This window comes from Heterocephalus glaber, unplaced genomic scaffold (genome assembly GCF_053883595.1).
Source record: "Heterocephalus glaber isolate CG9 unplaced genomic scaffold, H.glaber_assembly_v1.0 deba00000347, whole genome shotgun sequence".
Taxonomy (NCBI): Eukaryota; Metazoa; Chordata; class Mammalia; order Rodentia; family Bathyergidae; genus Heterocephalus; species Heterocephalus glaber.
In genome coordinates, this window is record NW_028258143.1 from 36,385,452 (window position 1) to 36,673,809 (window position 288,358).

The 288,358-nt window shown below is 36.8% G+C and overlaps 1 protein-coding gene, 1 non-coding gene and 2 pseudogenes across 11 annotated transcripts; 2 read left to right on the forward strand and 2 right to left on the reverse strand.

Moving 5' to 3' along the window:
- The first annotated feature begins 14,650 nt into the window (after positions 1 to 14,650).
- Positions 14,651 to 164,033, forward strand: Gpd2 (glycerol-3-phosphate dehydrogenase 2). 10 transcript variants are annotated; one of them, XM_021266099.2, is made up of 18 exons: positions 15,224 to 15,330; positions 33,290 to 33,397; positions 53,285 to 53,394; positions 69,713 to 69,881; positions 84,930 to 85,054; positions 86,378 to 86,475; positions 87,454 to 87,617; positions 117,450 to 117,614; positions 118,449 to 118,593; positions 125,227 to 125,420; positions 140,988 to 141,122; positions 142,209 to 142,384; positions 142,974 to 143,105; positions 144,092 to 144,250; positions 157,362 to 157,474; positions 157,560 to 157,638; positions 157,836 to 157,934; positions 160,813 to 164,033. In XM_021266099.2, the coding sequence occupies exons 3-18, from the start codon at positions 53,293 to 53,295 to the stop codon at positions 160,936 to 160,938; spliced, it is 2,181 nt and encodes a 726-aa protein (XP_021121758.1). In that variant the 5' UTR covers positions 15,224 to 15,330; positions 33,290 to 33,397; positions 53,285 to 53,292; the 3' UTR covers positions 160,939 to 164,033. The 10 variants fall into 10 exon arrangements, 9 of the variants coding, with proteins under 9 accessions (XP_004835983.1, XP_004835984.1, XP_021121775.1 ...); XM_087198984.1 differs by lacking the exon at positions 33,290 to 33,397 and adding an exon at positions 50,632 to 50,794 and having other exon boundaries at positions 15,229 to 15,330; XM_087198989.1 differs by lacking the exon at positions 33,290 to 33,397 and adding an exon at positions 46,916 to 47,000 and having other exon boundaries at positions 15,268 to 15,330.
- Positions 99,743 to 99,849, reverse strand: LOC147829913 (U6 spliceosomal RNA). Its single transcript, XR_015447510.1, has one exon. It is a non-coding gene; the product is annotated as a U6 spliceosomal RNA (small nuclear RNA).
- Positions 164,034 to 222,668: 58,635 nt separating the features above from the next.
- LOC101715630 (suppressor of cytokine signaling 6-like) lies at positions 222,669 to 224,462 on the reverse strand (annotated as a pseudogene).
- A 12,425-nt stretch (positions 224,463 to 236,887) lies between these two features.
- Positions 236,888 to 238,040, forward strand: LOC101715272 (methionine aminopeptidase 1 pseudogene; annotated as a pseudogene).
- Positions 238,041 to 288,358: the final 50,318 nt, after the last annotated feature.

Consider the following 288,358-nt stretch of genomic DNA (forward strand, 5'->3'; position numbering starts at 1 on the left):
AGAGCCCAAGATTCAGTGGATTCACTGCTGAATTCTACAAGAACTTTAGGGAAGATCTAAAACCAATACTTCTCAAACTCTTTAATGAAACTGAAATGGAAAAAGTACTCTTGAAGTCATTCCTGGAAGATAACAATACCCTGTTTTCCAAATTGGACAAAGACCCAACTGAAAAAGAGAAGCACATGTGCGACCATGTTTATAGTGGCATAGTCTGTAATAGCTAAAACTTGGAAACAGTCCAATTACCCATCAACTGGAGATTGGATAAAGAAGACGTGGGGTTTTTTTGTTTTGTTTTGTTTTTTTAAAATAAAATGGAGTACTACTCAGCCATAAAGAATGAGAAACTAGAGACATTTATAGCTAAATGGATGCACATTGAGGCCATATGCTTAAGTGAAATAAATAGGACACAGATGTGTAAATACTGAATAGTTTCTTTGGTGTGAGAAACTGAAAGTGTAAATAAGGATCAAAATGTATAATAGATCATGTGAAATAGGAAGAAAATGGTTAAAAGGGAAGGGGAAGTGGGAGGGGTAGGGGAAAGGAAAAAAGGAATGGAATAAATATGAGAAAAGGAAAAAATGGAAACAAAGCCTTTGTAAATAGGGAAGAGTGGAGGGTTTGAAGGGAGAGCAGGGCAATGAGGAAAAAATAAGAACCAAGATATATTATGTAATGATACAAATTCCCAATTATGAATGCCATTGTATTGTATACCTAAAATGTACCAAAAAACTTAATGAATAAAAAGAAAGAGAGCCGGGGATTTAGCTCAGTGGGTCAGCCGCCTGCCTCCAAAGTGCAAGGACCCAAGTTCAATCCCTGGTACCAAAAAAAAGAGAGAGAGAAACACAGGTCACTCTCTTTAAGGAACATAGATGCAAAAATCCTCAAGATACTGGCAAACAGAATGCAACAAATCATCAAAAACAAAAACAAAAAACCCAAAAAACAAAAAAAACCACATCATGACCAAGTAGGATTCATCCAAGGGATACAGGCAGAGTTCAACAGGTACAAATCGATAAATGTAAAAAAATCACATAAACGGAAGAAAGGACAAGAATCAACATAATCATCTCAATAGATGCAGAAAAGGCCTTTGAAGAAACCTAACATCCATTTATGATAAAGCCCTAAAGAAAATAGATATATAAGGTCCTTGCTTAATCCAATAAAAGTCATGTATGACAAATCTACTGCCAACATCATTTTAAGTGGGAAAAGCTAAAAGCTTTCCCTCCAAAATCAGGAACAAGACAAGGTTATCTACTATCATCACTCCTGTTCAATTAGTTCTTGAAACACTAGCCAGAGCAATGAGGCAAGAAAAATAAATAAACAGGATATGTATAGGAAAGGAAGAAGTCAATTATTATTTGCAGATGACATGATCCTCTGCAGAGAAGACTGAAGAAGTTCTACCACAGGATTCCTGTAAGTGATAACCAAATTCAGCATGTAGGATATAAAATCAACATACAAAAATCAGTAGCATTCCCGTACACCAATATAAACTCACCAAGAAAGAAGTTAAGAATATAATACCACTCAAAATAGCATCAAGAAAATTAAATATTAGGAATTAACCTGACCAAGGAAGTGAAAAACTTCTGCAATGAAAACTACTGTACTCTGAAAAAGAAGATTGACAAGGATATCAGAAAATGGAAAGATAGTATATCCCTTATTCCCATATAGGCAGAACCAGTATTGTCAAAATGGCATACTCACAAAACTGACCTATAGATTTAATTCAGTCCCAATCAAAATGCCAACAGCATGCCTCATGGAAGTGGAGAAAAAAATCTTGAAATTCATATGGAACCAGAAGAGACTCAGAATAGCAAAACTGATCCTCGGAAACTAGAGCAAAGCAGGAGGCATCACAATCCTAGTTATATTACCAAGCTACAGTGATGAAAATAGCATGATACTGACGCAAAAACAGACATTGGAATAGAATAGCGGATGCAGAAACAACTCTAGACACATTCAGTTATCTGATCTTTGATGGAGGAACCAAAAACATACTGAAGGAAACAACCACTTTAGCAAATGATGCTGGGAAAACTGGCTATTCACATGGAGAAGATTGATTCTAGACCCATATCTCTCACCATGTAGTAAACTAAAATCAAAATGGATCAAAGATCAAAATGTTAAAACAGAAATTGTAAGGAATAGGGAAAGGGGATGTTACTAGAACTCCTGCAGTAAGTCCTAGTCTCCTGTGAGCCATGACAGCATAAGGTAAATTAATAATATATAGAAAGAAATGAGACTTAGAGAAGAAGCTGAGCTTTGGGCCTGACCAATGCTGCTCTAGGCAGCAAAAATGAAAGACCCCTAGTTTGCCACACCTTTATTTGGTACATTAGGAATAGCAGATGACTCAGAGGGCAGCTTCAATAATCCTAGAACATTGAGGAATTTATGCAGATGAAGATCTTGATCTCAAGGAATTTACGTTGATTAGGAATTTGTCCCTCCCAGGATGTCTTCAGTTGATGTAATCCTGCTCTGTAGCATCACAGCATCATGGGACCATTGAGGTCTTAGCTGTGACTGGAGGCAAAAACAGAGTTATGTCTCGACATGCCATAGCTGGCCTGTAGGCAGGAAAAACTAGGCCTAATCATAATTTTAATTGTGAAGTGAATTTTCCCCCAAATTATGTAGAATTGCTCCAGACAAGAACTCTGGGGATTTAGCTCAGTGGTGCCCCCACCTGCTTCGCAAGTGCAAGGTCCCGCGTTCAATCCTTGGTACAAAAAAAAAAAAAAAAGAAATACTTAATCTGTTGGCAGACAAAATAGGTAAAACTTGAAGACAGGCATAGAAAGGACTTTCTGAACAAAACACCAATTAGACCAGAAATAATACCAAGAATCAACTATTTGGATCACATCAAATTAGAAAGCTTCAGCACAGCAAAGGAAATGACCAACAGAGTGAAGACAATTTACATAACAGAAAATTTTTTTGCCAGCTAGCCATCAGAGGATTATCTAGAATATATGAGAAACCAAAAAAAAAATTAAGCCCACCCAATAAAAGACCCAGTCAAAAAATGGGAAACTGAAACGAAGAGATACTTTTCAGAAGAAGTACAAATGGCCAATATATACTTGAAAAAATACTCAATATCACTGGCCTTTAGAGAAATGTAAATTAAAACACTGAGATTCCATCTTACTCCACAAAGGATGACTGTCATCAAGAAATCAAAAAAAAAAAAAGAAATCAAATAATAAAAAATACAGGTGAGGCTGCTGAGGAGAATGAAACTTTCTACATTTTTGTTGGGAATGTAAACTAGTACAACCACTACGGAATTCAGTATGGAGATTCCTCACAAACCAAAATTAGAAATTTCATTCTACCCAACTATTCTGCTTCTAGATATCTTCCCAGAAGAGTTAAAGACATCATATTACAGTACCGCATGCATACCCATGTTTATAGCATTACAACTCATAATAGCTAAATCTTTTTTTTTTTTTTGGTACTGGGGATCGAAATCAGGACCTTGCTCTTCTGAGGCAGGCAGAGACACCACTGAGCTAAATCCCTGGCCCATCATAATAGCTAAATCTTGCAAGCGGCCTATTTGTCCATGAACAGATGAATGGATAAATAAAGGTGGTATTTATACACAATAGAGTACTACTCTGACAAACAGAAGGATAAACTGGAGTCATTTCCAGAAAATGCACCTCAAGATTGTAATGTTAAGTGAAATAAATCAGAAACAGAAGTTTAAATATCCAATAGTTTCTCTTATATGAGAAAACTAAAGTATAAATAAATTAAAGAGCAAAATAAAAAATAACAGGAAAGTAACAGATAGGTAACAGGAAGGTAAAAAATAGGTAACAGGTAACAGAAGGTAAAAGATAGGTAACAGGAAGATAGATTTTTTTTTGTAAAGGGAAAGGGGAACCAAAACATAAAGTAACATAACACAAAATAAAATAAAACAAGATAAAAGTTTGTTTGTATATCTAAGTAAGGTGATAGGTACAGTTACTAAAGTATTTTTTCCTCCAAAGGATTAGTTGACTAATTGTAAACATTCAAATTATACTACAATTTTTTCAAAACCTTGTTTTGGTGTTTATTATTAGGAGGCCCCAAAGATACAAAATAAAATGGTCCAGTGACTTTGGAGGTAGCTCAGTAGTAGAGCACTTGCCTAGTATATACAAAGCCCTTGGTTCAATCCTCAGCACAAGGGGGGTTGGGAGAGGTGGAAATGTGATATATCCAGCCACCCTTCAAGTTGTACAGACTTTGTTGTTGCTTGAATGTCCCAAAGGTGGCAAGTTGAGCCTATTTACACAGATGTAAATTGCTTTGGCATCATGAATTAAAAATACTCTGCAAATGTCAATGGTGTATTGAAGGTCACATTCTAGAATGGAAGATTGGTGTTATGCTGTGTTAGTTTTCTGTGGCTGCTATAATGAACTGTTGCAAACCTTATTTATTTATTTATTTATTTTTTGGTACTGGGGATTGAACTCAGGACCTTGTGCTTGAGAAGCCGGCGCAGTGCCACTGAGCTAAATCCCTAGACCTTACAAAACTTTAAAAAAAAAAATTAAATTCTTTTGTTTAAAATTTTTTTTCTTTTTTCTTTGTTTTTGAAACAGTGTTTTGCTACATAGTCCAGGCTGACCTTGAATTTATTATGTATCCCAAGCTGAGCCCAAACTTTTGATCTACCCGATTCAGCCTTCTGAGTTTTGAGATTATAGGCATGTGCCACCATGTCCCAACTGTTTAATTCTTTTAAAATTTTTGTTGTTCTGGTTGGCCTCAAACTAAAGATTCTCCTGCTTCAATCTCCTACATAGCTGGGATTATAGGTGTGCACCACTGGGCTCATTTCAAACTGGGTGGTTTAAACAGCAGAAATTTATTGACTCACAGTTTTGAAAGCCAGAAATCCAAAATCATTATCACTGGGCTGAAATTAAGGGGTTGGCAGGGCTGCAGTCCCCTTAGTGGCTCTAGGAGAAAATTTATTTTGTGTTTCCTTTTGATTCTGCTGGCGCTGTCATTTCTTGGCTTATATCTACATTATTATGATGTCTACATGCTTGGTCACACTGTCTTCTATTTTTTTATGCAATCTCTCTATTTCTTTTCTCTTTTAGGAATACATGTACTTGGGTATGTTGCACATTCCTGTAATCCCGGCACTGGAGAGGTTGAGACAGGAGGATCCCTGTGAGTTTGAGGCTAACCTAGGCTACACAGTGAGTTCAAGGCCAGCCTGGACTACATAGTGAGACCCTTTCTCAAAAGACCAAATCAAACCAAATCAAAACAAAACAACAGAAACAAAAAGAATACATGTCATTGCATTTAGAGCTCATACTGATAATTTAGGAAAATCTCTCCATCTCAAGATGCTTAACTTCAGGGGAAAGGAAAGAAGGAAAAGGAAAAATGATGAGAAACGGAAAAAAATGGAAATAAAATCTTTGTAAACAGGGAGGGGTGGAGGGGGTGAAGGGAGGGCTAGGAATGGGGAAAAAATAAGAACCAAGATGCATCATGTAAAGGTACAAGTTCCCAATGAGAAATGTAAATGTGTTGTATACCTAACATGTACCAATAAAAGAATTTAAGGGGGAAAAAAATGATGCTTAACTTAATCATATATGAAAAATTCATTTTTTTTTCTTCATGAGGTAACATTGAGAGGTTTTAGGAATTAGGATGTGATTATCTTTTAGGAGGCCCTTATTCAACCTACTCCAGTATCACTTTTGGGTCTTTGTTTTGACTTTCACTAGTCTGGAAACAATTATCACTTAATGCAAGAGCAGGACTGAAAACTGTGTCCACGGTGAGCATCATGGTGAGTGAAGTGTGATTTCCACCTGCAGCACTCTGAGACCCTCTTTAGGAAGACCACGTTTGTGAGTGCAGGGCTGTTCTCTACCTCAAGGCTACAAGAGGCTCAAGTTGATAATGAGGAGCATATGCTCAAGAAAAATGATCTTGCTCCACATTTGACTATTGAAAGGTAATTTTAGAACACACATTACTTGAGATTTAAAAAAAATGTTTTTGGTGCTTTGACACCAGTTTCTAGCTTTTTTATCACATGTCAGGTTGTTTTAGTTCTCAAAAACTTGAGCAGTGTAAAAAGCTAGGCAGGAAGAGAACAGACTAGTTTATTTACAATGTGGTCTAGAGAATTTAAAAATAGTAGACTTTCCATTAAATTGGACAATTTCTCCTTAATGGATATTACAGTGAACCATTCTTTTCTGTTTTATGCCTCCCTGTAGAGTTCTTTTTTTCCTACAGAGTTGTATCAGAAATGAACTTCAGTTTGTAATCCAATGATGATAACAGAACAAAGATTCCCTTCTTCCTCTTCTCTTTCTTCTTCTTCTTCTTCTTCTTCTTCTTCTTCTTCTTCTTCTTCTTCTTCTTCTTCTTCTTCTTCTTCTTCTTCTTCTTCTTCTTCTTCTTTTTCATTTTTAGGCTTTGTATGGTTTTGCTGATAGAGGAGGACTGAAGGAGATTTAGTTTTGAGGCCAAGGTATTTGCTGAGGGAACAGCACCTGTTACCCTCTGGCCTGTCCTCCTTGTGTGTAAGATGCCTTCCTCTTGGCCTGGCAGAAATTAGGTCAATGACTGCATGTTTCAAAGCTGCTGAATTAAGAAAATCCTCCTCTTTTAAAGCTAATCACGTACAGACATAAATCTTGTCCATCACTGTTCTGCTTTTGATTTTCAGACTTGTCAATTTCATCTTAAATCACCTTGTAACATTACATTCAGTGGTCAGCTTTATTTTAAGCATTTATTGCTAAGATTTAAACCATCTCAAGGTTATGTAATAGCTATTACAATTCAGAACTGAACAGATCTCCATTTTCTTGGGCTGTTTGCCCTGGGCTCTTTCACAAGGGTGATCACTGGCTTTCCTCTGAACCCAGTTCTCCACTTTCTTTTGGCTCCCACATCAGAAGGCAGTACAGCCAGTACATATTCATGCTCTCTGCATGAGTTCCTCGGACGCTCTGCTTACTCACAAACCTTTCTGCTGCTATTAAAATAGGAGGCTCCGTTCCAGTGACAACATTAGCCAGTTTTCCTCATCAGCAGTTGCAAAAGTTTGTTTTTAGTGCTGTCATGGGCTAGGAACAAAGGGAAAGTAGTACATATTTCCTTTACCCTCAAGACCATTCAGTCTAAGTAAGTTTCTGGTGCCACTTTATACTGATGCTTTAAACATTTATTTTAAGAATACTTTCATGGGTTTTTATAAAGCAAGAATAAAACTTAAAGTACCCATTTAAAATATATTTAGTGTTTGTATGTCATCTTTTCAAGGATGGTATATTTTCACCTCATTCTTGATTCTAACTCTTGGGAAATCACTGGTGTGGGAAGACTTTCTGTTGGGTATTTTTAGATGTCTGTAACTGCTGTGAAGAATTCATGTAACAAGCAGGTAGATACTAACTGAGCTGGTCTCAGTTTAAGGTCCCAATGTGACCCGTTCCATCCCGTTCATGGACTTAAGATTTTCCTGGATAGCTCTGTTCATATTTTAGAAACTCTGTTGTTAGATTTTTTTATTTACAAGTAGTAAACTTGTAGTCTTTCTTTAGTTTTTGGTTAATTTCTTAGTGTTTGCAATTATTAACAGTGGAAGCTGGGCCTGGTGGTGCATACCTGTAATCCCAGCCTCTGGGAAGCTGAGGCAGAAGGATTACAAGTTCAAACCCCACCAACCTTGTCTCAAAAAAAAAGAAAAACAGCAACAAAAGAAACAAATAAACAAAAAAAAATCCCTAATAAATAGCTGGGGCGTAGCTCAGAGCAAAGTCTCTGAGTTCAATTCCCAGAACCCCATCCCTCCCTACAAGTCACAGACAAAGGATAAGATTAGATGCAGTACTTCTTAATTCCTATAAACTATGTAAATTGCACCAAAGTTAAAGAATATAGTATCAGAAAGATATGAACAAGCATTGTTCAAAGGAAGTTTCTTGGCAGAAAATTGAACCAAGAATCAGAATGTCTGTGGTTTAAACCTTGGTTCTATTTGTAACTAACTCTGGGAGTTTAGGGAAGTCACTTGATACTTCTGAGCCTTGATTTAATCATTTATAAAATAAAAGCATGGAGGTTTAGTACAATTAGGAACAAAGGAATTGAGCTGGGCATGGTGATGCACACCTGTAATCCCAGCACTCAGGGGTTGAGGCAGGAGTATTGTCATGAGTTTGAGGCCAGCCTGGGCTACATAGTGAGTTCAAGCCCAGCCTGAATTACAGAGTGAGATTCTGTCTCAAAAAAAAAACAAAAACAAAAACAAGAAACTAAGGAGTTGAGTAAGTCATTCCCTTCCCTTCACTCAACTGTAAGGGGCACCACACAAGCCTAATGAGTATTCATGCTTCCATAATCTTAAACCCTTTATACTGGGAGCCTAAGGTATCAAGTCTCTTTTTTCCCATCACCCTTCTCCCTGTTCCTCCTATTATTCTGTAATCTTCAATAAATGTAGCTACTTACTACATACTATGATGTATAAGGTTGGCAATTCTTTCCCGGTCATACAACTCAACTGTAACACATTAGTGACATTCATGGTTCTTTCACTTCTAATATTCCATACATTTTATTATGACTTTTGGTGATCAATGAGCTTACTTGGCTATGGAGAAATTTTATTCTATCTAAAATAGTTAGCTGTAGGCATGTGGTGGATGGTTACTAAAAGTGCATACTAAACTGGGTATGGTGTCATATGTCTGTAATCCCAGCACTTGGGAAGCTGAGTCAGGAGAATTGCCATGAGTTTGAGGTCAGCCTGGGCTATGTAGTCAATTCAAGGCCAACCTGAACTACAAAGCAAGACTCTGGTCTCAAAAAAACCAAAAACCAAACCAAACCAAACGAACAAAAAAAAAATGCATAGTAGGCCAAGCCTGGTGGTGCACACTTGTAATCTCAGCAGGAGGATCACTGCAAATTTAGAGCCAGCCTGGGCTACATAGAGAGTTTGAGGCCAGACTGAATTACATAGTGAGACCCTGCCTCAAAAAACAAACAGTTGGGGATTTGGCTCAGTGGTTTCTCTGTCTGCTGCACAAGCGCAAGGACCCAGGTTCGATCCCCCATACCAAAAAAACAAAAACAAACAAAAAAAGTGCACAGTAGAAGCTGAATGTGTTGGCACGTGCCTGGAATTCCAGCACTGTGGAGACTAAGGCAGGGGGATTATGAGTTGGAGCCTGAATGGGTTACCCAGTGAGTTCAAGTCTAGTTTTAACTACATAGTGAGACCCTGTCTCAAAAACAAAACTAAAAAAAGTGCATAGTAGAATCATTAGTGAAAGCAAGGGAAAACATGAATAATCCCTTTAGCTTTACTTGTTTTTAGTTTCTTTTTAAAAAAAAAGTCAGTAATTGTGGGGGTCACACAACTTAGCAATGTATCAGTCTCCTGTGAGCTTTACTTAAATAACACCTCTGATGTATGAATTATGATAACAGTTGCCCAGGTTACTTTTCAGGGACTTGAAGGCTGCTTCTGTTGAAGCCACTGACTTTTCACTTGGACCTGTGCAGGTGTCTGAGCTGTGACCTTTTGTTGTCAGAGGGCTGAAAACTCTACCCTTAGATCACTCTGTGCCACCATTGCTAGAACATGCGTCCGTGAAAAGCCACCGAGTTTGACTACGCATGCGCTGACCACTCACCATGTCACCTCCACTCACCACGCCTCAGAGTGCCCTGCTCCTTTATCTCATTAATTTCCCTGGACCCTATCCTTGGGCAGACAGACTTGAACCTTGGGTCTCTTCCGAAACACTCAGCCAGCTTGCGAATAAACTGGCAAAACTCATTTCAGTGTGGTGGGAGTGGGTTTCCCCATTCTGGGAAAAGTTTATGCCCAGCAGTTGGGTTTAAGATGTTTTAGCAGCAATTAACCTAGTCTATAGGCTTAAGAAGGGAGAAACTATTTGCTCATTTTGTTACACTGGAATATAGGAAATAACTTACATTCACCTGATAATGCTACAAAAGCATTAATGGGCAGACTTAGGCTTTAAGACAGGAACAACAGAAAAGATGAAAACTTTTCAGATTTTTGCAGCTATGTGAGGGTGAAAACCCAAGACTGTCCTGAAGTTTTCTTAGGCTCACAGGAAAAGGTTTAGGTGGCACCAAAGTTATTTGAGACTGGTAATCTGAAATACAGTAAACACAACTGCTTTCCAAATGCTTAGTCATGCTTAGGCAGACAACGAGAAATACTTCCAGACTCTAAGTTCCTTAAGGTCTTGGTCTGCAAGATTGCTTTTGCCGAAATAATTAGTTCATATTTTTAAAGTTGACTATGGTTAGTGCTTCCTTTCCCACAATCCCACTCGATTTTTACCTTTTTTTTTTTTTTTATCCCTAAACCTATTTTTGTTTGGTTTTAATCCCATTAAAAGAAGAAGCAGCAAGAGTTTCTGGTAGAGGGAAGTGCTTTTGTTTTTAAATAGTGTATGTAGATCTAATGTAATACTTAATTCTGAAGAGCAATTCTTTTTTTTTCTTTCTTTTTTTTTTTGGTACCGTATATCGAACTAGGGTCCTTGCGCTTGCGCAGCAGGCAGCAAAACCACTGAGCTAAATCCCCAGCCCTGAACAGCAATTCTTTTATTTATTTATTTATTTTTGTATTAAATTCTTTTATTGGTACATTGTAGGTATACAACACAATTACATTTCTCATTGGGAATTGTACCTTATATAATGCATCTTGGTTCTTATTTTTTCCCCATTCCTAGCCCTCCCTTCACACCCTCCACCCTTCCCTATTTACAAAGACTTTATTTCCATTTTTTCCATTTCTCATCATGTTTTCCTTTCCCTTCTTTCCTTTCCCCTGTGCCTCCCACTACCCCTACCCCTTTGGACCTTTTATTCCTATTTTACATTATCGATTATTCATTCTAATCATTGGTACATTTTAGGTATACAATATAATGACATTCATCATTGGAAATTTGCACCTTTACATAGTCTCTCTTGGTTCTTGTTTTTCACCCTTGCCCAGCCCTCCCTTCAACCCCTCCAGCCCTCCCTATTTACAAAGATTTTGTTCTTATTTTTCCATTTTCTCATATTAATCCCATTCCCTTCTATCCTTTCCCTTAGCCCTCCCACTTCCTTCCCCTTTGCCCCTTTTCTTCCTATTTCACATGACCTATTATACATTTAGTCCTTATTTACACTTTCAGTTTCTCACACCAGAGAAACTATTCAGTATTTACACATGTGTGTCCTATTTATTTCACTTAAGAGTATTGCCTCAATGTGCATCCACTTAGCTATAAATGTCTCTAATTTCTCATTTTTGATGGCTGAGTAGTACTCCATTTTATAAAAAAACCACATTTTCTTTATCCAGTCTCCAGTTGATGGGCATTTGGGCTGTTTCCAAGTTTTAGATATTACAAACTGCGCTGCTATGAACATGGGTGCACATATATCACTGTGGTATGATTCTTTTAATTCTTTGGGGAAGATCCTCAGCAGTGGAATAGCGGGGTCAAATGGGATTTCCAGTCCTAGTTCTTTGAGGTATCTCCATACTGGTTTCCACAGTGCTTGCACCAGTCTACATTGCCACCAGCAGTGGAGCAGGGTTCCTCTTTCCCCACAGCCCGGCCAGCATTTGTTATTGGTTGATTTCATGATAGCAGCCATTCTTTCTGGAGTGAGGTGGAATCTCAGTGTTGTTTTCATTTGCATCTCTCGAATGACCAGTGATGTTGAACACTTTTTCATGTATTTATTTGCTATTTCTACTTCTTTGTCTGAAAAATGTCTGTTCATTTCAGATGCCCATTTTTGGATTGGGTCTTTAAATTTGGGAGATCTGATGTTTTTAAGTTCTTTATAGATTCGAGATAGTAGACCTTTGTCTGAGGAAGAGCAACAATTCTTAAATTAGTGATTATCCCCCTCCTCACTGTGAAGTTTTTTTTTTTTCCTTTGGTTTGTTTCGGTCCTGGGGATCGAACTCAGGACCTTGTGCTTGCCAGGCAGTGTGAAGTTTTTTAATAAGGAAAAGACATCGCTCAGGCATATGGGCATATGGGAAATTGTGCTTCTGTTAGATACTCGAATCAGCAACTAAACTCAGTGGAATTCTTTTTTTATTTTGAGCCAGGGTCTTGCTATGTAGCTCAGGCTGGCCTTAAACTCACTATGTAGCCCAGGCTGGCCTAACTCACAGCGATCCTCCTGCCTCAGACTCCTGAGTTGCTAGGATTACAAGTGTGTGCTACTAAGGCTGGCTTAACTCAGTGGAATTCTTGTTACAAGACACAAGGGCAGAGATAAAGTGGTTGCTTTCTGTTATTTATATTGCATTTTTGAAAAAGTTCTAAAGCTAAGCATGGTGATGCATGTTTATAGTCTCAGTTACTTAGGGAGTCTGAGGCAGGATGATTGCAAGTTGGAGGCCAGCCTAGGAAGCTCAGTAAGAAAATAAGTAAGAAATATGTAAAAGGCTGGGAATTGGACTCAATGATAGAGTACCTCTGGGTTCAATCCTTGGTAACACACACACACACACAGAGTTTTAAAATATTCCGTGTTATGCTAAAAGGAAAATAGGAAAATGTGTTTTTACATTTCATTATCACTAGGAAATATTGATGGAGTAAACAGGCAACAGTTTGATTTGTATAAGACTTGGTGGGATTGTAAAGCAGAAGTATCATAAAACTGTGCATTGTGAAGTTACTTGGTATTCATTTTTCAAAAATTAATGATTCAAAAATTGTCTATAAATAAATTATGCTTGGTATAATTACAAGACAGCAATATTTTTTATCCAGTAAATGAAAGTACTTCTATATAATCATTTCCTATTTATTTCATTTTACTCAAAGCAGTAGTTGAGATGAGGTGTGTATGGAGAGTGGGGAGATACAGAACAGAGACCTGTGGTTCTGAGAAAGAACTTGAGTCCATTGGAGGCTTCCTTGTCTCTCTCCTCCTCACCAGCTCCCATACCCATCTCTCTCCTTCAGTGCTGTTCCCAAACCTCACTGGCTGCCGACTGTGCTGCTCTCCTCTGTTGCCTTGGGCCCTAACTTTAGCAAAGAAAATCATGGCCAATGCTTTTGACTTTATCTTCTCCTATATCCAAGTCAGATTCAGAATCTGGTAGATGGCTCTGGGTTACTGATGAGAACTGAATCCCAGAGGGCTTCGTAAGTACCAAGGTGAGGAGAACTTCGGGGGAAAATAAACAGCAGATGTACCAGTGCCTGGAACAAGTTGTTCATCTAAGAATTTATTTCAAATCAATAAACACATAATCATCCACTATAGGCACTGTGGTAGGCACCAGTATACAAAGGTGAATAACAGATGGTTCCCATTTTCCAAGCACTGAAATGTTCTGAGAGAATTAGTGGGAAGGAAATCCAGGAGTGGCTGGCACCTGTTCAACCAGATTATTTCTTTGCTAACATACTAAACTTCTAGATAAAGTTTGGAATTTGGGGGAAAAAAGAGAAAAGCTTGGTTTATTATAAGTGTTCTCAACTCTGGCTACTTATTAAAATCACATAGAGTACCTTTAAAGAGTGGATTTCAAATTTTAGTGTGCATTAGGATCCTCCCAAGGGTTTGTTAAGTGGTAGCTCAGCCCCAGAGTCTAAGAATCAGGTATTCTGGGGAAAGTTGAGAATCTGCACTTCTATCAGGTTCTCAGGTGGTGAGGATGCTGAGGGTTCCCACGGCCATACTTTGAGAATCACAACCTAAATTCTAAGGATTTCCAGGTCTTTACTCCAGACTCATTCAATGGACATGGGGATTGAACCGGGCATTGATCGATCTTTTTTTTTTTTTGGTACCGGGGATCGAACTCGGGTCCTTACACTTGCACAGCAGGGGGCGAAAACACTGAGCTAAATCCCTGGCCCTGATCCATCATTTTTGGTGCCTTGATTTTAATGTGTTCACATGGCTGAGTATATATGTTCCACTGAACAGACTATGGTTGGTTCTCTTAAGTTACTGAGTGTTTCGGACTCAACGAATCTACACATTCCTTTCTATAATTCTAGAAATTCTACAGTGTTTGAGGATATTAAATAACTTAATAAAGGATTTAAAAAAACCACTACTTTAAAAAAGATTTTCATTCAAACTAATTTGGCCGCCTTGGTTTGGAAGGCCATTCCAACTAACTCCTGGGTAGTTTCCAGTACTAAGGTAGATGGGTCACTCTAGCACCCCAAGGTCCTCAAAGTTTTCAAAGAAGTGGGGTTCATTAGAGCCCCGTCTGCACCCTCCTTGGGTCTCCTTGGGCTTGCCTAGCCCTTGTAGTGTCAACAAGAGAGCTGGGCATGCTCAGTGGGCAGGGTCGGTTTTGGGGGTACAAGTGGGAAGCCTTCTGCTCTGCAGCCGGGCTCTGCTTCCCGGACCTGTACAAGGCTGGGCCCCGGGAGCCGGTGCTCAGCATCCCCCCCACCCCCACCCCGGTGACAGGGCTTGGTCTTCCCAGCGGGTCTCCGCGCTCAGCGGGGTCAGAGGGCCTGGCGAGCTTCCCGAGCACGCGGGGTGGGAGTGGAGCGGGCCTCATTCTCTGGCGGGGTCCCAGGGGTCCGCTGGCTGTTGGACGCGTTCCTAGGCCGGGCGAGGCTGCCGGCCTCGGCCTCGGCCTCGGAGCGCCAAGCACCGAGGAGCTGGCGTGTGGCGGAGACGGGGAATCAGGTAAGCCGTCCCGCCGGGCTCTCCCTCCCGGACGGTGGCGTGCGGCCCGCGGAGGGGTCCCATGAAGCCCGACACCTCCGCCGGCTCCCCGGCCTAGCTCGGCCCGGCCTCGCGTCTTCGGCCCCGCTGGCGAGGCAGGCCGAGGGCGGGAGGCCGGCACCGCCGCGGGCAGAGCACAACCACAGCCTGCGGCCCGGGCCTCCGCAGCTGGCCCGCGCCCCGTGTCCCCGCGCGCCCTCGCCGGTACGCACCCCCATCGCCCGGGTGGGGCCCGCACCCCCATTTCCGCGTTCCCTAGCTGGGCCGCGGGAGCCGGGCCCGAGGTCCCAGAGCGCGACACCGTGACCCGGGCGCCGGGCCGGCCCTGCCCTCTGGAGGGCGGAGGCGCAGGGGCGGAGGAGGCGCCTCGGGGTCGGGTTACCCTCGTCCGCCAGCCCGCTGACGCCCGCCCAGCCAGCCTGCGCCGGCCGAGTCTGCGGTCCGCTCTGGCCGAGGAACCAGGAGCTCCAGTCCGCGGCCCCTCACGCGTGGGGCTCATCTCAGGTGTGTTTCCCGAGCGACCCGGGCCTCAACCTGGGTATTGGAGCGGGGAGCGTTCCTTTCGGCCCAGGCGAGGCTTCTGGGGCTCTGGTAGCGCGGTAGGTGCTAGTGGTGGCGGGAAACTGGGGAAAGATTTGAGAATTTTTCTCCACCCCCCGAAGATGGACTCGTGCTTTTTCAGGTTTTCGCTGTTTACATTTTGGAGAGCACTGGAGGGTAGTGCGTCTTGCTGAGGAAAGTGTCAGGGCTTTGGGGAGAGGGTTTGTATCTCAGCGAAAGTTGATGCAAACTTTGAGTTTGTGAAAGTGTATGGTCTGAGAAGGAGGATTGTTGGTCCTTTCTGAAGCCGAGTTGGGAACCGTTCTGGAAGAGGACAGAGGCTTCTTTGAGAAACTCAAGCTGCCTGGGTGTGACCGGCCTCGGAAGAAGTGGAAGGTGTGCACTGATGAACTTCAGACAAGCCAACCTTCCGTAGTAACATCTACCAGCAAAAATAGACTTGTAGTGTCTTGGCCAGAAGGTGCAGCCAGGTGACAGAGGTGTGGGTCTTAGCTGGTCTCTAGACTGTCTTCCACCTTGTGCAGAGCAGTGTTCACCTCGGGAGCAGCCTTCCTCAAGAGTTCCAGAGAAACTCAGATTCTCACAAGTCTTGGTGACAGGGGCGACCTAATGACACAACACAGTATAAATATCATAGGAGACAGCTATAGAAATAGCTAACAGCTAGTTTAGTCAACTTGTATAAATAGGTGGGGGAAGGAAGTTAGTAAGCTACACTGAGCAATTATTGCTTAAAACAAAACTGTTAGTATTTCGCACTTGTTCCAAATTTATGAAATGTGGGCTTTCTTTTGCAGTGTAGAGGGTAATGGCAATAGTTGTGCTGGGAGTAGGAACTCCAGGCTCTAGTTTCCAAGTCCCATGTCCCTTGCTGGCCATCATATGAGAGCTGAGTGTCACTGCCCAAGAGGTCCTATGTGCAGCCTTCGATGTTGAAACTCCCCTTTTGTTTCTTAGGGGCATTATGTCAAGTTGCAGCACTCCCTTGATCTTAACATTAGTAACTGCAAAATTAAAAAAAAAAACTATTGAAAATAACATAGCTGACTGGAGATTTAGCTCAGTGGTTTTGCCACCTGCTGTGCAAGTGCAAGGACCCGAGTTCTATATACGGTACCAAAAAAAAAAAAAAAAAAGAAAAGAAAATAACATAGCAATGTAAAAAGATAAGATTTTGGAGCTGCATGCTGTCACATGCCTGTAAGGCTGAGGCAGGAGGATCACCTCAAGTTCAAGGCCAGCCTGGGATACGTAGTTGAAGGCCAACCCGAACTATATAGCGAGACCCCCATGTCAAAAACCCCAGTAATATAGTTTGCAGGAAAATGTGTGTAACTAGAAATTATCAGTATTGCAAACATGTACTAATTCAAAAAAGCCAATGCAGCCATGTGCTTTCAAAACTGATCTTTCTGTGGAAAATTTAGTAAAATTCTATGTGTCTAATAATACTTTTCCCTACCTCTGACGTTTTACACACTTTCCCAGGCAGAGTCTTAAAAATTTAACTTAATTCTTGTCACTTCACAGTCTGGCTGAAAAACATGTCAGAAGGCTTACCCTTTACTGTCTCCATTTGTGACAGTGGGGTATGTTTTCTCTGAAGTACTGGTAAAGTTACTAACAATTAGTGTAATTAGTGTTACCCCCCCCCCCCCCAGCTGTTTTTAGGATTGCTATTTGCAACAAGTAGGGAAGACTGAATGGAAGTAAACTAAAAAGGTACTAGCAAGGGAGTTTTAGTTGCTCCTCACAATACTTAGTTAATTCCATTAGGTTTTATTACCTTTGAGATAAGAAGAAAAATTGGGAGTGGTGTGTTAGGGGAAGAAATGAATAAAGGACATGTTTACCTTTCCTTGTTTTAGGATTGTTGACATAATAAAAGAAATGTGTAAGGGAGAGGATCAGATTCAGCTCCAAGTGAGAAAGACATGGGCCAAAGTGACTGCGAGCCAGGAAATCTTAACAGTTTTGATCTCAGAATCAGAGATGCTAATGGTTTGAAGACCTGGGGATGTTTCTATAATGACTGTAGTTAGAGTTTGTCCAGAATTCTAATTTGTGTCCTGAATATGTAACTCTTTTTTTTTTTGCCTATTTTCTATGATTTCCATTTTTTTGTTGGAGGTTCTTGTTTGGTGTGTATATCATATTTGTGCTGTTTCTTATTTTTTGGTTGAGAATTTTGTGTTGCTTCTTTCAAAATCTGATTTGTGGGCCAGGGATTTAGCTCAGTGGTTCTGCTGCATGCCTTTCAAGCACAAGAACCTGAGTTTGATCCCTAGTACAAAAAAAAAAAAAAAAAAAAAACAAAGAAAAAAAGAAAATTAAAACAAAATCTGATTTGTGTGGCAAAATATGGTTTCTGATTTTCATCAGGTCAAGTATTGCTTCTATTAATTCACCATTAATTTGAGGAATTAATTAATTGAAGATGTTTCTTTCCCAACTAAAAATTCACTATAATGTTGTTATACTTTTTTTATTTTATGGTGTTAGGCAGATGGTCTGCCATAAAGCTGTATCACCAGCCCCATTGTGATATAATTGAAAATATATCTTCATACCTTTTCCTGATAAGACTTCGAAGACCCTTGGAATCCTGGAGTGAAGAGTGTCTTTTGGATACTAATAAGATCACAGGACTTTTGGTGGGTCCCTAGATAGTGTCAGGATGGAGCTGGAAACTTTTGGACCTATCCTTCACTTCCAGGGAGGGTAGAGGGGCCAGAGATTGTAGCAGTCATACTTCAGTAGTGGAACTTCAAAAAAAACCCAAACCCTTAAAGCAGTGGTGGTGAGTGTGCCTCAGTGGGAACGAAGTCTTCTCTGTCAGCGCATGAGCCAAGTTGCCCCAGCATTGCCCCAGCAGCTGAGCATTCAAGTTTAATTGCATAATTGGCTTGGTGGCGTGCATCTGTAATCCCAGCACTCAGGGGGCTGAGGCAGGAGGATCCCTGTAAGGTTGAGGCCAGCCTGGGCTACATAGTGAGTTCAAGGCCAGCCCAAACTGCATAATGAGACCTTGTCTCAACCCCCCCCCCATTTGTTTTTAAAAGTTTAATTCAGTGTTGGCACTTTGCGATACATAAGCGGAGTTTGGGTTGCAGTTTGAGCACTCGGTCTCTAAAAGGTTCGCCATCACATCCCTAAAGTATGGGCTTTGGAAAGCTTGTGGGTTGTTGAACACACATAGAGATGCTGGAACAATGGAATATTCTGGGAGGGCAGGAAAGCACCACACCACTGCTACATCTTGTGCTGTGCCCTGTATTTGTATCCTGTTTACTCCGTACATAATAAAGCTAAAGGTTAATAAAATGACTGAAATGTTAGGGAGCAGTTTTGTGAGACAGCCTTACCCAGCAAGTTCTGTGCTAACTTGGGCGCGGGCAGCTATTATCAGAATTTAATTAAATTTTAGATACCAATTTTGTGTACTTGCAGAATTGGTTGGTGTAGAAACCTCACGTTTGAAATTAGAGATGTTGTGAGTGGAAAAGAACAGTTTTCCTTTATAGATGTATTAACGTAATTTTAAGATACTATTCATATCTTTTAGTAATTTCGGCAAATGAAATAATTAGTATTGCACTTTATTTTTCAAAAATAAGGTACTGTTATAGTGTGGGGTTTTTTTTTGTGTGGTTGTTGTTCTGTATTTTTGAGACAGGGCCTTGCTGTGTAGCCCAGGCTGGTCTTGAACTCCAGATCCTCTTGCCTAGGCCTCCTGAGGGCTGGGATTACAGGTATGAACCACCAAGTTGATGAGTGTGGGTACTTTTTGAACAGTGCTTAGTTTACATTTTTCCACCTTTCTATTCTTTAAATAGCATCTTTTGTGGAATCTCATATTTGATTGCCCACATATATCTTTCTATGAAAGATTTTTAGTCTGGAGGGGGAAAAAACCTCCATAAAATATAACTGAGAGACGATTGTTTTCAGATTTTATTATAGAAACAGGATCTCACTTTGTAGTCCAGGTTGGCCTCAAACTCTTGATCCTCCTGCCTCAGTCTCCAGAGTGCTAGGATTACAGATGTGTGCCACCGTGTCTGGCTGAAGGCTGTTTTCTGAAAATGAGATTACTAGAAACTGCTACTATCAAAGGAGATAGCCACTGAGTGTGGCCTGGTGGCTGCAGAGAGATGCATGCTTTACTACTTAACTCCTGTGTCATGGAAGGTTTAGATGTTTATGCACCTAGGAAGAAGACAAGTTTATGTTCAGTGTAAATATTTTTGGAAAACTGATTAAGATTTCATGCCATTAGTATTTCAATATAACACAGTAAGTTTCTAAATGTAAGCTTCTAAAATGTATTTCAGATGTATGAAAACAGTGCAGTTCTGTATACCAGGTTCTTAACAGTTGTTTTTCTTTTATTTAAACTGAATAAAGAAAGGATGTTTTGTTTCACTGTGGTAAGGTCAAGACTGCTTTGATCTTGTTCCTCTCAGCTCCACCCTTCCAGAAGTGATTCTGCCCTGTGGGACAAGGTCCAAGTGTGTTTTGGAATGCATGGATTTTGCAGTCTTGCCCCAGGGTTCTGCCCTTATCTTCTGGGTGCAGCTAAATTGGACTCCTTGGGATTCTGAAGGCCTTCTTATTCTCACAGCCACCCTGTGCGGATGCTCTTCCTTCTCTTACCTTTTTGAAAGCCACTACCTTCCAAGTCAGGAGGCTTTCCCTCCCAGGCCCAGTCAGGATCGTTTTGTGTATTTCCTAAACCCTTCAGCTACTCTTTTGATGTCACTCCTAAGACCCTTATAGATTCCTTTATTTTTTAATTATTTGAAAACATTATCATTTCTCTCCCTGGGAGACTGGATCCTACAGTATTTATTTATTTTTTCTTTTTGGTTTTTTGAGACAGGGTCTCACTCAATTCAGGCTGGCCCTGTACTCCCTATGTAGCCCAGGCTGGCCTTGAACTCCCAGCAGTCCTCCCGCCTCAGCCTCCCAAGTGCTGGGATCACACGTGTGCACCACCATGCCCGGTTCTACACAGTTTTATGGACATCACATGCCTAACTCAGATCCCTTGCATGTGAATGACATCTAGTAAATAGTTGTCCAGTGAGTCATTCCATTCTCCTGTACTCATCCCTTAGTTACTCAAGAAATAAGTATTGGCATGGGTTGGGTGTGATTGGACAGCAGGTAACACACAAGTACTATAGACGTAGTTCAGATTATGTGTTTACTGGGTATGCCAAATGTCTCCTTTTGGGGCTCACCTTTTTTTGGGGGGGGCTCACCTTTTTCCTTATATATTTGACAGTTTTAATGTTTATTTACTTATTTTGCAGTATTGGGGATTGAACCCAAAGCCTTTGCACAGCTCCAGCCCCTTTTTATTTTTGTTTTTTATTTTGAGACAGGGTCTTGCTAAGTCACTAAGTGGCCCAGGCTGGGCTCAAACTTTTAGTCCTCCTCCCTCACCCTCCCAGAGTGCTAGGATTACAAGCATGTACCACCACACCCAACTAGTTTTAATATTTATTTATTTATTTATTTAGGTACCGGGGATCGAACTCTGGTCCTTGCGCTTGTGCAGCAGGCGGTGAAACCACTGAGCTAAATCCCTGGCCCTAGTTTTAATATTTAAAGTATATTTGGGAAGAGAAAAGGAGGTTGCTGCAAATGAACTGGCATAAAAACGAACCCTGAAGAAAATCAGTGGAGGAATCTACAAATGAGGAAGTCACTGCATGTTTATCAGCCAGGCTTCCAAAGGCTCTTCTCTTCCCTACCCACCTACCTAATCCAATATTAAGAAAGAATCTGGAGAATTAATTTATACTAAGGTCACTGATAAATTATCTTGTCACTCTTATCAAGTGAAGGTCTTTGGATGCTAAGGACCCAAAACACTGGGGACCAATTCTATAGGTTGGATGGAGGGAGACTGGGTAGCAGCATTTACCTCTGGGCAGCTCTGAAGTCACATGATGGCCACTTACATGTGGCTTTAGCCAGTCTCTGCCTTCTAGTTTCCTCCTCTGTAAAACCAGGGGGCTGGAACACATGAATTCAAAGTCCATAAAAAGGAATGAAGTATTTTATTACCTTTTTTCTGAGGAAAAAGAAGAAGACAGTCTTCACCAGTGGGTTCTGTTCACCTCTGAACCCTGGCCTGGTTTTTCTTCCTATTCTGTGGAGTCCAGTGTTCCTTTCTCTCAGCTTCTCCAGCTGTTACATTCATATCCAGAGAATACTACATTCTTTATCTCTCCCTCCAGGCTTATGCTCTTAGGACCTATCATCACAAGTATAATTTCATTATTTTCTTTCATTACGTTTGCTAGTATTAGCCCATTTCCCCCATCCCAGTTCACATTGAATAGCCAGGATACTTCTCTAAAAAAAATAAAAGTGGAGCCTTGACTTAACTCAATTCATTCCAGAGGCCTAGTTGTAACTCAGGTTGGTCAGTTGAGGGCTCAGGCTCCTTACATACCCTTCAGAGTCTCTCTCCTGTATACAGGCAGATCTCAGGGTCCTTAGAGAGTCATTGGCTCAGGATTTCTCAGTTAACCCCGCACAGGAAAGGATGTTGTAATGTTCCTTCCAGAACTCTTTAACTGTTAAGTGTGTATCTGAGACCACCTGGAAGCACAAGCGGCCAGCAGTTGGGTTGTAACTCAAGACTTTGTTCTGTTCATAAGTTAAAACTAAAATTCCGGTCATAACCCAGGTTACTTGTATGTCAGGCCGGTCCATTGTAGGTCCATAGAATTTTTTTCCTCTTTTATGGTAGTGGGGATTGAACTCAGAACCTCCCACATATTCGGCAGTAGCTTTGCTGCTGAACTACATCCTCAGCCCTATGGAATCTTAAAATAGGGAGGCATTTAGAGCTTTAGCCAACCCTCTCTTTTTACTAATAACAGTTAATATTAATTATTTATTGAGCAGTTGCCATTCTCTAGGCACTGTGCTAGCACTTTGCAAACATTATTTTATATGCCAACTGTGAACCCTGTGTTATCAGTAAACAAAAGGGCTAGAGAAGCCCAGTGACTCACGAAAAGCTACATCAGTTATTTTTCTAATATTAAAAAACTTCTTAAACTGTGTAAAGAAACAGTAAAATCAAGAGCTAATCCTACTTCCATTTCTTTAATGTACTTTCTGGTTTTTGCTACTTTGGATTACACTGCTCAACTCATTGAACTTTGCCTTTTAATACTTATACTTCCTAATACTTTGCTTGGTAGCTCAGCAGTTTGCATCAGTGATGCTGAACTTGTTGCATACAGTTGAATGTTCAGCGCAGCATGCTTGCTAGATAGTGTGCCTCTTGATTTGAATTCTAGGAACCTGTGACATTGGCAAGAGCCTTAGTCTCAATGGATATGGAGACAACCTGTAACTTGATATCAGTATGGCTTTTCCACTCCAGTACTTGGGTTTTGAATGGTACTGGGAAAATGAACACAAATCCATGCAAATTGTAGGTACATACAAATCTATGTTCTTCAATATTTGCCGTGACACAGTTCATTTATTTATTGAGCAGGGTCCTTGTATGTACTTCAGGGTGGCCTTGAACTCACTATGTAGTCCAGGCTGGCCTTGAACTCAGTGATTCTCCTGCCTCAGGTCCTGAGTGCTAGGATTATAGGTGTTTGCCACCACACATGGCTCTTACATTATTTTTTTTGTACCGGGGATTGAACTCAGGACCTTGTGCTTGTGAGGCAGGCATCGGCACCACTGAGCTAAATCCCCGGCCGAGTTGAATCCCCAGCCAGCTCTTGCTTTTGCACAGCACCTTTTTCCATTTCTTAAAAAAACTTTCAGCATTTCTTTTCCAATATCTCCAAGATTTTCTGTGAGCCTTCTCTACCGGTATATTAATCAGAAGATGATTGTTAGTGATTAGGGCAGACTAAACTGTTGTAACAGAAAGACCTGAAAATAGTACAGGCTCAAACATAACCTGATTGCTTATGCTGTAGTTTTTGTTGGTGCATGGTTTTCTTCTTTGGATGATTTAGGCACTCTGGGTCCTTATATTTCATGATTTGGCCATTCGTTAGGGTTTTGTTTTCAACTACATCCAGCTAGTCAGAAGTGAAAAGGAAGAAGATATCCATTCTCTAATATTCATAGAACTTCGAAACTTGTAGATAGATTTGCATAGGCTTGGTAGAAATCCATTGTATAGACACATTTGTCTTCAAGGCAGATTGACAAGTGTAGTCAGGCTGGGAGCCCAGGAAGATGACAGTATGGGGTTTAAAAGAGAGGTCCCCTTCACGGTGTCCTTGCATCTTATTATACTGAGAAAACAAGAGATATACTGTCAATTCTGAATTTCCAACAATTATGGAGTGAATGGAAAGTGAAGTAGAAAAAAATACTGAAAATGTACTTCCAGGAAGCATAGCTTAAAGGAAACGAGAAAGTGAGCAGTAGCTGGAGGGGAATACAGAGCCAATGAACACTGAGGGCTGGGAGGGTACTCAGTGCTTAGTGTTCTTGCTTAGCATTTGCAAAGCCCTAGGTTTGATCTTCTGTACCCCCACTCCCCCAAAATACAAGTGAGCATGAAGAAATTTCATAAAATATCTGAAGGAATCCAGAGTATTTCGGAAAAGTATTTACATTGGATAGCTCACCCTCTAATAGATCCAAATACAAGGGATATATGGAGAGTGCAGAATATTCAGAAATGAAGTCAGTTTCACTGTGGCAAATCAAGGTGTTGAGCTCTCTCCTGAGGCTCTAGGGGAGAATATTTTCTTTGCCTCTTCTAGCTTCTGTGGCTTCTGGCATTCCTTAGATTGTGGCCTTATCACTCCATCTCTGCCTCTGTGTCACAGTGCCTTCTTTTTTCTGTCTTGATCAAAACGTCTCTACCTCCCTCTTCCCTCTTACCTGAATAATATTATTACATTGAGCGTTCACTTTCTTTTTGGTGGTAGTGGTGCTGGGGATTGAACTCAGAGCCTTTATACTGAGCTACACTCTTAGCCCTTTTAAATTAATTAATTAATCAATTAATTTGCAGTACTGGGGATTGAACTGAGGGCATTTGCACTGAGCCACATCTCCAGACTTTTTTATTTAGTTTGGTTTTTAAATTTTGAGACAAGGTCTTACTGTGTTGCTTAGATTTGGCTTAAACTTGCAATCCTCCTGCCTCAACTTCCCACTGTGCTAAGATTGCAAGTGTTCACTTCTGCCCTGCTTAGAGCTAAGTATGTAGTTATGGATAATCTTTCTATCTCAAGGCCCTTAGTGTAATCATGTTTGCAGGTTTTTTTTTTTTGTATTAAATTCTTTTATTCGTACATTGTAGGTATACAATACAATTACATTTCTCATTGGGAATTGTACCTTTATATAATGCATCTTGGTTCTTATTTTTTTTCCCCATTCCTAGCCCTCCCTTCAAACCCTCCACCCTTCCCTATTTACAAAGACTTTATTTCCATTTTTTCCATTTCTCATCATTTTTTCCTTTCCCTTCTTTCCTTTCCCCTGTGCCTCCCACTACCCCTACCCCCTTGGACCTTTTATTCCTATTTTACATTATCGATTATTCATTCTAATCATTGGTACATTTTAGGTATACAATATAATGACATTCATCATTGGAAATTTGCACCTTTACATAGTCTCTCTTGGTTCTTGTTTTTCACCTTTGCCCAGCCCTCCCTTCAACCCCTCCAGCCCTCCCTATTTACAAAGATTTTGTTCTTATTTTTCCATTTTCTCATATTAATCCCATTCCCTTCTATCCTTTCCCTTAGCCCTCCCACTTCCTTCCCCTTTGCCCCTTTTCTTCCTATTTCACATGACCTATTATACATTTAGTCCTTATTTACACTTTCAGTTTCTCACACCAGAGAAACTATTCAGTATTTACACATGTGTGTCCTATTTATTTCACTTAAGAGTATCGCCTCAATGTGCATCCACTTAGCTATAAATGTCTCTAATTTCTCATTTTTGATGGCTGAGTAGTACTCCATTTTATAAAAAAACCACATTTTCTTTATCCAGTCTCCAGTTGATGGGCATTTGGGCTGTTTCCAAGTTTTAGATATTACAAACTGCGCTGCTATGAACATGGGTGCACATATATCACTGTGGTATGATTCTTTTAATTCTTTGGGGAAGATCCTCAGCAGTGGAATAGCAGGGTCAAATGGGATTTCCAGTCCTAGTTCTTTGAGGTATCTCCATACTGGTCTCCACAGTGCTTGCACCAGTCTACACTCCCACCAGCAGTGGAGCAGGGTTCCTCTTTCCCCACAGCCCCGCCAGCATTTGTTATTGGTTGATTTCATGATAGCAGCCATTCTTTCTGGAGTGAGGTGGAATCTCAGTGTTGTTTTCATTTGCATCTCTCGAATGACCAGTGACGTTGAACATTTTTTCATGTATTTATTTGCTATTTCTACTTCTTTGTCTGAGAAATGTCTGTTCATTTCAGATGTCCATTTTTGGATTGAGTCTTTAAATTTGGGAGGTCTGATGTTTTTAAGTTCTTTATAGATTCGAGATAGTAGACCTTTGTCTGAGGAAGAGCAGGTGAAGATTTTTTCCCACATTGTGGATTGTCTCTTCACACTGCTGGTGGTTTCTCTTGCTGTGCAGCTTTTTAATAAGAAGAGATCTCACTTGTTGATTGTTTGTGCTAGTTCACGGGCAACTCAGGTTTTGTTCATAAAATCAAGGGTTCTACCTAACCTCTGTTCCAACTGGTTCAGAGTTTCTATTTTAATATTTAGATCTTTAATCCATTTTGATTTTAGTTCAGTGCATGGTGAGAGATATGGGTCTAGTTTTAATCTTTGGCAAGTTGAAGCCCAATTTTTCCAGCATCATTTATTAAAGAGGCTGTCTTTCCTCCAGTGAGGGTGTTGGGCTCCTTTGTCGAAGATGAGATGGCTGAGTGTGTCAGGCGTTGTTTCTGCATCTTCTAATCTGTTCCACTGTTTCTCAGGTCTGTTTCTTTGTCAGTACCATGCTGTTTTTATCACAGTAGCTTTGTAGTAGAGTTGCAGGTTGGGGATTGTGATACCCCCTGCCATGTCTCTGTTACCTAGAATTGCTTTTGATATTTTGGGTCTCTTCTTGTTCCAAATGAATTTTTGGATTGTTTTCTCAAGATCTATGAAGTATGCTGCTGGGATCTCAATTGGAATTGCATTAAATCTATATAGCAGTTTTGGAAGTATGGCCATTTTCACTATATTAATCCTTCCTACCCAGGAGCAGGGGATGTCTGTCCATTTTCTGATATCATCTTCAATCTCTCTTTTCAGCATGCCATACTTTTCAGAGAAGAGGTCTTTGATTCCTTTTGTTAGGATGATTCCTAGGTATTTCAGTTTTTTGGATGCTATTGTGAAAGGAATTATTTGCCCTATTTCTCTCTCAGTGATTCTGTCAGTCGTGTAGAGGAAAGCCATTGATTTTTGTGTGTTGACCTTGTAACCAGCTACTTGACTGAATTTGGTTATTAAGTCTAGAAGACTTTTGGAGGAGTTCTTGGGGTCTTCTATATAGAGTATCATGTCGTCTGCAAATAATGACAATTTGACTTCTTCATTACCTATCTTTATTCCTTTTATTTCTTTCTCTTGTCTAGTTGCCGTGGCTAATGTTTCCAGAAGTATATTGAAGAAGAGTGGTGATAGTGGACATCCTTGTCTTGTTCCTGATTTGAGTGTGAAGGAGTTCAGTTTTTGACCATTTAGTATGATATTGGCTGTTGTTTTCTCATAGATGGCTTCTATCAGTTTGAGGTAGAGACCATCTATTCCAATTTTTTGTAGGGTTTTTATCATACATGCATGTTGGATTTTGTCAAATGCTTTTTCTGCGTCTATGGAGATAATCATATGGTTTTTGTCCTTGGCTCTATTGATGTAGTGTATTATATTAATTGATTTTTGTATATTGAACCATCCCTGCATCCCTGGGATGAATCCCACTTGATCAGGGTGTATGATCTTCTTGATGATCTTCTGCATTCTGTTTGCCAGTATCTTATTAAGGATTTTTGCATCTATGTTCATTAGTGAGATTGGCCTATAGTTCTCCTTTTCGATTGGGTCTTTCTCTGCTTTGGGGATCAAGGTGATGCTTGCTTTCAGGAATGAATTTGGGAGTATTGCTTCCCTTTCAATTTCATTGAAGAGTTTAAACAGTAGTGGCAGCAGTTCCTCTCTAAATGTCATGTAGAATTCAGCAGTGAAGGCATCAGGGCCCGGGCTTTTCTTAGGTGATAAGTTTTTAATTACATTTTCACTTTCATTGGTTGATATTGGGTTGTTCAGAATTTTTAGGTCTTCTTCATTCAACTTTGGTAATTCATATGTATCTAGGAATCTGTCCATTTCTTCTGTGTTGTCCATCTTATTGGCGTATAGGTTCTGGAAGTAGGTATTGATGATCCTCTGGATTTCTGCTGGGTCTGTTGTAGTTTCACCCTTTTCATTCCTAATTGCATGGATTTGGGCCTTTTCTTTCCTTTTTCTGACAAGGTTGACTAAAGGTTTATCAATTTTGTTGATTCTTTCAAAGAACCAACTCTTGGCTTCATTGATTTTTTGTATCATTCTCTTAGTCTCCATTGCATTGATTTCTCCTCTGATCTTTATAATTTCTTCCCTTGTATGAGATTTGCGGTTGTCCTGCTCTTCTTTTTCTAGAAGCTTGAGGTTCAGCATCAGGTTGTTTAATTGGGCTCGTTCTGTTTTCCTAATATGCATATTCACTGCTATGTATTTCCCTCGTAAGACTGCTTTCATTGTGTTCTAGAGATTCCGATATGTTGTATTGTCATTGTCATTTAATTGAAGGAACTGTCTGATTTCTTCTTTAATTTCCTCTGTGACCCATTGGTTATTCAGAAGTGTGTTGTTCAGTTTCCACATGTTTATGAAAGTTTTTGAGTTTCTTTTGCTATGGATCTCCAATTTCATTGCACTATGGTCTGATAATATACAGGGGATAACTTCAGTTCCTTTGCACTTACTTAAACATGTTCTATGTGTGAGTATGTTGTCTATTTTGGAAAATGACCCATGTGCAGCTGAGAAGAATGTGTATTCTGATTTTGTGGGGTGGAAGACTCTGTAAACCTTGTTAAGTTCATTTGTTCAAGAGTTTGATTGAGTTCTAGTATTTCATTACTTATTTTTAGTCTAGTTGATCTATCTGTTTGTGACAGTGGGGTGTTGAGGTCCCCCACTACAATTGTATTAGTGGATATATGGCTTTCCATGTCCGTTAGTATTTGTTTTATATAGTTGGGTGCACTAGTGTTTGGTGCATAGATATTTATGATTGTCATCTCTTCCTCTTGGATTGTTCCCTTTACAAGGATGTAGTGTCCTTCTTCATCTCTCTTAATTAGTGTTGGTTTGAAATCTACTTGATCTGCCAAGAGAATAGCTACTCCTGCTTTTTTTCGGGTTCCTGTCGCATGCAGTATTGTTTTCCACCCTTTAACTTTCAGTCTATGAGTTTCCTTTTGAATTAGGTGTGTTTCTTGTATGCAGCATATTGTTGGATTTTGCTTCTTGACCCATTCTGCCAGTCTATTTCTTTTGATTGGTGAATTGAGACCATTAACATTGATGGTTATAACTGAAACATATTGACTTATCATTGCCATGACTTTTTCTTTTTGTTGGGTTCTCCCCCTTTACATTTAATTTCTTGTCATGCCAGATGGGTTCATTCTGCTTTGCTTCCTGGGGTTGTGATCCTCAATGTCTGTTCCTAGGATATTGTGTAAAATTCTTTGGAGTGCTGGATTGGTATTCACGAAGTTCCTAAGGTGCTCTTTGTCATGAAAGTATCTTATTTCTCCATCCATTTTGAAAGATAGTTTTGCCGGGTACATCAATCTGGGTTGGAGGCTGTTTTCTTTTAGGGCTTGGAATATGTCACTCCAAGCTCTTCTTGCCTTGATGGTTTGTGTTGAGAAGTCTGCTGTGATTCTGATGGGCTTTCCTTTGTATGTGATTTGTTTCTTTTCTCTGACTGCTTGGAGAACTTTGTCCTTCTGTTGTGTTTCTGGAATCTTAACAACTATATGCCTATGTGTATATTTTTTTTTGATCAAGGCTATTTGGAGTCCTATATGCCTCACTTATCTGTATGTCAAGCTCTTTTCCCCTGCTTGGGAAGTTTTCTGCCATTATTTCTGGGAAGAGATTTTTTATGTCATCTGCACTCTCTCCTGTTTCTTCATTGAGCCCAATCAGTCTTATGTTATTCTTTTTTGCATCATCTAGCAGCTGCTGGATTGTTTTCTCATGTTCCCTTAGAATTCAAGCAATTTTTCTTTTCCTGGTCACTAATTGCAATCTTACCTTCTATATCTGAAATTCTGTCCTCACACTGGCTCATTCTGCTGTGTAGACTTTCAATGGAGTTTTTCATGTCCTGGAAATCTATTTGCATCCATTTTATGGATTCCATTTGTTTCTTTTGTTGGGATTCCATCATGTTCCTGAGCTCCTCTCTAGATTTATTAATCATGTCTTGCACTAAGGGCACAATTTCTCCTGTTATCTGAGAAATTGTTTCTGATTTCATTTTTTCCAGATCCCCTTTTGTTGCCAGTTCAGTGGGTCCAGGTGGTTGAGTATCAGAGGGTTCCCTCTCATTTCCCTTTGGGGTTGCTGTAGGTGATCTGGAAGTCTGGTTTTGAGACTTATTTATGTGTTTTCTCATTTCGACTGGGGCAGGGGGCTGTTAGCGCTTGCACGGATTACCTCCTCTGAGCTGGGTGAGGTGGGACAGGGGCCGGGAGCAGCTGTAGGGATGGTGGCCCAAAAGCCCTTTCCTGTGGGCTGGGAGCAGCCGGAGGGATGGTGGCCGGGAAACCCCTTCCTCTGGACCAGGAGCAGTGGGATTGTGGCTCAGAAGCCCCTCCCTCTGGGCTGGGAGCGGTGGGAGGGACGGTGGCCCGGAAGCCCCTTCCTCTGGGCCAGGAGCAGGGGGACAGAAGGTGGCCCAAAAGCCCTTTCCTGTGGGCTGGGAGCAGCGGGAGGGATGGTTACTGGGAAGCCCCTTCCTCTGGACCAGGAGCAGTGGGACGACGGCTCAGAAGCCTCTACCTGTGGGCCGGGAACAGCGGGACTCAGTCCCTTGGTCTGGTGGTCTGGTGTGCTCTGTGCCTTGGTATTGTGGAACCAGGTGGCTGCCGTTTGCAGGTTTTTTTCCATAGAAGATAATGCTCACAGATTTTAGGATTTAGCATATGGATACTTTTTGGTGCCATTATTTAATTTATCATAGTGCTCAAGAGAAGCTTTAAAGAGTAAGCAAAGGCCACATCCCATTGGGCTTTATAATCCAAGGTAAAATTTTAGGTTTCATTCTAGAATGATAGAATCCATTGGGGGATTGTACACTGCTGAGTGAAATGATGTGGTTTTGCTATAAAAATGTTTCTCAATTTTTAAAAAATTATACTCCATGAAGAAAAATTAAAATTAATAAAATCTTAAAGTAATTTTTCCTCAATGTGAGAGTATTCCTTAAATATTAACAAATAAGTTTTTTATTGGATAGAACTTAGCCACGTCATTATACTTTATAATAATTTTTACCTGTCAAGAACTTATTTTGGGTGCTATTGCTCCCACTGAAAATAAATACTACCAAGGGCTGCTCTGGGTGCTAAAGGTGGCTGAGATAATGGGAGGTGAAGGAAAAAGCCTGGAAGTAGGATTTGTTGTGTTTTTCAGACAGTGTCTCACTGTGTAGTTCAAGCTGTCCTGGAACTCACTCTGTAGCCCAGGCTGGCCTTGTCTCAGCCTCCCAAGTGCTGGAATCACAGGCATGTGCACCACACCCTGCTTGGAAATAGGATTTAAGAGTCTGTTTTAGTTTTGCAACTGAAAAGTTGTTGTATGGACAAGTTTGGGTCAAAGATGTAACAAAGTGGATCGATTTAGGGTATGCTTTTGAGATAGTGTTAGGTTACTGAATTTGCTGGTAAAACAATCTTGAGGGAGGAAAGGAGAATCAAATGAAAGTTTACATTTTTTTACTTGAATGGCTGGGCCATTTACTGAGAAAAGGAGAGTTGGGAGAGAAGCAGGCTTGATGGAAGACAGAAACTGTTCTACTTTGGTGGTGTTAGGTTTGAGGTACTTAGACATTTTGGAGATGTCATACAATTGGGTGGTTGGAGTTTAGAGATTTTAGTAGGGATTTTTGCTGAGTATAAAGAGTTAGGGATTATTTGTATGTAGGTTGTACTTGACACTGGATGGAGTTTCTGATAGAGAATGTAAAGATGCATAGTAAAGGGGACCTTTGGAACAGTTTTTATATAGAGAAGGAGGAGGAGTTGTGGAGAGGAATCTAGGAGAGCATAATTTTTCTGAAGCAGAGTTCAGAATGTTTTAAAAAGGAGATGGCTCTAGTGTCATTTAAAGAGCTCACTTTTGGTGAAATGAGGTCATTTGTGATTTTGACAACCTGACATGTAGTTTAAGTGGAAAGGCTGGGCCAAAAGCTAATTGGATTGAGTTGTAGAAGTGGAGACAGTATTCACAGATAATTCTTTGAAGTTGTTTTGTTGGAAAGGAAAAGGGGAGTGGAATGGTTTTTGGGAGGAGAGATTGGTCAAGGGAGGGTTTGCTGGAACCAGAGAATAACAGAACAAGTCTTCAGGCTGACAGGGTGACTAAGTAGAGAAGAAAATCAGAAGAGAGTGATGGATAATGGTAGAAGTAAAATTCCTGAAGACCCAGGAAGAGAGGCGATCCTTACAGTAGGGGGATTGGTCTTTATTGAGAACAGAGACATTTAATTCTTAGTAAAAAAGAACTATAGTGAGAAAGGGTATAGGGATGAGAGGACATCATTTTGGTGGGAAAGTGGAGTTCTTACTTGATTGCTTCCACTTTCCCAGTGGAATAGGTTGGTGCTGGGATTGGAGGTGGGACATGGAGCAGGTTAGGGAAAGAAGCTCTCTTCTCTAACCTCTCTTTGAAATATCCAGGGAAAATGTCATAGGACTGCTGGTCAGCAGAGATTGCCCATTAGAGGTTTGCAGCTGTGAATTGAGATTGAGGCCAGTTTTGGTTTTGTGTTCTTCTCCAGGTAGTTTCTTCATTTATTTAGGTGAAAGTATGAAGGAGGCAGATAGTTGGGCATAACCAGATTGGGGATTTTTCTAGATAATAAAGAAACAGGAAGAGAGGAGAAGGGAGTTAAGAGTGCTTGCAAAGGAGAGATTATAATGATAGGCTTTTACCCTAGACTGGGCAGAAAAGGAAGTGACTGAGAGTGAAACCAGTAGTAGGTAAATGGTTTGGAGAGCCAGATAATGCCAAGATTTTGGAATGGAAACAGTAGAGTAGTTAAGCTGGCAAAAGAGAAAGTGATGTTCACAGCATGGGTTGCTTGAGGCTGAAGTCTCAGGAGCTGGTCTAAATGACCATGATGCCAAAATCAGAAGTTATGATAATGGGGGTGGATGACTGAAGTGTTATCAAGGAAAGGGTGTGGAGGTCAGGTGGTTGAGAAATTGGAGCCTCCAGATTGATGTAAAACATAGCAAGAGTGAAGACAGATGATTTTGGTAGCAAGAAAGGATAATTGGTTGTAAAGTCTAGTGGCATGGACTTCAAAATGGGTAAGGTTTTTGAAAGAGGATTGAGGGAAAATTGAGAGGTGCACTCAAGAGGAAATCCACATGCAAGTTGGGGGATTTGAACAGGGTTGTTACTAAAACTATTTTGCAACTCAGATGAAAGGGGAATGCACAGAAGCAGGGTCCTGGGAGTCTTTTGTGAAGCTAGGCACTAAAACTCTTTAATCAGTTAATCAACAGGAGGTGCTAGGAAAGGGGCTAGTTGTCACTTGGCTCAGATATGTTTTGATGTTTTATCAACAGGTGCAGCCATCCTGACTTGTCCTACATGAAATTAGACTTAAATGTGAGAATAATAATCCCTTGGTGGCATGCTGGGAAAACTTATTACAGTTCAGCTTTCAAAATCAGGTTTGAATCTTACCTTTCCCATATTTTCAGAGCTTTAATCTGGTGGAAGGAACATTGAGAGAAGAGAATGTAATCAAATTTGCTAGGGACAGATTTTGAGTTTCAAGGGCAGAATATGAGGGAAAGAGAGCTGGGAAAGTGAGATGGGACAGATTGGCTTCTGAGATCAAGAGGATTGTGGAGCATGTGGGGCTAATTAGTGTAGCTGGCCCACCCACCTGGGCTGGCCTTCGCTGGTCTCATGTCCCTCCTGGCCCAGGTGCTGCCCATGGGGAGCCAGCCCACTCCCCAGAGCTTTCTCCACCAGGCACCACTTGTGAGGGACATAGACCCCCTGCTCTCCCTGACCCAGGCCGATAGAGGATCGATGACAAAGACACATGGAGTCAGTTTAACATGTGGGCAGCCAGGGGGCTCTTGCCTCTTAATAGGCGGAGGAGCCCCCAGTGCCTGGCTCATCTTGTCTTTATTCACCTAAACATGGGTATAAGGAATCAAAGTAGCACAATATCCATTAGTACATACTCTGGTAAAGAACTTACTTCAGCTTTCTTAAGTTTTCCCCAGAACCTGCAATCACCCCCAAGTGCAGCCTTTCTCCTTTGTCCTCACACAGGAGGCCAAATAGTCCTCAATATTCCCCTGGTCTTTGACAAATTAGTCTTGGGAGGATATGTGTGAGGACCAGGTAGCAACTCCTATTGACATAGTGGCCAAATGTGAGAAAAAGCTTTCTCAAAGTATCTGTAGCCTCAGGTCATTTCTTGAAGAATGGTGCCAGTTAAGAGTGTCAAGGCCTCTTTGGAGGACTGCTGTGGCCATCAACACAAGGTGCTCTTAGGGCCTTTTCTCAGCCAGGAGGGTGGTGTAACACTTGGAGAGAGGTCTTCTGTGTGGAAGAAGTTAAGGACTGCTGCTTCTGGGACAGCCACCTCATCAGTCCTCCCCCCAAATTTATTTCAACTCTGGGCATTCTCCTCCATTGTCATTGTCTTAGGATCCTGGGAAGTTTGTGTCTAGATATTTATGTCTAATCTTCCTGGTTTTCCTGCTTCCAGATTCAATGTCCTTTTACTCCATCTCCTGACACTTTTTCAGAAAATGGAGCATAGAGAATGGGGGAATGGCCTATTACATCCAAGTGGGGTTTTATCCAGTCCTATTTGGAAAGTTGTGCGGATTAAGATAGCATTTAAATTGACTAACACAGTCCTCCCAACACAGTATGCTTAAAAGCATTTACTAGCAATTAGTTGCCTACTGGGCAAAGTCAAAATTTCTTTGAATTCTCCTGTGGATCATAAGAAACCTTCAGCAGTTTATCTTGCCTTGCTTATTCATTCTCGCCTACTACCTTATGACTGCTCTGACCACCTTGAGCTTTAGTCATACCAAATGCCATGTTCTTGAAAATGCTTTGTTCACTCATTCTTTGCTCATAGTCACTTTTAACCCACAGAACCTTCAACATTAAATATTGCTTTCTCTATAAGCTTGCCCTGAAACATGCCCTGATGATATTTTTATCTGATCTTCCCTTCCAGGGTAATTATTGTCTTAGCCCTTGTCTAAACCTTATTTGTATCACTTGTATTTGTTTTAGAATCTTCTTAGGCATAAATCATAAATTACTCATTTACAGATTTAACACAATGGGTGCTTCATAAATATTTGTTGAATAGATGGAAACGTGGTGCTCATATTGAGTTTATACATTGCCTTTTTTGTGAAATTTGAATTATATTTTCTATATTCTGTTTTGACTTCCTTTGTAACAGTGGAGGAAAATTTTCTCATGAAGTAGAAGATGATTGCAGAAAATAATTGGTGTACATGTGGCTAAATTAATTAGTATAGAAAGCTGATTTAATCAAACTGTGTTCCTTTTCTTTCACTGAGTGACTTGTTTGAGTGATTTTGCTCATTTCATTGCTTTGTCATTGCTTTGTCATTACTTTGTCATTGCTGAGTTGTAATCATTAATTTTTTTTTAGTGCTATACTCAGAGCCATACAAACATCAAACTAATGTGATTTTCTGGTGTGTGTAAGTGGGCATTTTCCAGTGCCCACTTACAATTGCAGTATCAGTGTGTAAAGCCATCTAAAATGTTGGTTAAAAGTCTACTCTTTTTAGGTCTCTTTAAATGTCAGTTTCCTTGATTCTGCATAAGTTAATAATTCCATATTACAAAGAATTGAGATAATATAAATCAGATATCAGCAATGTGAATTTAGTAAGAATGGGATGAACAAACTTGGAATGAGAGTGAGTCGCTCCCTAGTGCAGATACACTAGGGAGTGGTGGAAATCGGAGGACAATCCAGGATTGGGAGCTGGTTTAGAAACGTGTGGAATGAAGCGAACTGTGTGGCATGGATAATGGTTTATGGGCACAGTAAACTACTGGCCTCTGGTTGACAAGCTGTGAATGAGTGACCAAGAAAGACCCATTTTGATACTTTAAGATGGGATCACTGATCCTTGTTGCCAGGTTTTTGCTGTCAGGTTAACCAAAGTCATGGTATATGTTTTTATAACCTGAGATTGGGCATCATCCTCAAAAGGACATGTACTTGATAAATAGCATGATTTCTTTAAAATATTGTTATAAGTTACAGAGTTGACTATTTTAGTATTTATTTTAGGGGTTTGTTTTTTGAGACAGTGTTTTTGCTAAGTAGCTCAGGCTGGCCTCAACTTTCAGTGGTCCTCCTGCCTTAGCCTCCTGAGTGCTGGGAATCCATGCCACTATTCCTGGCTATTGATTTTATGTTAGTATCTTTTTTTTCTAAGCGAGATAGTGTCCACAATTTGTGGTAGAGCCAGAAAGCAACTCCCCAGCTTCTCTGAACTAAAAATAGATACCAAGAAGTACTATTCTGAATAGAGGAAGAAAAGCCACTCTTGTGGAGCACAGTTGTCCCAATGACTTGGGTTAACTCGGGCCACAAACCTTTGACCAGCCTTCTTACAGGGAATGTTTTATGACAGCAGAGATGAACTAACATGCCGTGGGAGAGGTATGAACACTGGACTCCATGTGATCGGGCCTGACCTGAAGTGAAAGTTGCTTCCCTTTGACCTCTGTGACAGATAACCTGTGGCCCAGCTCTGCATTTGATGCTCAGCTTGATAGGGATTTATTTTTGATAAAACAGTCCATAAATAAGAGTCTTACCCTGTTTGAAAGAATGTTTGTTTTGAAGAGAGATTTTAGAGAACTACCGGAAGAGACCTGACTACTGTTTTCTCAGAGAAGTGATGGGGTTTACCTCCTCCCCCTCAATCTGTGTTAAGCGTATGTGGTTAGTCAGAGCAAGTGCTAGTTAGGCAGAGCAGGGTTGTGGCCCTGTGAAGGTGGGCTGCTTTTGTTCCCTCCTGTACTACAGTCTTCCAAATGGGTCAGTTCTGCCTTGCAAATGTGAACAGTGTGAAAGGTTCAGAGCTCATTGTATTTGGTCAATGATCTCAGGTATTAGCAATGGGAGCTGTGGATAGGAGATTCATTTTACATTGTATTTACCTTATTTGAAATTCTATATCAGTTTTGATATACATGAGATTTTATAGATGAGGGCACTAAAGCTCATAGTTGTACAACTTGTAATTAGTGAATCTTTTTTTGTTTGTTTTTGTTTTTGTTTTGAGGCAGGGTCCCGCTTTGTAGTTCTAGCTGGCCTGAACTCACTATGTAGCCCAGGCTGGCCTCGAACTCATGGCGATCCTCCTGCCTCAGCCTCCCAAGTGCTGGGATCACAGGCATGTGCCACCACCCCCCAGCTGCACATAGACTTTAAATATAAATATATACACATATGCATATGTACTGTTTTAGCTATTTTTTTTTTTTGGTACCAGGGATTGATATTTTTTTCTTTGTAATTAATTTTCTACTTGTTCATTATTCCAATTCCATCCAGAATGTAATAACACAAAAAGAATTAATTCCTAAGCAATAGAGGAAATCTATAATGTCTAATTCACTTAAGTCTATCCACATGTTTCTAGAATGTTCTTCATTCACTTTATTTTAATACCTATCAGAATAAAAATATTGCTTTTTTAGTTAGACTGGGGTTATAGAATCCAGCAGTGCCAAGAAGAGGGAAATGTTCAGATGATCTTGATCTTTTATTTGAGGAAAGTGAAATCCAGAGAAGTCAGGTGGCTTTGTTCAGGCTGAGATTGTTATAGGGTGGGGTGACACCACCTCAAGTCGTAATCTCTGCAGAGCACTTGGCTGCCTCAGAACATTGTCTGAAAAACAAACCATGTGGCTGGCAGCTGCCAAACTGATGGCTGAGGGAGTAGGCAGAAGTGCACTGGGTAAGGTCAAGCCCGAAGGTCACCACATTGATATTGGAGCCTGGAGTTTTGACAGGAGTCTTATTAGAAATGTCATTCGTGAGTCACTTGCTTCCTGACTGCCTCATGGTAAGACTGGGGGCTCAAGTGATGGACTAAATTCTTTGGATTAACTTTGAGTTTACCTTAACATTATCTCAAATTTTCTGGTTGAGTAGAGGCTGTTGGGTGTAAATTGCTAATGTGCTCTGCTGATTTCCATCAGCTCACTGTGTGATTTGACTGACAACAGTGTGAGCCTAGCTCACTGGGGTCTGGTGAATTGCATCTGCTCATCTAGAGTGCCTTTTGAGCTGGAATGGAAATGTTCATCTCTTTAGTTTCCAGTGTGATGCCAACATTCAGGCAATTGACTTTTGCTTTTCAGTCTCCAGCAGGGGGAAAATTAGGAAGTAAAATGGGGATAGGCCAGGCATCCTTCTTAAGATTCAAACCCATAAATATAAATGACTGTAATTAATCATATGCTCCCTATTACCTGTTAAATCTATACTTAGTTGGGTCAGTAAGTTTTACACATCTCCTCAGCTTCCGAGTCTGGGATTGGTGGGGAATTTCCTGGGTGCCTCTGCTTGTTGAGATGTGACCCTGGATTATTTTCCAGTATGGACCCAACATCAATTCAAGTTATGATGAGTAGTGTATGCGTATTGAATATGTGTGTGTTGGGGGGAAGGAGTCACTTGCAAATGACCAAGGTGGGATAGAAATGTAAAAATGACGTCCCCATTGCCTTTTGAGAGGCACTCTCAGTTGACACTTTGTTAGTTGCGACTAGCTCAGACTGAATGAGATGGGATAGTTTTTCAAGTGTGTAAGTTCAATAGGTTATATTCAGAAGTACCCCTAAGTATTTGTTTTCCTGTTGTATAAGATCCTATTTTGGATTCTAGTTTGCATTTTTGACTATTTGCTCATGTAATTTGCTCACTCTTTGTCTCCCCATTTATAGTCTTTTTTTCATACTTTCATTTACTTTTGAACATGGCTAATGTTGTCCTTTACAAAAAAAAATCTGTTTTTACTCACATTAGCCTAACAGGAATCCTCTACATTGAAGCTGGAGTGTTTCCCCCTCTCTGCCTTCTTTCCTTTCTCTCTCTGAAGCATAAATTCTGCTGGATCTTTGTATGATTAAAACCCTCCATGGACTTCCTATCGCTGACCTGTCCAAGTACAGACATAGCTAGGAGAAGGTCATATGTGACTTGGCACCTGTCTGGCTTGCTGACCTTGTCTGGAACTTACCGCCTACACCATTTTTTGTGCTGTGGCCACAGTGGCCTTTCAGTTTCCTGAAGAGACCAAGCTGGCGTATGCTAAGTGTCTTTGCATACTGGTCTCTTCTTGGAAGGCCCCCCTCTTGGAACAATACTGTTTACTGGCCTCGTGTCATGTCCTTAATTACATTTTTCCCCAAATCACCTGTATGAATATTTCATCTAAAGTAGTTTATTTCTATATGCTGTTGCTCTCTGACCTCATCTTATCCTTTCAGAGGACTTGTCACTTTGAAAATAGTCAATTTTTAAATTTGCTTGCATGTTTATTTTTTGTCTTCCCCAATCTGTGAGATCACAGGAATCCTTCATGCCCAGAACTTTGCCCAGGATAGAGCAGGCAAAAGGTCTTCCCAGGTCAATGCATGTTTCCAAAACCACCACTCCTCCTGTCCTTATTGCTGGGCAGGTCTCTCAGTGATAGTTTGCTGTGTATTTGACAGCACACTTTCTTTGGTTATTTTCAAAGAAGGTGCAATTTTTTTATCTTTCCCTTGCTAATGAGAAGTATGTTTTTTATAAGACAGTTTCTAATAAGTCATTTTGAAGGTTTTTCAGGCGTGGCAGATATATATTTTTTCGTCTATTTATCTGTAAACTTTTATTTAAATCCAAGAGAGTGAACAAATGTTCCAATTGTTTCTAGAGTAGAAGCAGAGAGATTTGCCATACTTTTTCAAGATAATGTGGGTCTATTTAGATGAGACAGAATTGAAATATGAATTTGCTTTTTAAGGCCTGGATTATGTGCATGTATCTGGTTTTAAATTCTTTCCTTATTATTATTTTTTCTCTCTCCTTCCTTCCCTCTCCCCTCTCCTCTTCCTCCTCCTCCTCCTCTCTCTCTCTCTCTCTCTCCCTCCCTCTCTCCCTCTCTCCCTCTCTCCCTGCCTGCCTGTCTCATACTGGCATTGAACCCAGGGGCTTCACCCTGAGCAATATTCCCAGGCTGTATTTTTTGTTTTATCTTGTTAAGTTGCTAAATTGCCCAGGCTGGGATGGAAAATGAGATCCTCCTGCCTCAATTTCAAAGAGAGCTGGGATTATAGGCCTGTACCATCACACCTAGCCTGGTTTGAAATCCTTAATCTTATAAGGGACTTAAGTTTGTTTCATCCATAGTTTATACAGTAAAATCCATCAGTTATCTATTATCTAATATCTAATATCTAATCCCTCTCACTTCTCAACACAAGAAAGGGAAAGAATAGCCCCTGTATAGTTAGAGCCCAAACTTCGAAAATCCAGTGCTGAAGGGCTGGTAAGTAGCTCTTTTGCATTGCTAGGAGCAATTGTGTTTGAAACAGTTTTAGGTAATTTAGGTCTTATTTTCCAAACCACAGAGATAGTAAGTTAGAAGTGAGTTGGAGAGCTCAAAGATCAACACAGAAAATTATCATCAGCTTGATAGTTTGAAACAAATAGAAAAACTTTATAAAGCCAATAAAGAAGTCAGATGGGAACAGTCTGTCATTTGGGACCATATAAAGAAGGGGTTAATAGTTTTGTCCTTTCTATTGGTCTTACGTGTGTGTGTTTTATTTTAGTTTATTACTGCATGTGTGTAGTACATAAGGTTTACATTCATTGTGGGAAGTTGGTACATGTACAGAACACGGCTTAGTGCCTTTTTCTCATCCCTTTTCCTTCCCTCCCTCCCTCCTCCTATCTCTTGCTCCCCTTCCCCTTTGAGAACAATCTATCCCCCTACTTCCTAAATCACAAAATGTACATTCATGGTTAATATTCTTTATTTAGGAAGCCAAAGTAAGCCATAGATTTTTAGAACACTTTAATCCAAAATAGTTTAAGATTTTTGTTTTTAAATTGTGAACTCTTTTGAAACATAAGCTCTTACAGGCAGGATTTGCAGCCATGCACATGCCTGTAATCCCGGCACCTGAGAGGGATTGTAAATTTCAGGACAGTCCGGGATACAGAGATTTTTGTGTTTGTTTTCAGTTGTATGTTCAGTGACTGGTGCATGATAGGGGATCAGTAAATAATTATTGAGTGAAAGAATAAATGCAAGTCTTAATTGTTTAAGAGTGCTAAAAAATTGGAAATTAAGAGAATGCCACCTGTGTTAATCTTTTGGTCACTGAGGTAGAATACCTAAGTGAATCAGTTTAAAGAGGAAAGATTTATTTTGACTCACAGTTCCAGTCTGTGGTCATTTTTTCCTGTTGCTTTTGGGCCTGTGGTGAGGCTGTAAGTCATGGCAGAAGAGCACGATGGAGGGAACCTGTTCACCTGAACGGCGTTAGGAAAGCAAGAAGGAGACAAGCTGGGGCCTGGACTTGATATCCTCTTCAAGGGCACTTTCCCAGTGACCTAGCTTTTTACTAGGCCTCACCTCCTAAAGGTTCTACCACTTCTCAGTAGCACCACATGCTGGCGATCGAGGATGCAGTACATGGGCCTTTAGGGGACATTTAAGATCCCAACTATAACATCACCTTTCTCTCAGGAAAGTTGTTTTCTTCCCTACACTAGTTGAATGCAGAAAAACCATATAGTAATGAAAATGTACAGGTAAAATAGCTTTGGGCATTTTCAGGGACACTTCATCTATAGTTAGAGAATCAGTAAATTCTAATCATTTGATTGAAATTACAAAGCTACTTAGTAAAAGAGTTTTTCAAGACAGGTCTCCCTAATCTTTCCTTCCAGAATACCCCCTGGTGATTTTATTTTTTAATCTGCTGTTTTGGGAATTGAAAGAATACTAATTTTTAAAAATCAATGGCAGCTTTAGGGAGAATATGGAGTAGAGTTCTTTATCTTCTCTGTTTGTGGGATGTAAATTTAGATTGTTACTTGCTGTGTTATTGGCTGTGTTATGTTGGTACATAGTAGCTCATGCAAGGTGACTAGACTTGTTTCTAAGCTAGTATTTGAATGCTTTCCACTTAGGGTGTGTGCCAATCTTTTTAAAGAAAAAAGAAGAATCTGACATAGAGACGATTGAAGAGGATGCCTTGTGCAGGTGGAGAGAATAAGCTCTTGTGACCAAAACTGCTTTTGGAGGAGGGCAGATGAGGGGGATGGTGGATTTAGAGACTGTTATGTTATTTTCACATACTTTTGAATGGAATCATTGTTAGCAATATGAATTTCTTCAATTTCTCTCTCTGTCTTGTTTCCTAATACTTGTTTTCTTAAAGGTCAATTTTAGATAGTGTGATCACCTAGCAAAAAATGCAATACATGATTGTTTTGGCTTTACAACATCTCAGATTTTCTTTACATACATGTGTTATATGTGCATTTACACATTCACATTTGTACATGGGGGTTATTAGATGAGTAGAGTTATTAGATGAGTAGAGAAGTGAATTGAAATGTAAATTTCATCAGGCCACAGGGAAAAAAAAAAATGAGTATAAGATGTAAAATGTGGTTAGCTTTATTTCCTGGGGATTTTCTCAATCTCAAGGAAGCAGAGTAACTGGTTTCCCCAACCCAACATCTTGGTTTCTGTTATATCTCTCAGTCATCACTTGGACGTTATTTGTATAGTGTTTGTAATAGAGCTGTATTCAAACTCAGAAGTATTTTTTACTATGCTAATAAGTTAAATTAACTGAAGTGATTGTGCTGAAAAACTCCATAGTTATATAAAGAGCTCAGGATTTTATAATCCGTCTTTGACAAATATTTCCTACAATGTATTTCTAATATATATCCATATTTATATTGCATTTGCAACTGGCACTTTTGAAGGCATTTGTCTGTTTTCTTATTCAGTGATAACAGATAAAAACTAAGAAAATCTCCAGCTACCTGAGAGGCTAAGGCAGGAGGATCACAAGTTCAAGGCTAGCCTAGACAAACTAATAAGAGCCTAGTTCAAAAAAATAAATAAAAAAATAAAAAGCTGGGGTTATAGCTCAGTGCTTCTTGAGTTTAATCCCCAGTATCAAATAAATAGATAGAAAATCCATATTGGCATTTTTAGGGTAAAAGAAAAGTCACCATTGCAAAGTTTTTCTTTTCCACTTTTCATACTTATTACATATGTGGCCTAATTTTCATACCTTCTACATTTGTACTGTTTCAAAAAGATTTCAGAAGGCCAGGCGTTTAGCTCAGTGGTTTCGCCGCCTGCTGCGCAAGTGCAAGGACCCGAGTTTGATCCCCGGTACCAAAAAAAAAAGATTTCAGAATAATAATTTTGAAGCTTTTTTTGTCTTCGAAAGAAAATATTTACATTTAGCAGACATTCTTTCCTAATTAATTGTGCTAATTCCTAATTCACTCTTTCCTATTCATATTTTCATACAAATATAAGATACTTGAAAATAACAACACAGAGTCCTGATTAAAGTCTAGGTAAAATTTCATTGTTGCTGGGTGTGGTGGCACAACTCAGCAGGCTGAGGCAGGAGGTTTGAGGCCAGACTGGGCTACATACTGAGACCCAGTTTCAAAACAAACAAGCAAAGAAAGAAACCCCAGAACTTAAGTGTCTCAGGTACTCCTTTCTTTAGGCATGTTTTTAAATTAAAATTTTCTTATGCTGCTTTGTTTTGGCTATAAGGTTCATTATGTAAAAAATGTTTTCATTTGATTCACAATCCTTTATACTATTTTATATATCATCTAAGCCTTTAAAAAAACACATTACTTATATGGTTAAGTAAAATTGCTTCCATCCCTTCTTTCTTTTTCTTTTTTGTGGTGCTGAGGATTGAACTCAGGCATTATGTATGCTAGGAAAGTGCTGTACCACTGAACTACATCTACAGCGTGACATTGTTTTCTTAGGAAACATTTAGGAGTGGATATTCAGGAGCTATGATTGTCCTCACCTTATAAGGCTTTGATATAACTTTAATAAATCTGGATGGGCGGCTTTATATATTTCAGTAGGAATAGGGACATTTTCCACTATATTGTTTAGTGTGCAATACTTTCTATAACAGAGAGCTTTTTCTTAATTACCAAAGTTGATTCTGTAACTGCATATAAAATCTAAAAAACGGTTTGTGCGGCCAAAGAAATATCAGTAGTTTTCCTAACTCAGTGATGGGGTCAATAAGGGAGGAAAAAACACTGAAAGAAGCATAGGAGTAATGTGGTCTGTTTGGCTAATGAACTTTTTTGGGTGCATGATTCTTTGGTAATATTCCCTTTTCCTCGAGGTAGAATTAAAGTTTTTTCTGTACCTACGATGTTCTTTTTAGTGCTAAGTGAGGCATTTCCTATTAGTAGATATATAATTGCAAGTTTGTTTAATTTCATATTAGGTGTTTGCCACTCATTTTCCTAACCTGTCTCATGTTTTATGAGGGGTAAGCATTTTGGGAAAGAAATGTTCCAGATTTTCACTTGTGAGGGTCATATTGTTTTAGGCTTGCTAGAGTTACCCTAAATTATACATATGGTAAACAATGAAGGCAAAAATAGATTTCAATTAAAGATAGGATTCTATGCCTTTAAATAAAAAATCCATCAATTTATCTACGATACAGAAAATGTATTAATCTTGGTTTTATTTAATTTATATTTTTATTAGTCTGTTTTGGAGTGCATAATGATTACATTTATCATGAGGAGTTGGTTCATGCACATAACACATCGTAATTCTTTTTCCTATCCCCTTCCCCTCCCCTCCCTTTCTGTCTCCCTCCATCTCTTGGTCCTTTTCACTTTTAATTTTGCTTTTAAAATAAATGTATAAATGACAAAAAATTCACTTCTGTGAACTAACTGTAGTTCTTTTTGATTTTTATACAATTTTGTGGGAAACAAGTACTACAGAAACCATTTTGTTATGGCTTAAAATATGATCATTTGCACTTAAAGAATATAAATCTAATATTAACTGAAAGGGGCTTCATTGATTTCTTGTAATCCTACAGGGAACTTCATGAAAATAAGGAAAAAAGGGCCAACTTTGTGACTCTGTAGTTCCCAGTGGCAGAAAACACAAGTACAATATGGAAACTATATATTTTGTAAAAAATTGGATCTTAAATAATCAATGACTATTAGAGTGTTAGCATATATCCAAGGTATCCACCCTTTTTTTTTTTTGGTCCCGGGGATCGAACTTGGGTCCTTGAGCTTGCGTAGCAGGCGGCGAAACCACTGAGCTAAATCCCCGGCCCTCCTCCCTTTTGATGTATTTTCGTTTCAGAGGACTTTGAAATAAGTGGTTAGTTAATGGTTATGATATTGCATAGTAAGTTAAAAAAACCAAAAAAAATGCATATCAGAAAGCCTCACATAATAATGTATAAGACATTTTTCATGAACAGGGACTTTCACTTGGCTCAGTTTCCTTATTGAGCTTACTTTTTATTTTTGTGCCTTTTGCTTACACTATTTGACTCTGATTTGAACCTGTAAAAGCAGCTCAACCCCTCCTCTGGTCAAGCCGCAGATCCTGCGCCGCTTGGAGGCTTAGGAGTTTCCTCAGCTGACCTTGTTCTCAGTCATCCATAGCTGTGGGTTTGCTGCTGAAATGCTGTAACTGACCTAAGATTCCCCACACAGAATAGTAGGAGGCTTTTTTAAAAGCACTTTCTGGCTCGAAACTGTGACTCAATATAAATGTAGTGTTTGTTTTCCTTTACTTCTGTTTTCCGATATTTTGTCCTCTTTTTTTGTTATTAAAATAGTTTACCTTTGTTAAGACTTTTTTCCCCATCTTTCGGGTTGGGCCCTTCCTGGGTTGGGATTTTCTAGGGAAGTGGATTGGAAATAGAAGACCATGCATTTTCCATGAAGTAGCCTCACTTTCTGGTAGGGTGTGGAAGTCAAGGACAAAGCCAAGGTTTGATGCCATAGCCCAATATTTTGTATGTCTAGAATCTGAGGATTCATTATATTTCTAACTTCTCTGGTGGTTTTTTTTTTGTTCTTTCATTAATTTTGTGTTATAAGGAGAATTTCTTCCCTTCCTTTACATTTCCTCCTCCCTCTTCCTTTCCTTCCTTCCTTCCTTCCTTCCTTTCTTCTTTCCTCCTCCTCATCTTCCTCTCTCCCCTGCTTCACTCCCTCCTTCCTGCCCCTTCTCTCTCCGCCCCCCCCCCCCCCAGGAATTTAACCCAGGGCATTTGCATTGAGCTAAGTCCTTATCCTTTTTAATTTTTATTTTATAGATTTTGAGACTGGATCTTGCTAAATTGCTCATGCTGGACTCAAAATTGGGATATTCCTACCTCAGCCTCTCAGAGTGCTGGGATTGTAGGAGTGTGCCACCTTGCCTGGCTAGGAGAATGTTTTTCTTAGTGACTTCTGAGAAGCTTTTTTGCTTGTAATTTGATATCCTGCTCAGTGTTTATAATTTTTACAACTACAGGTTATTCTTTGTATTTGTGGAAATATATATCTATGTATGCTATACTACAGTAAAAGATAATTGTGGGATAGGTGTCTGCTGTTTTCTCAGGACTTGATACAGTTACTTCTTTTCATTGGGGTCATATCTTGTGAATAACCCATATATCCACGTCCTCTCTAGTCTTGACTTAAATCTTTTAAAAAATATTTAAAGAAACAGACAAACAAGATGATTCATTTCAGTTTATGATCTAAGATGCCTCTGTTTCCAAAGAACCAGGCCGATGTGCTTCTGATGCTGTTTCACTCATTTATGTGTGACAGCGTTCAGAAATCATGCTGGACGCTCTCTGTGTTTTTGTAGGACTCATATGCTGCTGTGTAAGGTGTATGTGTATCTTTGTGGCTGGGGGATGTATTACAGACAGAGCTGATCCTTGTCTCTACTGTAGAGTGAACCTTTGGGGAAGAGAAGATAGCGCATGGTGTGCTTTGGTGGTACTTGTCTGTGCAAGCGGTTTTCAGCGTGTGTTTGATGTGTCCAAACTATGAGATTTTTTTTTTTTTTTCTGGACAGGGTCTCGAACTCACTATGTAGCCCAGGCTGGCCTTGAATTGACCTTGATCTTCCTACCTCAGCCTGGAGAGTTCTGGGATTATAGGTATGCGCCATCATGCCTGGCATTAGTTGCTTCTTTATGGGGAATTCTGCAAAGTCTCTGATATCACAATAATTGGAATAATAAATGTCTAGTTCTAAGTACTCAGAAATCTTGACCTTTATATTTAAAAATGGGCTGCTGGATGGGAAGATGTTTTGTGCTTACTTCATTGTCTTCCATTTTGTGTGGACTTGCTGTCAAGGTCCATGATTATAGGGTTATTGGGTAGGTCTTCTCTGATAGGTTCTGCACTTTTATTTTGTAAGATTCATCCACTTTTCTCTTACAAGTCATTGGATTTATGTGTGGGTGGACCATGTGGTATGGCTCCCTGAGTTGGGCCTCTCATGGTGTGACATTGTGATGTGATATGACTCAAAATAAATGAGGGGGCGGATTTCCATCCTCAGCTATGAGGAAGGGGTAGCTATGCAACTGAAGTGTTAAGAGTTTTTGGCTACCTTTGGGCCTGTTTATATGCTTATAAAGGGCTCAGGATACACTTGCAACACATGCTACCCCTAGGCTGCATCATGGTGATTTTACGTTTGAAATATTTTGTACATCTGTATTTTTCAGTGTGGGTAAGGAGAAGAGTATGGAATGCCTTGATATCCTGCTAGAGAACCCATGTCCCAAAGACTACAAGGTAGTGGTTGAATTATCCTTCTGAAAGTCACCTTTGAGCTTTCCTTCCACTGATCACACTTTTAAGGGATGGGAGAAATATGCTTACTCCTGTGGTGGCAAAAGAATCAAAATCCAGAGAACTTTCCTTTTTTTTTTTCTTCAGTGAATGTAGAGCATGGAGACCAGAAAGGTCATTGGAGTTTTTATATAAAGAGACCAGAAAGATGGGAGAATTTTGTAGACCTGAAAAGAATGGATGTTTCTTTGACAGATTAATGATAAATCCATTTGCACGGAACTTTGCTTCCACTAAACTTACATTGTAAAAAATAAGGCTACTAGGAGAGAGTATATGACAGGTAGATAGGGAGAAGAATTTGAGTACTCTTGAGAACTTGTGGTCAGGACATACGTGCTCTTATTCTGGAGTCAGTTTGCCTGGAAGTAGTTGCTGAGGGGACCTTCTCTATTTTCCAGTAGGTGGTTATCACTTGCTTTTAAAAGTCTGGGGTGTGCAGTTAAGTCATTCAAGTGTGTGATTTAGCTGGGAGGGTGGCCTTGGCTATGAACGGGAGTAGGCATTGGTGGGGAGCAGTGAGTGACTAAGTGTATGAAATAGATCTGAGCAGTTCTCACTGTTGACGTTAATCTGTACTGAGAGTCCTGAAAGGACAGCTAACAATTCTGTTGAGCCAAATAAGTTTCAGTCACCAGCCAGAAACATGGGTCAGAAGATCTTGAGAAGTGGCAAATCCAGTTTTTGATCGCTGGCACTCATACTTATTTTATTGTGCAGTAGTTGTATCTGTCAGTTCCAGGCAGAAGCCTCACCTTTAACTATGACAACTCTTCTGAATTTTAAACCTGCATAGCCAGTTCTTTGCTGTTTTCTCCAAGTAGGTGTTCTGTCAAGATCTCAAATTTCCTTGATTCCTTACTGATTTCCTTTTTTCCCTTAAGTCTGCTTCCTTTTCTGCGTTTTAGCGTTGTGATGTTGGGGCTAATCCCCAGCTCCTTGGCCTCACATTCCTTACCATGTTCAGCCTCTGCTTCCTCCTGTACTCACTTGTCAGGTCCTAGCATGGTCAGAAGTTGACTGCTGTTATTAGAGATTTCTGCAGACCATTTATTTCTGCATTTGCACTTTCCAGTTTTGCCTTAAACCAGACTCTGTCACACAGGGACTATTTCATAGTCCTCTAATTGGTCTTTCTCATAAGCATCAATGTAAAAATCAATGTGCAAAAAACAACTCTTTATAAATAATAATGGGATACAACATCTTGGTTCCTTGAAGTACAGCCTCAACTCCCCATTGCCCACAAAATATCAGTAAAATACTTTACATACAGAGTATTTCTCTTTTTTGGCCTGGTCTTCTTTTTAAAACCTAATTTTCCAACTGGACATCATCTTCAGCAAAACTAGATAATTACTTGTATGTCTCTGGAATATTATGATGATATTCCTCTCCTTTTAAAACATTTTATTTATTTATTTTTAATGTTTTTATTAGCACAAGTTTGTAATACTTAATGATCCCATTCATTGTGGAGTTGATACATGTACATAATGCATCTTAATTCTCTTTTTATGCCTTTCCCTCCACTCTCTCCCTCCATCTTTCAAATAGTTGATTTTTATGCGGATCTTCTCTACTCACTACCCTTTAAATATTTTTCTTTCTCCAAGATCTTTCTCAAAAATCCTATCTTCTTTAAAGCCTTTTAAAATTCTTTTAGTCAGAAAGAATTTCTTACTCCACTACAATGACATAGTACCTTGCTTTCTTTTCTACAAAAATGTTTATAACTCAGTGCAGCACTAATAGTTACAAGACACAATTGTGAGACAAACATTGGTATTTTATCCTTTACATAGAACTCCTTGAGGCAGTCAATAAATCATGGTTGTATTTAGGTGAGTTCTGTTTTGTTTAGGTTTTGCCAGTTGAGCAGGAGTTCTCATGAGAATTATCGTTGCATGGTGTGTGCTAACACTGGAGTCAGCCCTGAGACAAAGTATATGTGATCAAATTAATAGGCTACAAGACATGAACATTGAGCCATGATAACAGAGATAACTCTTTGGATCATTTTTTCTGCGTGGTTGTCTCACACTTTTAATTGCAAAAGGTGAAGATTTGTCAATATTTTCGGTCCCTTTCTTGGCTAACTTTCTAGTTGCAGCTTTTACATAAAGGGAAATAATCATTCCTGCTTTGTAATCACTGAACACTTTTCCTTACAAGGGAATGTAAAAGGTACATATGTGTCCACAGTGTGTGGCTTACATTTATCTGGTTTTCAATTTCTTTATTTTAAGAATAAATCAATATTCTTACAGTACTTCTAGAAGATAACTAGTGCAATTGTTTGCCAGATGCTCCCTCCTTGCCTTAAAAACTTGAATGCTGACAGGTACACTTTGTGTAGTTGAGAATCTTTTGTTTGTTTTTGAGTTACTGGGTATTGAACCTATGGCCTTTGCCCTGAGCTACATCCCCAGCCCATTTAAAAAATTTTTATTTTAAGACAGGGTCTTGCTAAATTGCCAAGTTGCCCAAGCAGAGCTCAAACTTGTAATCCTCCTGCTTCAGCCTCCCAGGAATGATGGGTTTATAGGTGTGTGCCACCATGCTGGGCTAGGGCCTTCTTTTGGGAGTGACAGAAAAATATGTTGTAGCTTTTGGGGAGAAGTTACCTTTTGAGACTAAAAGCAGGGCAGACCCACTCTGTAGTTAAGAATCTAAACTCAAATATAGTCATGGTTTCCTCTCTTTCTAGGGAGTGACTTCAGGAAAATCTCCAACTACCTCTGAGCGACAGCTGCCTCTGTTATAAAATTTGATGGTGTGTGTGTGTGTGTGTGTGTGTGTGTGTGTGTGTGTGTGTATGTGTTCTGTGGTGCTGGAGATTGAACATAGGTTCTGTGCATGCTAAGCCAGCATTCTACCACTAACCTTCAACCCCAGTCCTATGAATTTTTTTTTTGGTACCAGGGATCAAACTCAGGACCCTGTGCTGACTAGGCAGGCATGGTGCCAGCCACTGAGCTAAATCCCAGGCCCTCCAGTCCTGTGAAATTAGATATGAAGATGAAATGAACTGATGGGTGTGAAGAATTGAAAGCATGGTTCCTGTTACCTAGCAGACAATCAAATGGTAGCTATTGTCATTGTAACATTTATAATAATAATAATAATAATAATAATAATAATAATAAATAATGGGTGCTCTTAAAAGAGCCAGGAAAAAATGACTGATTCTCTATTTTTATTTTTGAATTACCTGTGAAAGTAGTTTATTCATTATAGTTAGCTACTTGGTAGAACAGGATTTGATCACAGTAGAAATAATAATCACTTATGCATAAATTATCTTATGAAATTATTGAAAAAGGAAACTATTGATTATAGTCAGTATTATTGCTAACTCTGGCAGTATGTGAATGCAATTTTTCATTAGTATTAGTGGCTCATTGGAAAAATATTGGAAAATACCTGCCTTTGGAAGTTTTGGTCTCAGACAAATCAAATGAAAACAATGCAATTAGGTAAGAAGGGAATATACACTTTTGGAAAAACTAGATCCAAACTTAACACTTTTAACACAGACATTTTCATTGACTTTTATTGTATGCGCCAGCTCTCAGTCGCCCATGCTGATATGTGGTATCCTTTGTGAGGTCATTGGTGACATTATCCACAAGACAGAAGCAGTGATACTAAGCTAGTCAGTCGGACCCAACATTCACATCCAGCAGATCACCGGGCTGCTGTCTAAGGATAGGCCCATGCATTGTTGGGTAACAGAACTAACACTCTATTGTCTGTCCCAGCTGACAGCAGCACCCAGTTGTCCTTGAGATAGTATGCTATCTCCAGGATGCTATGGTCTTCGTTATTGTGTGATAGGCACCCAGTGAATATTTATAGCAGTACCTTGAATGGTGATGGTGAGCTATGACCAGTGGTGCCTGCTAAACTGTGATTTTTACTATCAGAGTAGCCTAGGATATAAGGTTTTCCTTAGAGTTGACTGAATGATGAATGAAGTCCCTAGTCAGCCTTCACCAATGTCTTGTACAATTTGGGAAACAGAAGATGATTATGTAGAGAAGGAACAGAAAAGAAGAGGCCTTGAGCAGCAAAGTATGCATGTGAAAAATCTTCCGGGTAAGAATCTTAATTAAAAAAAAAAAGCCATCTTAGAATTTTGGAGTTTGTAAAGAAGAATGAGATCAAAGGAAAAAATAAAATTTTAAGAAATGCCAACTTTTTTTTAGTGTATAATTTATAGTATTCCAAAATGAATTTTCTGTAGAATCAGTCACCAACTGTACTGAAAAGTTTTAATTTAGGATAGTATGATAATAATATTTACACATCCAGTATGGAACCAGATATGTAACTGTATCACAATTTACATGGATATGCTATGTATTTTTTTAGTATCGTACATGAAAACTGCCTTCATAGAACTATAATGTATGTTCTTGAGTTATGATCTCCACCCATACAGGAAATAGAGTAGTTAGTGGCTTACCTATAAGAGGTGGGTGTGCCAGCCACTTTAATGAAGTGGAAGAAAACTTTTAGGTGAGTCAGATTACTCAATCCAGGTCAGAATTTTTTTATGGCATCACATTTTTTTTTTTTTTTGGTATCAGGGATCGAACTGGGGACCTTGAGCTTGCGAGGCAGGCGGTGGTGGCATCACAATTTTATCTTCTACGTTTAACAGAATAAAGGTAGACAAGAACATTTTTGGTGAAATTTTAATTTCTGTGGAATTTTTTTATTTCTAAAAAAGTTAAAGAGTAATTTTAAGTACTCAAAATAAGTTTAAAAAATTTAACCAGCCTAGTAGTGGAAAACAAGGGAGAAGAAAGGAGATAACACAACACAGAACTTTAGAAATACACAGTGAGCAATGGTAGAGAGTTCGATCAAGAGGGTGTCTTCTTGAAATCATGTCATGAAACTCTGGCTAGAAAAAAAGTTTTGAAGTTCCCCTTCAAAAGAATTCTAACAGGTTAAGTTCATCAGTTTGTGAAAGATCAAGGCATGGTATCTGCTGACTTCCTAGCTGACTGTCTGTAAAGTATGAGACTGAGTGATAGACATGTGTGTTGGCTTTAGCTCTATTGAGAACTTCATAAAGAAGGGAAAGCTCAAGAAGGGAGTTGAGCCACAATTTGAGTTAGACACATGACAGAGAATCTGAAGCCCTGCCTGAGGTTTATTGTTATGCTGAGTGACCCAACACTTCTGCTAACTCTTGTGGAAGGGATTAGCTGTTGAACAAATTGGCAAGTACAGCATGCAGTTCTTTAAAATACACAGTGACTTTTCTTTCCACAATTCTTTTGACGTTATATTGTTTGAATGTCTTCAGCTGTGTCTTAATTTGCTTTTCTTTCTTTAGTTCCTGTTGGATCTGAATGTGACTTTTACATAATCAATTTCCTTGTCTAGGTTTTTTTGTTATTGCTTTTGAACACTGGTATACAAGTTGGCATGCTAGTAACTTCCTTATTTTCTGTTTCCTATTCTAGTTTAACATAGTTTCATAATCCACATAGTGTCTTTTTATTATTTGGATTGTTATGCAATAAAAATCCCAATTAACTTCTTTTTGTTTCCTTTGTAGGTTAAGAAATGGCATTTCACAAGGTGGTGAAAGGGACTGTTCTTGTTGGAGGAGGTGCTCTTGCCACTGTTTTAGGACTCTCACAGTTTGCTCATTACAGAAGGAAGCAAGTAAGTAACTGTGTGTATTGATTATAATATGCAACTTAAAGCTGCTGAAGTGCTGTATATGAGGTGCATATACCCTATTGGGTTTTTCCTTTTGAATTGCAGTCAAAGTTTCTCAGTTTGATTTGAAAGATACTAATTTAGAATATTGCCTTATGACCCCTGAGAATTGTATCTCACTTTTTAAAATGTGAATTTCTTTTTTTGAGGGAGCATTATTTAGCCTCTGTTTTGGCTCTTTGGTTTTTAAACGACTGCTTCATTTACTACTGCCAGGGTTTGTTCATTTAGACCTTCCTTATTCACTGCAATGTTTGGCTACCTTCTATGTCTTTGCCAAGTTTGTCTTATTAGAAGGCAAGCAACTGAGAAAGGCAGTAGAAAAGAAAAGGCCTAACTCTGAATCTTGATTTTATTTCTTAAAAGTTTAATTACTGGCCGGGGATTTAGCTCAGTGGTTATGCCACCTGCTGCGCAAGCGCAAGGACCCGAGTTTGATCCCCAGTACCAAAAAAAAAAAAGTTTAATTACTTATATAGTATTATATTTTCAAAAATAAATTTTATTTTATTTTTATCTCATTCCCACCCTCAAAGTATTACATTTTATTAGGTAAACATTTTAATGGGGGAAGTTATGACAACGAGACAGGTATGAAATTTCCAAATAGTTTTAAAGTATTCAGGTTATTCCATTTAATTTTTTTCCCTTTCCACTAAACTGTGCTCTCCTGTAGCTTAAACTGATATCAGGAAATAATCTTGTTGAAAGAGTTTTTTCTTTTCAAGCTTGAAATGTTGGTAGCCACCCACCTCAGTTGTTAGTGTTAGTCTTCCTTTTCCATTTCTCCGTCGTGAAGGAATTTTGTGATGCCAGCTGAGTGGTGCATTCCTGTTTCAAAGGTGAAGGTGAAGGAATTTGGTAAGCTGTTTGTGATTGGGTGAGCTACAAGCTACTGATTTCCTACATTTTTAAAGGATATTTTAAAGCCATGGATTGTCTGTTGCTTGTTTTTCCTCTTTCTTTGTGCTACCACATGGTAGAACCAGGCACATTAGTTGGAAGTCCATATCCTAAATGGGAAAACACAGATGTGCTGGTTACAGTTAAAAAACAGCAGCTAGTTTTTATGTGGTTCCTCTTAAAGATAAATGATATTGAAGATACTGTGTTCATCTTTCTTTTTCATTCTGAACTATGAGCATATTACCCTTAAGGTTTCCCCTAGTGTTTGCTGCTGGTATAATTGAGTGACTTGCTGTTGAAACTTTTCCTCATCTGTTGATCATTTTGGTGCCCTATTTCTTTTAAACGATTGTTTTGGTTCCTTAAAAGTAATTGAAAATGGGCCGAGGATTTAGCTCAGTGGTTCCACCACCTGCCTCACAAGCGCAAAGTCCTGAGTTCAATCCCTGGTACCAAAAAAAAAAAGTAACTGAAAAGATGTTGCTTCTACTGAGGTTATTTCAGAAGTTTGGGACATGGGCATTAAGGGATTAGATTACTTCTGCCATCTTTACCAGTGTTATCTGAAACGATACTGGAAAATGCCAGTGCCAAAGGTCATGATATCTAATAGTCGTTGCTAAATTTGTTTGTGCCTTGTGTCTTTTAACCATGGTAAGCATGTTCTATTACAAAGTTTATGGCTTATCTTTAAAGTATGTAATACTGTTCCATCTGTTTTTGTATTGTTTTGTTTCTCTTAGATTATTGATCTCATAGAATACTTTTTTTTTGTTTGGAAGTTAGGGGTGGATTTAAAAAGGCAAAATAAGAGCTTATTGATTCCTAGAACATTTTGTCATTTTATCTTTTCTAGGTTAGACATCCTGACTACCCTAATAGCCAAATGAAATGGATACTAGTAGCTTTAAGTCATTTATAATTTTAAGCTGACAAGTTCTGTTGAAAAAAACCCAAGCTAGACATATTCAATTGAATTGCATCAGAAACCCAACTCTGTGTTTCTTTGGAGGGGACATAGGTTTGAGGGGATAGTGGGTGCAGTATAGCCATAGGGATTAGCACAAACAAACAAAAAAAGGAAAAAATAGGAAAAAAGAAAAAATATAGGAAAAAAGAAAAAAATAGTATGAGAGAAGAAACAGTTTATTTTAGCTGTTGACATAAAATGTCCACAAGCCTCCTTTAACTCAGCTGTCTTCTCTCAGAAAGTACCTGCCAATCAGATCCATTCTAGGAGGAAGAGTTTTCCTGACTTTGATGGTCAAGAAAATAAACTGGACTACATTTTTGTAGAAGCTGGGGGCTTAAATGTGACTTTTTCTGCAGAGTAATGTATTAAGTGTTGTATTATTGTACAGACGTAATTATCTCCTATGTTTTTATGTTTATTCTAATTTTCTAAGATGGTTCAACTGATAAGTTGTCTTCTTTTAAGAATACTTTGGAGGGCTGGGGATTTAGCTCAGTGGTTTCGCCACCTGCTGTGCAAGCGCAAGGACCCGAGTTCCATCCCTGGTACCAAAAAAAAAAAAAAAAAAAATGATAGTCCTAAGTGTGTTTGTTGGCGGAATTAGGAGCATTTAGCTGCCAGGCCAGATCACAAAAACCTTTTAAATCAATTTTTCAGTTAATAGTTTATGTCTGTAAGGAATAGAAGGAAAGGAAAAAATAGGAGGAAATGACTGTGTATACTTTTTTTGGGTATTGATGAGGATTGAGTCCAGGTCTTGGGCATGTTAGGCAAGCTATATACTAGCATATGCATACGTCTTTTTGGAAAAATAATTAAACAGAAAACACCTTGAAGTTGATGAGATGCATCTTTACCTACTTTTAACCCACCTGCTTGAATCAGAGCCACTGTAGGTAAGGAAATAGAGCCTTCTGTGGCATTTCTAGGAGTGGGGCAGGGGTTAGAGATGAGTCAATGATTCTTTTTTCTGACTTCACTTTACACGTTGGCCTTTCTTTATACAAACAATTGTTAATGTTTATCTTAGGTTTACCAGTGGCAAATAGTGTCCACTTTTGACTTAAGTCAAACCAGGAGTTTTTTTTTTTAAATTTTGGGGCAAAAGGGACAGTTTTTGAAGAAATGGGGCAATGCCAGGTTTGCCACAGACTAAGAAGAGGACCAAATATTATTACTATTATTATTATTCTTTTGGAGTTGGGACAGCCTAAATCTTCGGTTCCTTTGAGGAAGCTGATGAGGGAAAGAAGGAATGTTGGCTGATTACTTTTGACTGTGTCCACCTTCAGTGACAAGGGTTTGTAGCCACAAATGACCTCCACATTCCAGAACCTCTTCTTTTATGCATTTACGGTTTTTTTTAGAGTAGTCACAGAGTGTCCTTTCATTTTCCCCTCCTTTTATTTCCTTACCTATGAGTATGTGACTAAGTTCCACAAAGGATTTTGATTTTTCCTGTTCCCAAAGCAGCCATTTGCCAAGGGACAGGAGGCAGAGTAGTAGGATATCCTCTCATTATCATATATCCTACTGAGGACACAGCAGGCAGACACCTCTGTGGTGTTTGGAGATTTTTGAGAGCAAGTTGATTGTCCTTTACTGTTTAGGTTTTTTTTGTTTGTTTGTTTTTGTTTTCTTTTTTTGTACCAGGGATCGAACTTGGGACCTTGCACTTGGGAGGCAGATGCCGGAGCCACTGAGCTAAATCCCTGGCCCTGTCCTTTACTATTTAGTACCAGTTGGTTTAATAATGAACAGGACATTTTATCCATGTAACATCAGGTGAAAGAAAGTGTCATGTTGTGGGAGGAGGCTCATTTTTCTAATTCAAAATGGATGAAAGAAGGTAGCAGCTAAAGAGGGGAACTTACAGTAGGAGAGAGAGCCGTGGATTTCTTTCAGAGCAGGTGAACCTTCCCAGGGAACACAGTGGGCAGACAGCATTAGTGTTAGGGCTGCAGCTGGCATCCCCAGGGAGGAGTGGGTGGCAGGAGAGTAGAGCAGGAATAGGGAAGCGTTCATGGATTTGACCTGGGAATACACTTGTATTTCTACTTTTCACTGTAAGCCAAAGTCATTTTTTTAACTCAACATTTATTCATACCTTCTAGGTCCCGACTGGAAAAAGTGATGTGAGAGCATGGGCCTCTTTAACCTCAGTGATGTGGTTGATGTAACAAAATTTATTTAGGTGCAAGGGTGGGTTCTCTCATATAAAGCACACTAGGTATTTTCCTTCCATTACCCATGCTGGAGGTGTGGTGGCTTTGTGAGCTGACTCTGAGGTAAAGTCTGAACCATTGAGAGCTCTCTCACAGCCCGGATGTGAAAGATTTTCTCTCCTCCCCTCCTCTTCCCTCCTTTCCCCTCTTTCTTTTCTTTTCTTTTTTTTTTTTGGTTTTTTGAGACAGGGTCTTGCTGTGTATTTTAGGTTGGGCTTGAACTCCTGGTGATCGTCCTGCCTTGGCCTCCAAAGTGCTGGGATTACAGGTGTACTGCCATGCCCAGATTCTCTTTTTCTCTTCTTGTAACATACATAGGCAGTGAGTGGGATTCAGAGTATGGAAATCAAAATCTCTTCAGTGTGAGAAGGGATCTTATTAGAACCAGGGAACTAAAAGATTCCCATTGATTGATGTTTTATTCAGAAGCAACATAATAGAAAGGCCAGGAGCAGTCTTTGGAGTCTGTCTGGATCCAACAGCTTGCTCTTCTTAGTAGCTTAGTGACTATTGATAATTTTCTTAAATTCTCTTGGCTTCATTTTTCACCCTATGTAAAAATGGGTATAATAGTGGGATATCTGTGACAGAGTTGTTGAAGAGCAAAGGGATACATGGATACTTAAAATCCACAGCTTTTGAGAACAATATTTTAACTTCTAATCTCCCTTTCAATACATTATTTGTAAGAGATGCTAATGAAGCAGTTCTTTTCATTGATATTACCAAGGATGTAAAAGTTTTTAAGTCGGTAACGATAAGACTGGAGAAGAAGCAAAAAGTAGGGATCAGTTCTAGTCAACATAAGATCTATTTGAGGAGTTACTTGAATGGACCTCCAAATGAAAAGACAGTTTCCTGAATATATCTGCCATTGAATGTGGCTGGGTTTTGGTGAATCTGTTACTGTGCATAGTTATGAAAGTTTCCAGAATTCCTATTTCTCCATAAAGTAAAGATAATGTCACTTTACTGCCTGGACTTTATCCCTTCCATACGCTAAATCAGTCAGTCTAAACAAGTCAGTGGTTACAGCACCTGGCCCATGGCAGATCTTTCATATCAGTTATACTTCTTTTCCTTCTCATGATACATACTGTAGGATGTTAATGTTTGAAATTGCCCTCATCTTGTTGGGCATAGTGAGAAAGATACAACATCAGATTGCTTAAAAATAACTAGGTTTTGGTTGCTATAATTTGCTTATATTAGAGACTGGACAGAAACTGGTTGAAGTAGATGAACATAAAGTTCAAATGAGTATTGATTGAAAGGAAATCAAAATTATAAGCAGAACATTTAACCAGGTATAGTAGTAGCACACACTTGTGTTCTCAGGAGGCTGAAGTAGGAAGATGGAAAGTTTGAGCTCAGCTTGGGCAACTTACTGACTTATTAAGACCTTATCTCAAAATTAAAAAAAAAATTTTTAAAGGGGGTGGGCCTGGGGATTAGCTTGATGCAAAGGCTCTAGGTTCAACTCCTAGTACTGGGAAAAAAACCCAAACAACAAACTCTGACCCCTAAAACAAAAACAAGACCGGCATGTAGAACATGAGGTCAAGAAACAATTTAAATTATAAAAATTCCATTTCAGCAGTATCTTTGAGAATAACTTTGTTTTTTGAACATCAGTAACATCTTTAAGAATTTAATCTCCGTTAGAATAATCTTCTAGCTTCTAAGCTGAGGACTGTCCTTGGGTTTGAAGTCAGTATAAATCTTTCTGAGCATTGATGTGGCCACAGTTGTCATGTGACACATTTGTTTTGTCAATTTACCCAATTGCTTTTAACTTTGTGGGTTAATTCAGGGTACCAGACTTGTTTGTTCTACCTGAGTAAATAAACCTTCATTTCTAGAGGCATTTTTATTTTTTCGTAAGTTTACAAGCAGCTATTCTTTTTTGCAAAATCTTTTTTTTTTGGTACCAGGGATTGAAGTCGGGACCTTGCGCTTGGGAGGCAGGCATGGAACCAACCACTGAGCTAAAGCCCTGGGCCCGTTTTGCAAAATCTTATATAAAATTATTGTAAAAACAAATGTTTCTACAGCCCAAATGTCCATCAACTGGAGACTGGATAAAGAAAATGTGTTTTTTTAAATAAAATGGAGTACTACTCAGCCATAAAAAATGAGAAATTAGAGACATTTATTGCTAAATGGATGCACATTAAGGTGATACTCAAGTGAAATAAATAGGACACATATGTGTAAATATCAAATAGTTTCTCTAGTGTGAGAAACTGAAAGTGTAAATAAGGACTAAAAGGTATAATAGATAATGTGAAATAGGAAGAAAAGGGGCAAAGGGGAAGGGGAAGTGGGAGGGGTAGGGGAAAGGGAAGAAGGGAATGGAATTAATATGAGAAAATGAAAAAAAGAAAACAAAGTCTTTGTAAATAGGGAGGGATGGAGGGGGTGAAGGGAGGGCAGGGAAAGGGGGAAAAATAAGAACCAAGAGAGTATGTAAAGGTGCAAATTTCCAATGATGAATGTCATTATATTATGTACCTAAAATTTACCAATAAAAGGATATACAGGTAAAAAAAACATGTTTCTAAGCAGTTCTTTTTAAATTTTTTAATTCTTTCTTTGAGCTTAACTGAAATTTTGTACCTTTTGACTAATATCTCCCATCCCCACAACCTGACCATAGTCCCTAGAAACTATTCTCTCTGCTTCTTTGAGTTGGACTATTTGATTTTTTTTTTTTTTTTGGTACCGGGGATTGAACTCGGGTCCTTGCGCTTGCGCAGCAGGTGGTGAAACCACTGAGTTAAATCCCCGGCCTGAGTTGGACTATTTGAAATTCCACATAGAAGTGAGTTCACGAATAATTTGGCTTTCCTGTGTCTGGCTTATTTTACCTAGCGTAATATCGTTTTGTCTATCCAAATTATCACAAGTGGGAGGATTTCCTTCTTCTTGAGGGCAGAATAACATTGCACTATATGTATATACCACTTTTCTGTACCCATGCAGACATCGATGGACATTTAGGTTGCATTCATGTCGTGACTTGTGAATATGTAGTGAATACAGTGTTACAGCTACACTGTTAGGTACCATATGAAGAATGTATTTGAAGGAAAAGAATCTCATTCTACCTGCCTGTTTGAAGAACCATCAGTATCAGCATTATGTCAAATAGGAAGACAGTGTTTTTTCATCATGATTTTCTGGGTTTGCATTTAATGATCTGTCCTTTTGAAGTTTTATCTCTATGGGTTTATTTTTTTATAAATGCTGGGGCTTCAACCTTTAGGAGAAGATTCAGAACTATACATGGACTGTATACAAAGTAGGTGAGTTGTAAATCTTGGGTTTTAATGCCAAGCACATCTCACAGTTGTGTGTAACTGAAGAAAGCTAATTGGTGTGATAAGTAATCCCCAAAGCTCAATGACTTATCATATTGAAGATTTGTTTTCTTGCTCACTGTGTAATTCAATGTGGATGGGTGAGGGATCTATTTCTTGCGAGCTTTCAGCGACCCGTGTGCCTTAACTGTAGTGGCTCTGCTGTTCTGTAGGGCTTCACTGCCCCATAGGATCATCTCCAGTGCAATGCAGTCCAGCAGTATTCTCTGGGAGAAGAGAGACAGTTTTGTTAAGCATCCAGCCATTACATATGTGTCCTGAATTTAGTTTCTAATCTAGTTGACAAATGAGCTATATTTCTTTTGATAAGAGTTTTATTGTTAGGGCTTATGCCAAAGACTGTATCATTCATTTGCTTCTCTTATTTATAACTCTGTGCATGGATTCCTGGAAGGACTGTTTTTCTCCTAGAAATGCAACTAAATGTGTTGGGATTGTGCCTGATATCTAAAGCTTGATGAGGATTCTGAGTACTCTGTATTTTAGATAAGGCCAATTGAAACTATTCTTAACCACTCTATACGGTTAACTGTTTCTTCAGAGGCATGTTTCATCAAAGCACAAAAATTATGCAGACAGAACTGGAAATGTTCTCTGAAGAGCATCCTATCATCTTCCTTCTAATTTTGGTTTTTATTTAACACTTAGCCCTCAAAGTGGGGCCATGGCAATAGCTTTGAGTTACAACTCACATCAGGCCTTCGAGGAGTTTGTGATGCTATTTTGTTGCTGGCATACAAAATCAGTGAGGTTAACTGTACTTCTATAGGTCACACAGTGAGTCAACGAATGAGCTATGATTAGCGTTGACAGCTGGCGAGCTGCTAGGCTGTTGCTAACTGAGCAACATTGACATTCATTTTGATTTGACTTTGCATTTCATTTTCAACTATTTATTCATTTTAAGGCCTCTTTAAGAAACTTTTTAGGGATATTGTGGAACCAAGGAAACTTTCTATAAATGCTTTGGGGAGAGTCTTTTTGTTTCCCTCTCTCCTCTTCCCATCTTCCAGTTTAATAAATTGTATTCATATTAGAAAAGCTTTTTCTAGGGGTTTTTTAAATTAAGAAGAAAGCAGATGCCTTAGAAGTTAGGTGGGCACAAATTCATTTACTTATTTTGCAATTTGTAGTTTTTCAACAAAGAATTTCTGAGACCTAATTATATAATAGTGAGTACAAAGTAGATAAATTATATTTGATTAAGTAATTCATGAAGAAATGGAGAGTGTGCATCAAAAGTGATCACAAACTATTTTGAACATAAGGTTAAAGTGTAGCTGAGGACCAGTTTGGAAGTGGTCTTTTGACTCAGTGGGTCACTGTGTTACTCTCCTGAGAGGGATGAGGGGATGAGGGAGCCCTCTTTTGTTCTGAATCCACTTTGACATGTATGCTTAGGGAGATTTTTAAGATAAAGTGCTGTTTCATAGACCCCCAAGTGTTAACTGCTCAATGCAGCTGGCTGCAGCTGAGGCAGATAGGGCTTCCCAGTTCACTGACTACATAGACAGTTCTGCATTATGGGTATCAGGGTGGCTAGCTGGTCTGGCGATCCAAATAATCCATCTCTGTGGGCAGAGATGACCTATCAGAGCTGAGGACATGGGATTTGGAATCAAAACTGGGATCAAATTCTGTTTCTCTTAATTGCTTGCCTCAGGGATAAATAAGCTGGATTTCCTCACTGGTCAAAGTGTGCCTCCCTTTTATGTAATTGAAGCCTAAGGAGCTAACTTATTAGGGGTTTTTGGGCTAGCAGCTGCTAGGCAAGCAATAGTTTCATCTTTTCTCCCTTCTCTGTCTTCCCCAGCTACACGTTTACTGTCAAGATCCTCTGGTCCTCAGCAATCTGTTGGAATCGAAGAGCAATATCATTTAGATACCTCCAAACACCTATGTTTAAAAAAATTACTTGAAAACCAATAAAACTTATCCTCCAAGTCTCAGATCATATAATCAAGTATATTAATTTATTTGAGTATATCTAGACAGAGCCAAAGATTTTCTCTATTTTCCAGTTATCAAAAAGTTTGATAATTTGGATATATTCTGTTAGTAGAAGAGATTCTGTATGTTTTCTCAGAGAATCACAGCCACCTGTCAGCTGGACCAAGTTTTCAAGGTGTACTAGAGCTTCCTCTCAGCCACCCCAGAAAGATAGGCTTGCCTTGTTTTCTCTTTTGGTTCTCAGTGAAGATGAGAATCTACCCATTATTAACTATCTACAAAGTAATCATGATTCTCTCATTATGTATGTTGACACCAAAAAACATTGGTTACTGTCATGTAAGTACAAGAAAAACCATTGGTGTTTAGAATCACAAAGTGATTCAGGAAGTAAATGAAGACTATTAAAACATCTTAAGTTTCGCTGTATGAGGGTGCTTGTTGCATTTTCCCACCAGAAAAACATAAACAATCCTTTATTATTTAATCCTTTATGGGATATAAATAATCCTTTTCAATAACCACAAAACAGGAAGCATTTTCTCTTAAATCAATGGATTCCATTCATTGAATCATATTATATGGGAGAGACAGTGATAGTTGCAGTCTGAAGTGATTTGCATGAATCCCTGCTTTATACTCCAATTATTACTGTACATGATTACAGGACAACCTGGCTGTTAATTGCCTGTGGTCTTTAAATATGCACTTCTTTCAGAAATAGACACTAATTATTAGATCTTGTTTTCGGTCTCACCCGAAGTGGCAAATGTCTAGAATTTTTTTTTTTTAAAATTTGCAAGTCTAATGGTGCACAGACATAGTAAAACTGATTTCATTTGGAATCCTGTTTAGAGTGAATGTTTTCTGGGTTATAAATGTTCAAAGATTATGAACTTGGCTTTTAATTCTATGTAGATGTTCATGCATGTCTCTTGGTAAAAGCTGTAAGCTACAGAATGCTGGAGGAATTTTATCTTAAAATGCAGATGAAAATTGGTTTATAAATTAAAACAATAATCATCTACTTCCTCCCCTTCCATCATAATCAAATATAATCAGAAATAATATCAATTCAATATTAATTGTAAGATATTATCCCAATTCTACCCAGATAAGATTTCGTTGTTGTTTGGGAGCTGTGGTTGGAATTGTAAAGCCAGTTTGCTTTGTGGCTTGGGCTCTCCTTTCTTCTGGCTTCGATGTCTGAATAAGGTGATTGATTCTGAACCTGGTAGTGTTGGGCTTATTCTTTTATTTAGGCCAGGCTGTGCCTTGTGGGTCCAGAATGTGAGGTAAATGTGGAACCAGAGTGTGGGAAAGCTGGGCAACAGGAGCACGAAAGTGCTGCCTCAGGGCCACAGCTGCAACTCAGGTTCAGATCAATTTTAGATAGAAATCCTGAGTTTTATGTGAAATACAGAAATTTCACAACATTGAATGTGTAACTCAGTTTTTAAGAACGTAGTATGCCAAAGGAAGAAAGCGTGCAAGTATGACTTGTGCTTTTAGCACATGCTATTCCCACTTCCTTTCCTGTTTTTGTCATCTAGCCATTGCTTGCTCATCTTTCTTGACTTGATTTTGTTATCATTTCTGTATAAGAGATACCTTCTGTGGCTCTTTTAGCCTCTTCTGTTTCTGAAAACCACTTGTAAATAATAATATAATTGTCTTTATTTTTTGTTTTCCTCCCAGTTTATAGAATTCTAGAGGGCCTGAAAAAATATTAGAAGAATAAGTGATGGTGAGTTGGTATCTCTTCAGGTCACAGGAGGGTTTTGGTCTCTCAGGTGATACAGGGGATGTGGCCATTCCAAGGCTTCTCCCAAGACTTCTGGATCAATCCTTCAATGGAGCCTCTATCCCAGCTTCCTCTTTAATCAAACCACCTTAGAACAGGATGCTGAGTTTCTTTTCTTAAAGGGTACTCTTACTTACCACTACTGTTTTATTATTTCTGCTGCCTTTCTCTTCTTTATTTCTCAGAATTCAGCATATTCTAGAAGAAGGTAGAGTACAGATGTGTTTTTGTGACTCAAACCAAAATGAGTCTTTCTCCTGTCATAATTATAAGTAGGGCCCTAGGCTGTGTTTACTGCCTCTAAAATAAATGTGGTGCTTAGCTTCTCAGTTGCAACACTTTCCAGCTTTTATGAAAGAAATAAACAAAAATAAAATGTTATTTTAAAAGTAGTGTCAGAAATTAAATAAATTACCCTCAATAGTGCTGTATAGTTTTAAAAATTTGGAAGGATTGTTCAGTAAAATCTCCACAGCAAACACCCCACCCCCACCCCCCGAAAAAAGCGTTCTGCATTTGGCAATGATTATGTCTAATCCTGTTACAACTGTGTAGTCTGATTTTTTAATTTTTTCTCAAATTATATGTAGAATCAGTATGGTGTAGTGTTGAAAGACTTAGTCTCTGTTGCCAGGCTGTGTAGTTCCCAGCATTATCATGCATGGGCTATGGAGACTCATAAAGTTAGGATGGTGATTAAATTAGTAGAAAAAAGCAAAACCCTTATAAAAGTGTCTGCCACATAAATACTAAGTACATATTTGCTTATTATTATGATTTTTTTCCTTGTACTGGGGATTGAACTCAGGACCTTGTTTGTGCTTTCGAGGCAGGCGTGGTGCCACTGAGCTAAATACCTGGCCCTCACATTTACTTATTTTTAAGTCAAGTTTTTAAAGGTATAATTTGGGTTACAGTTTAAAATGCAGTGAATTTCACCCTTTTAAATGTGCCATTATATGATATCCACCACAATCAATCCATAGAACATTTCTGTTATCTTGTTAGAAAACAGTGTTTATGCAGAATTATTGTAGTCATCCAGTGTGTAGATTTCTTAGTCTGACTTCATTCATTAAGCATGGGGATTGGGAACCTTTTCTTTAAAGGACCAGATAGTAAGTGTTTTGCCTCGAGGGCTGTATGATCTGTGTTATGACGCTCACCTTTGCTGTAGCAGTATTCAGTGCATAAGTGTATTGATTCAGCATGACTATCTTCCAATAAAACTTTGTTTACAAAAATGGGTGGCAGCCATATTTGGCTGATGGTCATACTTTGCTGAGTCCCGGCTTAGCATGATACCTTTGAGGTTTATTCATGTTGTGATGTGCATCAGTAGTTTGTTTAGTCTTTTTAAAAATTGCTGATTTTCTGGGTGTGGTGGCATAGGCCTGTAATCCCAGCACTTAGGAGGCTGAGGCAGGAGGATTGCCATGAGTTCTAAGACATCCTGGGCTACATAGTGAGTTCAAGGCCAGCCTGAACTACATAGCAAGATTCTGTATCAAAAAACCCAAAACCAAAAAATAATTGCTGATTATTATCCTGTTGCATAGATAACATGCAGTTTAGTCTTTCACCAGGTGAAGGACATTTGGTTTTTTCCAGTTTTGAACAATCGCAAATAAAGCCATTATAAACTTTTGCTGTACGCATATTTTTGTATGCATATTTCTATGCATACATAGGTTTTCATTCTTTTTGGGTAATTACCTAGGAGTGCATTTGCTAGGTTGAATGGTAAGTATACGCTGACCTTCTTCAGACACTTTCAAACCATTTTCCAGAATGGGCTGCATCATTTCACATTACCAGCAGCAATATAAGAGAACTCCAATTGTGTTTTATCCTCACCAGCACCTGGTATTATTCTTTTTTTTAAAATCTTACTCATTGTAAAAGAGGATGAAGACTCTTAGATGCCAGAGTAAAGATATGTACTTTTAACAAATTATATTGGAAACTCTTGAGAGGTTTTACACATATCAGTTATGTTATTTGGGCTTAAAATGATTACTCCAGATGCAACAAGGAAAATGATTTGGCAAGAGGAAGGGTAAATGTGCAAAGACCTTTGGGAGCATGTCATATAGGTTGCAGTGAAGAGAGGAAGTGACCAGGTGTGAGAAATTTTCAGGAGCTGGAATTGGTAGAGCTCAGTGATTGATCAGTTACAGCACTGAAGAGAGTGGAAGCTGTCAAGGATGCCTCCAGAATTTCTGGCATATATACATAAGACACCCAGAATAGAGGTCCCTGGGCAGTTTGATATCTGGGTTTCAGAGTGGGGGAACAAAATTAGAAGTCATTGTGGTATAAGAGGTATTTGATGATATGAGGTAGAGAAGATTCTCTAGGGAGAGAGTTCTTATGCTCTGAGAAGAATGAATAGGATGCATTTAAGAGGAGTGTCAGTGATTTGTGTTGGGCAGTTGAGTGACATCCAGAGGAAGCTGAGAGTGATTTGGAGAGACTGACGAGAAAAAGAGAATTGTCTCAAAGATGCTGAGGTGAGTGAACAGACAGTTGCGAGCTACTGGAAGGAGTGGAATAGGGGGCATTAGTTTGTCCTGTTGGTGGTAGTGGCTGTGGTATGTATGTAAAAAGCCTAGTTAGAGGCAGTTGATGGGTAAGGAGTAAGGCCATAGACAAACAAGCGCTTACAGATTGTTTAAGAATTTGTAGGATGGTAATTAGAAACCTATGAAAGAAGTATTTTTTAATTGTTAAGAAGGGACTGTTAGAACATGCTGGTGAGAAGGGTGAGTGAAGCAGGGCACAAACACGGGAGAAACAGTACACCCAACAGCGTAGCTGATGCTGATCAGATCAAGTCTGCCTCCTAAAGGAGAACCTCAAGCAGTCGAGTTTAACCTTCATATGTAGAGCAGAACAGGGAGCTTTTAGTATTACCAGGTTCTAATGAACTATATCATAATATGGTCTTTAAATGTATTTCTCAAGTATTTCTAGAAAACCTACCAAGCAGAAAATGTCAGCAATTCTTTTGATGTGTGAAAATGCTCTGGTGTTTTAGTCACTTGTCAGTCTCATGTCCAAGTCCTGCCCATCTGTCATGGTGCAGCTGAAGCCCTCAGATGAAAGATTCTCCCTCCCTCCTTCCCTCATCTGAATGGTCATAGCCTGGTATGGTTATTCCCTCTATTTTGACATTTGTTCTTTTTACATACTTGTTATATATGTGCAGTGAGTGAGTATGTGTGTGTGTTTAACAGTGGCAGCAGTGGTAAATATATATTCATTCCTTTCATTAGATGACAGAAGGCAAAGACCATAACCGAGAGATATTCTTTCCTCTAAAATACCTGGCAGCAATACTTACTTAGTTTGTTACCTTAAATATATATAAAGGTAAACATGAGGAAGTAATTACTAGCAAATAATTAGGAAGAGTTATACTTTGCAGAATAGGATTGTTGTGGCTTGGCATCTGAGGTAATAGTGTGAAAAATCATGGCACCTGACTGATTATAACCTTTGTTTTTATGGTACTTAGTAAGATATGTTTTGAAATTTCTTTTTTATATGCTATTAAGGAATCAAATTATTTGATAATAATAGTAACAAGTACTGTAGGACAGTACTATGTAGTTTACTAATAACTGATGATATTACTGCATTTCGACAGAAGATAAGCCAGATATGGAGAGACAGAGACATCACAGGGGCTTTGTCTTCATTTTAGAGAAATGGAGAAACTAAGGTCCAAAGAGACACTGTGTTAGAAGTTACATTGCTGATAAACAGGAGTGCAGAGACTCAAGTTGGGATGTGTTGACCCTAATCCAGGGTTTTCCCAGGACACCCTCTGGTTGCTAGATTGATTTTCATAGAAATCCATTTAGCTTAATAATAATTAAATCCAGTCATAGAAGGTAATTTATTTTATTTACTGGATAAAAAATCCACTTATCCTGAATGATTAGAATAATCTCTAAGTGTAAGCATAAGTCTTTTTGAACAAACTTTGGCCTGAACATCCATATGTGGCCTCTTCAGCAAGCAGAATGGGAAAAATACCACCATTATGGATTATGATGATGCTGTTTTAAAGAGAAGGAAATAGATGTTGCATATCCATGGGTTACTAATAGAGCAATACTGGTTACTACTGTTTAGTGTAGTGAATAAGCCTAGTGTTAACAGTTTAGAAAAAAACAAATACCTATTTCTCTGGGCTTTGACTCTGATTTCAGGCTCTGGCAACTACTTATTTTTTTGAATACTAGTATCACTTTTTGAATACCAGTGTTTTTTTGAATATCAGATTTGAGATGATGGTAAATTATGTAAGAATTAGGACTAAAGAAGGTCATTATCCTTTAAGAGGAACAGACCTAGCTTTAATTATTAAGTTTTCAGAAAAGGAAACACTATACAATAAATACATGAAGTTCTTGCTTTTGTATTAAAGTATTTAATGGGGAAGACTCTGACTAAAATATTTGAAAAATATGATTCCAGTTAAACATAGCTGATTACTTAAGCTGCTAAGCAGATTCATTTTGATTGTACTAACTTAAACTTATAGAACCCAAACTCTAGAATATAGTTTTGCCAAGGAAATGGAGGAATGAGGAATATATATTTTTAAGAAATTGCAGAAAGCAAAGTGCTATTTTCTCTTCCTTTCTTGTGACATCAATACATTTAAATATTATCTGGATGAATTGTTGCTGCTGGGTGAAATATTTCCTTCTTTTGCCCTCTAAATCGTATTAGGTATTTGGGTAGAAATAATTGAACTTGTCTCTATATAAAGCCATAACAAGCAGTTGAGGTATTGAATCTGAACTGTCTTTTAGTTGAGACTTACGTGAAGAAATGCACTCAGCACTCCTTTCCCACGTAATGCTGGTCCTGTACGTCCGTGGGTAATCTGGCCTTGCTCTGCTATCCCTTATCTCCACTACAAATTCCTTCTTTTAGTGTACTGTAAAATGTATTAAATCAGCATTCCAGATGAATGCCTGAAAGTGGTCTGCTTTTCCATCAGGTGAACCTGGCCTATGTGGAAGCAGCAGAGTGCTTTGAACCTGTTAACAGGGAGCCTCCTTCCAGAGAAGCTCAACTCCTGACTTTGCGAAACACTTTGGAATTTGATATCCTTGTGATTGGAGGAGGAGCAACGGGAAGTGGCTGTGCGCTTGATGCTGTCACCAGAGGTGAGTCCTGATGTGTGTGAAGGTGATGCAGGTCAAGGCTCCCCCTCGCCCCATACAGAGACAGTGTGTGTGCTGTGTTAGTGAAGTCTCGTTTCTTTAGCATTCCCTAATTTTTCTTCCTTTGTGAAACACTGTCACAATTTTTAAAACATCACACTTGACAATTTAAAAATTAAATATAACTTGTCTTCACTACAGTGGATTTGTTTAAAAAGAAAATTGTACATTTCTGCAAACTCATTGATTTGATACTGTTTAAATTTTTCTAATGCATAGTAAATATGTTTACATTATATGAAATAAAAATATGTATCACCTGAAATCATATTTATGTCATTCTGGGGGCAGAAAAAGATTTATTAAATGAAATAGTCTAGTAAGATAATTCTTTTGGTTCATGCATCTCTTAAAACTGTCTTCTGGTGAAGTATGAACTGCAGTTCAGAAAGTCTAATTGGCACTTCAGTTCATGAACTTGATTCTTTTCACAATTCTGGTCTCAAAGCGAGTTGGATGAGAACTAAATCAAATTCAATGGTTAGATTTAATGTTTACCTTATGGAGAAATCTGAGTTGGTTCTCATCCAGTTCAGTTGTGACTAGAATCATGGAGAGAATTGAGTTCATGAACCAAGGCATCACTGTAATGGAAAACACTCTGTCCCCGTCACCCTGTCTACTATTGATAAGCATTAGGGAAGACATGATGAAAAGTTCCCTGAAGATGGAAAGATGACATGTACAGAATGAAAGTGTAGTACGGAAGAGCAGTGCTCTTGCATATGGTGTAGTGTCTTAGTTACTTTTCTATTGTTGCTGAGACAGAATACCTGACATTCAAATTTAAAGGGGAAAGGGTTTATTTAGCCCGCAGTTCATAGAGGTTTCAGTCTATAATCGGCTGGCTTCAAGGCAGGATAGCAGAGGCAATAGTTCATGGTGGAGGAAGACTGCAAAAGCAACAAGAGACCGTAACAGCATCTTTCTGCCTCTTTTATCTTATAGACTACTTAGGGCAGGTAGCACTCACACCCTTGATCCTAGTGCCCTTGGGCCTAGCCCCACCATGAATCAGTCACACACTCTAGATTCAGCTACCTCTGAAAAAGCATAAGGCTTTTGGGGGAGCCATCTATATAAGCTATAACATATAGTTAATAAAATAATCTTTTTCTTTACCTGTGAGATTAGTGTAGAATATGGAGTCAAGGAAATACAGGTACATATTTTGAGTCAGCTTTGTTATTAGGTGTGTGTGTGTGTCTCTCTGTGTATTTGGGCATATTTTACTTGATGTCTCTGAGGTTCATGTTTCAAATAGGTTAAAAAAATACCTTCTTTGAATGATTTTTGTGTTCTTGTGTAATCAAGAAGAGACTTGGAATGGTACTTTGTCACACAAAGTAGATGCTTAATAAAACAGAATTATAGCTACTATTATTAATATGAAGGTAAAAGATTTTTAGAATTAGTTGCCTTGAAGAAATAATACTACAGGATATCCTCAGTGTATTAAATTGGGCCTGGCATGGTGATGCACAGAGAGGTTGAGACAGGAGAACTGGCACAAGTTTGAGCCAGTATGGGCTACATAATGGGTTCAAAGCCAGCCTGGACTTCATTAGCGAGATCCTGTCTCAAAACAAAACAAAAATCCCCAAAAATGTATTAAATTGGGCTAGGTACTGCTGCAAGGAGTTTTACCTCTGTATTATTTTAGTTTTTAAATCATGTTCAATAATTATGACAGTTTCATACTTTATGATAATAATTTATTATGGAATAATTTTTCTCACACTAATGAAGTTCCTACCAATGCTACCCGAGGTTTATTTATCTTATATACCTGGTAGAATTTACTCTCATAGAAATGAAGATTTAATGAGATTTAAGCACACATAAACAAAAAATGCCCTAGATTACTATGATTTCACGGCACCCACATTTAGGTTTTGATCTCTGTGAACCTCATTGCTGAGTCCTTTTTTGTTAACTTTAATAATGGTAAGTTCAAAGTATAGGCACTGGAATCTAGTTGACCTAAATTTCCTTTCTCCAGCCATAGAATGTAATTTACACCAGACTATCTCTGGACATGCAAAAGCAGATGGTAAGAGCAGCTGTAGGTATCACAAATTGAACTCAACTTTGTACCTCAGGGGACCTCGCAGGAGAAAAGAGAGAAGGAACCATTCCCAACGTAATGGACAGTCTTGTTTGGGACCACTTCTCTCAGAATTAAAATTTAGTAGGTGACAATTTTGTGTATCAAAAAGAATCGTGTCCCCAGTAGGATTCAGAAAATTATATTTCTTGATATTTCCAGTTATTTTCATGCTATTGTACTAAAATACATAACCATTCTTTTTATTTCAGTTCTGAAAATACTCATTGAGAGCCTGTTGTATGTATGGCAAATATGTAGGGTACTACAAGAGACTACAAAGATGATTGATAGAGTTGGTACCTCAGAGTTCTCTAGTGTTTGTTTGCATACAGCAGATTGTGTTATAGGAAATGTGTGCCTTTCAAAAAGCTCAGAGACATGATAAAAGTATGAATAGGGGAAGGAGTTGTATCTTCAGAGAATGGTCAGAGACAGGAAAGCTGCTGTTTGGCATAGGTAATTTTAATAGGCAAATATTTCTTGTTGAAAGTGCTCCAGTCTCAAGGAACATGCAGGAGGGACAGCATGGACTCAGTGTATGTGACAGACAGAGCATACTTTAATTCGTTTTGTTTGCTTTTTGAGATAGGGTCTTGTTATGTAGCTTAGGGTGGGCTTGAACTCACCTGTCAGCCTAGGCTGACCTCAAACTCATGGTGATCCTTCTGCCTCTGCCTCCCAAGTTCTGGGATTACAGCTGTGTGCCACCTTGCCTGGCTTGTCCTTTAATTTGGAGCAGAATATTAATCAGCTTTCCTGTCACAGACACAAAATACCTGACACTCACAATTTATAAGAGGAGAGGTTTATTTTGGCTCACAATTTTCAGAGGATTTAGACCATGGTCGATTTGCTCCAGGGAAGAAACTGTATGATGGCAGTGAATGGCATAGGAAAACTGTTCATTCCAGGACAGCCAGGAATCAGAGAAAGAAGGGAGGCACTGGGGACAAGAGTATACCCTTCTGGGTCATACCCCAGTGTCCCGCCACTTCTGGTTGGGCCTCACCTCATAATAGCCATTCAACCAGGAATTTGTCAATGGATTAATCCACTGATGAGTACAGTGCCCTCGCAGTAACAGGAGGGGAGAGGCATGTCTGACCATGGTATTATTAGAATTTCTTCTATTCTTTTTTCTTGTCCCTTCCTTCCTTTCCCCCTTCTCCCTCCCTTGTTCTGTTTCTCATTTGAACATTTTCTCCCCATTTGTCAATATCTATTATAATGTGTGTGTGTGTATATATATATATATATATATATATATACACATACTATTTTACTATATATTATATATTATAGAAATTTATTCTACTTATTGGTAAGAGGAATGTAGTTACATAGTATAGTGTATATAGTATAGTATAGTGTATATAATATTCTTTTTAATCGCAAAATCTCTTACTTATTTTTACTCAGTGACTGTAGATTTTGACTTTTTTTTTTTAAGTGCTGGTATTGAACCTAGAGCTTCACACATTCTTAAGCACATAGTCCATCTTCACCGAGCTATGCCCCAGCCCAGTTTTTTTTTCTATTTAAAACAATATTATTTATTTATGAGTCAAGAATTGAATTGAAGCAACTCTGAGAACACAAAGACTAATTAGATGTGGCCTTGCTCTCCAGGAGCTTACAGTTTATTAGTGCTTATTGAACAAATAGATTTTTTCTTTGAGTGGGGAAGGGCATTCAGAAGCAAGCAGAATGAATCAGGGCATTCGTGGGTGACTTGGGTGGTGGTGACTGTGGTAGTGGTAGTGGTGGTGATGATGATACTTTTCAGGGCTTGAATGTTGATCAGCATCGTAAATTTTATAGTTAGTAATGGCTAAAAAATGATGTACTTTTAATATCCTTTGACATATTGATTGCTGTCCTAAAGTAATTGGCTGAATATTTTGAATTTATATAGAATTATGATTTATAGAAGGAATCAACAAACTTTAGCATATATGTCCTTTATTATACTGTTAGCTCTTTGGGGATAATGTTTATAATTAAAATGTATAAAAAGATACTGAAAGTAATCTATATTTATCCTTTTACTGCAATTTTTGATCATATCAGTAGCTCTCTGAAGTGTGAAATAATCATGGGCATTTGGTTAATGAATTGTGCATTGTTGGTGTTCATTCATGGAATTTGCTCTTTTATTATATTTGATGCTTCACTTAACAACAAATTTTGCTTTCTCTGTGTTTGATATGTTTTTACCAAATTATTCCTGATTGTATCCATTAATCTTTAGTCACATTTGACAAAAATAAATTACTGTGATCTTTTAAAGTTACCAGTAATAATTAGATTTTTCAGGACATCAAAGTTTTGGGGGAAGCTATTAGATGTTAAAGGGCTTGTGTAAAAATGTTTGCACAAGCCTTTTGATGAAATACTGTACACAAATGCAATTTTGGTAATAGATAAACAAAGACTGTAGAAGGAAGAGAAGTCATGGAGTCTTCATAACGAACATTTATTTACATTCCCATCATCCCCCTTTGCTTGAGAATCAATTTTCATTTGGGAATACAGTATTACTTCATAAACAAAAATATGCACAATTCTCCTCACGTTCTCCTGCAGGTCTCTAGGATCAATAGAAACTGCTTCACTGTTTAACACCTTTGTGTCTGGTTCCCAGGCAGAAGCAGTCCTGAAGCCCAGTTGTGGGTTCTTCACTCCTAAAGGAAGCAGGAACATGGAGAATCTGATGAATATATTCACTACCACAGGGTTCTCCAATGTGTTTTCTTTAGTTCTTTATATTCTTTTGTGTGACTCTACCTGTGTCGACAATTTCCCAGAACATTTTTGGTTTAAGATTTGATTGATAAAATTGAACTTTTATGGCTTCAGTTTAAGTTCTAGAGAAGACTTTCTCTTGCTGGAAGAAGACATTAAATGTAGTTTTGTTGTTTAAAGATGTATATGTTCTTTTAGGTTAGAAATGGTGTCTTGCTAGCTGTTCTTGAATATCATTCTGATTCTTTCAAGTCTAAGGTGGTATAGCATAGCGATTAAGGATACAGGCTATAGAAGTATAATGAAGTGGGGTCAAATCATGACCTCATTCTTAGCTTCATGAACTTCAGCAAGTGTCTTAACCTTATAGAGAATCTCAAATTTTCAGGAATAAATGAAGAATAATAACATTCTCCCTAAGTAAAGGTTTGGAAAAGTGAGAGGTGTGTACATTACAGAAAAAATGCAGAAAAGGGGAGAGCCCTGGACACAGTGGATTCTGAGAATTATAAGTTTCTATCATTCAGCACGCTCCTATCCCTTTGCCCTGCAGGTATGGGAAAATCCCATGTAAGGAAGTAGAATGGCAGAAAGGTTGTTTGTTAGTCACTGCTAATTACACCAGATTACAGATTTCTCTAAAAATTATTCTGGAAATTTAACGTAACTTTAATTAATATAGTGACTTCCTTTGAAAGGTACTGGGAAGGGGGAGAACTTGAGAAATCATGGTAAACTTTACCTGAGAAATAAGACCATGAGACTCAGTAAAGTATTAAGGAGGAGAGAGGCCTGTCAGATATTAAAGTGTATTCTAACACTACTGCAGTTAAAATAGTTTGCACAGGGAATAGAAAGATGGGTGGAATAAAACTAAGGGTCTAGAAATAGATGTAAATGCGTGACGTTTAGAATATAGTCAAGGCAGCATTTTAAACTGGTCATTATTGGTTACTTAATGCTGGAGTCTTTTGTCTCCCCAGTTTATGTACACATGTGTGCTTATGTGTATGTGTATATATTCTGTTTATCATCCTCTGTGCAAATCAAGGATTTAAGAATAAAACAAAAGATTATTAGAAAAAATGTATATGAACTTTAAAAACTGGAGCAGAAAACATGTTTCTAAACATGACACTAAGTAACTATATAGAAAAAAGCCTTTTAAATTAATTTCATATAAATTATTTATGGCAAAAATATAATAAAGTAAAAATATGTGAAATTTGCAAAGTATGTTTAACATAGCCTATAAGATAGAGTTTGTTTCAAGTGTTTTTAACTTTTCCATGTTCTTTAATTTTGATATGTCTATGATGAACAGTATGTATGTGGATTCCATTTACTTAATTTTATTTTTTAATACTTAATATATAGACTATCTCTTTTAGTAGACATATTGAATTGGCTTATGTTTATGTGATTTTACATGCATTTATTTTGTCTTTTTTAACTTCCCATCTTTTTCCTTTTTCCTCTTTTTTATCTGTTATATTAGATCAGTCTTATATCCTGCTCCATTTCCATACCCTCGTCCTGAAAGATTTGTTTATCTCTACCCTCAAGTCCCAGGGACTTTTTCTGCTACCAAATCTAGGCTTCTGACCTGTTTATCTCATGAACCCTGCAGACCATCTGCTGAGACAACTGGCTCCATGGCTCTATTGCTGGTGTCCAGGCTGAATCTGTCTTCCTGCATCCTGACCTTGTTCCAGCAGATAGTCCTTGGCTCCAGACAGTGGTCAGGAGTAGCTTTCCAGCCTCCTTGTGCAAGAGACAGAGCCCTCCTTCAGTCCTAGCATCCAAGTGCTCATCTGATTTCTTTATCTTTCTTCACAATGGGTAGTTGTATTCTTCTTGTCCTTTATGAGCTGAACTCCTGGTTCACTTTGCCTGTTTGTGGTTGCTAAGCCTAGCAAGACAGAAGCATTTGACCTAAATTTCTGGTTCAATTTCTGGTTCATGGAGTGTTTCTTATTTTTGAGTCAACTGTGTCTTTAATTTTGTCTGAATTTGGAGAAGAGAAGGAAGAGCTCAAAGTTGGATGTACAAGTCATATTAATTATAATTTTATTTATAGTAATATTTGTAACAATTTGAAAAATTTGGGACTGGCTTAAAAAAACTGAGGTATACTAAATTACTGAAAAGAGGTAAATATTTTCAGGGAAAATGGCTAAAATATGCTGTAAGTTGAAAAAGCAAGTTATGAAGAATGATGGCTAATTTTGTTTTTCAAGCAAAAACAAAATGGTATATAGATTGTATCCTTTCATAGGTATAAGTTAGTGATAATGTATGAAACATTTAAAATAAAGCCTTGGTTCCCTCTGGATTTTATGACTAGAAAGCTAATAATGCATTCTTTTGTCTTCTCTTTTCCTCTGACTTCTATATTGTTTGGATATGCTTCCTATCTTCAAACATTGGCTATTTTTATGATAACAAAGTAAAAAGAGATAGCAACAGCAGCAAATCTCTTATTCCCTGAAATAGTGTTATTGCAATTGTTATAACTTAATGCAATTTTGTGACTCTGTAATCACATGTGTTTTTAAGGAACACAAAATATATTAATGACATAGTCTAATAACATAATATCTCTATTAATAGTTTGTACATTTTCTAATACAAACATAAAAACTGATGCTCAAATAACCAATCCAATATTTCACACTTCTATGAAATGCTAACATTTGCTGTCAGAAAATGCCAGGCGAAGCACACGATCCTGATCACAGGGATTAACAAGCTAGGATTACTTTTCAGCTTTACAGGGTGTTATTTTTTAGAGAAATTGATCCTTCATATAAAATGTTTAGCCTTTGGGTTAGTCCTTTTTTCTTATTAATGGCAATGGCTGTCTGAAATCCAAAGTTAAGTGCCTAAAGCTTTTCTAAATAAAGATTATCTCACCTTTCTTTAAACTGTATCCATTTTTCTTTACGGAGCATGTGGATTTAATACGTATGCTTATGGTACAAATATAAAGTATCTTATGTTTTCTGATTTGTGTATTATTATCTTGACGACTCTGATAGTTATTTTCTAGTACTTACCCTTGTTTTATATTAAAAATACCTTAATAATGACATTTCTAAAATTTTATTGTAACGAAACAATTAAAGATATAGGAGTTGAAATGAAAATATAATCTTCAGTGCTATCTGTAATAGTGAAAAAATAACCCAAAATTTCAACAGAAATCAAATAAGCACATCGTTGTAAACGTTAATGTAATACTGTCCCTGCTTTAGAAATGAAATCATAGAAAAAAATATTGATGTGGAGAAATGTTTACAGTAAAGTGTTGAATTAAACCCCTTAAATATACCATATGATCCTATTTTTATAAAAATGTACATACGTGATTATATAAATGCATAGAAAATGTGAATGTTTAAACGCCCAAATGTCAACTGTGGTTATCTCTGAGTGGTGTAATTACAGGAGAGTTTTATTTTGTTCTCTTTGCTTCTCTGCATTTATTATATTGAGCATGTTTTCATGCATAATAAGATAATCAGTAAAAGGTATTAAAATATACTTCTGTTCTATTTCATGTTGTGAAAGTTAAATGTCGTACCATTTCTCCCCTTAGATTGTAATTACTCCTCTATATTCATCCAACTGTCTTGATCCACAAATTGGTTTAGTTAGAAGTAGCTAGACAACCTCACTGAGGTCGGAAAAGACAAAGCTGTGTTCAGTGCAGACGCCTCACCCTACCTGGAATATACAACTTCAACTTGTTAAAAGATGGAATGAAGATGAGTGAAAGGTAGATTTCAAGTTTGACTTTATTCTTCTACTGTAACTAATTTTGTTACTCTGCCTAGGATTGAGAGTAATTTCACTCTAGATGTTAATATTTTATCACTGAGAAATTCCTGAGACAACTAACTGAAAATACTCAATCAAAAATAAAATAATATTGCCACTTTAAAATATTTTGGGACAAGCTGGGTATGGTACCTGTAACCCCAGCTACTTGGCAGTTGAGGCAAGAGGATCTAAGTTCAAGGCCAACCTAAAAGAAACTTAGTGAGACCCTGTCTCAAAATAAAAAGGGGTAGGGGTGTAGCTCAGTACTAGAGCACTTACTTGCCTAGCACATGTGAGCCCTGGGCTCAATCTCTAGAACTGCAAACAAAATAAAACCAAACAGAAATATTTTAGTAATGCTTTTAGCTTACATGGTGCTTAATATGTTACTTTGCTATAATTTTGGAAAATGAATTTCCATTTTTGCTCTGGAACGAGTAGTCTCATTTTTCTCCAGAAAGCCTGGTTGGGAAGCTTGATGACTTGACACTGGAAATAATGGTACAAATCAACAACAACAACAACAACAACACACAGCAAACCTGGGTTGACTGAGGAGGAGTGTATTTTAATTTTTTGTTAGTATTTTCTAGAGTTTCTCACAGAAATACATGTGAGTAACTTTTAAAAGACATGTTCAGGATTGGAAAAATCAGCTTGAGAACTTGAAAGTGTCCTCTGTCACTTAAATATCCTGAAATATCCCCCTGAGATGGTTGTCTAATTCTTAGAGTCATTCTGTGCCTCACAGACTTAGTTTGGTAAAAAAGAAAAAAACCCAGCCTCACAGCACAGCCCATGTAGTTCTGTCATCATCTCACTCTTACAGTACCGTCTTCAGCCTTGGAAGGCTAGAGTCTTCCTTGCTGTGCTCATCTGTGTGGGCCTTCTCCATCACCACCCTGACCCCCTCAGTTAGAGAAATCTTTCTGGAACATTAACCAGATTTCTCTGTGTAAAGCATTTTAATAGTCTCCCTGGAAAGTGATATAATAGCATTTCTCAAGACAGTATCTTAGAATTTCTGAAAAAATTTAGATTATTTTATTTATTTATTTATTTTTTCTGGTACCCGGGATTGAACTGAGGACCTTGTGCTTGCCAGGCAGGCATGGTGCCACTGAGCTAAATTCCCGGCCCCCTAGATTATTATTATTATTTTTTTGGTACTGGGGATTGAACTCGGGTCCTTAGCTTGGAAGGCAGGGGGTGGAACCACTGAGCTAAATCCCCGGCCCAGCCCTAGATTATTTTTTATAGTAAAAAAAAAACCAAGCACACCCTAGTTCCTTGACATGGATACCCTGTAACTGAGTACAGTGTTCATTTTCATGCTTTCATGGCACTGATGCCAGTTCTTGTTCTTTCTAATGAGTTGTTTCTAAAACTGATCCAGGACCTTTAGCCATATTCTCAGAGATATTTGTCTTTTGAAGTGACCTAGAGATTACTTGTGAGAAACAGGACTTCCAGGACAGTATACTAAGCCCTGTCATGGTTGGAAAGCACCTTGTGATCTGATTTGTCAGTTCTTCCCCTGGGATCTCTTTCATGTTGTGCTGACCTACACTATTCTCAGGGCCCAAGTAATAAGCAGCCCCTGAGTGAGCTGGGGCACTTCAAGTATTTCCTCCTCCTCCTGCTGCTGCTGCTCCTCCTCCTCCTCCTCCTCCTCCCTCCTCCCTCCTCCCTCCTCCATCCTCCTCCTCCTCCTCCTTCTTCTTTCTTCTTCTTTTTTTGCTTAAATTCTTTTATTGGTACATTTTAGGTATACAATATGTTTACATTTATCATTGGGTGCTTGTACCTGTACATGATGTATCTTGGTTCTTATTTTTTCCCCATTCCCTATCCTCCCTTCACCCCCTCCATCCTTGCCTGTTTACATAGGCTTTGTTTCCATTTTTACTTTTCTCATAATTTTTCCTTTCCCTTCTTACCTTTCCCCTTCCCCTCCCACTTCCCCTACCCCTTTGGACCTTTTCTTCCTATTTCAAATTATCATTTATTCATTTTAATCATTTTAATCGTTATTTACACTCTCAGTTTCTCACACTAGAGAAACTATGTGGTATTTACACATGTGTGTCCCATTTATTTCACTTAACAGTATGGCCTCAATATGCATCCACTTAGCTATAAAAGTCTCTGGTTTCTCATTCTTTATGGCTGAATAGAACTCCATTTTATTAAAAACATCCACATCTTTTTAAATTCTTAAAAATTTAAAAATTTTTTTCCCCCATTCCTAGCCCTCCCTTCAGCCCCTCCACCCTTCCCTATTTACAAAGACTTTATTTCCATTTTTTTCCATTTCTCATCATTTTTCCTTTCCCTTCTTTCCTTTCCCCTGCCCCTCCTACTACCCCTACCCCTTTGGACCTTTTCTTCCTGTTTTGCATTATCGATTATTCATTCTAATCATTGGTACATTTTAGGTATACAATATAATGACATTCATCACTGGAAATTTGCACCTTCACATAGTCTCTCTTGGTTCTTATTTTTCACCCTTGCCCAGCCCTCCCTTCAACCCCTCCATTCCTCCCTATTTACAAAGATTTTGTTCCTATTTTTCCATTTTCTCCTATTAATCCCATTCCCTTCTATCCTTTCCCCTAGCCCTCCCACTTCCTTCCTCTTTGCCCCTTTTCTTCCTATTTCACATGACCTATTATACATTTAGTCCTTATTTACACTTTCAGTTTTTCACACCAGAGAAATTATTCGGTATTTATTCATGTGTGTCCTATTTATTTCACTTAAGAGTATGGCCTCAATGTGCATCCACTTAGCTATAAATGTCTCTTAATTTCTCATTTTTTATGGCAGAGTAGTACTCCATTTTATAAAAAAATCACATTTTCTTTATCCAGTCTCCAGTTGATGGGCATTTGGGCTGTTTCCAAGTTTTAGCTATCACAAACTGTGCTGCTGTGAACATGGGCACACATATATCACTGTGGTATGATTCTTTTAATTCTTTGGGGAAGATCCCCAGCAATGGAATAGCGGGATCAAATGGGATTTTCAGTCCTACTTCTTTGAGGTATATCCATACTGATTTCCACAGTGGTTGCGCCAGTCTACACTCCCACCAGCAGTGGAGCAGGGTTCCTCTTTCCCCACAGCCCTGCCAGCATTTGTTATTGGTTGATTTCATGATAGCAGCCATTCTTTCTGGAGTGAGGTGGAATCTCAGTGTTGTTTTCATTTGCATCTCTCGAATGACCAGTGATGTTGAACATTTTTTCATGTATTTATTGGCTATTTCTACTTCTTTGTCTGAAAAATGTCTGTTCATTTCAGATGCCCATTTTTGGATTGGGTCTTTAAATTTGGGAGGTCTGATGTTTTTAAGTTCTTTATAGATTCGAGATAGTAGACCTTTGAGGAAGAGCAGGTGAAGATTTTTTCCCACATTGTGGGTTGTCTCTTCACACTGCTGGTGGTTTCTCTTGCTGTGCAGAAGCCTTTTAATAAGAAGAGATCCCACTTGTTGATTGTGCTAGTTCATGGGCAACTGAGGTTTTGTTCATAAAATCTTTTCCTACACCGATGTCTTCAAGGGTTCTACCTAACCTCTGTTCCAACTGGTTCAGAGTTTCTATTTTAATATTTAGATCTTTAATCCATTTTGATTTTAGTTCAGTGCATGGTGAGAGATATGGGTCTAGTTTTAATCTTTGGCAAGTTGAAGCCCAATTTTTCCAGCACCATTTATTAAAGGCTATCTTTCCTCCAGTGAGGGTGTTTGGCTCCTTTGTCGAAGATGAGATGGCTGAGTGTGTCAGGCGTTGTTTCTGCATCTTCTAATCTCTTCCACTGGTCCTCAGGTCTGTTTCTTTGCCAGTACCATGCTGTTTTTATCACAGTGGCTTTGTAGTAGAGTTGCAGGTTGGGGATTGTGATACCCCCTGCCATGTCTCTGATACCTGGAATTGCTTTTGCTATTCTGGGTCTCTTCTTGTTCCAAATGAATTTTGGGATTGTTTTCTCAAGGTCCATGAAGTATGCTGCTGGGATTTCAATTGGAATTACATTAAATCTATATAGCAATTTTGGTAGTATGGCCATTTTCACTATATTAATCCTTCCTACCCAGGAGCAGGGGATGTCTGTCCATTTTCTGATATCATCTTCAATCTCTCTTTTCAGAGTGCCATAGTTTTCAGAGAAGAGGTCTTTGATTTCTTTTGTTAGGTTGATTCCTAGGTATTTCAGTTTTTTGGATGCTATTGTGAAAGGAATTATTTGCCCTATTTCTCTCTCAGTGAGTCTGTCACTGGTGTAGAGGAAAGCTATTGATTTTTGTGTGTTGACCTTGTAACCAACTACTTGACTGAATTTGGTTATTAAGTCTAGAAGACTTTTGGTGGAGTTCTTGGGGTCTTCTATATAGAGTATCATGTCATCTGCAAATAATGACAAATAGTATGTTCTTAAGAGATTTGCAGATGTCGTTTGTCTATGTGCAACTTGGGATTTATGTCTTGAATTCAACTTGTAGAGGAAGATGAAAGTCCTCGATATTCTCAAATGTGGCCCCTGCTGCACTTTATTTGCCTCTTTTGAGTTGGTAGTTACACGTCAGCCTGGTCTATGTCTAATTCATCACAACCATCAGCACTTTCACTCTCAGTATTCATTTTTTGTACTTATTTGCTATCTTTTTCTGTGTCTTTAATGCATCTAATACTAAGTTTACTAAGGGTTTCTCATGTTTAGAGAATGTTAGAGAACTTTCTCTGGCATACTTGCTTAAAAAGAGTCAGCTGGGTCTCTGATACCTATAATTTCTGTACTATATTACTAGTTAGATAGGGCATTAGCAGTTTTTGACCTTGAATCAAAATTTTCTACTTTTCTTTCCATAGCTTCCAAATATTTTCTCCCTTTAAGTCAAGAGAATGGCCCTGATTTTATGATGACATTTGGGTATGGTATTTAAACTTTTCTTGATAGAAAGGACCCTTTGATATTAAATGTAATAAATGGCTGAGAATTGAATGCATGCATAAGTTCTTCTTTTTGAGCTTTATGAGCCTAAACTGTGCTAGTATCATATTCTCTTTGTAATTGACTTCCATGATAGCCTTTTTTTTTTTTTTTTTTTGATATTGGGGATTGAACTCGGGACCTTGCGCTTGCGAGGCAGGTGGCGGTACCACTGAGCTAAATCCCTGGCCCATTTTTTTTGTTGTTGTTTTTGTTTTTTGAGACAAGGGGATCTCACTACATAGCTCAGGCTGGCCCTCGAACTCATGGTGATCCTCCTCCCTTAGCCTCCAGAGTGCTGGGATTACAGGTATGTATCACTATGCCTGGCTCCATGGTATTCTCTCATCCCCCCAAAATATGTCAGCTGTGGAAATTCCTCTTGACTTAGTGTTGATGTGTACTGTGGACATAGTGAGGTTTTGACTTCCGTTTCTCAGCCAGCGTGTAACATTTGTAGTACTGCTGGTCTTGTCCAGTACTGATGAAGCAGGGTATATCTGCAGGAAAACAACAAAACAGAACTAATTTTCCCCTGAAGAGATTTATAGCAGCCTGCAAGTACAGGAGTCAGGGTGACTCATAGAATTGACCTATCTTGGCACAGCCTGAGTTATTCCAGGATATTTTGTTTCCTTTCCCATGGATATTCTGCATTGTATTCATTTGTCTTGGCATTTATATTTCCTTATAAATTCTAAAGTATTGTCATATGTTCAAATGTTTTAAATTATCCTGTAAACTCCTCAATATTAGAGTCATTTTTTTTCATTTGATATCTTGGATATCTTCCCCATTCTGTACCCGCTGTAATCACCGCCCCAGACACATTTCCAAATATGAATTAGTGCACAACGGAGGTCTAATCTAGACTTACCAGAAGTGCATGAGAGCAGGTCAGAGATGAGGGACTGGAACAGGACTGGACTGTTGTAGGGAGAGATGAATGTGTATTTCAGAAGGCTTCGTGATGATACTCAGTGAACTCTACTTGGGAAAGATGGGTGCCAGCCTCTCTTTTGACCCCCTAAACACACCAAAGTATGTTATTACCACTAAATTGTACTGTAATATTTTCTAGCCGTGATTCATTCGCAGTTTAATATGCTTCTAGTTCTGGCTTGACTTTTCCCCCAGGAAGAGTCTAAAATCTCTTCATTATAATATAGACAGTGTGCTGCACTTTGAATACAAATTTATCCATGTTCAGACTAATTTTTCTTGTGATTGTCTCTACCCTGGAGAAGTGCCTTTAATGAATTACATACAAATTGTGTAATTTAAGAAGTTAATTTGGTTTTCTGGTTACACAGGACTAAAAACAGCCCTTGTAGAAAGAGATGATTTCTCATCAGGGACCAGCAGCCGAAGCACTAAATTGATCCATGGTGGTGTGAGATATCTTCAGAAGGCCATCATGAAGTTGGATATTGAGCAGGTAATTGTGTATGCTGGTTGTTAAACAAAAATTGCAACTATGCTTTTTCTACCCAATTAAATCAGGGTGTTTAAAAATGACTTTTAACATTTCTTCCTCTTGGAAATACTTATTTTGTGTATGCTGCTGGAATATCTTTCAGGAGAGGTGTGTCAGTTCTTTCCTGTAGTATTATGTTTATGGGTAATCAGGGCTTTCTCTACACAGGCATTCCAGAGTAGCAGATTTACAAAATCACTTTTGGATGTGCTACCCTTTGACAATTATGATTGGCTTTTTGCCAGTGGCCACCAAATTGCTACTTTACAGCAGTTTCAGGGGAGCTGTGTTGCAGTGAAGAGGGAGTGCCAAATTGATCCTCTTAACTATGACTGCAATCACACCCTCATATTGTCACTGACATATTGTTGGGGAAAAGAGGATCTGAGTCATGCTTTTCCTGTGTCACACTTTATTGTGTCCAGTCTGCCACCATTTGAAAACTTCCAAGGCAGTGTGGAAGATGACATTTCCCAGAGGGGTAAAGAGATCAGCTGCATTCCCTATCTGCTTTTCAAATACATGAAAAGCACAGCAGCACTGACTTGACATTGTCAAGTTTTGAATCTGTCTCCCCTTTTTTTCTTGACAAGTCAGTTTTGAATCTGTTCCCTTTTCTTATGTTTCTCTTTGGCATCATGATGGATACAAAGAAAATATCATAGATACAATTTAGAATCAGCTAACTTATGATGTGCTCTGGATTATTTATTCAATATCTATGAACCTTAGTGGTCTCATTTATAAAATTAGTATAATAATAATAACAACAACAATAATAACAATACTAGTTCTTTAGAGAGTCATAAAGAGGATCACATGGGTTAAGACTAATGCTTTTTAAAAATAATCTAAAACACTGTGCAACTGCTACACATCATCTTTTCTAAGTCTAGTGAAGGCAAGAAGGAAACTTTTAGCATGAATTTGAACAATCTGTATTTCTTACCTGGAGAAAATATTATGAGGAATTGAGAAAGGGGAGCATTACAGAGAATGCAAGATAAATGGTTACAATAATCTTGGAACTCAAGTCAGGAAAATATCTTACACCTGGGAACTCTGACAGCATGTTTTTCTCCTATGCAAATACAGTTACGGTTTCTAAAAAATCTTTGAGGTTGACAGCATGATGTATTATTAGAAATTTGATTAGGAGGGAGCTATCCTTACTAAGAGGTAGAAGGTTTCTGTGTATCAATCAGTTGGCAGGGTGTCTATTTGCCATTTGAAAATATTATGATATGTTACTGCCAAACTAATTTTCTCTGTTTTGATTTTCAGTATAGGATGGTAAAAGAAGCCCTTCATGAGCGTGCCAACCTATTAGAAATTGCTCCCCATTTATCAGCCCCACTGCCTATAATGCTTCCAGTTTACAAGTAAGCCTTTGATATCACTTTTCTCCTATTTGATCACCTGAGGTCAATGGAACAACACAGTTTTAATAGAAATAATTCCTCAATGTGTATTTCTTAATGTGGTTTTAATTAGCCCTAATCTTTAATCCTTTCCAAACATTTCCATTGGTGCATTTAAAAGTGTGGATTTTCTTAAATACTCTCTATGGAACTATCTCTAAGGACCAGATCTTGAAGGCAAAGGAGATTATGTTCTGTATTTATAATTAGTAATGCCTCATTCTAGTTTCTTAGTGTATATATGATGAACAGCTGCATTTGTACCGAGGAACAGGAGGGCCAGCAATGTAGAAACCCAAAAAGAATCATGCTGTAAAATTTGAACCTGCAACACAGCAAATGAAAACTCAAACTATTTTGGGTCATTTTAAGTATCCAAGTTGACTAAAACTGAAATTTGTCTAGATGTTAAATTATGAAACCCAATTTCCTAATGTGGTTAAAGCTACTCATGAGGTTCCCTTAAGTTGGAATACAGGTACAATAATGTGAAGTGGATTTTATAACATTTAGCCACATGAGTATTGTGGTGTTTTGAAACAAATTTTATAATTTTGTCCCTGTTTTGCCACAGATTGCATAAGACCTCTTAAAGCGGTGATTCTCAGACCTGGGTGCACATTACAAAACCCCAGGCCCTCATCCTACTCTGGTTAAATCAGCCTCTGCTTATGTGAGGTCCAGGCATCAGTGTTTATTTTTAATGTTTCCCCAAGAATTCAAATATGCAGCCAGGGTGAGAGCCTTAGAGGAGATTCATTTTCTTATGTACCCCACTAGATCTGGTGTCAAAAACAGTTATACAGGGCTGTTTCTTTTTCAGTCCTCTTTTAGGTATGCTTTGCTTTCCATAGTGAAAAGTTTCTTGTAGTTTAAGGTATCATTCTATAATGTTATACTCTATTTCTAAAGAAACTGTTCCCCCTATTTATGCTGTAGGTGGTGGCAGCTACCTTACTACTGGGTAGGAATTAAGCTGTATGATCTGGTTGCTGGAAGTAATTGCCTGAAGAGCAGTTATGTCCTCAGCAAATCGAGAGCTCTGGAACATTTCCCCATGCTCCAAAAAGACAGACTGGTAGGAGCAATTGTCTACTATGATGGTATGTGATTTTTTTCACACATTATTTTCTCTCTATAACACCTTAGAATATACTATGACCTCTAATGAAATAGTTTTGCATTTTTAATTTCAATGCTAATCTTACAAAACATTCAAATACACACACAAACACACACACACGTACAGATTCACCATTTTCTTTAGTACTGGCTGAAAAACTACCCATAGCGTTTTGTTTCTAATATTGTTTTATATATTCTTTTCCTTCTTTAATTTCTACTTAGGTCTCATGGTTGATTTGGACTATGTTTCATTGTTATGAATTTGGGCCCCACCCATTTGCCATTTAATTTGTTTTATTTTGCCACTGAATACTTGCCTTATGAATATATTACAGTGGTGAAAGCAGCTGAGGATCTGTTAGGTTCTGTAGGCGAAACCTCTATTTTCAAGGGGTTATAAACCTAGGGAAAAATGCCCCTTGGGCTGTAATTGACATGTTTGTATTTTGCATAGGACACATTCTTGAATGTATAATTTATGTGATGAAAGGTAGATGAACAGCATTGTTAAACCAAACCCTCAGGTTTTATTGCTTATGTTATTGCTGTCAGATGTTTTCCAACAGTGACATTACCTAGTGTCCATTTACCTTGTGTTAAAGGTGAATTCTTTTTTGTATGTAATGTAATTTTGTTCACTTTCATTAGGAGGAACTAAACACTTAGTGTACCGGGCCGGGGATTTAGCTCAGTGGTTCCAGCGCCTGCCTTGCAAGTGCAAGGTCCAAGTTCGATCCCAGGTACCAAAAAAAAAAAAACACACTTAATGTGCCTCCAGGTAGGTTACAAGACCATACAAAGAAAAACAGGTAAAGCATTTGTGCAGTTTTACTAAGGATCCACAGATAGTCATTTGTAAGGAAATGGCTAGAGACAAGCAACTGTCTCAGAAGGTCTTAGAAATTTTACGACAAAGGACATCTTAGGCTGTATATCTCACCTCCACCTCCATTATGTGGTCTTTTATATTTGGTGTTAAAGTCTTAGCACAGTGATGGTAACTCTTTTAGAGCTTTCAATGATAATATATACCTGGCTGCGTCACATGTGCCAGAGGTTCACCACCACTGTCTTAGCATGAAGAAATTTTGTTACTGTTTGAGGAGCCTTTGATATTTATACTTCAGATTATGGGATGTCCTCAAGGCTACCCTTACCTTTTTTTCTTTCCAGTATTTCATTTCTGAGTCAATTCAGCTGTTTGTCAGCCAGGCTTTCATACATAAATGCAAAGCATATATGTGCAGAAGGGGCAATGGGGACCAAACTCTAGAAAATGTCTTAGGAGCAACAATGTTAGAAAAATGTTAGGGGTCTTAGACAAACAGTAAAAGCTAGAAAATTAACAGTTTGTAGTGCCTTGCAGCATCTAAACACCACAGGGTGGCCACTTAACTACTTTTTTTGGTGTCCTTGATTAAGCCTGCATGTTAAAGGACAACCTTCACGGTGAATTTGCTTTTCTACACCAGACCTGTAATGTTAATCCATTGTAGCTTATTGGGTGATTATAGTAAAGAGCTTTTTGGTCCAGGAGAAGTAAGAAGGCATTCTGTAAATAGCATCCTGCCCATCTCAACATGGAAATGTTTGTGGCATTTGCCTCTTTTTACTCATCCTTTCTGCACATACAGTACTCTTCAAATTTTTACTCATTTTTATATCATTTAATATGTCAGGCATCAATTTTATTCATTAACTTTTGCATATATGATTTGCCTAATGAAGAATATTAGTGGATATCATATCTCAATTTGTGATTGTCTTTTGATTCTACATAAAGAAACCAAGGGAAATTTATATTTTTCAATGCAGAAGGAATATTGTAGTAAAATTAAGAGGAAGAAGAATTTCTTTACAGAATTGATTTTTAAGGGCCGGGGATTTAGCTCAGTGGTTCCGGTGCCTGACTCGTAAGCACAAGGTTCAGAGTTCGATTCCTGGTACCAAAAAAAAAAAAAAAAAATTATGCCAGGGATTTAGCTCAGTGGTTCTGGCGCCTGCCTCGCAAGCGCAAGGTCCCAAGTTTGATCCCCAGTACCAAAAAAAATACAAAAATAAAAAAAATAAACTGGGCCGGGGATTTAGCTCAGTGGTTTCGCCACCTGCTGCGCAAGTGCAAGGACCCGAGTTCGATCCCTGGTACCAAACAAACAAACAAACAAAAAAACAAACAATTGTTTAGTGAAGATTATATAAAAATAATTTCAAATTGCTGTTTGGAAATTGGTTGTAAAATCTTAAATCTTAAACTGAAGGAGTAAAAATAATTCTGTTCTGGTCATTTGACATAAGTTATGTGCTTTTTCACATTGTTCTGAAATGGTATTGGCCTTGCTATGTCATGCTTGAGGTGAGTCAGAACAACAATGTGAAACAGTATAGTTCTCTGGTTTCACCATTGTATTCACAGATTGAGGCAACTTGTGTTTTATGTGGTATGGTGTGATGAGCAAATTAAAAACCAGCATAGAAATAAGGTGGAGAAGAACATAAGGGTAGAGGAATTAAATGCAATTAATACATGTTCGGAAAAAGGGAAATGCCTTCCTCCTTGACCAGAAATATATTTCAAAGTAGTTCAGAGAGAAAAATTACCTAAATGTCATTAACCATTTTAAGCCCATTGTGTAAACATTGTAATTTATGAAATAAACCTTGCTTAATAGGAAAAAATGTACTATTCATAAATAACCATTAGGAGAATGAGTAACAGTTATCCAAATGGTTTAACAATGCATTCAGGTACTTGAATTAACTTTCAAAAATACTTACGTTCATAAAACATTACCCATTATAAAATAAGCAGAAATAATTTTTATAATTCCCACCTAGGGAAAACTTGATTCTGATTAAAATGTCTGTATAAGTAATCAAATGAACTTTTAAATGTTACCGGAAGTTTTGCTAACTGAAGTTTTATTAACTCTTTTTGGTACTGGGGATCAAACTTGGGTTCTTGAGCTTGGGCAGGCAGTGGAACCACTGAGCTAAATCCCTGGCCTTTACTAACTCATATTAGTAATTATTATACAGTTATTTCAGCTCCCGTGTAAAGTGAAATATAATGGTGTAGAAATATAGTGAGACAGAGCAGTAGACATTGCCATGAACTTGCTCCGGGGGTTTAGACAACAATTTAATATCCTTTCAACATAGAGATGTTAGGGCTGTAAGATGTTCTCTTTGAAGTACAAAATGTACAATTATCAAAAGATTTTTTTAATTACTCCAAAGCACATGCTCATCCCAAATAAATTCTGATTGCTGTTGCATTTGATTAAGGCAAAATATTTCCCCACAAAAATTCATAAAGATAATGGAATAAACTCTCCATACTTTTTGGCATAGTAATTATTGTGACTATTCTTTGTATGGCAGAAATTTGTTCCATTGCCACACTTTATTATTAACTGGTTTAAAACAAGCTGACATATATGGAGGAATAACTACCATCTTTTAAAATGTAGAGTCAAGTTAATTTTCTCAGAATGCATATGAAATGTAAGTTATGAAGTGACATGCCATGTTTTTCCTCCAGTTGTATTTTCTTACGTTATATTAGAGAAGACAGAGTCAACTCACAGCCTTCTGACTGCATGTCCTGGTGTTTTCTGTCTGGTCCTTTGCCCCTTTGTTGTGCAGACCCACCTAACCATGGCCATTACCACTGATGATTCCAAGTAGAGAGGGCAGGCACGTTCTTCCAAGTTGGCAGGAAGTGTTTAAGACATAAGCTTGGGTGACTTGGTAGGCTGTGAGATCATGTGAATCAGCTTGCATGGGGTTGAGGTAGCTAGTTTCTTTAGGAGTTTATTTTGTGGTCGTCTACCAACTCTTCTTCAATCTGCCAGTTCTTACAGTGGATCTTTGGTGCCATTCTAGTTGGACTTCATTCATCTAATCCAGTGCACAGAAAATGATATATAATTAAAAATCATTAAATATTTAAAACCATTAAATATCCCTATTAAGCCTCTATAAAATGAAGGTGGAGAACAAAATTATAGCTTTAAATTCTTCTTTCTGCCAGTCAAGACATTGACAGAGAAATGTCTGTTACTTCATACCCGATGATGCCTGTATTTCTTATGCACATATGAAAATAGTGACCTATGAGAAATTACCTTGGCTTTCTAATGTAAATAAAAGTTGGTTCCATTCATGTTTCAAAGGGGGAATTAAAGCCCAGCATTCACTAGAATATTCATTTTTATTCCAATCTAAAACTCATAGCATACAAATAGATGAATTCAGCTCATGAGAGAGCAAAGCCAATTTAATCTCTGGCTCCCCTGAGGTAAATGTAGTTCACGGTACTGCCCCCACCCCAACCTCAGCTATAATCCCTGGCTCCGGAGGTAAAAATGCACTGAAGTGAGGAAAATTCTGCAGTAGGATATAATGATCCAAGATGACAGGGACAATAATGACAATGAATTTCATGTCTCCTAGTCATGAGCTAGAGATGCTTGACTAGGCTGACTTATACAATTAAATTGTTACAGGTACAGCAGGAGATGCAGTTAGCTGTATGCTTCAGGGAATGATGCTTCTGGCAAAGACATTGTGGAATCCAGGCTCTCTTTTATTAGGAACAAACTATTATCTTTCAGGCATGCACTCGAGATTGTACACTTTAATAAAAGAAATCCTGGGTTAAAGACAAGTCTTTAGAAGTGTTGATTTTATCTACTTTGAAAGCTAAGATAAATCAATTACTCAATAACACAAAAGTGAGTTTTTTAGGCTTGTGTTTTCATATTTGCTTTCTTCATTGGATTCCTGGGACATAGTCAAATCTAAAGATGATTATGTATGATCCTTATTTACACTGTTTGTATATATAGTTGTTGAGCTAATTGGGTGTCACCTACTTCGAATCAGACAGGCCCATTGATTTTTTTCAGAGTAATAGATACAGACTTAATAGTTAACTGAAAATTGTGGATTTACAAAGAAAATAGCCATGCCATTTGCAAGTTTTGGCTATTTGCTAACTTATGGAGTTAATTTTTCTTGTTAATTGGACTAGTATCTCCAAAGTGGAGTGTATGAGCTTCAGGAATGCACTAGGTTATAGGAAGAATGCATTAGAACTTCTACTTACATTATTTTTATCAAATTCTTTATAAATGTGTCTTGTATATGGTTCAAATGTATATAAGTAAAGTGGTATATGTATTAATATATAAATAAATATATCCATTGGGAATATATGCTGAGATTTATTTTACCTTTGAGATGCCCAATTTAATTACTATTTTTTGGGGTACTTGATTGGTAATTTGTCATTTTACTTCTTTAATAATTGGCTAATTATTGGGCAATTCAATGTTTTCAAAGTAGATGTATTCAGCAAGAAGAAAAATTCCTCTGGAAAGATATACATTACCAAATCTCTTCCTTTATTTCCCAAGGTCTAGTTTCTATAAACCTTGATTGAGGTGGCTTAAAAGAAATAAACAAAACTATTGAATAAGAGGGGATATTATCTTGGGGAACTCCAAGTTATCAAAATCTGACACTATGTGTTAAAAAACTTGTGTATTTTTGGGCCGGGGAGTTAGCTCAGTGGTTCTGCTGCCTGCCTCGCAAGCACAAGGTCCCAAGTTCGATCCCTGGTACCAAAAAAAAAAAAAACCTTGTATATTTTTATTTTAATCTCCATCTTAAAAGTTTACTAAATCCGTTAAGTTCTATTTGCTTGCAATTCCCAGAGCTCCTACCATTTTATGTACTTATTATTATGCAAACCAAGGTTTAAAATTATATAAATGTTCATAAAATATAAGAGAATACATATAACAATATGTAAGTTATAAAGCTTAATCGTACAGATCCTGGAATCCACAACCAGCCTTCAAACCTGGAATATTACCAGTATGTTGAAGCTCTTTGTGAGTATTCTGCATTTCATTCCTTCTTCCTTTTTTTTTAGATATTGCTATTTTGACTTTTATAATTAAGTTCTCTCTCTTTTTTTATTTTACACATTTTGAAGTAATTTGTTGTTTAGTTTTCAGGGTTTATTAAATAGTATATGATGTGTTATAAAAGTTGATATAAACATTTGGGAAAGCAGCTGGACACACAGAGTAAAGCCAAACATGCATATACCTTGGGATATAGTAATTCTGTTACTAGACATATGCTCTAGGAAAATTCTTACATGTACCAAGAGATATAGATATAAAATGTTCATTGAAGCACTGGATATAATTTCAAAAAGGCAAATAATGCAAATGTCTGTCAAAAGATCAATAAGTAACTATGTTCTATTCACACAGTGAGTGAACTACAACTAAACTGAATAACACAGATGAATCTTAGGAAAATGGTGTTGCACATGGGTTGATAAATTGTCTTATAATTGCACTATGATCAAACTAGGAAGCTGTTTTCCAAGTTACGGTGATATAGTTGAAACAATTGGACATATGTATGGAAATAGATGACTTAGGTTTATAAACTTAGCTGCGTTTTGAGCCACATGTTGGACATCTATAAATTTAGACTTATGGTACTGAACATAGAGGTTATTTTGAGATTTAAATGAGCTAATAAGAACAGATTACTTTCCAAATTCAAAACCTTATTCGAATGTCAGTTATTTCATTTGAGTCAGTATTCTACAGTCTACTAAATTTCTGCTTCTCATGAAGATGTTACAAAGGAAAGAATCAGCTCCACAAACATCTCTCCAATGCATTTCAAATTGGAGAATTCTAACAGAAGAATTTGCCAAACATTTTTAGGGAAAAAATATTGTGCATAGAAACATCTCTAGGTAACTGTATAATGTTTGAAGTTTGAGGATTAAAAAGTAAGTGTTTTCAAAGAATTTTCTCCAAACATATCTACATTTTAGAGATTGCTTTAAAACTTTTTCAGTATTTTCATAGTTCTCCTTGTCCATATTCAGTTTTACACTTTTAAATGAAATGAAATGGTTTTTAATCTTGATTTCCTGTCAGTTTTCTCATTGTATATCTCCTCTTGTTTTCTGTGAGTTACATAAATGAAGCTGACATTATTGCTCTTATAGCAGGCATTTTTTTTTTTGCCCTCAAATGCTGCCTTCTTGCTATTCAGTGTATCTGGATACCAACTAATGCTAAATGGAGTTTGACATGTACCCCTAAGAAACAAAACTTATAAATTGTGGCTTCAAAGAAACCTTGAATAAATAGGACACATTGTGTCCACCCAGGCTAACATCCAGCATATGCTTTAGCTTCCTGATGATGAGATAGAGCAAAACAGCCCTCAGGAAACTATGCAATTGTTTATTGCTCACTTGCACAGTGTATATTAAATACCAGGCTTCCATTGTTCTAAAATTAGTTTAAAAAATCAAAAGCACACAGCAGTTGATTTGATCAGGTATAGCATACTGAAATAGTACTTGCCCATAGTGTACTCTGGATATAAAACCTTAAAACCTATGCTGAGAATTCACTAGTACTGGGAAATGTATAAAGTTGTTTGAGCAAATAATTCTGGTAGGTTCACGATAAACTAATCTGTTGCTCAGTTATGTCTCTCTCTCTTTTTTTTTTTGGTACCAGGGATCGAACTCGGGTCCTTGCACTTGCGCAGCAAGTGGCGAAACCACTGAGCTAAATCCCTGGCCCCTCAGTTATGTCTCTTTTTTAAAAATGCAGGATCAAAGGCAAAAGTTACTGCATTAAAAATTTCTCCTGGGCTACGGATTTAGCTCAGTGGCGCCATGCCTGCCTCACAAGTGCAAGGTCCTGAGTTTGATCCCCAGTAATCTCTGTCTACTTTTTCTCACAATTTGCTCATTCATCTAAAATAGTTATGGAGCCAAATGCATTAAAGATAAAGTTCTGAGCTAGCAGATTTCGAGTTTACCAAATATATACCATGTATTTTGCTAACACATGATTTTTACTACCCAAAATGCTTTACATTTGTGTAGCAGAGTATGGTTTTCAAAACACTTTTTCCATAACTTAGCTCTATATGTAAGGTGGGATCAGATATTACAATCCCTTTTGTAGAAAGGAAGAGGAAATATAACTACATGTCTAGATCATTTTGGATATATGAAGATATAAAAGTAATTTAATTTGGCTAAAAATATTTGTAAAATAAAGATTGTTATATCATACCTCCTTTCAGTTACCACTGGTTTTTAAGTTTGTATATACTTTTAAAAAATGACCAAATAGGGCCAGGGATTTAGCTCAGTGGTTCCGCCACCTGCCTAGCAAGCGCAAGGTCCTGAGTTTGATCCCCAATACCAAAAAAAAAAAAAAAAAAATCAAATGGTTCAATAAAGAAGGCACATTTTTATTATGGAAAGTTCAAACATATGTAAAAGTAATGAAAATAATAAAATGAAGTTGCACTTTTGACACTTATAAACTCATGACCTATAGAGCTAATAAATTCAGCAAAGTGGCAAGATACAAAATCAGCACACAAAAATCAATAGCCAGTGATGATCCCAGTGAGAAAAATATCAGGAAAATGACCCCATTTATGATAGCTTAAAATAATTAAATACCAAGGAATAAAACTAACCAAGGAAAACTATGGTACTCTGAAGTGAAAACTATGGTACTTGAAGGAAGAGATTGAAGAGGACTTTTGAAAATGAAATGACAGCTCCTGTTCCCAAATAAGCATAATCAGAATTGTCAAAATAGCCATTTTACTAAAGGTGATATATAAATTTAATGCAATTCTTATCAAAATACCAGCATTCTTTACAAAAATAGAAAAAACAGTCATAAAATTACATGGGACCAGAAGAGACCCCCAATAGCCAAAGGAATCCTGATTAAAAAGAATAAAGTGGGAAGCACACAATCCCAGATTTCAAATTGTACTACAAAGCCATATATACTAACACTAAAATGTTTGTGTTGGTCAGTGGAATAGAATAGAAGACACAGAAACACCCCCATATACCTCTTTAGCCATCTAATCTTTGACAAAGAGGGCAAAAATATATGCTGGAGAAAAGATAACCTCTTTAACCATTGGTGCTGGGAGAACTGGTCTTCCATGTTCAGAAGAGCGAAATTAGACTCATGCACTAAAATCATACCAAAGTGGATCAAAGATCTAGATATAAAAACAACACTGAAATGGCTGGAAGATTAAATAGGAGAAACACTTGAAGCCATAGGCAAAGTTCTTGAACATTATCCCAATAGTACAAGAAATAATGCTAAGAATAAACAAATGTTAAATTAAAATGCTACATAGCAAAGGAAACAACAGAGTGGAGAGACAGCCTACAAAATGTTTTTTGTTGTGGTTGTTGGTTCTGGGGATCGAACTCAGGACTTTGTGCTTGCCAGGCAGCCGTGTTGCCACTTAGCTACATCCTTGGCCCCTACAATCTACAGAATGGGAAAAAATTTTGTGAGCTAGTCTTCATTTTTTTTGTTTTTTCTGGTACCGGGGATCGAACTTGGGACCTTGTACTTGTGTGGCAGGTGCCAGAACCACTGAGCTAAATCCCCGGTCCTGAACTAGTCTTCTGATAGAAGATTAACACCTACACTATATAAGGAACTCAACGTATTAGGCCCCTGAAAAACAAAAAACCAACTCAAAAATGGGCAAATTAAATGCATAGACACTTACCAAAAAAGTACAAATGGCCAGTAATTATGTGAAAAAAGTTCAGCATCTTTAACCATTAGGGAAATACAAAACAAAACAATTCTGAGATTTCATTTTACTCCAGTAGGAATGGCTACCATCAAGAACACACAGACACACACACACACACACACACACACACACACACACACACACTGCTGGCAAGGATGTGGGGAAAAAGGAACTCTTCTACATTGTTGGTGAGAATGTAACTAGTACAATCATAATCATTATGTGAATCAGTATGGAGAGTTGTCCAAAAACTAAAAGTAGAGATCCCATTTGACCTAACTATACCTCTCCTTGATATTTTCCCCAAAGAATTAAAAGACTGCAGTGATACAGTATGATTATAACCCATGGTTATAGCCACCTAATACACAATAGCCAAATAGAGAAAAAACCTAGATACCCATCAACAGATGAATGGATAAAGCAAATGTGGTATATGTACATGATGGAATTTTGCTTAGCCATAAAGAATGAATTTACTTGATTTATAGAAAAATGGAAGGATCTGGAGAACGTAATGTTGAGTGAAATAAGTCAGACATAGGTTAAATATTGCATAATATTATATGAGAAACCCAAAATGTAAATAAAGAGTGAAGAAAAGGAGATATGGTAGGAAACAAGGAAGCAGAGTTTTGGAGATGGCCAAGTTGCCAGGAAATGGAGCAAGGCAAGAAAGGGGTGGGTGAAGAGATTAAAACATTCAAGATAAAAAAATACATATATTTTCTCAAAACAAATGTAATTATTATGTATGGCAAGCACCAATTTAAAAAACTCATGGTCTTTTACAGAGAAAAAATCTGTACTCTCATCTGTAACCCTCATCTGTACTCTCATCTGTAACCCTCTTGCACCGAGTGACACATATTTTATCCACAAATATCAATGAATATTTAGTTTGTACCTTTAAAGTTAAGGATTCTATTTTAAACTATCATACCTAAATTGTTTAATGATAATTTAATATCAAATGTCTGGTCATATTCATTTATCCCTCATAGTCTCATAACTTTTACAGTATCTTTTTAAAGAAATTTCATGAAACAGACAAAACCTTAGTTCCTATAAATTGAAACAGACAAAACCCTAGGTTCCTATAAATTGATTTATTATTATTATTATTACTATTGTTATCATTATTTTTGGTACTGGGGATTGAACTCGGGACCTTGCACTTGCGAGGCAGGCCGCGGAACCACTGAGCTAAATCCCCGGCCTTATTATTATTATTATTAGAAGTAGTAGTAGGTTTCCCATTCCTTCCATTGTTTCCTAATGGTTTCATTTGACAGGCCCTCTGTATTTCCTGTACATTGGTAGTTAGACTTATTCGGTTAATCTGTTGCTACATAGAAACAACAAAGTCAGTGGTTTAAAGTTACAATTTATTCTTTCTCATAGTTCTGAGGATGGATGGGCTCAGCTGGCTGGCTCTCACTCCCTGTGTCCCTCATATGATTGGAGTGAGATGAAGCTTAGGTTGGGTCTTCTGAAGACTGTTTTACTCACCTGTCTGGTTTCCAGGCTGGGAAGGCTGGAGTGACTGAAAGTTTTGCTGGCATCTCTCCTTGCTTGTGACTTCTCTATATGGCTAGCTTGGACATTTTATATGATTTCTGACTTATCTCAGCATGCAAGAATCCAAGCCAGAAATCCAAAGCTTTTCTTGACCTAACCTTGGAAGTCACAGTGTCATTTTCACATTCCATTAATTGAAGTGAATTATAGAAACAACCAGATTTAAGAGAAAGGACTAGAATAAGAAAAACAGGAGATGTACTTTATTGGGAAGAGATGGAACAGCTTTAGTGACAAGCTTCAAGTAGGTGGAACAAACTTTTGTTAAAAACACTTTATAAGTGGTGGTGTGAATTTCCATTACAAGTCTTTTGCCCCCAATCATTTTTTTAAAAAAAAATTAGTCATTATAAGCACTACTTTATTATAATATTTCATTTGTGGCTACAGGGTTACAAAATGGTACTTTTCTAATTCTATTTTCCTTCTTTATTAGTTGGATTATTTTTAATTTTCTTGTTTCAGCTATTTACCCACATATTTAGGAAAGTCTGGATATGTTTGATCCTTTCTGTTTATGTACTACTTTTCAAAAGTAATGTGTTAGTTTTCTACCATCTTCCAAATGTACTGACATTTGGAGTGTATTGCCAATATAAAGTCATGAATTTAAGTGTATTTGATGTGTATCAGTCCATTAGAGTCCAATCTCTGGCCCATGGGCACCTCCTCGAGGTGGCTGTTAGGCCCTTTTAAGGTACTGTCAGTGATCCGTGGTGATTTTGGTGCTATGTGCTATGAGAAGACATTTTGGGCTGATCCTGAAACTTTTCTTCCCTACCATTAGACATATTTGTCCATTAAGCTGTGATGCCCTTAAGTGGAGATTATGGTCATTAGAGACCAAAGTCTTTTTTTTTTTTTTTTGAATATGGAATGCTTCATGAATTTGCATGCCATCTTTGCAGAGGGGCTATGTTAATCTTCTCTATATCATTTCAATTGTACTATATATACTGCTGAAGTGAGCACTAGAAACTGTAATCTATTTACTATGGATATTCACTGCTTTTCAAACAAGGCAAACTTCTTTCCCTGTTCTTTTTTCTTGTTTTTGCACTCCCCATTATTTCTTAGATAATAGTAGAGCTGTGTTTTTGCACCAAATAAGGTGGATGTTGCTTTCCCTAAATATGAAGCTATTTTTAAAAAGGTGAATTTAAGAAGCATCCAAAACCACATACTATGAAATAAAATTTTATAGCCATGCTGTTTAGATCACACAGTGGTACAGCCTCGTACACTGGTATATCCTTGTCTGTCAAACCACATATTCATCTTTCTTTTTATAAATGAAAATGAATCCTATTTCCTTTCTTTGGACACCACAGACATGGCACATCCATTAGTTTTATCTGTACAGAAAGTGTAAAATTAGTCTGTGAGTCTCAAGTGCTATTCTTATCATTATGTAAAATATGCTGATTTGTTTAAATTTGCTAAAACCTAGTTCATATCATCTGCTTGCACTGAATGCCAATCTGCTTAGTCATACTAAATGCTCATGTTAATTATAGTCCTTTAAATAGATTGGTCTGTTTTATACTAATACATGCAATTACATACCTCTTGGTAAAATTTTATTTTGATATGCTTCATATTAATGGAACATTAAAAAATTTTAAAGGTGAAGCTAACCAATTGTAATTTAAAGTTAACATTTTAAATTGTAAAGGGCTTTCTCTTATTGTTGTAGAGACCTTAGGAAAATACTTACCCAAGAAATCATTGGCCATGTTTAAAAATGCTTCATTTTGAAACCACCAGTGATTTACCTCAAAGGAATTCTTCAGGAAGAAAATCTTGTAGGTCACATTTGGAAAGAAAATGAGGGGAGGAAATAATTGACATTGAAATATGAGGAAACAAATAGGAACTAAAGGCTATAAAGATTGGCCATCAAGAACCCATAAAGACTGACATTCAGGAACTGACTTTTTTGGCTACTTTATCATACTACAAATAATACTTCATGTGTCTGTTGTCAGCATCTCTAGGTGTCCTCTGTTCTAACCACTCTTACCATGTTCTCTAGCATCCTTTGAAGGGCATTAAGAGTCTTTTTCCTGAAAAATGCTTGGTAAAAAGAAGAAAGAAAAAACCATAATCAAATCCTTTTCAGAGTTGTTCTGCAGATGACACACAGCCATTGACTTAGTGTAATAGAAAGCCAGCATGATGTAATGGACCTAGTCTCCCAAGAAAGAGCAGTAATAAAAATATCCCTTGAATTAAAAAACCACACACGAGTAATGGAAAAGTTGTGAAAAAACTCATTGGTACATAGGCCTTATAAATATAAATAACACTTTGATAGAGAATATTCTCTGAAGCCAAATAGATTACTATTTTAGAATGTGAATTATCCAACTAGTTTCTTTATTACTCTTAATACTTACTCATATCACACTTTGTATTATTAGTACACTCGTTAGATCATTATAGCTACTCTCAGAAAGCATGAACCACATAACACCTATTTTTTAAAAAAACTCAGCTGACACACAGACTCACATACACACATGCATATATACACAGTTTCCATACGATTTATATAACTATTGTTCCTTTTCTGTCCAAAACCAAATATGCATTCTTGCATTCACTGGAAAAGTAGTAGTATAGAATTTGCTGTCTATTCAGAAGAATAAGTCTTTAAGAAGAAAATGGAAAAAGTATTTGATAAAGCAATTACTAGATTCAGAACAAAATCAAGTACCTTGTATTATGTCATGATATCAAAGATGATTAATATATAACTCGGTTAACTGGAGAGAGGTCATAGTAAAGGCTGACAGTAAACTAGAAACTTCATATTTCCCAGGAGTTTAAAATTTTCTCAGTTTTTAACCTGAGGATAACTATAATGAATGAACTTGATGATTCATGTTTTTACTTTCTCTTAAGAAAGCTAAAATCTGCTTGAAAGGTAGCTGGGAAGGTGTTCTCAGAGAGCTAGGTTCTCTCTTGTTAATTTTCTATATGAAAAGCTCTGTACCTCAAAAATTGCTTCAACTCCATTTTGGTAACAGAGGAGTTATAAATACTATATGATTAAAAAAATAACCTTGAATACAATTAGGATTAGTACATTGGATAAATTCACTACTCTCACGCCCATAACAAAATAGACCTAAGGGCCAGGGATTTAGCTCAGTGGTTCTGCTGCCTGGTTTGCAAGCCCAAGGTCCTGAGTTTGATCCCCCGTACCAAAAAAAAAAATGTCAAACAAAATAGACCTAAATTTTATTTTCAATAGTTGCCCTTCCAGTGGCATTGTAAAAAACAAGACAATAGTACACAGAGGTTGTGAGAAAGTCTGTTGTGTAAAAGCAAGATCAATATATACTTCTTTCTTTCCACTTTGTCTTTTAGTTGTATATGTCTTTTTCTCATCACACTTTTGGGTAAAATTTGTGTTGAGATGATCTTTAACAATAAAAAGATAAAAATGTATTTCTTCCCTCAATTATGTTGAATTTTAAAGCAGCAAAATATCTCATTTTTTAAAAAAAATTAAGCATAAATATTAACACAAACATAATGAAATATACATACAATTTAGAGTACCATTAAAGTAATATAAATACCTAGATGCAATTAAACACCCTACTCACTGAAGTCTAATTATTTTAATTTGCTTCATTGATGTTTAATGTTGGGGCTTCTCTTCTCCACACCCCATGCAAATGTGAATAGGATTAATTCATCCCATAAATTTTATTTTATTTTTTTGGGTACCGGGGATTGAACTTGGGACTTTGTGCTTGCGCTTGTGAGGTAGGTGGCGGAACCACTGAACTAAATCCCCAGGGGCCCCATAAATTTTAATTTAGACTTACCTTCCCCAGCTTTTGTCATCATGTATCTTAGTCCAAGGAGCCTTTAATTGCCCCCAGGTATAGTTGAGTGCTGTATGTGTGCCAGGTGGCGTTCTATGATTGGATTTTTTTCTCCTTTTATCCCCAGCTCCTCCCTGCCCTTAGGGGTGTGGACTTTTTGAGCTGTAGATTTCAGAGTACTTAACCTTTTGTTAGTTCCCTTTGAATTATAGCATTTTAACCATTTTTCACCAAATCTGAACATGAAATATTTAAAACATCAGGAAGATCTGATTGTAGCAGCTCCTACTGAAATTATTCTGTTGGCTCCAATAAGAGCCCAGAGCAGTGATCTGCAGAGATCAGATGAAACTGTCAAAAATTCTGAGCAAAATCAACAAAGTGACAGGTACTTAGAAGGCCACTGAGTACTAGTAGAAGGGCTTGGGAAAAAAAATTCCCTAGTTTTCACCTACTACCTGTCTTTGACATAGAAATCATGTTTTCTCTAGTATTAGACAGAACTACCAATTAGAACAAGTTGTCATAAAGATTTTCCTAACTCACTCTAGGAATTGTAGCGCTTTGCATCAGGAAGGAATCTGTTTGCTTTACTAAAAGCCTCTGGGTGTTATTTTGTGCCCGATGTTCAAATTGATCCTCACCCTCCACTGGAAGGGACGTTCCCAAGGGCTGAAGGAAGCTGAGGCCTCTGAGCAGGGAGCGCATCTCTCCTTTTCAGCTGTCTTTGACTATGTACTTTTATAGCTTTCAGTTTTCCTTGTATCCAGAATGAAACCGGCACCCTCTAGAAGATTCTGTAGCACTGCAGCCCTGAGGAACAGAGATTTAGTGTGCTGGTCTCTATGTGCCTTTTACTAGTGTGTTAAAGGGAAGTACAAGTTGGACAGTCTTTTTCTCCCCCATCAACTCATGAGCTATGAGTTCTTGTAGAGCAATGTTCAATACCTACAAAGCAGTATTTGAATTTTCATCTCATGTTTCTGCCAGTGGAGCTACAGTTCCCCAGATTGCAAGGCTTCTTGACTGGTCTGTGTCAATCTATGTAGCGTTTTTGTCCATTCTATCAGGAGGCCCTTAAGTTTGGATGTTAAAAAAAAAAACTAATCAGTTTTGATAAATCTGCCCTCCAAAAGTTTGTGAAAAGTCCCAAGATGGGAAAAAATATGAATACTGCTAAACTTCCTGATGTGGGACTCTCGGAAAGAAGTTGACTAAATGTTGACACACAATACTTCTGAATGAAGTGTGCTCGCTGTAGGCCACAGCTTACATTACATCATCCACACATCTATGCAACTGTAAAAACAAATATCAATAGTTTCTAAGTTTTCTTTTATTTCTGTACTCTATCCATCAAGATTGGCTTTATTATATTAGTCTTGGAATGCCTAGAAAGACTCTGGAGGAGGCAACATTTTGCATTGAAAGTTGAAACATTGTGTAGATTGTGTTTTATAGACATGATATTTTCAGTTTATATATGATTATCAATACATTAACATCATCTGTAAATGAGGCAACATAGGCACTAGATTGAATAACACAAAATGTGTCCTTTCCTTAAAAAATTTACTATTATTTTTTATGGTATTGGGGATTGAAACTTGGGATACTCTGCCACTGGGCTACATCCCCAACCCTTTTTATTTTTTTGAGATAAAATCTTGCTCAATTGCCCAGGCAGAATGGGAACTTGTAATTCTGCCTCAGCCTTGATGAATGGAAGATGCACACAAGCAAACTAATGCTTTAGAGTAGCATCTGAGACTTGCTGTGCGAGGCATGTACCTAAGGTGGATGTGGCAATCTGGGTAAGTTTCCTTAAGTAAGTAATGCTTTACTGAATCTTAAAGAGTGGTATCACCAGGTAGATTCAGTGGAGAGGATATCAAAGGCAACATTGGGGTCAGAAGCATGCGGGTGAAATACAAGAGGCAGTTGTATGGAGCTTGAGTGCAGGGTGAGTTAGAGGCATGGAATGATGTAAAGGGTTTGGATCATGGAGGCCAAATATGCTATGCAGAGGAATTTAGTTTAAATTTTATAGGCCTTGGGAATCCAGTGAATGAAAAATAGCACATGACACAGGGAACTCAGGATCTAAGAAACACATTTGTGTGACTAATGGAAGAGTCTTAGATGAGATTCGATGCTGATGTGAAGCAACTATTGTCCAGAAAGGCAAGTGAAAATATGGAAAAGAGAAGACATAACACATAGAACATTATCCATCTCTTTCCTTACATCTTGTAGACATCTCACAGTATCCACTACTTTGGTTTTCTTATTTTATTAATAGATGTCTTTGTGCTTTGCCTCTTTCTTTGCATGTCTGCCCTTTCGGATCTTTTGTTAAATCTTTAAATTGGAAATGAGCTAATAAGTTAATATCAGGTGTTTCCAAATTGTTTTCAGAATAATCTAGATCTTTTAAAACTTCAGTAATGTGGGCTTTAAAAAAATCTGTGATTGCCCAACTGGTTTATGTTAGCATTTTGGAAAGAATATCAGTCTTTAAAGCAGTGTTAGAGATATAATCCCTCTGGAGGGTGAAGAATGCCTGGTGCATGCTAATTTTGTACTTACCCAGGTGGAAGAAGAGAGATATAGCCAAAGCTATAGATAGAACAAAGGCATGTCAGTTGCAACCTGGTCTCAGTTTGGGCTTAGTTCTCTTCACCAATCCTGTATTGGGATATTGGTGGTTTATTTATTTATTTTTAACCTGTACCATATTAAGATCTTACTTTGACAAATCACATTTTGATTTATAGTTTGTGCTTTTGGCATGTGCTTTAATGGCATTAGCCAACTCTAGACACATACTGAATTCATTATGTACCTTATGTATGTAAGTAGTAATACTTCCTTTTAATGAACATACGGTAACATCAAAGTGCTGTGAGGGTGTTTTACAAAAGTGTCTTTGTGCAGTGCTCCTCAGAAATTTGGAGACGTGTGTTAAAGACTAACATGCTGTATTTTAAGTTGTATTTTAATGGAGTAATATATTATAATTTTGCCCTCTTCTTAAGGTGAATAGTCTGCTTGAGTCTTTGATTCTTAGGCTTGGCTTTTAATTAGAATTCCACATTTTTTACATGTACATTTATTTGTGACCAGATGAATTAAGAACTCAAAAAGTAAAATTGAATTGTAACCTGAATTATGATATTGACAGAGAGTAGTTGAGGTACTCTTTTTTTAAATTTTCCATAGATGGTAAGAAATCTACAGTCTACTGATAGCTGTTTGGGCAGCATTAAACCTTGATATATAAATATGTTTATTTATTTATTTTTGACAGGTTCTTGCTAATTCACTAAATGGCCCAGGCTGGGCTTAAACTTGCAGTCCTTCTGCTTTCGTCTCTCAGAGTGCTAGAATTACAGGCATGCACCACTATGCCCAGTTCTGGCTCTAGGTAATTCTTTAAAAAGGAAAGAAACCATTCCTTGGGGGAAAAGCTAGGTGGGATGTCAGAGCTCTGGCTAAACAAGCTGAGATAGAAAAAGAGTTCTAGCCCCAAAGAACACAGATACTGGGCAAGGAGCCTTATGTTTGGTGTATGTGGGGGGAGGAACAATAGCCTGTTGAGCACCAGGGATTCCCTTGTCTAGGGTTCCCTGAAGGCAGATAACAGTTTGTGGGCAGATAGTAGTTCCTGCAGGGATAGGGCCTTTTATAGACTGCCAGGTGCAGTCAGGGTTGACTCAGGGGCTGTGTGGGGCAGACCCTCCAGTTTGAAGGCTGCCAGTAATTACAACAGAGCGAGGGCACCTTGACTGTCTCCGAAACTAATAAGATCTTTCTTTTATAACAAGCATTTCCAGGAAGGCCTTGAGAATCACTGGGAATGTGGACCAGGAGCCTACTCATGGAAACATAGAATTTGATTCTTTTTACTTTTCATTATAAAATAAAAATGAAATATTAATAATAGTTATAGTATGTACAAACTTCATATTTAAAAGTTGAAAGTAAAGCCAATAAATATATTTTTAAGTTGGTGTAGCATTGAATACTATCTAAATTTGTAATTCATTTTAAATTATAGGAACTGATTAGAAGTAGGAACCATGTGGTTAATATTATCTATATCTACATATACATATATTTTGAGTCTTGCTGCATGTTACCATGCTCTACCATTTCAAAGACAAAGGGAAAAATTTTAACATTCATTGGAATCTTTTGTTGAAAAACTGTCTATAGTATGATTTCATTTTATGTGTAACTTATATAATAGTTTGTCACAGTAAGTCCATAGCTCATTATTGAATTATTTTATTTGTAAGCTGTTATATATTTATTGACTGCAGATTTGAGTCAAACTGCCTAAATTATTGGAACATGTTTTATGTCAACAAATTTGTTGATAAAAATATGGCTATAACATGTGGGATAGATTTTGATGTGTGCACTTGTCATATTGACATAATTTTATTGTGAACTATATTGTGTATAAACTTCCTTTTTTGTTTTTTTATTCTGGAAGATAAATCAGATATTTACTATATTTTAGGAGGTAATAAAATTAGGCTGATTCTCCATATTTGCATCTCAGTTTTTTGCCTCAGCATGTGGTTTTGATTGTAAAGAATCACTGTTTTATCATTTCACTTGAGGTGATCTGGCTATGGTAAATTGACTGGCCTGAATACAACTCACAGCCATAATGAATTGATTTCTTTAGGAAAAAAAAAATTCAACACTTTCCTACATGCAGGGCATTGTTGTCTTTGATAGAGACAAATTCCTGGAGCAATGGTGGGGAGTAGAACCCAGTTGTTGCTCTTAATTTATTTATTCTTAAGAGAAGTGAAATATTTATGTAAATTAGATGACTCAGATAGCTGTTTAAAAAAACATCCAGTAGAGCAAACCTGTTTGTATAATCAGATTAATATCTGAATTTTGCTCAGTAATCATTGATTTCTAGCAGAGCAACTGGAATTTCTTACTATAGATTGAAATGTGTTAAAGCTATATTTGTCAAGATGTGAATCTGAATAGTTTGCTTTTGTAGTTATAAACACTCTCTCTCTCTCTCTGTCTCTCTCTCTCTCTTTCTTTCTTTCTACTGGGGAATGAACTCATGGCCTTGAACGTGGCAAGTACTCTGTAACTGAGCTACATGCTCATAATCCCATCCCCCATTTTTTAAAAGAGTTTGAGACAGGGTCTCAAGAAGTTTATCAGTCTGGCTTTGGACTTGTGTTGCTCATGCTTCAGCCTCTTGAGTAACTGGGGTCACAGTCATACACCATCGTAGCCAGCTCAGAATTAAATTCTAACTTTCCATTTCTTCTTTTGGAGACAAGCCCCAAGTAAAGTTTCCCAGTAAACACTGAATCTAGGCTGCTAAAAGATATTATTATGATAGCTGAAGAATGGTCATGAGTTGGACATTAGAAGGCAATCTTCAACAAAAAGAGAGGAAGGTCAATTTAATAGAAGGTAATCTTTTTAATAATAATTTCATTCTTATAGTGCTGTTACATATGCTTGAATCTGACCATTTCACTGGTTGTAGTGGAACAGCAGAGAAATAAATGTTAGCACTACTTTACAGATAAAGAAACAGCCTAAGGAAAATGATGTGCTTAGAACCTGAGTTTGTTGTCCGGGGCTCTGGAACTCAGGCATGCTGAGTCTCTAGGCCTGGTCGGAGCCAAGGAGATGTCATAGCCTGCTGTTCATGTTAGCGCTTTAGAGCTTTCTTTCAGATAATCAGGATTCTGGGCTCTGGTCAACCTGATTTGATAACAATTCAATTCGATAAGATGTGGAATCTTCCTGTGATAAGAGAGAGAAATCTGATAAGATATAAGAGTCACAGTTGAAACAGATAAAGGCTCTCAAAAGGCTGCCTCCAGTTAGTATTCCCTGGCTGGTCCTTAGCGCTTGCTTCCATGTATTTATTATGTGGCTCACACTCGGAATCACCCCTGGGGCAGGTTGAGCCATTCTGGCATTTTCTAAAAAGTTGTGTGCCTGTACTCACACACAAGTGGCGGGGGGGGGGGGGCTGCTGAAGAGACAGTCCTGTGTAAGTAAAAGGATTCATGTCCCTTTGGCAGTCCTTGGATGAAAGATTTAGTTACACCAAAGAACTTCTTTTGACTTATTATATAATTGGATTCTCAACTGAAAGTTGACTTATTTGAAATTTTGTGATTGCAATTTAGAGTTGGTAAAGCTGAGAGATACTAGAGAAATCATAATTTTCCACTCTCTAACTTAAGCAGTGAAAAAACTGAATCACAGATCTAAAGACTGGCCTAAGATTTTTGTCACAGGTGATTTAAAAATCTGGCTTTAGGAGAAATGGATTTTTTTTCAGAGGGCATTGAGCAGCAGTAGCAATGCTAGGAAAGCAGAGCTAGCTGAAAAATAAGGGGCCAGACAATGATTTGTAGCACCTAGAGCTTTGGACAAAATCCTATACCACAACCAGTGCAACACAAGAGTGGAAGTCCTTGGCTCACTTCCTCTGGATTGAAGGAAGCAAGTTTAGAGGGCTGCATCCCAGTGGACCTTTTTTACCCTCCTGTGGGAGGGCAGACTCATGAGGTGGGGAAGGGGGCTAGAGGGTAGAAAGGAAACTCAAACCAAACTCGAATGGAATACTGGGCAGTTATCTCTTGTGGAAACAACCCACTAGTGAGTGGTTAAAGGATTAGAACCCAGGTTTTCTGACATTTCCCAGGATGCCAAATTTATAACTAGTGTTGAGTACTTTTGTAAAAACTGGCAGAGGTTCTCTAGTTTTTAAGAAAAATAAAATCCCCCAGTTTAAGATTTGGTAATTCTGTTATTTTCACACAGTCTATTGTGTGAAACCCATTGACACCATTTTCCTCTGGATCGAAAGCCATTCTCTTGTTCTCCTATCCTTTGTGACATGCAGGGTGAAAAAAAGAAAAGAAAACGAAAAAGAAACTTCTTGTCAGTGGTAAAAAGTAAAGAGGGAAAAAGAGATTAGAGATTAGTTGTACATTTTAGGAAAGTTTTGCCAGAGTGATGAGCAATAAAACCATTTAGAAAGGCAGAAGGGAAAAAAGAAAGAAAGAAAGAAGACAACATTTAGAACTGGGAAAATATCCAGAGCTTTTTTTCCCCCTTATTAAAAAAAAAAAATCAAGCAGTGACTATGACTTGTAATTAAAGTATAAAGTTTTGGGTTTTCAGGTTTTTTTACCTTTTAGTAATAAAAGATAAGGCAGGGGATATAGCTCAGTGACACCATGCCTGCTTCACAAGCGCAAGGTCCTGACTTTTTTTTTTTTGGCACTGGGGATTGAACTCAGGACCTTGTGCTTGCAAGGCAGGCAGCAGAACCACTGAGCTAAATCCCTGGCCCAAGGTCCTGACTTTGATTCCCTAGTATCATCGGGAAAAAAAAAGGAAAGTAATAAAAGATAAATATAGTAATAAATTACATTTTTTGAGAACTATTGTGTTATAGCATGCATTACTGTCTGACTTGTTTTTCACAATCACCGTTAATCCCACTTGCATAGATGACAGACTAGAACTTCAGAGGAAGCAGCTGGCATGAGTTAGTTGGGGTATATGAGACCTGACCTTCCGCTGCACTCCTATGCAAGAAGCTTTGCAAATTTTCCTATAACTAAAGAAGGAAAAGAAGCAATGTCTTGAGCATTGGGATATGTGGCATTTTAAGAAAACTGGAAAGACCAAGAATACTAGGAACTGGTAAGATGTTGGGAGCATGTGAGCTTTCCAGGATGGCTGTAAACTTCCAATCTGACCTTTTCCACTTGCTAATGCCCACAGTGACACTTGCTCAGTGCCTGGTATATAGCAGGCATTCAACAGATATTTTCAAAAGAAACGAATCTCCAGCATCCTCAGGTCACTTTCCTTGGATAGAGACACCATAGTGTCTAGAGTATGCCACTGTCAAGAGTGCAGCTTGGTGAAGAAGGAGCTCTACCTGCCTGCTAAGCTGGGCACTCTAAGGAGGCTTTCAAGTGAGTTTGTTGTCTTTCACAAATTAGCAAGGAAGCTTCTCCAGGGTTTTAGGCTACATAACTGTGTGGTCCATAAAAGAGTCTCCATAGTATGCCTTGTTTTGTCCTCTCCACCTTCATTTCAGTTAGTTTTTGTCACATTGCTCTCTTTCCTTTTTTCTTCCTAAAAAGTATAAACAACTATTTTTGGCTTGTGCTAGAGAAAGAATTGATTGTCCTGGAGCAGGCATAGGGAGTCTTCATTGTAAACTAATGTATAGAACATTTTTGTACAGAAATAGCTAATGAATACCCAAAGCATTCTGTTGTTTGCAGTTTAAATGTGGTTTCATTTTTATTCAACTCTAGCTAGATTCCTAAGTGTCTGAGAAGTAGAAAACTTACTCCTCATTAGATTCATTTAAAACTTTTGCAAGAAAGAAAAGTCCTGAGGGTATAGAAACTTTACGTACTTGAGTATGTCATGTTAAGGCATTTGACAATATTTCGTTTACATGGGGCCAAAGACCACAGTTCCACCCTGATTGCTAATTATTCAGATTGTAAATAGCTTATTCCAGAACTTAGGGTGAGACAAAAGAAACATGAAGGAACAAAAGGCCCACGATAATGAAAAAGATATTGTGAAGAGAAAGGCTGGGTAGAATTATGCAGGTCACATCCTGTGCCCGCATTTAATTGTACCTTTGTATTTAATAATAAAAATGATTACATGCTCAGTGCTAACAGGTGTCCCTTCTTGAGAACTGTAGTATGGATAGGTGACAGTAAATTACTCCCAATTCATAAACTTGGAATATTATGTTTTTATTTAGTGTCTCACTAGTCTATATTACAGGGTGTTTTCTTAAAAAATGTACTACATTTAAAGATTTTTACACTTAAAAATACAAAATATTTTTAAACTTATATAAAATTTAAACTAGTGAATATATCTAAAACATAGGTGGACATTTTAAAGTACAAATGAAAGAAAAAAATCCCTCTGCAGACACTAAATACACTGGGATTATACTAATACTATAGTCACATCTCTGGTAATTTATGCTTTTATATAAGCTTTGGATGTAATTACAAATTAGCGGTGTTTAAAGTTTATAGGTGGTCATACTGTTGGAATGTCATTGCCTTAATTGCTTTGGTTTTATTGCTTGTGCATTGGAGTGGTCATCGCTCCTTTGATGTCTGGGCTCCACTGGGTGATTCTCTGGTGTCTGCTGAACTTGTATTTCTGTGTGGCGATACTGACCAACTGTCAGCTGATATGGCGCAGCCTTTCCCAGAATGACTGGGGTGCATTGCCACGTATTTCTTATCCTCCTGTTATCAGCTCACCTGGGAATGCTCCTTTCATGGGATTGGCAGGCAGGAGTATGAGCAGAGACACACAGGTGCTCTTTTGAAGCTCTGTTTTTGTCACATTTACTAATACTCCATTTACTAAGCAATCTAACTTAGGCTGAGTCCAGAATCAGCAAAAAAAGGGACACTGTGAAGAGTAAACAGAGGGCATGGCTACAGGGAGGGAGAAGAATTGGAGCAATATTTGCAAAATACTATATAGTCTATAAAAATTAATTAGTCAGAAATTCACTTTAAATCCAGTGAGGGAGGAATATGATTTCTGATTATTTTTTCTTCTGTTTTCTTTTATGAAATGTGTATTTTGCTCTTTATAAATGCTCGATCTCTTTTGACTTATTGGGGCAAAGTTAGAGAAATGAGACATGGGAAAAATGTAGAAGTGACATCTTGAAAGGCATAGACAACTATTAAAGATTGGCTGTTACATAGCCAGTTATATGCCCTGTGTGATTTCATAGATACCAAGCTCCTGTCTTTTGTAGGACACAGAGGCCCAGAGCCACTCTGCACCATTGCCTATGGGTACAAGTTCTCTCCACGTGGCTGCATTCACTTTCCTGACCCCTGCCAGTCCTTATACACAGTCAGTACTTTTAGATCAGATTTAGTTTTGGATATTGTATATTGCCATAAATTGCTATGAAGACTATGTTCTTATTTTAAGTTTTCTCTTTTAAACTTACTCATCACAGATATCCAAAGCAGAATTTAATAGTCCCCTTACACGCACATGTGTATGAACACACCTTTTTTGCCGTGGCTCTGCCTGCACACAACCCATCAGAAGAGAAATTTTAAATGTAATAGTTATTTTAAACGAGTCTGAGTTTGGCAGACTGCAAAGGGGGAGCTGTCAGAGAGGTCATTGTGACACTATCAGTCTGAGACAATGAAGCATGCTCTGTGGATTTTGTTAGAAATGGGATTAAAGCTTTGGGGAGATATTCTTGCTTGCAACCCTCCTTCCCCTTCTTCCTAGAAGTAGTCAAAGTGATCTCACAGTCCCCAGGTCAGGGCACAGGGAGACAGAAAGAAATATTCCAAACAGTGGCAGTTTGCATTGGTGATAAAATTATATGCAGGTGTTATTTTAATGAAAAATTATTTTTCTAACAAGTAGACATTCTAAACTGAAAGATAGATATCAGACACACAGGTCAGTGCACGTACAGACCTGCACACAATAAAGGGCCACTTAGAAGTGTGTTACATTCAAAGGAAGATTGTGTGTAGATTTTCACAACAGCACAATTTTAGACCCGCAGGAACAGGAAAATGCCAACTAATTTGCTCCCTGTTTCTTTTTTTTTTTTCACATTTACTCTTCATATCCTTCACATACTCAATAATTGTTTTTCTTTTTTCAGCTATTTTGCATGTTAACTTAGTTGCCAAACTTTGACTCTGAGGAGAGCAGTATTGCTATATCTCTAAAATATTTAAATGTAAGGTCTATCTCTTAGATGATGACACCCTAAAATGTGCGTGGTCACCCATATTTCACCTAACATACCTCCCGCTATTTGGTGTGCAAGACCACTGAGAGTTAAGATAAAATCTTCTCTCCCACCACCAACTTTATCCTTTTTGGTGGGTAGATTTTATATTTTGTTTTTCTAAACAAGAGAAAACAGTTATAGTTCCACCTCTTATGTGCTTCCTTCCCTATGCGCTGTGAGCTCAGTATGTGCACATATGTAAGATTTCAAGTGCAAACTAGAACAGAGCAGGAAACAGATTTTCACAGTCGCCGTCTGGGTCCTTGTGTAAGTGCCAATGTAAAGCTACTCGCTGAAGAGTGAAACACAGTATAATGTTGCCTGGCTCTAGGGAAACGGATTTGAAAATCTAAACTTCAAAGCAGATCAATTGAGTGGGGATTTGAGATTATTGTATCACATTCCAATGACATGCAGTGTTGTCAAAATCTTTTTTTCCTTCAGAAATAAAATTACAGGAGGCATTGAGATGCTTTAGAAAATGCCAGGAAAGATGGTTGGGAAAATTTAGTGAAGAATAATGAAAATATGTCACTTATAACTCAGGAAGTATACACTGCAAGCATCCAGGTGTCTCAGGGCGAAGGGCAAGTTTAATGTGGGGAGGGAGGAGTAGGTTTGTTCTGGATCCAGGGAAGTCAGTGGATTAAGGCAAAAAAGAAGAGGGTTGTTGGGTGGAGGTGTGAGCTCTTGGACTTAATGGAAAAAATTACTTGCTCCTTGGTTTTTAGAAGCTATCAGTAACTACTTTTGAATTCTGCAGAGCAAGGGGCAACATGTGGGAAAAGTCCTGAAGAAGCCATACATAACCGTTTCTCCTTGCCTTCTTATTTATTTAATTTAAATATAAAGACTAGTTTAGGGTTAAGTTCAGATTTTATGTTTTTCTAAAATTTTACGTTTCTAATTTTTCCTGTGCCCCTCAAATGTCTTGCAACCAACTTACTGATATCTGAATTTTTTTGTTTTAGTGAGAAATAAGACATTTCAATCCATAGAGATAAGATATTTGATAACTGTTTATTTAACATTTCAAATGAATTTGGCTAAATTTAACATTTTAACACTTAATGGAAACCTATTCTGGGATTGGTACTAATGAGAAAGGGAAGGAAGGGAGAGGGGGAAGGAGAGAAAGGGGTGGGGAGAGAAAGAAGGGGAAGGAGAGAGGGAGAAAGAGAGAGAGGAGAGAAGGAGAGAGGGAGGGAGGGGGGAGAGAGAAAAAGAGGGAGAGAGAGAAGAGACTGACTCTTGTTTCTGTGAGTAGATGGATGTGTGGATGCATGTAGTATTGGGAAGACTATTAAAAGGGTACCTGCAAGGTATAAAATTGATCCAGGAAGAGGAGTGAACAGTTTTGCCTTGGAGGGGACAGGATACAGATAAGGGGAGACTTCCTGGGCAGGTACTTGAACCAGATCATAAGGGATGAACAGTGGTTTTCCAGAGCTTCCAGGATGGTACCCAGCCAGAAGTGTGGATAAAGGCAAGAAGGTGTGAAATGGCTTGAATGTTTCGAGAGTTGCAAATAATTTGCCAGTCTTAGATAGTAGGAATAATGTGACAAGAATGTTGACAGATGAGTATATTGTCATAAAGGGCCTCTGTCAGTCAGTAACACTCCTGATTAGCTCAAGACAGGTAGTGCTGGGCACTGGGGGTGGAATGTGGAAAAACAAGGAGCACTGAAGTTGATCTTCTTTACCTTAGATTGTAGAGAAATTTAGAAGATAATTAGGGAAATGTTTCCTAGTATGGAAGCAACAGAGTCTGATAAACTATATTGATACTTTGATATAAGCTATACAAGTATGACAGACTGATATGCTGAGATTTTAGATTTTTAAAATGTATTAAATTTTTATATTTTCAAATTTAGCTTAGAGTTTATAATGGATATATCATTTTATAAAGAAATTTGTCATTTAACAAGTGGGATTTCTGCCTGGTTGCTTGGAATAGTGACCTCATTTAGGATTGAAAATAATTTATTTACACATAGCTTTTCAGAAACTTGTCCTGTCTATAAATCAACACACCTGAATGCGGGAAGTTCCCTGTACTGTGCTTTCCTTTGGTGAATAGGATGTTTTATTGTTATATATAAACATCTACCAGAAAGATTGGGTGGGATGAGGATTGTGGATCTCCTTAGGCTGAAAAGAAAATTTGGAGTGAAATTTTTATTTAGTTTCTTTGGGCTGTGTGCATCTGACTTTGTGGAGCATATTTCAGTTGTTTTTTAAAATGTGTGTGTGTGTGTGTGTGTGTGTGTGTGTATGTATGTGTGTATGTGCGTGCATGTGCACACATTCATTTGCTAGGGATTTAGGGTCTTACACAGGCTAGGCACATGCCTTATCACTGGACTAAACGTTAACTCCCATAAAATCACTTTTAGATAGGAGCTCTGTATTAATAAAAGTTGTTTTCTTAAATTTAACTTTGAATGCAACTACTATTTTAAGCAATCCTAGGACTAAGGTGAGAAACTGATAGAATTGCTATCCTTTCTTCCCATGTATTGCTCAACTACTTCCATTGTCATTGTTGTTTTCTTCTCCTGCTTTCAATCTATTAATTGTATAAGAAACTGCAGGAAAATATATTTTGGGCTAATACATGATAACTTTTTGGGTATGATATCCCCAAAATAGTAAAAATTTTGCATACTGAGATTTCAGGAATGTTACCCTTGATAGTGCTTATAATTTTGGGGAAAAGGTTCTTGGCTAAGATTGTATTAGTTCAGCAGTTTTAGAATAAGATGTTTGTGGGAGGGGCGACTGGATCTTTAGTCATTGATTCTATCTTTATAACTCTGCCCTTTTAGCTGGAACAGATTACTTGTGTAGTGCTTCTAGCCCTGTACAGACTGAATCACAAAGAAGAAACTTTACATAAACCATTTATACTCAATGTTTGGTATGCTGGCAACATAAATCAACAACAATATCCATTACAAATTCATCCCTTTATCAGTATTATCTTGATAGAACCAGTCCCAATGTGTGGGAATTTGAACTCTGCTTCAATACATCTAGCCCTGGATAATTAATTATTCAGGGCACAGAGAACCTGGCCCCAGCAATGTAGAGTAATTCTTCCTGGTCAGCGTTAACTCCACTGGCAATAATAAATAGAAAAAGTCTCCAGTGATGCCAGTATTTTAAAGTGATTAATCATCTTTCCCCCCTCACCTCCCCCTTGGTTTTCTTTAACTAGGATTTTTCAGCAATAAATCTTTAACAATACAGGTAGGAATTGTTCTGTAATTAAATTTTGCCCTGCTTAATTTCTTACCTTTTATGTGCGATTAAAAAATGTTACATTTTAAGGAGCTCTGATCAAAATTCAAACCAAGAAAAATCCTTTTATGGAATATAGAGACATTCTCCATGGAAGATTAAGCTCTTGATTTTGAATATTAGATAGAGCACATATTCATAAAAATTGTTCATCAACACCAGTTGGGGTGTCAAATATTCCGAAGTTTTGAATTGCTTTACTTTCATGCTTATGGTTTTTCTGTATTAGGAAAAGCCTGATATATACATATGTTCCCACATGGAGGGAATAATTACTTATTCCGTAACTTTCAGATAATTGATGTCAGCTTCTTAGAAAAGGGATATTTTCCTCTGTTTTTGTGGCACACAAAATGTACTTGGTGAAGTGGTAGGTAAATGCCTGACTGAGGATGACCATGTATTTTCAAATCACGCCTTGTAGAGCTGCCCAGCCATCATGTATATTCTGGGTGGCGGACAGATGTGACATATCTCTTGTGACACACTTCTGTGCCACCAGTCTGGGGCTCGAGGTGACTCCTGTCCGTCCCCTGGTGCTTTTCCCTGCTGCAGGACAACACAATGATGCACGGATGAACCTTGCCGTTGCCCTCACTGCTGCCAGGTATGGGGCTGCCACAGCCAATTACATGGAGGTGGTGAGCTTGCTCAAGAAGACAGACCCTGAGACGGGCAGAGAGCATGTGAGCGGGGCCCGGTGCAAAGATGTCCTCACAGGTAGGCCACGTCTTCGGGAGGGAGCTATTTCCTAGCATTTGGCCTTGCTTGTGTAATGACTAAATTATAATTTTTGTGTCACTTTTCTTTGATTTAGGCCAGACTTCAGAGTCACATTAATTATATTCTTTATTGTCAACAATGACTGGTTTAACGTGAAAATTTTCCTTTGTGGGACTTGGCAATTTTTCCCCTTTGTGTTAAATAATAATAATGGTAATGATAATAATAAATGCCCACAAAAATTCCCACAGCTATGAATGCATTCCAGTTTCTTTACAAAAACATATTATTAATAAAATTAAATAAATGTGCCAAGTTTCAAAGTATCACTTAGGTGACACAGGCAGTGCATTTATAGATCACTAAAGTCAATCACCTTTAACTCTGGTTAGATTTTCATTTTTGCCCAGGTTCTGGGGCCATGAAGGTAGTTGGAAAATTGCAGCATTTTTGAACAAAAGCAGCCCTGGGAAATACATTGTCTCACAGCGATGCTGTTTACACATGTGAGTTTTAAGGAGGAAGTGGCTTATTTACTCATTTCTCTTTCTCTGTGTTTGGCACCTTGATTCTGGGCACTTCATAAACACACTGAGAAACAGAGTGGGAAAGTAGTGTGCTTTTTTCCTTTAATTTGGACTTGTTTGGGTAAATTTACTCAGGAGTCAGCCTTTTTGTTTGGCTCTTCAGTAACTCTGGCTGCTTAGGTCCCTTAGTGTAGTATGCAATATACTTTGCCATAGGTTAAGTTAATAGATGAATTAATAATCCACAGCCTCAGTGAGCAGAGAAACAAATGGGGTGTATGATTGATGCTGCTTTCTTTCACAGGGCAGGAATTTGATGTGAGAGCAAAATGTGTTATCAATGCTACGGGACCTTTCACAGATGCAGTTCGCAAAATGGATGATAAGAGTGCTGCAGCTATCTGCCAGCCCAGTGCGGGAGTCCATATTGTGATGCCTGGTTATTACAGGTAACTGGATTCCATTTTACTGGCCAGCACCTGAAAAAGGGGACACAAGCAATTGTCTATGCATTTAATTTCTTCTTGCACACCCTTCTTAATAATATGGTCTAAATGCTGTTCACAATGAGGAGAAATAAGGAAAGAAGCTCTTCCACAGCAAAATATAAACCAGGCCTGAGAATTTCTTAGCTACTTGGCAGCTGAACTTGTTTCGAAGGGATGATTTGGGATCTATTTTCCACACTGTATTTTGTCCAGTGTAGTCAACTTTGAGACTTAAGTATTAATATTTTTGAATTATACTTTGAATAAAACAATGAAAATTAATCTTGCAGAATTTCCCATGAAGGCTATCTTGTAATTAAGACATTAAAATTAATTTTGCAAAATTCTTGAATTTGCTTATGAATAATATGAAAATGTGGGCTATTCCAGTATTCTTGGGGTTATATCTTTGGTTATATCTTTGGGTTATATATGTTTTTAAATATAGTAAGTTAAAAGCAGATGTAATTTCCAGTGTATCAGATTAACAAAGATAAGTGGGGATGGAGAAATGAATAGGGGTAGAGATAATAATGCTTATTAACTGAAAATCATTTAAGATGTGCAATGAGTAATTGGTACATGGAAGGTCTTACTACTTTGTATATGTTTGAAATTTTTCATAAATTAAAAAAGAAACATGTTTCTTGCCAAATTACTAATAATGATTCTGGCTAATGTATATTTCAAGGCATCTGTAGAAAAATTCTGTATGAATGTATATATACTGTTTGTTCTTCCACATATGACAATCTAGTAGGCAAACTAGCAATTCTACATAGAGTAGTAACATAAAAAAGCTATTCAATATGACATTATTTGCTGGCGAAGATTAGAAACTACTTCTCTTATTCACCTTGAGAGAATAAATAAATTACAATATATCCACATTAAAGAATATTATGTAGTCATTAAGAATTATAGTTTTTTTTTGAGATAAGGTCTTGTTAAGCAGTTTAGCCTGGCCTTGATCTCACTGTGTGGCAGTCTTCCTGCTTCAGGCCCTTGAGTGCTGGGATTATAGTCATATGCCACCACACCTGTTAAGAATTACAAATAAATGTAGTGTCCTAGGAAAACGCTAATGGTATCTTAGTTTAACATGCAGGACTAGAGATAATGTATACAATAGGACCAAAACGGTATATATTCCTCTGTATTTTCTGATATATAGAAAAAGACTTGGAAATATGTTAAATGTTAATGGTGATTATCAGTAGGTGATGTGATTATGGGTAAGAAGTATTTCCTTCATATTTTAATATTTTTTCATAAAGGACCTATAAGCCTTTTAATATTTGACAAAATAGATTTACAGAAGCTAACTTATTTTAACATCTGTATTCTTCTAGCATGTTATCCTGCTGTGTCACAGGTGAATGGTATTTGGATACTAAATTTTCCTGAACAGAGTCCAACATGCACTCAGTTTGTGCCATTTACACTGCTAGTATATTATAGAGAATTTCAAAGTTTCCTTTTCATTTTCTAAATGTCCACATGCAACAGGTAGTCCTTAATATTTTTCCTTTGGCCTGGAAACACCAGCGTACCTGTATACCTTTATAAAAATTTATAAATTTGTAAAAATGTTTGTATTGGTACCTCATTGAGTTTTAAAAAGTATTATCAGTTTCGTTCAAACATGGAGGAGGTAATACATATAAATGTTCCATATGTTTCTTGTATATGGTGAATTCTTCAACATTAATTCCAAACACAGTTGTGTACAGTTATTTTGTGTTGGTTTAAAAAAATATTCAAGGCTGGACCGGGGTCCCAAGTTTGATCCTGCATACCAAAAAAAAAAAAAAAATTCAAGGCTAGTTTATGAAGGTTTCTTTAATTTTTAACATCTTGAAAATCAGAGTACAGAGAATAATGACCATGATCCCCATATTTGATTGGATTTTACTGGATTCTACACGTTTTCATGTTTATTATGTGTCTTAGGTTTTCTTCACTACTGTCCCATGATATCAGAGGACACCTAATAATTACATCCTTTGGGATAAACCATTTTTATTTTTTGAACCTTAATTTGACCATCATTAAAATTGGAAAACATTCTGGGTTTTCAGAGTACGAAGACAGGGGACAGTATGGAGGGTGAGTTAGGTTGATACCTTGGTGTATAGATTGGTGGTGAACCTATGCTACATGTGCCGCAGCGGGCCTGCAGCGCTCTCTCTGTCAGCATGCGAGCCAAGTCATCCAGAAGCCAAGCAGATTGCAGTTGTTTTTTTCTAAACTAAAATCTTAGTATTTGCAGTGTAGGCACTTTGTGATAAATAAGCAGCTTTTGGGTTGTAATTTGGGCACTCGGTCTCTAAATGGTTTGCCATTACTGTGTATCCTTGGGCAAGTTACTTCTTTCAGGTTCTGATCCATTATCTCATAAAGCACCTAAGCTGTATAAAGTTTGATGGTGATATTTGGTTATTTTTTATTTGTTTTATTAATGCTTTATCCTCGGGTCTCAGTATAGTTTCTAGCATATAAGGCATAAAACCTAATAAATTCAGCCCTATAATAAATATTTTTTGAATAAATCTTACTAGCTTTATTGTATTAACCTGCCAAGTTGAGCAGTTGCTTTCTTTGTATACTAAAGTATTAATATAATACTTGTTCAGTTTGGATTTGGAATGTCCCCAAAGGCCCATGTGCTAAAGGCCTGGTCCCCAGTGTGGTGCTATTTGGAGGGGGCAGAAACTTAAGAGGTGGCCTAAGAGAAGGGCTTCTGGTTGGGGTGGGGGTGTCTTTGAAGGGGTTGTGGGACCTTGATCTTTTCCTCTCACTCTATTTCCAGTCCTGGCCATGAGGCGAGTTGTTTTGCTGGCTACTTGCTTGTGCTACCTCACCTTAAGCACCAGGGCCAACTGATCATGGCCTGGAAACATCAAAACTGTGAGCCAAAATAAACCTTTTCTCTTTACAAGTTGTTTTTTTTTTTTTTTTTTTTTGGTGGGACAGAGTCTCCCTATGTAGTTCAGGCTGGCCTCAAACTCACTCTGTAGCCCTGGCTGGCCTTGAACTCGTGGTGATCCTTCTGCCTCAGCCTCCCAAGTGCTGGGATTATAGACAAGTTGATTTTTTTTTTAAGTGATGGAAAGGTGGACAACACAACATTTGTAAAGAATTTTTAAAAAAAATATTGAGAATTTAAAATACAGAGAAAGCAAAATGCAATTTTCCATCCTATGCTCAGATAATGCTTGTAGGCAAAAATAAATAAGTAAAAATAATATAAGTGCAAGATCAGAGAATTCTAACACTATGGAAAAATAGAGAGAATGATAGTGAAAGTCTCCCTTTTCTCCACACACATTTCCCCAGTTGTTTTCTGGTGATCAGTAACCCCTTCTTTCCAATTTCTTACAAAAAAGTGTTTTTTTTTAAAATTTGTACAAATGTCTATTTTGTTAAGGCAAGAAGAATTATTTTAATGTTAGAAAACCCAACAAACAAATAATTTTTTAAAGCCATTTTTCAGTTTATATTAAGAACAAATCTGAAATTTCCATCAGAGTTGTGGCTAGATGCTCTTCCAAAAGCAGCAATAATACAGCAAGTGACTGAAATACATGAAAATAATCATCTGCTCCATCTAGTGTACTGATGCTTTTTACTACTGACAAGAGGTCAATTTTTTTCCTATAATGTGTGTTCATACTATTAGCTCTAATGCTGATTGCTAAGTAGTTAACAATAAATTGATTTCAGTTTAACTAAGGGTACTTCAGGAAAGCAATGGTCTGCATGAGAAAAAAGCTCATTACCTTTAATCCTAGACACACACATAAATTAGCAAGCATTTCTTCCCAATGTCACATGAATCATATGGATTGAAGAGACCTGTGCTGCACTGCATTGTACAAGCCATCACCGTAGTTGATATCCACAGTCAAACTTTGGTGTGACCTTGCAGAATTAATCCTTTATAAGAAAACAAACTCTTCCTTAAGGGAGAGTATGAATTAGGTAATTTAGAACTGATGAAAGATATTTCCAAGTGGATTCTTAAAATTTTATACCATTCATTAATAGCTTTGTTTTCCCTTTGTGCTTGTTAATTTTATGTTTGACACATATGTCTTCACTTAAGCAGTTGATTCTCTACAGGCTCCAGTTATGTGTACGTTGGTAACTATCACCTTCACCCTTTAAAACTGCTTTTATTGCATTGCAAGTTTTTAAAGCATTTACTAAGTGTGCATGTCTAACTATATTTCCTATCTAGGTTGCTGAATATTATAATTTGATGCTTAATTTATCAGGTTTATTATTTAAGGAGTGTGTATTTGGTCCATGAGAATAGTTGTATATGAAATGTGTCAGCATACAATTTCCCAAATGTTAGGATATGGAATTTTGTTTCAATAAAATACTGTATATCAGATTGAATGCTTGAACTCTGAATGCATTAATTTCCAATTCTAATGTGACTGATTTAATCTAAGGGCATATCATTTTGGAATAAAAATATTCTTACAGCCACATGTGTTGCTGCATACCCACAATCCCAGCATGGAGGCAGCCTGAGGCAGGAAGACTGCAAGTTTGAGCCCATCCAGGGCTACTTAGTCAAAATACAGACAGCTGGAGATGTAGCACAGTGGTAGAGTTCCTGTGTGTTCAATCTCTATCACTGCAAAAACAAAACAAAACAAAAACACTTATAAAACTTACAATTAACTGATTAACTATTTTAAGATTTTTAGAGTTTTGTGACAAATGCAGAGAAAAATGCTTACTGACATATTTAGAGACCAAAAATACTCAACCCTCCTAGTTTCCAGTGTATTAGAGTAGAAGTAGTTTTCTCTAAGTAACCCCCAGTGAAGGTTGGAATCTCTGCTGCAGGTCTGAGTGGTTGGCATGTTTCTATGGTGCTTTTTTAGGTTTGCAAAGTGCTGTGCCCTCTCCTGTGTCTCTGGTAGGGAACGGGCAGTGATTTCTTTCTGCAAAGGCGGAGAGACCATGACAGGCACTTCATGTGACTGAGGCTTCCTTGCAGAGAAAGACTACGTAGTATTCCTTACGGTTTAAATAAAGGAGATGCATTAGCTAAGCTGACTGTAGTTTTCTTTTTTATATAAAGATACTTTCTTTGGGTTTGGTTTTAAAAAGTTGTGAACCTCTCTTATCCTTACTTATTTGAATACATCTTTAAAAATTTTAAGGGAATAATAATCATAAAAAGTTGACTGTATGACCTTCTATTATGTATTTATTTACTTATTTTTGGGGGGGTTGTAGACTAGATCTTGGTAAGTAGTCTAGGTTGGGCTTGAACTTGCTCTATAGCCCAGGCTGGCCTTGAATTCACAGTTCTCCTGCCTCAGCCTCCCAAGTGCTGTGATTATAGGCATGCACTGCCATGCCTAACTCCTCTATGCTCTTTCAAATTTGTGTGTGTGAGAGGGATTTCTTGAAATTTGTTCAAACCAAATAGAATGTTTTCTGTTTAAGAAATTGTATTAATAGAAGCTAAAAATATTATGCAAAGTACTTTCAAGTTGGCATTTATATGTGAATTCAGTCAAATTGAAACAGCTATCTGATTTGTTGTGTTCTATTTGATTAAATATGACACTTTTGGATTCCTCCTATCCCTTTAATATCTCCACATTTCTTTCAATAGCTAATGACTGCATTAAAACAACAGTTTCTAGTGATAAATATGACAGCTTTTGTTAATGTTTACGTACAGTTGCCTATTCTTTCAAGTGTGTTTTATACTTTGGTTTTTAGATTATTCACTATGTGTCAGTGAAAATTCTTGGCTAATATTTTGGAAGATTTTATATAACTGTCAGGATAGGCAGCTTGCTCCTTCATTTAATAGCAGAATACACTACTGTTTTCTGTTTAAAAGATTTTCATTACTAAGATGTTCCTTTCTCTTTGAAATGTTCTAGGACATTGTTATTTAGGCAGTAGTAAAAAACTGAGCTTTTTTTTCTGTGTACACTTCTTGAGATTTCTGTAACCTTGAAATAAGATAAGAAATCCCGTATTTGGTGAAGTGGCACAAGTTCATTTTAGCACAAAGGAGTAAAGACTTTATGATTACATTTTAGCTTCTAGAAAGTTAAACTCTACTTTCTCATGTACTTTTGGGGCCTTCTACTGAAAGATGTGTCAAATGTCTAGGAAAATACTTTTCATAGACTTGAAAAGAGGTTGAAGGGCTATCTTTCAATGACCACAATAAAAGAAATTATAGGCATTAATTCCCCTGACATTATCTGATGAGAATGGTCCAAGGAGTATAAAAACCAAAACAATTGGAAGTTAATTAGCTTTCCATTGTTGAGGTGGGGAGGGTGGTTCTGCTGGATAATAATATTATTATCACATTTGCACAGTAGCTTTTTTTTGGTCAAAATTATTATTTCAGGAATTTCTGGATTAGAGCAGGGGCAGTAAAGTAGTAGTTTTTTCTTGTTTGCTTATTTGAACATTAGTGAAGAAAGTAGTTTTGTAGATCCCGAGTTCGATCCCCAGTACCAAAAAAAAAAAGTTTTGTTGAGTGCAGATTAATATTAAACTTTGTTAATTTCAGAACTAAATTTCTCTTTACCTTAGCCCCGAGAGCATGGGACTTCTTGACCCAGCCACCAGTGATGGACGAGTTATTTTTTTCTTACCCTGGCAAAAGATGACAATTGCTGGCACTACCGATTCACCAACTGATATTACACATCACCCTATTCCTTCAGAGGAAGACATCAACTTCATTTTGAATGAAGTGCGTAACTACCTGAGCTGTGATGTTGAAGGTAACAAACATTCCTTTAACCTTGTCCCCTGCATTGTTTGGTAAAAATTTATTTTTTCTATTTCCTAATCTTTATGTTCACTGATTATACAGTTTTTATTGGTTAAACATGGATTTAATTTTGGCAGATTTGTACACACATGTAATATACTTTGATTATTTTCATGTTTGTTCTCCTTTCTGGTATCTCCTAAGTCTTTCCAGCTCTCACTGGAATCACCTTATCTCTGGTCTGACTCATCTTCACACCTGGCCTGCTATCACTGTTTTGTGCTGCCCACTTCTTTTAGATTTATGCAAACCAAATTACTACACAATGTAAAGAAACTACGTTTTCTTTCCTACTTTCTGCATCCACAAGAAACTCACGCAGGCCATTTCTGATCTTTGCTAGTGGTAAGATTGAAGTGTCACACATAACTTCCTCTAACAGAGAAGTAGGAAATGTTTGCATCACTATTTGGTTTTGTAGTTTGAGGAGGTCTGATTCACAGATATAGGATATCCATAGGAAATAATTAAGCAAAGAAATGAGGACATAGAGGTTTATGGTCTAAGAAGTTTAACGCTCCGTAGCTTAGTGCAGTTTATATTGTTATAAGAAAATACCCAAGACTGGGTGCTTTTATAAAGAACCAGAGGTTTATTCAGTTCACAGTTTTAGAGGCAGATGATCTAAGATCAGGCTGCCCCATCTATTTGGATTCTGGTAAGGGACTCCTGGCTATACCCAACATGAGAAGTAGCATCACATGGTAGAAGTTTGTAAAAGAAATTGGGAGAGGAAGAAAGAAAGGAGGCAGCAAGAGACTGGGGATGGGCCAGGCTTGCTGCCTTATGACAGCTTGCTCTCTGGATTGGGAGACCTAAGTCACTCTATGAGACTAGCATTAATCATGAGGGAGGTCATGTATAATCATCTTCCACGAGGCCTACCTCTTAAAGGTCCCACGACCTACCTTTTGACACTGTTACAGTGTGGTGAACAAGTGAAGTGTGAGAACTAATCAAGTGAACCTGTGAGAACTAACTTTGTCCAAATCATAGCGGTGCATTACCATGTGGAAAATACCATAAAGCCAAAGTTTATTTCTACCCAAATCTTATCTGGATATTTTAACTTGGATGTCATAAACACGCTTTTCCAATGAACTTGTATAATGCAGTTTTTTGGGTTTTTTTTGGCACCGGGGATCGAATTTGGGTCCTTGTGCTTGCACAGCAGGTGGCGAAACCACTGAGCTAAATCCCCAGCCCTATAATGAAGTTTTTAACCAGGGTAGTCCCAGAAGTTTCCCAATATTATCCTTCTGTATTTCCTATCTTAGTTACCAGCCTCAGCAGCTACCAAGCCATCCAGTCTAGAAATGGAATGCTTTTCTTTGGTGGTCTCTTTTGTTTTCATATCAATCAAATACCTATCTGTACCCACTCTGAGAACCATAGAGATCACTTCCCCCTTCAGTGCCCTGGTTCACACTCATATCGTTTCTTACTTGGATGATTTCATTGGCCTCCTAATTGCCTCTCAGTGCCAGGTTTCTATCCATACCCCATCCAGCCTGCCATGAGAACTCACTTTCTGAAACTCAATACCCATTGTCACTCTTCTGCACAAAAATGTTCCTTGGGTGTCCCCTCACTGACTTTAGGAAAAATTATAAACTCTGTTGCATTGAACATAAGGCTTTTCATAACTGTCTTTTCAGGTTTATATTTACTCCCTCTCCATGCATTTTAAGGTCTATTTCTTCTATTATCATTTCCAAATCAAGCCATATACTTTTAAACATTCATGCCTTGTTTTTGCTGAAGCCTCCTGCTCTGGGATGCCCTTTGGGGCAGTACTCATCTTGGCAAGATATTTATTTACTTCAGAAATTTTTATACTTCATAAACCACCTGTCATTTGTATTCCTGAGGAGTCACACTGGTCACACTGCCATTATATCACAACATTATGTATTCTAGGTAATAGTCTTAATACGTACTCTCACTTGGAGCTCCTTGAGGGTAATGATTCTTTCTTCATCTACAAAGTTTATTATCTAACTGGTGTGCTATTCATGATTGTTTTGAGTTAAAATGTTAGTTATGGGTGCTTTTAGGGTTTTTGATACAAGTAGCAGTTAGAAAATCTAGAAGTGGACAAGTTTTAGATTTTTAAAAATAGTCTTTGTCCTTTTTGTCAGCAACCTTATAATATTGATTTTAATGAAGGACACACAAACACTATTTTAGTCTGGATGAAACTTACTAGCAGCTATGAATCCTTTTTCCCTAAAGGATTTTTTTCATTTTGTGATCATATATTTACAAACAAAACAAACTGCTTTGAGAAATTGTTCAAGTTACTTAGTTTAATTGATTAAGCCATACTGTTTACTCTTCTTGCTTCTACTCTAAGAAAGAAAATGGATATAATTTCATTCTGAATAGTCTCTTTGGAGATCTACAACAATAGTATAAATGTACTGAATAAATATAATTGAAATCTACATGGCTTTTTAATTTTATTTTTTATTAGTATGTGTTTGCAATACATAATGATTATATTCATTGAGCTTTCTCTTTTCTCTCTCTCTCTTTTTTTTTTAATTAATGAGGTTTCTCTGTGTTTCCCAGGCTTGCCTTGTACTCACCATCCTTCTTCCTCAGCCTCCCAAGTAGCTGGATATATACTGTCATATTAAATATGCTATATTAAAATACTCAAACTTCATTGAAATTTTAGTTTGATATCTTTTCTTTCTAAAATCTAGGAGGCATTTCAGTATCTTGGTATGATTCTATTTCAGTACATGTATTAATAATTAACCCTACTTCACAATTACCTGTGTATAATTTTTGTTAAAAGTGTCATTAAGAAGGTTAGATTTTTTGGAGCAAAACGTAAAATGAATATAAGAGCAGAGGGCTTTATGTTGACAGTTTCCAAAATCTTGAAGTTCAAATGCAGCAAGGACAGGAAATCTAACCACTTACACTACTGAGTGGCTAGACATTTCTGGAAGCAGGTGTGAGTTCCAGGAGGCTGGTGTGCCCATGTTGGGATCTGTACAAAAAAAAACGAGCCTTAGGCTGTAACAGACACTGGATCACTTTTATTCTGCCTCTAACTAGAAGGAAGACCTGGCAATACCTGATTGGCCCATGAAAGCTTTTTCAATTAACATGCCTTTTGCTTGTCAGGGAATTGATGAAACTGATGAAGTTGTTGTTAATTCTGATGTTTGGTAGAAGTGGTTGAAATTGTTACCCAAACATGACAGCTCAGGCCTTTCTCCTGATGGCCAGGGGACATCTTGAGAGTAAGAATCTTCCAAGGAGCAGATATCCAAGATAAAAGCAGAGATGATAGCTCTGTTTTAGACTTCGTTTATTTCCATCTGTGCACCATCTATCACACCTTTCTTACTTACAGACTTACACTTTTAAAAATTATTAATTAACAGTGATTCTTTATAGTTTGTTTTCATTCTCATTTGTAGTTGACCAGAGTCCTCATATTTGAGGACTTACCCTGGAGCTTGATAACATATCGGCTAAAGTATTCTGTATCTTAAAAGTGAAGATACTCATGTTTGTATTTTTTCCAAGGAATTTTGTTGAAATCCAATATTCTCTTCTGTACTAATGAAAGGTGTGAGAGAAACTAAGCTTCAGGCACCGTTCAGTCATTTGATTATATGCTGTTACCACACGTATTTTAATGTTTACATTTATATGCCTTATTTTTAAAACTTTCATTCAGCACTTTTTATGCTCGACACTCTGCTGTGAGCATATTGCCTATATTATCCATTTGATTCTTTGCAACAACCTTAAGAAGTTTGTTTTTCCCACAATTGTTGTAGAAACTGAGACCTATAGCTAGTTAGCATTTGAGTATAAGTCAGTCTGACTGTGACACATCCTTCTAAATACTGCGTAGTACTCTGCTTAGTAATTCTGGATTTCATGATGTGATCCACTAGGGAGTGAGTCTATCAATTCATTTCATGAAAGCTGCTAGACACCTCTAGAATGACAGTGACCTTTACTCTCCCCTGGCTTTATTTGGATTTGAATGTTAAACTATGGAAGGTTTCATATCTTACAGCTAATCTCCTGGGTCAACCAATTTTCTCCACAGACTAAAAAGTAAAAAGTTTGGTTCAGATCCTAGAGCAGTAGTTTTGAAGTGTTTTGCATTCAGCCTGGGTTGAAATAATCATTCTAAAAGGATTTATTAAATGGATAAGTATAATTCTGACAACAGCTTCTGAGCCTCCCCAAATGGCTATATCCTTAAGAGAAAAAAAGTGTCAAATCTTAACACTCCATGCTGTTCACAGCAGCTGCCACACTTCTGCAAAATGCGTTGGAACAATTCTGAAAAGCATTTTGCCTGTTGGGAATAAGACCATGTCTTCTTCTACAATTTAGAAAGCTTTCCATTCACAGGCTGAATTTTCTAGATTACTTGTTTGTTCTTTTCTGAAATGGGTAATTGATAGTTCGTGTTGAATTAGGAAGAAAAATGATCTTTTGAAAAATGTGTCATTAAGTCTGCTGTGTAGAGGTTAATCAGAAGGATGCAGTGGTGAAACTAAGCTATGACTTAACTCGATAGAGACAGAAGATTTGCCGAGTGCTTTATCCGTGTAGTTTTTCTGGAGTGCTTCTCTGTGCAGCATCTCTACTTGTACACAGGTTTTCACATACGCAATTAGTGGTGTTTATAGATTGCCTGTTATTCAGTTAACAACTGAGCTGGCCATATCAACTCACTGCAGACTTGCCTTTTCCCTGCCAGAGATTGTACCAGGGTTATCAACTTACACAGGCTTGGATGTCTTCCAGCTGTTTAATTATAGTGTCATGCGCTTTGCGTATTCTAGTTTCATTAGTTTATAAATGTAATACAGTATCTTATTTCTGTGATGAACGCTTCATTTCAGCAGGTTAAAAATGATGGTAGAGAAGTATTGATTTCTGACACTGTTTCCCCTGTGTTCATTTAGATATTTTTGTGTGGCTCTTATTGATTTTTTTGAAAGAGGTAAACATAAGAAAGAACACCCCAAAATGTATGCCTCTCTAACCAATGTGAAGCAAAACCACACATTCAGCTCTTAATAGTCATTCTCTGTGGGCTTCATTTTCTTTTAGTTTGTAAAACAAATACTTGTCTTGCCAAGTAGGAAAGAATAAAAATATTAATTCTAATTTGAAACAATTGCATCACGCTTTTTCAAACTGCCAAAAATATCTGTCCAACTTTACTATTTATAGTCAGTTTACGCCTGTCATCTTACATATAGTAAAACCTGAATGAATTATTTATCAAGGATGTAACAAAATTGTTTTTAAACATGATGATAAAAGGACTGTTTTACTTTCTCACTACCTCTTGAAAATATTGCCAAGTACTTTTGTACACGTTGGAGTACTCCCTGTTTTTTGTTATTGTTGTTGTTGTTTTCTCCCAACATCTTGGAAATTGGCATCTAAAAGCTCAACTTGCTACCATCTGGGTGAGCCACTCTAATAAATAGTCTTTAATGATGGATTTTTAAACTTTAATTAATAGTAATTTTGCTTCCTTTCCTGATTTTGTTTTATTTATAGTATTCACTAATTTTGAAAGAGAATATCCAGTTGTTTGAATATATCATAATTGGAAACTTTACATAAAGCTTTGCACATTGGCTTAGAGACCCAAGTGTTCTTCCTTTTGATTTTGCAGTATCATTTCATATAGTTTGACACAAAAAGTTCGGCGAATGCTTTAATATTCCACCTAATATTTATTGATAACTATGCACAACTCTGTTTCATGCAATGTTTGGAGTATCGAGAGATACCAGTATTAGAATTGACATTGCTGAAGACTTTCAGTGTGGGGAGAAAAATGAACCAGTAATGAAATCTTCTGTAGCTATCTTGGCAGTATGGGAACCAGAAAAAAATCAAGGTAAATCTTTGAGCTCTGAAGCATGAAAGCCCCAAATTAATATTATTCTCTTCATATGTTCCACCATGGAGAGTTAAAGTAGGTTATGTTAGCTACCTAATGTTGCCTACAACTTGTACAGTATAACCAGTTTATAGGTAAAAATTTGAGGGCAGGAATACTTAGTTAAGTAAAAGAACAGTGGTACCTCAGTTCATCAGTGCTTTTTGTGAACAATTTGGTTTTGCAAACAAAAGCATTTGGCAAAATACTGTTTTTGTTTGCAGACTTTACATCGGATGACAAACACAACCACAGCCATCTTTCCCACACAAACACAGATGTGACCATCTTTTCCAAAATCATGGAACAGATTAAGTACGTGAACCGAGTTATCACTGTATTTTTTATTTCTTTGAACTCATGAGATTAGCAAGGAGGATGCTTTGAACTGACACATATGGAACACAGAAAACAGAAAGTGTTTGTTATTACAGCAGATTTAATTCTCATGAGGAAAGCAAATAGTCAGATTTCAATGGCTGTATTTTCCACTAGAGGTGTGGGCCAGGTGGCCATGGTGTCTTTCAATATCCAAGTTGGTGACCTACCAGGACAGGGCTGACCTCTCTTGCTTGGAGACTTTTTACTCTCGAACTGCCCTCTGCTGTATGATAATAATTAGATATTGTTAAATTAGTTAAAGTTAAATGAAATTTGATATTCAGTTCTTTAGTCATGTGAATAACATTTTGAGGGCTTAATAACTACATGCCACTAATAGCTAACAAATTGGACAGTGTTAATATAGAACATTCCTATCACTGCAGAAATGTCTTTGGGACTGTCATGCCTTTCAGAATTGATGCTACTTAAATGTACTAGAGGAGGAAATGTTCAATTTTTAAAAAAGATTATTAGTACATATTTATAGTACCAAATGATAATATTTATTGTGGGGAATTGGTACGTACATGTACCTTACACATCTCAATTCTTTTTTCCCCCGTTTTTAATTTTTTTCTTTTTTTGACAGCATCAGATTTATTAATTTATTATAAGTCTTTATCAAGTTAATTATCATAAACACAGATTAATAGCCAGGTTGACAGGCTAGAAATCATATATGTAAAACACGTAAGACAGTTATACCAAATCAATGTACACTTTTAGATACATTGGCCGTGCTAAACTACAGTACATTTTTTCCTCTTTTTTTCCCTATTGTCTGTCTTTTATTTTGCACATGTAAGAGAAACCATGAGATAGTGAAGCTTCTGAGTCTGATTTACTTCACTTAGCATTATGTCTCAACTTACACCCTTTTTCTTACAAATGACTTACTTAAGTTTACCCTTCTTTATCAAAGCAGTACTCCATTGTGCATATATACCACATTTCCTTTATCCATTCATCTGTTGATGGACATATAGGCTGCTTCCAAGATTTATCTATTATGAATTGTCCTGCTATAAACATGGGCATGCATACATCACTGTAATATGATGTCTTTAATTCTTTTGGAAAGATACCTAGAAGGAGAATAGTTGGGTCAAATGGAATTTTTGTTTTTAGTTTTTTGAGGAATTTCCATACTGATTTCCATAGTGATTGTATTAGTTGTATCCTATCATCAATGAAGAAGGGTTCCCCTTCTCCCCACAGCCTCTCTAGCATTTGTTATTGGTTGATTTCTTGATGATAGCCATTCTATCTGAAATGAGATGAGATCTCAGTGTTGTTTAATTTACATTTCTTGAATGGCCAATGATGAAGCATGTTTCATTTATTTATTGGACATTTGTACTTCTTTATTTGAGAAGTGTCTACTTATTTTAGATGCCCATTTTTTGAGTGGGTCTTTAAATTTGGGGGCCTATAATATTTCTTAGTTCTTTATATATTCTAGATATTAGACCTTTGTCTGAGGAGTAGCTTGCAAGAATATTTTTCCCATTCTGTAGGTCACTCCTTCACTCTGTTGGTGGTTTCCTTTGCTGTACAGAAGCTTTTTAATTTGATATGATCCTATTTGTTGATTCTTGGTATTCTTGTGCAATTGGGGTTCTGTTCAGAAAGATTTTGCCTCTTCCTATGTCTTCAAGAGTTTTACTTATTTTGTCTCCCAGAAGATTGTTTCTCTTTTAATATTTAAATTTTTGATCCATTTTGATTTTAGTTTAGTGCATGATGAGAGATATAGCTCTAGGTTCAATCTTTGGAATATAGATGGCCAGTTTTCTCAGTACCATTTGTTAAAGAGGGTATTTTTACTCTAGCGAAAGTATTTGTCTCCTTTGTCAAAAATAAGGCAGTTCAGTATGACTGGAGTAGTTTCTCCATCCTCTCTTCTGTTCCATTGATCCACAAGTCTAGTTTTTTTTTTCTTCCAGTGCCATAGTGTTTTTATTACTATAGCATTGTAATATAACTTGAAGTCCAGGACTGTGATACTGCCTGCTTTGCTCTTGTTGCCCAGGATTTCTTTTGCTATTCTAGGTCTCTTCTTGTTCCATATGAATTTTAGGATTGCTTTGTCTAGTTCTGTGAGGTATTGGTACTTTGAATGGGATTGCAATAAATCTGTATCACAGTTTTGGAAAGATGACCATTTGACTGCATTGGTTCTGCTTATCCAGGAACTTGGGATATCTTTCCATTTTCTGATGTCCTCTTAGATCTCCTTTTTCAGAATAGAGTACTATAGTTTTCATTATAGTTGTCTTTTACTTCCTTGGTTAGCTTAATTTCTTAATGTATTTTGTTTTTCTTGATGCTATTGTGAAAGGTATTGTTTCTCTAACTTCCCTCTCGGTGTTTGTTATTAGTGTGCATGGACACTGTTGATGTTTGAGTGTTGACTTTGTATCTTGCTATGCTACTGAATTTGGTTATTCTAGGAGTCTTTTGGTGGAGTTTTGGGGCTCTTGCGTGTAGAGGATCATGTCATTTGCAAGTAATAATTTAACTTCTTCCTTTCCTATCCATATTCCTTTTATTTCTTTCTTTTGTCTAATTACTCTGGCTAATGTTTTCAGAACTGTTGAACATCTTTGTCTTCTCCTGATTTTAGAGGGAAAGCTTTCAGCTTCTCTTTATTTAATATGATATTGGCCATTGGTTTGAAAATAGATGACTCTTATCTGATTGAAGATTAAGACTTTTTTTTTCTTGTATTAAATTCTTTTATTGGTACATTGTAGGTATACAACACAATTACATTTCTCATTGGGAATTCTACCTTTATATAATGCATCTTGGTCCTTATTTTTTCCCCATTCCTAGCCCTACCTTCACGCCCTCCACCCTTCCCTCTTTACAAAGACTTTATTTCCATTTCTCATCATTTTTTCCTTTCCCTTCTTTCCTTTCCCCTGCCCCTCCCACTACCCCTACCCCTTTGGACCTTTTCTTCCTATTTTACATTATCAATTATTCATTCTAATCATTGGTACATTTTAGGTATACAATATAATGACATTCATCATTGGAAATTTGCACCTTTACATAGTCTCTCTTGGTTCTTATTTTTCACCCTTGCCCAGCCCTCCCTTCAACCCCTCCATTCCTCCCTATTTACAAAGATTTTGTTCCTATTTTTCCATTTTCTCCTATTAATCCCATTCCCTTCTATCCTTTCCCCTAGCCCTCCCACTTCCTTCCCCTTTGCCCCTTTTCTTCCTATTTCACATGACCTATTATACATTTAGTCCTTATTTACACTTTCAGTTTCTCACACCAGAGAAACTATTCGGTATTTACACATGTGTGTCCTATTTATTTCACTTAAGAATATCACCTCAATGTGCATCCACTTAGCTATAAATGTCTCTAATTTTTCATTTTTTATGGCTGAGTAGTACTCCATTTTATAAAAAAACCACATTTTCTTTATCCAGTCTCCAGTTGATGGGAATTTGGGCTGTTTCCAAGTTTTACCTATTACAAACTGTGCTGCTATGAACATGGGTGCACATATATCACTGTGGTATGATTCTTTTAATTCTTTGGGGAAGATCCCCAGCAGCGGAATAGTGGGGTCAAATGGGACTTCCAGTCCTAGTTCTTTGAGGTATCTCCATACTGATTTCCACAATGGTTGCACCAGTCTACACTCCCACCAGCAGTGGAGCAGGGTTCCTCTTTCCCCACAGCCCTGCCAGCATTTGTTATTGGTTGATTTCATGATAGCAGCCATTCTTTCTGGAGTGAAGTGGAATCTCAGCGTTGTTTTCATTTGCATCTCTCGAATGACCAGTGATGTTGAACATTTTTTCATGTATTTATTTGCTATTTCTACTTCTTTGTCTGAGAAATGTCTGTTCATTTCAGATGCCCATTTTCAGATTGGGTCTTTAAATTTGGGAGATCTGATGTTTTTAAGTTCTTTATAGATTCGAGATAGTAGACCTTTGTCTGAGGAAGAGCAGGTGAAGATTTTTTCCCACATTGTGGGTTGTCTCTTCACACTGCTGGTGGTTTCTCTTGCTGTGCAGAAGCTTTTTAATAAGAAGAGATCTCACTTGTTGATTGTTTGTGCTAGTTCACAGGCAACTGGGGTTTTGTTCATAAAATCTTTTCCTACACCGATGTCTTCAAGGGTTCTACCTAACCTCTGTTCCAACTGGTTCAGAGTTTCTATTTTAATATTTAGATCTTTAGATTAAGACTTTTTATATATGTTTTCTTCAGATTTTTTTATCATGAATAGATGTCGGATTTTGTCAAATGCTTTTCTGTACCTATTGAGGTGATCATGTGATTTTTGTTCTTGATTCTTTTTATGTGATATATTACATTTATTGATTTGGGTACGTTGAACTATCTCTGCATCTCTGAAATGAGTCCTGCTTGATCATGACGTATGATATTTTCGATGATTTGCTATATTTTATTGCCAGTATCTTATTGAGGATTTTTGTGTCTATGTTCATTAAAGAGATTGGCCTGTAGAATTCTTTTTTTGGCTGGGTCCTTTTCTGATTGTAGAATCAAGGTAATGCTTCCTGGAATGACTTTGGGAATACTGCTTCCCTTTGGGAAATGCTCAATTTAATGTAGTCATTGAATTTGGGGTTTTTAAATTGTTAAATGAGACTAAGAAACTGATTATCTTATAAAACAAAAATCCCAGATGTAAGAAGGTTTAAGAGGTGATGAATTCAATGATTCAGTAATAAAATTCCTTCACTCTGCTGAAGGTTTCATCCCACAGTTGTTTTGCCCATGGCTACATGACTGCAACAGCTGTGGCAGAATTAAAAGTTATGGTAATGATTCTTTATTCTGATTACCCATCCACTGCTTTTGAGTCTTTCTCCAGTAAATTATGATTAAAATTTGTATAACAGTGTACAGGGTTTCCACTGTGGGTAAATTTGTCATAAAGAGAGAAATCTCTTAGCCGAGTTAGTTGCTATTTTTGTATTTATGAGGTTATGAGGTTAGAATTAGTGTTTCACGTGTTTAGCTATGCTGTACTCCATGAGCATAGATTATAACTGTGGCCCTGACAAGTCATTACTAAATGTGAGTGGTGGGGAGGTACAAAGGTAGATACAAAATATAGTTCACCCACAAATAGCATTTTGAATAATCCAGGGTTTTGTGAACATTAAGCGAGTCATTAAATCTCAAGGTTTGGAGGGAATTAATAGATAACTTGATTAACCATCTTTTGGTTTAATAACATAAAATTCTGCATGTCAGAAACACTAGTTCATATTTTAATTAAAATTGTACTATCTTTAACAATATATCTTTTTGAATAAATTTAATCTCAACATTCATTTGATATAATTCACAGACTAAAGAGATGAATGCTAAAATCTCAAGAAAAAGTTCTGAACGTATTAGGAACCCTTTGTTTGTAGCAGTGGTTGGTTTTATATTTAGTATAAGTTCCAGGAGTAAGGATTAAAAGTGATATTGATGGGCTGGGGATTTAGCTCAGTGGTTCTGCTGCCTGCCTTGCAAGTGGAAGGTCCCGAGTGCGATCTCCGGTACCAAAAAAAAAAAAATGATATTGATATACATGATGTTTACTTTGTCTTCCTTGATGAGTGGAAAACTTATATATTATTTCAGTTTGGTCTCTTTGTTCCAGACAACACAGTTTCATAGATGTGTTTCTGCCTGTTGTAATGGAAAAGGAGAGCATTTGCCACAGATTATTTGTATGTGCTTCAAATTTATTCTGGAAAGTCTAATTTTTCATCAAATAATTTAAAAATTAGTCAAATGGATTTACTTGAAATCAAATTCCTGATTAGTGTGGACATCTAAGGAATTTCACAGACATTGAAAGGACAACGTGTGACCATACTGTCATTGTAAGTGGGTGTTGGTTAAGTTGTATTTTTTACTTAGTGATGTGATCACTGATGGAACGCAGTAGCAATTTTCTAGTTAGAATTATTTTGTAAAGATTAAAACACTTTGCACTATTTGTTCTGAGGGTTTTAAAAATTCTTTATTTTCCTTAGTACAAGTTTGTGGAACATAATGATTACATTTATCACGAAGAGTTGGTACATGTACATAATATATTGAAGTTCTTTTCAATCCCCTTCTCCTCTCGCTCCATCTCTTGGTCTCCTTCCCTTTCGCACTAAGATCTATCTCTTTGTTTCCTATTGTCTGTCTTTTATTTTGCTCTTTAATTTATTTATATTTTGGATTTCTTATGTCAGAGAAATCATGCAGTATTTCTGATTCTCTCTCTCTTTTTTTTTTTGGTACCAGGGATTGAACTTGGGACCTTGTGCTTGCAAAGCAGGAGTGGAACCACTGAGCTAAATCCCCGGCCCGAAATCATACAATATTTAAGCTTGATTGTCTGACTTATTTCACTTAACATTATAGTCTTAAGGTATTTTCCTACAAATGACTCAAGTTTATCCTTCTTTAAGGCTCAGTAGCCCTCCATTGTGTTGAGATTTTACAAGACTTGTAGAATTTTGTGATGCAGGAGTTAACCCCTTATGTACAGAAACCACCAATATTAAACGTATTTGAGAGAATGCATCAGAGAGACATATGTAGGGCTCCCTGCGTGGAGATCTCAAATGATTTCCAGTTAGTAAGACAGAGAAGCTTTAGGCTTGCTCACCAATTAATTATGTCCTTTCTCCTTTTGTTTCAGTTACAGTGTTTGAATATGGGCTGCATCAAACACTCCCGTTGGTATATGGGCACCTCTTCTCTCAGATGATAGATGATAGTCTGTTTAAGAGCATAGCCCTTAGCCCTTAAGGAATAACATTAAAATATAATGGATTTACTTTAGTTGAATTTATCTTTACCAGAAATATGTTTTTCACTTGATAGCAACACAGGGAGGGGCCAGTTATTTGTCATTCAGTGCAACTTGTTTTTAGGGTTTTCCCCCTGTACTTCATAAGGTGCACTTATATTTAGGACTATGTATTATAATCATTTCAGGGAGTCTTTATGACTCCTTACACAGAGTCTGCTAGATACATACTGAAATTTTTCAGGTGGTGCTGTGTATGAAGTATAGAATATTTACTATATAAGGGTGCTTGGCCAAGATGTAAGCAGAAACTGAATTCCAGTCTGACTTCTACTTGAAAAGCTATACTCCATGCAAGGCGTTTATTAATTTGAACTAAGGCATGGGGTAGTATAGGCTTATAGAGGTTCTGATACTTCTGTATTGTATGTAAAATATTTCCTTAACTGTCTCATACTTTGAAACTTGAACTATATCAACTTACCCTTTTGTCATGGCTTTTAAAAAATTTTGGTTAAATATACAGGACATAAAATTTACCATTTTAATCATTTTTAAATACTAGTTTTTATGACATTAAGTGCACTCACATTGTTGAGCAACTATCACCACTATCTCCAAAACTTTTTAACCTTCCTCATGAAATTTTCTTTTCTTTTTTTTTTGGTACCGGAGATCAAGCTTGGGACCTTGTGCTTGTGAGGCAGGCACTGGAACCACTGAGCTAAATCCCCTGGCCCTTTCTCATGAAATTCTGTATCCAGTAAACTTTAATTTCCCATCCACATCCTCCACACTTTGGTGGCAGTTTCTCTTTCTTTCTGCTTCTATGCATTTGAGGATAGAGAAGTATTTTATATAAGTGGAATTATACAATATTTGTCCTTTTGTGATTGGTTTATTCATTTAACATAATGTCTTTAAGGATCATCCATTTTGCTGCATGTGTCAGAATTTTCTTCCTTAAGGCTGAATAATATTCCGTTATATTTGGTTTATCCATTCATCTGTCATTGGACCCTTGGACATTTTTTGGCTATTGTGAGTAATGCTGTGAACATGGATGTCTTAGTCACTTTCCTCATCACTCAGGCAAAATATCTGATGCCTGCAACTTAAAGGAGAGGTATATTTTGTCATAGTTCGTATAGGTTTCAGTACATAATCCAGTGGCTACAAGGCAGGACAGCATGGTAGAGGGGAATAGTCATGGCATCTGGGAAGCAGAGAGAGAGAGATCAAGGAGCTGGGGAGGAAGATAAACCCTTCCAGGCCATGCCCCCAGTGACTCACCTCTTCCGACAAGGCCCTGCCTCCTACCAGAAAGTAAGCTATAAGCCCCCATAATTCAGTTACCTTATAAAAGCCCCATCTTTAAGCACATGACTCTTGGGATGGTATCTAGATATAAACCATAATAATGGGCATACACATCTTCTCTGATTTCAACACACTTTAGTATAAATTCAGGATTGTAACTGCCAAATCATATGGTAATTCTAAGTGTTTAATATATTGAGGAATTGCCCTACCTTTTTGATAGCAGCTGTACTAGTTTACTCTTTTTATTAGTACATGTTTGCAATACATAGTGTACATTCCTTGTGAGGAAGTGGTACATGTACATAACAAATCTTAATTCTTTTTTTCCCTCTCCCTCCCTACTCCCTTCTGATCTCCTTCCCATTTGAGACAGATCTGTCTCCATACTTCCTATTATCTCTTTTATTGTGCTCTATTTATAATTTGGATTTCTCATATGAGAGAAACCATGTGATATTTAGGCTTGAGTGTCTGATTATATTTCTTACCAGCAGTGCACAGGAGTTCCAGTCTCTCCCTGTCCTTACCAACACCTATTTTCTGGGTTGTTGTTACCTTGTATTGTTTTTGCTTGATAATGATCATCCTAGTGAGTGTGAAATGGTATCTTACTGTGGTTTTTATTTGCATTTCTCTAATAATTACTGATCTCAGGTATCCTTTAATATGCTTACTTATCATTTCTATATCTGATCTTCTTGTCTCAGCTGCTTTTAAGTCAATTATGAATGCTGTTCAACTGTTTTTAACCGCTCCAGGTTGTCCCAGATGGTAGGTTGCTAGCATTTGCTTTCTTTGCTTCCTCTTTGGTATCAGTGCCAGTGATTTCTAACTTCTTTTTCAGGTGGATTTAGATTATTTTTATAAGGAAACAGTTAATTCTTTATGAATTTTTCTTTCATTCATCCAGTCTCTCAGTTCTCATAAGAGGTTTCTCATTCTTTTAAAGTGTAGCCTCATGGACTTTCATTGAATGCTTTCCTGCATATTGTTTTTCATACTTTTGGTAAAATTTTTTCGAATAATCCTTGTAACCCATGACTTTTTACTAGTGAGAAGAGGAGATGTCCTGGCAGCTTGGAGTGGAATCCGTCCACTTGTTACAGATCCCAAGTCTGCAGACACTCAGTCCATCTCCCGAAATCATGTTGTTGACATCAGTGAAAGTGGCCTTATCACAATAGCCGGTATGGGATATCACCTTGTTATTTGAATGTTCATTAGATATGAACTTGAGTAAATTGTCCCATGAGATTCTCTTCTAACTCTAATGAAGAAGGGTTTTTTTTTGTATTAAATTCCTTTATTGGTACATTGTAGGTATACAACACAATTACATTTCTCATTTGGAATTGTACCTTTATATAATGCATCTTGGTTCTTATTTTTTCCCCATTCCTAGCCCTACCTTCACGCCCTCCACCCTTCCCTCTTTACAAAGACTTTATTTCCATTTCTCATCATTTTTTCCTTTCCCTTCTTTCCTTTCCCCTGCCCCTCCCACTACCCCTACCCCTTTGGACCTTTTCTTCCTATTTTACATTATCGATTATTCATTCTAATCATTGGTACATTTTAGGTATACAATATAATGACATTCATCATTGGAAATTTGCACCTTTACATAGTCTCTCTTGGTTCTTATTTTTCACCCTTGCCCAGCCCTCCCTTCAACCCCTCCATTCCTCCCTATTTACAAAGATTTTGTTCCTATTTTTCCATTTTCTCCTATTAATCCCATTCCCTTCTATCCTTTCCCCTAGCCCTCCCACTTCCTTCCCCTTTGCCCCTTTTCTTCCTATTTCACATTACCTATTATACAGTTAGTCCTTATTTACACTTTCAGTTATTCACACCAGAGAAACTATTCGGCATGTACACATGTGTGTCCTATTTATTTCACTTAAGAGTATCGCCTCAGTGTGCATCCACATAGCTATAAATGTCTCTAATTTCTCATTTTTTATGGCAGAGTAGTACTCCATTTTATAAAAAAAACACATTTTCTTTATCCAGTCTCTACTTGATGGGCATTTGGGCTGTTTCCAAGTTTTAGCTATTACAGACTGCACTGCTATGAACATGGGCACACATATATCACTGTGGTATGATTCTTTTAATTCTTTGGGGAAGATCCCCAAGAAGGTTTTTTTTTTTAAGAGTTTGAAGAGTCTTAACATTGCCATGTTTATTATAAATAATAGGCAATTTTTATAAGTCAGTTGATAAATGGTTAATTATAAGAAAACTAAAGGGTAGCAATTTCTCTGTAGGTGGGAAGTGGACAACTTACCGATCTATGGCAGAAGATACTGTGAATGCTGCAATCAAGGTTCACAATTTGAAAGCAGGACCTAGTAGAACAGTTGGACTTTTTCTTCAAGGAGGCAAAGATTGGAGCCCCACACTGTACATTAGGCTTGTCCAGGATTACGGTCTTGAAAGTGAGGTGGGTACACGGTACCACATCATCCTACTTGACTTATTTCATCTCTCACTATTACTGGCAACAAGATTTGCAACCATGATATGGCCTCCTTGATTTAGAGTACCCTTTTGCTGAGTACATTTCTCTCGTGTACTGTGAAAGTAAAGAAAAAAGGTGATCCTTCTTTGCCATAGTTGCCTAAGTTGCCTAAGAGGCAATATATATTTAAATTTTTTTTTTGCAATCTGGAGTCTATTTGGTTTTTTCTTATTGAAGAGAGCTTCACAAATTCTTTCCATCTTAAGCATAAGGAAGGCTATTCTTCAGAAGTGATATCATGAGCAAAATGAAGCTGAAGCTTCATTAGTCATTGATACAGTGATACATGAGTAGCTGAGTTAGTGCTGGCCTAAGCATTTGAAGGCCAAGTGGTTTCCTCCCACAAAATCAAAACCTAATACTCTCTGAGAACTATTAGTTACAGGCTGTACGAAAACTGACAAAGTAAGCATGCTCTTTTTTTTTCTTTTTCTTTTTTTTTTCTTTTTGCTTTGTACCTAAAATGTATTGGTAGTCAAAGTCCCTGCCTAATGCAATTTTGTTTATGTAGGTGGCACAGCATCTTGCTGCTACTTATGGTGACAAGGCTTTTGAAGTGGCCAAAATGGCAAGTGTGACTGGAAAAAGGTGGCCTATTGTTGGAGTACGACTTGTATCAGAATTTCCATATATTGAAGCAGAGGTATGTGAACGGTCACATGGGGATTTTTTGTCTGCTATGGAATCCCATTCATCTGTTTGTTCTTCATTTTCTTTAAAAATTGCAAGTAACTAAGTTTTAATGCATATGTGTTAGCTAAAACTTGAGAAAAGTGCCTGTCTGCTCAGTGCAGATTCTTTCATTCCCAAAATTTTAATTCTGAAATAATGTTGATAGTGATAATAATAAAATAGACTCTGTTCTTTTTCGTTTGTTTGTTTTTTTGGTACTGGGGATTGAACTCAGGTCTTTGCACTTGTGAGGCAGGCGGCGGAACCACTGAGCTAAATCCCCGGCCCTGACTTTGTCCTTCTTGATGGAGCTATTCCAAGTCTTGTGAATTCACAGCTCTTTGTTCCTTTTGTGAATTTTTGTCTCTGGAGTATGTGTCACTGATTTCTTGCATGATGGTATACCTTGCTCTGACAGTTTCTTAAAGATTTAAGTCTTGTTTCTTATGTTGTCAAATGTTTTGAAACCTGACATCATGCTTTATTTGTGATTCCTGGTGCTTTAAAACACTGGTGCCCAGATACCATTCACTTTTTCATTGAATTCAGGGTTTCTGCTATCTGGTTACCCCAAGACAAGAAGACTTTACAGCCTCAAGAGCAGGGACCATAACTTTTCTATACTCTTCCTTTGCCTATTCAGTTATGTAAATTAACTTCCCCATTATGTATAAGCAAGAAGAAGTAAGTGATTATTGTAAATGGTTAGTGGGGAGTGGTGCAGTTTGCATGTTTATGCTAGGCTGTATTCGGGAAGAAGGCCTTAACCCACATCCAGTTTATCCCATTTGCCAAGTCCTTGTTGGCACGAAGATGGAGGACTTGTGTTATATCACTGTTTGCCTCGTGTCCTGGAAAATCAAAAAACATAAACAGAAATGTCACCTTTTCAGAGAATATCAATTTTTTAAAGTGAAACTTTATTTTCTCTTTCTAAATAATCTTTCTTTAATTTAGGTGAAATATGGAATTAAGGAGTATGCCTGCACTGCCGTGGACATGATTTCACGCCGCACTCGCCTGGCTTTTCTCAATGTCCAGGCTGCAGAAGAAGCCCTACCCAGGATTGTTGAACTGATGGGCAGAGAACTGAATTGGGATGAGAAGAAGAAAGAGGTATTATATAGAAGTCTTTACAACCACATTTCCTTTTATCACCATGCCATGGCCCAGTCAGTTTGTGGAAGCTAGTATAATGTTTGATGGTAATCTTAAATTCGTTGTCAGTTTCTATGTATGTGTTTATATTTAGTATTGCCAGGCCTTAGGAAAATGGAAATATATTTTTGTACCAAAATTTTATTGTTCCTGGAAAAAGATCTTACAGAGAATGCTCTTAAATTCATAGTCATAATTCCTAGGAAAGAAAGGTATGAATGATTGTGCGTTAGAGCCTCTTCTGGATTTCACTGAAAATACTCTTAGAATGTATTCAGTGAAATTCATACCCCTACTAACATGTCTTTGGTATGAAATAGTGGTTTCACTGTCTGACCACCAAGTACTTGCTTATCATTTGTGTCATTTGAGATTTTAAGTTTCTATCCAAACTTTAATAATAAAGCCAGTGGTGTTCATATGCATATATTTGCATATATTTTTGTACACACACACACACACACACACACACACACACACCTGGGTTTATTGTAATAAACAAGATCTATATATTTTTTAATTAACCCAAACTTTTGTGATATGCAAAGGCCTATGACTTATTTCATATTTAAAAAAATACTTTGGGCACTTACTGGGTTTAGTTCCTTTCTCCCTGCTTTCCCTTGAATCCATTCATTTTGGCTATTTTTACCACCACCACTTTGCTTTATTAATTGTGGTCAAGCTCACTAGAAATATCCATGTTGCTCAATATGCAACTCTCCATCCTTATTTTACTCAACCAATTGGCAGTGTCTGACACAATTGGTTCTGCCTTCTTTCTTGAACTCCTTACTTACGTTCTGGAAGACCACTTCTTTTGAATCACCTCTAACCCCTCCAAACTTCTCCAGTCATAAATAGCTATTCTACCAGTTAGTTGCTTAGGTGTAAACCTTAGTATTATACTTTATGCATCATCTCACACCCTATCTAAATCTATCAGCAAATCTTAGCATATTTATCTTCAGATAGTATTTGAGTTAAACCTTTTCTCTACACATTCAACTCCTGTCACCTTGAATCAGGCTCTTAGTAGCTCTCATATGAATTATTATAGCTTGTCCCCTATACTGCTGTCTCTGCTTTAACAACTTATAAACAGACACAAACCATTGGATATTGTCTGTCAAAATTTCAGAAGGGAGTCCTAGGTTGGAAACATTAATTTAAGTTGGCTTCTAAGCTATCAAACTGAAAGAGATCACAGAGAGAGTTAGTGTAGCTAGATGATGAAAGTGGCCCCAAGGCTGATACCTGGAGCACTCTCAAGAAGTTGCAAAGATAAACAGGAATCAAGAGAAAAAGGAAGTAATAGCTAATGAGTAAGTATGAGAAGACTAAGAGCAAGTTGTGACCCAGAGGGTGACAGTCCATTAGAGCTGTTCACAAATACCATAGACTGCATGGCTTAAACAGCAAACATTTATCACAATCCTGGAAGTTGAGAAGTCCAAGATCAAGGCGCCAGCAAATTTGAGGTTGGGTGGGGTCCTGCTTCCTGATTCATAGACAGATGTCCTCTTGCTGTTTTCTCACATGGCGTAAATGAGCATTATTTAGCATCTGTGTCATATGCTGAATGAACAAGGAAGGACCGGACATCTGGCCTGTCCATAAAACATTCTCATTTTGGTGTAGAGTCCCAAAGAGGGTTACATATCAGATCACCTGGAAAATATGGTGGAAAAGGCAGATTTCAAGGCCTGACCTTAGCCTAACAGTGAAAGAGTCTTCAGAGATGAGAACATGTTCCTATATTTTCAAAATTATCATCTAGTGGGCCGGGGATTTAGCTCAGTGGTTCCGCCACCTGCCTTGCAAACGCAAGGTCCTGAGTTTGATCCCTGGTACCAAAAAAAATCATCTAGCAATTTTAATGCACTGTACTGTAATATACTGATGGTGGAGGTCACTGGTCAAACAGAGTGACATAGTGCCTTAATCTTGATCGTGCTTCTGTCGGGGATACCATTTACCCCATTTTATAGTTGAGAAAACAGGCTCATAGAGAAAATCCTTGTCAGAGTTCATATGAGCAGTAAATTGTGGCGCTAGCATTGAAATCCAGTATTCTGATCCCAGAGCATAAGCTTTCCCCACCCTGCCCTGGTGCTTCTGCATTAGCCATACTAGTTTGTAGCTGTTCCTGTTTTGAGTTGTAGTTTAATTATCAAAAGTTCCTTACAGGGGCAGTACAAGAATGAAACTTATTCCTGTGCTCCTGACAATCACTTGAACCATGCAGAAGGATTGGGGGTAATAAGTTCTTACAGAAATTACAGTTGAAATGAATTGAATATGCAGCAGCATCTTTTGTGCCAGACATTGAAGCAGTACAAGGTAGGAAGGAGGAAAAATTTCTGTAAACTGGTTGTGTTTGACTTTCCTAGGAAATTAGATTTATTTAACCTCATTTCAAATTTTATGAGCAGATTTATGTGACTAGAAATACTCTTCCATTCCCCTTAACAAAGTAACAAAAGTAAAAGACCTAAAGCTATTATTCAGTACCTGAGACACAGAAGTATTAATGAGAACCATGGACAATCCAGAGAGAACAAATGAGAGGGAGAAAAAAAAAGAATTAAAAGGTTAGAAAGTTGGACTTCTGAGATAAGGTTAAAAGCATTGGGATTATTTAACCTGCAAAAGTGAAAGAGGAACAAGATGATAAATAACTCTCTGTAGATGAACGGTAGTTGTTTAATGAGTGACTTGTATACTGAACATTGCACCAAATATTTTAGGGGAATAATAAATGGCTCATAGTTTCAAGGAGGGATCTTAAAGTCTAATCATGTAATTACAACATACATATACCTCAGAAATGTATATATGCTGTCAAAATTTAGACAGATATCTAGAATAACTGTCATACAAGGCTGAAATCCAACCAACCCGGAAAAACTGACTAGGAAGGAAGGCATTGTCTGACAGAGTTGGGGCTTGATAAAGGGGGTTAGCAATGACATTTGGAAAAAGACATTGCCAAATTGTAACCCTCAGGTCACACATGAAAAGATTATTGCTTGGTTAAAGGAGTAGGAGATTCTGAGTTAAATAAAGAACAATTGTTTTCTTTTGGTAATTTGGAAACTTTAAAATGTTTATGTGTATTGTCAAGTCCAAAAGAGAACTTATTTTGAGACAGACCAGATTCTCACTCTTTGGGCTGAGCAGGAAGAGGTTTTAGTATTGCTTAGGATATATTTTGGGAAATGCTGCCCTGTAGGATTTGATACAGTAGATTTTATAACTTTTAGACAAGGAATACAGTTCATTGACTTTAAAGAGAATAAATAACACTTATGTAGATTGAACCTCACAAAAATATATTCTCAGGGTCCATTTCAGTGAGGGAAGAAAGGAGAAAACAAGTGTAGAAATGAAGTGACTCTGGACAAAGCAAGCTGACAAACACCAAATTTAAAACAAGTAGACGACAACTGCTCAACAACAATAGACGATATCACAAATGGTATGGATGTGTATGAACAATGTCAGGAATTGGCTGAATGATGAGGAAAATATGCTAAGAGATCAAAATGACTTTTAAAAATTGAGAAGAATGCAAGTAAGGCCTAATCTAGATCACTGCTTAATGTGACAACTACTACAATCTTGAGTGCTGGAGAGAAGAGAGAACTGTTCAGCTTATAGTTTAATACCAATGTTACTTCCCTTCCCCATATACCATTGTCATGTGTGAAAACAGCAAAATAAATATTGGTATGGAGGAATAGATACTCTAGGAGGCTACCATTTGTCTCCATTAAAGACTAAATTAAAGGCTAGTAAGAGACTAAGGTGTTGGGATTAACAACTGTTTATCTTTAAAATATTGTTCCAAAAAGCAACTAGCATACAGAAGGTGGGCAAAGGTAGTATTACATTTCAAAAAGGAGCGAAAAGGGGCTGGGGATTTAGCACAGTGGTGCCACACCTGCCTTGCAAGTGCAAGTTCCTGACTTTGATCTCTGGTACCAAAAAAATAAAAAAGAAGGAAAAAGAAAAACATAGTTTGCAACATACATAGAAACAGTTGTCTTAGCATTGCTATTGGATGATCTTCTAAATTACTGCATTTGAAGTTTGGTAATTATATATTTAGCAAGCACTGATGATCACTGGAAGCTTATAAGGAATCAATGTAGGAAAAATCTAATTTTCTTTTTTTTTTATTAAATTCTTTTCTTGGTACATTGTAGGTATACAACAAAATTACATTTCTCATTGGGAATTGTACCTTTACATAATGCATCTTGGTTCTTATTTTTTCCCCATTCCTAGCCCTCCCTTCACGCCCTCCACCCTCCCCTATTTACAAAGACTTTATTTCCATTTTTTCCATTTCTCATCATTTTTCCTTTCCCTTCTTTCCTTTCCCCTGCCCCTCCCACTAGCCCTTCCCCTTTGGACCTTTTCTTCCTAATTTGCATTATCAATTATTCATTCTAATCATTGGTACATTTTAGGTATACAATATAATGACATTCATCATTGGAAATTTGCACCTTTACATAGTCTCTCTTGGTTCTTATTTTTCACCCTTGCCCAGCCCTCCCTTCAACCCCTCCATTCCTCCCTATTTACAAAGATTTTGTTCCTATTTTTCCATTTTCTCCTATTAATCCCATTCCCTTCTATCCTTTCCCCTAGCCCTCCCACTTCCTTCCCCCTAGCACTCCCACTTCCTTCCCCTTTGCCCCTTTTCTTCCTATTTCACATTACCTATTATACATTTAGTCCTTATTTATACTTTCAGTTTCTCACATCAGAGAAACTATTCGGTGTTTACACATGTGTGTCCTATTTATTTCACTTAAGAGTATTGCCTCAATGTGCATCCACTTAGCTATAAATGTCTCTAATTTCTCATTTTTTATGGCAGAGTAGTACTCCATTTTATAAAAAAACCACATTTTCTTTATCCAGTCTCCAGTTGATGGGCATTTGGGCTGTTTCCAAGTTTTAGCTATTATAAACTGCGCTGCTATGAACATGGGTGCACATATATCACTGTGGTATGATTCTTTTAATTCTTTGGGGAAGATCCCCAGCAGTGGAATAGCAGGGTCAAATGGGACTTCCAGTCTTAGTTCTTTGAGGTATCGCTATACTGATTTCCACAGTGCTTGCACCAGTCTACACTCCCACCAGCAGTGGAGCAGGGTTCCTCTTTCCCCACAGCCCTGCCAGCATTTGTTATTGGTTGATTTCATGATAGCAGCCATTCTTTCTGGAGTGAAGTGGAATCTCAATGTTGTTTTCATTTGCATCTCTCAAATGACCAGTGATGTTGAACATTTTTTCATGTATTTATTTGCTATTTCTACTTCTTTGTCTGAAAAATGTCTGTTCATTTCAGATGCCCATTTTTGGATTGGGTCTTTAAATTTGAGAGGTCTGATATATTTAAGTTCTTTGTAGATTCAAGATAGTAGACCTTTGTCTGAGGAAGAGCAGGTGAAGATTTTTTCCCACATTGTGGGTTGTCTCTTCACACTGCCGGTGGTTTCTCTTGCTGTGCAGAAGACTTTCAATAAGAAGAGATCCCACTTGTTGATTGTTTGTGCTAGTTCACAGGCAACTGAGGTTTTGTTCATAAAATCTTTTCCTACACTGATGTCTTCAAGGGTTCTACCTAACCTCTTTTCCAAGTGGTTCAGAGTTTCTATTTTAATATTTAGATCTTTAATCCATTTTTGATTTTAGTTTAGTGCATGGTGAGAGATACAGGTCTAGTTTTAATCTTTGGCAAGTTGAAACCCAATTTTTCCAGCACCATTTATTAAAGAGGCTATCTTTCCTCCAGTGAGGGTGTTTGGCTCCTTTGTCGAAGATGAGATGGCTAAGTGTGTCTGGCATTGTTTCTGCATCTTCTAATCTGTTGCACTGGTCCTCAAGTCTGTTTCTTTACCAGTACCATGCTGTTTTTATCACAATAGCTTTGTAGTAGAGTTGCAGGTTGGGGATTGTGATACTCCCTGCCATGTCTCTGATACCTAGAATTGCTTTTGCTATTCTGGTTCTCTTCTTGTTCCAAATGAATTTTGGGATTGTTTTCTCAAGGTCCATGAAGTATGCTGCTGGGATCTCAATTGGAATTGCATTAAATCTATATAGCAATTTTGGAAGTATGGCCATTTTCACTATATTAATCCTTCCTACCCAGGAGCAGGGGATGTCTGTCCATTTTCTGATATCATCTTCAATCTCTCTTTTCAGAGTGCCATAGTTTTCAGAGAAGAGGTCTTTGATTTCTTTTGTTAGGTTGATTCCTAGGTATTTCAGTTTTTTTGATGCTATTGTGAAAGGAATTATTTGCCCTATTTCTCTCTCAGTGAGTCTGTCACTGGTGTAGAGGAAAGCTATTGATTTTTGTGTGTTGACCTTGTATCCAGCTACTTGACTGAATTTGGTTATTAAGTCTAGAAGACTTTTGGTGGAGTTCTTGGGGTCTTCTATATAGAGTATCATGTCATCTGCAAATAATGACAATTTGACTTCTTCATTACCTATCTTTATTCCTTTTATTTCTTTCTCTTGTCTAATTTCTGTGGCTAATGTCTCCAGAACTATATTGAACAAGAGTGGTGATAGTGGACATCCTTGTCTTGTTCCTGATTTGAGTGTGAAGGATTTCAGTTTTTGACCATTTAGTATGATATTGGCTGTTGGTTTTTCATAGATGGCTTCTATCAGTTTGAGGTAGAGACCATCTATTCCAATGTTTTGTAGGGTTTTTATCATAAATGCATGTTGGATTTTGTCAAATGCTTTTTCTGCGTCTATGGAGATAATCATATAGTTTTTGTCCTTGGCTCTATTGATATAGTGTATTACATTGATTGATTTTCATATATTGAACCATCCCTGTATCCCTGGGATGAATCCCACTTGATCAGGGTATATGATCTTCTTGATGATCTTCTGCATTGTGTTTGCCATTCTCTTATTAAGGATTTTTGCATCTATGTTCATTAGTGAGATTGGCCTATAGTTCTCTTTTTCAGTTGGGTCTTTCTCTGCTTTGGGGATCAAGGTGATGCTTGCTTCCAGGAATGAATTTGGGAGTATTGCTTCCCTATCAATTTCACTGAAGAGTTTAAACAGTAGTGGCAGCAGTTCCTCTCTAAATGTCATGTAGAATTCAGCAGTGAAGCCATCAGGGCCTGGGCTTTTCTTAGTTGATAAGTTTTTAATTACATTTTCACTTTCATTGGTTGATATTGGGTTGTTCAGAATTTTTAGGTCTTCTTCATTCAACTTTGGTAATTCATATGTATCTAGGAATCTGTCCATTTCTTCTGTGTTGTCCATCTTACTGGTGTATAGGTTCTGGAAGTAGTTATTGATGATCCTCTGGATTTCTGCTGGGTCTGTTGTAGTTTCACCCTTTTAATTCCTAATTTCATGGATTTGGGCCGTTTCTTTCCTTTTTCTGACAAGGTTGGCTAAAGGTTTGTCAATTTTGTTGATTCTTTTGAAGAACCAACTCTTGGCTTCATTGATTTTTTGTATTGTTCTCTTAGTCTCCATTGCATTGATTTCTCCTCTGATCTTTATAATTTCCTCCCTTGTATGAGCTTTGGGGTTGTCCTGCTCTTCTTTTTCTAGAAGCTTGAGGTTCCGTATCAGGTTGTTTAATTGGACTTGTTCTGTTTTCCTAATATGCGTATTCACTGCTATGAATTTCTCTCCTAAGACTGCTTTCACCATGTCCCATAGATTCCGATATGGTGTATTGTCATTGTCATTTAATTGAAGGAACTGTCTGATTTCTTCTTTAATTTCCTCTGTGACCCATTGGTTATTCAGAAGTGTGTTGTTCAGTTTCCACATGTTTATGAAATTTTTTGAGTTTCTTTTGCTATGGATCTCCAATTTCATTGCACTATGGTCTGATAATATACAGGGGATATCTTGAATTCGTTTGCACTTACTTAAACATGTTCTATGTGTGAGTATGTGGTCTCTTTTGGAGAATGACCCACGTGCATCTGAGAAGAATGTGTATTATGATTTTGTGGGGTGGAAGATGCTGTAACCATCTGTTAAGTTCATTTGTTCAAGAGTTTGATTGAGTTCTAGAATTTCATTACTTATTTTTTGTCTAGTGGATCTATCTATTTGTGACAGTGGGGTGTTGAGGTCCCCCACTACAATTGTATTAGTGCATATATGACTTTTCATGTCCATTAGTATTTGTTTTATATAGTTGGGCACACTAGTGTTTGGTGCATAGATATTTATGATTGTCATCTCTTCCTCTTGGATTGTTCCCTTATAAGGATGTAGTGTCCTTCTTTGTCTCTCTTAATCAGTGTTGATTTGAAATCTACTTGATCTGCCAAGAGGATAGCTACTCCTGCTTTTTTCTGGGTTCCTGTCACATGGAGTATTGTTTTCCACCCTTTAACTTTCAGTCTGTGAGTTTCCTTTTGAATGAAGTGTGTTTCTTATATGCAGGATATTGTTGGATTTTGCTTCTTGACCCATTCTGCCAGTCTATTTCTTTTGATTGGTGAATTGAGACCATTAACATTGATGGTTATAACTGACATGTATTGACTTGTCATTGCCATGACTTTTTCTTTTTTTTGGGTTCTCCCCCTTTACATTTAATTTCTTGTCATGCCAGATGGGTTCATTCTGCTTTGCTTCCTGGGGTTGTGATCCTCAATGTCTGTTCCTAGGATATTGTGTAAAATTCTTTGGAGTGCTGGTTTGGTATTCATGGAAGTTCCTAAGGTGCTCTTTGTCATGAAAGTATCTTATTTCTCCATCCATTTTGAAAGATAGTTTTGCAGGGTACATCAATCTGGGTTGGAGACTGTTTTCTTTTAGGGCTTGGAATATGTCATTCCAAGTTCTTCATGCCTTGATGGTTTGTGTTGCGAAGTCTGCTGTGATTCTGATGGGCTTTCCTTTGTATGTGATTTGTTTCTTTTCTCTGACTTCTTGGAGAACTTTGTCCTTCTGTTGTGTTTCTGGAATCTTAACAATTATATGCCTATGTGTAGAATTTTTTTGATCAAGGCTATTTGGAGTCCTATATGGCTCACTTATCTGTATGTCAAGCTCTTTTCCCCTGCTTGGGAAGTTTTCTGCCATAATTTCTGTGAAGAGATTTTTTTATGTCATCTCCACTCTCTCCTGTTTCTTCATTGACTCCAATCAGTCTTATGTTATTCTTCTTTGCATCATCTAGCAGCTGCTGGATTGATTTCTCATGTTTGCTTATAATTTTGAAGCAGTTTTCCTTTTCCTGGTCACTAATTGCAATCTTATTTTCTATATCTGAAATTCTGTCCTCACCTTGGCTCATACTGCTGTGTAGACTTTCATTGGAGTTTTTCATGTCCTGGAAATCTATTTGCATCTGTTTTATGGATTCCATTTGTTTCTTTTGTTGGGATTCCATCATGTTCCTGAGCTCCTCTCTAGATTTATTAATCATGACTTGCACTAGGGGCACAATTTCTCCTGTTATCTGAGAAATTATTTCTGATTTCATTTTTTCCAGATCCCCTTTTGTTGCCAGTTCAGTGGGTCCAGGTGGTTGAGTATCAGAGTGTTTTAGCTCATTTCCCTTTGGGGTTACTGTAGGTGATTTGGAAGTCTGGTTTTGAGACTTATTTACGTGTTTTCTCTTTTCGACTGGGGTGGGGGGCTGTTAGTGCCTGGACGGATTACCTCCTCTGAGCTGGGAGAGGTGGGACAGGGGCCAGGAGCAGCGGCAGGGATGGTGACCCAAAAGCCCTTTCCTGTGGGCTGGGAGCAGCGGGAGGGATGCTGGCCGGGAAGCCCCTTCCTCTGGACCAGGAGCAGTGGGACTGCAGCTCAGAAGCCCCTACCTCTGGGCCGAGAGTGGTGGGAGGGATGGTGGCACGGAAGCCCCTTCATCTGGGCCAGGAGCAGGGGGACAGAAGGTGGCCCAAAAGCCCTTTCCTGTGGGCTGGGAGCAGCGGGAGGGATGGTGACCGGGAAGCCCCTTCCTCTGGACCAGGAGCAGTGGTAAGGCAGCTCAGACGCCCCTACCTCTGGGCCGGGAGCAGCAGGACTCAGTACCTTGGTCTGGTGGTCTGGTGTCCTCTGCATCTTTGTAGTGTGGAACCAGGTGACTGCCTGTCTGCAGCCAGGTGATTAGGCGTCTTCCGCACGACTCGGGACCTTGGTAGGGCATGCACAGACCTGCCTGTCTGCAGTGGGCTGCTTTGCCGTGTCTCTAATTTTCTTTTTAGATAGAGAAAGGTGATTGTAAGATCAGGGAAATGTAGACATGATATATATGGATTCTATAGAGTGTTTTATAAAATTCCGTGTGATCTTTGTAAAACGGTAGATTTATAACCAGTCAAAATACCATTATGGATCTCAGAGATCTCTGATAGCAGATCATAAGCACTTTGTCTTTGGTTTTGACCTAGTAAACCTTGATTCGAGTGCTCAGATCCCTAGGTTGATGGCATGCATCTTTGGTCTAACAATAACCAGAAGCTTAACAGGTAAGTGAATGGTGACATTGAAACAATGAGTGAAATTAAAGTAGGTATAATTTAATAGAAACAAATGGTAAACTTTGCATTAATGGTAGAAAAACAACTCCATCTACTCAAGGTACATTTGACAAGACTTAACAGTAGCACATGTAGAAAAAAATACAGTTTTAATTAATTGTGAATGCATAGTAGTTAACAGTGGACCATGGCCGTTCCCAAATCTAATTCTACTCTTAAGCTGCATTGATAGGAATCATGTATTTAGATTGATGAACGTGATAGTTACTCCCTTCTAGGTACTTGCTAGATTTCTGTTGGAGCATTATGTTTTATGCAGATAATTATATTATATGACAGTATTTGTGGTCTGAAAAAAATTACCCAGCATGGCAGACACATTTGACATCATGTCATATGCAGAACAGTAGTTCTAAACTAAACAACAACAAAAAAGCAAACACAAATTCTAAGGACAAAAGTACATGACACTATCATTGTGTGTGCTGAGATACAGAAAACAGACATTAGGTTTATTTTACTGTAGGAAAGTTTTGCTCATCTCAAATAAGTTGGAAGAATTGCAAGGAAGTTGATTAATTTCAGTATAAAACTTTGTAACAATTGGAGCTATCCTTTTCTGGGCTACTTCCGGAGAAATTAAATTACCTCGGAATTGCCAGAGTTCTTTAGATAGTCTTATTCCTCCATTTTTGGAATGTTATACATGAGGAGGAGTTAGGGAGGTACATTATGACCCTGAAGGAAAAATCTCTCCTAGCTTTGAAATGTCATGATTCCTTGTTTGATGGAATATGGATAAATTACATAGACAATGAAGGGACATGAATTTAGGAAGAGCTTATTGTTTTGAGGGAAGCATCAGAGATGGCATTTCCAAGGATATGAATTTTAAACTAGTTTGTAGGAAATGGCTGGTCAAAATTGGTGGAACAGCAAAATATTTTTTTTATTAAAACTGATAGATGTTCTTATGTGAAGAGAGAAATCTGATAGTGAAGAATGCCCTCGGAGATGGAGATTTCATTGGCAAGTTTTATTTAAATACTACCCCCCCCCACACACACACATACTTACTTTTCGCTTTTTAAACTCAAGCTGTTATTTGACATTGATAACTTTTTATTTGGTAACATTTCTGGAGTTTTATTTCCTAAGAGGAAATTTCTCAAGGAAAAAAAAGGAATAACAGAATTTTGTCTTCCCAAGAAAAAGAAGCCTAACATATCTTATTGCTAACATAGGAAAGCACATAGAGACAGATTTCATAGAAGTGTGTATGTGTGTCATTTATTTCTTTTGTTTCATTTACTGACACTTCACATTTCAGAGTTTAGGACTCCTTGAAGTAATAACATCCTTTGATGGTTGGTTGAGGCATACAAGATGTGTTTTCAGTTTTTGTAAGGTTATCCTGTATAGCAAGCAACCTCAAGATGCCAGTGGTTTTATCACAGCAAGCATTTATTTTCTCTCACACAAAAGCTGCATCTTAGCTGCTGTGACTCTTCTGCATAACTAGGTTGACTTCAGGTCTCATCCGCGGCGTACTGTTTTCATGGTAAGGGAGCAAGAGGCTAAGAAAAATTGTAAAGTTACTTTCAAAGGTTTCATTGAAAAGTGCCACATATTTTACCTATGTTTCATTGGCCAAAGTCAGCTACATGATCAAGCTCACAAATGTGGGATTGAAAAGAATATGTATGGGAAAGAAGTGTGTGCGCATGCACATTTATATATAAGAAAATGAGATTTGTAAACAGAATATGCTGTAAGAGAGTCACTTTGGAGTACTTAGATGGGAGAGTGACATGATGGAAACTAAGGACAGTGTTTGCAGCAGTAGTCAGTATCCATTAAGCCTTGGGAGTTGAAAGTGGAGGGTAACTTGTTTCTTCCTGACTCTGTAACTGTCAGAATCCTAGTGGCAAAATTTCAGTGTAGTTAATCGCATGGTGTCTGCCTTGGCACTGGATGTGGTATTACAGTAGTTGTTCAACTCCTAGATATCTTTCATTTTATTTGCTTTTTTGTAGCCAAACCAAACAGTTTAGTCCTGAAGGATTTGCTGATCAATACTGTGCAAGAATACTCTGCAGTAAAAAGAAACAAAATATTAAAACGAATAGCAACATGAATCATTTGATATGTGAGAGCAGTCAAACACAGAAGCCTACAGTCTATGTAAAACCTTTTATATGACATTCTAGAAAAGGTAAACTCCAGTGACCGGAAGCAAATCAAAAGATGCCTGGGGCCAGAGGTCAGGGGGAGTAATTCATGAAATGGAATGAGTAAGCTTTCTAGAGTGATGGGAATGGTGATATCTGACTGTATTAGCATACACATCAAACTGTATATGTAAAAGAAGTGTATTTTATTGAATGTAAATTTAACTTCAATAAAACTGGAAGAAATAAAAGTATGCTAGTCAAGTAAGTGAAGGTCAGCTTTCCTTTTTGAAGACTAAAAGGAAGAAGGGCAAAAAGATCAATATTATTTTCTACAAATCTTTGAACTTTGTATATGTGGCTCTGTTTTAGAAAGAACTTGAAACAGCCAGAAGGTTTCTTTATTATGAAATGGGCTATAAATCTCGATCAGAACAGTTAACAGATCGCTCTGAAATTAGCCTACTACCTTCAGACATTGACAGGTACAAATAAGTTTCTATCTCTATCCCTTTTTTCTTCTTGTTCCGTGTAAGTGTATTTTACCATTATTCAAATGCTGTATTTTAGGTACAAGAAGAGATTCCATAAGTTTGACGCAGACCAAAAAGGCTTTATTACCATTGTTGATGTTCAGCGTGTATTAGAGGTAATATTTGGTGAGAACCTTAATATAAATCTTGATAACAGAATAATATAAAGATGAAAAGATGGTATTATGTGACCTTTTGTCATCTAGTGTTTTCTAAAAATAATGTTTTTATTTTAATTTTTGAAAGCTTGGTAACAGAAACAAGATATGCATATTTTTTAATCAAACTTCATTTTTCTGTGTATTTTACTTAGAGTATCAATGTGCAAATGGATGAAAATACATTACATGAAATTCTGAATGAAGTAGATTTGAACAAAAACGGGCAGGTTGAGCTCAATGAGTTTTTGCAGGTGAGTTGTGGTGAAAGGAAACAGATGTATTTGCTTTTGTCTTTTGGTTGTCATTATCCTAAATGGATCTCCAACAGTGAATTCTGAAGTCCACCCACCCATTTGTCACTTCGTTCTGAAAAACAAGAAGCTTGAAGCCAGCAGTAGTTGATTTGTCTGCCATCAGGGATAAGGCTCTACTTTGTGCATATTCCTTTTCTTTCTTTTTAATAAGAAACATTGTGTTACATTTGGCAATTTAAATGAAATCCAAGTTAATTATGACTTAAAAGGTTGAATAAAAAACATGCTTTATAAAGATATATCATGGAATATCACTGCTAGACCATTCATTCTTCACTTACATCAAGAGAGGCAGCACAATATTTCTAGTGTGGAAAGTTAATTTTTTATGGAAGAAGTTTCAAAAATTGTACTTGTAATCATTTAAGAATCATATTTACTTGAAAATGTAACTTTTGGGTTTCTACATGCTAAAGACCCAGAAAAGCAAAAGGAAGGAAACTTGTACCCTTGGATCAAGACCATGTAATTTAAACATTTCCATTTCCAATTTTCAACTTATTGAAGTTTCAATTATTTAATCTTTGTAACCGTGGAGGGAATAAATTTTGTTACTTTATCTTCAAACTGGATGCTATATATCAGTTCCTTAAAAGCAAGAAATTCACTAAACCCGAACATTATTTGTAGCTGTCCATAGGACTCTGATCATATGAAGAGCGTACTGGTTTCCAGGCAGCCAGGTTATTTTCTGTAGTGCTTCTTGGGCAGTTATTTCAAGTGAATGCCAGGTCTTGCTTGCACCATGGCAATGATGAATGCTGAACATGAAATAAATTAATGCTGGGGATTTTGGTCAATGTCAGCCCTTTCTTCACTGTGTCAAGTTAAACAAACAAGATCAAGGCAAAGGAAATGGTAATTGTCTCTCTGGAGATGAGCTGCTGATAAGAGCATTGTTGAATCTAAATGCAGAAAATTTTCACAGGTTGTGTCCAGCATTGCAAAAAAGAATGTTTAGTTCTTTAGCTTACTGTTTAAATGCACATTTTAAATTGAATATAAAATTTCTGCTTGGGAATTGGAAACCATTTAATTCTTTTTTTGTATGATTTTCTGGAGAATATTTAATTGTCTCAATTTTAAAAAAAACTTGACTTCAAAGAAATGGCTTATGCCTCATTCCATGTGTACTGTAAATAAACAATAGCATTCAGGATTGAAAAACCTGGGTTTCAGAAACAAGAATCTAATTTTATAGATATGCTATATAGTTTAGTTTTTAAGTAATTACCTTGAATTTAATAGAGCACATAGACAATAATTTAAGCCACCTGCAGGTTTTCTTGTAGAGTTTTAAAATAATTGAGTATTTCTTGTCCAATTCTAAATGAAAGAGCCTATTCATGCTTCTAGTAAGTACAAATATAGTGTACTTTTCAATGTAAAAAATGCAGACTGTATTTCTCATGCAATATATTCACATCCAAATACACCATTTTTCTCTTATGATTTTTAGGTACACGTAATGTTTAAAGAAAACTTGTGAGTTTTTTATGGTTTATGCGTGTTATACTATTTATGGCTAAAAGAAAACTCTAGCTCCATCAGTTTTGTTGGCTCTAATAAACTTTGAAGGTCTTCCTGGAATGAGAAAAAAACAATAAAAAATAAATTTTTCTGTCTTTAGATGTCAGAATTCTTTATATTACACCATTTCTCAGATGTAAAGTATATTTCAGGTTCTAACAAAACATTTTTATTTTCTGAAGATTAACAGCCCATGTTTATTCTGCTAAACATCTATTTGTGAATATTGATTTTTAAAAATCATTTTCATGGAAGGATCACTACAAATATTGCCAGGTTACATGACTTTATTTCCAGATTTGGGCTTTAATGACACTTCTGCATGTAGGAGTCCATCTCTAATAAGCAATCACTTGTGAAACAGCTTTTAATAAGGTCACGAAATTCTGATCCAGCCCCTTGGCAGATGCCTCTGACTCCTTTTTAGAGCTGTTTTAAAGAAATGCATCCCTACAGGCTAAAAGCTGTAACCCTGAAAATACTTTAATAATTTTCATATGTATTTTTTTCTATTGAATAGCTCTGATCTTCTTAAATAAATGAAAAAGATTGGAGAAACGAAATCAAGAACAGCAAATAGTTAAACCACATCAACTTGAAATGGAAAAAAAAATCCTTATGTTCATAATTGCAAGGTGCTTTCCAGATTAAAGGCCTTTGCCTGCTGACTGCATGTAATTTCAAGACTAATTCTGATTTTATCCATTGGATAAAAATGAATTAGCTAAAATCTCAGCTGTAGAGTGCTTTTAATTCTTAGGGTAGATCTCTGGGTCCATATTCAAGAACTTAAATGTAAATTATTTTAAAAAGTCTTTAAGGAATTTGGATTTAGGGGACTCAAATTTGTCAAGTACTGTAACACTGAAAAAAGGATAGCTAAATATAGGTCATGGTTTGTCTTTGTTCAATCCTTGAGATTCCTTTTTAAGATTTTTAAATGGAATTAAAGATCCAGTATTTGAAGTTGCTTAAAAACATTGTGCCCTGTCTGAGCACATTAAGGAGCAAAAAGTGATACATTATATTTGCTTTCTTCAGAGGCAGACTGATTTGACAGGTAGACATTGTTTTTGCAGTAGTGGTGAAATACGTGCCTCTTCCCCTCTCCCTCTTTTTAAAATGTTCAAAACTGGTGCATTTTTTATTTGAGGTGCATTATTTTCTTTGGGTTTTAATGGAGCACTTAATTACATCTGCCTGCTTCAATGGTATCCATACAGTGCTGGGAGGAAGGGAATACGGTGGCCTGCCTTCTGAATCTGTTGCGTATTTTCTTTTCAAGCTGATGAGTGCTATTCAGAAAGGAAGGGTATCTGGAAGCCGGCTTGCTATTCTAATGAAAACTGCAGAAGAGAACCTCGACCGAAGAGTTCCGATTCCTGTGGACCGTAGTTGTGGAGGATTGTGAGTCTGACCATCTACTGCCAACAAAATTAGGAGCAACAAATCACCATGTAACAACCAGAGAGGACTTAAACCACTCTAAAATAGTGGCTATGGTAGCTGCCTTTTTTTTTTTTTTAAACACTGGAAAACATTCCAAAACATTAGGATGTTGGTATATTTACCAGCCTAACTGAATGAAACTTTATTTGTATGTACCATTCAATCTGGCTTTTAAAAAGCGTACTTTCTCATTTTCAGTGCACATTGATTTCATGTTTTACATCCATTTTGTGACCTGTTAGACTTGATGCTCTCCCCTTTTGATTTTTCATGTATTCTAAATCAGTTCTAGAAGCAGAATGTTTTGGCAGAAATTGAAGAAAATAGCTGGAAAAATTTTGTGACATACATAAAACTCTGAACATTGAGTTTGTGGATACCATTTATTCTTAAAAAGAGTGACCTATTGAAATGATACCCCCTTTCTTCTTCCAGCTTGTCTGTCTTCCTTTTCCACAGTTGCAGGATTTTATATCTTGAGTGTGACTGGCAAAACTGGAGAGGAAAGAAAAAGTTTAGATCTGGTTTAGATCTGGTTACAAGTCTCAAAGTGAAACTCTGAAAGCTTACAGAATCACAGGTAGACAATAAGGATAGCACTGGCATTTGCTAGGAGTTACAGTGATAGTTTCATCTCAGCAGTTCATTTTTTTCCCTAGTCACTGCTAGTTTTCTTTGGCTGTTATAGTTGCCAGGAAGATCCTAGATTTTCTTACTTTAAAACAAGCATTTTAAGTGGCAAGTTGGATGCAATAGGACAAGACTATATCTTCCCAGTTTTTACAGTGTGATACATTTAAGGGTTAAGAACATGCGTTTATTAAATTCACATATAATGCAATTTTCCACCCCCCAATCTTAAATTTTGGAGCAGGTGATATTGTCAAACTTGATCTTTTTAGAGAATTATTTATCAATATAAATGAGAATAGAATAGACACTGATTTTCATTATATGTAAAATAAGGTACCACCTTTCAATATCAGAGGGTAGTCATGCTGCTTAAAGTCTTTCTCCTTCTGTACTCTGTGGAAAAATTCTCAGTTGTACAAAAATAAACAAAATAAAACAAAAACCACCCCAACACACACAGACCAAAACCAAAAATCAGTGTGCATTGAATTTAACAAATAACGAGGTGAATTAAAAATTCCAGTTTGGAAAGCTTTTGCTGTATTTTGTTGGCATTTTAACTAGTCTTCTTAATATTTACTAATTGTGCTTCCTATTTTGAAGCTAACTATAACTGTCCTTTTTTTTTAAAGATTAGGTTCTATAGGTCATAGAAAATAAAAGGAAATAAAACCACTTTATCTTATGGTAGGTTTTCATTGCACATTGAGGTCTTATTTTTTAAACGGGGACATAAAACACTTTTGTGCTATAATTTCTATTTATGTCAACATTGTAGAATATCTGTATGCTTCACTCAGGTGGGAGATGAGCCTGCATGTTGTAATATGAGGTAGGAGGTTCACCAAACCAAGGCCCCACCCACGACCTCTGAAGTTTAGATACCACTTCCTAAAGGAAAACCTAAAAGAGTGAGTGATGCTCTCAGGTGTCACTGTGAATTTTTTTTTCTTTCAAAGTGTGAATTTTTTTACTTTAGCTTTTTTTTTTTTTAAATAAATGGAAGCATGTGACTTTGCAACCTAGTGTTTTTCTACCAAGACAATAGATTTCACTGTTTAGAGCCCAGTGATACTAAATAGAAGAGCTGTCCTTTAAAACATCTAGATCATGTACCACAATACTGTACTCTCTCTCTCTTTTTTTCTAGTTAGATCAAGATAACGATGACTTATGTCCCCTCTGATTCTGTTACAGTAGGGACTGGGGTCACAATGTGACTGGCTTGGGCAAATCTGTGTTTTAAAACAGGCCTTGATTGTGCACGTTTTGCTACGAATGAAGTTCCTTTAAGGACAAAGAAAAGTGCACTTGCCTTCATTTTAGAGTGTCTGATTTTGCTTAAAACCTGCAAATTGTAAAATATATGCTCCTTCACCAATCCCAGAGGCTCAGGAAATGAACTGGTTTCAAGCTCTTTCTGTGAATAAAGTACCAAGCATCATTGTGTAAGTTCTTACACCTGGAAAGCTTCATCTGATTTAAGCAAAAGGGAAAGAAATGAGAGAATAAGCTCCTTCAAAACCCATTCCAAGCACAAAACAATGTGTTTTTTTTTTTCCTTTTGTATAAACACGATATGAGTTGATTCTGATGGGGTGGGTGTGCAGGGGTTGCCTTTTATCACCAAGTGATTTATTTCAAGGGCCTTTGGGGGGATTCAGTTGAAGGAACCCTCATCTGTGCTAGAGAGTTGGCCACTCCTTTAAATAGCTCGCACCTCAATCATAACAGTAGTGGTAATGCTGTATTATTTATCAAGTGAAGATTGTTTTCCTTGTATCCATTGTGCTTAAATGTTCTTGCTTTCAATCAATTTATACTGAATCCAACTTTAGGATTTCTACTATTAAATGCACACTTTCTATTCTGCATTAGTTTCTGGCTTTGTTTTGTCTGTTCAAAATGTGTAGTTTCCTCTTTTGTACCACAAAAATTTCAGTCTGACTTCCACTAAATATACTGTAAGGATCATCCTTGATTTTATTTTCCTCTTTGTATGCAATTTGTAAAGAGTTTTTGCCATATGACTATAATACTGAAGTCAGTGATTCTAACTTGCACTGTTTTGCATTATGTTAACCTTTTTAAGGGAATTAAAAATGCCCTACTATGTTTTCCAAGAATATCAAACATAAGCAAGCCAAGTACTGGAGTGGATATATACACTGCATGTTTTTATGTGTGGCACTTTTATGTATTGTGTTGGGTTATTGTTCTAGATTGGACTGTTAAATGCTATGTTTGAGGCTGGGTTGTCATTTTTATAACTGTCTTGGTGTTTTATCACCATTATTTATTACTTTTGATATACAGAATGAGCTGCATGCATTTATAGAGCAATAAGAAGATATATTTAATGTGCCTTGTTTTTAACTGAATAAGAACTGAAAGCATGAATCAATAAAACTGATTGAAATGGTCCATTTGCTGGCATTTTGATGTTATGTGCAGTCAGACAAATAACTTTGATTACTGTTGAAGTTCTTTAAAAAGTTTGAAAATATCTCCAGAAACTGTATTTTTAATGACACATGTTCTATTAGCTTGGAATTTTGTGACTTTACCTCAAAAGTGAAATATCTACATAGATAGATGTAATTTCATGAGACTATGAGAATTATTTGCATTAATTTGTTACTGCAGCCTTTAGAGCATGACTTCTGTATTTGTGCAATCCTATTCTAAAATTACATTCATCCTATTACGACTCAGTTGAATTCTTTTTTACCTCGGCCCTCCCCCCTTTTTTTCAACCAGAGCCTTTCAGCTGACGCATTCCCAGGCACACTGATGAATTTTATCATAACTAAAATCAATAGAAATGAATGGGAAAGATTACATAATCCATTTTGATCATCTTACATGTCAAGTTAGTGCTGGGTTGCCAAGTGTTGATAAATGCTCTGACAGAAAAAAAATGCTGTATATTTTCATTGTCAGTAAATCAGTAAAGCTGTTATCAGTTTTAATATTGGGCAAATTTTATAATACTCATGTTATTTTACAGGTTTTAATTTACACTTGTGCATGGAGTATTTTCTATATTTGTGGGGTAGCGGTGCTGCCTCCTGGTTCTGTGTTCTCAAAGGAGTTTCATGAGCTGCTGAAGATTCTTTGAAATTATATAGAATACCCCAAAGCAATGGCTCCCAGGCTGACTTGGAACAATGAATCATTTATTCAGTGTCTAGACAAAAGTAACAGTTCAAAACATTTTTATTGATCCATCTTATCAAGTTTCTTAGCACTTTAAAATTTGTCAACATAAAATTTGTCAAAATATTGCCCCCAGTTTTCAAAATATGTAAAATTGATGGTCCTAAAAAGGGGGAAATTTGATGCTAGCATCAATATTTTGCAACTTTTGTCATATCACTGGTGTCAGATTTTGCTTGATGGTATTTGACTTATGAAGGAGAGAAGCAACAGAGTTTTAAATTGATCTGGCACCCTAATAATAAGGAAATTTATGTTTAATAGACAAAACCAAGGGGCCGGGGATTTAGTTCAGTGGCGCCGCACCTGCCTCACAAGTGCAAGGTCCTGAGTTCAACCCCCAGTACCGGAAAAAAACCCAAAAAGCAGACAAAACCAGTGATTCTTTTGTGCCTGAGCCTTGTATTTTAGGTCTCTCATTAGGTACCTAACTTGTGAAATACAGACACAGAACATGATGTATATGAACATTGATGGTACCACAATCAGTTCTCCAAGTCCTTTGCTAAGAATTGGATGTGGGTCTTTTAAAAAATCAATAGGTATCTTTATATTTGTTAAATACCTGGTCCAGCATAATAAGAGTCATGTGATCTAAGCAAAATAACTGCTTTAGGGGGATTAACAGTACCATCTTTGTTCTTCACATTTGGCATTGATTTGAATGGCTTAGCATATCCTATAGTAGGTATTCACATTGGAGTTACTTGAATCTGAGGAGGTTAACAATATTATAATGTAGGTAATGTATCATGTTTCATTGGAAGAGATAGGAGGATTACAATGCATAGATCCAGCCTTGAATATTAGAGCATGGCAATTGGTGTGGGTGGTTCCACACCTTCTGAACCTTTCAAGTCCACTGTTTTGTGTCTTAAGAAGATTGCTGCACTCATTTCCAGGTGCAATGACTCCTGTAGAAAAAGGGTCACTTTTCATCTTTATTGGCTACTGCTAGCTTTCTTTCATTGTGTCAAAGATTTTGGACATGATAGGTGGATGGATATATAGGAAGAAATTTAATTTTTTCTTTTGGTTCTGGTACCTGTAGAAAAACAGTTTTGCTTAAGGAGAATCTCAAATTGGCAAGAGATTTTTCACACTTACGAAATTTCTTTGTTTCAACCTTACACTATCAAACTAAATCTAACTTCTGTATTAGTTTTTTTTTTTAAGTTCAATTTAGGGATATATGATTTTGTTTGTTTAAATGATCTAGCTGTAATCATCTCATTCAACACATTACTATTCTTTAACCCGACCTCAATGACCTCTTTTAAGCAAGCTAGCTCCTGCTTCCAAAGGTTTAAACAAATAGTCACTTCTTCTATTTTATTTGTTGCTTTTTAGATTTTCTCACTGTTGCTTCAATATTATATTTTTGTTTTTCATGCCCATCATTAACTGATTTACAATTAATTTTTATGCAGAGTTTTTTCTTATCCAAGTTAAGCTGTAAATCTTAGATCCATTGAAATGACAGTGAGAAATATTTCATTTTATCCCATGAATCATTTGCCATGCTTATTGCAGAAAAATGGCAAAATTATGGTGTACCATGTTTTCATAAATTACTCCCCCCTTCCCCATGCTCCAGTTCATTTCATTATCCGTTTGGAAAGACAGAGTCAGAATCCAGACACTTGTGGTAAACAATTCTGATTTTACAGCAGGCTAATCAAAATTTCATAACATTACAAATTAATTCCTCTGGTACTGTAAAGAATTTAATTCATGTATAAAATATATCATCTGTTTTATAAGTAAAAAGTAGCTTGATATTAAAGTACATCTTCAGATTGCTACTATAGCAGAGAGGAAGAGTGCTGAATTCCTTAAATAATGTATATAATTTTCATTGAGCTTCATATGTCAAAGTAGTCATTTATGTCCTGAAAGGTGTATGCTTTGTACTATGTGTTTGAACACTATTAAAAAATCATGGCTTCTTCCAAAAAGGACAAATTGTAGGTTTGCATTTCACATATGACCTAGAAAGAAGTAACTTATACAGGGACCTCGCCTCATTCCAACCCCTGTAAAGAATACCCTTAAAAATTAAAAATTAAAACAAAATATTTCTAAAATAAAATATATTTAAAAGGAATAAATGACATTATCTACTATGTTTTAATGTTACTACTAAATGGATAGATTTGGCTATTGCCAATATATCTATTTTATTGTCAGACCATTTAAGGAACCATGGGCAGTTATTTAGATAGTTGAAAAAGTCAGGTTTATCCTGATAAATATATTTGTCATAGTGAGCTGCTAAACTGTTTTCAAAATGGGCCATTTTTTAAATGGAGCTTATCCAGCTTGATCCATGCTTTAAGCAGCACTGACCCATTAAATAAAAACCTGGGACAAAATGCCTTTGAAAAGGGTTAATTAGTTTTAATATTGATTTATTCCATATAGGACGCTAATAGACTAGAACATTTATTTCTGTTTTGGATCATTAAAAACTGGCTTTAGTTCTTGAACAATTTGTATCTAATAATTAAAAATGAGACCAATTAGAGCAGTTTTAGTATAACCTAGTATATAGGATGCACTTTTATATGAAAACATAAACCTGACCACCATTTCATAATTCATTGCAGTCCTATCAGAAACACCATCCAAAAAATACTCTGAGGTCATTAAGCTTAAGACAGGACCGTTTCTGCTTTAAAAAGAGGGGTGAAGTATGGAGAGAGTTAATGTATGGCGAGAAAACTCCCTAAAGCTAAATTGGCATATGTGTTTCCTGGGATCATTTTCTCTAACAGTAGGGTTTGGTCCTATCTTCTCCATTACTTAGCTTTCTATATCCATTGACTTTACATTTGGAAAATATGACTGCATTGAAAAAGTTTACCTTGGCAAAGGTGCTTGTCTATCTGCAGGGGATACCTCCCTTACTGTGCTTAGTTTTTGTACTTATGCTGCCCTCTAATGGATACCAAATTATTCCATTAGATCCAGAACAAAAGTAAATTTTCAGTTTCTCAGGGCTCCTGCACCAGCCTATCACTTGCAAATTGTGATCTGACCATTTTCCCTTTGCACACGTTCTGGTGTAGGAGAACATTTGTACTTATTGTGTAGAGTTACCATGGCCAAAGTTGCATTCCTGCTCTGGGCAGTAGAGGAACAGTAATGCTAATTTGTCCTCTGTTGAACTTTCCATTTTTTCCCTACCAGCAGCTGGAAGGAATTGATGTTCTGGGGACTTAAAAATGAGGAATAAAAACAGTGTAAGTGCTGTATTAAGATGATATGCTGTATGTTTTATCAGCCACTGGCACCTAGTTCAAAAGACAAAAAAATTAGCAGCCGTGGTTTGGGAATAGGCCTGTGCATGAAGTGGATATCAAATCCATACATGAAGAATATCAGCACTTTTCACATGCTGCTTTCTGACACCCATTGCTAGAGCTGAAAACTATCTCTATTGTCCAGTTTGATTGCTTGAATCAAACTGATTTACAGCAAATCCATCTGAGCTTTGATAAATCTATTACAGTTTCATTTCACTGATTTCATTAACGTGAATAAAACCAGCCATGCTTTCTGCATAACTGCCTTTTAATGGCTTGGCCCTGTCACCTGCCTGAATATTAATCCCCCTGACTTATTGCTCCACAGAGGGAATGAGTAATGGGTATTTGAATGTGATCAGCACAGTACAATGCAATTAAGGAAGCAGTACTGTTCTGTGCCTTTAATCCTGAACTAATTTGAATTGCAGTTTGATAGCACAGTGAATCCTGCATAATTATGTAGGGTGCATATTAAACTCTGTGACAAACCAGAGAAGCTTTTAACCATCACAGCTATGGTAGACAAGTGAAGGCTAGAGTCAGAGAGCCCACTATTGGGCTGAGAGCTCAATTAATAGAAAACCAGCAGAGGAGGCTTGGGCATGCAGCATATCGTAACAAAAATACAAAGTATTGACTTGCTTCAAATAGCTTTTACTTTACAAGCATTGGGGCTTTCAGAGCTCTCCTTTGAGTTGGAAGGGGGAAAATTGTCCCTTAACAAAACTTTGTATTCTCTTGGAGCTGTAAGCAGTTAGAAAGCCAGCAGCTGTCCTAATTCACATCTTCTTAGCTTCTTGGCTATTCAGTTGTTTGGTTCTCTACAGTTCTGCAAATGGTGCATTGAGCAGATAGAATTGGTCAGTCAGGAAAAAAATACACATGCACGCACATACGCACACACACAAATACAACTGTTCAGAATGTTCCAGCTTAAAAGATCCTTTTTTTTCCAGAAGTTTGAAAATCATTCCATCAGTAGTCAGGCTTCCTTCAAGTGTATGTATTGTACAATGGTGTGTCATTTACTGCTGCTATATAGATGGGTTTAGTACTCTGTATGAATTTTAGGGATTAAAAAACATTCTATATACTTTGGCTCTTTTGTGAATATATTGAAAATTGATTTGCATGATTGCTTAAGAGTTTCCCTTCCTTTTAAAAAAGTATACTACAGGTTATTGCAAAAAATGAAGGCTCAGAAATAAAGACAGTATCAACCCTATACTATGGCTTTCTTGTCACTGTTAGTTTCACACCTGAATAGAAATAAGAAAATGAGATGTATTAACTTATGTCCTGGGCTAGTTCTGCAGTGAGAAATAAGCATAAAAGGTCAGAAATGACTAATTTTCTGCTGTTAGAGCATTTAAGGTAAACAATCAATATCATACTTTTAATGCACATTATTATCCAAATAAAAATGACATTTTGATTCTATTTAACTATTTTTATATAATACTCTAATGTCATTTTGCCATAGTAGCTCTGATACTTAAATGCTTTGTGGGTGAAACAGAAGATAATAAAAAGAGATGGCTTTTAGTTAAATAGTAGAAGACAGGACAATTACATTCAGAGGAAATATGTACATTTAATATAATATCCATTCAGTACTTAAAACATAGGAATTTCTTTTTGTGTCATCTATTGATTTATTAATGATATAGGTGACAGTAGGTGAACTTACTGAAGCCTTAGAAAATTTGACACATGAAAACATATTTGAGGAAAGTATATAAATAATATTATATATAAAGGTATTTTTTTGCTATGCAGTTGGGAATGCAGCTTTAATCCAACAAATTGTTATTCAAAATATACTAAATGCAAAATGCATCAACCAAAATGGAGCTGGGGGAGGGAGTGACTTCCCTAAGGGTGTACAATAATATTAGCAGGATTACAGACCTTTAATTTTTTTCAATCTAATTGAATCCAATAGAATTACTGTAGGTTCTTAAGAGTCACCATATCCTGCTGGGCTACTCTAATCTAAATATTGCTAGTTAACCTTGTTTTTCAAAAATACATTGGAAAAAGCTAAATGGAGCCTCTTTCCATAATCAGTTTACATTATGTTGCACACTAACTGTTGATTACATTTTCCAGAGATGAATTATTCCTCTTAGGCTACCTGAAATGGTTTTTTTTCAACAATAGAACTAGATACTGGCCTAAATAAAATATTTTTTTCTTAAAGCCTCAAAAATTTAAATCATAAGTGAAAATAGATGAATATAAAGAAACTGAATAAAACCAACTTAGAATTAATATTCAAACATTTTCTTATTGTTAGAATTACTATTAAAACATCTTTTTTATTTTTTAAAAATAAAGTGAGTAATTGAATACATAGCACTCCAGAAAAATGAAATACTTGAAAAGCTGAGCAAAACACACCATACATTCTGTTACTGAAACTCCTGGAGAACAATAAAAAATATACAAATTATGTTTGATGTCATGCTTTTAAGAGTATAGTATTCAATTTATGAAATCAATAGATTACTTTTGTATGTGGAAGTATTTCTCTCATTTTGTGTTTATTTTACAAAATCTTCTGAGATGCTCACTTTATTTCATCCATTTATGTTAAAAATATAACAATATTAAGAGCCTATTGTTCCTATTGGCTTTATCAAAAATGTCAGCAATCTTTTTTTGCTGATCTATATAGAGTTTTTAAAAAGATACTAATTATGGTTTCTCCTTTGTAGTATGAGAAGTAGTTTTATTAATCTAAGCACAAAAAAAATTAATAATAAAAGGTCCTATTTTACCCTTACCTCTCCCTTCCTTCACCTCCTTATTGTTGTTTTTATTTTTTCATCTTAAAACAATTCTAGGCAGCAAGAGTAGTATGCTGCTTGGGCTAAGGCTGGGCTGTTAGCTAAATTAAGCCATTGTGACTCAAAATCCTCCTTTAATAAGGTTCATGCTGTCTACAACTTCATCATTTTCTGCTGAATGATAATTACTTTATTCAATCATGTTCAAGGTTTTAGTGAAAGCTAGCATTGATTGATTAACTTCAATTACCATGCTTACATTTGCATAGATAAAAACTGCTTTTCAATTTGTGAGTGGCACGCCAGTGGAAACCCTGCGCTGATATTTGCATTTCAATGTGAACAGTGAAGAATAAAGGTGGAAGAGAGGTCTGATCAGTGCTAAGCCCTTTCTGCTTCAGTGCTTAAGCATTTTTCCATAAACACTCTTGTTATGGTGTTAGTTTGTTCAAACCACTCTGAGGTAACTGATGGAGACTCCTGTTTACAAGCTTTCCTGACAATTGAACAGTATGGATTAGGAGGAAAGGACTCCCGCAGTAGCTTGCTGGCTGGCCACCAAGTTAAAGAAGAATGAAATGTGCTCCTGTAACCTGTCACAGCAAGTCCCCAATGCTAGCAGTGTTCTCCAGATCTATCTTGTCTGCAGCCAATTGGCCCAAACCTGGTCTGCCCCTACAGTGGCTCGTGCTTTCTTCTTCACCAGTCTCCTGGGCTAAGGCCAAATACTGAGCTTTCGTCAGTCTGACTTTCTGTCCAAACCCAAGGGCAAGTCCAGAGTATTATATGAATAAGTCTTTTCATTCTTACCAAATAGGACCTATAACAAACATTTACTTATACTAGATTTATTAGAAATTAGCTTGCGTAGTTTAAGTTGATTTTTAGCATGCATTTAGCATATATGTATATTACCCTGTTTTACCTGTTGGTGGTTCAGGAGCACAGAGATTTGGTGAAGGTTTCTTTGCCTTTACTGCATATCCCAAATTAATCAGGACCACATTATTCCTTAATCAACCCCAGTAAGTTCAGTCTTTATAAAATCACAAAAGCTTCTAACCAGAGAGCTATTTCTCAAATTAACCTGATTTTCTTTCTTCTTCAAGATAGACAACTAGGTGGAACAGCTGGCCAATATAAAGCTCAATAATATACTTTTGTGGATTAATATTTGAACATCTTTGGCACCTAGTGATACTCAATCCTTTTGGTTATAATATTTTTGAAAACCAAAAGTCCTACAACTTCTATGTTTCTACTTGAAGATTTCCCTACCAGAATAACTTCAATGTTAAAATCTTCAGCAAAAGTAAATAAAGCTATTGTTGAAAATATACTGTCAGATTCAACTGTACAGTTTATATGGACCTCCAAACTTCTATTTGGTAAACTCTAAAATTCACGGTGGATTACTTTTACAAATTAAAATCTATATGCTAATGCATATATAGTTTCTATCATGAGTGTTGAAGTAATTTTGACCTGGGTGTGGTGCCACATGCCTGTAATCCCAGCACTCCTGAAGGCTGAGGCAGGGGATCATTGTGAGTTTGAGGCCAGCCTGGGCTACATAGGGAGTTCAAGAACAGACTGAACTGCCTACCCAGACCTTATCTCAAACCTCTACCCCCCCCCCAATAATTTTAAGGCCAAGTTACATATTGTTTTATAATTTTCTGCCAGAAAAAAAATCTCCTGGGGGTTCATGCAGTTTTTAAAGAATATTTAAATTTGAAAGGAAATACCAGCTCTTCCTCAAATCTTACTTATTGTCAGTTTTCATTCTGTTCTGAAGCTGTATGATAATTAATCTTCAATTAAATTAGGATATACATCAGTACAAATTCAAATCAGTAGTAAGAAGTACTACTGTGTGCTGCATACTTGAGGATTGGTCTTGTTTGTTGGATATGGGCTCCTGGTCTCAACCTAAAGTATAACACTGCAGGGATCACAGCTGTCCCTCCCCTAGTGCTGAACCCAGGATCCTTGTTGTTAGTCTTGGCTGCTAATAATCAAAGGGAAAGCAGGGTCCTAGATGCTATCTCCTCTTAACTCCTACCAGATGAGTTACATATTGCTTGTTGGCCCTGGAAACGTTGGATAAACAAATGGATAAAACACTGTTGAAGAGGTGAGTCAAATTGGTAACTGATATGTCAATTTTTAAATGAAATTTTCTCATTAAAGTTATTTAGAATTCAAAGGGAACCAAGTGGAGATTAACAATGCACTATTTGGACTGGCATTTGTGGCTGCCAAGGCATTTTGTATTTAAACTGAAGTTGCTTTGTACTGTTTCTTGGGAAAGTGAGTATAGAAATGATAGAAGGGGGAAAAACAGGTTTCACTAAAGAAAAAGAAAATATGCAAAGCAAACAAATTGGAGTGAAATCTAAAACTCTTAAATATAATGCCAAAGATGTTCCATCAATTTCAACAGTTTGGTCTGAAATACCCACCAAAATGTATAGAACTTTCTTTGTAGTTAGTTTTATAACTGGCATGTGAAAGAATGTTATTTTGAAAAGTTAATTTTAGTTGGGTTGGATAATTAAGTGTAGAAAAATGAAACAGCCTTGGAAGTCAGTGAGCTGTGTTGTCAGATCAGCACATGACATATACAGGCAGAATAGAAGGCAAAAAGACCATTCTTATAAGAATTTAAGTAAAATAAACCCATAATAATTTTTTAAAAGCTTAAAACCCCATCTTAGAAGACAGGAGTGAGTGAATCGCAGTTGTCACATGTCTAGGGGTTAGACAAATATGAATTTTGTCCTGTGAAAATGAATTTGAGGAAATAGACTTACAAACAATGGGTAAATAATCTAGGATGGATTACATTATTTTCATCCTGAAGTCAATATTCAGTAATTATAAGAAACTATTTGTCATTTTCTTTAAATTCACTGTCTCAAGACATTTAGTATTTGAAAAGCATATGATTTTAAGTAAAGCATTCCTCAGTACTCCCCAAAGCACATTCTTCTAGCTGGCTGTGTGATCTTCATCCCTAGGCCATTCTCAGTGCCCATAGGACTCAGAATCTCATCCACAGATGAACAGTGGCTCATGACACTCTGGAGTCTCACAGGGGACCCATGACACTCTTTACTATGCAGAGTTTTTCAGTGTTAGGAGCGAGAGTCATACATTCAAACATAGGCCTCTACCTATTGTCTGGATTGTGTCAACTTTTTGTAGAAATTTAGTATTTGGATTCACTGGAATCTTTCTCATTCTCTTTCTTGTGAATTGCTCAGGCCCATGTTTTCCTCATTCTCCATCCTTCTCTTTATTCTGCCATTGTTTCTATTCTCTTCCATCTATATTCTTCTGCACAAAAGTTATCCTCTTCTGAGGTGCACTGGTTTAGAGTAATTCTGTAGTGTCTCAAGTTAAAAAAATGTTCATGAAAGCCAAATATTGTCTTTTTGAAATACTTTCAATTTTACATGATTATTTAAAGACAGATACCATATTTAAAGACAAATATTTTAAAGATCCTAGAAAAACTTTTTTAAAAATGAACCAAATTAAATCTTTAAAAAAATCTGAATTATACCCTGGCAATGGATACATCAGTTGTAAGCTGTTAAATGTACACAGGTGAATTAAGTACTGTAGTCACTCCAAGTTGAATCGTCTTAGAAATGTCCCTGAATGCAATGTCTAGTTATATGGAAATATGATAAAAATACTTCACATCTACACTTACTGACATTTAACAAAAGAAACCTAGACAAGAGAAACACCTCAGATGAAACTTCAGAAATGTTTGTTAAAATTTTTCTAGTTCTCCCTGGTCACCCAAACAAAAGCATACAATTGCTTAAAGTGCATTCAGCAGAAACTCAGCATCTGCTTCAGTTGAGACTTAGGGAAACAGTTCATTACTACCTTCACTTCCCATCCCACAATTCCCTTCCTTGAATTTTTCTTCCTAGTCTGAGGGGGAGGTAAGGTTGCTAAAGCAGTTGCTCAGAGGTAGGGAAATAATAGGGTTACAATGGACAGGACAATGGGGGCTTTCTTCTTCCAAAATCATGCACATCAAGTTTTAAACAGGAAATGTGGAACAAGGAAATCTGATGCCCATTTCTCCCTTAACATTGCCTTCCTGTGCCCTCCGCCCTCTAATACTCCCTATCTGTAAAATCACAAGAATGCTGAGAATGATATGATTGTTCTTGATAACTGTTTTGTCATCTACCAGAATAATCCTTGGTTCCTCCAACTGTAGCACATAAAGGTCATTTTCGGGTTTTGTCACTTGCTTCTCAGAATCACTGTTATGATTATGAGATACTTTTAAAGCATTTTTCCTGGTATTTTAGTAATTTTATTGTAAGGGAAACAGACTTTTTTGCTCACTTACCCAGGATTAAAATAATTATTCTCTTCTTATCCTTGGAAAAATATAAGGTTTTAAGAAAGAAATTCAAAAACCTCAGGATAGTCAAATGAAGGAATTTTCATGGCAGTGCCAGAAAAAAAAAATTCCTCCTTCTGTCCATATACCAGATCATTTTTAAAAAATGACATTCAAATGACAATCACATGGCACTGCCTTTGCTGGAGTTGCTATGCGCGATGGTGCTAAACTCTGTATTATAATTTATGGTACAGATGGCACCTCCAGTGCATTTGTGTAGAGATTTTGTCCACTCCTCCAAAAAGATATATTTACTTACAATGACTCAAAACAGATGGATAGACAAATCTGTCTTTGATATTTAATACTAATATATTAATGTGCAGATGACTTATAACAATAGGTTTGTTTTCTGGAGACTAATGCAATGGTTGCCATAAGAACACAAATTATGTGTACATTTTAATGCATCTATGCTTCATAATTATGCATGGTTGTGTGCTGTTATAATTGACATAAAATATAAAACAGGTCAAAGAGCAGCTATTAAAACTATTTTTCATTTTGCTTCTTGACAGCCGGCAACATTGGTGCGTGGTGCATTTAATAGGGCCATACATGGAATGCACAGATAGTTATAGAATTGCAGCCACATTAAAGGGCTCCAGAATTTGTAACCTAATTATTTCAAAAATTTTTAAGGCTGATGATTTTATTTAGAAGGCTCCTATTTTGGGACCAAATAAGTGAAGTACTTGAAAATAGAATGAGAAATGGAATTCGTGTGTGTGTGTGTGTGCGTGTGTGTGTGTGTGTGTGTGTGTGTGTGAAAGACAGCACTTGAGTGAGGGGAATTACATTTGAAAATAATATATGTTCTTGAATATTTTTTCTGCGTAGGTAAAACAAAGAAATCAGTCTCCACCAGATTTAGTACTGACAACCTGATTAAGCTCCATGTAGCTTGTCCTCTCATTTTTTGTTGTTCATCACACTTAAGGATCATTTGATTAAATTCTCATTTCCTAAAGGGTTACATGGGAAGAGACTCTAGTTTCCTAAGTACTTAATCTACTCAACCGCCTTGAGAGGGAACCAAGCCTTAATATCCTCACCTTACTTAGCAGGCGGAGTGACTTGGCCAGGGTCACTCAGCAAGCCTTTGCCGATGCCAGCATAGGAACGTTGAAAGGCTAAATCTCCTCAGATGTTAACCTCGGGCCTCTGATACTGCTGCCTAAGGATTTGGAATTCTTCAGAGAACACCAAAATAGTGTCATTATCCTGTCATAAAACTGCAGGAAGCTCCGGGTGAAATACAACACACACAAAATCAACCAATAGCAAAATGATTTATAAAAAATTTGTTACTGTACTTTAGAGATGCATAGAGTTTTGGAACTGTAAAACCAAAATGTGAAGTTTATACTCAAAGAATAAGGATTCCTTACTGTCATTGTGATATGTCAAAATAGCTGGCATAATTATCCCTTGTTTCAGAATTTTTATTTTAGGATAGAAAGATAATTCTTTTTAAACAGTTGGGGAAGGATACTTCTTCCTCTTACAGAAACAAAAATTTCATACCCTTTTATGTGCTTTAAGGAGGTTTCCTCTCTATAAACATTTGGAATAATTATGTTGTTACATAATGAAGTTAAAGGAAATTGAGAGAAACTAAAATGGAATTAGGGCTGGGGCTACTTTAAAGTGCTTTCTCTGTATTTTGAGATTTTTGTCTCTTAAGAGGCAGGGCCAAGGCATATGCAGACAAAAAGCAAAACAACAACAAAAGAACAGACATAAGTGGAATTAATGAAGTGAGGGAGGGATTATGAAAATTGCTAATACTTTATTCTTCAATATTTAAATTCAATAAAGCCCTGTTGTGCTTTGGGATACAATTAATCATATTGCCCATCTCAGGGAGAAAAGAAGGAACAGCAATGCCAGTAACAATCACAACTATTATATGTGATTTAATACATATCAGGAACTTTCTGTGGGTTTTGCATATATCTGTGCATTTAATTATCATAACAACTCTACAAGTAAATACTACTACTGTCCCATTTTGAAAGCTGAGGAAACCAAGGTGCAAAAGAGGTTGATGGACTTGCTCAAGATCACAAATGTGGTAAGTGGTAGAATCGGGTTTGGGTTAAAGTCTGGAATTTGAATTGTCTCTTTGGTTCTTCCATATGAAGAGATGGGAATGAGAGATCGATACACAGAGTCTGCCTAATCTCGGGTATGAAACCTTCAGTCTTCTATATTCTCCACTTATATGGCCCGACACCCACAGCTCCCACCAAATTGCCTCAGAAAACCCCCAGTCAGTGAAAATGATAGTAACAAGGCATCAGATAAAAATAAATGTGACCTTACATATACAAGCATCTTCCAAAAGAAAATACTTGATTTTACCAGAAATATAATTGCTACAACCTGATGCTATACCTCCATGAAGACTATCTACAGCCATTAGTTTATATTACATGTATATAATCTCATTTGATGCCTTTTTTGACCAGCAAGGTATAAAAGAAATCAAGAAGTAAGGCATGCTTTCTTTTGGTTAGGTTGGTCAGTTTTTTTCCCATTTCCATAAGTTGTTGTTATACATGAACTATAGTTATCAGAGATCTGTGTTTATTTTGATGTTGTGGTTGTTGTATTCCTGTCCCTGTCGTATTTGTCTTGACATGTGATGGTGAAGTTTCTGGCTGGGGTATCTATGTCTCTGCACAGCATCTCAGGCAATCCTGAAAAAGGATGCTACTTACTTGGGCGTTTTACAGTGTTGCAAATTGAGCATGCCATTTCCATACTGGGGTACAATTTTCCATAAAGTATTCACATTAGTTGTAAGACAAAATGCCAAAAGGTATAAATATCGTCGGCATCAACTAAAGAATCAAAGTTGCAGGATTGAATCATCACAACCAATCTAACTCAGTATAACTCCCAGGTCTCCAAGATATATGCAGCCTAAGCTTTACTGCTGTGTCATGAGCTGAGACCACGACTGTGTTTCTCAAATACTGGCAGTTCAACAAAGGGAATAAAGCTATTTTCTCCTCTCCACCCCTCTTTTCTTTTTTTGCCCTTACATAATTAATCAGTTGCCAAGTTGAATCCATTCCTTCTATAAATATGTTCCCTACTTGTCCTAGCCTCTTCATCTAGGGTTAATTTGAACTTCCATCATTTCTTTCTGATGGGAATCTGTCATCTCCCTATTTTCTCTGACTCAACAGCCACCAATAACAGCATCCCACCACAATTCCTTCGTGATTGGTCTCCATCATTGTGACCATTCATTGATTTCTAAAAATCTACCTTTGGTTTTTCTGCAAACTCTGAGAGCTCTTTAGCAAGATGAAGAGACTGCTCACAAGCCAGCATCTGTCTATGGGTCCAACCTGCTCACATTTGGCCTGCACCTCTGTGACTCAGAATTACTCACTATTGCCCTAGGCCAGGCTCTGTCATGCTTTTTGTCTTCTGAACATGTTTTTGCCGCTAAACAGTGCCTTTTATTTCCACTTCTCTGGTACATAAATTCCTATATTTAAATCCCAGCTCAAATGTTAATTCTCTCTCCTAAAATATTTTCCCCCCAATTTCCTGTCCTAAGTAGAATATGTCACCCTTCCCTATACTTCATCAAACTTTAATTATATTTGTATATATTGTGGTAATTATCATCTTATTATTTTATCATTTTCCTAATTATCCCAATAGAAAATCATCTTTTCTTGGTTAGGAATTTCAGGTTATTCATCTGCTTATCCCCAGTGAAACCCCTTGGTAAAAGTATAGTAAACTAAGACAAATTCTAGTTGCCTCCTGGATCACCAGGTGGCTGCTTAGTAGTCTTACTGAATACAATCCTGGCTGTTGTATGCATGAGCTCTTTTTCTGTCCAGCAATGGGGAGGGAGACCTGGGGTCACATTCTGGGCTTAGTGAAAGGTATCCATGGAGACCAGAGGGCTTTGCCCTTGGGAACACTTGGCTATCGAGGGCCATGCTCCCTGGTTCTCTGTGTATCCCCACCTCCGGAACTTTACAGTCCTTTGGAATTTGCACACAGGAGGTTCTGGAGACCCTGTATAGTCTTTCTGTTTCTCAGCTTTGCATGATGAGGAAAGTGTGGGGCAAGGTTGGAAAGAAGGCCAACATCCTCCTCCTTGCATAAGCATATGCTGGAAACCCTCCCTGTCCTCTAGACAAGGGAAAGAGCCAGGCTAAATGGGTGATGGTAAAAGCCTCAAAGGGGGGTGGGAGATAGAAAATAGACGGCACATTTTATAAAACTGAAACTCGTAGGATGTCTAAGAATTCAAAATACTTTTATTGCCTTAAAAACTTAACATGGAACTGCCTCTATGCATGTCTATTTTTCCGGTAACGTAAATGGGAATAAAGGGCGCTTCTTGTCTCTCAGTGCTGTACATCCCACTTGTTATTAGCAACACAGGCTTACATTGTAGCCCACATTGTGCCTAATTACAACTAGTCTTTATAAGCAACTTACGAGGCTGGGAAGATGGTGTCACTTCCATTTCAGCTTGTGGATTTTCCTGGGGTGGAGACCAGGCTGTAAATCTAAAATGCAAGCATGATGACTCTTATATGAAATGGCAAAGACAAGACTCACTTGCCCTCGTATTCTGTTGTTCTTGTCTTGAACTCAAAGTGATAGAAGGGAAGGTAGGTTAGAGACTGTTTTGGGTATTGATGGCACAAAATATTCTCTGAAAATTATTATGTAAGGCCCCAAGCAAAGAGAAGAGCAAGAATTACTGTAGGCTCTTGTTTCTGCAAATGTCAAAGGTTACTAAAATAGGAATGAGAAAAGATGAAATGGAAACTTTTAGAAGTGCTGCACAGTATGTCATTCTATCTCAGTCTTATTCAGGGACATCCAATTGCCCTCCTTCCTCAGTGAATATGTTTTCTAAATTCTAATCCTCTACTCCAACTGTCATTCCCGATTCCATTAAAATAAGACAAAAATCAATAAAACCTGAATTAGAAATGAAAGTAGAGAAGGAAAGGTTGAAAGAAGAGTATATTTGGATGATTATTCAGTTTTATGAGATATTATTACATTTTAATGGACAATATAGTATTTGAAAAATTACATTAAAAATTCAAAAAGTATACCAATGTCAAAGTCACTTGAAATCCTACTATATGGACATAAACACAATTAGTATTTTGGAGACTATCCTTTCAATATGTCACTTTCCTACATAAACATGTATATTTATGGTATATCACAAACACTGTTTTTAACATGAGTACTTTATTACTCTCAATAACTTGACTCCTTACATATCCAGAGCAATGTATGAAGGTACTTATTATAATATATTTCTGCAGAGGTATTTGTTGTATTTATGCATGTTAGCCAAGTAGTAGCTCATTGGCTTTTTTTCTTTTTTAAAAATTTATTTTATTGGGACATTTTAGGTATACAATATAATGACATTCATCATTGGAGATTTGCACCTTTACATAATCTCTCTTGGTTCTTATTTTTTCCCCCATTCCCCTGCCCTCCCTTCAGCCCTTTCATTCCTATTTGCAAAGACTTTGTTTCCATTTTTTCATTTTCTCATATTAATTCCATTCCCTTCTCTCCTTTCCCCTACCCCTCCTACTTCACCCTCCTCTTTGTCCCTTTTCTTCCTATTTCACATTATCTATTATACCTTTTAGTCCTTATTTACACTTTTAGTTTCTCACACTAGAGAAACTATTCGGTATTTACATGTGTGTCCTGTTTATTTCACTTAAGAGTATTGCCTCAGTGTGCATCCACTTAGCTAAAAAAGTCTCTAATTTCTCATTTTTTATGGCTGAGTAGCACTCCATTTTATTAAAAAAACCCAAAAACTCGACATTTTCTTTATCCAGTCTCCAGTTGATGGGCAATTGGGCTGCTTCCAAGTTTTAGCTATTACAAATTGTGCTGCTATGAACATAGCTGCATGTATGTGGTAAGGTTCTTTTAATTCTCTGGGGAAGATACCCAGCAGGGGAATAGCTGGGTCAAATAGGAGTTCCAGTCCTAGTTCTTTGAGGTATCTCCATACTGATTTCCACAGTGGTTGCACCAGTCTACACTCCCACCAGCAGTGGAGCAGTGTTCCTCTTTCCTCAGAGCCCCGCCAGTATTTGTTATCGGTTGATTTCATGATAGCAGCCATTCTTTCTTGGGTGAGGTGGGATCTCAGCATTGTTTTCATTTGCATCTCTCAAATGACCAGTGATGGTTAACAATTTTTCATATGTTTATTTGCCATTACTGCTTTTGTGTGTGAGAAATTTCTGTCATTTCAGATTCCCATTTTCGGATTGGGTTGTTTAGAATTTTTAGGTCTTCTTCATCCAACTTTGGTAATTCATACTTATCTAGGAATCTGTCCATTTCTTCTGTGTTTTCCATTTATTGGCATATAAGTACTCAAAGTAGTTTTTGATGATCCTCTGGATTTCTGCTGGGTCCATTGTAATTTCATCCTTTGCATTCCTAATTGCATGGATTTGGGCTTTTTCTTTCCTTTTTCTGATAAGGTTGGTTAAGTATTTGTCAATTTTATTTATTCTTTTGAAGAACCAACTCTTGGCTTCATTAATTTTTTGTATCATTCTCTTAGTCTCCATTGCATTGATTTCTGCCCTGATCTTTATAATTTTCTCCCTTGTATGAGCTTTGGGTTCGTCCTGCTCTTCTTTTGCTAGAAGCTTGAGGTTCAGCATTAGGTTGTTAATTGAGCTCACTCTGTTTTTCTAATATTAGTATTCACTGCTATGAATTTCCCTCATAAGACTTCTTTCATTGTGTCCCATAGATTCCGATATGTTGTATTGGAATTGTCATTTAATTGTAGGAACTATGTGATTTCTTCTTTAATTTCCTCTGTGACCCATTGGTTATTCAGAAGTGTGTTGTTCAATTTCCATGTGTTTATAAATTTTTTGCAGTTTCTTTTGCTATTGATCTCCAGTTTCATCACACTATGGTCTGATAATATACAGGGGATAACTTCAATTCCTTTGCACTTACTTAAACATGTTCTATGTGTGAGTATGTGGTCTATTTTGTAGAATGACCCATATGCAGCTGAAAAGAGTGTGTATTCTGATTTTGTGGGGTGGAACACTCTGTAAACATCTGTTAAGTTCATTTGTTCAAGAATTTGATTGAGTTCTAATATTTCATTGCTTATTTTTTGTCTAGTTGATCGATCTATTTGTGACAGTGGGGTATTGAGGTCCTCCACTACTATAGTATTAGTGCATATATGACTTTTCATGCCCGTTAGTATTTGTTTTATATAGTAGGGTGCACTAGTGTTTGGTGCATAGATATTTATGACTGTCATCTCTTCCTGGTGGATTGTTCCCTTGACAAGGATGTAGTGTCCTTCTTCATCTCTCTTAATCAGTGTTGGTTTGAAATCCACTTGATATGCAAAGAGGATAGCTAGTCCTGCTTTTTTTCGGGTTCCTGTCACATGGAGTATTATTTTCCACCCTTTAACTTTCAATCTATGAGTTTCTTTTTGAATTAAGTGTGTTTCTGGTATGCAGCATATTGTTGGATCTTGCTTCTTGACCCATTCTGCCAGTCTATTTCTTTTGATTGATGAATTGAGACCATTACCATTAATGGTTATAATTGATACATATTGACTTATCATTGTCATGACTTTTTCTTTGTGTTGGATTCTCCCTCTTTGCATTTAATTTCTTGTGATGCCCAGTAGATTCATTCTGCTGGGCTTCCTGGGCTTGTGACCCTTGTTGTCTTTTCCTAGGATATTGTCCCAAATTTTGTTAGAGTGCTGGTTTGGTATTCATGAATTTCCTAAGGTGCTCTTTGTCATGAAAGTAACTCATTTCTCCATCAATTTTGAAAGATAGTGTTGCAGGGTACATCAGTCTGGGTTGGAGGCTGTTTTCCTTTAGGGCTTGAAATATGTCACTCCAAGCTTTTCTTGCCTTGAGGGTTTGCATTGGGAAGTCTGCTGTGATTCTGATGGGTTTTCCTGTGTATGTAGTTCGTTTCTTTTCTCTCACTGCTTGTAGAATTTTATTCTTCTGTTGGATTTCTGGAATCCTAACTATTATATGCCTCTGTGTAGATTGTTTTTGATCAAGGCTAGTTGGAGTCCTATATGCCTCACTTATCTGTATGTCAAGTTCTTTTCCCCTCCTTGGGAAGTTTTCTGTCATCACTTCTGTGAACAGTTTTTTTATGTCATTAGAACTCTGTCCTGTTTCTTCATTGACTTCCATCAGTCTTGTGTTATTTTTCTTTGCATCATCTAGCAGCTGCTGCATTGATTTCTCATGATCCCTTACTATTTTAAGGATATTTTTCTTTTTCTGGTCACTAATTGCAATCTTATCTTCTATATCTGAAATTCTGTCCTTACATTGGGTCATTCTGCTGCATAAACTTTCAATGGAGTGTTTAATCTTCTGGAAATCTGTTTGCATCTGTTTAATGGATTACATTAGTTTCCTGTTGGGAGTTTATCATGTTCCTCAGGTCCTCTATGTTTTTATCTGTGTCCTCTCTAGATTTATCAATCATGTTTTGCACTATGGGCACAATCTCTGCTGTTATCTGAGAAATTATTTCTGATTTCTTTTTTTCCAGATCCTTTTTTGTTGCCAGTTCAGAGAGTCCAGGTGGTTGAATATCAGATTGTTTCATCTTGTTTCCCTTTCTGGTTGCTTTAGATGATCTGGAAGTCTGGTTTTGAAACTTGTTTACATTTCTTCTCAGTTCAAAGGCTGGGCAAGGGGTGTGTGTTGCCAGTGCCCCTCTAGCTCACATCCTCTTTGCTGGGGGCCATGGTACAGTGGCCTGGAAGGTTCACCTCCTCTGTGCTGGGGGCAGCTCTGCTCATGGTCCTTTTTTTTGAATAGTAGCATCTTTCAGGTACTTACTGACTATTTGTATATACCCCAGTTTGAACTGCCTATTTTTAAATCTTTTACCCATTTTTTTAAAAATTAGAATTGTCTGATTCTTTAAAGAATTAATTTGCAACAAATTATCTTTTATAAGTGATGATTAAAATATATGCTGAATGTTTAAATTTTAAGAATTTATTATAGTAAGACATTGCCATTAATCCCTCTCAAATTATTCCCCCTTGCTTTGAACATACTCAGTGTATTGTTCTTGACATTTTCTTTTTTTTTCGTACCAGGGATCAAACTCAGGTCCTTGTGCCTACGGGGCAGGCAGCGGGACCACTGAGCTAAATCCCTGGCCCTGTTCTTGACATTTTCTGAAGCAGTTCTGGAAGTCCTCTTTTGTGAATGTCTTTTTTGAAATGTGACCAAAAATATGGTGAATACTGCTGCCAAGTGCTATACAATGCAATGTCAGGCTTGTTACAATGTGTCCTCAGCCACCTTATTTACCAGATCTGGAACCATGGGACTTCTGTCTCTTTTTCATAGTCAAAATGACCATGAAAGATAAATGTGTTGAATCAATTCAGAACTTGTTGAGGCAGCAACAGCAGTGCAACTAAAAACATGAAAGAGGACTTTCAAACTGCTCCAGAAAGTGGCAAGAATAATGGGAGATGTGTGTTGGAAGTGATAGAGACTATTTTGAGCAGGATTATTGGTCATGTGACTTTTACTGCAATAAATTTTAAAAAATTTAAAAATGTAGTGTATATTTTGGTCATACCACAAATATACATTCAAATATTGTCTTTTGGCTTTATTAATGATAGTTTTGATATACAATTGTATTTTATTTTTATTGAATGAAGTAGATCTTTTATAGTTTGTAGATCCCTTTGTTATAAAGCTCTGAAGCCCTCCCCATGTGTATGTAAACATTATTCAAGCTTATTATTTTATACTGTTCAATTAAATACTTAATCCATCTGGAGTTTATTTTTTTTGCCCATGTTTAGGTAGGTATCCATTTTTTTTCACAGCAAAAAGCTAATTGTGACAGACGTTTACTAACATGACAAATTTTTATAGTGAAATGAAATCTATGTTAAGTATATGGATTTTACTTCACACTTTATTCAATTCTAGTTAATTATTTATTCTTAAGAACATATTATTTTAAATATAATGGCATTATTATATGTTTATTATCTAGAAAAACTTACCTTTCTTCAATATTCTACTTTTTAAAAAATTAACTGTAGTATCTGATAAATATCTGAAAGAAATTTAGTTAAAAGAAGGTCTGTTGAGGGAAGCTCCCCCACCGCCATCTCAGGCTCCTAGGGCACTGAAGCTCAGCTGGGCCCAGCACCCGGAAGGAAGCTCCCTGCCTCCATCCCAGGCTCCTAGGGCAGAGAAGGTGAGCCTTGGGGGTGCCAGAAGCACACCCCCCCCCCCACCCCGTGGAAATGAGAAGACACATAAACAAGCCTCAAAAACAGACTCTGGATCACCCATAGCAACCCCAAAGGGAAACAAGATGGAACACTCTGATACTCAACCACCTGAACTCTCTGAACTGGCAACAAAAGAGGATCTGGGAAAAATGAAATCAGAAATAATTACTCAGATAACAGCAAAGATTTTGCTCATGGTGCAAGGCATGATTAATAAATCTAGGGAGGACACAGATAAAAAATAGAGGTTCTGAGGAATATGATGGAATCTAAACATAGGAAACAAATGGAATCCATAAAACACATACAAACAGATTTCCAAGAGATTAAAAACTCCATCAAAAATCTGCACAGCAGAATGAACCCAATGTGGGGATAGTATTTCAGATATAGAAGATAAGATTGGAATTAGTGACCAGGAAAAGAAAAATTGCTTTAAAATTGTAAGGGAACATGAGAAATCAATCCAGCAACTTCTAGACAATGCAAAGAAGAAGATTGATTGGAGTCAATGAAGAAAGAGGAGAGAGTGCAGATGACATAAAAAAACTCTTCACAGAAGTGATGGCAGAAAACTTCCCAAGAAGGGGAAAAGAACTTGACATACAGATAAGTGTGGCAGGTAGGACTCCAACTAGCCCTAGTCAAAAAAAATCTACACATAGGCATATAATAGGATTCCAGAAATCCAACAGAAGAATGAAATTCTACAAGCAGTGAGAGAAAAGAAACAAATCACATACAAAGAAAAGCCCATCAGAAACAGAGCAGACTTCTCAGTGCAAACCCTCAAGGCAAGAAGAGCTTGGAATAATGTATTTCAAGCCCTAAAGGAAAACAGCCTCCAACCCAGATTGATGTACCCTGCAAAACTATCTTTCATAATTAATGGAGAAATAAGATACTTTCATGATAAAGAGCACCTCAGGAACTTCATGAATACCAAACCGGCACTCCAACAAATTTTAGACAATACCCTAGGAAAAAACAATGAGGATCACAACCCCAGGAAACCCAGCAGAATGAATCCATTGGATGTGACAAATTAAATGCAAAGGGGGAGAATCCAACTAAAAGAAAAAGTCATGACAAGGCTTTTAAAACTTTTGATTCATCTCCCTAATGAGTGTAGAATTCAATCTTATTATTGTACTGATTAGTATTTTTCTGATTCTAGAGTTGCACACCATTCCTTGTGCTATCCTGGCTATTTATCATCTTCTTATGTCTACTTTTTAATTGGGTTGTCTATTAATGAGCTCTAAGAATTCTTTCTATATTCTGGTCATAGGTTATATGCATTGTAAATATGGTCTGTTTAAGGACTACTTTTCATTTTAATGATGTCATTTAAAGTTCTAAATTTTGATGGAATCTCATTTATCAGTTTTTTTTCCTTTATCCATCATGTCTTTTGTATCCTAGGTAGTTCTTGCCTACCCTGAATTCATAAATATTTTCCCTTATAATTTCTTCTTAAAGTTTTATACTTTTCGGCTTTCTTATTTAGGTTCATAGATCCCTTCAAGTTATTTTCATGTACAGAAAAAAAGGGTTGAGGTTAATTTTTTATATATGGATACCAGGTGTTCTAGTGCTGTTTGCTGAAGACACTATCTCTTCCTCGGCTCTTGAATCGAGTTTATATTCTATAAAATGCTAATGTCAAATAATCTTTCAAAACTCAGTGGACCATATATGTGTGGTTCTATTTCTAGATTCTCTGTTTTATTCCAATGATCTATATGTCTTTCCTTACACCAACACTGCCTTGATTACTGTAGCTTTAGAAGAAGTCTTAAAATTGGGTGCTAAACATCTTCCAACACTGTTTTTGTTTTTATTTTTGGCTTTTCTGGTTCCTTTGTATTCCTACATAACTTTTAAATTTCAATATCCAGTCCTTCATTTATAGGAAGTATACACAGACCTGAATTTTTATATATACCTTGTGTTTTCTAATCCTACTAAATTCAAGTACAAGTTCTAGGGGCTCCTAGAGATTTCTTAGTATTTTCTCTGTAGATGATCATTTCATCTACATATAAAGATTTTGCTTCTGCTGTGCTAATCCTATCCTACTTGTGTCATTTTATTGCCAGACTATTTTGGTGGGGACTAGGTTTCAAAGTTTAATGGACAGATAAAGAGTAAGCATATCTGCCCTTGTTCCCCACCTTAAGGAGAAAGCATTGTATCTTCTCCACTCATACAAGGTGTTATCGCTGGAAGTATGGAGTACATGTCTTTAATTTGTTGAGAAGGTTCTGTTCTACTTCTAGTCTCCGGATAGCTTTCACCATGAACAGCTGTAGAATTTGGTCCAATAGTTTTTCTACAACTAGTGACAGGATCATATGACTTTTTCCTTTCCTCTGTTAAAATGATGACTTTTGGGAGTGGATCTTCCAATGCTGAACCAACACTGCCATCCCTATAACAAAACCACTTTCTACATACTGCCAGATCTGACTTCTAATAATTTGTTTTGTTAAACAAATTTCTATCTATGTTCATACTTTTTTCTTGTATTATCTTTATCCAATTTTAGGATTAGCACAATGTTCAGTTCCTAAAATGAGGGGAGAAGTGTTCCTTCTTTTTTCTGCTTTAATTGTTTGATATAATTTATCAGTTAAAATGTTTATGAGCCTGCTGTTGTCATATAGGTAGGTTTTCAAGCTAGGAATAGACTTTCTTTAATAGGTGCTATTCAAATTTTATATTTCCTCCAGAGTTAGTTTCATTAATTTGTCTTCTAAGTTACTTCTTAGAAGTTGTCAAATTTATTTCAAAAAAGATTTTTGTAATATGCTTTCTATATCCTTTTAAATTCTGTAAAATCTTTGGTAATGTCTCCTAGATCTTAATATTGTAATTTAAAAAATGTATAACTGATATTGTGTAACAGGAAGAAAAGGTCTAAAAGAGCAGGGTAATTGGGAGGGGTAGGGGAAGAGAAAAAAGGGAAAGGGAAAAATATGAGAAGAGGAAAAAATGGAAACAAAGTCTTTGCAAATAGGGAAGGAGTGGAGGGGGTGAAGGGAGGGCAAGGGAAGGGGGAAAAAATAAGAACCAAGAGACTCATGTAATGGTACAAGATCCCAATGATGAATGTAACTATTGTATACATAAAATGTACCAATAAAGTTAATGGGGGGGGTAAAGAAACTCTGTTGAGATTTTAACTAAAATTGCACAATCTGTATAAATTAACTTTGAAAGAATTAACATATCTTTGATAAATTTTTTTCTTCAAAACAGTTTTTATCACATGAGCCATTCATGTGAAGTTAAGAACCTTTTTGTGGTCCATCTTTATAATCTTGCACAAAGTGATTAGAACCAAAAAACCAATAAATCTCCTTCTCAAACCCACTGAATGTCTCAGAAAAACTACAACTCCTATGATATCTCAACTACAATGAGAATCTGTTCAGAGGAAGTGATATCAGAAAGAAGAAAGGCAAGGTTAACTGAGGCATTAACCAGAAATCTTGTCTGCATTGCTTCTAAATCCAGTTTGTTCCAGGCTTTTACTCAAAATCTCCTCCACTTCCTTCTCCTTCATCTTTTTTTTTTTTTTTTTTTTTTTTTTTTTTTAGCAAAACTTACAGTTCCCTCAAAACTATATTTGGTCTTGTGTCTTTTTGACATCAGCATTCCTAACACTGAATGGCTGTTTCTTACTCTCAATATAAATTTTGCATTGGACAACTTTAAAATTAAATATTTTTATGATTCTTTTCTATTACAACTATTACAAGTATCTGAATATCAGGGATGTATCCAATTATGAAAAAAAATTTACCACAATTTGATCTTTGCTTCCAGGTTTTTTTTGTTTATTTATTTTTTTAGCACTGGGAATTGAACCAGAGCCTTCACAATGAGCTACATCCGCAGCCCTTTTCTCTTATTTTGTGACAGGGTTAGAATCTCACCGGGTCACTAAGTTTCCTAGACTGAGTGTGAATTTATGATTCCCTACCTCAGCTTCCCAGAATGTTGGGTTTACAGGCATGCACCACCATGCCCAGCTCAGGATTTTTTCATTCAAGGGGATTAAACTGTAATTGCTGTAATTCGACATTTTCACTTACATGTACATATGCATGTGTGTATATGTAAAAATTGTATGTGTGTATAAATGTCAGTACATATAGGTCTTTCTTATTTTTAATGGTTGTATGCTACTCTATTATATGCAAGAAAATATAACTTATTTAATCAATTTATAATTATATATGTTTAGAATTGTTTCCAAATCATTGGTAAAATAAGTATTTTATGTAATTGTTCAGATGTTTTTAGATAAATTAATAGAAATGATAATATCCTGTCGCAAGGTCTACATCTTTAAAGTTTTAATCAATATTATCAAACTGGCATTTTAAAATGTAATAGCAGTTGGCAGGTGTCTGTACCAAGAGTATTACCATCATTAGTTCTAGGGTTTGAAAAACTTCTGACCTTTTCACTTAGCAATCTGTCAAATAGTTGGCAAAATAATTTTTCATAGATGATAGAATGATGACAAGGGTAGGTACATTCCCTTTTTAATAATTCTTTTTTGCATGTCTATCTTAGGAATTTGTCAGGGTGAAGTTGGAATTGCCTATGTTGACTCTTAAATTCTATCCTTATTATTCAAAAAATAATTAGTCCACCTCCATTTTTAGGGCCAAGTTTCAAGTTTTGTTTCCATTTGAATAATGATTTTCAACTTCTGCAAGTCGTACAATTTCATCTGTTGAAGTCAAATATATTTCAATATGTTGAAATCAAAATGTGAGGTAGCTTTTAAAGACACCTCAAATGCAACCTCTCCAAAATGAATTTATGTTCCTCAAATCCACTAATTCCCTTCAAATCTTCAGCTTGTTGATTGGTTCGAACATCAAAACTATTATCCACTAACACCTATCACCAGCTCCAGCACTAACTAACCAGTACCACTAACACTAGCAGCTATTTTAACTCCTCCTTTGCCTTCTTTTTCAACATTTAATATATACATCTGGTTAATTTTACTTCCAAATGTATCTCCAATCGAACACATCTTCATTTGACCTATACCTATTTTTAAAACCCTCCAATGGCTTGCCACTGTATTTAGAACCAAATTTGCACTCTTCAAAATGTCCTCCAAGACTGCTTACTATGTTTTCTTGTACAATTGCCCTACTACTAGTTTCCTGTGATCAAATGTACTGGCCTTCTTTATAGTTACCAAACATGTCAGTCTTTCCCCTTCCTCCAGGGCTTAGAGTTCCTGTTCTTCCTACCTGGTTCACTGTTTCCCTGGCTTCCCACTTGGCTGATTTCTCTTCACATCACAGACCAATATTACATCTTCAGAGAGGCTTTCTGTTTGTCCTCTCTAAAATGGCTTCTCCCTATATAGCATTTATCATTATCTGAAAGTATTTTGTGAGTTTATATTTAAATTTCTTGTCTCTTTCTTACTACCCAAATGTAAGATCTATGATAGGGAAAATTTCTTAGTTGCTCACCCGTGTATGTCCTATGCCTGTAACAGCATTTGGCACTCAGAAAGCACCCAGTATATATTTATTTAATGAGTAAGTAGGTGAGACTTGGGCTTGTGGTTTTGGACCTGGTGCAAGACCAAACTTCCCTACTTTCCTATCCTTAAACATGTTTGACACCGTCAGACACTGGGGCTCAAGTATGATAACTGAACTTGTGTGGAACAGAAGACAAACTGGGTCTTGAATCGAGAACTTATTGAAACTATTTGAGATCATAGAAGTATCTGAAAGACTTTTTGTTTTGTTTTTAATCAGCTTAACTATAATTGAGCTTTTCTAGAATTCTTTCAGTTGTCTTCATTGGGATATAATTTTACACATAGTAAAATGCATCAGCTGTGTAAGGACATAGAATAGTCATTCTAGATCAAAACATAGAAAATTTTCAGCACCCATGAGGGTTGCTTCATGCCCCTTCTCTGTAAATACCCATCATTTAGAGGTGTCCAGACTTCTTTTACTGAAGATTAAATTTGCCTGTTCTTGAACTTCATATAAATTCAAACCTACTGTTTGTGTCTGACTTTTTTTAAATGAGCCTACAGTTTATGAGATTCATCCATGTTGTTAATTGGGAGTACATCTTATTCTTTGTTAATTTTAGCCTGGAATTACTGATTTTTATCAAAGCATTATTGTAACTTTGGTGCATCAAGATTCTTAAAATCCTAGAGTGATGATTTGGTAAGTCTTGTTTAAGGGCTTCAGATGAGATTCTTATGCAATGTTTCAGAATAGTATTGAGTTGGGCAATTTTCTTAATTCAACAGAAATAGTTGGTCACAGTATACATTAGATGAGCATCTTTAGTCGAACTTGAGCATGCAGTCAACCTGAACAAAATGAGCTCAGCCACAGAGGGCTAGATTTCTTAATTAGTTCTCAGTGGTGATAACATTCTATGTTTCCAAAAGTCAAGTACAAATTCTACAAGTGACACAATTCAAAAAGACTTTATAAGAGTGAATTAAAGCTTGCCTCCCACTGTCATCTGCAGCATCTGAAGCTATATTCATTTATTTCTCACTGTTAGTGTTCTTAGAAGCACCAATATGCTATAATAAAAATGTAACAGTGAATTTTATTGCTTGACCTTTGGTAGGTGACTATTGTCTCCCCTTTTTTTCTTTATTTTTTTCCTCAAACACTGTAGTCCTATTTTTTCAAAAGATGCATATTAAATACATAAGTACATGTTAATGCATCTTAATCAATCCATTTCTATACATGTATTATTTAAAAGGTAGAATTTTAAAAGAAAAAAATGAAATATAAATAATTTTCTGTTTTTATTTGTTTGGATTAGTTTCATTTGATGTAAGGTAAATTATTTGTAGTTTAGAGACTGTATTTATAAATGTTAGGAACAGAATGTGGTGATACAACGTGTTGACACTTTTTTTCATTACTATTGCTATTAATAATGAATGCAAGCCTTCTATTCCAAGGCTCAAACATACATCTCCCGAAACTTCACTAGAAAGGTAATAATTCACCAATGTACAATATTGTAAGAGACCAGACCTTTCTGTCTTCATTTGTAACTGTGGCAGCGTTCCTTCATGGGTTTACTTTATCCTGATCTTGCTTATGTGAATTGGAAAATTGCCATTATTTGTTGTAGTCAGTTATTATTGTAAGAATCATGTCTTATGCTGGATAAAATAGGCACAAATAATAAGAAAATTTTGTGAACATTAAACTTATTTTCACATTTCTCTCAAGGCTTAGAATGTTTTAGTATTTAGTTTTAGAATGATTGGAATTTAGTTTTCAGTTTTTAGCCTTACACTTTAATTGAATTGTGCAGATGGATTATATTTTTCTGCACTGAAAATATTTACTCCTCTAATACTGACAGGTCAACTGACCCAAATTGTTTAATTTCCTCCTTCTTACATATTGAAACTGATCATTTTTACAGAGTTGGAAACCCAACAAAAAGAACAAATTTTGTGAGGAAAAAGTTGCACTTGCTTTTCATTACACATTTATACAGCAAAAAATTTTGAAAATATTTTGGGTTTTATTGGAAAATAGTGAACAATATTATCTTGAGAAATTTTTCTATTGGAAATTATTTTATTTTGAGAAGCCAAAAGACTCTTGAGAATGCTTATTCTTCTCCCTTTATTGGGCGAAAATGTGAATGAAAAGGCTAAGCTCAAGACAGGCCTGTGCAATTTAAAGGGTAGCAGAATCAAATGATTATAAGCATCCATTAAACTCATCTAAAAAAAGACAGCAGCATGTCAAAATAAAGCTTCATATTTCCCTTCTGCTTTACTCTCGGCTTCTCTCTTTGTCATCTGTTTGGTAAATGTGACTGTGTTTGATCTCATCCCACCTGTAAGCCTTCACTACATGCCCAATTTCCTATTCTCTGTGACTACAGCCTTTCCCAGGAAATCTTGCCTTCTACCCCATAAAAAATAGATATTAAAAACAGGAAAAAATCACTGGGCCACTACTGCTTAAAGATGAACAATCTGTGCATCAAAAAAATAGTAACTAGAATTGATTTATGCAATTTAATATTTAAAAATCTGTAAGCCTATAGTGACTCTTAATAAAAAAGCGAATAATAATTAACTCTTTATTACTACTATTGAGGATGATTTTGACACCAAGCCCTTACTCTGATATGTAGTAATTTATAACAATGTCTCAAATACATCTTTCCTTTTCAGTACAAGTCATCTTTCAGGGTTACTGTAGAGACCAGATATGAGGGGCTGAGCTAACAAATTTAGAAGAAATGATGTAAAATCTGTCAACAAGAAAGAAGACTATTAGTAACTTTTGAATCTAGAATATATTAAAGTGTGAATGTGCATTAAAGTATTTCATTTTTCCATATGTTTGAAAGTTTTCATAATAAAAAGAAACTGCTGTCATGTCAACAAACAGAAAATAAGATTATAAAGATGGTAACTTGAGTTCAAGAGATAGATATGTATTTATAACACATGCTCTTCATATTCAGAAACCACAATTAAAATTACCAGACTTACTTAAGAAAGTTTTTTCAAGGCATGGGTGAGGCATAGAGGCAGAGGCAAAACAAACTCTTTTCCTAATCTGTGAAGTCAAGGAAACATTTATTCCCAAGCCAGTTACTCCAAAAACTGTGTCAACAGCAGGGAAGGATAAATAGAAGTGCGTCTTGATTTACAATAGGTTTATGTCTCCTGAACATATAATATATAGAAAGTTGAAAAATTAATCCACTCCCCCTGAGCTACCAAGCACCATAGTTTAGATCCACAGTGCACTGTGGAGTACAGCTTGTTTGCCTTTGTGATCATGGAACTGAGAACTGCCATTGCCTGGCATGACCAGAGAAGGCCATCCTACATATGGCTAGCTAACAAAAAATTCAAAGGATAGTTTCTTCTGAATATATAGTGATTTTTATCATTCTATATTTGAATATTCACAAACTATTATAGGTCAGGGACTGACTATCCATCAGAACATTTCTATAAGTATTTCTCTACAAGGTAATTAACTTCACAAACCCCACATTAATTACAGGTTTCTTTTACTGGTATTTTAAAAACATACCAATTTGTATAAGACTATAAGGACAAGAGCAGGGGCTGCATTCTAACCCTGCTCTTTTGGATCTGGAGCAGGGATAAGAAGAACCAACCAGAAGAGCAGGGGAAAGGAAAAAAGGGAAAGAAAAAAATGATGAGAAATGGAAAAAATGGAAATAAAGTCTTTGTAAATAGGGAAGGGTGGAGGGCGTGAAGGGAGGGCTAGGAATGGGGAAAAAATAAGAACCAAGATGCATTATGTAAAGGTACAGTTCCCAATGAGAAATGTAATTGTGTTGTATACCTACCAATAAAAGAATTTAATAAAAAAAAAACTAAATTAAAAAAAAAAGAAGAACCAACCAAAGTCTGATGGCTTGAGAATTTCCTGGTCAAAGGTAGCTGTAAAGACAATATGGCTTTTAACTTACAATTTTAAACTCCAGTATCCCCTCCCCTGGGAAAACAGGCAAAGGTAGCTCCCTCCTCTAAGAAAGTATCAGAGGGAATGAGGACAGTGGGAGTTATATATTTTAAAGCACACATACACAAATTTTGCAAATCAAAAATAATAATGTACCCTAAAATAATACTCATTTACTCTTATATAAATAATTTTTGAATGAATACAAGATTTACTCAGAATACTAGATTAGATGCAATAATAGGAATTTGGTTATGAAGGAAAAGTAATCTATAATCTTGATTAAAAATTTAATTAACTGTGTGATTTTTGAAAAACTGGTTTTTGGACATATTTCAGAGCTCTTGCATTGATATCTTTTGAATTTTCTAACCTCTTAACATCTTCACTAGTACAATAGCTAAATGAACTTCATTTTCCACAAATGTATTTCCTTATATATTTGACAATATAGTTCTTTTTCTCTGGTATGAAAAATTTTCTTTATTGTATTTTACATATGCACTGGCCTTACTGCTTTCTCCCATTGATTAAATCTCATCATAGTGTTGTAATTACTTAGGCTTTGTAATATTTTAATGTCTAATAAAGCAAGTTATCCTGTTCCTGTGTTTTATTCACCCAGATGAAATTTAAAATCAGTTTGATGATTTCCTTCAAAATTACGGCAGGTTTTTTGTTACATTTTTAAAGTTTGTTTTGCATTATACCTATTTATTTAGAAACGGACATATAAAATTTTCTTTACATATACATTGACATATTTATCTATAAGTGTATTCACACATACTTTTATCCACATGTATTTATCTAAATGTATATGTGCATATTGAAATACATTGGTTTGAAAGATATGTAGACATGTTTAAATATTATTATATACTCATGTGACATTTGTCAAGACTAAAATTCTAACTATGCATCTTCATCAGGAAGCATAAATGGAGAAAATTACAAAATATCCTTTTGCTTACATAGTACACATGTAACTGTTTGATTAGGAGTTTGTACCTAATTCAATCACCTGGTGATTATTAGTGCTGTAAATGGAATCCGCAGTTGGATTTCAAAGGCACGTTTGTGTATCACCAATCTTACAGTTCCAAAAGCTGAGAGGTTTAAGTGCTTTGAATTTAAACAAAGCTGAGCCTTGAAGTCTTGCCTCAAATTAACTTGTCAGTTAGCTACATGACTGTAAGATAATTAGTAAACTTATGTAACATCTTCAAGTTCGGTTGTATCATCATAAAATGGGGATAATAATATCTCCCGCCTTTTAGGTGGTTGTGAGTATTAAATCTGAGGTGTTAAATAGTGATTCCCATGTTTGACTCATAGTAAAATTTCCCAGAACATCAGCTATCATTTCAATTTAGGATATTCAACCATTAAAATTTCAATGTCTTTCATAGGCCTTCTTCAAAGTAAATTTTTATAAAATACAGAGGAAAGCAGTTTAAATTTAACTTCTTTCCTGCTTTGAATATCCACTAAACATAACTTAGGTTATTTTATCTCCTTCTCTTTATATCCTTCTCTATCTGTGTCCTTTGCCTAATTCTTGGTATGTCTCCTTTATTTTTTACTTCAGCTCACATTCTTATTCTCTTATGGACTTGTATTTATCATTTACCCAATCCAATTTTGTTTGCTACCCAGGAACCAGGAATATAAATTATCATGGAACTGTTGAACTGTGGGTATCATCAGTTGTAGGTGTGCTGTCATTTTGACTCCACCATCTTTGCTCTATCTTGTGTTTTTATTTTATGAAATCTGTAAGTGTGAATTCACATGAAACTATCATTAGTTTCTACTGAATTATGTGACCTTAACTTAAAGCATACATGACAACAGCTACAGACTAAATAAGCTAATGACTATAAGAAAAAAGTAATTTGTTAATGAACCAGGCACGTGATTCATGAAATCATATATTTAAGAAACAATGGTCCCTTTGTATATATGTTTAGGAAAGAATGCATAAGCTTTTATGAATCTCTTATCTTTATTACAAGTCTAATTACAGTGAATAGAACATATTAACTGAAACAGTTCTTGTGCATAAATGTAATACTTGTTTGATGGACATATACATAAAAATTAAAACACATTATTCCATTCTGAGTAACATTAGAGAACTTTAGATAATGATTTTACTTTTTGCTGTCAATATTAAGAATATTCTTATCAATGAATGTGTAAAAATTAAACAGTACAGCATGATTTGTTGTGATTAAAGAGTTTGTTTGCCTACCACTTTTTGTTTTAACTCATCCTATGACTTGATTTAGATTGTTAGAATTAATAAAGTTAATTTGATCATTTCTTTAAAATATTGTTTTAAATTGTATTCCTGTTTGGAAAAAAAGAAAACAAACAACTAAGAATTAGTTTAATTCCTTCATTTACATTTCTGAGGTTTCAGTACCTCAAATCAAATTGACCAAAACCACACCATTTTCTGCAAACTGGTAGAAACATTTAAGTGCCATAAAACTTGGAATTCTCAACTACTCTTATTGAGCAATGGTACTTAAGTGATGGCATCCATTGTCAAAGGCATCTTCCAAAAAATACAGCAATTTTTGAAAGAGAAAGGAGATTGTCTTTTTAAGTAATATAACCCCTGTGCAATTTTCTCTCTTTTTTGACCCTTTTTATTTCCTGAGGGTTTTAAGTAAAGACCTCCAATTTAAAACCTATTATTCTGTAGAAGCTGCTTTTCCCCCTCCCCCAAATGCAACCTTGCTGTAATCTCTGCCCTGTTATTTTCTGACTTTTTCACTTTGCTTAGCACTGAGATGTACTTAGGATATAACCAGGATATGTGTGTGAATATATGATGTACATCCAATAGTTACAGCAGACAAGTAATTTTAAATATATAAAAATCAACCTGTTTTTGCTTTTATACTGTCACAATCCAAAGGATCCTTTTTATTGCAATGTCTTTGTTGTTATTGGTTTTCTTTTTTACAACGCTGATTTCTATGAAGCTAATTTTTCAAATGATGGAATTATCTCAGAAATAGTTATTAATGAACCATTATTTCATATCTACAAGGTGCTTGACCTTGTATTAATAGCAAGGCAGAATCCTAACAATGAAGAGAAGATGTTCCTTGGTTAATATGGTCAATCTAACTTAAGTAAATACATGTAGTCAAGAAGATAAGATAAACTTGAATTGCACCACATTCTGGTCACTTTCAGTTGGCAGGGGTTTTTGGAGAAAATTATCAGTGTTTTAAAACAAAGTTCTTCAAACTAGTGTGCACAAAGACATTCCAAAGGGAATATAAATTCCCTTAGAACTATAAATAGTTCTAAGAGAATCAGTTTTAAGTTTTTAATATTCCATGCACTTTCCCTCCCCAAACTGCCTAAGAAATTATAAATGTTCTGATTGTCTCTGCCAATCTCACTCTTTCTCCTTCTTACGATTTTCCCAAAAAAGGTTTACCACTCCCCTGGAAGTTGACAATGGTAGAGTCTAAGTACAGCTTCTCCCCCTACCAAACCAGGGAAATGGAAAATTCCTTTAATCAAGACGTCATGAGTAATTGTTTATTAAGGGATAGAGTTACAGTGAAATTTTATTTCTTAGAACTGATATTTATCCACATTTATATTTTGTGATTGGTAAACTATTTATTAATAATAAACGCAATGACAACTAAAACCAGAAGAAATATTTTAACTGTATTCATTATATGCATTAGAATAAAAGCATTTTAATCTGAGCATTATGGCCACAGGAAATTTTTAAAACTCAATTTACATACATATTATTGCAAAGAACTATGATAAGCTGATCAGTAAGACATTTTATTTTATATTTATTTATTTATTTATTTTGGTACCCGGGATCGAACTCGGAACCTTGTGCTTGAGAGGCAGGCGGTGGCACCACTGAGCTAAATCCCCAGTCCCCAGTAAGACAATTTAAAGCATAAAATTATAGTAGTTTAGGGTAGCATTTCATAGAAGTAGAATGAAAATATTATTTCAAGGACAAACAAGTATAACAAAATTTTTGTTTATTTTTTAAAGGAGAGTTATAGATCTCAAATTGTTACAGTATTTTTGTTTCATTAAAAACATTTAAAATAGCACTGTAATATTTTGTTTTTAAACTATCAATATTTATAACATGCCAGAAATGGCATTTTTTACAATTAATTCTATGAAAAAATATTATATCATAAATGTTCTAGGGTCTGCATAATTAAGCAAGGTTAATTTGCCAATATCAGAAAAATATTTAAAATCTTATTTTCTAAAGAATAGTTTCTGTCTGGCAGATGAGTCATTTCTTCTAATATTAAAAAGTATCTAGTAATATTTTGCAGAAACCTCATGATAAAATACGGAACTTTCAAGGAGGTCCAAGCCAATCAAAGCCTATACAAAAGGATTTTACAGAATAATTCATAAATGGATTTTGAGATATGGATTTGTTTTTCTACCTTTAGTAATATCAGCAGTTTGTCTTGTTAGTTCTTGCTTCTTCCGGGTTGCTAGTCGCTAGTCACCCATTTAGAGTGACAGCATACCTCAGTTCATCAGTCACCACAATACCAATTTTTGGGGTCAAATTGGCAGCATTGTAAATAAGCTTGAAAGTAGAGTGTCACTAGAATTAGATTATAAACTAGATAATATAATTTTCAAATCTTCCCATGGTAGTGTTGAGGTGGGGCAAGTCATTATCAGCCTACTGCTCCAAGTCCTATCATGTAAATTTATAGAAATAAAGCTTACGGATACTTGCTAAGAAGAAAATCAACAATAACTGACATGTGCAAATGATGCATATACACACACACACACATATATATATGTATATATGCACATATATACATACATATTTCTCTCAGACATTTTGGACAATAGATTTAATTATAATACTTCAAAAGAGAATTAAAGTTCAAACTGTTAGAAAAAATGTTATAAAATAGATACTTCTTGAGGGATTAACAACAATCTTTAAAATATAAGGGAAAAACATCTGTCATACCACCAGTGTTTGCATTAGTAATTTGAGTTGTTTCCCATAAAATAGACACTCAGAAATACTCATTAAAGAGAAGAATGTAGAGCTTAAAATAATATACTTTTTTCTGAATCATGATTTCTTTAAAAATGAAAACATTACATTTGGAAGTATGGGGGAAGATCAGGTTGAAAATTTACAAAGTGTTAAAATGATTCAAAAGAAACTAAGTACCCCCTCAATGGGAGGGTTTACAATTTAGAGCTCTAAACTACACAGTGAAATAGATGACAATAATTTGAACTTAAAAAATATTAGTTTCAATGCAATTTCTATAGCATATCCATATGTAAATTAAGCCCTAAATTTCCATATTTGTATATGGACATCTATCATACATCTAGCTGCAAAGAAAAATTCTTAAAGGGGATTCCAAGCTGTGAAGAGTGGTAAGATCACAGAGGAAAAAGGAATAGAGTTTAGTGAAAGAGACTCACATTGTACTCTTTATACTTCTGTATTATTTGATGTTTTGGGGCAATGAAAACACATATATCTATAACAAAGAAAAAATATATTTCTAGACATAGTGGCACACTCTTGTAATTTTAGCACTCTGGGAGGCTGAAACAGGACCATTACAAGTTTGAGCCCAGCCTTAGTAACTTAGCAAAATCCTATCTCAAAATAAAAAAAGGGCTGGGGATATAGCTAGTGTGAAGGTCCTAGGTTCAATCCCTAGTACGACAGTCACACACACACACACACACACACACACACACACACACACACACACACCCTTAGAGTAATATAAACTTGCCTTATTTTTTGTGGAAGATAATAAATGTCTTGAGCAATTAGTGAAAACTGGTAATGTTGGAGGCAGGCAAATTCTCCTTCCTCAACCCCAGCAGCCCAGGAGGGTGGGCAAGGTCTACACCTCTACAGCCATGCGGCAGACATCCATTCTTTTATTGAGCTAAGTCTCAAGGGCCCAGGCCTGTGAATAGTGCCCTTAGGTTGTTCTCGAAGTCCTTATCTGTCACACTACGAGGTCACCCTGAGTCAAGGTGGTGAGTGATTATCGTGTGACCCTTTCTGACCTATTGTGGCTCTCTTTCTGCCAGCGCAGGATCTCTTGCTGTTCGAGGTTGGTGTCCAAGAAGCTGACAAAGTGGCTGTGTCCCTGCTCTCCCTTCCCATGTGGGTAACCCTGTGAGCAGGACTAGGTGGCTTCTATGGTGTAATTTGATTTGTTAGAGTGTGAGTGGTTTATAACCATCATTTGAGAGTAAATTACTTAGCTGTATTCTTCTTTATGACTAGCTGAAGAAACTTACTTGATGGTATAATATAATTTATTCCTGTGAATAAGTGAGTGACCTTCACATCTCAGCCATCTCTTGTGAGTTATGGGCCTTTTTCACTCAAGGAAATGGCCTGTGTTTTACCACTGCTCACCATTTCCCACACTCTATTCCACTAATTGTGTACATAAATAAACTAGCCTTCTAAGATGGTGATGAAAATTATATTAACATACTAAATAGCGAAATAATTCTACTTGGTGTATTGCAAAGCGTCCTTCTGTCAGTAACATTTAACACTCAAGCTTTTTTTTTTCTGTATTGAGAAACCTCTTGGACAGATTGAATCAAGTAGTGTTCGTCCCATTTTACAGATGGGAAAACTAAAGACAGAAAAGAAAGAGGCAATGTGGTATACAGTGGTGCACAGGCAAGTCATAGGACATGGCAAGAAAAGAAATACTAGAGAGGTGGATGGCATAGTTTTGGTACTGGATTTGATTGTGTTTACCAAGCTTTGGATAATAAACAAGAAGAACTAATATTTGTTGAGTTTGAAACATGTTCCAGGCATAATTTTGATTTGAGAAAGATGCTAATAACTAAAAGAGAGTTTTTATACTATATTTGCAACCAAGGCTAGGCTATAACTTGGGGTTAACAGATGACAAAAGAGAAATGAAGCTGCTTGACTTGGACTTGGCTTCTATCTTCTGAATTATGGAGAAGGATTTTCAGTGATAAAATGAAGAACAGAAAGACTGATTCTTCTGGAAAGGAAATGGATAGTAAGAGAACATGTTACTATTTAAAATGCATGTAAGCCAAACCTAGATCTGTGGGCCTCAACCTTGGCTGCATGAGAGAATTATAGAAGATTTTAAAAATACTTGCAGAGATTCTCATTTAATTGGTCTGAGGTGAGGACACAGGCAAGGACACTTTTTTAAAACCTCCTATGGGATTCTAAAATGCAGTCATCTTTGAGAACCATTGCCCTGGATAAATTAATTATACACCAGAATTCACAAAGAACTCACAGAAATCACAGGTGGAGAACAGAAGAGATGTCAGGGAGTGGGGCTGTTATTTTTTAAAAATGTGGATTTTGGAAACCAGAGAACAAGCTTGATGCTCTTCCTTAATATCATCTGGGAAAAAGTGTTGTGTGCGTCCTTATAAAAGAAAAGGATGATTAGTCTGAGTCAGCATGAGTTTAGCAAGAACTAATAATGAAAAGCATCGTGTGTGCGTGTGTGTGTGTGTGTGTGTGTGTGTGTGTGTGTATTTGAGTAGAGGAAAGTTAGTCTCCTGATTTCAGCAATGTATTTTACAAAACCAACTTAACAAGATTTCTTGTGCAGTAGGTTTTTGGTAGACTTAAGAGCTTTGCTGTCCATGGACACAGCTCTGGAGGTTCCTAAAAGCAGTTACTACAGAGCAAGTGAAGCATGCAGGATCCTGGCTCCTCTCCATGTCTTTCCTCACCTTGAACCAGAGGAGCTCTGCTTCTACCTATTTTTTAATCATTGCTTTATAATAAAGTTTGATAAAGTTTTTATTTCTAAAAATAATGCAGACATTCCTACTTTAGATTATAAGGTGCAGATTTTGAAGCCACATGTTTTAAGGTAATAGCCATTCATTAAACATACATGACCCTGGGTTGTCATCAAATTAAAAAGCCATCTTTTATTGTTCCTTAAAAACTCTAGTGAAAACATTGAAGGTAGGTTTACAAAGATGTGTCTAGAATGCAGCTAGGAAAGTGAGAGATCATCTAGATATCCAAATCAAGAGCAAAATATTATTATCATCTCATAATATTATTATTATTATCTCATCTCACAATATTATTATCTCAAAATATTATTATCTCATCAAGAGCAAAATATTATTATCTCTCATTATGATGAGAATGATAGCCCACGTCAAGAGATGATTTTTTTTTAGTGATGTATTAGTCTTCTTGGGTGACTGTAACAAAACACTGTATTTGAGAAAGCACAAACAGCAGACATTTCTTTCTCATTCTTCTGGAGGCTGGGAAGGTGACCATCAGATGGCTACCTTCTTGTTGCTTTTTCACAAGGCAGAGGTAGAGGTCTGGTCTGTTTTCCTCTTCTTACAAAAGCACTAATATCATTAGGGGCCCCATCCTTGTGAACCCATCTAAACCTAATTATTCCCAAATATCATTACATTGGGAATTAGGATTTCAACATATGGGGAGAATATTAACACTCATTTTATTTTATTTTATTTTTTATTAAATTCTTTTATTGGTACATTGTAGGTATACAACACAATTACATTTCTCATTGGGAATTGTAGCTTTACATAATGCATCTTGGTTCTTATTTTTTCCCCATTCCTAGCCCTACCTTCACGCCCTCCACCCTTCCTTATTTACAAAGACTTTATTTCCATTTTTTCCATTTCTCATCATTTTTCCTTTCCCTTCTTTCCTTTCCCCTGCCTCTCCCACTACCCCTACCCCTTTGGACCTTTTCTTCCTATTTTGCATTATCAATTATTCATTCTAATAATTGGTACATTTTAGGTATGCAATATAATGACATTCATTATTGGAAATTTGCACCTTTACATAGTCTCTCTTGGTTCTTATTTTTCACCCTTGCCCAGCCCTCCCTTCAACCCCTCCAGTCTTCCCTATTTACAAAGATTTTGTTCCTATTTTTCCATTTTCTCCTATTAATCCCATTCCCTTCTATCCTTTCCTCTAGCCCTCCCACTTCCTTCCTCTTTGCCCCTTTTCTTCCTATTTCACATGACCTATTATACATTTAGTCCTTATTTACACTTTCAGTTTCTCACACCAAAGAAACTATTCAGCATGTACACATGTGTGTCCTATTTATTTCACTGAAGAGTATTGCCTCAGTGTGCATCTACTTAGCTATAAATGTCTCTAATTTCTCATTTTTTATGGCGGAGTAGTACTTCATTTTATAAAAAAAACACATTTTCTTTATCCAGTCTCCAGTTGATGAGCATTTGGGCTGTTTCCAAGTTTTAGCTATCACAAACTGTGCTGCTATGAACATGGGTGCACATATATCATTGTGGTATGATTCTTTTAATTCTTTGGGGAAGATCCCCAGCAGTGGAATTGTGGGGTCAAATGGGACTTCCAGTCCTAGTTCTTTGAGGTATCTCCATACTGATTTCCACAGTGCTTGCACCAGTCTGCACTCCCACCAGCAGTGGAGCAGGGTTCCTCTTTCCCCACAGCCCTGCCAGCATTTGTTATTGGTTGATTTCATGATAGCAGCCATTCTTTCTGGAGTGAAGTGGAATCTCAGTGTTGTTTTCATTTGCATCTCTCGAATGACCAGTGATGTTGAACATTTTTTAATGTATTTATTTGCTATTTCTACTTCTTTGTGTGAGAAATGTCTGTTCATTTCAGATGCTCATTTTTTTATTGGGTCTTTAAATTTGGGAGTTCTGATGTTTTTAAGTTCTTTATAGATTCGAGATAGTAGACCTTTGTCTGAGGAAGAGCAGGTGAAGATTTTTTTCCCACATTGTGGGTTGTCTCTTCACATTGCTGGTGCTTTCTCTAGCTGTGCAGAAGCCTTTTAATAAGAAGAGATTCCACTTGTTGATTGTTTGTGCTAGTTCATGGGCAACTGAGGTTTTGTTCATAAAATCTTTTCCTACACCCATGTCTTCAAGGGTTCTACCTAACCTCTATTCCAACTGGTTCAGAGTTTCTATTTTAATATTTAGATGTTTAATCCATTTCGATTTTAGTTTAGTGCATGGTGAGAGATACAGGTCTAGTTTTAATCTTTGGCAAGTTGAAACCCAATTTTTCCAGCACCATTTATTAAAGAGGCTATCTTTTCTCCAGTGAGGGTGTTTGACTTCTTTATCGAAAATGAGATGGCTGAATGTCTGGAGTTGTTTCTGCATCTTCTATTCTGTTCTGCTGGTCCTCAGGTCTGTTTCTTTGCCAGTACCATGCTGTTTTTATCACAGTAGCTTTGTAGTATAGTTGCAGGTTGGGGATTGTGATACCCCCTGCCATGTCTCTGATACCTAGAATTGTTTTTGCTATTCTGGGTCTTTTCTTGTTCCAAATGAATTTTTGGGTTGTTTTCTCAAGGTCTATGAAGTATGCTGCTGGGATCTCAATTGGAATTGCATTAAATCTATATAGTAGTTTTGGAAGTATGGCCATTTTCAGTATATCAATCCTTCCTACCCAGGAGCAGGGGATGTCTTTCCACTTTCTGATATCATCTTCAATCTCTCTTTTCAGAGTGCCATAGTTTTCAGAGAAGAGGTCTTTGATTTCTTTTTGTAGGATGATTCCTAGGTATTTCAGTTTTTTGGATGCTATTGTGAAAGGAATTATTTGCCCTATTTCTCTCTCAGTGAAACACTCATTTTATAACAAGGGGCAGATATAAAAGTTCTACTGTTAAATTTCAGAAAAAAGGATTATGCAAATAAAGGATTTAATATGTATTCATATGTAATTATGATGAGGCTTTAGATGATCATAGTCTAAAATGAGTAAGAAGAGAGAGATGGCTTTTAACGTGAACATAAATAATATTACTGTAATCCAGTTTTTCTAGGTCACAACAGACTGAGGAAAATAATAATCATAATAATAGTAATAATTAACAGTTTGTCTTATGGGCCCACCCAGCCTATAATTGTGAGTATCCAAATTTTCTTCTATTCTGGACTTCCAAATTTCTTGTAGTTATGAGAATCCCCAAGAGACATCTTCTATATGATTGAAAAACTTACCTGTTAGCTTTTATTACTTAGAAGCAACAACATTCACATTTCCTAGTATTGTATGAAGTGTTAGGTTGCACAAAAGCACTTAGTAAATAGTTGAATTCTGTACAAAGAAACAATGTGAAATTAAAGGGTTTTTTCCTTTTGATAGTAGACACTAGGCTGCCCCATCCTGGTCTATCCAGCCTTCCAGCAATAAATAGCTCTTCTCTGAGCTCCTGGGTGTTCTGTAGTCTGCAATTCCCTCACCTGTCAGCCCTCTTTGGGAATTTCCCTGGAAAGCCTCTTCCGAGGTCACAACCCTTTGTGTGGGTAGCCCACATCCCAAGACGGAGTGGTATGGGAAGATGAAGAGGAGGCTAAAGTGCTCTTTACTCTTGAGTGAGACAATCCTAAGAGGTCAACCCATTCAAGGTCTTCTTTTGGGATGGGATCTTTGTGGGGTGGGCTGAGTCTTCTGCTGCAACTGTACACCAGCCCATTTCTCCCTTTGCCCCATCCCACTTGTTGGGTGAGATTTAGATTGGGTCATACTCAAAGGTCTTCATCAGAGAATATGCCCTAATATACATTCTGCACACTGATCTTTGTCTCAGAACCTGCTTCCTGGTAACATTTCCCAGTCACACAAAAGGGGAGCCAATTCTTAGCTGTGAGTTTTATCTTTTCTTCATCTTTGAGTATTTTACAGTTCATGTGGGAGCAAGAGGACATAGTAACTCACTCACTTTTTTTCTCAAATGGATATTTAGCAGGTACTATTACATTTTCTGAACAAATAGAAGACATGACCCTGAGGACAATATTATGATCAAAATGGGAAGAAAGAGCCAGTAAAAACATTTAAATACCAGTAGAAAGCAGCCTCATGGTAAATTGCAAATTGCAGGTAACAGGTGCTTAGGAAGCAAGAGTGCAGCACAAAATATTTTGAAGGTTTGAATAGGATATTTAGAGGTTTTGGGAGCTGAACATGATTTTAGAAATTTTCTCATTTTGTACATCCAGTACAAGTTAAGGAACTGAGACTTAGAAAGACCAGGCAAGATTCCCCCAAATCATGAAGCTTAAATAATAGCTAGACCTTGAAAAAAGGGGTAAGATTAGGTACAGAGAAGTCACTCAGGTCTTAGAGTCTTTTAGCCTTCTTCAGAATAATTGTGAATCCTGCCTATCACACCCTTTGTGCACTGATCATTAACTATCGCAGGTGTCAGTTCTTAGGGACACATACACTGTCCATGAAAGCTCTCTGGGGTCCATGCTTGTTTAAAAGAAGCCAGGCAAGTAATCTGAGGCCCCCCACTGCTTTTCACATTTATATCCCATGACTACCATGGCTGTTGCTTCTTTGCCTGTGACCCTGCCACCTAGCTCTCAGTTTTCAGTTCCTAGAGCTTCCCTAGCATGGAAGCGAAAGTCACAAATCTCCTCTCCTCATGATTCTGATGCCATTTGAAACATTATATTATGGCTTCCCTCTTCTTCAATGCTCCTTTCCTTCAGTGTAGCATGATTTAAATATCTCCAACAGCTTGGTGATACGGTTTACAACTGTAGTATTTCAAGTTGACTTTTCATCAGAATCTTGGAAGGTGATTCACAATTAAAGGGGCTCTTCCCTTCTGACTGAGATTCAGAGATACCAGATAAAGGGCAGGGGGTGGAGCATCTGCATGTCTCCTTCCTAAGCCTGGTCACTCTTGTTGAATAAAATGCAACTGGTAAGAAAGCAAGAAATTCAGCCGAGGTCTTGATTGGTGTTCAGCAAGCTTTCAGTGATATTAGATTAGAAGCAATCATAACTTTTTATATCAGGTGGCAACTTGCCAGTTGTTGATAATGTACTATTTTCAGGTTACTGAAACTAACTCTTGGTTTGGGAGATATATAATTTCTTTTTTTTAATATATTAAATTCTTTTATTGTTACATTGTAGGTATACAACACAATTACATTTCTCATTGGGAATTGTAGCTTTACATAATGCATCTTGGTTCTTATTTTTTCCCCATTCCTAGCCCTACCTTCACGCCCTCCACCCTTCCTTATTTACAAAGACTTTATTTCCATTTTTTCCATTTCTCATCATTTTCCCTTTCCCTTCTTTCCTTTCCCCTGCCCCTCCCACTACCCCTACCCCTTTGGACCTTTTCTTCCTATTTTGCATTATCAATTATTCATTCTAATCATTGGTACATTTTAGGTATACAATATAATGACATTCATCATTGGAAATTTGCACCTTTACATAGTCTCTCTTGGTTCTTATTTTTCACCCTTGCCCAGCCCTCCCTTCAACCCCTCCATTCCTCCCTATTTACAAAGATTTTGTTCCTATTTTTCCATTTTCTCATATTAATCCCATTCCCTTCTATCCTTTCCCCTACCCCTCCCACTTCCTTCCCCTTTGCCCCTTTTCTTCCTATTTCACATGACCTATTATACATTTAGTCCTTATTTACACTTTTAGTTTCTCACACCAGAGAAACTATTCAGTATTTACACATGTGTGTCCTATTTATTTCACTTAAGAGTATTGCCTCAATGTGCATCCACTTAGCTATAAATGTCTCTAATTTCTCATTTTTTATGGCTGAGTAGCACTCCGTTTTATAAAAAAACCACATTTTCTTTATCCAGTCTCCACTTGATGGGCATTTGGGCTGTTTCCAAGTTTTAGCTATCACAAACTGTGCTGCTATGAACATGGGCACACATGTATCACTGTGGTATGATTCTTTTAATTCTTTGGGGAAGATCCTCAGCAGTGAAATAGCAGGGTCAAATGGGACTTCCAGTATAATTTCTTTAATTAAAAAATTATAGGTAGTAATTTACCTTTGCTTTGAAGTCATAACTCATGAAATAAAATAGCAATTTCACAAAGCTCAAACTGGAGGGGAAAAAAAACTATTCCTACAACCTTATCATAACAACAAATATAATCTTTATATATTCCCTTCTAAGTCTTCTACATATGGAAGTGGACAATAAAGAAATATTATATTATTTTCTTCAGTGTTATGTACATTTTCTGCATTTATATTTCTGTTAATCTGCTATTCCATAATTGATTCACTATTCCAGTCAGAATGAATGTAATCTTTCTCTGATTTTAAAGCCTTTAATTTTTTTTTCCTTCTCATAATCATAAATAATGCTATGACAAACATTCTCTTTATCCAACTTTTCCTATATATTGCATTATTTCTTGAGGAGTAAAATAGAATTACTGGTTTAGAAAGGACAAGTGTTGGACTCCAAAAGAAATGCATCAACTTATAATTCCATCGAGTATTGCTTTATTAGTAAATCAAAGTCTCCTTTTTGCTGGTATTCATATTTTCCATTAATCCTGTGGTGAATTGGTGTCTAGTAAAAATTGTTTTCTCACAGAAAGCTACAATATGTACAAGTCGGCATAGTGCAAATCATTTAATGGCAGGTTGAAAAAGTTGCAGGGAGGGGTTCTTGCAGCTGTTAGGCAATGTGGTGCTGGTAACCTGTGACCAAGGTCAGTAGCAGTGCCTACTTCGAAAATGATGATAGGAGTACTGGTGAGGAGTAGTGTGTTTGGCCTCATGACAAATTGCCATAGGCAATGCTGCCTTTAGCATCAAGTGCTGAGACACTGAGCTCATGTCTTTGCCTATAGTGAGCAACTTCTAAGTGCAACTGCAGGAGATCCAGCCCTACAGAGAGGCTGGTGTGTAACACATGGACTGGTGGATGCAATCAATGGCCAGGGAGACCTTGGCAGTCACTGAAGCCAAAAGCTCACATACCGCACTGGCACATGGAATGAATATGAAGGCTTTTGATGGGGGATAAGGAAAAGCATTAGAGGATGGGATGAACCAGAAACATGTTTATTACTACAAGTAAGCCCTATTTTTGCTTTATTATGCCAAGAAAGTTCTGTTTCAGGAACTACAGATTAAAAGAATTCTTCTAAAAATTTTCCATTGATGATGATGACAATTTATGCTTCAATGTAATTTCAACTATGTAAAAATCATTTCATCTCCAATTTTGCATATAAACAAAATAAGAAGTGCATATTTTCCAAGGAATTTTTCAGCATATATTTAAAATATTATATCATTAGGGTATTTACCCTATTGGTATGTTATATGCACAAATTTTCTTATACTGAATAGAAAATAGTTACATTCATTTAAAATATTTATTGAGAATTCATTCTGGGTAAGGCATTAGGTGGGTTAGGAAATTTAAAAAATAATTCATTTGTACTCTGTGATAATTGAAAATGATCATGTTCGTGACATGATTGCAATTAGGGAGATTGCTTCCTTTCATTTTATAGAGATGCTTTTTCCATGTGATCACTCACTTATTTTTGTTGTATATATTTTTCAGTTATTTAAATATCACTTATTTGAATAAATTCTTAATTACTCATCTTGCTTATAACAGAAACAGTTATGGTATTAAAGCTTTTCTGTGGATTTTAATTCTGATCAAGCTGCTTAAGTTGAACTTCTTAGGAATATTAATGAAAAAATTTCTAATTTTCATGGTATGTTTAATAAAAAATAAAAAATAACCCACAGCTTCCCATGAAATCTCCTATTTTAATAACTAGCATCTTTATTAAAACTGCTATGTGGCGTCTAATGACAAGAAGACTCAGCTATCAAAATAAGTACACTGAGGGGACCACACTGCAACATCCAGACTCAGCTTTAACCAATTTATTTTCTATTTTATTTTTTCCGTGTGTGCCTAAATTCCTGAAAATAAAACAGGAGGAGAGACTCCTCAAAAAAGAGAGTTTCAGAGTACCCTCCAGATCTTTGGTGGCCAGGATCCAGAACAATCTGAGCTTGACTTCTATTACTTAGATCTCATTTCTACTAAATAGGCCTCTGCCAAACCAGGATTACACAGTGCCCTTAACTCAGATTCTGAAATGCATTCACCTGTTGAAACTTGGAATTTTCTCTTTCAGAATATAAAACATGCACATATCCCCTTACCTATATTAACCTAGTATTAAAATCTCCATGAGCAAATTCAACTTAGTATTTTAATTTAGATCATGTAACATACTTGGCACATGAATATTACTTCTTATGAATTAGTAATTAAAAATTTCCTCTAAAATGTATACTATTGTGGCTTTTAATATTCTTCTTTCAGAAGAGAGAAAAATGTAAATCAGTAGAGGAACAGTTACAATGCAACATTCAGATAGTGGCTGGGAGAGGAATGAAGAGAGAAACGAAAAAAATTGTGCTAAGACTTCTATCCCTTGGATTTAATTAAAAGCTGCTCTTTTTGTTTGCCTTTTTGGGATGGCTGCAGATTAATTTTTTTTCATTTTTCTATAAAATTAAAAATGCCCATTGTTGCTTTTTAGTGGATGAAAAAAATTTAAATCAGTCTCTGAAATCATACTGTGAACCAATAACCAGCTAAAAAAAGAAGAAAAAAAGAAACATAAAGCAACAAAAAATAAAATTTTCTAAAAAGCTCTTCATTTCACTTCTCTTAGTTGTTAAAAATATTTCTAGTGGTAGATGACCCTTCTTCAATTTTATGAATATCCAAAAATTTATTAAGCAGAAAAGCCTTGAATTAAGGTTCTTAGAATAGAGCTTTTTGTTTAAGCATATAATTAAAATGCTTGTTTTCATAATCTTTTACTCATGCCTATCTAGTGCTACCCAATATGGAGTTCATTGCATTTTTATTCAGTCAATCTTTGGGCTTGTTGTTCTTGCTGTTGGATTCTTAATGTTGAACATATACCATGTCAGGGACAGCAGAATTTATTAGACCCAGTAATCGCCATGGGAAGATTTGAGTTTAATAGCAAAATAGTATTCTATTATGCTTTAGATTTGTAGTTATACTAAGTGTTTTTGTTAACAAAAATATATTAGCAAAACACTGAGAGATTATATCATAGTCTGAAAGGGTTTATAGAGATTATCTACTTCAAATTCCTCATTTTACAAATGAGGACACTGAAGCTCAACTAATAAATAGTGAACTGGTAGAGCATCTAAATTTTTATACTTTCTAATACCTTGTAATAAGAGGTACTTAAATAAAAGGGCTGATTTGACTGATATCTATAGATGAGTGTTTCTCCATCTGCTATTTCTAGATATTGTTAAACCATCAGTATGAGTTTAGTCTTTGTCTTAAAATACAGATTTTACTATTCTTGTGAATGAAATTTTTATTTATACATTGTATCTAGAAGCAGATACATAAATTCTTATATTTTTAATTTCCAAAAATGTGCAAGAAATTACTATAATTTGTTTATAAACCAAAATACATATTAAAATCAATGGACTTTGGATAGTTCATTCTGTGGCGTTCTCAGTACAAATGATTTGAAACATACAGAAAAAAGTGTAAACTACAGCAATCTGGATTGCAAGTATTAATTGCATGGCACTCCAACAACTATGAAATTTCTTTAACCCAACATTACTATTACAAAATTCTGTAAGAATTTCCCAACGCCTCTGGATGTGGAGTTTGGATTAGTTTTCAGAAACACCAACTACAACCTGCCTCGTAAGTGCAAGGATCTGACTTTGATCCCCAGTACCAAAAAAAAAAAAGAAAAAAAAAAGAAAAACCAACTACATACTTTTTCCATGTTATGACTCATCAATAAAGGGATGTTTATAAAAAAAACCTTCCTACAGGATTAAAAAAGTATTAAAAGAAACCAAGTTTGTAATTACTAACGTACCAATACCTTTAGAATTTTAGTTATTCATGGAACTGGCTAGTTTTTCTTAAAGTATTCAACAAAACTGTCTTTTGCTGGTAGTTTGATTTCATTTTCAAAATAGTACTTCAGATTCAATGAAAAACAATTAAGATTTAAATCAAAATATATTATTTTGAATCATTCACAAACAATATCTCATATATAATGAGAAATGTAAACAAAATTGGCATTCCTGAAAGCAGTTAGATAGACTTGTAGCATTAGCAGAGACAATGCATAAATCTAAGATTTTAGTAACTTTTATCTTGTTTCAATAATACTGGCTCAGAAATTATAATGTCTACTTTGTGTTTTATTTCCTCTATGTCAATGATTTAGCCTTTTGGCACATGATTTTCTTCAATAGCAAGAGGGTTGCCCTGTGTGGCTGGTTTCCTTAAAACTATTTTTAGTTCTATGATAATTTCCTGTGATAAAATATGTGACCTTCTAAATTTTTAGATTATTGCACTGAGAAAGATATTTTTCAAGTACTTTCTAAAGCTTTATTATTTTCAAAAATGTGTATAGTGTCCTAAACCTCAAAATAGCTTCCAGCCTCCATCACGTTCTGTGATGAAATATTTGACTTAAAAACACCTCTGATTCACTTATTGTGACACATGGATATAGATCTCCTGTTTTCTTTTTTCTTATCTTAAGTTCAGATTATTATATATTTTTTTTGGTACCGGAGATTGAACTCAGGACCTTGCTCTTGTAAGGCAGGCGGTGGAACCACTGAGCTAAATCCCCGGCCCAAGTTCAGATTTTTAAAAGTATATATTTAAGAATCACTTTTAGGTTTTGTTCATATCATCTAAGTTACCATTCAACAGAATCCAAAAATTTAACCAAATTGCATCTAGACCAAGCTACAGGATGATCTCTTTTCACCATTTCCATATTTCACCAGACTGTTGTATCACATAAAGTCAATCTTCCACATTATGAAGTGCTACCCCATCAACTGGCTCTCTACACAAATTCAGAAAATTTTGCATACACTTTTCTATTTGCAAATTTAATTTTTGGCAAATACATAATCAGGACATAATAATTTCAAATTGGATTAAATAGAGCATATTATTTAAGAAAACATTTTATATTATAAATACAGAAAAGCACATAAAAATTGGCTTTTGAATTAGAGCAGTATCAACACTTGCCCTCCAAAAAATACAAAATACAGTTTTAAAAACATTCAGATGAAAATAAGAATAATCTTAAAACTAAATGGGTAGATTGAAAATGTATGGTATCATGAGAAAATGCAGGGACTAGGCTATATCCATGTGAGAGACAGGCTCACAGAGTTCAGAGACTCTGTGCACAATGCACTTCCAGGAGGATATGTAAATGCTTAGGAGACACAGAGTTGCCACCTTGACATTTATCATTAATACACGGTTACTCTGACAACACCTGCCATCTAACATAGATGCACAGGAACTTTCTTTTATTTATTTATTTATTTATTTATTTATTTTTAAATTAATTTAAATTTTATTTTACTAGTACACATTTGCAGTACAAAATATTTACATTCATTGTGGGGAGTTGGTATATGTATAAAATACATCCTATTTTTAATTTTTCTTTCCTTTCCCCAATCTCCGTTTATTGGTTTCCTTCTGTTTTGCAAAAGATTTATCTTCCAGTTTTCTATTATCTTTTCTTTTACTCTAGAGTTTAATTATATTTTGAGTTTCTCATATAAGGGAAACCATGTGTTATTTAAATTTGTGAGTCTGATTAACTTCCTTTAACATTGTGGCTTCAGAGTAGATTCATTTTCCCACAAATGACTCAATTTTATATTCTATTCTTGTAGAACAGTGCTCCATTATGTATAAATGTCATATTTTTTTTGTATTAAATTCTTTTTTTTTGGTACATTGTAGGTATACAACACAATTACATTTCTCATTGGGAATTGTACCTTTATATAATGCATCTTGGTTCTTATTTTTTCCCCATTCCTAGCCCTCCCTTCACACCCTCCACCCTTCCCTATTTACAAAGACTTTATTTCCATTTTTTCCATTTCTCATCATTTTTTCCTTTCCCTTCTTTCCTTTCCCCTGTGCCTCCCACTACCACTACCCCTTTGGACCTTTTCTTCCTATTTTACATTATCGATTATTCATTCTAATCATTGGTACATTTTAGGTATACAATATAATGACATTCATCATTGGAAATTTGCACCTTTACATAGTCTCTGTTGGTTCTTGTTTTTCACCCTTGCCCAGCCCTCCCTTCAACACCTCCATTCCTCCCTATTTACAAAAATTTTGTTCCTACTTTTCCATTTTCTCATATTAATCCCATTCCCTTCTATCCTTTCCCTTAACCCTCCCACTTCCTTCCCCTTTGCCCCTTTTCTTCCTATTTCACATGACCTATTATACATTTAGTCCTTATTTACACTTTCAGTTTCTCACACCAGAGAAACTATTCGGTATTTACACATCTGTGACCTATTTATTTCACTTAAGAGTATCGCCTCAATGTGCATCCACTTAGCTATAAATGTCTCTAATTTTTCATTTTTTTATGGCTGAGTAGTACTCCATTTTATTAAAAAAACCACATTTTCTTTATCCAGTATCCAGTTGATGGGCATTTGGGCTGTTTCCAAGTTTTAGCTATTACAAACTGCGCTGCTATGAACACGGGTGCACATATATCACTGTGGTATGATTCTTTTAATTCTTTGGGGAAGATACCCAGCAGGGGAATAGCGGGGACAAATGGGACCTCTAAGCCTTGTTCTTTGAGGTATCTCCATACTGATTTCCACAGTGCTTGCACCAGTCTACACTCCCACCAGCAGTGGAGCAGGGTTCCTCTTTTCCCATTGCCCCACCAGCATTTGTGATTGGTTGATTTCATGATAGCAGTCATTCTTTATGGAGTGAAGTAGAATCTCAGCATTGTTTTCATTTGCATCTCTCGAATGACCAGTGATGTTGAACATGTTTTCATGTATTTATTTGCTATTTCTACTTCTTTGTCTGAGAAATGTCTGTTCATTTCAGATGCCCATTTTCAGATTGGGTCTTTAAATTTGGGAGGTCTGATCTTTATAAGTTCTTTATAGATTCGAGATAGTAGACCTTTGTCTGACAAAGAGCAGGTGAAGATTTTTTCCCACATTGTGGGTTGTCTCTTCACACTGCTGTTGGTTTCTCTAGCTGTGCAGAAGCCTTTTAATAAGAAGAGATCCCACTTGTTGATTGTTTGTGCTAGTTCATGGGCAACTGAGGTTTTGTTCATAAAATCTTTTCCTACACCAATGTCTTTAAGGGTTCTACCTAACCTCTGTTCCAACTGGTTCAGAGTTTCTATTTCAATATTTAGATCTTTAATCCATTTTGATTTTAGCTTAGTGCATGGTAAGAGATACAGGTCTAATTTTAATCTTTGGCAAGTTGAAACCCAATTTTTCCAGCACCATTTATTAAAGAGGCTATCTTTCCTCCAGTGAGGGTGTTTGGCTCCTTTATTGAAGATGAGATGGCTGAGTGTGACTGGCGTTGTTTCTGCATCTTCTATTCTGTTCCACTGGCCCTCAAGTTTGTTTCTTTGCCAGTACCATGCTGTTTTTATCACAGTAGCTTTGTAGTAGAGTTGCAGGTTGGGGATTGTGATACCCCCTGCCATGTCTCTGTTACCTAGAATTGCTTTTGCTGTTCTGGGTCTCTTCTCTTTCCAAATGAATTTTTGGATTGTTTTCTCAAGGTCCGTGAAGTATGCTGCTGGGATCTCAATTGGAATTGCATTAAATCTATATAGTAGTTTTGGAAGTATGGCCATTTTCACTATATTAATCCTTCCTACTCAGGAGCAGGGAATGTCTGTCCATTTCCTGGTATCATCTTCAATCTCTCTTTTCAGAGTGCCATAGTTTTCAGAGAAGAGGTCTTTGATTTCGTTCATTAGGTTGATTCCTAGGTATTTCAGTGTTTTCGATGCTACTGTGAAAGGAATTATTTGCTCTATTTCTCTCTCAGTGAGTCTGTCATTTGTGTAGAGGAAAGCTATTGATTTTTCTGTGTTGACCTTGTAACCAGCTACTTGACTGAATTTGGTTATTACATCTAGAAGACTTTTGGAGGAGTTCTTGGGGTCTTCTATATAGAGTATCATGTCATCTGCAAATAATGACAATTTGACTTCTTCATTACCTATCTTTATTCCTTTTATTTCTTTCTCTTGTCTAATTGCCATGGCTAATGTTCCCAGAACTATATTGAACAAGAGTGGTGATAGTGGACATCCTTGTCTTGTTCCTGATTTGAGTGTGAAGGATTTCAGTTTTTGACCATTTAGTATGATATTGGCTGTTGGTTTTTCATAGATGGCTTCTATCAGTTTGAGGTAGAGACCATCTATTCCAATTCTTTGTAGGGTTTTTATCATAAATGCATGTTGGATTTTGTCAAATGCTTTTTCTGCATCTATGGAGATAATCATATGGTTTTTGTCCTTGGCTCTATTGATATAGTGTATTACATTGATTGATTTGTGTATGTTGAACCATCCCTGCATCCCTGGGATGAATCCCACTTGGTCAGGGTGTATGATCTTCTTGATGATCTTCTGCATTCTGTTTGCCAGTATCTCATTAAGGATTTTTGCATCCATGTTCATTAGTGAGATTGGCCTGTAGTTCCTTTTTTGGTTTGGGCTTTCTCTGCTTTGGGGATCAAGGTGATGCTTGCTTCCAGGAATGAATTTGGGAGTATTGCTTCCCTTTCAATTTCACTGAAGAGTTTAAACAGTAGTGGCAGTAGTTCCTCTCTAAATATCTTGTAGAATTCAGCAGTGAAGCCATCAGGGCCCGGGCTTTTCTTAGTTGATAAGTTTTTAATTACATTTTCAATTTCATTGGTTGATATTGGGTTGTTCAGAATTTTTATGTCTTTTTCATTCAACTTTGGTAATTCATATGTATCTGGGAATCTGTCCATTTCTTCTGTGTTGTCCATCTTATTGGCATATAGGTTCTGGAAGTAGGTATTGATGACCGTCTGGATTTCTACTGGGTCTGTTGTAATTTCATCCTTTTCATTCCTGATTTCATGGATTTGGGCCTTTTGTTTCCTTTTTCTGACAAGGTTGGCTAAGGGTTTTTCAATTTTGTTGATTCTTTCAAAGAACCAACTCTTGGCTTCATTGATTGTTTTGTATCGTTCTCTTAGTCTCCATTGCATTGATTTCTTCTCTGATCTTTATAGTTTCTTCCCTTGTGTGAGCTTTGGGGTTGTCCTGCTCTTCTTTTTCTAGAAGCTTGAGGTTCAGCATCAGCTTATTTAATTGGGCTTGTTCTGTTTTCCTAATATGTGTTTTCACTGCTATGTATTTCCCTCGTAAGACTGCTTTCATTGTGTCCCATAGATTCTGATATGTTGTATTGTCATTGTCATTTAATTGAAGGAACTGTCTGATTTCTTCTTTAATTTCCTCTGTGACCCATTGGTTATTCAGAAGTATGTTGTTCAATTTCTATGTGTTTATGAAATTTTTTGAGTTTCTTTTGTTATGGATCTCCAATTTCATCACACTCTGGTCTGATAATATACAGGGGATAACTTCAATTCCTTTGCACTTATTTAAACATGTTCTCTGTGTGAGTATGTGGTCTATTTTGGAGAATGACCCATGTGCAGCTGAGAAGAATATGTGTTCTGATTTTGTGGGGTGGAAGACTCTGTAAACATCTGTTAAATTCATTTGTTCAAGAGTTCGATTGAGTTCTAGTATTTCATTACTTATTTTTAGTCTAGTTGATCTATCTATTTATGACAGTGGGGTGTTGAGGTCCCCCACTACAATTGTATTAGTGCATATATGACTTTTGATGTCCATGAGTATTTGTTTCATATAGTTGGGTGCACTAGTGTTTGGTGCATAGATATTTATTATTGTCATCTCTCCCTCTTGGATTCTTCCCTTTACAAGGATGTAGTGTCCTTCTTCATCTCTCTTAATCAGTGATGGTTTGAAATCTACTTGATCTGCGAAGAGGATGGCTATTCCTGCTTTTTTTTTGGGTTCCTGTTGCATGGAGTATTGTTTTCCACCCTTTAACTTTCAGTCTCTGAGTTTCCTTTGGAATTAAGTGTTTTTCTTGTATGCAGCATATTGTTGGATTTTGCTTCTTGACCCATTCTGCCAGTCTATTTCTTTTGATTGGTGAATTGAGACCATTAACATTGATGGTTATAACTGAAACATATTGACTTGTTATTGCCATGACTTTTTCTTTTTGTTGGGTTCTCCCCCTTTCCATTTAATTTCTTGTCATGCGAGATGGGTTCATTCTGCTTTGCTTCCTGGGGTTGTGATCCTCAATGTCTGTTCCTAGGATATTGTGTAAAACTTTTTGGAGTGCTGGTTTGGTATTCATGAAGTTCCTAAGCTGCTCTTTGTCATGAAAGTATCTTATTTCTCCATCCATTTTGAAAGATAGTTTTGCGGGGTACATCAATCTGGGTTGGAGGCTGTTTTCTTTTAGGGCTTGGAATATGTCATTGCAAGCTCTTCTTGCCTTGATGTTTTGTGTTGAGAAGTCTGCTGTGATTTGATGGGCTTTCCTTTGTATGTGATTTGTTTCTTTTCTTTAACTGCTTATAGAACTTTCTTCTTCTGTTGAATTTGTGGAATCTTAACAATTATATGCCTGTGTGTAGATTTTTTTTGATCAAGGCTATTTTTAGTCCTATATGCCTCACTTATCTGTATGTCAAGCTCTTTTCCCTTGCTTGTGAAGTTTTCCGCCATTATTTCTGTGAAAAGTTTTTTTATGTCATCTACACTCTCTCCTGTTTCTTCATTGAGCCCAATCAGTCTTATGCTATTCTTTTTTGCATCATCTAGCAACTGCTGGATTGATTTCTCATGTTCCCTTAGAATTTTGAAGAAATTTTTCTTTTCCTGGTCACTAATTGCAATCTTATCTTCTATATCTGAAATTCTGTTCTCACATTGGCTCATTCTGCTGTGTAGACTTTCAATGGAGTTTTTCATGTCCTGGAAATCTATTTGCATCTGTTTTATGAATTTCATTTTTTCCTATGTTGGGATTCCATCATGTTCCTGAGCTCCTCTCTAGATTTATTAAGCATGTCTTGCACTAGGAGCACAATTTCTCCTGTTATCTGAGAAATTATTTCTGATTTCATTTTTTCCAGATCTCCTTTTGTTGCCACTTCAGTGGGTCCAGGTGATTGAGTATCAGAGTCTTCCATCTCGTTTCCCTTTGGGGTTGCTCTAGGTGATCTGGAAGTCTGGTTTTGAGATTTATTTAAGTGTTTTCTCATTTTGACTGGGGCGGGGGGCTGTTAGCGCCTTCATGGATTACCTTCTCTGAGCAGGGAGAGGTGGGACAGTGGCCGGGAGCAGTGGTAGGAATGGTGGCCCAAAAGCCCTTTCTTGTGGGCTGGGAGCAGTGGGAGGGATGGTGACTTGGAAGCCCCTTCCTCTGGACCAGGAGTAGTGGGACAGTGGCTCAGAAGCCCCTACCTCTGGGCCAGAAGTGGTGGGAGTGATGGTGGCCTGGAAGCCCCTTCCTCTGGACAAGGAGCAGTGGGATGGTGGCTCAGAAGCCCCTACCTGTGGGCCTGGAGTGGTGGGAGGGATGGTGACCCAGAAGACCCTTCCTCTGGGACAGGAGTAGTGGGACAGAAGGTGGCCCCAAAGCCCTTTCCTCTGGGCTGGGAGCAGCGGGAGGGATGGTGACTGGGAAGCCCCTTTCTCTGGACCAGAAGCAGTGGGATGGCAGCTCAGAAGTCCCTACCTCTGGGCTGGGAGCAGTGGGAGGGATGGTGGCCAGGAAGCCCCTTCCTCTGGACCGGGAGCAATGGGATGTTGGCTCAGAAGCCCCTACCTCTGAGTCCAGAGTTGTGGGAGGGATGGTAGCCCGGAAGCCCCTTCCTCTGGACCAGGAGCAGTGGGAAGGTGGATCAGAAGCCCCTACCTCTGGGCCACAAGCAGTGGGACTCAGTATCATGGTCTGGAGATCTGGTGTCCTCTGTGTCTTTGTAGTGTGGAACCAGGTGGCTGCCTATCTGTAGTGGGGTGATTCGGCATCTTCCATGTGACTTGGGACCTCGGTAGGGCATGCACAGACCTGCCTGTCTGCAATGGGCTGATTCAGCATGTTCTGCATGACTCGGGACCTCAGTAGGGCGTGCCCAGACCTGCTTGTCTGCAGTGGGGTGATTCGGCATCTTCCCTCTCTAGATTTATTAATCATGTCTTGCACCATGAGCAAAATCTTTGCTGTTATCTGAGTAATTATTTCTGATTTCATTTTTCCCAAATCCTCTTTTGTTGCCAGTTCAGAGGAGTCCAGGTGGTTGAGTATCAGTGTTCCATCTCATTTCCCTTTGGGGTTGCTGTGGGTGATCCAGAAGTCTGTTTTTGAGGCTTGTTTATGTGTCTTCTCATTTCCACAGGGGTGGGGGGTGGGTGCTTCTGCCGCCCACACAGCTCACCTTCTCTGCCCTAGGAGCTTGGGATGGCAGTGGGGGAGCTTCCTTCTGGGTGCTGGTACCGGCTCAGCTTCTCTGCTCTAGGAGCCTGGGATGGAGGCAGGGAGCTTTCTTCTGGGTACTGGGACCGGCTCACCCTCTCTGCCCAAGTAGCCTGGGATGGAAGTGGGGAGCTTCCTTCTGAGTGCTGGGACTGGCTGAGCTTCACTGCCCTCAGAGCCTGGGATGGAGGCAGGGAGCTTTCTTCTGGGTACTGGGACCGGCTCACCCTCTCTGCCCTAGGAGCCTGGGATGGAGGTGGGGAGGTTCCTTCTGGGTGCTGGGATTGGCTGAGCTTCACTGCCCTAGGAGCCTGGGATGGCAGTGGGGGAGCTTCCTTCCAGGTCACCATTTATAAAAATACACAAAGTACAAGATGAAAATAAGGGCAACAGAAAAATTCAGCTTTTCACAACTAAAAAAAAAAAAAGCGCTACCTTAAAAATAATTTAGAAAAGTTTTGTAAAAGATGTTGCAGATTTGCATTCCATTAACCAAGATTATGTCAATTCATAAATCTAAATAAATCTTTTTAAAGTATGAGATTTAAAAAGCTCATGTTCAGTGTATATGAAAATTGTTTTATTTCACATGTTTATTCAATATTGTCTTCTCAAAATGGGTCATTTAAAAAGACTAAGCAATTTTCATTCTACAGGCTTCATTCAACTTCACTTAGGGTTGAATACACATGAAATGTGCTTTTAATGTGTAACAATCATAGTTGATAGCAGCAAAGGACTGGGGGGCCCAATAAGAATGTGATAATTCACATTGTGATTATTCTGCACATTAATGAAAGATCATTCACACTTCTAGAACATCAAGACATCCATTTTGAAAGAATCAAAACAAACCAAAGACACCTTGCAGACACTTCCCCACCCCTAAACAAATTGGTGACTATTACACAGAAAACTAAAATAGTTATGGCAGCAAAAGTATTCTGATGGCAATGAAAGTTTGTAAACTGTATTTCAATCTCTTTTTCTTTTTCCAAAGTGCACAATACAGTGTTCTCAATCTTTCAGTAGTGCTTCCCCTGTAAATAATCCTTCATTTTGTTTGGCAAAGGCAGTTTCTGAATTAAGTCTGTTGTTGTATACTGACGTATAACAAAATGACACAAGTACTGCAAAGAACACACCTGAATGAACCGTGACACTGGATCGGTCAGTCTGACAGGGTAAGTTGCAGATCCAGGCAACCGAGACCTTGAATAACAAAAAGCTCCATTTTCAGAATCTCTGATTGAATGCTCAAATAGATCAAATACAAATGTATGTCCTTCCACATCTGGTTGTTCATAAAACCTAAACCTACCATTTGAGTGCTCAATTCTAGTGTAAAGTGTTTTACCATGGGAATGAAAGCTCAAGCTTAAAAGATAACAATAATCAGAACTATCCAGAACAAGAAAAGAATCATCTGGCATGTTTGCTAGTTTCCTTTCTGCCTCTCAGCATGTGATTGGTCCCCAGTACCATCCTTGTTTTCCAAGTTTCTTCAGCTCCTCTGTAAGGCTTGTCACAACCATGGGACCACTACTCTGCACTGAGTCATAAACTCTTGCAATCCCAGGAGCAGAGTTAGGATCCAAATTCAAATGACAATGCATACTTTCAGACACATGGTCATCTGTGCCAATGAGTCCACTGAAGTTCCTTTGGATTTGATTATTCTGCATTGGAGGTACCAAAGGTGAAAGTGTAGAGACATCATCATGACTTGCTCTGGCGCTCTGCAATATGTCTACCCTGGTGCCAATCAACAAACCATTCACAGACTGATCCACAAAGATCTCTGGGGCAACAACTAGGTTCTGGTCTACCTGATTCTCATCTTCAACAAAAGAGCTCCCTCCCACTTGAGGAGGAACTGCAGAGACCTCCATGGGGGAAGAACTGTCCAGACAATAGCTACGTGATCCTTCCCAAAGATACATCCCCTCGTCTAAAGGCACGGTATACTGAATGTAGTCCTGAGGCATAAGTCCAATAACTACAGGCACATGCTCATCCAGGTGGAGATGCAAATCTCCATTGAGAGAATCAGAACTCTTAAGAGAATTATTTTGCTCTTGGCATACAGTTTTAGGCTGACAGTCATGAAAATCCTTTTGAACACCATTCAATGCAGGACTCAGGCTGGAAGAGAACCCAGGGTTTGACTCTGAACTCCATTTTGATGCATGTCTCCTCGGAGTTTGTGGGCCTGTGAGGTCATGGTGTGGGGCTATAGTGATGACTGCATAGGGAAGTGGACCTGATTGGTCTTTGAGCTCTGACATCTTTAAAGAGGATGGGGGCTGAAGAGGAGGAGAAGGTGTCCTCATTGGCACAGCTTCCTGATGGTATGCTGCCCTTGCCCTTCAGCTTCTGCTTAGAAGAAAGCCGCCTTTTTAAGGTACCCATCAGGCTCTCACTTTTTGATCTGTTTTTTCTACCTGTTTTCATCTTCACTGTTGATATCACAGCTGGCCATATCTTTACCATAGCAGCTACCAAACAAGGCATTATCTTGTCCAAAGTCACTGGCTATTGATAGTTGTTGTACTACCACCTTCTTTACTTTTACTCAAGTTAAAAGACTTCTGGAAGGTTTTAAGACTAATTTTCTTCATTATGACTAGTTACTTATTACACAGGGATCAATTTTCTCTCCGGAATATTATCCCCAAACATCTGGAAAGGCTTCAATGCTGCATCTGTATATTTTTCCAGCTTCATTTAACCTTCGGAGCCATTTTAGGCAGCCACCGCTCTGTTTCTTCTCTCAGCCCCGTGGTGACTACCTGGCTTGTCCCTCCTCCTCTGAAACTCCTCCTCCTCCGTCCTCGTTCCCTGGAAGGGCGCCTGTCTGTGTCACCTCGGCCTGAGCGCTGAGCTGAGCCGGGGTGGATGACCTAGGGCTGCCCTGCGCCCACTGCGGGCCTGGTGGGCGAGGTGTCGGGTGCGGGGGTGGGGCTAGATTTTACTATTCTTGCGATAAGATGAGACCAGAAGATCAGGAAACAATTACTATTGAAAATATAGTTGTTACACTTCTCAGGAAGGTCAGAACAACATCTAGGGTCACATGGGGAAGCATCAGACCAGTCAGGTGGTAGAGGGAGTGGGAAGAAAGACAAACAAGAGCTTTGTGGTTTCTATGGGAAAGAACAGGTGAGGTAGAGTAAACAGGTTTAGGTTGGCTACTTAGAATAATTTCAGTGGATTCTGGAGTGTGGGGCTTGTTTCCAGTTTTCTAGTATCTGGTCCTTGAATGGCCATTAAATGTAGACACCTAAAAGAGAGGTATGTGGAACTGTAGGCTCTAGATTTGTTTTGTGTGCAAATGAAAGAAATGTTCAGAGAGTAGCTGTGTAGTATTTGTTAAGAATTGACTACCCCTGTTCAAGTGGCAGTCTCTCCCCAGTCAGCAAGGCCCCAAGTGCCAGAGGATCAAGAGTATAGGACATTCTTTATGGCAGAGTAGTATTTTATTTTGTATATATAAGAAACATGTCTTCTTTATCCAGTCACCAGTTGATGGGCATCTAGGCTGTTTCCATGATATAGATATTACAAATTCTGCTGCTATAAACATGGGTGCACATATATCACTGTGCTATGCTTTTAATTCTTTTGGGAAGAAATAAAAGCATAGCACAGCTGGGTCAAATGGGTCCTCTAATCCTAGTGTTTTTTTTTTCTTTCTTAAATTCTTTTATTGATACATTTTAGGTATACAATACATTTACATTTATCATTGGGTGCTTGTACCTGTACATGATGTATCTTGGTTCCTATTTTTTCCCCATTACCTGTGTGCCCTTCACCCCTTCCACCCTTCTCTATTTACATAGACTTCATTTCCATTTTTTTCTTTTCTCATAATTTTTCCTTTCCCTTCTTTCCTTTTCCCTTCCCCTCCCAACACCGCTACACCTTTGGACCTTTTCTTCCTATTTCAAATTATCAATTATTCGTTTTAATAATTTTAACCCTTATTTACACTTTCAGTTTCTCACACTAGAGAAACTATTCAGTATTTACACATATATGTCCTATTTATTTCACTTAAGAGTATCGCCTCAATACACATCCATTAAGCTATAAATGTCTTAGTTTCGCATTCTTCATGGCTAAGTAGTGCTCCATTTTATTAAAAAAAAACCACATTTTCTTTATCCAGTTTCCAGTTGATGAGCACTTGGGCTGTTTCCAAGCTTTCGCTATTACAAACTGTGCCGCTTTAAACATGGATGCATATATATCGTGTTGGTGTGATTCTCTTAATTCTTTGGGGAAGATACCCAGCAGGGGAATAGCTGGGTCAAATGGGACCTCTAATCCTAGTTTTTTGAGGAATCTCCATAGTGATTTCCACAGTGGTTGTGCTGACATTTATAGCTAAATGGATTCACATTGAGGCCATACTCTTAAGTGAATTAAATAGGACATACATGAGTAAATACCAAATATTTTCTCTGGTGTGAAAAACTGAAAGTGTAAATGGGGACCAAAATGTATAATAGATAGTGAAATAAGAAGAAAAGATCCAAGGCAGAAAGGGAGATAGTCTTCTATCAAGAAACAAACATTTTATTCTGATTGAGAGTATCATCATCCCTTAACAAAATCAATTGTGATGATTAACAGTAAAATCTTCTGCAGTGGAGATTTTAGTTTGTTTTTACTTAAGCCAGAGTATCATACATAATCCTGTCTCAGGATCATGTTATTATGTTACAGATAAGATTCTGATTTTTCTGGAAGTGCATGTCATTTAAACTTTGACAATAGCTTGAGCTCCCTAAATGAAACATGCGGATACAAACCTCAAACATACACATATTTCTATGACCACCAATGACATTCCCAAATTTAAGATGTTGGAAATGTTCATTTAGCTCTGGAATGATAACTCTTTCTGTAGGGAAAAAAACCTAGATTGAATATTACAATAAGTTATATTCAGAAAGTGGACATACATATAAGCTCTTGTTCTGAAACTTGGAAAAAACTGTTATAGAAATGATTTTCCAAAAATGGAAGATTGGGCCCCCAGTGCCAAGAAGTAACATTCTGGACTGCAGTGCCCTCAGTACAGAGGAGCAGAGCCACTTCCACCACCAAGGAGATGAGCCTTCTGGGCCACTGAACCACTGCCCTCAGCGCCGAGGAGCAGAGATGCCCCCAGCACGAAGGAGGTGAGCCTTGTGGGCACCAGCAGCACACATTGCTTCCCTTCTTGAAATGAGAAGACAGGCAAACAACTCTCAAAACCAGACTTCCAGATCACCTACAGCAACCCCAAAGGGAAATGAGATGGAAAAATCTGATACTGAAAAACCTGGACTCCCTGAACTGGCAACAAAAGAGGATCTGGAAAAAAAGAAACCTGAAATAATTTCTCAGATAACAGCAGAGATTGTGCCCATTGTGCAAGACATGATTAATAAATCTAGAGAGGACATAGATAAAAAAATAGAGGAGCTGAGGAACATGATGGAATCCAAAATAGGAAACATATGGAATTCATAAAACAGATACAAACATTTCCAGAGGATTAAACACTCCATTTAAAGTTTAGACAGCAGAATGAGCCAATATGAGGACAGAATTTCAGATATAGAAGATAAGATTGCAATTACTGATGGAGAAAAGAAAACTTTCTTTAAAACAGTAAAGGACCATGAGAAATCAATGCAGCAGTTGCTAGATGATGCAAAGAAGAATAACATGAGACTGATCAGAGTTAATGAAGACACAGGAGAGAGTGCAGATGACATAAAAAAAAAAACCTGTTCACAGAAGTGATGGCAGAAAACTTCCTAAGCAGGGGAAAAGAACTTGACATACAGATAAGTGAGGCATATAGGATCCAATTAGCCTTGATAAAAAAAATCTACACATAAGCATATAATAGTTAAGATTCCAGAAACCCAACAGAAGAAAATTCTACAAGCAGTTAGAGAAAAGAAACAAATCACATACAAAGGAAAGCCCATCAGAATCACAGCAGACTTCTCAACACAAACTCTCAAGGCAAGAAGAGCTTGGAGTGATGTATTTCAAGCCCTAAAGGAAAACAGCTTCCATCCCAGATTGATGTACCCTGCAAAACTGTCTTTCAAAATTGGTGGAGAAATAAGATACTCTCATGACAGACAGCACCTTAGGAACTTCATGAATATCAAACCAGCACTCCAAAAAATTTTAGAAAATATCCTAGGAAAAGACAATGAGGATCACAACCCCAGAGAGCCCAGAAGAATGAATCCATCAGGCGCACACACACACACAAACACACACACACACACACACTACAAAGGAGGAGAATCCAACAAAAAGAAAAAGTCATGACAATGATAAGTCAACATGTAACAGTTATAAATATCAGTGGTAATGGTCTCAATTCACCAACCAAAAGAAATAGACTGGCAGAACGGGTCAAGAAGCAAGATCCAACAATATCCTGCATACAAGAAATACTTAATCAAAAAGAAATTCATGGACTGAAAGTTAAAGGGTAGAAAACAAGACTTCATGCAAAAGGAACCTGGAAAAAAAGGAGAAGCTAACCTCTTTGCAGATCAAGTGGATTTCAAACCAACACTGATAGAGACAAAGAAGGACACTACATTCTTGTAAAGGGAACAATCCAAGAGGAAGAGATGACAATCATAAACATATATGCACCAAAAACTAGTGCGCCCTACTATATAAAACAAATACTTATGGACATGAAAAATCAAATAAGCACTAATACAATAGTAGTGGGGGACCTCAATACCCCACTGTCACAAATAGATAGATAAACTAGACAAAAAATAAGCAACAAAATACTAGAATTCAATCAAATTCTTGAACAAATGAACTTAATAGACCTTTACAGAGTGTTCCACCCCACAAAATCAGAATACACATTGTTTTCAGCTGCACAAAGGTAGTTCTCCAAAATAGACCACATACACATAGAAAGAACTTAGGTGAGTACAAAGGAAATGAAATTATCCTGTCTATTATCAGATTATAGTGCAATGAAATTGGACATCAATAGCAAAAGAAACCACAAAAACATCATGAACACATGGAAATTGAACAACACACTTCTGTCTTTTTTTTTTTTTTTTTGGTACCGGGGATCGAACTCGGTTTCTTGTGTTTGCGCAGCAGGTGGCTAAAACACTGAGCTAAATCCCTGGCCTGAACAACACACTTCTAAATAAGCAATGGGTCACAGAGGAAATTAAAGAAGAAATCAGACAGTTCCTACAATTAAATAACAATGAAAATACAACGTATCAGAATCTATGGGACACAAGGAAAGCAGTCTTACAAGGGAAATTCACAGCAGTGAATGCTCATATTAGGAAAACAGAGCGAACTCAATTAAACAACCTGATGCTAAACCTCAAGCTTCTAGAAAAAGAAGAGCAAGACAAACCCCAAACTCATAAAAGGGAAGAAATTATAAAGATCAGAGCAGAAATCAATGCAATGGAGACTAAAAGAACAATACAAAAAAACCCAATAAAGCCAAGAGTTGGCTTTTAGAAAGAATCAACAAAATTGACAAACCCTTAGCCAACCTTATCAGAAAAAGGAAATATATGGCCCAAATCCATGCAATTAGGAATGAAAAGGATGAAGTTACAATGAACCCAGAAGAAATCCAGAGGATTATCAATACCTACTTCGAGAACCTATATGCCAATGAACTGGAAAACACAGAAGAAATGGACAGATTCCTAGATATGTATGAAATATATCTTCTTGAATGAAGAAGACCTAAAATTTCTAAACAACCCAATATCAATCAATGAAACTGAAAACATAATTAAAAACTTACCAACTAAGAAAAGACTGGGTGCTGGTGGCTTCACTGCTGAATTCTACAAGACATTTAGAGAGGAACTACTGCCACTACTGTTTAAACTCTTCAATGAAATTGAAAGGGAAGCGATACTCCCAAATTCATTCCTGGAAGCAAGCATCACCTTGATATCCGAAGCAGAGAAAGACCCAAACAAAAAAGGGAACTATAGGCCAATCTCACTAATGAACATAGATGCAAAAATTCTTAATAAGATACTGGCAAATAGAATGCAGAAGATCAGCAAGAAGATCATACATCCTGACCAAGTGGGATTCATCCCAGGGATGCATGGATGGTTCAACATACACAAATCAATCAGTGTAATACACTGTATCAATAGAGCCAAGAACAAAAACCATATGATTGTCTCCATAGATGAGGAAAAAGCATTTAACAAAATCCAACACCCATTTATGATAAAAAGCCTAAAAACATTGGAATAGATGGTCTCTAGCTCAATCTGATAAAAGCCACCTGTGAAAAACCAACAGCCAATATCATACTAAATGGTCAAAAACTGAAATCCTTCACACTAACATCAGGAACAAAACAAGGATGTCCACTATCACCACTCTTGTTCAATATCATTTTGGAAACATTAGCCATGACAATTAGACAAGAGAGAGAAATGAAAGGAATAAAGATAGGAAAGGAAGTAGTCAAATTGTCATTATTTGCAGATGACATGATACTGTATATAGAAGACCCCAAGAACTCCACCAAAAGTCTTCTAGACCTAATAACTAAATTCAGTACAGTAGCTGGTTACAAGGTCAACACACAAAAATCAATAGCTTTCCTCTACATGAAGAACACACTCACTGAGAGAGAAATAGGGCAAACAATTCCTTTCACAACAGCTAGGAAATACCTAGGAATCAACCTAATGAAATAAATCAAAGACCTCTTCTCAGAAAAATATAGCACTCTGAAAAGAGAGATTGAATATGATATCAGAAAATGGACAGACATCTCCTGCTCCTGGGTAGGAAGGATTAATATAGTGAAAATGGCCATACTTCCAAAACAGCTATATAGATTGAATGCAATCCCAATTGAAATCCTAGCAGCATACTTCATGGACCTTGAGAAAACAATTCAAAAATTCATTTGGAACAAGAAGAGACACAGAATAGCAAAAGAAATTCTAGGTGACAGAGACATGACAGGGGGTATCACAATCCCCAACTTGAAACAATACTACAGTACTACTGTGATTAAAAACAGCATGGTACTGGCAAAGAAACTGACTTGAGGACCCGTGGAACAGATTAGAAGATGCAGAAACAACACCAGACACACTCACTCATCTCATCTTCGATAAAGAACCAAACACCCTCACTGGAGGAAAGATAGCCTCTTTAATAAATGGTGCTGGAAAAATTGGGTTTCAACTTGCCAAAGATTGAAACTAGACCTATATCTTTCATCATGCACTCAACTAAAATTGAGGTGGATTAAAGGTCTAAATATTAAAATAGAAATGCTGAACCAGTTGGAACAGAGGTTAGGTAGAACTCTTGAAGACATTGGTGTAGGAAAAAATTTTATGAACAAAACAGTTGCCCGTGAACTAGCACAAACAATCAGCAAGTGGGATCTCTTCTTATTAATAAGCTTCCACACAGCAAGAGAAACCACCAAGAGTGTGAAGAGACAACCCACAATGTGAGAAAAAATCTTCAACTGCCAATCCTCAGGCAAAGGTCTACTACCTAGAATCTATAAAGAACCTAAAAAAATCAGACCTCCCAAATTTAAAGACCCAATACAAAAATGGGCATCTGAAATGAACAGACATTTCTCAGACAAAAAAGTAGAAATAGCAAATAAACATATGAAAAAGTGTTCAACCTCCCAGGTCATTTGAGAGATGCATATGAAAACAATGCTGAGATTCCACTTCACTCCAGAAAGAATGGCTGCTATCATGAAATCAACCAATAACAAATGCTGGTCGGGCTGTGGGGAAAGAGGAACCCTGCTCCACTGCTGGTGGGAGTGTCAGCTGGTTCAATCACTGTTGAAATCAGTATGGAGATAAGTCAAAGAACTAGGACTAGAAGTCTGATTTGACCCATCTATACCCCTGCTGTGTATCTTCCCCAAAGAATGAGAAGAATCATACCACAGTGATATATGTGTACCCATGTTCTTAGCAGTACAATTTGTAATAACTAAAACTTGGAAGCAGCCCAAATGCCCATCTACTGGAGACTGGATAAAGAAAATGTGTTTTTAAAAAATAAAATGGAGTACTACTCAGCCAAAAAAAATGAGAAATTAGAGACATTTATAGCTAAATGGATGCACGTTGAGGTGACACTCTTAAGTAAAATAAACAGGACACACATGTAAATATTGAATAGTCTCTCTAATGTGAGAAACTGAAAGTGTAAATAAGGACTAAAAGGTATAATAGATAATATGAAATAGGAAGAAAAGGGGCAAAGGAGAAGGGGAAGTGGAAGGGGTAGGGGAAAGGAAAGAAAGGAATGGAATTACTATGAGAAAATGAAAAAAAGGAAACAAAGTCTTTGTAAATAGGGAGGGATGGAGGGGTTGAAGGGAGGGCAGGGCAAGAGGGAAAAATAAAATTCATTTCAAATAAAAATAAATTCATTTCAAATAAAAAATAAAAATTCATTTCAAATGCCCATTTTTGGATTGGGTGCTTAAATTTTGGGGGGTCTGACTTTTTCTTTATAGATTCGAGATAGTAGGTCTTTGTCTGAGGAACAGCAGGTGAAAATTTTTTCCCACATTGTGGGTTGTCTCTTCACACTGTTGGTGGTTTCTCTTGCTGTGTAGAAGCTTTTTTTTTTTCTTTCGGTACCAGGGATCAAACTTGGGTCTTTGCGCTTGCACATCAGGCAGCAAAACAACTGAGCTAATTCCCGGGCCCCAGAAGCTTTTTAATAAGAAGAGATCCCACTTGTTGATAGTTTGTGCTAGTTCATGGGCAACTGGTTTTATTTATAAAATCTTTTCCTATGTCAATGTCTTCAAGAGTTCTACCTAACCCCTGTTCCAGCCAGCTTGGCATTTCTGTTTTAATATTTAGATCTTTAATCCATTTTGATTTTAGTTTAGTGCATGGTGAGAGATATAGGTCTAGTTTCAATCTTTGCCAAGTTGAAACTCAATTTTTCCAGCACCATTTATTAAAGAGTCTATCTTTCCTCCCGTGAGGGTGTTCGGCTCCTTTGTTGAAGATGAGGTGAGTGAGTGTGTCTGGAGTTGTTTTCGTATCTTCTAATCTGTTCCACTGGTCCTCAGGACTGTTTCTTTGCCATTTCCCTGCTGCTTTTGTCACAGTAGCTTTGTAGTATTACTTCACTTTGGGGATTGTGATACCATACCCTGCCATGCCTCTGTTACCTATAATTGCTTTTGTTATTCTGGGTCTCTTGTTCCCAATGAATTTTTGGATTGTTTTCTCAAGATCCATGAAGTATGCTGCTGGGATTTCAACTGAGATTGCATTGAATCTATATAGCAGTTTTGGAAGTATGGCCATTTTCACTATGTGGGTTCTTCCTATGCAGGAGCAAGGGATGTCTTACATTTTCTGTTACCATTGTCAATCTCTTTTTTCAGAGTGCTATAGTTTTTCAAGAAGAGGTTTTTGATTTCTTTTGTTAGGTTGATTCCTGGGTATTTCTGTTTTTTGGATGCTATTGTGAAAGGAATTGTTTGCCCCATTTCTGTCTCAGTGAGTCTATTGTTCATGTAGAGGAAAGCTATTCATTTTTGTGCTGGAACTTGTACCCAGCTACTGTACTTAATTAGGTTATTAAGTCTAGAAGACTTTTGGTGGAGTTCTTGGGGTCTTCTATATAAAGTATCATGTCTTCTGCAAATAATGACAATTTGACTTCTTCTTTCCTATCTTTATTTCTTTTATTTCTTTGTCTTGTCTAATTGCTGTGGCTCATGTTTCCAAGACTATGTCAAACAAGAATGGATAGTGGACATCTTTGTCCTGTTCACAATTTTAGTTTGAAGGATTTCATGTTTTCACCATTTAGTATGATATTGTCTGTTGGTTTTTCACAGATGGCTTCTATCAGTTTGAAGTAGAGACCATCTATTCCAATGTTTTTAGGTTTTTTATCATAAATGAGTGTTCGATTTTGTCAAATGCTTTTTCCTCATCTATAGAGATGATCATATGGTTTTTGTCCTTGGCTCTATTGATACAGTGTATTACATTGATTAATTCACATATGTTGGACCATTCCTGCATCCCTGGGATGAATCCCACTTGGTCAGGGTATATGAACTTCTTGATGATCTTCTGCATTCTATTTGCCAGTATCTTATTAAGGATTTTTGCATCTATGTTCATTAGTGAGATTGGCCTATAGTTCTCTTTTTTGTTTGGGTCTTTCTCTGCTTTGGATATCAAGGTGATGCTTGCTTCCAGAAATGAATTCGGGAATATTGCTTCCCTTTCAATTTCATTGAAGTGTTGAAATAGTAGTGGCAGTATTTCCTCTCTAAATGTCTTGTAGAATTCAGCAGTGAAGCCACCAGCACCCAGGCTTTTCTTAGTTGGTAAGTTTTTAATTCCATTTTCAATTTCATTGACTGATACTGGGTTGTTTAGAATTTTTATGTCTTCTTCGTTCAAGTTTGGTAATTCATACATATCTTGGAATCTCTCCATTTCTTCTGGGGTTTCCAGCTTATCAGCATATAGGTTCTCAAAATAGGTATTGACGATCCTTTGGATTTCGTCTGGGTCCATTGTAACTTCATCCTTTGCATTCCTAATTGCATGGATTTGGGCCATTTCTTTCTTTTTTCTGATAAGGTTGGCTAAGGGTTTGTCAATTTTGTTTATTCTAAGAGCCAACTCTTGGCTTCATTGATATTTTGTATCATTCTCTTGGTCTCCATTGCATTGATTTCTGCTCTGATCTTTATAATTTGTTCCTTTTATGACCTTTGGGTGTTTCTTGCTCTTCTTTTTCTAGAAGCTTGAGGTTCAGCATCAGCTTGTTTAATTGGGCTCACTCTGTTTTCCTAATATGAGTATTCACTGCTGTGAATTTCCCTTGTAAGACTGCTTTCCTTGTGTCCCATAGATTCTGATATGTTGTATTGTCATTGTCATTTAATTGAAGGAACTGTCTGATTTCTTCTTTAATTTCCTCTGTGACCCATTGGTTATTCAAAAGTATGTTGTTCAATTTCCATGTGTTTATGAAGTTTTTGCACTTTCTTTTGCTGTTGATCTCCAATTTTATTGCACTACAGTCTGATAATAGACAGGGGATAACTTCAATTCCTTTGCACTTACTTAAACATGTTCTATGAGTCAGTATGTGTTCTGTTTTGGAGAACAACCTGTGTGCAGCTGAAAAGAATGTGTATTCTGATTTTGTGGGGTGGAAGACTCTGTAAATATCTGTTAAGTTCATTTGTTCAAGAGTTTGATTGAGTTCTAGTATTTATTACTTGTTTTTTGTCTAGTTGATCTATCTATTTGTGACAGTGGGGTGTTGAGGTCCCTCACTACTATTGTATTAGTGCATATATGACTTTTCATGTCTGTTAGTATTTGTTTTATATAGTAGGGTGCACTAGTGTTTAGTGCATAGATATTTATGACTGTCATCTCTTCTTGGTGGATTGTTCCCTTGACAAGGCTGTAGTGTACTTCTTTGTCTCTCTTAATCAGGGTTGGTTTGAAATCCACTTGATATGCAAAGAGGATAGCTAGTCCTGCTTTTTTTAGGTTCCTGTCACATGGAGTATTATTTTCCACCCTTTAATTTTCAATCTATGAGTTTCTTTTTGAATTAAGTGTGTTTCTTGTATGCAGCATGTTGTGGGATCTTGCTTCTTGACCCATTCTCGCAGTCTATTTCTTTTAATTGGTGAATTGAGACCATTACCATTGATGGTTATAACTGATACATATGGACTTATCATTGTCATGACTTTTTCTTTTTGTTGGATTCTCCCCCTTTGCATTTAATTTCTTATCATGCCCAATGGATTTATTCTGCTGGGCTTCCTGGGCTTGTGACCCTTGTTGTCTTTTCCTAGGATATTGTCCCAAATTTTTTAGAGTGTTGGTTTGATATTCATGATGTTCCTAAGGTGCTCTTTGTCATGAAAGCATTTTATTTCTGCATCAATTTTGAAAGATAGTTTTGCAGGGTACATCAATCTGGGTTGGAGGCTATTTTCCTTTAGGGCTTGCAATACATTACTCCAAGCTCTTCTTGCCTTGATGGTTTGCGTTGAGAAGTCTGCTGTGATTCTGATGGGCTTTCCTTTGTATGTGATTTGTTCCCTTTCTCTCACTGCTTGTAGAACTTTCTTCTTCTGTTTCTTCTCCAGAAACCTCTTCCAGTTTCCAGAATCTTAACTATTATATGCTTATGTGTAGATTTTTTTGATCAAGGCTATTTGGAGTCCTATATGCCTCTCTTATCTGTATGTCAAGTTCTTTTCCCCTACTTGAGAAGTTTTCTGCCATCACTTCTGTGAAAGTTTTTTTTATGCCATCTGCACTCTCTCTTGTTTCTTCATTGACTCTGATCAGTCTTATATTATTCTTCTTTGCATCATCTAGCATCTGCTGGAACAGTTTCTCATGGTCCCTTATAATTTTGAAGCAATTTTTCTTTTCTTGGTCACCAATTGCAATCTTATCTTCTATATCTGAAATTCTATCCTCTCATTGGTTCATTCTGTTGTGCAGACTTTCAATGGATTTTTTAATCTCCTGGGAATCTCTTTGCATCTGTTTTATGGATTCCATGTGCCTCCTATTTTGGGATTCCATCATGTTCCTCAGCTCCTCTATTTTTTTGTCTGTGTCCTCTCTAGATTTATTGATCATGTCTTGCACTATGGGCACAATCTCTGCTCTTATCTGAGCAATTATTTCTGATTTCACTTTTTCCAGATCCTTTTTGTTGCCAGTACAGGGAGCCCAGGTGTTTGAGTATCAGTGTTCCATCTTGTCTGTTTTCTTTTGGTGTTGCTGTAGGTAATCTGGGATTCTGGCTTTGAGACTTGCTTACGTGTCTTCTCATTTTGATGGGGGGGTGCTGTTGGCACCCACATGGTTCACCTCCTCTGTGCTTTGATCAGTGGAACAGCGGCCCAGAACTCCCTTCCTCTGGGCTGGGAGTGGTGGAATGGCTTTTTTTTTTTATATATAAAATAGTGTTCTACTCAGCTATAGAAAATGAAAATTAGGTGCATTGTGGGCCATGGCCCTGTGCTCCCCTGAGAGGCATCCAGGCCCGAGGCAGGCTGGGCTCCCACCTCTGCTGTCTTCCTCTGCACTGCCTCTCCACCGCACCACCCCTCGTCCTCCTTCTCAGTGAGGTGCTCCTCTGGCAGACATCCAGCATGGTGGCCTTGGAGACGCAGGTGTGTGAGACTGATGGCTGCGGTAGCCAAGCCAAGCTCCAGTGTCTGACCTGCATCCAGCTGGGTATCTAGGGCTCGGACTTCTGCTTTCAGGACTGTTTTAAAGGAAGTTTGGCTACTCACAAGTTACTACATAAGAAAACAAAAGATGAAAAGGCAAAGCGAGAAGTATCTTCCTGGATTGTTGAAGGTGATATTAATACTGACTCATGGGCAGGGTATCGATACACTTGTAAACTGAGACCACATTATCCACTGATGCCAACAAGGCCAGTTCCACGTTATATTTAAAGACCAGATTATGCGGATCATCCCTTAGGGATGTCTGAATTTGAACAGGCTCTTAAAGGTATTCCTCAAATTAAGTTACTCTCATCTGAAGATACAGAAGGAATGTGACTTCTATGTAGGCTTGCTAGAGAAGTTCTGGATATTTCTGCTGGGATGGTTAAACCAGGTATAACTACTGAAGAAATAGATCATGCTGTACACTTAGCATGTATTGCAAGAAATTGCTATCCTTCTCCTCTGAATTACTGTAGTTTCCCAAAGTCTTATTGCAACCTCAGTGAATGAAGTCATTTGCCATGGAATTCCAGACAGACAACCTTTGCAAGAAGGTTATATTGTTAATGTGGACATCACTCTTTACCGCAGTGGTTATCATGGGGACCTGAATGAGACATTTTTTGTTGGAGATGTGGATGAGGGAGCACGGAAACTAGTGCAGACAATGTATGAGTGCTTGATGCAAGCCACTGATGCCGTGAAACCTGGTGCTTGATACAGAGAATTGGGAAACATTATTCAGAAGCTTGCTCAAGCAAATGGATTTTCAGCTGTTCGAAGTTATTGTGGACATGGAATCCTTCATACAGCTCCCAATGTACCCCACTATGCCAAAAATAAAGCTGTTGGAGTGATGAAGTCAGGCCATGTATTTACAATTGAGCCAATGATTTGTGAAGGTGGATGGGAGGATGAAAACCTGCCAGAAGGCTGGACCTCAGTGATGAGAGATGGAAAGTGTTCTGCTCAGTTTGAGCATACTCTGCTGGTAGCAGACACTGGCTGTGAAATTCTGACCTGGTGACTTGATAGTACATGGCCTCACTTCATGACCCAATTTTAGTTTCTCCTAAGATACCTTCTTACTGTATTTTGCATTTTATTGAGAGTACAGAAAGGAAGAGGCATTTTTTTTTATCACTTGTTTTGACTTTAGATAAGAATGTTCTACAGCATTTGGTGTGAATACTCAACTTGTCTTGAGTCTGAAAAAGCTGAGAAGAATAAAGGAAATATTGCTCAACTCACTATTCCCCCTAACCCCTATTCTCTGAACAACTGTTTTCTCATTTGCCCCTTGAGCACTTTTTACTTAAACCCACTTCTGGTTGCTTTTATCACTATCACAGACCGGCCATCAAGAGCCAGCTGCTTTCCAGTGAATGTTGAAGATGAAAATCCTTGAAACTCTAACAACATCCAAATTTTTTATTTTACATATGTGGAAATATATATATATATAAATTTTTAAAATTCTATATACATAATTATGAACACTATGTGACCTTTGGTTGAGATTAATTCTGCTCTGACAGGGTTACTTGCTGTCATAAATGGATCCATAGATTGTAGTGACTTAATTTCTAGTTGGGAATTGGCCTCCTCTCTCCTTCATGAAACTTATTTATACCTGTAATTATGTGTAGGGAAGGGCTCAATGAGACCTTCTCCCCAGTGTGGACTTTGTGTCAGCAGATAAATGTGATAAATTCAGTTCAGAAACTTATCAACCTTTTCAAAGTCTAGTTCATGGCAAAAATAGCCATGCTCCATATGGTGGCTGACTGTTGCAAGACATGAGAATTTTGTAATGCACTGCTATTTCAGACTTCTATTTAGTCAGAAATGGGAGAGGAAAAGCCCTCTTACTTCCCCTCTCTTTTATTTCAAAGGCATACCTTGGAGACACTGAGAAAGGGTAGAGACTGCACTGTGGAGGATGATGGGGATAGAGTTCTAAAATGTTTCTTGCTGTGAGCACAGTAAATCAGGGGGCTATGAGAATCTTTTTTTTTTTTTTTAGAATCTTAACTTTTAGTAAACCTAATAGTGATGAGGAAGGAACTTTTTTGAGTACTATAACCTTGCAGTAGGAATACTGCCATCTGTGGTGTGCTGAAAATACACCTATTCATAATGGAGAACCTCATTAGAAAATAGCCGTGGTTGCCCAGAATCCATTTCTTTCAACATTTTTACAGATAGAAGTGTACACTGAAGATGGATCATTAAGTCATTGTCAGTAGATATTAGAGTGTACTTGATTACTGGGTATCTGATGACTTTCTTGTAATTTGATACCACTGAGCATTATACTTGTAAAAGAACATCTTTCCCAGAGTGCCTTAGACCTTATTGTTTTAAGAGAATTATGATAATGTTTTCATTATTTTTATTATTTTAATGATTTAGTAAAGTGACTAAATCTGCTATAGACATTTGAGGGTATGTGTGTAAAGTTTTTATCAAGCTGGAATACTTGTGAATGGAATGCCTTGTAATATGAATGTTAATATAACATGTAAAGGGAGATTAAACAGTTTAATTATAAAAAAGAAAATGAGAAATTAGAGACATTTATAACTAAATGGATGCACATTGATACTCTTAAGTGAAATAAATAGGACACACATGTGTAAATACCAAATAGTTTTTCTAGTGTGAGAAACTGAAAATGTAAATAAGGACTAAAAGTTATAATAGATAATGTGAAAGAGGAAGAAAAGGGGGAAAGGGACAGTAAAAATGGGAGGGGTAAAGGAATGGAAAGAAGTGAATGAAATTAATATGAGAAAATGAAAAAATGGAAACAAAATCTTTGTAAATAGGGAGGGATGGAGGGGTTGAAGGGGAGCAGGGGAAGGGGGAAAAATAAGAACCAAAAGAGATCATGTAAAGGTGCAAATTTCCAAGATGAATGTCATTATATTGTATACCTAAAATGTACCAATAAAATTTTAAAAGAATGGAACATTGGATCTCATTTTTTTTTAACATAATTTTACCATATTTAACCCAAATGTAGCTAAACTTAAATCTGGAGGTCCCAGAATCTAATTAGCTAAAAATTTGAGAGCAGAAATATTTGTTGTATGGAAGAAAAATGAATGTATTTGTGGAATTGTGTGTATTTGTGAAACAAGCAGAGTTAAGTTTCATGCTTACTTTCTACCACTTCCCCCCACAAACTCCATCTTAACCTAAACCCAACACAGTCCAAAGCACATTGCCAGGCACCCAGTCCCTTCTGCTCCACCAGTCTCCTCCACCCAGAAATGCATCCATCTGATTTACAATGCTCTGAAACCCTACTCCAAGTTAATATGGGTGTAGTATAGCATATTAGTGTAATTTTGTACAATTGACCTTCTGCAACTAAATCACATTAACATATAACCAATCAATCTCCTTACTTACACAAACCATTTGAGTGTTGGAAAAATACATTTTATCAAAAGGAAACTTCAGTAGATGGCAGGGGTGAAGGTGGATCTTCAGTAAAGTGACACTGTCAAGGGCATATGGAGTGATACTATTTTTAAGTAGAGAACTATCAGATGGGCATATCAACTTACTATGTCAGATCTCTTCAGAACTCTCTCATACAATTAACTTTGAACATTAATTGTTGAAGGCTCTGAGAAGTTTTGTAGTCAAAAACAAGTTTAATTATGGTGAGGCAAGCTTTCTACTGCTATTTCTATTTTTACAATGTCTTCTCTTTTTCAAAATCCATGTTTATGTATTTTCTAAGATATCCATATTTTCCCATGAGAGAGACAGGAAATTTTCAATGAAGAGGAAGGAAAAAGGGTGACATTTACTATTTTTATGGCTGGGTGCTTTGTGATTGGGAGACCATGAAGCTGTAGGAATAATAAACCTAACATATATCTAGGGATTATATCCAGTGAGATTACATTGACCAACATACATTCAACATGGATATATAGAGAAAGATGGGACATCTCAGTGTGTGTAATTAAAGTATAGGGAATTGGCTATTTTAGGTAAAAACAAAATATCATATACATCTTCCAGGTTTGCTGGAGATAATCTAAAATAGCTGTGTTACCCAAATGTTCTGGCCAACGGTTTCAGTGGAGCTATTATTCTGGAATTCAGTATCATGCAGAAATTTTACTAGGAAAAATCCTTTATCATTGTGCTGCTTTTATTCATTACCATCAGAGTTGTTACTAGTTGCCGGTTGCTATAAATTAGGTAGCTACTTAAGAGATAGTTAGAATTTGTCTTTCTGTTGAAGAAAGTTGGCTTTTAAACTACATCTCTGATCATTTTTGTGTGGTCTTCAGGTGCTGTGAAGATATAAAAACCACAAAATTATCCTGCTTCATTTTGTAATTTTTATTTCCTCAATTCATATGACTCCAAAGTAATAAAAGGGCTAATTTAAAAAAATAGTATAAAGGATAAGAGGATTTATTAAATATAGGTTCATTAAATATAGGTTCATCAAATGATTAAATATGTTAGGTTTCCTCTGCTCTCAATACTTTTACTTTACACTTTATTTTATTTTTATTTTTGGTACCGGGGATTGAACTCAGGACCTTGTGCTTGCGAGGCAGGCACTGGATCCACTGAGCTAAATCCCCAGCCCACTTTTACTTTACCTTTTGATGGTGTCTTTATAAACTTCCTGTAGTGAAAACACAAATAGCAACAACCAAAACCCCCCACTACCTCCAAAAAAGAACCCACTTAAACATAAAATTTCTACCTAATTTGAGATTTCTGCCAATAATTTCACCAGAAGATGTGCCAAATAAGTGAATATTTTTAGTTTCATGAGCTAAACAGCAGTTACAGATCTGTGATTGAAGATAAACAATCTGTCAGCTAAATATTTAAAAATAACAAATTGTTCTCTCCTAATACACAGCATTAAATCATTTTTGAAGCTCTGATTTTTGTCTAGAAGTTCTTGTATTTTCCTCCTCTGGGCTATAGTTAACTAGTTTGTTTAAAAGGATGTTAACCTTTTCAAATAGCAACTGGGTGTCTGGGAGGAAAATGCCTGCTTTTGTAGATATCCTCCTCCAGGTAGTTTACATAGCCTCTTATTTTGACCTTGGTCTATGACTCTTATCATAAGTATCATGGTTCTTGTGAAAAGAATGCATTTTAAAAAGGAGCCATTTATAACTCCAAAATAGTATTATTTTTTTCTCCATCATTTTCATTCTCTGAGTCTAGATGATGAGGAAACATCTTTGAAAAGACCCTTTAAATTGGCATACCACTCTAAAATCCTAAATAATGTTGTCATGTGAATTGATATTGTATTTTATTGAGTCACTTGACACTTTTTAATATTTGTTTGACAAAATGTGTCACAGATTAAATACTATGGCTCTTTTTTTCTTAAAAACAATAAAATAAAATACTTCTTTTTTGGGTTTCTTTAATAAGGATCATTTAAATTGCAAAAGAGCTCATCTCAAGAGATTCCTTCCACTTTTTCTGTCTTAATGAGAGCTTAAAACAATATTAAAGAAAATCAGAACACAATTTGGGAAGTTTTCTACAGAGTTGTAGAAATGTAAACATTTATGTAAATCATATTATCAATCAGCGTTTTTTCAAAGCCATCTTTGAAGAGACTTTTCATTTAAGAATAGCTTTTAAATTCTGTGTCATGGAGACTTAACCCGTGTTTTACTGGGAATTTTGGCCTCAAGAAGTTTATAACATGATGATTTGCTAAATGAAGGCTTTATAGTATATGTGTACTTTAAGCTTCCCAAATTCTTATCTGGAAAATAAGACATTCTTATCTTGAAGTTGATTTTGCTAGATTTTGACCTGGTGTTTTGACCAAGTACAATTTGTAGCACAATTTATAGAAATTTATATCTGAGATTTGGATATGCTGCTGCAACATGGGCTTCCCACTCATCCTCTGTATCAAGTCTTTGTTTTACCCTCAATTCATATAAAGCATCTGTGAGTACAAGGTTTTTTTTTTTTTTTTGTACTGGAGATTGAACTCAGGACCTTGCACTTGCAAGGCCGGTGCCAGAACCACTGAACTAAATCCCCGGCCCTACAGAGTACAAGTATTAGTAAGCTCTCCCTTATTTGCAGCTTTACCTCTCACATTCACCATCTACTTGAAACACTATGTTTAAAGGAAATAAATGGCTGAGGTTCAGGCTATATAGCCTGAACTTGTGTAGTATACCTAGGTTCTATCTCCAAATCTTTAGCTTCTACGCATGTAGCCTTAGGCAGATTACTTTAACTTCTCTGTGTCTAAGATCTCTCACTTGCAAAATCCAAATAAGAATATGATAAAGCCCTCTGCATTGCACTGTAAGTTTAGTGAGAAGAATTTAATTAGGTAAAATGCAAGGATCTGTTTTTGTACGGGCTCGTGCAGTTTCTGGGACTGGTGGAATGGGGCCTCTTCCTTTGGGCTTGTCACTCTTGCTCCTTGGGTGCATGTGCTCTAATGTGCTCACTTCAGGAACATAATCAGAAGTGTGTAGTTGTTCTCTGAGGACTTGGGAGGCTTTTCACAGCCTGTTGAGTTAACTGTTTCTCAGAGAAGCAGAAACATATTTTACCCCCAGTTTCAGGTCGCCTTCTGCGTCCTCAAGCATGGCTGCATGAAATAGACTGAAAGAGGAGCAACCAAGAGTGGAGATTTTCTTTTTACACATCATTGACTATTTCCTTTCCTTTCCACTCTGTCTTTTCAGGGAGAAATTACAGGCTTTGCTGCTTTAATTATTATGTCTATTAGAATAACCTAGCCTTCTTTGATGCACAGAAATTTAAGTTCTTATTTATTATATTTAGCTTTTTGTTCTTTGAATTGTTATTCTCAAGATCAGAAGTACTGTAACAGAAATTCTGTCTTGTGAATGTTCCAGTTAAAATATATCTTTAAAACACAAATAAAAAATAATATTAGTAGTCACATTTATAATCACATATAATTAATACTGTGAGTAGCATGGTAATCATAATAATATAAAAACTTTAATTTCTTTAATACTTTTAATATGCCTGACACTTAGCATTTATTAATTTATTTGGTATTTCCAACAATCTTTAGAAACATTACTATATTTTAGTGACTAAAATGAATTTCATAAAGTTGCTGCAGCATTTCAAATGGTACAAGAATATTTGACTTCAAAAGCCACATTCTTTCTCCCTAAAACCTGGCTTAGTGATAGATTTTAACTTTTTTATCTCTTCTTATGAGAGTGTTATTAGAACATCCTAGCAAATATCTCAAAAAATATAGTGTCATTTATTTGGTTGCCTGGTTTGAAGTCTTTCAGATTTGGGTCAAGTAGTCTCACAGTCTGATACAGTGATTTTCCTGATGTGACTTTATATACACATCTATAACCTACTGAAGATTTTGTTCATTTACTTTGGCTAAATGCAGGAATGCAATTTGATGGCTGTTATGACAAACAATAGTCACTTCAAGCCAAAGAAAAGGCAGAAATTTTCTGTGACTTTTTGAACATGTTTTTGCCAAACCACGAAATTTTTTTGAATATTGCCTGATAGGTATCTAATTCAAATTTGGGATCAAACGAGCTAATGTATTGAAAGTTATTTTTATTTTTTCAAAGAAAATAAAACACTCCTTGAAAAACACTTTATAAATCATTTCCAATAGGACTGGAGCCTTCTTTCCCCACTCATATTTTCTGCCTTTTCCTGTGAGATCTGTGAAAAATAAGCACAGATGAGAGGACACAATGACATCTGCCTTCTTGCTTGTGGTTCCATAAGTGAGACTTCTGTGGGATGCAGTTGTACTGTTATTGGTAGGAAGGGGAATCCATTTTTCATTATCGAAAATAGCTTTTATTCCCCATCATCAAAAATGACATTTGTGCGTCACAGGAAAGTATAAGCTTGGAATGAAGAAAGTGTCAGGATAAATTTAGCTTTTGTTTTTCTCCTCATTTCAATTTGGATATTGTTTGTGAGGTGAGTACTGTTCAACCCTCAGCACCAGGGAGGTTTGGAAAGGATGGGAAATGGCACAGGTGCACTGGACAGTGAACAATCAGAGACAATTCAATCAATGGCTGGTTTTGTCTGTCCTCCCAGGAGGGCCTTTCATTCCTTCCCTCCCTTGCTCCTGTTTTTCATGGTCATGCTGTGAGATAAATAATAAGATCAAGGCATTGGACACCAAGATTTTGGACACAGTACAACCTAATAAATTACTGTTCTATGTGTACTATGTCTTGTCATTCTGGGTTTTTTTTTAACTTCTTTTTTCTTTTTCACAGTTATTACACATAGAACACAAAAATCTATTTAGGGCTTAACAGACTAAGTATATATACAAAATATGATTGAAAACCATGATGAATATTTAAATGTTAAAAATATAATACAACTCCCTGGTACCAAAAACAAAAAAATATATAATACAGTAAAAGACATATTGCCATTAATCTGCCTCAAAATACTTGCCCTCACTTTACACTTGTCCCGTTGTTCTTACCACTTTCTGAAGCAGTTCTGGGAGTTCTCTTTCCTGAATGTCTTTAGTTGTGTGGCCTTGATATACTGAATCCATTCAAAATGTTCACCTTTCATGGTCATTTTGACTTTGGGGAAGAGCTAAGAGTCACATGGTGCCAGATCCCTTGAATGAACACACAGTATAATGCTTTTGCAAGCCTTTCTGTTGGATGGTGATTGGCAGAAGCATGCACCATATTTGGTCACATCATGTAAAGGCATGAAAGAGGACTTCTAGAATTACTTCAGAAAGTTGCAATAATGATGGCGTAAATGTCTTCAAAGTAAGAGGAAATATTTTGAAGGGCATTAATGGCAATGTTTCTTTAACTGTAATACATTTTTAACATTTAAATATTCATTATATGCTGGAAAAACTGGCTTTCTACATGCCAAAGACTGAAACTAGACCCACCTCTCTCACCATGGACTAAACTGAAATCAAAATGGGTCAAAGATCTAAATATTAAAACAGAAACACTAAATCTGCTGGAAGAGAGAATAGGTAGAACTCTTGAGGACATAGGTGCAGGCAAAGATTTTATGAACAAAACCCAGACTGCAAGGGAAATAATACAAAGAATTAACAACTAGATATATCCTATTAAAAAGCTTTTGCACTGCAAAAGAAATCACCAACAGCTTGAAGAGACAACCCACAGGGTGGGAAAAAATTTTAGCCAGTTTTTCCTCAGACAAAGGATGAATACCTAGAACATACAAAGAATTGAAAAAATAATCAAACCTCTCAAGTTTAAAGACCAAATCCAAAAATGGGCATCTGAAATGAATAGACACTTCTCAGATGAAGCAGTACAAATGGCAAATAAATATATGAAAAAAACGTTCATTACTGGTCATCTGAGAGATGCAAATTAAAACAATGCAGAGATTCCAATTCACTCCACAAAGAATGACTAATATCAAACAACAAATGGTGGTGGGGCTGCTGGGGAAAAGGAAATCCTTCTCCAGTGTTGATGGAGTGCAGACTGGTACAACCAATGTGGAAATCATTGTGGAGATTCTTAAAAAAACTAAAAATAGAGGTTCCATTTGACCTAGCTTTTCCCCTGCTGGGTATCTTACCAAAAGAATTAAAAGCATCATACCACAGTGATAAATGCATAGCCATGTTTATAGTGGCACAGTTTGTAATAGCTAAATTGTGGAAACAGCCCAAATGCCTATCAACCAATGAATGGATAAAAAAGATGTTGTTTTTATTTCTATACAATAGCTTACTACTCTGCCATAAAGAAAGATGAACTTGAGACATTTATAGCTAAATGGATGTACCTTGAGACCATACTCCTAAGTGAAATAATTTGTAAATATCTCATTGTCTCTCTGGTGTGAGAAACTGAAAGGGTAAATAAGAATCAACATGTAGAATAGATAATGTGAAATAGGAAGAAACCATTCAAGAGGAAAGGAAAACCAGGAAGGGGAGGAGGAAATGAACAAAGGGAAAAGAAAAAAATGAGAAAAGAAAGAATAAAATGGTAACAAAGCTTTTGTAAATGAGGAGAGAAAGGGTTGAAGGGAAGGGAGGGGATTGGGAGAAAAAGAAGAATCAAGATATACCATGTACAGGTATGAATTTCTTATGACAAATATGATCGTTATGTATATTTTAAATTATACAAAAAAATTAACAAAAGTTAAATAAATAAATATTCATCATATATTCGGATCACCATATATTCTGTATACATGCATTTAAGTGTACATACATATGTATGCACACACACACACACATATATAGACATGAGTATATATATATAATTTCTTTGCACACATACAAACTTGAATTATTGACATTTGTTCAGAGAATTGAATTTTGAGAAACAACTTTTCAGGGCTTTGAAATTCAGATCACACAGTCACTGGTAAGCTTTTGAATTTGGAGGAAGTTTAATACAAATAAAGATAATCTCAATATATATTTTTTGATATTCTGGATTTCCTTTTAACTTTCCACACTTTCACTAAGAAAACACTCATGTTAGAGGATAAAGAATGATGTGCTTTTGTGTAAGTCAAATTAGAGGTGAGGATGGGTGTGTAGATGAATGATGAGTCTATGGTTAGTTGTTGGCAACTATTAGCCATTTGTGCAATTTAGTATTACAAAATTTACAGGTTTCTCAGATACTCAAAAAATGGAGATTTTATACTTGTAGATCATTGTTATTTTAGTGGCAATTCTAGAGATAAGGAGGCTATTAATTATTTTAACAATTATATTTGTGTATTCTACAGACATCATTGCAATACGGAGGCTTATATTTCATTCTAAAAGAGCAGATTTGCTTAACAACTGTTAACTTAGAGGCTTTCATCAAACTTTTGTAGTGAACAGCAATCTTCATTTTTTAAAATGCATCTTTATGCCTAATTTCAATAAAACATTCTATAATTCATCTTTGTACATTGAAAAAGAATAAAAACAGTTCAAATGAGAAGAGGAACAAGGGAAAGGGCAAGGAGAAAAGGAGGAAGGGAAAAGAAAAGAGAGAATAGAAGGGAGAAAAACAGAAACAAAGCTTTTCTAAATAAAGGAGGGGAAAAGAGGTGGCCAGGAGGGGAGGGGAATGGGGAAAAAAAAGAATCAAGATATATCATGGATAGGTACAAATTCCCTATGATGGATGTTATCATTATGTATATCTAAAATATACTAATAAAATGAATTTTAAAAATACAGAGTGCTTAATTTCCCAAGAAAATTCCTGTAGTTTGAGGGTGGTAAGTGATTAAGATCATAAAGTAGGAAATTCAGAACATAGAATCAGTAGTCCACCAATTCCTTCCAACCTCAGCTCCACCCCCCGAAATCAACAAATGAACATTCACTCTTGAATAATGACTTTACAATGAACTACAATACAATGTATCATTTAAAAATCCAAGTTAAAATTTCACTCGTAGTATATTAATTTCATTTTACAGATAAAGAAAGACAGTTTCAGGAATTCACCTCCTAGACACACTGGCTTGGAAATGGGAGGCAGGAAAATGTTAGTAGTAGCTTTCTGATGTTTAGTTTTGAGAACAAAAGCATAATAAAGGCTTACCACCTCTCAAAGAAGACTGCTTTGTTCCCTTTGTCTCATTGTGACAGGATACTTAACAACTCTTGTTTTTGTCTAAGATGTAAAAATAAAAGTCAAATTTGGATCAAGCCTTCTAGCTTCTCCACTAAAGAAAAGATTTGTAAAGAAGGGAAACTTAAAATTGTTAAGAAGATAATGCAATTAAAGCTGGAGTTTGGCACAGAATTTCTGTAAAGAAATGTGGCAAATGGTACTGTAACAATGTCAAAAATTACTGTGAGGGCACAGTAACTAATATTAATAATGCAGGAAAAGTTACACATGATGTGTCTTTAAAGAATTGGAGAAAAAGGCATCTTTTCTATTGGACTACAAGGGTGGAGTCTTACATACACTTGTATGGAAAGTTGTTAAATTAGTTTTGGTTTCTATGAGTTTTTGGAATTGTTAGCTCCTAATTTCCTTGCATTTGAAAAAAGAAAAAAAAGAGATATCTGCTACAATTTTAGCATTGAAAATTGAATTTATTCATTTCCTCCCCCTTCCAGGTGGTATTTGAGTGTCTAAATAAGACCAAGGAAAATAGAATACAAATATACAAACTCAAGAAATAACTTAGCTTTATAGAAATTCAACTTGGACTTCGAGCTTCCCTATAGCCTGGGCAAAAAGTGACCCATTGTATTATATTTATTATATTACCTTTGAATATGATGAAAAATATATTCAGAAGCGTTTTCAGGAATTTAATCAATTTCTGGACTCTCTTAGTTAACTTTAATAAAATAGGATGACATGTATTTTTTTTTTTTTTTTTTTTGGTACCAGGGATCAAACTCAGGTCCTTGAGCTTGCAAGGCAAGCAACGGAACTACTGAGCTAAATCCCTGGCCCATGGACATGTACAATTTAGTGCAAGCAGATCTATGAGGGCCTAAGCTAAGTGACTTACATTAGTAGAAAACCTACTGGTACACCATTCATGGTTGTGCATGTCTGTAATCTCAGCACTCAGGAGGCTGAGGTGGGAGGATCACTATTAGTTCAAGGCCAGCCTGAACTATTTAGTGAGATGATGTCCCAAAGAAGCCTAGTGGTTTCTTTTAGTCCAAGGACCGAATACACGTACCAACCTAGATGAATGTAGGCGAGGATGTGGCTAAGAAAATCTTCCCTCCATGTCATGGGTGAAGAAAGAGCTGGAAGATCAAGATGTGAAGGTTATGCTAACTATGGAGGGCTGGGATGCAGTACAGAAAGGGCCAGAGAATGAAAATCCAGGCGAGATGACAGCAGCTCTGTGTAGAGAGGTTATCCAGCAGAGTTAAGCCAGCTTGCCCTGAGGTCTGCAGCCACAGCTCCAGTTCCTGCACCAGCACTCCAAGTCCCTGATCCTTGGCTTTTGCTGGACTGAATATCTGGCAGCCCTAGTCCACAGCTCTGCTGGCTTTTTGGCCCTTGCTGCTCTCCACAATGCTGCCTCTTGGAGCCCAGATGGAACAAAGAGCCAGTTCCAATTTCCTCAGTACTAACTCTCACTTGACCTTGGCAGACTTCAATCTTGGCATGCCTTGTGAAAGGGCAGGCAACACAAAGTCAGGCCTGGTCATGATCTGGTTCATCATACTGGCCACTGACTGAAGCTGTTAGCTGTGGAAATAGAACAAGCTATCCAGTACTGAGGTGCTCTCGTGGAGGGTGAGAAGGTCATGTTTTGGGGAGAAAGTCTCAGTGTAGCTGGGGCACAGATGGTGGTAGCTTGGCTGAGCCAGACCCCAAACCAACATCCATGATCTCATTTCTCAAGAGCTGTGTGGTTTTTATTTTGTTTTTACTAAAGTAAACCATTTGCTTTTGCCCTTTGAAATTCACACTGACATACATTCATAGAATTTTAAAATAGTTTTTGATAATCTAGCCTAAATCCTACTAATATATACACATATCCCATGAGTTAAATCACCCCACAGATAGGTACAATGTTTAATAACCAAAATAAATCAGAACTTGAATTTATGGCTGGCTTGTAGAACTTAGGAGACTTTTGTGTTTCAATTTGGATTTCCATGTTTTCTTCAAAGTCAGATATACCACATTTGAATTCACCTTCCTATATACCACAAACAGCTGGAGCTTAGTGGCTTTAGCCCGTTTGAGACCAGCTATGTACTCTCTAATTCTCCATTTGCATCACCTACTGTCACTCTGATGTGGACTCTATTGTGCACAGCTTGGGCTCTCATGACAAAATGCCAGAGATTGACATAAGTCAATGACATAAGTCTATTTCCTTACCATTCTGGAGGATAGAGTCCAAGATCAGGGGAGTATCATGGTTAGGTCTGGTGAGGTCTCCCTTCCTGGCTTGGAGGGAGAGAGAGAGAGAGAGAGAGAGAGAGAGAGAGAGAGACTATCTCCCTTTTCTCTCTGGTAGTATTAACTCTGGTGTCTCTTCCGGAGACTATCTTCATGACCTCATCTAAAATCACTTACCAGAGGCACTATCTCTAACCACCATCCCATTAGAGATATGGGCTTCAAATTATTGATTATGGAGAGACGTAAATATTTAATCCATACCTGGAACCAAGCTCTGGTTGCCATTACAGTACCACCTATCAACCTGCTCCTCACTCCCTGCACTTGTGTCACCTGCTCAGTCACTGAGGTTGTTGAGTGTGGGACACCTAAAGTCATCCTTTGTGCATATTTTGCTACTGAGAGATCTGAGGCCCACAATTGTGTTGACCCTGTTAGTCAGGATTATAGCTCAGAGGGTCTAGGTATAAGTTTAGGAGGAGATGTTCATTTTTTGGACACAGCTTATTCTCCATTTCTATGTAGATGCATGTTTTAAATAGTGAGCATTGTATATTGCACATTTGCCTGTCACATCAAATCAAATGCATTCGTGTGGTGGAGTTTTTTAAATTGACAATTGATGACATGTAAATAGTTTTGAAGCAGGAAACAGTGAGGAGCCCAGCCCAGATAACTCTTTTAACATGAAGATAGGAGCAAAAAGCGGCTCTTAATGTTGCTGGTGGCTCAGTGTGAGTGACTCCTGTCAGTCTTGAGAGCCCCAAATAGAAGTTTCTATTTCCTCATATACCTCTTTTTACATATATGAGGCTTAATTCCATTGGAGTTTCCCTGGGAATATAGCAAGCAGGATTTACACAAAGCACAGCAGCAGAGGTGGGGAGAGCAAAGAGTTCTGGCAGAAAGTCTGTTATGCTCTTCTGGTGACAGATTACAGATGTTGTCATGCTTACTCAGGTACATTATGCAAAGAGAATAGTTACCTGGTTAACCCATAGTTGCCTAATGACACAGTTAACCCATAGTTGACCATTTCCATATGGAGGAGTGGTCTCCTCTCTGTTTGAGAATTTTGATATAGATATTATTTATGAAATCATTCTTCACAATTATATCTTTACTTTTTTCCCATAGGCATTATAAATATACTCCTACATTACAATCTTTGGGGAGTTCTTGTGGCAGGGGGATTTATAAAGAGCTACTTCATATATTGAACTAATGAGTTTTGAGGAGATAAAGACTTATATATTCATAAAGTCTTTGTGACCCAAATCAGATTATTTCATTTAAAATATATAATTTCATAAAAAGTCAGGAGTTTAACAAACACAAAATATATCATGCATTATATTTATGAATCACTTTCCTAGCATTATATTGTTATCTACATATCTATGCCTGACTTGAGTAGTAGTCCTACATACTCTAGTATGCATAATCTAGAAAATATCCAAAGAAAAGAGTCATCAGATTTAACACACAGATTTGGGGATGGGGACTGAGATTAGATTTTCAAGAGATACATGCAAATGAACACAGAAAATTGAGTACCTAGGCACAGGGAGACTTTGAGATGTGATAAAAATATATGGTGTCTGTTTAAGTAAAAAATAAATTTATTACAGTAAAAGACACATTACCATCAGTCACCCTCAAAACACTCTGCTTTGCCTCACGCACACCTTTCCCCCAATTCTTGCCACTTTCTGAAGCAGTTCTGGAAGTCCTCTTTCCTTTGTGTCTTTAGTTGTGTGTTATGGTTGCCTTGATGACCTGAATCATTCAAAACATTTACTTTTCATAGTCATTTTGACTTTGGGGGAGAGCCAGAAGCCACAAAGTCCCAGATTTAGTGGATGAGGACACACTGTAATGTTTTTAAGAGTCCGCCTTTGTATTGGAAGGCACTCAGCAGAGGCGTGCACCATATTTTTGATTACACCTTGTAAAGTCACTCACAAAAGTCTTCCAGAACTGCTGCAGGAGTTGCAAAAAAAGATAGGTAAGCATGTTTAAAGTGAGGGAGAATATTTTGAGGGGCATTCATGACCATGTGTCTTTTATGGTAATAAAGTTTAAAAATGTTAAATATTCATCATTTTTCCAATCACCTCTTGGAAGTAGACTTGGAATGACTCTTCTCCCTGGCCTTCCCCTCCACTGCCCTCCCCTTCCCTCTTCTCCTCTCTCCTGCCCTCCACTCCCCTCTTCTTTCCTACTCCCTCAATAAAAAATAAGTTCCAGATTCTCTCAACAATATAAAACAAAGAAAGGTTCATTCATGAAAAATGCACCATTACCCATTTCTATATTTTCTCTCTCATATTTTTGTTGTTAAGTAGAGACAGTCCCCAACTTCTTCCAAAATGGCTCCAAAGAGAGTATGTATTTTAAGCTTTCATTCATTATGCATTAACTTTTATATAGTGTTCCTTTTTTGAAACATTATTTTTACACAGAAAACTTAGGAAAGAAGAAATGGTATAGAAAATTATTATTGGAAAAAAATCTGCAAAAAATCTAAGTTGTACATTATCTTGCTGGTAAAATCTGAGTCCCACTGTAGATTTCCTGAAGCATATTGGCTCTGGGTTTCTGGGGGAAGGTGCTCTGGATCTCTTTTAAAAAGCACACATGCTGCTCCATGTGGCGAAGCAGCTGCTAAGGTAATGATGCATTTTTAGTGAAAAATACCATAAATAAACATACAAAAAATCATATGAAATTCTCTCCAACTAAGCACAAAATTTGGCAGCAAGTTAAGAATAAAAAACATTATAAATGATAAGATAATGTATCGTTCAACCATTTGCAAATCTTATTTGTACCTACATATTTATGCACATGTTTATATAACACATATCACCATTATATTTACCTTTCCAATATGCCCAAGAATTTATTCCATGATTTGCAATGTTAATATGTCCCAAAGGTGTATAGAACTCATGACCAAACACCTCTTAACACTACATTGAATTAAAAAATTATACAACCTACAACTTTTTTGTTTCATTAAATACAAAAGACTTCATTTGTTTTCTGAATATTGTCTAGAAGACACTATTAGAAAATAAAGTTTTTTTAAAAAAATGGAAACAAATTCTATGTAAATAGGGAAGGGTGAAGGGGTGAAGGGTGCATAGGTAATGGGGAAAAAATAAGAACCAAAATACATCATGTACAGGTATAAGCACCCAATGATAAATGTTAACGTGTTGTATACCTAACACGTACCAATAAAAGAATTTAAGCAAAAAAAAAGAAAATAAAGTTTTTAAAATTTTTATCTGATTATTACCTACTTCTAAGGTATACTAGGAAGTGGTTTATATGTGTGAAGGAATCTAAATCTCAGTGCCAATTCTTAATCTGAAATAACCAAAGTTGTCAATTTATTCATAAGAGAGTTTAGGACCACATTAACTGCCTAGCAGAGAAAACAATTAAGAATTTACTATCTAAATATAAATACTAAAAAGATCTCACAATTAACTAGATTCACAAAAATTATTGTAAAACATACTAATGTCTGAATTGAAAGAATTCAACATGTTATATTTAACATGTAGCATTACCAGTGTGAAGAGACTCAAATAGTAAAATGAATGCATTACTTCAACAGTATTGCAGGAAGTATAGCAAATAGGTTTTTTTCAAATAGACAATCTCTACAAAGTCTAAGAGAGTTATTCAGAACCCATTCATGGTCCCTCTGCTTTATTCAACAGTTAAAGGAAATCTTTTATAGTAATCCAAGAAAAACTTTGTCATCTTAACAGATAGAAAACCAAATTATAGCTTTGCGTCAGTATGGGGTGCTCACAACTTTGACTGACAATTATTCATTTATGAATCTAGCTTGTTATTTTTGTGAAACTGCTTTATTGAGTACATTGGCAATCTCCCAACTTTAGGAGTTGCTTGGGATATTTGTTAAAAGGAGTGGTGGAGAGATAAATGAAAGCCAAGGAAAAAATGAGTAGAATCATTGCAGAATCAGGGATTAAAGAGAATAACAAATTATGTGTAGTTTTATCTCTATCTTTCCTTCCCATCCTTCCCTTATTTTTCTTCTCTGTCTCCCTTCTTTCTTCCTTTTCTCCCTCCCCCCGTATCCCTCTCTCTCATTCTTCCTCTCTTCCTTTTTGTTTCTTTCAAATCTATTGTTATCAGAATGGACGGCTCCTAAATTAGCTTTATTTAAAAGGAATACATAGTGTATTAGTGTGTGACTTTACATATACATGTATGTCCAAGAGAGAATACTTTTTCCTTTTTGCAAATGCTGTAATTCTAAAATAGTTCTCTCTAACTTTTGGGGTTTCAACTTTCTCTAATTTGCCTGTAATTATAATAGATTTGTTACTGGACAGTTTGCAAAAATGAAGCTGAGATATGGAACCTAAGGCACCATGCCAGTTCACTGACTTCCTTTGTAGAAAAAGAATTTTCAGGATTAGTCAGTACGAAAGGATGGGAAGGGTTTTATTACGCAGAAATTCAAAAGTACATACTCAAAGAAAAGGAGTGCAAGCCAGAGAGAGAGAGAGGGAGAGAGAGGGTGGGGGGAGGGGGGAGGGGCATTATTTTTTGAAACTGGGAACATTTATCCTTCTCTCAGGAGTTGTAAACCCCAAGAAAAGGCAATCCATGCCCCCTAGTCCCCTAGAAAGGTACTGGTCCTTATCATAGGGATTAACCGATTTTTTAGATGAATAATTTAAGGATTTTTTGAATTTTCTCAACCTGTTTATCTTAGGATCAGGTTCCTCTATTTTCCCAATGAAGCTATTTTATGGACTTTCCATATTCCTGAGGAATTTTGAGTATGATGGGTTTGGAAGGAAAGGAGCCTAAATTTAAACAAGGAAATGCCGATGTGAATAACCTTAGATAACTTCATCTGGGTTCTAGGAGTTGCAATCTTCTTAAAAGTACAATTTTTAGTTATGATTTCCTTGTCTCCTTTCTGCCTTTTATCTTTTTTATCCTGCCTTACATTGGTTAAAGTGAAATAAAGCTTTCTTTCATATAATAAGATGATACTCCCTGTGATAAAATAAATACCTAGAAATGAATGCACAAAATTTTTCTAGTTAGCTCTGGACTAACTAGTATGTTACAGAAACATAATTTTCATTGTGTTGGTGTCACACAGAAAACCCTCACTAATACTCTTTATCATAACATGTTTAAATATGGATCTCTTGGTTTTCTGGTTTTTTTTTTTCTGACTCAATTTCAATTCTTAAATGTGAATATTGTGTCATTTATTCTTTGAAAATCTCATAGTGCTCAGGTCTAACCTCCAGAGAATTTAATTAGTCTGAGGTGGGGCCCAAACACTAGGCTTCTTAAAAAGCTCCCCAGGTGATTTTTATGTGTGGCCAGGGTTGAAAACTACTGCCTTGGAATTTGAGCATCAACCCTGAGGTCAATTGCACTATGAGCTGAATTCAATATTGAACAATGGCATGTATGATTCAAGTCTTAAGGTTCATCTTTCCCATATTTCTCTCTCCATCCCCCAGTTTTCACTTATAATCTATTATGATTCAAACTTTAAACTGGAGAAGATCATTAATCATAGATATAATTTAGTGACAGCAGGGTCATGTCCCACTAACTAAGTACACCTTGTTTGCCTCAAAATGCTAATCGCTTTTCTGCAACGTTAATGAGGGACAATTGATATGGAGCCTAACAATCATGTATGGTCTAGTCGCTTTTTTATTGAAGTAAAATACTTTATTAGGTTATGGGAAATATAGCAAGGTGTAATTATGTAAAATCCGGACACACATCACCATTCTCATGAAACTTTGACATTGAGGGAGAGAAGAATTTTAATGATTTTCAATATTTCTGGAAAAAAGATTACAATTATAGAAGTTATTACTTTGCATCTTCCCAGAAACAAAATATCTCATTCTTGGAGAAGGACTAATACTTTAGCTTCCTTTGCTTTGTTTTCATCTGGGAGGTTGTCAGAGGAGAGATTCTCAGTTTTCTTCTTTGAATCTCTGCTGCTGTACCTCTTTATTCATTCGGAATTGTATATTTTAAAAGAAAAGTCCTCCAATCTTCAAAGCAAAGTGACCCAAGTGTGTGGTAAGTTTGTGTTTAATGTCATTGTGTTTAAAGATTTTCTTTCCCAAATCATCCTTAGAACTTATAAGTTTTATAAGAAATAATCTATTAGAGAGTTTTCATACACAATTATGAAACTATTTTTAGCATATGTTGTCGCTAGCATATGTTGTTAGCATATGTTGTTGGACCATAGGTTAAAAAGCATACTTTTCAACCATCCCTTTGGCCCTCTTTTCTCTATTTGTACTTATTTCAATATTGATAGAAAAAGGTAGTTAATTTTTTATACTATTTACAAAGATTGTTTAAGAGATAACGATGAGTACCTTAGTATATTTCCGTTCCAAGAAATGTGATTGCCTTTAAGATGACAGGAACAAAATACATTGATTTAGTTCAGCTTCAGAGATCAATTGATAAATAATAGATGATAAAAATCCATTTGAAAGTAGGTGAAAGGGTCAGGTCATAATTTATTGAGAAATTTCTCATCTTCCAACTGAGATGAACTTGGATATACTTAATTGTAGAAATAACTTTCAATTGGCACCTGTTTATTAGTCAGTGTATGCAAGAGGGTATGTATGTGTGTGTGTGTAGTTAGTTGATTATGAACTTTTCATGGGTAGAGGCTGCAATTGATTAATTTTTGCATTTTCAGTGCCAAGTCTTGAACGTGGTATATGTTCGTAGGTATTAGTCAGAAATTTATTAAATTATTTATAATAGAATGTGAAAACACAGGCAATTAAAGCACTTTAGAAGTAGAAAGATGTGATATTTGTCCTCTAAATTACCTTTGCATCAAGTGTGAAAATGTAGTTTAAATTACATTTGAAATAGCCAGAGAAAATGTATTTTTAAAAATCTAAGGTTATAATTTTTAGTAGTTTGAGGGAGTCTAAGAAGGAAATGAGTATATGTTTTTAATATGTTCAGTCACGTGAGAAATGATTGTAATATAGGAATTTACATGGACTATTACACTGCATTTCTACCTCTTTTTTCCTAAAATAATGAATTATATATGAAAATTTTTCAGAGGAAGAGAAAAGGAGAGAGCCAAATACACAGGGAGAAAGAGAGAAGCTTTCTGAAGCACTCTGAAAGACGGCTGTGTTTAAAAGGCCCTGTTTCAAACAGGACAAGACCATCTTTTGAGCTCTGCAGGATGCCACTGTCAGCTGCTACTGAAAACCGTTTGAAACCCGTGCATCAATCTGGTGTTTTTAAGCTCTAGTTTGAATGAAGCTATTTATTTCTGAGTAGGTTTCATCATCTTCACTAAAGACTAGAACTTGTGGGGGCAGCTCTCACTGTCTTTTTTGATAGGCTTTAAAATGGCATGGGTATCTTACAGGAAAACGCAGTCTGTGTTTTGACGTCAATGACTTGGGTTACACATGTGGACACAACGCACTAGAAAAAAGTCTCCTAATAAGAGAGGCACCATGCTTAAGATGTTCTAATGGGAGCAAGCACTGTGAGTTATGCAAGACTTATGAGATATATTTCATATTTTAAGGAGGCTGGAAACCTGTGACCTGCTGTCTTCTATGTTGACATAGAATTAATAAAAAATCTCATCAAAACACAAGTCTGATTTCAGTTCTAAGGTAGGTATGACAATAGCGAATCATGTCACCAAACCTAGGGCTGTTTGAAGAAACCATAGATTTTGTCTTATGCATAAATATGCAGATCTTTTAAATTCTTAGGGCAGCATTTTTTCCTTAATTAGGCTTGGAAAAAAGATATATTTAAAATTTTTGAGATGAATTCTAGGTTTTCTGAAATCAGCAGAATAGAGAAAATTACTTAAAAAATTATACTACAAACAAAATTGCTATAGTAATGTAAAAAATCTATTTTATTTATTTATTATGTAACACATGATTATTTCTCCACATTATTGATTAATTCTCTTATACTGAGTTGTCTGAACTTAAAGATTCTTTTATGAGAATAAGGCACAGAGTTTGTCTTTTAAATTTTTAAACATTTTTATTAGTACGTTTGCAGTACATAATGATTACATTCATCATAAGGAGTTGGTATGCATCTTAATTATTTTTATGTTGCCTTCCCCTCTCTTCTCTCCTGGCAGTCTTTTTTTAAATGAAACATTAGGTAAACACAATATTTAGGTGCTTTATCTTTTATTTGTGTTTTAGTTTTCTATTGCTATTGTATCAAACTACCACAAAGTGTGTGACTTAATAGAATATATTTATCATCTCTCAGTTTTGTAGTTCAGTAGGCTGGGCAAAGCATGGTTCACTGGTTCTCTTTTCCAGATTTTGTAGGCTAAAATCAAGTTGATGAGAGTGCTCCATTTCTTTTTGAAGGCTCTGGGAATGAGTCTACTCTTAGATTCATCAGATCATTGGCAAAGTTCAGTTTCATGTAGTTTGAGATATGAAGTGAGGCTCCTGTTTCTTTAGTGGCTGCAAGACTGAGATTTTTGTAGCTTTTAGAAGTTGTCTGTATTCTTGTTCTTGTAGTTCCAGTCCTTCATTTTCATAGCTAGCAACAATAGTTCAAGTTTTTCTCTTGCTTTGAATCTCATCAATTTCCTATTGTGCTTGAATCTTTTCTTCACTTCTGTTCTCAAGGACTTAGGGTTACATTGGATCCACGCAGATGCCTTGGCCTCCCTATTTTAAGGTCAACTGATTAGTAACCTGATTGTATATGAACAGTTCATTTAAAGTAGTACCTAGATCAATAGCAATGAGATGAGAGTTTTAGAATTCTGACTACCAGATGAGTACATACAGAGAGAGAGAGAGAGAGAGAGAGAGATTCTTTAGAAAGTCAACCATAGAAACTATACTAAAACTTTATTGCAACACAAAAATGTAGAATTCTTCAACTTTGTCCCAAACCCTTCGTTTGCATCTCATCTCAGGAAAAGGTGAAGTCCATGTAGTGGCTCACTAAGATTCACACAATCTGTGCCAATACTGCCTCTTATCACTGCCTCTATCTTCCCCTTGGACATTTTAGCCAGTGCAGATACTCTTTGGACCCTTGTCTATTCTTCCAGTACTGCAAGTGTGGTCCACATTTTGGCTTTGTATTTGCTAAAATCACCACTTGGAACCACTCCTCCCTTCAATGCCTATATGGCTTTCAATGCTCCTGGATCTCATGACTCAAACATTACTTTCTCAGTGAAGGCCTTTCTGAACACCTTTCTAATAATTTCAGCTATCACTCACACCACACACTTTTTATCCCTCTTACCTGTTTTCTTTCTGTACCCTACCTCACACTAGCAATTGGGAGCTATGAATTTTTGCTTAGGAATTCAATAAACTTTACCCAAGGGAGAAATTTTCATGTCTTCTAGACTGTATTCCAGATGTCTGTTTTGTTTTCTTCAAACAATATCTAGCCTGTGGTAAGCACCCAATAAAAATTTGTTGAAAATCTATTGAATAAACTATAATAATGAGCCCAGATTTTCATCCTGTGAATTTCTCATTCTCTGAATTCTTTGGTGAGTATGTGTATCTTATGAACTGAGTTCATTCTTTACTCTTCTCCACACTCTACCCTCCTCCTTACTCTATCAATTTTATCAGAAAAATTATACAATAAGAGAGATTTTTGAAAGTTAAAATATGACTCATTCACTTCCTTTTATTTGTGGGTATTTTCCTCTATATAATTTTCTTTTCAATTATTATAAATAATCTTTAAACTCAAATTGTGGAAATTTACTATTTACTGATTCTAACAGAGTAATAACATAATGATTTTTACATTTAATGTACTACAACTTTCTTTCACTATTAATAGTTAATTATTTGAATAATATTAATGCCCTTTATTAAATGCATGTTACACATTTTTCATGGAGGACCTCTGGTCAGCAAGATATACAGTTGGTTTTCTCCAGGCTGAAGAAATGTTATAAAGTAATCAATTGCTGTCTTAAGCACTCATAATTTAAGCAGTTCAGCATTATTATATAACTTTTGCTCTTTTTTCATCATGGTAACAAGACACCTACATCTCCTGTCTCATTCTGTCCTAGTGTAACTATCATGATGCCTACCAGTGGGCAGGATAGGTTTAGCATAGACGGCCTTCAGTTTCTATCCTCACTGCTCTTGTACTTTCATTCTTCCCAATGATAAGCTTATGTACTCTAGTAGTTTCACCTATTCACTCTGTGCCATTATAGAAATCTACATGCCCAGGCTCACATTTTTATGAGCTCCAAATTCTTATAATGGTACAAGAACTTCAAACTTCACAGCAAAAATTAAGCTCTTCCATCATACTATGCTATTGTTCCTTTGTTGACCTATTGTATTTTTACCTTCCCCATCAACAGCCTACAAAACATGGAAATATCTTTAGCATTTCCTCTACCTCCTCTCTCCTTCTCACACATCTGATCAAATGTTAACACCTTTGAATTTTGGTCCTGAAATTATTCTCTAATTTTTTTCTTTTCACTGTTTTTTACTGTTTTGGGTGCCCACCTTGACTAGCCCATCAGTCTCTTAACTAGCCTACTAGGTTTCTCTTTTTTCTTTTTCTACTTTTCATATTTGTTCTAGAAAATATTCTTTTCAAATCACAGATCAAAGCATGTCATCAGCACTACTCATTGATGCCATCATCCTGACTTAAAAATTATCTTAAGTTTTAGCACTACATTCAAGACTTTCCCAATTTGAGCCCAAATTTATTGTCCAAACATGTTCCATTTTTTCCCCTAAAACAAAGAATAGTGTATCATTTCCTGAGCAGAAGATACTATTTAACCTTTGTGGCCTTGCTGGGCTTCTTATCAAGGACATTTTCTGCACATCCCTGGCCTTCCCTGCTTGCCTTTTCTTCTAGCACACATAGATCCAACAGAGCCTTGTGGGTGAAACTGTCCTGACTTCCACACATGAGGGCAACCTGCTGCCTTTTTGGTGGTGTTCACAACTGTTTACAACACCCACAGTACTTTGGTAGTGTATATCGTCTACTTTGAAAGTTGTGAGTTCTTTGAGGAGAGCAATCGTGTCTTTTTATATTTTAGTATACCATGCATGAAGCAAAACTCCTGGCATTTAGAAGATTTAGCAAATATTTGATGAAAGAAAAGGAATAGAAAGCAAATTTATAGAAACTGAACTAGAATCAACAGAGTGAAATATTACAGATGAATATAGAAGGAAGTAAACTAAGAAAGTTAATCCTGGGTACTTCTTATTAAAGATCTTATTTTGCCTTTCTAAATAACTATTCTAAGTATCCTTATCTTCTTGCATTCCATAAAGTTAAATGATCATGCTTAGGCTATAAGAATACCCACTCTGATTGTTATTATCTTCATTGGCATCATCAATGGATATTACAGAGAGAGTTTCAGTTCTAGGAATTATGGACAGTTTTATCTAAAGGGCAGACTACAGAATTTAAAAATACCATAGATAGATCAACAAAGGAACAACATCAAAAACTTAAGAAAACAAATTTCTCTTAAAGAATTCAGAAAATGTCTTCAAATCTAGAGACAAGACTAGCACAGAAAGGGAGAGTAAAAAACCTGGTATTCTCCACCCTGGGCCTCAGACTGCATACTCAAACTTGTGCAGTAGTTAAAATCAATCTTGTTAGTTTGACCAACGCATCCTCGTCCTGCAGGTCTATGAGTGGGTTAGGAATTTTTATGTGTTGTGAGAACTTGTATGTGATTCTGGTGTACTTATCCCATGTACAATATTTAAGAAACATTGATGTACCCTTAACTGTCATTTCATAGACAAAATGGCTGAATTATACAGGTGTGGTAATTAATACCAAAAATAAATTTCAAGTTCAGTTTTCCAAACTCCCACCTTACTACATTTCCTTGAGGCCTCACTATTTGGTTTTGTTTCATGTTGACCAATTTGTAAATTTGTTCTTCCTGCTAATTTTTAATTCTTGCTCTTATTTCTGTTTCAATTTGGTCTCTGTCTTCCAAAATGAGATAGTAACAAGCCAAAAACTATAAAGACTCTCATATTTGCCTCTATTATCTCCGTTTCCTTCTCTATTTTTAGAGATGAATGGGATACCTCTTTGGGGAAAATGCAAACCTGCCCCCAAATCCCAAGAAGAGCCATAATCTCTGTGTCCTTACCTCGGCTGCATGACTGTGTATTTGCTTCTCCAGTCAATCTAACTGGACATAAACTTTTCACATCACACAACAGTTATGCTCCCTCCATAACTGCAGCCAACGCTACCAACTTACTTCCATAACAGCATAGTGCAGATGTGCAAGGCAAGGGTTTATTTAACAACTGAATGGCTACATCTGTGTTGGAGGGCTGGGCACAAAGGGAAACAAAGCCTTCGCTCTTCTTTTGGCTTTGTTAGTCATGACAGCTCAGCTGATGGTGTTTTCTAACAAGAGGAGTTCTGATCGAAAGAACCCTCCCACTCCCATCAGACCACCACAAGCAGTTACTTGGGACAGCTTTCCTTGCTGAGGATAGTTAGGGTATAAGGGTTTCTGATCCTGTCACTGCTGCTAATTTTAAGCCTCATTCTCTCTGGTATATGTTCATGACAGCGTAACTCCCATCACTGTCTCTTGAGTTGAGCCCACTGAACTCATTGTATTCCTATGGAGTTGGCTCTTAAAAGCTCATTGTCCCAATCAACATCTTCCACTTTTTCTCCTCTTTCAAGATAAAAATTAGGGAGCTGATCTGTTATATAACACTTAATTATATTTTAAATATACAGGAAAGCATAGCAATAAGGACAGTCATATACTCCTAGCCAGTTTTAAATAAAATCTTTAAATTTTTGCCAATATTTGTTTCAGACTTATTTTAAAAAGTAAAACATAGCAGGAATAGTGGAAGCTCCATGTAAAACCTTCTCCAATCCCTTTTCTGGTTTTTCTTAAAGGAAACCACTTCCCTAAAACTTGCTATTTGTTATTTACATTCATGGTTTTATTCTATTGCTGCATATCCTAAATACTTTGCATGTTTTCAAACATCATTATCCACATATAGTTCTCATTTTGATTCACTGTTACTCTCATAATTTATTCCTGTTAATACACATAGGCCAAGGTTACTTATCTAAAATATTTTGTAATATTCCACTGTATATATTTCATTGTCTACTCTTTTCTTATTATTTCCAAGTATTCAGCATTACTGCATTGTGAGGATTATTTCTGTACATCTCCCACTATGCAAGTTGCTCTTGGATGTTCCTGCAGGTGCAGCTGCTGTGTTGCATGAGACACACAAGTTTGAGTAACAAGATTTGCCAAAGCCAGTGTCCCTGTCCACGCACCTGGAAGCACTGTAGGAGAGCTGCTCAGGCTCCACCGTCTCACCACCCGTGGAAATCAGTCTATAATTACAGTGTGGACAATGAGAATAATGTCACGTTTGTTGTAGATTTGAGTTTTCAGTTGAGTTCAATACAGAGAGTGGCCTTTCTGGTTTCTTCTCTGAATTTTTTGTTGGTATCTTCTTTTTTCTTTAAAAAAGTGTTTTTTTAAAAAATAATTTCTTATGATTTTCTCCATATTGCATATTGTGTCAACTGTATGAAATGCAAATATCTTCTGCTATGTAGTGTATGCCTTTTTAGTTTAAAATGTTTTTGTTTCTTCTTTTAAGTGACGAGGTCTTACTTATTGTGTTACTCAGGCTGGCCTTGAACTCCTGAGTTCATGTGATCCTTCTCTCTCAGCTTCACAAATAGCTTGGACGATAGGCACGCACCACTGCACCTGGCTCTTAAGATTTATTTATTTATTTTGAGCATAGCACAGAAAATGCAGATAGTTCTTATATATTTCATCTCTGCCAATATATTTTTAATTATTTGTATTTTGCATTAATTTGATACATTTATTACAATTGATAAATCAGTATTGATATATTATGATTAACTAAAGATTCATTCTTCCTTTTGAATAACCCTGTGGGTTTTGACAAATGCATATCATGTATTGTTGCAGTAATAGTTTCATTGCCTTGAAAAACAGGCAATTTATCTGCTCCTTCCCTACCTCCAAATCCCTTTCAACTACTGATCTTTTATTGTTTTCATGGTTTTGCCTTTGTCAGAATGTCATACAGTGGAATCATACAGTGAATAGTCTTTTCAGACTAGGTTCTGTCATTTACTAATACACATTTAATGGTCCTTTATGTCTTTTTTGTAGCTTGGTAGCACATTTCTTTTTATCAGAGAATAATATTCCATTTTATGGATGTACCACATTTTGTTTATTGGTCTATTATAGGTTATCTTGGTTGCTTCCAATTTTTGGCAATTTTGAATAAGGTTGCAGCAAATATTCACTAGCAAGTTTTTATGTGGACACAAAATTTCAATTGATTAGTTAAATTATTTAGGAGGGCTGTTGCATATTCAGATGGTGAACATATGTTTAACTTTGTAAGGAGCTCCCAAACCGTCTTTCAAGGTGACTGTGACTTTTGTAAACTTTTACATTCCTACCTCCGATTGAATCTGCACCCCATTTTTGCAGTATTGATTTCAGCGAATTGTATAGGTGTGACACAATAATTTTATTTTCTGTATTTTCTGATACTTTGACATCTTGGGTCCTTCCTGGTTAGAAACAGGCTACTCCTCCTAGGGACAGCTAATTCCTAGAAATAGCACAGGCTGTCTTATAAATGTAGCTTCCGTATAAAAATCAATCAACCCCAAACACAAAATTTCTGACCATTTTCTTTAAAAGTTGCACACCAAGTTAATATTTCCTAGCCTTAATAACGCAGTGTCAGGTTACAGATAACTTAGGATAGCTTCTAACTCGCTCGCTGAAAAAAACCTGTTTACCTAGCTTTGCCCATTTCTTCCCATGAAAACCACAATAAAAGCTTGTGCCGACTGACCTGTTGTTTCCCTTGTGGCTCTGTGTGGCATGCCATGTGCCTGCCTGCTGTTTCTAGGGATCTGTGAGTATAAAAACGTCTTCATTTATAGCAGTCATTTCCATATCTGCATGTTCTAACATATCTGATTAAAACAAATCTTTGTACATTTAAAAATATGTGTAGTGGTATCTTATTGTTGTTTTAATTTGCAATTTCATGCTGATATATAATGTTGAACATATTTTCATATGCTTATTTGCCATCTGTATATCTTTGGAGGTGTCTGTTCAGATCTTTTGCCCATTTTTTAATTGGATTGTTTGCTTATTGTTGAGTTTTAAGTGTTCTTAGGATATTTTGATTCTAAGTCCTTTATCTGTTATGTGTTTTGCAAAGATTTTTCTCCCAGTCTGTGGCTTGTCTTTTCATTCTCTAAACAATATCTTTGGCAGAAAGGTAGTTTTTAATTATAGAGAAGTCCAATTTATCAACTTTTAGCTTTTGGTGTTGTATTAAAATGTTGTATTTAATATGTCATTGCCAAAAGTCATCTAGATTTTCTCTTTATCTTCTAAGTTTATAATTTTGCAATTAGTTTTAGTTTTGCATGTGCAGCTAGATCTAGATCCATTTTAAGTTAATTTTTGTGAGCTGTATAAAATCTACGTTTACATTAATTTTCCTGTATGTGGAGGTCCAGTCCTATTTTTAGACAAGATTGTCCTTTCTCCATTGAAAGGGCTTTGTTCCTTTGCCAAAGACTGACTATATTTGACACATGTATTTCTGGACTCTCTGTTCTGTTCCATTGATCTGTTTGCCTATCTGTTCACCAATATACCACACTCTCTTTGTCACTGTAACTCTATAGTCATTCTTAAAATTGGGTAGTGTCAATTCTCTGGTTATTTTTTTCACTTATATTATTGTATTAGTGATTCTGAATGTTTTAGTTTTTGATCTAAAATTTAAATCATTTTGTCAATATCCACAAAATACCTGGAATTTTTATTGTGATTGCATGGAATCTCTATGCTAAGTTGAAAATATTTAACATTGAATAAATTTGAATATTTCTATCCATGAATATGGAGTACCTCTCCTTTTATTAAGAGGTTTGATTTATTTCACCACAGTTTGTACTCATGTAGATCTAGTACCTATTTTGTTGTATTTATAGCTAAGAATTTCATTTTTAGAGTTGCTGATGAAATACTGTTGTGTTTTAATTTCAAATTCTAATTGTTCATTACTGATGTATAGGAAATAAATTGACTTTTGTCTGCTAATCTTGTATTCTGAAACCTTGAAACAATTGCTTATGAATTTTAAGAGATTTTTTCTTCTTCTTTTGGTCTGCTTTTAAAAATTTTTCTACATAAAAATAGCACTTTGTTTTGTTTCTTACATTCCAATATTTTAAATTAAAAAAAATTTTTTGTTGGCACATTTTTGGTATGCAATATAATGACATTCATCATTGGAAATTTGCACCTTTACATAATCTCTCTTGGTTCTTATTTTTCCCCCTTCCTCTGCCCTCCCTTCAATCCTCCATCCCTCCCTATTTACAAGACGTTGTTTCCTTTTTTTCATTTTCTCATAGTAATTCCATTCCCTTCTTTCCTTTCCCCTACACCTTCAACTTCCCCTTCCCATTTGCACCTTTTATTCCTATTTCACATTATCTATTATACCTTTTAGTCCTTATTTACACTTTCAGTTTCTCACACTACAGAAACTATTTGGTATTTACACATGTGTCCTATTTATTTCACTTAAGAGTATCGCCTCAATGTGCATCCATTTAGCTATAAATATCTCTAATTTCTCATTTTTAATGTCTGAGTAGTACTCCATTTTATAAAACACCACATTTTCTTTATCCAGTCTCCAGTTGATGGGCAATTGGGCTGCTTCCAAGTTTTAGCTATTACAAATTGTGCTGCTATGAACATGGGTGCACATACATTACTGTGGTATGATTCCTTTAATGCTTTGAGAAAGATACCCAGAAGGGGAATAGCTGGGTCAAATGGGACTTCCAGTCCTAGTTCTTTGAGGTATCTCCATACTGATTTCCACAGTGCTTGCACCAGTCTACACTTCCACCAGCAGTGGAGCAGGGTTCCTCTTTCCCCACAGCCCCACCAGCATTTGTTATTGGTTGAGTCAATACTTTAAATTTTTAAACATTTTTTTAATAGTGCATGTTTGCAGTACATAATTGATATTTTTTTCACATTTTTTCCCTATTAACTTTATTGGTACATTTTAGGAATAAAATACAGTTACATTCATCATTGGGATCTTGTACCATTACATGAGTCTCTTGGTTCTTATTTTTTTTCCCCTTCCCTTGCCCACCATTCCCTATTTGCAAAGACCTTGTTCCCATTTTTTTCCTCTTCTCATACTTTTTTCCTTTCCCTTTTTTCCCTTCCCCTACCCCTCCCAATTCCCCTGCTCTTTTAGACCTTTTCTTCCTGTTACACAATATCAGTTATACATTTTAAAAATTACAATATTAAGATCTAGGAGACATTACCAAAGATTTTACAGAATTTAAAAGGATATAGAAAGCATATTTCAAAAATCTGTTTTGAAATAAATTTGACAACTTCGAAGAAGTAACTTGGAAGACAAATTAATGAAACTAACTCTGGAGGAAATATAAAATTTGAATAGCACCTATTAAAGAAAGTATATTCCTAGATTGAAAACCTACCTATATGACAACAGCAGGCTCATAAACATTTTAACTGATAAATTATATCAAACAATTAAAGCAGAAAAAAGAAGGAACACTTCTCCCCTCATTTTAGGAACTCAACATTGTGCTAATCCTAAACCTGGATAAAGATAATAGAAGAAAAAAGTATGAACATAGATAGAAATTTGTTTAACAAAACAAACTATTAGAAGTCAGATCTGGCAGTATGTAGAAAGTGGTTCTGTTATAGGGATGGCAGTGTTGGTTCAGCATTGGAAGATCCACCCCCAAAAGTCATCATTTTAACAGAGGAAAGGAAAAAGCCGTATGATCCTGTCAGTAGTTGGTGACAAATTATTGGACCAAATTCTACAGCTGTTCATGGTAAAAGCTATCTGGAGATTAGAAGTAGAACAGAACCTTCTCAACAGATTAAATACATGTACTCCATACTTCCAGCGAGAATGCCTTATATGAATGGAGAAGATACAATGCTTTCTTCTTAAGGTGGGGAACAAGGGCAGATATGCTTACTCTTTATCTGTCCATTAAACTTTGAAACCTAGTCCCCACCAAAATAGTCTGGCAATAAAATAACACAACTAGGATAGGATTGTCAAGGTAGAAGCAAAATCTTTATATGTAGATGAAATGATCATCTACAGAGAAAATACTAAGAAATCTCTAGGAGCCCCTAGAACTTGTACTTGAATTTAGCAGGATTAGAAAACACAACGTATATATAAAAATTCAGGTCTGTGTATACTTGCTATAAATGAAGGATTGAATATTGAAATTTAAAAGTTATGTAGGAGTACAAAGGACCTAGAAAAGTTAAAAAGAAAAACAAAAACAAAAACAGTGTTGGAAGACTAAGTTTAGTACTTAATTTTAAGACTTCTTCTAAAGCTACAGTAATCAAGGCAGTGTTGGTGTAAGGAAAGACATATAGATCATTGGAATAAAACAGAGAATCTAGAAATAGAACCACACATATATGGTCCACTGAGTTTTGAAAGATTATTTGACATTAGCATTTTAAAGAATATAAACTCAATTCAAGAGCCGAGGAAGAGATAGTGTCTTCAGCAAATGGCACTCGAACACCTGGTATCCGTATATAAAAAATTAACCTCAATCCTTTTTTTCCATACATGAAAATAACTTGAAGGGATCTATGAACCTAAATAAGAAAGCCGAAAAGTATAAAACTTTAAGAAGAAATTATAAGGGAAAATATTTATGAATGCAGGGTAGGCAAGAACTACCTAGGATACAAAAAACATGATGTATAAAAGAAAAAAATTGATAAATGAGATTCCATCAAAATTTAGAACTTTAAATGACATCATTAAAATGAAAAGTATTTACAATGCATATAACCTATGACCAGAATATAGAAAGAATTCTTAGAGCTGATTAGTAGTCAATGCAATTAAAATGTAGACATAAGAAGATGATAAATAGCCAGTGTAGCATAAGGAATGGTGTGCAACTCTAGAATCAGAAAAATACTAATCAGTACAATAATAAGATTGAATTCTACACTCATTAGGGAGATGAGTCAAAAGTTTTAAAAGCCTTGTCATGATGTTTTCTTTTTGTTGGATTCTCCCCCTTTGTGTTTAATTTGTCACATCCAATGGATTCATTCTGCTGGGTTTCCTGGGGTTGTGATCCTCATTGTTTTTTCCTAGGGTATTGTCTAAAATTTTTTGAAGTGCCGGTTTGGTATTATGAAGTTCCTGAGGTGCTCTTTATCATGAAAGTATCTTATTTCTCCATTAATTATGAAAGATAGTTTTGCAGGTTACATCAATCTGGGTTGGAGGCTGTTTTCCTTTAGGGCTTGAAATACATCACTCCAAGCTCTTCTTGCCTTGAGGGTTTGCATTGAGAAGTCTGCTCTGTTTCTGATGGGCTTTCCTTTGTGTGTGATTTGTTTCTTTTCTCTCACTGCTTGTAGAATTTTATTCTTCTGTTGGATTTCTGGAATCCTAACTATTATATGCCTATGTGTAGATTTTTTTTGATTAAGGCTAGCTGGAGTCCTATATGCCTCACTTATCTGTATGTCAAGTTCTTTTCCCCTCCTTGAGAACTTTTCTGCCATCACTTCTGTGAACAGTTTTTCTTTGTCATCTGCACTCTCTCCTCTTTCTTCATTGACTCCAATCAGTCTTATGTTAGTCTTCTTTGCATCGTCTAGCAGCTGCTGGATTGATTTCTCATGTTCCCTTACAATTTTAAAGCAATTTTTCTTTTCCTGGTCACTAAATTGCAATCTTTTCTTCTATATGTGAAATTCTATCTTCACATTGGTTCATTCTGCTGCGCAGACTTTCGATGGAGTTTTTAATCTCTTGGAAATCTGTTTGAATCTGTTTTATGGATTCCATTTGTTTCCTATGTTGGGATTCCATCATGTTCCTCAGATCCTCTATTTTTTTTTAGCTGTGTCCTCTGTAGATTTATTAATCATGTCTTGAACCATGAGCAAAATATTTGCTGTTATCTGAGTAATTATTTCTTTTTTTTGTATTAAATTCTTTTATTGGTACATTGTAGGTATACAACACAATTACATTTCTCATTGGGAATTGTACTTTTATATAATGCATCTTGGTTCTTATTTTTTCCCCATTCCTAGCCCTCCCTTAATGCCCTCCACCCTTCCCTATTTACAAAGAATTTATTTCCATTTTTTCCACTTCTCATCATTTTTTCCTTTCCCTTTTTCCTATCCCCTGTGCCTCCCACTACCCCTACCCCTTTGGACCTTTTATTCCTATTTTACATTATCGATTATTCATTCTAATCATTGGTACATTTTAGGTATACAATATAATGACATTCATCATTGGAAATTTGCACCTTTACATAGTCTCTCTTGGTTCTTGTTTTTCACCCTTGCCCAGCCCTCCCTTCAACCCCTCCAGCCCTCTCTATTTACAAAGATTTTGTTCTTATTTTTCCATTTTCTCATATTAATCCCATTCCCTTCTATCCTTTCCCTTAGCCCTCCCACTTCCTTCCCCTTTGCCCCTTTTCTTCCTATTTCACATGACCTATTATACATTTAGTCCTTATTTACACTTTCAGTTTCTCACACCAGAGAAACTATTCAGTATTTACACATGTGTGTCCTATTTATTTCACTTAAGAGTATTGCTTCAATGTGCATCCACTTAGCTATAAATGTCTCTAATTTCTCATTTTTGATGGCTGAGTAGTACTCCATTTTATTAAAAAACCACATTTTCTTTATCCAGTCTCCAGTTGATGGGCATTTGGGCTGTTTCCAAGTTTTAGCTATTACAAACTGCACTGCTATGAACATGGGTGCACATATATCACTGTGGTATGATTCTTTTAATTCTTTGGGGAAGATCCCCAGCAGTGGAATAGCAGGGTCAAATGGGATTTCCAGTCCTAGTTCTTTGAGGTATCTCCATACTGATTTCCACAGTGCTTGCACCAGTCTACACCCCCACCAGCAGTGGAGCAGGGTTCCTCTTTCCCCACAGTGCCGCCAGCATTTGTTATTGGTTGATTTCATGATAGCAGCCATTCTTTCTGGAGTGAAGTGGAATCTCAGCATTGTTTTCATTTGCATCTCTTGAATGACCAGTGATGTTGAACATTTTTTCATGCATTTATTTGCTATTTCTACTTCTTTGTCTGAGAAATGTCTGTTCATTTCAGATGCCCATTTTTGGATTGGGTCTTTAAATTTGGGAGGTCTGATGTTTTTAAGTTCTTTATAGATTCGAGATAGTAGACCTTTGTCTGAGGAAGAGCAGGTGAAGATTTTTTCCCACATTGTGGGTTCTCTCTTCACCCTGCTGCTGGTTTCTCTTGCTGTGCAGAAGCTTTTTAATAAGAAGAGATCCCACTTGTTGATTGTTTGTGCTAGTTCACGGGCAACTGAGGTTTTGTTCATAAAATCTTTTCCTACACCGATATCTTCAAGGGTTCTACCTAACCTCTGTTCCAACTGGTTCAGAGTTTCTATTTTAATATTTAGATCTTTAATCCATTTTGATTTTAGTTTAGTGCATGGTGAGAGATATAGGTCTAGTTTTAATCTTTGGCAAATTGAAGCCCAATTTTTCCAGCACCATTTATTAAAGAGGCTATCTTTCCTCCAGTGAGGGTGTTTGGCTCCTTGGTCGAAGATGAGATGGCTGAGTGTGTCTGGCATTGTTTCTGCATCTTCTATTCTGTTCCACTGGTCCTCAAGCCTGTTTCTTTGCCAGTACCGTGCTGTTTTTGTCACAGTAGCTTTGTAGTAGAGTTGCAGGTTGGGGATTGTGATACCCCCTGCCATGTCTCTGTTACCTAGAATTGCTTTTGCTATTCTGGTTCTCTTCTTATTCCAAATGAATTTTTGGATTGTTTTCTCGAGGTTTATGAAGTATGCTGCTGGGATCTCAATTGGAATTGCATTAAATCTATATATCAGTTTTGGAAGTATGGCCATTTTCACTGTATTAATCCTACTCAGGAGCAGGGGATGTCTTTCCATTTTCTGATATCATCTTCAATCTCTCTTTTCAGAGTGCCATAGTTTTCAGAGAAGAGATCTTTGATTTCTTTTGTTAGGATGATTCCTAGGTATTTCAGTTTTTTGGATGCTATTGTGAAAGGAATTATTTGCCCTATTTCTCTGTCAGTGATTCTGTCATTGGTGTAGAGGAAAGCTATTGATTTTTGTGTGTTGACCTTGTAACCAGCTACTTGACTGAATTTGGTTATTAAGTCTAGAAGACTTTTGGAGGAATTCTTGGGGTCTTCTATATAGAGTATCATGTCATCTGCAAATAATGACAATTTGACTTCTTCATTACCTATCTTTATTCTTTTATTTCTTTCTCTTGTCTAATTTCTGTGGCTAATGTCTCCAGAACTATATTGAACAAGAGTGGTGATAGTGGACATCCTTGTCTTGTTCCTGATTTGAGTGTGAAGGATTTCAGATTTTGACCATTTAGTATGATATTGGCTGGGTTTTTTTCATAGATGGCTTCTATCAGTTTGAGGTAGAGACCATCTATTCCAATTTTTTGTAGGGTTTTTATCATAAATGCATGTTAGATTTTGTCAAATGCTTTTTCTGCATCTATGGAGATAATGATATGGTTTTTATCCTTGGCTCTATTGATATAGTGTATTACATTGATTGATTTTCGTATATTGAACCATCCCTGTATCCCTGGGATGAATCCCACTTGATCAGGGTGTATGATCTTCTTGATGATCTTCTGCATTCTGTTTGCCATTCTCTTATTAAGGATTTTTGCATCTATGTTCATTAGTGAGATTGGCCTATAGTTCTCTTTTTCAGTTGGGCCTTTCTCTGCTTTGAGGATCAAGGTGATGCTTGCTTCCAGGAATGAAATTGGGAGTATTGCTTCCCTTTCAATTTCATTGAAGAGTTTAAACAGTAGTGGCAGCAGTTCCTCTCTAAGTGTCTTGTAGAATTCAGCAGTGAAGCCATCAGGGCCTGGGTTTTCTTAGTTGATAAGTTTTTAATTATGTTTTCAATTTCATTGGTTGATATTGGGTTGTTCAGAATTTTTATGTCTTCTTCATTCAACTTTGGTAATTCATATGTATCTAGGAATTTGTCCATTTCTTCTGTGTTGTCCATCTTACTGGCGTATAGGTTCTGGAAGCAGTTATTGATGATCCTCTGGATTTCCGCTGGGTCTGTTGTAGTTTCACCCTTTTCATTCCTAATTGAATGGATTTGGGCCTTTTATTTCCTTTTTCTGACAAGGTTGACTAAAGGTTTATCAATTTTGTTGATTCTTTTGAAGAACCAACTCTTGGCTTCATTGATTTTTTGTATCATTCTCTTAGTCTCCATTGCATTGATTTCTCCTCTGATCTTTATGATTTCTTCCCTTGTATGAGTTTTAGGGTTGTCTTGCTCTTCTTTTTCTAGAAGCTTGAGGTTCAGCATCAGGTTGTTTAATTGGGCTCGTTCTGTTTTCCTAATGTGCGTATTCACTGCTATGAATTTCCCTCATAAGACTGCTTTCATTGTATCCCAGAGATTCTGATATGTTGTATTGTCATTGTCATTTAATTGAAGGAACTGTCTGATTTCTTCTTTAATTTCCTCTGTGACCCATTGGTTATTCAGAAGTGTGTTGTTCAATTTCAACGTGTTTATGAAATTTTTTGAGTTTCTTTTGCTGTGGATCTTCAATTTCATGGCACTATGGTCTGATAATATACAGGGGATAACTTCAGTTCCTTTGCACTTACTTAAACATGTTCTATGTGTGAGTATGTGGTCTATTATGGAGAATGACCCACGTGCAGCTGAGAAGAATGTGTATTCTGATTTTGTGGGGTGGAAGACTCTGTAAACCTCTGTTAAGTTCATTTGTTCAAGAGTTTGATTGAGTTCTAGTATTTCATTACTTATTTTTAGTCTAGTTGATCTATCTATTTGTGACAGTGGGGTGTTGAGGTCCCCCACTACAATTGTATTAGTGGATATATGGCTTTCCATGTCCGTTAGTATTTGTTTTATATAGTTGGGTGCACTAGTGTTTGGTGCATAGATATTTATGATTGTCATCTCTTCCTCTTGGATTGTTCCCTTTACAAGGATGTAGTGTCCTTCTTCATCTCTCTTAATTAGTGTTGGTTTGAGATCTACTTGATCTGCCAAGAGGATAGCTACTCCTCCTTTTTTTCGGGTTCCTGTCACATGCAGTATTGTTTTCCACCCTTTAACTTTCAGTCTATGAGTTTCCTTTTGAATTCAGTTTGTTTCTTGTATGCAGCATATTGTTGGATTTTTCTTCTTGACCCATTCTGCCAGTCTATTTCTTTTGATTGGTGAATTGAGACCATTAACGTTGATGGTTATAACTGAAACGTATTGACTTGTCATTGCTGTGACCTTTTCTTTTTGTTGGGTTCTCCCCCTTTCCATTTAATTTCTTGTCATGTCAGATGGGTTCATTCTGCTTTGCTTCCTGGGGTTGTGATCCTCAATGTCTGTTCCTAGGATATTGTGTAAAATTCTTTGGAGTGCTGGTTTGGTATTCACGAAGTCCCTAAGGTGCTCTTTGTCATGAAAGTATCTTATTTCTCCATCCATTTTGAAAGATAGTTTTGCAGGGTACATCAATCTGGGTTGGAGGCTGTTTTCTTTCAGGGTTTAGAATATGTCCCTCCAAGCTCTTCTTGCCTTGATGGTTTGTGTTGAGAAGTCTGCTGTGATTCTGATGGGCTTTCCTTTGTATGTGATTTGTTTCTTTTCTCTGACTGCTTGGAGAACTTTGTTCTTCTGTTGTGTTTCTGGAATCTTAGAACAATTATACACCTATGTGTAGATTTTTTTTTTGATCAAGGCTATTTGGAGTCCAATATGCCTCACTTATCTGTATGTCAAGCTCTCTTCCCCTGCTTGGGAAGTTTCCTGCCATTGTTTCTGTGAAGAGATTTTTTATGTCATCTCCACTCTCTCCTGTTTCTTCATTGAGCCCAATCAGTCTTATGTTATTCTTTTTTGCATCATCTAGCAGCTGCTGGATTGTTTTCTCATGTTCCCTTAGAATTCAAGCAATTTTTCTTTTCCTGGTCACTAATTGCAATCTTATCTTCTATATCTGAAATTCTGTCCTCACACTGGCTCACTCTGCTGTGTAGACTTTCAATGGAGTTTTTCATGTCCTGGAAATCTATTTGCATCTGTTTTATGGATTCCATTTGTTTCTTATGTTAGGATTCCATCATGTTCCTCAGCTCCTCTCTAGATTTATTAATCATGTCTTGCACTAAGGGCACAATTTCTCCTATTATCTGAGAAATTATTTCTGATTTCATTTTTTCCAGACCCCCTTTTGTTGCCAGTTCAGTGGGTCCAGGTGGTTGAGTATCAGAGGGTTCCATCTCATTTCCCTTTGGGCTTGCTGTAGGTGATCTGGAAGTCTGGTTTTGAGACTTATTTATTTGTTTTCTCATTTCGACTGGGGCGAGGGGCTGTTAGCGCTTGCACGGATTACCTCCTCTGAGCTGGGTGAGGTGGGACAGGGGCCGGGAACAGCAGTAGGGATGGTGACCCAAAAGCCCTTTCCTGTGGGCTGGGAGCAGCCGGAGGGATGGTGGCCGAGAAACCCCTTCCTCTGGGCCAGGAGCAGCGGGACAGAAGGTGGCCCAAAAGCCCTTTCCTCTGGGCTGGGAGCAGTGGGAGGGATGGTGACCGGGAAGCCCCTCCCTCTGGACCAGGAGCAGTGGGACGATGGCTCAGAAGCCCCTACCTCTTGGTCGGGAACAGTGGGACTCAGTACCTTGGTCTGGTGGTCTGGTGTCCTCTGTGCCTTGGTAATGTGGAATCAGGGGGCTGCCTGTCTGCAGCGGGCTGATTCGGCATGTGTTCCGCTGGACTGGGGACCTCGGCAGTGTGTGGGCAGACCTGCCTGTCTGCAGCGGGGTGATTCGGCATCTTCTGCGTGACTCAGAGGATCTTCTGCATGAGTCAGGACCTAGGTAGGGCGTGCACAGATCTGCCTGTCTGCAGCGGGCTGATTCGGCGTCTTCCACGTGACTCAGGACCTCCCGGAGTAATTATTTTTGATTTCATTTTTCCCAGATCCTCTTTTGTTGCCAGTTCAGAGAGTCCAGGTTGTTGAGTATCAGATTTTTCCATATCGTTTCCCTTTGGGGTTGCTTTAGGTGATCTGGAAGTGTGTTTTTGAGGCTTGTTTATGTTTTCTCATTTCCACGGGGGGGAGGGGTTCTTCTGGTGCCCGCGCGGCTCACCTTCTCTGTCCTAGGAGCTTGGGATGGCAGTGGGGGAGCTTCCTTCTGGGTTCTGGGACCTTCTCTGCCCTAGGAGCCTGCGATGGAGGCGGGGAAGCTTCTTTCTGGGTGCTGGGACCGGCTGAGCTTCACTGCCCTAGGAGTCTGGTATGGAGACATAATTGATATTAATATTGCTATCACATGGAGAGTTGGTGCATAACAAATCCTAATTCTTTTACTCCCAGGCCCCTCCTTTCCTTCTCCCCTCCCTCCATCTCTTGGTGCATTTTACATTCGCAACAGGTCTATCATACCTTCTGTTTCTTTTTCTTGCTTTGATGCATTAGCAAGGAATGTGAGTATGGAAAGTGAGTGTGGAAGGAATAGCCTTGATTTGTTCTTCATCTTAACAGGAAAGCATGTAGTTCCTCACCATTAAATTTAACATTAGCTGTAGGTATTTTTAGATTTTTTTTTTTTGTGGCAGTGGAGATTCAACCCATAGGCACTCTACCACTGAACTACATCTCCAGCTCTTTTTATTTTTTATTTTGAGACAGGGTCTCACTAAGGCTGTGTTCAGAGTTATTATGATCCTTGTGCCTCAGCCTCTCAAACTGGTAGGATTATGATATGTGCCACTGTGACAAAGTTCAGGTTTTTTTTTTTTTAATCAAGACAAGGAAGTTCTCCTCTATATGTAGTTTTCTGAATTTTTTATTATAAATGTTAGATTTTGTCAAATGTCTTTTCTTTATCTATTGATATGATCATATGATTTTTCTTCTTGAAGCTGTTGATATGATAGATTTTATCAATTGATTTTTAGAATCTTGAACTAACTCTGAATACTTGGAATAAATCTCAACTGGTTGTAAAAAAATTATTTTTATGCATTGTTGGATTCATTTTGCTAAAAAATTTTGTAGACTTAAAAATGTTGTCTCACAACAACCATATAGCCCAATTTAGAGAAAGGCTTATCTCCATGAGGTTTATAAGTAAAATTTTTATCTAAATAAATGATCTTAACATGATTCAAAGAAAGTCACAGAAAGTTTAAGAGAATTATTTTGGTAGAAACTCTACCAACTTGAACAAAGAGGGAGAAAGACAGTATAAAAGATAAAAGAGAACATTGGATTCCTGAACTACTTTGGGCAGAAAATAGGATGGGAACCCTACTTAGCTACAAATACTGGGAATTTCTTATGGAAAAGGAAAGATGACTTGGGGTGACCCAAGGATTCTTAAAACAAAGACAATAGCCATGCAGGATCATTCTCACACTTAAAACTGAGCCTTAACCAAGGTGTAGGACTCATTTCCTAGCTGAATTTCAGAATTTCTATAGAGATTCTTGTGTACTTCTCATTTTTCTTTTTTAATTTAACAGTTTTTAGATACTCTCTTTTTCACATTCCTCCATTGAAGATTAGATATGTAGAAAGCAGAGTAGATATGTAGAAAGCAGATAACTTTTCTAGTTACTTTACGAAACTTCAGAATAAGATAAACTGTAATAGGCATAATACTTGAAGAAACACAAATAAGAAGCCTCATCAGCATCTGTGTCTGGTTCAGAGTCTGAGGTTTTTGATCAACTATCTGATCCTGATGTCATCAAAGATGAGAATTTGGGGGAGCTTTGAGGAGGAGTGAGGGTATCTTGTGTGTAGGGGGAATATAAACAATTTGTGGACACATGGCAATGTTTGGTGGTTTAAAATTGCCCTCCATTTCTTTGACAGAATTTTTGTCAAGTGGTAGAATCTAATTTCCCTCGACTTGGGCCCAGCCTTAGTAATTTGTATTTAACAAGTAGAATGTGGTAGAAGTGACTCTACTTGACTTCTAAAGCTAAGTTCGAAAATGTAGTACAGTTTTTACCTGATTTTCCCTCTTGTGATATTTGATCACTTGGAACCTTATTGCCAATTTGTGAGGAAGCCACATGACAGCAATGAAAAGCTGCACTCAGATCTTCCAGTGGCAGACCAAGCTGAGATCCTGCCCGATAGGCAGCCTCAATCACTAGACATGAGTGATTGAACACTAATTTGATTCCATCTACAAAATTTTGAGCTATCTAGGCTAGTTCTGAATGGGTCACACTTTTAATTTAGTTGGAACCTGACCAGTTACATATTTTTGAGCAAATCAAATATTTTTATTTCTCAAAATCATTAATTTTGGTATGGCTTGTTACACAATGATACATAATCAGAGTACCAGGAAATGTTCCATGTTTATTTTTTGCCTCTTGATTCCTTGAAGAACGTCAGCCTCCAATTGAGTAAAATCATAAGCTTGCTCTCTGGTAGAAATATTCCTATTTTGGTAACCAGGAGTTCCAAATAAGCAGCAAAAATTTTTACAGATATGGAAAATCACTTGTTTTCCAGTGCGCTACTGGGTGTAATCAGTTCTACTCCTGCTTCCACCCCTGGCCATTGGATCCTGTATACTGTTAACTAAGGAAATGGCATCATATGTTTATTGACGGCTTAGAGCATGATTTATGTATTGTGGAATTAAAGTTGCAAAATTTAGAAAATGAAAACAAAGACCCTCAAACCAGAAGAAGATGCCCAGTTAAAGTTGACTTCACACAAGTAATGAATGCTTTTTTAGTACAGATTGAGTGTACCTTATTTTAAGACATGGGCAGAGAAGTATTTCAGATTTCAGATTTTTGGGGGGTTTTGTAATATTTGCATACACCTAATAAGATATTTCAAGGGTGGGATCCATGTTTACACAAGAAATTCATTAATGTTTTGTATACACCTAATACCCATGGCCTGAGGGTAATGGTCTGAAGATAATGGCCTGAAAGTAATTATATATAATACTTTAAACAATTTTGTGCATGAAACAATTTTGTTGTGTAAATTTTTCACTTATGTTGTCAATGTGGGTATTCAAAAAATTTAAGAATTTGGAGCACTTCAGATTTTGAATGCTTAACCTGTTTAAGTATATCCATACAATATTTGGCACACATTTATGTTAAAATTATTTGTTATCTGAGATCCAAATTTAACTGAGTGACCTATATTTTGTCTGATAGCTCTATGTAGAATAAGTACAGAGTTTCACAAACTGTTACCTCTGGGTGTATATTCCAGAATTCTATAAAGCCACTTGGTCTAGATGATGAGGTACATGTTTGTTTAGTGGAATCTGCCAAAATATGCCCAACATCTTGCTTCTTTCACTATAAAATGAGATATTCATCAAAGAAATATTGTAAAATAGTACCTGGCAAAGAAAAGGGTCTAATAAGTGGATAGATGGAGGTGAGTTCAGCAGAATTGTAAGCAAAGAAAATCTTTATTTGGGAATGTTTATTCCAGGAAAGATAAATCACTTCCTTTTGAGGATGAATTGGGTACAGTAAAATAGCATGCCTCTGCTGGCTGATGCCCTGGCCAACGACTGCATATCAGCAGCCACAGCAAGATCCATAGGCACCCACAAACTAGGAAAGTAGGTGCTCCACCTTAGTGCATCTAGTTAAACTGTAGCCACTCCTCTCCCTCAGTAAAGCCTTTGCCCTAATGGGGTGGATTCTTATAAAAAGTTCACTGAAGAAGAAGAAGAAAAATATTAGCCTGGTTTAAAGTTAGCACTGTCCAGAAGTAGACCATGGCAATTTTACAGCCCCACAAAGGATCACCCTAAAGGACAGTCAGCAGGGGAAGATAGGTATAGTAAGTATCTCAGGGCCAGAATTGGAAGTAGTACTTCTAGTTGTCCACATTTTCTGGAGATAGATGAGACATATGAATTTACATTGACTAGGGGACAGTGGCTAACAATTTATGTAGAGGGTCAGGGTTTTGAAATGAACAGGATTGTTTAGTGAAGAGGCTAAGAAAGAAAGTATAAGAAAGAAGTATGTGTATAGCATTTTAACTACGAAGGATCTTAATAATCAGGTAGAGAAGATACTTGTTTTATGAATGCTATTTAGCCTCTTTTCTTATGACCTTTTAGTGTTTGTTTGAACAAGGTTAAAGTAGCAAAAATGTATGAATAAAGGATTATGAATATCATATTAGAGTAAGTAAGATAGTGATAGCAAACAAGCTCCAATTTACAATGGCTGAAACACAATAAAATTATATTTTTATGTTCACCATTATCTACGATATGCTTTTCTAGTAGGTAGGTGGTTCAGGCCTATAAAAGACTTCCATGTTTACTGGAAATTTTGCTAACATTTTCTAGTGAATATGTAAGAGAATATGGTCAGGGCAGTCTATTTAAACAGCAACAGAATGCTATAGTTGCCAAGCAAATAGAGAGAATTAAAATTTGCCTACAGTCCTGCAAAATTGTTATTCAGTAGGAGTGATGCTTTGGAAATTACTTCTGACGTGTTTTGAAGCATTCAATCCTTTCACATATCTCACCATTGACTATAGTATTTGACAGTGTTTCTAGAACACCAAGAACATTGGTTGATGGGTGATTTGTTTATAAGCCCATCTTATCTACTAGATTGTGTGCACCTCTAGGACAAAAGCCATTTTATTTGTCTCTTATTCCTAGTTCTTCTGATAGTGCCTACAAGAGTGAAAGCATAATGAATTGGGTAAATTCACTCTAAAGGAATTTTGTATTCATTTTGAAGATGTAAATGGACAGCAAGTGGCAAGTTATTGCGTTGGAAATGTTAAAACTAATATTGAAAACAGGATCCCGAAGTCTTGATTTCTGTTCTGTCAACAAAAGCCACAGAAATAATCTGTATTTCCCTCAGTTGAGTTAAATCTGGTCAGGACATAGAAGTCTTTGCTTTCTGATGAATATTTAGTTCACAATAGGAAGTCAGTCCCTTTTCTGAATAAGAAGGTTGTGGGATGTCTGAAGAATAACATAGAAAACAAAGACAATAAATAATTGTGTTTGGTAAATCATCTCTCTATAAATTGCAGAAAAAGTACTTTAAACCATACTGCATAGGAGACTGCTAAAACAAATACAAAAAAGAGTTTACAATATGCATTTGGCAAATTCAATTTGCACATAAATTAGAAACTTGAGTAGCAACATCACGAAGAGCGGTAGAAAAGCTACTGTATCAGCAGGTTTACAATCTAGTCAGTATGGTATCTTGACTGAGTTATAAATAATGAAACCTCAATCTGTTCTTCAAACATATTTTATGAATAGTTTAGAATTTTTGGAGCACGCATCATAGGTTCAGAAATGAAGTCTAATTAACTAAAGGGAATGTACTAACATGAAAACATTCTGACTTCATAAAAATTTCTTCTCCGTGCTAGTTAAAATGTGTCATACTAACATCTAGAAAATATTGTTAATTTTTAGTTTTAGGTTAATAGTTTGTTTTCAACTTCATATGCCATTTAGAGAAAAGTTTTTCTTTTATGGTTTTTGTATGATGTGGTCAATCTTTTTATAGTCTTTGTCAGAAGTACAGATATGTGAACCTTACATTTTTCAAAAATGGATTCCAATTTCTTATTTAATGTTATTTCTAAGAGAAATCTTGTATAAAGTGAGATTTTAATAATGACTATGGCTTCTAAATGAGTTTAAATTTTTTCTAGTAATTTTTTAATTATATTAAGAACATACACAGATACAAACTAAAAACATAACATTTAGAGTTCTAGGGGGAGTGGTACTGGTAGGGCAGAATGGTTTGCTGTATTTCTAAAGAAGGAATCATAGTAAAGTAGGAGTCATATTTTATTATTTTATTTCTCAGTGGAATGTCTCCTGTGGAGAAAAGTGTAACTTCTCATGCAGAAGAAAATGCTAGAAGAAAATTGCAATAATTTATCCAGTTTCCTGTTGATGGGCACTTGGGCTACTTCCAAGCTTTAGCTATTGGAAACTGTGCCACTATAAACATGGGTGCACATATATCACTGTGATATGATTCTTTTAATTCCTTTGGAAGATACCCAGCAGGGGAATAGCTGGGTCAAATGGGACCTCTAGTGCTAGTTCTTTGAGGTTTGCTGCTTTCCTCAACAGGATAAAGAAGATGTGTGTGTGTGTGTGTGTGTGTGTGTTAATAAAATGGAGTACTACTCAGCCATAAAGAACAAGAAACTACAGACATTTATAGCTAAGTGGATGCATATTGAGGCCATACTCTTAAATGAAATACATAGGACACACGTGTATACATACCTAATAGTTTCTCTGGTGTGAGGAACTGAAACTGTAAATAATGATTAAAATGATTAAAACAAATAATTGATAATTTGAAATAGGAAGGACATGTTCAAAGGGGTAGGGGAAGAGGGAGGGGAAGGGGAAAAGAAAGAAGGGAAAGGAAAAATTATGAGAAAAGGAAAAAATGGAAACAAAGTCTTTGTAAATAGGGAAGGGTGGAGGGGGTGAAGGAAGGACAGGGAACGGGGGAAAAATAAGATCCAAGATACATCATGTACAGGTGCAAGTACCCAGTGATAAATGTAAATGTATTGTATACCTAAAATGCACCAATAAAAGAATTTAAGGAAAACAATTGCAATAATTTATGCCAGACAAGGTACAGAGGATCCAGATAGGGTAACTTTTGCTAGGTATTCACTAAAATCTGTCTCCCCTTCTTCTGGACACACAGCTAGGCTACTTTTCCAAATTTGTCTTGCAGTTAAATGGACATGTGACTTCATTTTAACCAATGAACTGTGAATATTACCTCCTGTTTTTCCATGCAACCTCTCATATGGGCTCCTCTTTGCCCTTTTCTGTTCTGCCCATTTGCTACAGATGAAAATTAGACTACAGGAAATGTGTGAGTCATGAAATGGAAAGATTATTGTTAAATGAATCACCATGTAGAGGATAGCTCCCTGTGGACAAAGAACATGTGTGTCTTAGATTATTAGGGAGTGAGATATAAATGTCTATTATATTTCACTATCTTTCAAACACATATTAGCCAACTAAATACACATATTATCCTATCCTAATATATTTATAATAACTTTTGTATATTTTTATTGGGAGATGGGGGTAAAAATAGACAGGAAAAACTGCCCAAATTCTTGTAGGTTGACCTGTACCTGGAGCTTTCATATATAAGGCAGATTTTGTGGGTTTCCCTGGTAGAGATGAGGGGTGTCCTTTTTTAATATTAACAAAGACAAATTTCAGCATTGGTCAAATAGATGATAAAGTTTGGAGTACTGGGAGATTATGATGTGGTCTGGAACTTAGTAAGAATGTTGTCTAGATTTTTCAGTTCCTGTTCTCTTATTTCCTAGGATTTCCAGGTTTGGAAAAATTGGCTTTGTCATACACTAATGGATAATGTAAAGACTGATTCCAAAAATAACAAGAAAAACAGTTTATGTTCTGTAGAAAACTTACACATCTTCATTTGTATGCAATGTTTTTGTTTTCATGTATTTTTTGTTGCTGTCACTGATATGCTAATGATATGCTATTGCTATCTGGAATGCATTCAGTTACACATCACTGATTTCATTTTTGTGCAGAGAAGCAAAAACCTGAGACTTTAGCAATGATTACAATCTTCTGCTCAGTGAAGAAAGGCCTGAAGGCACAGACTTAGATACATAAATACAAAAAAAATCGAGTAGTGATAATCTTATTAACCTTAAGTTTTCCATCTCTTTTGAGTCTTCACATGGCAGAATAAGAATTCTGGCAGGTGGTAGCCAAATTATAATTTTGTTGTTGATTTACTACAAACATAACACTCTTTCAAGAAATAAAAGATGGAAACTGATCATGTGGAAACGAATGAGAAACTAAAATTTCAAAGCAATTTTTAAAAATCAGTGGCTGTTACCCCAAATAGAAATTATTTTATGTTTTTCTTAATGCTCATTAAAGAAGTAAAATATATGACCATATGAGAGAACTGTATTATGGGCAAGTGTATTTGTACACATATATTATTGATAACATTTTATTTTTTGAATAATCCTCAAAGAAAATTCCATATTCTGGAAGAACAGGACATTACAGGTCTCTATGCTTTTCAGGAGGAAACAGAGGAAAATAAAGAAGCAGAAGAAAATGTTTTAAAATCAATTTCAGAAACATTTATTGATTCCCAAAAGGTACAGTTGGTGGAAACATAGGTATGCATTATTTGACATACCCCATGATTTCAACATCCAGAGAAGGTCTCTGAGAAATCAGAAGTGAATGCTGATTGGCAGTGTACTTGCTGGGGACAAGTTATCTCTTTCCTGAGATTTTACTTACATATCCGAAAAAATAAATACCTATTTCCATCTATGGAGAAGCTCCATAAACCTTGGCTTTGGGACTAGAAACTTAGATTCAAATTCCAAGTTTCAGCACAGATCTGTGTTGAGCAAGCTTCATTTAGGCATGTTACTTGACTTCATTTGGCCTCAGGTTCCTCATCTGAAAATGTGTACAGTAAGAAAATTTTATATGTGTGTGGGACTTAGCAAAGGCTGGATATATTGTAAATTGTGAAAAATATGTGACTCAGCAAGGTATGGTTATATTGTAAATTATGACAAATAGTAGTGCAAAAAGGAATATTATATACAAATAATTTTGGAGTATTCCCCAAATAACTAAAAAGAAACTGTTTTTTTTTAGTACAAATTGTACATTCTGAATTTGCAACAACATAATTTCATTTACTTCTCAGGGTCATCTTTTAAAGTCAAAGAGCTCACCTTTCCAGGGAAGGAACCTGAGCTTTAGGGAGTTTGTGAGAGATTTACTTAAGGTTGCCAAACCTGTATGTGGCAGAGATTGATTTGGATTTTGATCCAAATGTATGTGATTTTACCACACCCCATAGCCTTCCTGAAAAGTTAAATTGCTAAGTAATGGTAATGGTTACCAGGAGTGGAAATACAAACTGGTCCCTGAAAAAACCCCACAAATACTAGTGAACCAACCAAGTTCAACTCAAGATTATCTCATCTTTAAACTTAGAATCTTTAAATGTCAGTTTCCACTTCAAGAACAATGTTGGGTTTGTACCCTGGCAAACAGAACAGATGAGCTAGTGTCATTTTGAAAGTGTGTCCACTTGGCAATCTGCACCACTGTATGGCATGGACCTGAGCAGAGACTCCCTCTTAATCTCTGGTGTGACATCTACCCTGATGTAGACAGTGTGAGCCACTATTCACAGCTACTGTTTGCCCTTGAGTCTGACTAAACAGTTCCTGGGAAACAAGAATGTGCAAACCTACAGTGTGTATGTGCATTGTTGTGTGAGTCTTAGAGTAGGAGGGATAGCAGCTGTCTGGGGACAAAGGCTGGCTCTGAACTTGGTTGGAAGAAATAGGTTTCTTCGGGTGAATAGCCTGCTTTACCTACATGGTCAGAAAATTTTATTTCTCTTCTTATTGTCCCTGTGTTAAAATATTCCTTTCCTAATTACTAATTCTCTCACCATTTTATTTTGGATTAATGAAAATCTGCTTGCTCTATGAAAGAAAGTCATTCTGTATTTAATAAAGATGGTGAATTATTACTTAAGAAATGGTTTTCTAGTTGAGAAAAGGAGCAAACACTGAAGTAATTAAGACAGTGGTAATTGAGTGGAGCATGTTTTAGTCTCTCACTACTAGATATTTTAATATTATTTAAAGTTCTTATGAATATTGAATATGAAAACAAGTTCACTGCTTACTCTCCAAATTCATTGAAATTCAGAAAAACAAAGACAACAGTATGTAACAACTGGGTAAAGGGGATTATTAGGTCTTTCTGAAAGATGTTTTGGAATCCTTAAACCATGAAAGTGGCTCATATTTCACAAGGCAGCTTCTCACTAGTTATTTACTTCAAATTAGAGATTTCTTAAAAATTCTTTGTAAAATTGGACAGGTGCAGGTTGAGACAAGTGGCATTTAGCAATTTGACTGTAGAGCACATTTTACAAGACTAAAAATGATGGCAAATGTGTGTACATGATGCTTCCGAGCAGTGCTATTCAACTGAGCATTCTGCAATGAAGGAAATGTTTTCTGTCCACAGTCCAATATAGTAGTCACTAGGCCCATATTGAGCAACTGAAATGTAGCTAGTGTGATTTTAATTAAATTTACATTTAAATATGTAGTGGCTAGTGGCCACTATATTGGATAATGCAGCCTTAGGGCAATTACTGATGTTATTTTGTCATTGCTTTTTGGTGATTTAAAGAGATGATAAAATTGAGGTAATAAGGCTTACATTCTAGGACATTATGACAGCAGCTATTTTTCCTTGCAGCTAGTTGTACTTTGCAGATTTCCTTTTAGATTGAGACTTCTTAATAATTCCAAAGTAGAAAAAAGAAAGTGTTCTTTGTTTAAACATGGCCATTTAAGAAAATTGTTGCTACCATTTTCTAGCTGATTTAAATACTTTAACCTATCATTCATTTCTTTTCAGGGATAAATTTGTTTTCAGATTTCTATCCAAAGATGGGGAGTCATGCTTCACAAGTCTGACAGGTTTCACATGAGAGCATGTTGACATATTTATTGGCTACCAATGGGCATAATAAAATGGGCAAAATGAACAAAGGATAAGGTAGTTTGTACAGCATGTAGCCCCATTATTTTGCAATATAAAAACCCCTCATCTTATTGCAGATCAAAAAGCATTTCACAAATTCCCCAAGCAAACATAAATAAGAGAAGAAATATAAAACTATATAACTCCATGAAATAATTTTCCCGAGCAGTGGGAAGTGTAATGCTTCAGCATTAAGTCCTTAGGTTGAACAGAATCAGTGCATGAAGGAGTCAAAAGTTATAAGAAACCACTCATCTGCCTCCATTTGTAATTCTCTTTTATCCCTACATTGAGAGCCCTGTCTGTCTAAGCACCAGCAAACACCATGTACCCTAGAAGTGACTGAGACATGTAAAGCTGCAGGTGAGAAATGTGGCAGTCCCATTGCTCTGAGGAAATTCCTGTTTCAGGGAGAGCCAGGATTTGAATCATTGTTGACAATGTGAGGTGAACAGAGGATTAAAAAAATCAAGGG

What these genes read in the sequence shown, in the direction of transcription:
- Gpd2 (XM_004835926.4), top strand. Translation starts at nt 53,293, where the DNA reads ATGGCATTTCACAAGGTGGTGAAAGGGACTGTTCTTGTTGGAGGAGGT. An exon ending in CTCATTACAGAAGGAAGCAA is followed by an intron (nt 53,395 to 69,712) that starts GTAAGTAACTGT and finishes CTTTTCCATCAG; the next exon opens with GTGAACCTGGCCTATGTGGA. An exon ending in GTGCAAAGATGTCCTCACAG is followed by an intron (nt 117,615 to 118,448) that starts GTAGGCCACGTC and finishes TTTCTTTCACAG; the next exon opens with GGCAGGAATTTGATGTGAGA.